Raw genomic sequence first — 210,823 nt, forward strand, 5'->3', positions numbered from 1 at the left:
TATTGCCAATTGATCTGTGAACATTGATGTAGCCATGCCAGTATAGTATGCTGATTTTAAGTCCTTTGGGTGTACACCAAGGAGTGGAATAGCTGGGTCAAACGGTGGTTCCAGTCCAAGTTTTCTGAGGAACTTCTATACTGCATTCCAGAGTGGTTGCACCAATTTGCAGTCCCACCAACGATGTATGAGTGTAACTTTTGCTTTTGTCTATTTTTAAAGTTAATGAAAAAAAATCTCTACTACAGTTTTTTCTTCTCCAAACTACAAAATCCCTTCCTGTTTCCTTTTAGCTCTTTCTCCTATATCATTCTTATATGTTCTCCCACTTGTTTATTGCGTAACTTTCCCTGATTTGTTTACAGTGGGAACCCAAGTTTGACATTTAGTAGGTTCAACTTTAGTACACAGTGGGTAGGTTATGATTTCACTTTGGGAAAGGTTATTGATGCTACTAATCCTGTTAAACTTAGTTTTCTAGACCAAAACATGACTAAGATTCAGGATAGAATTCAAAAGGTGTATGTTCCATTATACAGCATAAGTGTGCCTCTTTTTGAATAAATCTGCTATCTGAAAACCTGGCTTTATAGAACAAAAGCAATTCTTCAATGAAAGGATTCACCAATTCTTTTCTTTAAATAGGTTTTCCTCTGGTACAAACAGTCTTTTCAATAACAACTTATCATGCAAAGCAACATGTACTTGTGTAATCTAAGATAGTGAAAAGAAAACTATGTGCAAATAGAAGCAATATAAAAGCTACCAATGTTATAGAAATTAATTTGTCATTGGGTCAAGTAATTATTTTCTGCACCTTTCTTAATAAGACTCCACCCAAAAGTATAATGTGCAGTGTTTCATTTTTATTCCCCTAGTCTAAGTAAACACCCCTTCCAATAGACAGTAGGTAATTAGAAAGGAAATTAACTCCCCAATTTAGATAAGGTAAAAGAACACATATGAATATCACTTCCTTTTTAAGTTTCAGAAAAATTAAATGTTTTTTTTTTTTTTAATATTTATTTATTTTTAGTTATCGGCGGACACAACATCTTTGTTGGTATGTGGTGCGGAGGATCGAACCCGGGCCGCACGCATGCCAGGCGATCGTGCCACTGCTTGAGCCACATCCCCAGCCCAGAAAAATTAAATGTTTTAAACTCAGCTTTTTCATTTTTAGGATGTGTGTGGGTGTACACACTGGGGATTGAACTCAGGGCCTCATGCTTGTGCAATCTACCAAGTTGGACCCCAGGTCTTTTAGGATTACATTTAGGGATTATATTAGGACTGGGAAAGTAGCTCAGTGGTAGAGTGCTTGCCTGGCACACACAAGGTTCTGGATTGATCTTCAGAATGGCAGAAAGGAAAAACATTACATTTAGCGAAAACAAGAGGGAACTTCCCTTATAATTCAAACAGTTTTTCAAAATTTTCAGATAAGCACCAATTTAGGCAGCACTGGCATCTCAAAGATGCGAGCCAAGCCCCAAAGCCCCTTTGTAGCTGGAATTAGGAAGCAGTATTTCCTTGCCACTGTGTGTGTGTGTGTGTGTGTGTGTGTGTGTGTCCCCTCATCCTCTTCTGCTTTTGGAAAAACATTGGGAACTTATTGTCCTTGAAACACAGCAGGCTAATACACGGGTAAAGGAAGGGGGGGTGTGTGTGGGTAGGCTGCTCCCTGCTCTTTGTTGGAAAACAAAACAACTCCCCACCTTTCCCCAGATTCCCCTCTGTACTCATCAGTTCCAAATTCTTAGTAAACTCAGGATTCTGCATTTCTGATATTAGTGGCTTACTTCGCAGAGTTTATAGCTCTTTTTTTTTTTATGTGTGTGTACTCAGGATTGAACCCAGGTTCATTTTACCACTGAACTCCACATCTCCATCCCTTTTCATTTATTTGAGATAGGGTCTTGTGAAGTTGTTTAGGGCCTTGCAAAATTGCCAAGGTTAACTTTGAACTTGCAATCCTCCTGCCTCAGCTTCAAAAACCACTGGGATTACAGGTGTGTACCACATCACACCTGGCAGCATATGATTTTAAACATCAATATGTAACTAAGGAATTACTAAATTCTATTTAGTGCTGGGATTCCAGGTGTGCACCACCATCCCCAGTTAAACTGTTGCTTTGTGATAATGATTTAGGTAGAACCTGGAATTCATTGTCACATTCTGTGTAGGTATGTTTTGCCTCTTAAAAAAAAAATTGATTTGTCTGGCCTTACATCTTGTAAAATGTAGGTAGGTTTACCAGCTAAAAATAAAATTGTCATCAGTTTTAGATAGTGAATAGGCTAGTTGTTTTGGGAATAGATTAAATCTTCTTTACTTATCATTCAATTAGTATTGTTTTAAAATTGACTAATCCATACATTTTTTTTTTCAACACTGGAGATTGATGATTGATCCAAGGTCCTGGTGCATAAGGCAAGTACTCTACCACTGAGCTACATTTCCAGCCAACCCTTTTATTTTATTTTGAGATAGGTTCTTGCTAAGACTGGCTTTCAACTTGTGATCCTCCTGCCTCAGCCTTCTGAGAAGCTGGGATTATAGGCATGCACCACTTTGCCTATTTTCAACAAATATTTCCTGATCATCACTTTTTCCTCTTTTTTTTTGTTAGTTTTTGAAAAACTAGAGTGGATCATTTCTTTGCTCTCCTCCTCAATACAATTAATAAATTAATATTTTAAATTATTAGTATTATGTCCTTATGTGTGTGTGAGGTTCTGGGGATTTAACCCAAGGCCCCACACATGCTAGTTCAGCATTCTACCTTGCTACATCCCATCATAACTACATTCTGTGTGTGTGTGTGTATGTGTGTGTGTGTGTGTGTGTGTGTGTATAGTGCTAAGGATTGAACAAGGGCCTTGTGCATTCAAGGCAAGCACTCTACCAACTGAACTATATCTCCAGCCCCCCAACTAATTTATTTTTATTAAGAATAATAAAATGACATGAATACTAATAACAGTCAGAAAAGAAACAAGAGTAAAATTTTTTTTTGAAATTTGAATATATAATTTGGGCAGTAATAAATAGATAACAAAATAAATATTACAGTGTAAAAAATATTTTATTTACTTTTTTTTTTTGTATCAGGGATTGAACCCAGAGGTCATTAACCACTGAGCCACATCCCCAGCCCTTTTTTATTTAGAGAGAGTCTTTCTGAGTTGCTTAGGACCTTGCTAAATTGCTGAGGCTAACTCTAAACTCTTTATCTTCCTGTCTCAGCCTCCTGAGGCAGGGCAGGGATTACAGGTGTGTACCTCACCCAGTTTAATCACATTAATTTTTAAATACAGTACGCATATATATTAGTCTGTTGCAGAGATGACTCATGGTATTTTAACTTATTAAATAACAAATAATAATAATAATTTTAAAAGAATGCATGTCACCCCACGTGCAGTGGTGCACACCTGTAATCCCAGCGGCTCCGGTGGCTGAGGCAAGAGAATTGAGAGTTCAGTCAGCCTAAATAATTTAGTGAGGCACTGGGCAACTCAGTGAGACCCTTTATCTCTGAATAAAATACAGAAAAGGGATGGAGATGTGGCTCAATAATTGGGTGCCCTTGGGTTCAATCCCTGGTGCAAAAAACAAAAAGTCAGTTTTTAAGATATTCATATTTAGTAAAACATGTATGCACTAAAACATGCACTAACCAAACCAAAATACCACATCTTGCAGTTTGCACTCTATTTCACTGTTTTAAATTTTAAAGACAAATAAAGCTTCAAATGATCACATTGTGACAGAAGGGAAATCATTCTGTTTCTTAATTTCTCTAATTAAGTACTAGCAAGCATTTTTCATCTACTGTTTAAATTCAGGAAGAATGCGTAGCATCACAGAAATCTGAAATACAAACTACTCACAAAGTGAGCTAGAAAAAATCTGAGATATAAACTACTTACAAAGTGAGCTAGAAAAATTCTTTCCCCAGAGTTGGGAGATTGAACTCAGGACCTTGTTAATGCTAAACAAATATTCTTTCTTTTTTGGCAGGGGGAGGGGAGAATGAATTCAGGGCCACTCGACCCAGAGCCACATCCCCAGCCCTATTGTGTATTTTATTTAGAGACAGTGTCTCACTGAGTTGCTTAGCATCTCACTGTTGCTGAGGCTGCCTTTGAACTCGATATCCTCCTGAGTCAGCTTCCAGAGCCACTAGGATTACAGGCATGTGCCACTGCTCCCAGGGTACAAATGTGTTACTTTAAATCTTAAATTATTGAAACTCACTAAATAATAGTAATTGCTGCAAAATTCAGATCAACAAAATAATTTGGGAGGAATGTCGCGACCCCTCGCCGGCAAGGGAAACACGACACAGGATTCTTCTTTCAGCAGTTTACTCAGGACCTTTGAATCATGATGAGAAAACAGGAACAAGAGAGCGAGCGGTTGGTCTGCCCTAGCTTAAGTACCCAGCCCCGCCAATGAATTAGCACCACGTGGAGAAGTCTAATAGGTACAGCGCAGCGAAAGCAGGCCAGAGCCCAGCCCACAGCCTTACAAGGAGTTGTTTACTTCTAACAACTCTAACCGCTAACAAAGCGGAAGCAGAGACCAGCGCCATATTCAGGGTGCGGTCGCCGGCTCCCAACAGAGGAAGAAGTGTTAGTACCAGGGGTTGAACTCAGGGGCATTCTACCATTGAGCCAAATCCCCACTCCTATTTTTTTGTATTTTATTTAGAGACAGGGTCTCACTGAGTTGTTTAGTGCCTCGCTTTTTGCTGAAGCTGGCTTTGAACTTGTGACCGTCTTGTCTCAGCCTCTGGAGCTGCTGGGATTAGAGGCATGCACCACTGTGCCTGGCACTGACATTGTTTTGAATTCAGGACTTATAGTGATAATAAAATTGCCAGAATGTCATATAGTTAGAATCATACGGCATTTTGATATTGTCTTATTTTCATTAATAATATGCATTTAAAGAAATAAGTGTGGCAGCTTCTTTCTATTTAGTGCTAAGAAATATGTAGTGCTAAGTAATAATGGATGCATTATAGCTTGTTTATTCTTAGTTGACTCCTTAATTGCTTCTAAGTTTTGGCAATTATGAATAAAACTGCTGTAAATATCGGTGCACATCGGTGTGGATGGACACAGCATTTATACTCCTTTGGGTAAATAGCAAGGAGAGAAATCACTAGATTATATGTATGTTTAGTTTATAAGAAATCAGCAGGGGCTGGAATTGTAGCAGCAGTAGAGCAACTTGCTTCATACGTGTGAGGCACTAGGTTTGATTCTTTGTACCATATATAAATAAGCAAATAAAATAAAGGTCCATCAACAACTAAAAACAAAAAAAGGAAAGAAAGAAATCACCAGAGTGTCTCCTAAAGTAACTGTACCATTTTCTTTTCTACCATTAATGAAGAAGAATTTCTACTGTTCTACCTGCTTACCAGCATTTGAGCCCCCAGCAACTAGCAAGACCCTGTCTCAAAATAAAAAATAAAAAGGACTGGGGATGTAGCACAGTGGTAGAGTACCCCTGAGTTTAATCCCTTGTACCACACACACACATACAGACAGATACACACAAAATTAAATTTAAGATCTTAACTAGTTTTTTGGTTTTGTTTTTTTCCCCTGAAAATAATATGTAGTGCTAAGTAATGATGAAAGTATTATAGCTTGTTTATTCTTAATTGACTTCTTACAGGCATGTGTTGCTTAGGTTGGCCTCTAATTGCTGGGCTCAAGTGATCATCCTTCCTTAGCCTCCTTAATAGCATGGACTCTAGGTAGTTTAGATAGTAACCTTTTTTCTTTTTTGCAGTATTGGTGGTTAAATGCAGGGCCTTCAGATGCTAGTCAAGTGCCCCTTATTAGCCATTTTTTAAAATTATTTTTTAGTTGTAAATTAACAAAGTACCTTTTATTTTATTTATTTATTTTTATGTGGTGCTGAGGTTCAATGAATCACATGTACTTGGCAAGAGCTCTGCCACACTGAGCTACAACTCTAGATCTGCTTCTTAACCATTTTTAAGTGTACAGTTCAGTGATATTAAATATATTTGTAATGTTGTGCAACCATCGCTACCATCCATCTCCATAATTCTTTTCACTTCATACAACTAAAACTCCAGCTAGGAGCAGGGGTGCATACCTGTAATCCCAGCAATTTGGAGGCTGAGGAAGAAGTGTCACAAGTTCAAGGCCAGCCTCAACAACTTAGTGAGGTCCTGAGCAACTCAGCAAGACCCTGTCTCAAATTAAAAATAAAAAGGGCTGGTAATGTAGCTCAGTGGTAAAGCTTACCTGGGCTCAATCCCTGGTATAGCAAAAGCAACAAACAAACAAAAACAAAAAATAATCAAAACTCTACAACAATTTCATTTTAATTCAGTCAAATATGGAAATCTTTTAAAAAATATTTTTACTTGTAGATAGACACAATACTTTTTTTTGAAATGTGGTGCTGAGGATTGAACCCATTGCCTCACATGTACTAGGCAAGTGCTCTCTCTTGAGCACTTGAGCTCAGTCAATACCACTGATCTACAACTCCAGCCCCCAAATATAGAAATCCTTTATGTTATGTTAGCCTCTTTTTCCCTTTTTAAAAATGAGTATGTACCTCAACATTGTAAAAAATATATATATGCTAAATCCAAGGCCAACATCATTCTAAATTTAGAAAAATTAAAAGCATTCTCTCTAAAAACTGGATCAAGACAGGGATGCCCTCTTTCACCACTTCTATTCAACACAATCCTGGAAACTCTAGCCAGAGTAATTAGACAGAAGAAAGAAATTAAAGGGATATGAATAGGAAAAGAAGAACTCAAACTATCCCTATTTGCTAACAACATAATTGTATATTTAGAACACCCAAAAAACTCCACTAGAAAACCTCTAGAACTCATAAATGAATTCAGCAAAGTAGCAGGATATAAAATTAACACCCATAAATCAATTGTGTTTCATATATCAGTGATGAATCAATTGAAAGAGAAATTAGGAAAACTATCCCATTTGTAATAGCCTCAAAAAAGTATTGGGAATCAATCAAATAAAAGAGGTGCAAGACCTCTACAATGAAAAAACTAAAGAACACTAAAGAAAGAAATTGAAGAAGACCTTAGAAGATGGAAAGCTCTCCCATGTTCTTGGATAGGCAAAATTCACATTGTCAATATGGCCATACTACCAAGAGCAGTATACAGATTTAATACAATTGCTATTAAGCTTCCTATGATGTTCTTCATATAAATAGAAAAAAACTGTCATGAAATTCAATTGGAAAAATAAGAAGCCCAGAATAGCCAAAGCAATCTTCAGTGAAAATAGTGAAGCAGGAGGCATCACAATATCAGACCTTAAATTGTACTACAGAGCTATAATAACAAAAATGGCAAGCTATTGGCACCAAAATAGACATAAAGACCAGTGCTACAGAATAGAAGACACAAAGACAAATCCACATAAATACAGTCATCTCATAGACAAAGGTGCCATAAACATACATTGGAGAAAATACAGCCTCTTCAACAAATGGTGCTGGGAAAACTGGAAGTCCATACATAGCAAAATGAAATTAGACTCATATCTCTCAGCCTGTATAAAACTCAACTCAAAGAGGATCCAGCATCTAGGCATTAGACCAGAGACCCTGCATCTACTATAAGAAAAAGCAGGCCCAAATCTCCATCACGTAAATTTAGGAACCAAATTCCTCAACTATACTCCTAAAGCCTAAGAATCAATAAATGGGATGATATCAAACTAAAAAGGAAAGGAAACAATCAAGAACATGAAGAGAGAGCCTACGGGAGAAATTCTTTGTCACCTGCACCTCAGACAGAGCATTAATCTCTAGGATATATAAAGAAACTCAAAAAACTAACACCAAAAAACAAATAACCCAATCAATACATGGGCTAATGAATTGAACAGGTACTTTACAGTAGAAGAAATATGAACCGTCAACAAATATATTAAAAAATGTTCAATATCACTAGAATTAGAGAAGTGCAAATTAAAACTACACTGATATTTCATCTCACTCCAGTCAAAATGGCAATTATCAAGAATACAAGTAACAATAAATGTTGGTGAGGATGTGGGGAGGAAAGGTACATTCGTACATTGCTGGTGGGACTGCAAGTTGGTGCAACCACTCTGGAATATGGAGTTTCCTCAAAAAACTTGGACTGGAACCACCATTTGACCCAGCTATATATACCCAAAGGACTTAAAATCAGCATACTATAGTGACATGGCTACATTAATGTTCACAGCAGCTCAATTAACAATAGCTAAGTTATGGGACCAACCTAGGTGTCCTTCAACTGATGCATGCATAAAGAAAAAGTGGTATATATACACAATGGAATTTTACTCAGCTTTAAAGAAGAATAAAATTACGGCATTTGGTAAATGAATGGAACTGGAGACTATCATGTTAAGTAAAATAAGCCAATCTCCCAAAACCAAAGGCCAAATGTTTTCTCTGATATGCAAACACAATAGGTGGTAGGGGAGAAGAGGTTCACTGGATTGGATGAAGGGAGTAGTGGGGAAAAGGCAGGGAGGAGAAAAATGGGTAAGTCAGTAGAATGAATCAGATATAACTTTCCTGTGTTCATATATGAATACACAATTAGCGTAATTCTACAACATGTACAATCACAAGAATGGGAAATTATACTTCATGTATGTATGATATGTCAAAATACAGTCTACTATCATGTATAATGAAAAAGAATAAAAAATATAAAAAATTAGTAAGTTTATTAGTATAGAAACAATATGTGTTCCTAATAGAAAACTTGGAAAAACACATAATTATAATTAAAAAAAAAAGAGGAAAAAAGAACTATGAAAAACTCTGGCCTTGCTGGGCATGGTTGTCCATGCCTATAATCTCAGGGCTCAGGAGAATGAGGTAGGAGGATAGCAAGTTCAATGCCAGTCTGGACAATTTAGTGAGACCCTATTTCAAAATAAAGTAAAAAGGGATAGGGCTCTTTGGTTTCAGCAGCAGAAGCAAGATGATGAAGGGAACTTCATCATTTGGAAAGTGTCCTAATCAGAGGCACATGTTGTTCACCGAAGCTGTGGCTATAAATCCTACTACCTTCAGAAGTTGACCTGTGGCAAATGGGGCTATCCTGACAAGCGCAAGAAGAGTATAACTGGAGTTTGAAGGCTAAAAGATGAAATAAGACTAGACTGGTCACGTGAGACACCTAAAAATTGTAAACTGCATATTCAAGCATGGATTCTGTGAGATCACAACTTCTAAATCCACGAGGGGCTTGGCTTGGGTAGTGGCTACATTATCCAGCTCACCTTGAGAGTTGCAAGGATTAACCACCCCATAAATGTTAAGGTTTTTAAAAATGTTAACAGTGCCAGGTGAGTGGCATACTCTTTGTAATCCAGGGACTCAGGAGGCTGAGGCAGGAGGATCACAAGTTCATACCTATCCTCAGCAACTTAGTAAGGCCCTGAACAACTCAGCAAGACCCTACTGGGATGTGGCTCAGTGTCTAAGCACCCCTAGGTTCAATCCCTGGTACCAAAAAAAAAAAAAAAAAAAAAAAAACCCAACAAAAAAGGGACAGGAATGTATCTCAGTGGTAGAAATCTTGCCCAGCACATGCAAGGTTCTGGTTTCAATCCCCAATACTGCAAAGAAAACCAAACTGAAACAATGACAACAAAAACTCTGGCCCCAGGAAGACCAGTGGCCTTGGGAGTATCTGGAAAGTGCACCCTTGGCTTGGATCATTTGACAAAACATCTGAGAATCTGAAAAGAGATACTTGCCCTTTGATTCAACAAGCCTTATTTATAAATGTATTACAAGGAGATAAGTGACTATGTATCCAGAGATTTTAAAAAAAAAGATATTGCAAATTGGAAAATAAATGGAAACAGTCTGTACCATATTAGTTTGCTAGGCCTGCCATAACAGAGCAACACAAACTGTATGGTTTGACCCATTTTGTTCCATCATCCCAGATGTGGAAAACCTATAGAAACTTAAGTTGAGCAACAAATATACCTCTCAAAGTAACTCTGAAATAATTATTGTGGTTTTGGAAGTCTGTTGTTTTTGAGAAACATAATAGCTGAATGATACAAATGTTTGAAAATACACATATGTATTTCATATATGTATGCAACTATGCATAAAGGATTTATGAGGGCTAAGGTTGTGGCTCAGCAGTAGAGTGCTTGCCTAGCATGTGTGAGGCCCTGGGTTTACTCCTCAGCACCACATAAAAATAAATAAATAAAATAAAGGTATTGTGTCCAACTACAACTAAAAAATATTTTGTTTTTTAAAAAGGATACATGAGGCCTCTCTCCTTGACTTATATATTGTCATCTTCTCCCTGTATCCTCATGTGGTCTTCCGTCTGTAAATGTCTCTGCAAATTTCCTCCCAAGACATCAGTCCTATTGGATTAGAATGCACTAATGACCTCATTTTAACTTAATTCCTTCTTTAAAATCTTATCTCCAAATACAGTCACAGTCTGCAGTATTGGGGATTCAGTATTGAATTGTATAATTCAGCCCATTAATGCAACCTCATTCAAGAATTGGGAAGCAAGTAAATTATGATACATTCATACAAAGGTTCAATTATATATTTTACTTCATGTATGTATTTTTTATATATTTTTTAGTTGTAGATGGACATAATACCTTTATTTTGTTTTTATGTGGCACTGAGGATCAAACCCAGAACCTTACACGTGAGAGGCAAGCATTCTACCACTGAGCTACAACCTCAGACCCTTATGTATAAATTTTTGATACAGTTGTTCCCTGGTATCCATGGGGGACTGGTTCCAGGAACACCACATATACCAAAATTCATGAGTGCTTAAGACACTTGTTTAAAATGGTGTAATATATACATATAACCTACACATATTCTGTGTATTTTAAATCATATCTAGATTATAATATGTGATAGAAAGTAAATGATATATAAATAGTTGTCATATTGTATTATGCATGTTCAGTACAGATACAATTTTTTTTTATATTGGGCATTAAAACCTGGAACACTTTACCACCAAGTTCCATCTCCAGCCCTTTTTATTTTTAATTTTGAGACAGGGTTTTGGTAAGTTTCTTAGGACCTCGCTGAATTGCTGAGGCTGGCCTTGAACTCACAATCCTCCTACCTAAGCCTCCTGAGTCATTGGAATTACAGGTATGTGTCACCGTCTGACATGCAAATTCAATAAAACAAACAAACAATAGTTGAGATCTGTAGGTGGTTGAATCTGTGAATGCAGAACACATAGTGACACAAAGCCAACTGTACTGCCATTAAAAATGGTCTGAGAATAATACATAAACATGAAAGAATTTTATGACATAAGATATCAGTGAAAAGAACAGGCTTTAAAATAACATGAATATTACTCTCTTTTCATGGGTAAAATACATAAACAGATACAAAGAAAAACGGTTGGAAAAGTTGATTACAATTGGGGAATCATATGGCTGATTTTACTCTGTTTTATTTTATTGATTTATTGCTTAACTGTACTTTTAATATTCCTATACTAAGTCTGTATACTATTTTAAAAGACCTCTCCCAACCCCTGCAGGCATCTGTGCAGATACAGAAAGACAGAAGAGGGAAAATCTGCCCCATGCCAAAAGCATGTTTTAGAGAACTGTTCTCTTGTGGTGTGGTTTTCCTCTTAGCCATTTCTGCTTTCAGTTGCTAAGGTGAGTTTCAGTGGGATTTGAAAGTTTATTCTGTGTTTTATATTCTGTGTGTGTGTGTGTGTGTGTGTATGGGCGCGTGCGCACTCATTGGGGAAAGAATCCAGTGGCACTTTACCACTGAGCTACATTTCCAGCCCTTCTTATTTTTAATTTTGAGACAGGGCCTCATTAAGTTGCTGAGCATCTGTGCTAAATTGTTGAGGCTGGCTTCAAACTTACAGTCCTCCAGCCTCAGCCTCCTAAATTGCTAGGATTATAGGCATGTGCCACTCATTAGGCTTATTCGGTTTTCTCTTTTTTAATATTTATTTTTTAGTTATAGGTGGACACAGTGCCTTTATTTTATATTTATATGGTGCTAAGGATTGAACCCAGTGCCTCATGAGGCAAGCACTCTACCACTGAGTCACAAACACAACCCCTTATTTCAGTTTTCTTTACTGCTACAATTTGCTCCTATAGTAACGAGCTAACCATTTAATGTGCAGTAAAGTGCTCAGTATACTTTTATCCCTTTTTGGAAGCTGACAGGAAGATTTTTGCCTAATCATAAGACATTGCTGAAGCAACAACATTATACTGAATGATTAATCTTGATTTAGGATTTATGATCAGACAGGCTCTCAACTCTATTTTCAAATTTGCAAATAAAATTTAAACATGGAGTGGATTCCCAAAAAAAGAGGAGGGTACCAGAGCCCTGATATATGTGATTTCTAGCTTTGGTGGCACAAATTTCTATTCTTATCTTATTCATGGAAGAATTGACTGCAGACATTTTTCTTCTTCTAAAGGTTTTTATTTTTTTTCAGAGGCTGACTCTACTGCCCATTATTTTCTTCAAGGCCTGTCCTTCCTTCACTTCTGTAGTTTGGATAACTTATGCACAAAATAGGTATTGTTCAAATAAAAGGGCAATACCTAAGTTAAGACATAATAAAGTACATGTTACTGAGTAACCTGAGTACATGTCTCCACATGCTGTGCTTTCACTTTGCATAACATACCTATGTGGCCATTGGAACTCTTGTTCATGAACTGAAATCTAGTCACTCCTCTGGTTTTTACATGGAGAGGTGATGAATTTAGCCACGTTGCACCTGTGTATGTGGTGTTGTACAACAGCAGAACTTGAAAATTTTATCTTACAATAAAGGGAATATCAGAGTTATTAGCAACTTGCTAATAACTCTAACAAGTCTTGAGAATGCCTCTAGAACTGAGAATTCTCTGCAGAAGTGAAAGAGTTTAAATTTGGGGAGTGTCATGAGATTCACAGAAGAGAGAACTATATATAGTGAAGGTTAAGACAAGTTCAAGGACAGTGACCCTGATTAGGAACAGAAAGCCATCAAAGAAGACATAGTAGGAATAGGAGGAAAGATAGAGGAAAATTAGGATTGTGCAGGAAATGTTCTGCAAATAATAGAGTTTTAATAAAGAATGGATGGAGTACCTACAGAGCATGTGCAAGACCCCTGGTTTGACCTCCACTGTATAGAAAGAAAACAAAGAATGAAAGGACTACAGTGAGATAGGTCTCAAAGAGAGGAAGAAGGAACAGGTCAGTAGGCTGCAGACAATCTTTGAGAAGCTTGGTTGTTCAGAAAGTGAATTAGAAAAGGCTGAAAATAAGTGTTAGTTGGCTGAGTGGAATTAAGAGGATGAAGGAAACTTTTCATGAATTTGTTAGTGACATGAAGGTAAATAGTGAATTATGCTAGAAGAAAATCAACTTTCAGAATTTGTGCTCAGATTAAAGTTTTTCCAGTTGATTTTCTTAATGATATGTTAACATTCCATCCTTTTGTTTTATATCATATTCTTTAGGTTGTGCTTCATAGGCCACTTCTTGTCTTCAGTTTCCCAAACAGGTGTTTCCATAGATATATGCATTTTCAGAGCAGAGTAATGGGCATGCCCTCCAGAGTCCTCCCATTTTGCTTTGATCCAGGATTAAATTTGAGGTGATGATTATTTACATCTATTGTTTACAGGAGTCTTGGTGAACAGCATAGATAGTGCAGCGGCTAACTGCACTTTTGTCAGAAAGTATGAACTAGGATACTTTTCTTCAGATGAGTTCTTGCAGTGACCTCTTAGCCCTTCACACTATAATAAGGGAGTTGGTGGGGTGTAAGAAGGGAAAAGAAATTGGGACATTGCAGAGGCCCCTCTTACCCAAACCCTCTTGAATCTTATTTGATCTTTTGTCAGATAAGACATTAGATAAGACATTGTCTGTGTAAAAAGAAAGAGTCCCATAGCTATGTCTTTTCTAGAGGCTGACAGCTCCTTGAGAGCATAAACCATGTGTTCTTTGTCCTGAGTCTAGCACAGTGTCTGGCAATAAATATCTGTTCAAACAAATTCATAGTCAGCCATCTACTTGCTTACCACTGTTATTTTAGAGATAGATACCTTTCTATTACTAATATGGGATATGATAAAATTCTATTAGTGTCACAAGTCTTGAATACTGATCTAATGTTATTCTAAAATATTAGACATGAAAGAGACCTTAGAAATCATTTAACATAGGATGGCTTCATTTTGTGAATGGGAAAACTATAGCCTAGAGTTGTTAAATACTTTTCAAAGCTACTTAGTAGCAAACTAGTGCCAGGAGAATCCAGGTCCTCCTGACTCTTTTTGTTGCTAAATACCTCTAAGCCATTAAGAAGTCTCCTTTTGCTGGGTGTGGTGGTGCAGGTCTGTAATCCCAGTGACTCAGAAGGTTGAGGCAGGAGAAGTACGCACTCAAGCCAGCCTGGACAATTTAGCAAGATCCTGACTTCTTTTTTTTAAAGTTGTTGATAGAACTTTTATTTTTATTTATTTATATGTGGTGCTGAGCAAGTGCTCTACCACTGAGCTACAACCCCAGCCCCAAGATCCTGTCTTAAAATAAAAATTACAAAGGACTGGGAATGTAATGCTTAGTGCTCAGTGGTAAAGCACCCTTAGGTTCAAACCCCTAGTACCACAAAAACAAAACAAAAAGGAGATTAAAGAAAGAATGAGGAGGAGGAGCCTGCTTCTGCCTTAATGTTATACTTCTTCTTTTCTTTACTTCTCTTTCATCACATGCTTTTTTACTCCTTACTTGGAAATGAGATCAACATTCCAATCAGAGAACCTGGAACTTTTGAGAAAAACAAAGAGTTGTTGTGTTATGGGCCATCATGAAGGAGGTAGAGGCATCGGAACTTTATTTTTCTGTAGAGGTATTATGTTTATTGACTTTGACTGTGAGAGCCTCACCCAGGTACAGGCATCTTTTTTGCTCAGTGGATGCACTAGAAATTCAGGAGACCTGAGCTTTTGTCTTGCCTCTGTCCTTCAGAAAGGTACTTTTCCTCTCTGGGCCTCATTTTCCCCATTTGTAAAAATGTAGAACTTGGACTTTGTGAGTTCTAAAATGCTTTTGGCCACAAAATCCTACGATTCTACCTTGCTAATTAAAAGGATTTAAAATTTTTTTCCACCTTTAAAATACAAGCCACACCTAAACCCCATGGAATTTGATCATCCTTACCTTTTTGTGTGAATGTTGACAGGCCTTTTCTGCTCTGCTTGGTATAACTGGAATGATTTAGTTTTCATTTCAGTGGTTTCAATGACTATTTTCCATTTGTCATTCCACCAAACAAGTAATTGGCACAATGGCTAAAGGTGAACTATGACTCAGTTCCTTTGGGTCCCTTTTCAAGTGTTACTTTGAAATGTCTGGACCTCCTCTCCACTGTCACTCACTCATCCAGAGTTGCATGGTAACCATGGATCCAATCTTCTTTTGCTTTGTGTGAAACTGAGAAAGGTCCTAGGATCTCTTCATGATCAAGGATTCAGGGAGATGTCTGGAAGGTGGAACATGTTCTGAGTAGAGGGAGGGAAAGTTGCCAGGTTGTTAACTCTGCTATGGTAGATGACTAGAAGTTGCAACCTGACTCTTCTCCCCATGGTGGGGTTACCTACTGGCTTTGTACTGCCTCAGCAAAGTCCCTATACATATCCTGGCAGCCTATCCTTTGCCTTCTTCTGTTTTATGTGATTATACACCCAGGAATGGAAAACCAAGAGATCAGCTTTCTGGATGCTATTGAAAGAATGCCTGTTTGTCGGAGGCAGAGACCTGCCTTATCCTGAAAATTACCCTGATGCAAAAGCTGCAGAACACATTATTATTTGTTACCTGGACTTAAAGAACTAAGGGCTAGTGTCACATTACTTGACCTTCAACAGGCCCTTCTCTCTTGGATTGACTGTTTCACACTATCAGTCTGTCACTCAGTAGCATTTCTGAAGCACTTGCCTTAAGCATGAAGGGAAGGTCAAAAAGAAAGAGAAACCATGATCTCTGGCCTTGAGGACTAAAAATCGCTGCGAAAGAATTAAGAATGTATAGAAACACTAATTGCTATATAAACAAGTGTAAATTAACACAAGCAGAGTATTTCCAACATGATAGCTGTTAACTGACTCCACCCTGAGTGGAGTCAAAGACGATTTTTTGGAAAAATAATCAATGCAAATTTAATTGAATTCATGAGCATACTTAGAGAACCTAGGGACAATTGTTAAAAGATGAAATGATTAAAGAAAATTCCATTGTGTCATATTCTAGAAAAAAAAAAGACGTTAACAAAAGATCGCATGGTAAGCATGTAAAAAAGGCTTGGAGAGGGGCAGAAAGAGGCAGTTAAACGGGAATCCATAGAAATACACCTAACACCAATATAAGAAATCTGGGTCTGATAAAATTAGTGGCAGAGAGCCATAAGAGGCTCTTGAACGTGGAGGTGACATGTGAAATTGTCCGAGGACGATTCATCTCCCTGCTGTGTGTGAACTAATATGGAAAAGACAGTGGCAGAGTCCAGGTTAGAGGTGCAGCTGTGGAGGTGGAGTGGAGATGGGCCTGTCAGCAGCACTCCTCCAAGGCTGGGCAATAGTAACAGCCAAGATTCACTGAATGCTTAACATGTGCCAGTCAAAGGACCGAGAGCTTGTTATATGAATCAACAGGTTCAAACCTCAATAGAATGGTGTGAGAAGTTAAATCTTGCTCCAGATCATGCAGTTGTAAGGGAGGAACTGGCATTGAACACAGGCACTCTGGCTCCAAAGCCCCTATGCTAGACTGCCTCCCTGAAGTCAAAGACCAAGGGAAACTACCTGAGTACAGGGGCTGAAGGAATGACCAATATGCCTAGATTCAGGCCCCTGGATTGCATCCTGTCTCTGGCATTTAGCATGTATTCTTGAATGATCCACTTAAAATTCTATCCCTCCTTTTCCTCATTCATAATCATGGGGGTTATAAATAATATTATATTATAACCCTTATAGGGTTGCTATAAGGTTTAAATGTGGTCATTATTCTCATCCTGTCTTAGAACTTCAAGCCCCGGCAGGCTAATACTGTAACTGCCAGACCATGGAGAAGGGGACGTTTGGGTTAAGATTATTTTTCACTCCAAATTCTTTCTGTTCTTGAGTTACAGAAGATTTGGGATGGGTAGAATTACAGTGAGGGAAAAGATGAGAAGCTGGGGGTAGTTCCTAAGAGAAGAATGAAATAAAGAGCTTGAAGAAAAAATGTTAGAAGTGAAGGAAACTGAGACTTTGGTTAATGTAGAACCCCTTGGGTTGAGGACAAGGAAGACTGGGACTGCCATTTTATTAATAATTTACATCTTGAGTATGAATTCAACTTCCCTTTTGGTTTCCTCTTTTTCATCCTCACTATTAATAGACTATGCACAGATTGAGAAGTAGTCTATGTTGCAACACTTCCTTGGAACTGTATTACTTAAAATGGAGTCAGTAGAGACTTTGAAGGACTTTGCTTTAAAGAATACAAAAATACCAATTGCGTGATAGGTGGTTGTCATCATTCATAGGTCAGAGGGATGTTAATCCACTGACACTCTTCTCCTTAAGAGAGGTCTTCAAAAAGAGGTTTTTGTGCCTCATGTGAAATAACTACTTAGAAGCTGAGTCAAACAAAGATTCTTGTTTTCTAAATACCAAGTCTGGGCAGGCCTATGCTTTCAATACATCAGAGGAGTCAACTAAGCTCTTTACACCACGGGAGGGGCAAGTGGTTAAATTTTCACATGTTAATTTCCTAAATCATCCCACTTGGTGCCATGGCTGTTACTTTTCTCAACTGACTGTGGACAGCATTAATAAGGATTAAGCTATATCCCACTGTGTGTAACTGGAGGTAATGCTCTTGCACTCTGCCCTTCTAATTCATTCTGTATTCTGGTGTGAATAAGTGATACTGAGAAAAGATAGTGCTAATCAAGTGACATTAGTATTCTGTTTCTGTTTGTTTACTAGAGGTTACTTTTTTTTTTTATTAGAAATTACTTTAAGAAAGCTGTGACCAAAGATAATATTGAACACATCTAGTTGCAGTAAATGAACATTTTTTGAAAAATGCCATTGCCACAGTATTACAGAATAAGGTTAAAAAGTTCACTCAAATGCATGAAAATTGGCAAGAATAATTATCCTGCTTATGCTATCTTAAATTATCAGATGATCAATATGCAGAAAATTTTTAAATTTTGTTTTAATATTTCTTAATGTATACTTCTTAGAAATAATTTTCTTTTGAAAATAATTTTAAATGGAATTATTTTTGATAACTACTAATTAAAACATTTTTATTTAATATAATAAATATGCTAAGTAGTTACTTTTTATTCGTTCTTTTTAGTTATACTAGCTGTAGAATCCATTTTGACATAATTATAAAAGCATGGAATTATAAAAACATGGACTGAATTGTTCAAATTCAGTTCCCAGTACCTCTTCTTCTCCTTCCCTCCTCCCACTCCTTGCTTCTTTCCCTCTGTTGTTCTTTCTGCCATTTACCCATAGTTATTGTTTCAATTAATTTCTTATGGAGGTACACAATGGTGAGAATCACTGTGGTATATATGTACATATAAAAGTTATGTCAGATTCATTCTCTACCACGCGGCCTGCGCAGTGGTTTCATTAATGAGGTTCTAGGCATAAAGTTAGTTAGACGAGATCGAAATAAAAACACAAGACTCAATTACCTTAATTCTATTGCTAGGTCCGAGACGGCTCCCCTCTCTGGTTCGCTCCTCTAGCCGCCCAGCAGGGCAGCAAGGATTACTCAGGGCTAGCAGGAGAGAGAGAGCGAGCACGCCGGGAGTAGCCTTTTATTAGGGAACCAGAGATTCAGGGGAGAATTCCATCCAATGAAGGTTGAGGGGGGGCTGCACTCCAAGGTCAGGGTCAGCGATTGGGTCCCCGGGGTCAGTGGTCAGGCACACCCCCACACGGATGGGCTCTCTCATCAGGAGAGGGACGGGAAAAACTTCGACATTTGCCAAAGTGCCTCAGACCCTCAACGGGAGGCACCCGATCACGTGTGAGAATGGCGTCCCACACATTCTACTGTCTTTTCTGTTTCTTTCTCCATCCCCCCACCTCCACTTTGTCTACTCCATTGAACTTCTATCTCCCCACCCCTCTTTGTGGATTAACTTCCACATATCATTGAAAACATCCCCCCTTTGATTTACATTAGTGTTCTTTTTTTAAAAAAATAACTTTGTTTTTGTATGTAGTGCTGAGGATCGAACCCAGTGCCTCACACGACCCCAGCCCCTACATTAGTGCTCTTATCATCATTTGCAAGTATTTATTGACAATGGTAGAGTATTTGTAAAGAGCCCAATATCTGGTACATAATAGAAGCTCAAATTTTGTTGCCTAAGAGCTAATGTTTGGACTATATATTTGACAACATGCAGCATTTAACTGTATGTCGTTAAAGCAAGACTCAACTATATCTACAGGGCAAAAGGACAAGAAGGAATGAATTAAGTGCAATATTGTTTGGACATTTTCTTTCTTCTGCTTCCCACTGTTAGGAATTCCCAGCTCTGGTTCAGTAGTTGTGAAGAGATTGCTGTTTCGCAGCAGTGATCGGTGTCTGTGAGCTCATGATGAGTGGTTATTATAGAATTTAAAAGGGCAAGGCATATTTCACGGACCAGTCCTCAGCTACCTTCATCAAGCTGTCACCATAGAGACAGAAAACTTAAAGACTTCTTTACAATCATTTTGGAAGAGAAATGTCTATTTCTGGCTGAGTTTTGGCCTCTCTGGAATGGAGTTTATAAAGAAGTTCTTACTGTCTGCTATGTAGTAAGGAATTTAAGGAGAGAATATGGAGCAACCTTATGGGGTAAGATGATCAGCAATTTAAAAAAAAAAGAAAGAAAAACCTACTTAGATAAGCATGATGATAGATCCTACAGGTCATTTATGACCTGGATATAACTCAGGTACTCTAGAAGTTACTTATCTTCCTGCCCTAGGACCTTATTCTCTCTGGAGTATGATTGAGTATATTCTTTCTCTAACTATTCTCATAACCTGTAGGGCAAACTCCACCTTGAGGTTGGATCTTCTATAAACAGTTAAGTCATAAACTCAGATATCAGTTACCAAAGATCATGTGGTTTAGGCAGCTGTTTTTAATTGATAATTCCTTCAGTTCTTATAGATAAATAAGACCAAGGACCTCTTTGTAGGTTTACATTTTTGCCTCTATAGCAATACCAATAATATAGCTTCTTCAGAGAATTTAATTTTGCTTTCTAGAAAAATTAGGAATTTAGTCTTTAAAATGGCCTATATTAGCATTAATTATGAAGCCAGGTAGGAGCCATGGAAAAGTAGAATTTATTTCAGTCTGTTTTACCTCTTAGAACAATAATTCCATAAGGAAAGTACTTCATTAAATTCTGCTGACATTTAAAGCTTATAAAATGGGTGTGCTTGCTTCTTTTTAACCACATTAAACTTTTTTTCTGTGGATGATTCCAAAATTGCATTGCAATCTATCAAATTTTAAAATGTATACTTTTGTAAATCACATTTCACTTCAAGGAATTTCCTCCAGAAAAAATATTCCCTTAAATGACAGTCCATGTTGACCTTGAAGCATTTGCCCCCAGCCCACATATAGCTTTTATATAATATTTAAATGTAAAATGTTTACACAAGAATGAAAACATATGAAGTGTAAAAATATTATACCACTGTGATAGCAAAAAGTGAAAATAACCTAACTATCCAACAGTAGGAGATTGTTTAAATTATAATACTGCCAAATGATAGAATACCATACCATGTGCGCCCCTCCGCCCCTGCCAACTATCCTCCTGTACTGGGGATTGAATATGTGGGTGCTCTACCACTGACCTACATCCTCAACACTTTTTATTTTATTTTGAAACAGGATCTATGTAAGTTACTGTTGTTGGCCTTGAATTTGCCTCAGCCTCCTGAGTGACTGAGATTACAGGAGTATGCGACCACACCTGGCCAACATTGTGTATTCTTTGAAAAGAATGTGAATCTAGATATATATTGAGTTAAAAGTGTCCTAGATATGTTTAAGGGACAAAAAATTCCCTAGGTTTCAAAATTGTATTCATGTATGGGATATAGCTCAGTGGTATCAAATTTGCCTAGTGTGCGTGAGGCCCTGGGTTCTAAAACCAAAACAGAACAAAAATATATATCCATAATATGATTCTATTTTATAAAGTTAAAAAAAAAATTCTTATAAATGGCTGGGCTGGGGTGTAGCTTAGTGATAGAGCACCTGTGTATCATGTATGAGGCCCTGGGTTTGATTCTCAGCACTGCAAAAAAAAAAAAAACTTATAAATGTATATTACTTTATACATGGAAAAGTGGAAAAATGAAAGATTGGGGTCTGTGGAATTTTATTTTCTAATTAAAATTTTTATATTTAATTATTTGTAATGAGGATGTATTTGTCTCAGAAAAATCAACACAGACAAATTTATAATAAAATTACTTTGAGGCTTAGAAACCAATTTTTCCATAGCATCAGTTAACAATATTCATTCATCTCAGATTATTATGTGTGGTATTGGAGAGACAGAAATGAATAAAATATATTTCCTGCCTTTAATTTTATCATACTCCAGTGGAAAAGTTTTTAAAGTTCAGGAAATAATATTGAGTACCTGCCCCATATGCCAGACCTTTGAAACAAGAGAGACAGGAGCTTAATTCATAATTTACTGAGTACTTACTATATGTCAGGCTCTGTGCTAAGGCAGGTAAGTAGTGGCAGATCCTTACATGGTCTCATTTGCTCACAAAACTGCAAATAACATCCACATGCTGAAAACCCTCAGAGTTATGCCACCTGGCTTGAATTTGAGTCTCATCCATTCAACTGTCTTTTTGATGACTATATTTATTTATTTGGTACTGGGAATTGAACCCAGGGTGCTTTACCACTGAATGACATTCCCAACACTTTTCATTTTTTTAACATTTATTTTTTAGTTGTAGGTGGACACAAAATCTTTATTTCGTTTTTATGTGGTGTTGAGGATCAAACCCAGTGCCTCACATGTGCAAGGTGAACGAGCACTCTACCACTGAGCTACACCCCAGCCCCTTTTCATTATAATATTAATATATATATATATATATATATATATATATATATATATATATATGTTGTAGGTGGACATAATACTTTTGTTTTATTTGTTTATTTTTATGTGGTGCCAGGGATCAAACCCAGTGCCTCACAACCTCAGCACCCCCTTTTCATTTTTTATTTGAGACAGGGCCACACTAATTTTCTGAGGCTGGTCTTGAACTTGCTATCCTCCTGCCTCTGCTTCCCAAATCACTGGGGTTACAGGCACGTACTACTTCACTAGGCTTAATGAGTCATAGATAATTTATTCAAAAACAAACCCTCAAACTTAATATGTCCAAATAGAAACTGGTTTTAACACCAGGGCTGTTCCTCTCTCCACTCTGGTTCATCTCTACAAACAGACCATCTTTCACCCTGGTGTTCAAGACAGAAACCTGGAGGACTTCCCCCATGAAGTTCTCTGACTCTTGATCACCACCTAGAAGGTGGGTCTTGCATCCATCCAATTTTTTCCTTCTTTACAATTCTCCTTGTTTATACTTCTTGACAACAAGCTCCTTACTATTTTCCTTGCTGTTTCTTGTTCCTCTCTAAACCATTCTCTCTACAGTAGCCAGAATGGATTCTCTGTATGGAAGCAATAGCAACAAACCCCAAACCAAACCAAACCAAACTAAGACAAATAAAACTGAAAATTAGTTAATTTTTTCATCCCCACATCTTCCTGGGGAGAATCTGGGCTCTGAGGCTTCTGTTGTGCTGATCTGTAATAATTGGCAGAAATGTAGAAATGATGAAGTCAGAAAGGATACACACACACACACACACACACACACACACATATCACTTTAATAAAGACATGGCATTTTTCAAGGAATAATTATGGACCTTAGTAGGTAAGAGAATGAGGACAATGAAAGAAAAGTCTGCCACTACTTACCTGCCTTAGCACAGAGCCTGACATATAGTAAAAAAAAATAAAAGTAAGTCTGGCTTACTTTTTTGACAATAATATCTAGAGAAGAGAGATTGGAGACTGATGCTGTGTTATGATAAAAGGGAAAAAAACCCTTGGAGACATAGATTAAGATTTTTAAAATTATGTTTACTGATTTATGCAAAGAAATTCCACTTCATGCTTATCCCATAGATTTCATAAATATTAGGTTGCTTTACTTTTCTATTTTTGATATCAGTTGTTTTAACAGCATGCTGATACAGGCAATGAGTGGGCCCAGATCTATTCAAAATAAACCATAGTACTTTGAATAAAATCTGAAACCCTTACCAATGTCTAAAAGTCTCCGCATCATGTAGCCTCTACCTCTCCAGTCTCATCTCTGAACTACTCTCACTTTTGCTGACACTGGCCTTCCTTTGGCACCTTAAGCACATACTGTTTTCCTTTCTTGGGCTCTAACATAGCTTTTCTGTTTGGAATGTTCTTTCCATGATGGCTCATTCTTTCAGGTCTCATCTAAAATGTCACCTCTTCAGAAAGGACTTCCTACCTACCTTAGCTAAATCTCTGTTGTTCTCTTTCATGGTACTGTGTATATATATATATATATATATATATATATATATATATATATATATATATATTATAGAACTTTGCAGTTGTTAATTCATTCACATATGTGGTTATGTGCATGTTCATGCACATGTGTTTTTCCTTGCTCATCACCTCCAGCAGATGTAAGTTCACTAGGACAAGGAGCTTGTGGGTTTGTTCATCACTCTAGAGCCATCACAGTGCTCTGCACATAGAAGTTCATCAATGAGTTGTTGAGTGAGCAAACAAGCTTGACACTGAGAACGAACCAAAGATGCTGAACAAATAATTGTGTTATGATGACCACAACTTTTAGACCCTGGTAAGGGTTTCAGATTTTATTCAAAGTACAATGGTTTATTTTGAATAGATCTGGGCCCACTCATTGCCTATATTAGCATAGTGTCTCATTCAAATGAAACAACTGATACCAAAAACAGAAAAGTAAAGCAACCTAATATTTACTGAAATCTATGGGATGAGCATGAAGTGGAATTTCTTTACATCAGTCAAAAAACACGATTTAAGAAATCTTAATCTATGTCTCCATAGTGGTCATGGTGTTACTGTAAACTTAATTTTAGTGCAGAACAAGACAATCTAGTCTTCCCTGATCTAAAAATGGATTAGATCAGGCGAGAAGAGTGAATTGTTCCAGGCAGAGGAAGTAGCAAGTTTAAAAGCCTCAGGATTGGAGTATGGGATATTTGGAGAAATGAAAGAATAGCAACAGGGGCTGGGGATGTGGCTCAAGCGGTAGCGCGCTCGCCTGGCATGCGTGTGGCCCGGATTCGATCCTCAGCACCACATACAAACAAAGATGTTGTGTCTGCTGAAAACTAAAATAAATAAATAAATAAATATATATATATTTTTTTAAAAGAATAGCAACATAGCTAGAGCCTTGAGAGGAAGAGGCAGAGGTGAGTGGGAAGGTATGGTAAGTCTCAGGCTATGGACTTTGTTTTAAAGGAAATGAAAAGGTTTAGGTAGTGAGTAAAGTTATTAGGTTAATGGGTGGGTTTCTTTTTTAAAAAAATATTTTATTAGTTGTTGATGGACCTTTATTTATTTATAATGTTGTGCTAAGAATCTAATCCAGTGCTTCACACATGCTAGGAAAACGCTCCACCACTGAGCCACAAACCCAGTCCATTTCTTCTTTTTTTCCCCAGTGCTAGGGTTAAACCCAGGGCCTTTACATATGTTAGGCAAGTGTCCTACTATACCCCACCCCAAGTTTGTGTTTTTAAATAAACAGAATAATATGTGGGGAATGGGTTATAGGTGGGGAATGGGATGCTTCGTGAAGTAGGGTAGGGTATATTGTAGTGATGATCTAGGAAAACTGGGTAGGTGAATGAATATAAGAGAAGAGAGAGGTCCAGATAGAGGGGTCAGTTAGGTCTGGAAAATAGTGTTAGATTCTAGGAAGTCATATGATTAAGATACAGCAACTCACTGGCCTTACCATAAGGGTAGGGTGTAGGGTAGCGAAGATCTACGAAAACTGGGTAGGTGAATGAATGTAAGAGTACAGGCCAGAGAAGAGAGAGGTCTAGATAGAGGGGACAGTTAGGTCTGGAGAATAGTGTTAGATTCTAGGAAGTCATATGATTAAGATACAGCAACTCACTGGCCTTACCATAAGAAAGAGCAAGAGTCAAAATGACTTCCAGGGTGTTGATTTAGACCATAGAGTAGAAGGTTGTGCCAGCACCAAGATAAAGAAAAACTGCACTGCAAGGGGAGCCAGTGGGAGGTGGATGAGTGGTGAGGATGATGATAAGGCTTGTGGTACGTGCGAAATATATAAGAGAAGATGCCAAGCAGACAGTTAATAGATGGCAGTGTGAGGGTCAGTGGAATTCTGGGCAAAAATACAGTTATCAGTCTAGGGAATGAGTAAAGTGAGATGTGTATGTAGGGTCCTAAGGTACCTCACTATTTCAAGATCAATGAGAATGAGCCAGCAAGAGTGAGCTGGAGAGGTAAAGGGAATATGGGGAATGTGTGTGGTGCTACAGAAGGTCTTAATGACATGGTCTAAGATGAAAGTCTGAGTAAACTAGCAGTTAGATTTTAAGAAGAGTATCACTAAGCAATATAAGTTCTGTTAACTCACCTGTTTTACTGGATATCATATATCAAAATTTCTAGGGGAAAAAACATCTATCCAAATCCTACCTTAAAAATGACTATCTAGCAGCACAATTCACAATAGCTAGACTGTGGAACCAGCCTACATGCCCTTCAATAGATGAATGGATAAAAAAATGTGGCATTTATACACAATGGAGTATTACTCTGCACTAAGAAATGACAAAATCATGGAATTTGCAGGGAAATGGATGGCATTAGAGCAGATTATGCTAAGTGAAGCTAGCCAAGCCCTAAAAAACAAATGCCAAATGTCATCTTTGATATAAGGAGAGCAACTAAGAACAGAATAGGGAGGAAGAACATGAGAAGAAGATCATCATTAAACAGGGTCGAGAGGGGGGAGGGAAAGAGAGAGAGAAGGGAAATTACATGGTAAAGGAAGGAGACCCTGATTGTTATACAAAATTACATATAAGAGGAATTGAGGGGAAAGAGGAAAAAAACAAGAGAGAGAAATGAATTACAGTAGATGGGGTAGAGAGAGAAGATGGGAGGAGAGGGGAGGGGGGATAGTAGAGGATAGGAAGGGCAGCAGAATACAACAGACACTAGTATGGCAGTATGTAAAAAAGTGGATGTGGAACCGATGTGAATCTGCAATATGTATACGGGGTAAAAATGGGAGTTCAAAATCTGCTTGAATCAAATGTATGAAATATGATATGTCAAGAGCTTTGTAATGTTTTGAACAACTAATAAAAAAAAATGACTATCTAGGCCTAGTATTGTGGCTCAGTGGTAGAGCGCTTGCCTAGTACCCATGAAGCACTGGGTTCGATCCCTAGCACCTGCCCCACACAAAAATACTAAATAAAGGTATTGTGTTCATATACAACTAATTTTTTTAAAAAAAGGGCTATTTTCAAGTATTTTATCATCTAGTATTTTATATGCATAAACATTTTTGCATTGTTGCAACTACAATGGATACATAATTTTGTTTTTTTTCCACTTTAAGTGAGAGGAATTTATGGCTTTATAATGATCATTTTAGTGACTGTATAATGTTCCATTCAATCACATTTTAGAGATTTTTATGAAAGGATATGTCTGATTCTATTAAAACTATAGGAAAATAAACTTTTGTCACTATAAAATTCTTCCCTACAGCATGATCATTGTAAAGAGTTAAGCAAATACAGGAGCAAAATATTATTATTATTATTATTATTATTATTATTATTATTTACTGGGGATTAAGCTGAGGGCCCCACAAGTGCTAGGCAAGCACTCTACTTCTGAGCTACACTCCTAGCCCCGCTTCTGAATTTTAAATACACACAAACCAATTTCTATATGTTGCCTTTTGCCTACAACTTCATACAGTTACATTTCAACCTTGAAAAGAAAATGGAAAATTTGAATTATATCCTAAGATGAGCAAGGTTAAACTAGAGGAAGACATGTTTATTTCATTGATCCTTGAAATACAAGGACTTTCTTCATAAACTAGTAACAAAGATCAATATGTCACCTTGATGCACACTGTTTGCTATGACTCTTTCACAACAGATAATGCAGTCAAGGGCAAAAGTAAATGATGCTTTTATTCATTGCTATTGAACTTAAAAAAAACAAACTAAATTGTTCCAAGGTATCCAAATTTCCAAGCAAATTCCTAAATTTTATTTATATTTTTATTTTTTTAGCCTTCTTTACTGATTTCATGCTTTCGAAGCTTTTACATCCTCACAAATATCCTTTAGTACAAATTGACTGAAATGATTAATACTTGCTTCAGCTGAAGTGTTCCTTCTTATTTGCTTAAAGATAACCCCTAAACTGAACTGTCACATGAGAAGAAAAAGGCACTTAGGATTTGAGTTTCTGTAGGAAAGGATGAACCGATTCCACCAGATCTCATGACTGAGTCAAGGACAGTTTTACTCTTTGATCTAATAAACTTCTCTGTTAGAAACCAGTTATTTAGCTCAGAGAAGCTAAAAGCCTCTTCTTGCCATCAACAGTCTCTAGTTTGGTGATATTCAGAGTAACTGAACAGAGAGCCTAGGATACTAGAGCTGCTCGATTCCTTTTGGCTTAACTCAATTACGTAAGTATAAAGCTCCTACTTTGTGCAAGACAAAGTACCATGTACAGTATCTATAACATTCTTACTTAAAGACATGTCTCTTCTCCTTCTCATTAAAATCAGACTTAGTACTGTATATGGGTCTTGTTGGCAGTTTCCTGTGTTCCTCTTTAGTGAGCAACTATTTTGGTCTTCACTCCAGGTTGTTGAGAATATGTAGTAATGCCAGGTCTATCCAGAGTACCAGCCAACTTAAGGCAGGTTCCTGGGCTAAGGACTGGGTTTCTTTTTGTGTTGCGGGGAGAGAGGAAGAGAAAGGGGAATAGATGATAAGGAGAATTATGAGCCTCTGAATCATTTGAGATTCTAGAAATGTTGACTGCCTTCTATACACCACATTCTCATTGAACCCTTGGTTAATTATCAGAAGTGTATGAACGAGACTATATCATTCAACTGCATTTTACAGATAAGGAAACTGGCTGGTGACCACGGTCAGAGTAAATGCTGGATCTGGGATCCAAATCTCTTCTCTAGGTCTTCAAAGGCTTTCTGCTACAGTGTATAGGGACCCAGTTGGTGTATAGGTCTATAGCCAATTATACAGTACCCATCACCTCCACATTTTTACAGGACAAAATCTATCTAGAATGTCTATCTAATAAAGAAGTAAAGAGAAAAGAAGTAATGAACATGCCTGTGAAGGGTGTGGGTCTACCTTTTTCCTTTTTTGTCTTGATGAGGAGCCCCTTAGGTCATTTTAGAACAGGCTTCAATGCCTGCCATCTGGATTCTGTACCCATATCTCAAAGACTTGTTTCCTTCACTCAACTAAAATATGAATGGCTGTCCTAGTTCTGTCTCAAATAATAGTTATGAAGGTCAAATAAGGCACTAAATTGTAGCAGACATCCTTCCAAGATATTGGGAAATATGAAGTAGTTACTTAAATTCCTGATTACTTGAATTACTTGAGGAACCAATAGTATTTGGTAACTGAACTCAATTGATACTATCTAAAATCACATTCTAACCAAGATTTGGCCCTTTGTAGAGTTTTTAAAAGACAAGGAAAAAAAAAAGAGTAGGGTATAAAATGCCAGTAAGAATAATTAAATTTCTTACTCTTTTGAGCCCTACCCCATAGATGGAATGAGGACAGAACAAAAAGATTTAGAAAAAAAGCCAGAGAGAGACACGCGTACGTGTTAATAGTACTGTGGTAAGGAAATAAGTTATGGGGGAAAGGCTTCAGACTGTCCCTGGGGACCGCTCAGGTTCTGGGCAGTCCCTTTGGCAATACTCCAGAGTCTTGAGTCCCAGGGCTCCCCCCAGCGGTAAGGGAGAGACGGTATGATGAGGCGCGCACTTACATTCACAAGTACACATACATACACACACACACACACACGCACGCACGCACGCACGCACACACACGCACGCACATACGAGGCCTGCGTCCTCCGCTCCCCCTACCCCCGGGGGGCGGGTCTCTTTCTCTTTAAAGAGCTGACGGTCTCCGCACAAACCCAGGCTCTCTAAGGCCCCGGGGGCCCGGGACCAGAGCCGCTCGCAGCCAATGGGCGCGGTGGAGCGGCTCGAGCGCGGCTGACGCTGCACCAATGGGCGCCCGCGGGGGGCGGGGGCAGCAGAGGAGACACTATTGTTGATGAGGAGCAGCGACGGCGGCGGCGGCTGCACCACCTCGTTACTGCCGGCGGCGGCCCAGTCTCCCCCCGCGCCCCGGAGTCCGGCTTCGTCACTTGGTCGCGGGGACCTTCCCTCTGGCCCCAAGAATCCTCCCCCTGCAACCCAACAAGAGAAAACCCCCCTCGTCTCGCCCAGTCACCGGGGAGGGGGGACCATGTCCCAGCGGGTGAGGCGCAATGGGTCCCCCACGCCGGCCGGTGCCCTCGGGAGTGGTGCAGTCAACACGGCCGGGGGACCTGGGAGCCGCCTGCAACCCATGAGGGCGACGGTTCCATTCCAACTGAAGCAGCAGCAGCAACATGGCAGCCCCACGCGGAGCAACGGCGGCGGCGGCGGCAACAACAACGGCGGCTGCTGCGGTGGCGCCTCAGGCTCCTCAGGAGGCGGCGGCGGCGGCGGCGGCAGCGGCGGCGGGGGCCCGCGCACCGCCTCCCGCAGCACGAGCCCCACGCGCGGCAGCGGGAGCGCGGCCGCGCGCACCAGCCCCACGGTGGCCACGCAGACGGGCGCGTCCGCGACGTCCACGCGGGGCACCAGTCCCACGCGCGGCGCCGCGCCTGGAGCTCGTGGAAGCCCCCCAAGACCGCAGCCCCCGCCGCCGCCTCCGCTGCTGGGTACCGTGTCGTCGCCTAGCTCGTCGCCCACCCACCTGTGGACGGGCGAGGTGAGCGCGGCTCCACCCCCAACCCGTGTCCGGCACCGGAGGAGGTCCCCGGAGCAGAGCCGCCCCTCCCCGGAGAAGAGGAGCCCGAGCGCCCCGGTTTGCAAAGCGGGTACGTATCGGGGCCGGGAGGGGAAGGCAGGAAAGGGTCCAGGGGCTCCGCGCCGGGACTGCAGTGCTACAGCGGAGCCCGGGGCGGGGGCGGGGCAGGGGGCGGGGTGGGTGACCCCACTCCGGGAGTTTGGCCTCGCCTTTGCCGGGTGCGGGGTGCCCAAGCCGCCGCCCTTTGCCAGCCTCATTCATCCCTCCTCCGGTCCAGCGCGGTGGAGGTGGCAGCTGCTAACCTTGTATGTGTTAATGATAAACCTGGGGTTCTCTTTTCCGCTGGTTACTGCTTATCCTCCCTTGAGGGTGAGGCTAGAAATGGTTTGTCACTTTGTTTTAATGACGTGATTAACGCTTGCATAGAGGATGTATGCTGCTAAGTATTTCTGTTGAACAAAACAGTTTCAGATCGGGAAATTGCAGTCATTTGAACAATGGTCGATGGATCACTGAAGAGCCGTGAGGCTGGAAGCGTTTTTTTGTTTTTTTGTTTTTTTGTATTTCGTAAGACTTGATAAATGGATAGCAAGAAGTGACAAGCAGGATTCTTTTGGAAGGCTTATGGATTTTGTCTTGAGAATCTGGGTGTATTTCTGATACGTTGATTTTGCGTTTTGGATTACAAAACAAAATTCATCGTTTCTCTTCCTTCTGTTATTGTTTGGTGGACCTAAAATTTGTTGTTCTTACATATCTGACAGCTTTCTTGGGAAATGTCCTGAGTGAAGCTGTTCGTTTCCAAGTAGTCATTCAAAAAGAGTGGTTCAAAAGAAAAGCAGAGTGTGGAAAGTGGAAAGGAATAAAATCATTTGGCTGCCTTTCCATCAGAACCTAGTGAAAAAAGACACTTTTTTCACTAAAAATGGTGGGTTTTAGTTATGCAGTAATACATGTGCCAACATATACCTTTGTCTTTATCTGTTTGGGGGAATTTCTGTAGAATCTTATAGGAAGAATGGTTGGGAATTTCAGGAGACTTAGTACAGTACTTTCTAACCAAGTGTCAGATGAAGTGGTTTCAGAAGTGGAAAGAGTAGGATGAATCTGTTTTATAAAAGGTTTTAGATAATAGTTTTTGGGGAGAATTGCTCTAGAAAATGATCAACGGTAGAAACAGAGCCCTTTTTAAACCTTTTGAGAATGCAAATTGCTTTTAAAAAACTTTGATTGTTGAATGAGAGTACTAGGATTTTCTGCTTCTCCCTTCTTATTGAACTCCTACTGAGTGATTTTCATACAGATTCTCATTTTATCCTTCACCATAGCCTTTGGATAGGTTAAGTATCAAGTGGCAGAGTTGGTATTTGAACTCTGGTTGGTTGTATTTCAAAGACCAAGCCTTCAGATTTTATTAAGGAAGTAGTTTCATGAAACCTGAGAAATATATGGCACACTGAATTACATATACTTAGTTTTGTGGCAGTTCTTATCTGGTGAACAGGATTGCTTCAGTTTGCCTTTGGCCTTCTGGAGCCAGAATAGCGCATCAGGTGGAAGGGAAAGGGCTACTTAAGTAGGCATTAAGGTGAGAAAGGACCTGGAGCCCCCAGTCTGGTAACAGAATCGGGATATCCTGTCAGCTATTTGATACTCAAAGCAGAGAAGCAGCCTGAGGAGACGTGGGCTAAATTCAATATTGGTGAAGGTGGAGGAAAGTGCTTTTTTCATCTGGTTTCTGGGAGGCTGTTTCCTGGGATCTCAGGCTCCTAGTGTGCCCATTCCATTTTGCATGTTTTCCAAAGCTTCATTCCCCCAGATGTATCATTCTATAGAATATTTAGCTGTAAAATTAATTATCATGATTAACCCTCCCCCCATGAAAACGTACTCTCCTGGTGTGGCACTCTAAACCAAGTGTAAGGGATATTGCTTGTTATTAACTCTTACTCAAATGTAAATGTCTGATAGTTTCTTTCCTGGAATGTATTTTTGTTTCACCCTAAGGATCTTCTGTGCGGAGTGGGAAACATTGGAAAAATGTTTAATTTTAATTAATTTTTTAATTCTTAGCACATGCTATGATAAGTAATTTGCTGTTTTGTATGACTAACTCTGGAAGAGTCTTTAGTTACTGGAGTCTTTGATTAAAGGGCAGTTATCAGTTTGCAAGCTCAATGGAATGTGAAAGTTCTTACTTTAGAAGGAAAGGGTCTATTTCATATAGTTCTTTAAACCTCATGTGACTCAACTTCCAGATCAACCTGCTGGCTTCTAGGTGTCTTATTAGATGAGCTGGATGTCATAATTTTTGTTAGGGCTCCCTGAGTCCCTTAAGTTGAAGATCTTACTATGTGTATGTACCTTGTTGCCTCATTCTTCTGGGGTTTGAGCTAATCATTCTCTAATCTAGAACTTCCTTCTCTTTGCTATGATAAGGTAATCTAAGCATCCACCCCTGACAGATATTTTAAACATTCCATTGTCAGTGCTTGACTTCTCCATTGCAAAGTGGTTTGTCATTAGGAACCCAGATATGCTTAGCCAAGGTAACTAGGCAGCACTGTTAACTGTGGTTTGTTTTATGCCTTCCCTTCTTTTGCCTGATTTAGTCTTATTCAAATTTCAAATTCATATTTTTAAAATAAAGAGGTGGCATAACAGGAGAGTAGGCTTTGGGTGAACAGTCTGGGTTTAATACTGTGTTCTATCACTTACAAGCCAAGTGATATAGGGAAGTTAAGAACTTTGTAACCCTAAACATTCTTATCTGTAAAATTGGTGATGATATCTATTTCACAAGATGCTAGGGATAAATGAAAGAAAAACAGCATAGTAGCTCAGAAGTTTTTGTGTATCATATTTGTTTTGCTTTTATTTTTAGTGGCTGTAACAAATTGCCAATATAGCCTCAGTTTTCATAGTTGTATGATTTTTTTTAGTTTTTTTGATATAATGCATATGTGGGATACAGTGTGATGTTTTAATATATGTATACATTGTGGAATGATCAGATTAGGCTAATTTATTCATCTGTCACCTCAAATACTTAGGGTTATTTGTGGTGAGAACATTTAAAATCCATTCTTTTATATTTGTGTATTTTAAAATATGTAATCCAGTAGACTCAAGTTGAAAATCTGCCTATAATTTTTGACTCCTCCAAAACTTGACTGAAAGCCTGTGGTTGACTGGAAATTTCATTTAAAACATAGTGAATTAACACATTTTGTGTGTTATATTTATTTATATGGTGAAAAATACATGAGAACCTCAAGATATTACTTTTTACTGCTCCCTGCAATTTACCAAAAGTTGAACTGCTCAGGTGTAGAGGATCAGTGTCAGAGTGTGTTTACTCAAAATACTTGAGCTCACCGAAATAGCAACAGGATGTAGCTATGAAATTATTACAGTAGTACAGTAATACTGAATTTAATTTCATGCAGTTATGATTTAATACTGCATCCTCACCTTTGTTTACATTTCTCTTCACTGAGAATGGGGCCATATTTACTCTGTATGTGTGTACTAATTTTTGGTAAATGTTTTTAACTTTTTGTAATAGGCTTATGAATATTATATGGTAGAGGTGATAAAAATAGACTACCTATAGGTAATAGTAAAGTATATGGGGACATCTGTATTGTATGACATATCTAATGTTTAAACTTTTTTTTTGTATTTCTAGGCTATGCAGTCTTTCTGTGAATTGTTTTCAAATTGTTCTAGAATCCTTCAAAAATCATTTTATTTCACACCTGAGCAGTTCAAATCTGTGTTTTTCAGGGGTCAGTTGTACAGTATTATTAACTGTAGTCACCCTCATACCTTTATACTATGAATCTCTTCCACACGGTCATTCCTGACTTGTGCTCTTTATAATGAACTCCTAAGTGTAAATGTATTTTCCTGAGCTCTGTGACTCATTCTAGGAAATTGCCAAACCTTGGGAAGGGATCATGGGAACCTCTGATTTATAGCTGTTTGGTCAGAAGTAAAGGTGGCCTAGGACTTGTAGTAACTGTTGGGGGGCAGTCTTATGGGACTAAGTCTTTAAGGAGTGGAGTCTGTGCTATCTCTGTCTAGTTAGGATCAGAATTGAATTGTTTCTTGAACATCCATTTGGTGTCCAGAGTGAAAGAGAATTGCTGGTTTTCCTGTTGGAAAATGCCCCAGGGTATTTGTTTAAAAATGCATATTTTCAGGCCCTACTGTGGGCCTTGCAAATGCCTACCCATTCCCTGCACCCCTTCTCTCAATTTTGCTGTACTCTAAATTGAAAAATAGTCAGTAGAAGTCCCCAAAGAAAATAACTAGAAGACTTATTTAAAAAGAAAAGTAAGGGGCTGGGGATGTGGCTCAAGCGGTAGCGCGCTCGCCTGGCATGCGTGCGACCCGGGTTCGATCCTCAGCACCACATACAAACAAAGATGTTGTGTCCGCCGAAAACTAAAAAATAAATATTAAAATTCTCTCTCTCTCTCTCTCTCTCTCTCTCTCTTTAAAAAAAAAAGAAAAGTAATTAGCACAGTATTTGTTATTTTTATGGTGCAGCTGGGTATATTGATAGCAAGATGTGTTCTTGGGAAGTTTTTCCCTTACTCTGCATATATTAAGTTGTGTGTGAATTTGATGGTTTATTGGGGTTGGGAGAATGCTAAGAACAGCAATAAAAGATGCACTTCTCTGGACTAACAGGCACAGTTAGTAAGTAAGGTACTAGAACTTTGTATTTGTGGCATTTTGATGTCTGTTTTCTAGCACTTTATAAAGTACAGAACTCTAAAAATTCAGTGCTCTAACTTAATTTGGAGGGCTGCTGCTAATTTCACACCTTAAGGGAGTTCTTTTGGCTTGTGATGTCTGTATTTTACAATTGAGGTTGATGCATTATAGAGGTTTACTGTTAGGTCTCCATTTTGGCTAATAGACTTTTCACTTATTAAGTTCAGTTCTGTGAGTTTGATTGAACTACCTTATATGTTACTGATCAGGCAGTACCAAAGGTGTTTTTAAAAAACACAGGAAACTCCAAAGACTCAAACTAGCCATGTAAGACAGGTACATAGTATATAACATGATGAGTGCTGAGGGCTCATAGTGAATAATTTTACAGGAATGGGTATAGAAGTTTTCTGACAAGATGGCTTTTGATTTGAGTTGGAAAGGGAGGAACAGAACTTTGCAGTGCAAAGTAGAAAATGCACATGTCATGTTTAGTCCTGTATGGCTTAAGGGTAGAAAGAAGAGCCAGTAAAGAAGCCTGAGAATGTGATAGAATGTCAAAGGAAAGATTGTATTTCAAGGAGATGTTAAAGATTTTCACATGCTATGAAGAGAACAAGTAGACTGAGCTTATAGAATAGTTTTTTTTGGGGGGGGTACAGGGATTGAACTCAGGCACTCACCACTGAGCCCCATCCCCAGCACTATTTTTGTATTTTATTTAGAGTCAGGGTCCCACTGAGTTGCTTAGCACCTCGCTGTTGCTGAGGCTGGCTTTGAGCTCTCGATCCTCCTGCCTTAGCCTCTCCCGCCACTGGGATCACAGGCGTGTGCCACCAGGTCTGGCTAGAATAGACTTTTGAATTGGCATTTAGGTCAGTTGATGATCTTTTGAGTAGTATGTTGGTTATGAGTATGAATTACTCTTATGTCAGTGAAAGGAAGTAAAGTGACAAATCTGGATGACGAGTTGTGCTGAGTTTATTTACAGGATGGGGAAAATTTTAGCATATTACTGGTTTAGGAGAAGGGTTCAGAGGAGAAAGATTACAAGAGAAAATGATAATAGTAGATGGAGCAAGATCATGGAAAATGTGAGAGGTAGCAATGGGATCCAGTGTGTGGAGAGTCTGGAAATCTCAGAAACAAGTAAGGACCCTTTTTTTGCTGTGGAAGGGAAGGGCTAAGGCTGTGGTCAAGGTGATGGATAACTCAGCAGTAGAAGGGAAGGAAGTTGAGAAAGTCAGCTGTTTCCATTTCCAAACTACTGGAAGAAAACAAATAGTGTTCTTAATAATGTATACTTAATTTTGTTTTTTTTTTAGTTGCAGATGGACACAATACTTTTACTTACTTACTTTATTTATTTATTTTATATGGTGCTGAGGATTGAACCCAGTGCCTCACGCATGCTGGGCAAACACTCAACCACTGAGCCACAATCCCAGCCCCTTAATAATGTGTTTCTTAAATTAAGAGTTTATTTTTATCAAAGTGTATGTAATTTAAAATATCAGATATGTTCCCCTGCTACAGCTCTGTCCCCTCCCTACTTCCTGTCAACAGAGACAACCACTTTCAATTCTTATGACTTTCTTTTAGTGTTTATTAACTAATTTCTAAATATTTTATAAAATGCTTTATACTCTCACTTTAGGAAGTTTATTTCATTTCATTTATTATATAGTGACTTCTTGCTATGAAAAGTGTAGACTTCACTCTAATCACAATCCTCCCTATCTTCCTATTGTGGTTACAGCAGCCTTTTGGTTAATCAGTATTAATGTTTAAAGTATTATGACTATGGACTGGGGTTGTGGTCCAGTGGTAGAGCGCTCGCCTACCATGCATGAGGCAACGGGTTCAATCCTCAGTACCACATAAAAATAAAATAAAGATATTGTGTGCACCTATTACTAAAAAATAAATGAAAAAAAAGTATTATGACTATGTAGGTATTGTTCATATCAGAACCCTGGGGTATGCTACATTTATATTTCCTTTATAATGTTTTATGGTCCTTGAAATTAAAAATGCTTTGTTTTTTTGTTTGCTTCATTTTCTATGTACTTATCTCAGTTTCATCCCCCAACTTTTGATAATGGAAACTTTATATTAATTATTTAAAAACATATCAAGGACTGACAAAATACCTGATTTTTTGTTTTGTTTGTTAGTCAAGTAAATACTCTTACTATTGAGTCACATCTCCATCCCTTGTTTTTTTTTTTTTCCCCTTGGAAACATCTCTTTTGGAGTCTTTCATCCTTATATTCCAAACTGGACCATGAATCTCTAGGTCTGTGGTTTAGTTGCTGTCTGGGAACTTCTTTGGGAATTCCCATCACCTCTCCTGTTTTTTGTTTTTTTTTGTACTGGGGTTTGAACCCAGGGGCACTTAACCACTGAGCCACATCCCCAGCCTTTTTAAATATTTTATTTAGAGACAGGGTCTTACAAAGTTGCTGAGGCTGGCTTTGAACTCATGATCTTCCTGCCTCAAACCCTTGAGCCACTGGGACTACAGGCATGTGCCATCGTGCCTGGTGTTCTTCTCCTAGTTTCTGTATCTTCCTTTGCTGGATTTTATGCTCCTATAATTTTTGAGAGATGGCATTTGGGAGGTAGGAGTATAAATTAGAATTCTTCTACTTAATACTAAAGCACTTCAGATCAGACATGTGTCTCAATGATAGAGCACTTGCATAGCCTGCTGGAGTCTCTGGGCTCAGTCCCCAGTATCACAAAAACAAACCACTTCATTCTCCAGTTTCTATAATTGCTGTTGAGAATTCTGTTGCCATTCTGATTCTTAATTCTTTGTATGTGTTCTCTCTTTGAAAGTGTTACTATCCCTGTGAAATAAAGAACACCTTAATGTGAGGTGTTCTGATTATTTGATTGTTTTCTATTCAGTGTGCTGTTTATTCTGTGGGCATTTTTTAAAAAGAGGCTTCATTTCTTGATTTTTTCTTCCATCATTTCTTCTATTTATTTTCTCTTTTTGGAACCCCGTTATCCAAATGAGATAACTCTTGAATTAAACCAGCTTAAAAAAATTTCTGTTCTAGTTTCCATCTCTTTTTGTTTTCCTTTATAGCAGATTTATTTTATTTTGTATCATTCTATTGAATTTTACATTTCGACTAGTGTATTTTTCGTTTTTCAATAGCACTGTTCTTGCTGTCTGACTGAAAATATTTATAAAATGTGTAAATACCCTCAAAGTTTTCTTTCACTTTATGCATTGTTCGCAGCTCTTTTTATCTTGATCTTTGTCTTATTGGAAACTTTCCATAGTTTTCTATTAATATTTAAACAGAATACTAAAATGCTGATTAGGTGCTTTGTGGGTTAGCCTGAGGGATCTTTTCTGTAGCCTTGATAAAATTTGTACTCCCAATGTCTTCTCTTGATCCAGTTTCCCCAGTGGGTAGGGTCCTTCAATGTCAGGTCAGGATATGTCTGGTGTCTAAGTCCAGAGGCTGTCTAGTTATAACCTGCTCCAGTTTTTTAGGTCCCCCCTCTCCTCTGGAAAAACTCTTTTAAAATTTTAATTTCCATTTCTCAAGGAATCAATTTATGACCAGTAAGTTGAGATATAATAATCTAGTAATATATGAGTACAGACTGATTTCTTTGTGTTTATTTGGCCAACTTATTAGCTTATTCATTTTGTCTGGTTTTCTTCTCTCTACTGGTGATAGTGTCATTACTCTTCTAGTTATAGAGTAATGTGGCAAGTGAGCAGGGAAGTAGAGAAAACTTCAGTTTTATGTCTTTTAAAGATATTTTTATATCAGTTGGGACCTATTTTTCCCCCTTTCTTTGGATTAACTATTTTTTACAATTCCTTTTTATGGTTTTTTTTTTGGTTTGTTTTCAGGTATACTTTTTTCAATGTGTTCTTAGTGGTTGAACTTTGGAAGAGATGGAAATGTTCTGCGTCTGTGTTATCTAATATTTCTTGTTAGAATCTTATGTTAATATACTTATGATTTCCTCCTTCCCATCCTTTGCTATCATTGTCAAATATTTTGTTACTTGTCAGATATTTTATTATCACTGTTATAGACTTTATAATACCTTGTTAGTACTTTAATTGGTTATCTTTTAGAGCAATTAAAATAGGTGTTAGAGTCTGTAAACAAGTCAGGATGGCGCCTGGCATTTTGCCAGAGGGAGTGGTTTATGAAGTAACACCAGCGAGCCATTAAGTGTGGAGATTTCTTATTGGTTGACTGCTGTATCTAGTTTATGTTAATTAAGATAAGCTGTGTGGAATGTATATATACCCCTCCTGTCCTACAATAAACAGCTCCCACTCCTGCTGTACCAATCTACACAAGTTGCTCATCACCCCCCAGTTATTTTGCTGCAGCCGGACTGCAGCAAATAGGAAGAAAGTTTTTATATTTACCCCCATTTTTCTATTTTGAGCACTCATAATTTCTTAAGATAGGGTGGTTGTAGTATGAAAAAGGGCTTATTGAGAAGCAAAAGATTGATAAGGTTTGTTAACCAATTAGATTTGAGGGATGAGGAAGATGAGAGCATAATGGCTGAGATTTTGAACCTCCTTGGGTGGTTGGGTTAATGTTAGCTGGTTTTATAAATGATGTTATATTCTGTATGCAACAGAGTAGGACATGAACTTTTGGAGCATAACACTAAATATTTTAATAGTCAAAAGCAATATAGCAAGCAGTGTGGAAAATTTGGAAGATAAAAAGAAAATGTTCATGGGCTGGGGATGTGGCTCAAGCGGTAGCGCGCTCGCCTGGCCTGCGTGCGGCCCGGGTTCGATCCTCAGCACCACATACAAAGAAAGATGTTGTGTCCACCGAAAACTAAAAAATAAATATTAAAAATATTCTCTCATTCTCTCTCTCTCTCTCTCTAAAAAGAAAAGAAAATGTTCATTATTTTTATATATTGCCTTCCAATTTATCATTCCTAAAAGTTTTGTAACTATTATTTTACTTGATGTTCTATTGGATCTACTGGATTATATCTAGTAGTTTTTGGAAAATCATTTTACATTAATTTATTTTTTCATTGTGCATGTATGTTGATATTTTAATTATAAGGACAAGTGATGTCTATTTATATTATCTTAGAACCTACTCTCACTTTGTGCAGAGCAGCTTATAAGGTCATGAGAGGGAGTCCTTAACTTTATGGGCTTTAGAATTTAAGACAGACAATATAATATTTACGGGTTAACAGTAAAAACAATAAAATATCTGATATTGCTAAGAAGAGCAAAAGCCTCACATGACGATCTTGAGTCATAGTGCTTTTGTTTGCAGTCAGGAATTGCTATGTGACTTGTAGGGTAGAAGTCGATTTGCTAGTATTTTGGACTAGACAAAAGGGAAGTGAAGGGAGAGGAAGGGGGTAAGAGGGTAGGAATGATAGTAGAATGAATCAGACACTATTATCCTATGTGTATATATGATTACATGACCTGTGTAACTCTACAACCTGTACAGCCAGAGAAGTTATACTCCATTTATGCATGATGTGTCAAAATGTGTTCAACTATCATGTATAACTAATTAGGACAAATAAAAAAAGATTTTAAAAAATCACTTCTTTTTTTTTTTTTTTTCATTTTAAAAAAATCACTTCTAAAAAGCGATTGCCATTAATGCTATCCTCAAGAATTCCTAGAACATCTACGCCTGGAAATTGTGCTGGGTGTGCCCTGCTACGGAAATGTTATGTCTCAATTGTGTAAGGAAGATTGAGGCTCTGCAGTTTTGGACATTCTCTCTCCCTGTTGAACTTTTTTTAAAAATCCTATGGCCCAGTGACTTATGGTATCTTTTTTTTTTTTTTTTAATGTAAAGGTTTGTTTTATTTCTACTGGGGGAAGGAAGAGGATAAATAGAACTGTTTTCCAGTTTGCTGTCCACTGTATACACACATATCCACATGCATATATATAAATTTGTATATCAAAAATACTCCCAGAAAACCAAGAAGTAAAAGCCAAAACACCCTCCTCAGATTTGGTGGCACACCCTGTAGTCACAGCGGCTTGGGAGACTGAGGCAGGAGGATCACAAGTTCAAAGCCAGCCTCAGCAAAAGTAAGGTGCTAAGCAACTTAGTGAAACCCTGTCGTATAAAATACAAAAAAGGGGTTGGGGATGTGACTCAGTGGTCGAGTGCCCCTGAGTTCAATCCCTGGTCCTCCCCACCAAAAAATACTAAAAAAACACCCTCATACTGCACCAATACTTCATATTTTGACCCAAAGAAAAGATCCTGGGAAGAAGTGCAAAATGCAAAATCAAATGACTGAAAAATGCTGAGCAAGCAGCATTATTAATATACAAAATATTTATATTACTGAACTAGTAACAGGTGATGTTCTGTGTGTCTAAAATTTGGAACCATATAGCTGATTTGTTAAATCTAGCCCAGGCCAGATTCAAAATTCAAAATAATTAGCTTTATTCTTTTTTTTTGTTATTGTTGTAGATGGACACAATACCTTTATTTTGTTTGTTTATTTTTATGTGGTACTGAGGATCGAACCCAGTCCCTCATATGTTTGAGGCAAGCACTCTGTCACTGAGCCACAATCCCAGCCCTAGCTTTATTCTTTGATGCTTCATCAAAATTTTTTATAAGATCTGGAACATTGTCATCCTATTCATCAGTGTCTTCTGGTTCTTGTGCTTTACTGTCAACACTTGGCCATGGGAACTGTTCAGCTAATTTCTTAAGGCTTGTTAAGCTGTCAGCACCAAGCTGACTTAATATTCCAGGAAACACTTCTGTGATTGGTTTGGCTTCTGCATGACCAGTAATTGTGAAGGTATTAGCAGACAGGGATGTTGGACTTTGGGATTGTTGAAATGAATAACTGTCCCATCATCTTTAATCATGTTCAGCTCTTTGATACAAGCTGTATTATTCCCAGTCAGTTTTTTTTTTTTTTTTCAGAGAAAGAACTCTGAAGCTTTTTGTCATGAGCGGTAGCCGTTCTGTATACCACCTTTCTTCGAGCTGTACCCTTGCCCCTATCTGCAGTTTGGGTAACTTTTATTGATACATGCTATTGGTAAATCTGAAGCAGGGAGGGCCCTCCAACACCAGCAGGCAGCAAGAGCAAGATCTATGGTGTCTTTTATAATTAATCTGTTTCTGTCTTCTCTCAATTCAGGAAGGGAGAACTTGCAATCTTTAATTGAGACTGGGTAAAAGTTTCATTGAATGAATGGATGACTTTCTATGAGAGAATATGGTAGGAGGAGAAATGGTAGAGTGGTGTTGAGAGACAGTGACTTATGTCCATTTCCTATTGGTTTGGAGGTCTTGGGTACCATTGGATGTTGTCTATACATCTACTTGCTAACTGTATTTGTATGTGTTAAAATTCATCCTTTTTGATACGTGAATTTTGACAAAAGAATACAATTGTGTAAATATAACTATAGTCAAGATATAGAATATGTTGATCACTTCTAAGGTTTTTCTCATACCTTTTGAAGTCATTCTCCTTCATATCTAGGTCATATAAATTGATTAGCTTTTATTTTTTTCAGAATGTCATGGAAATGAGTTGTAGAATACCTAACCTTTTGAGTCTAACTTCATTCATGTAGCAATACATACTTGTTGCATATATCAGTAGTTAATTTCTTTTTATTTTCAGTTGTATTTCATTATATGGATGTACATACTTTGTTTATTCACTTGCCAGTTGAAGGATATTTGGGAATTTGCATTTTGGAGCTATTATGAATGAAGCTGCTGTAAGCGTTTGTATATAGTTTTGGGGTTCTTTTTTTGGTGAACATAGTTTTTATTTTGTTAAACATCTAGGAGTGGGGGTTGTTGGGTCATATGATAAGTGTATGTTTAAAAGAAACTACCAGCCAGGTATGATGTTATACACCTGTAATCCCAGTGTCTTGGGAGGCTGAGGCAGGAAGATTGCAAGTTTGACGCCAGCCTCAGCAATTTAACAAGGACCTATGCAACTTAGTGAGACCTTGTCTCAAAATAAAAAGGGGCTGGGGAATTTACTTTAGTAGCAGAGCACACCTGGGTTCAATCCCCAGTTACCCCCCCAAAAAACAAACAAACTACCATTTTCCCAAAGTGACTTTTTGCCAATATTTTGTTAAGGATTTTTACACCTATGTTCCTGAGGAATATTGGATTATAATGTTCTGTTCTTGTAATGTCTTTGGTTTAGGTGTCAGAGTAATCCTGGCTTCATAAAATGAGTTGAAAAGTATCCTTGTCCTTATCTGTTTTGGAGAAGAGATTCTTTGGCATTGGTATTATCTCTTTCTTAATTTTAAGTTAGAATTTCCCTAGTGAAATCATCTTGGCCTGGAATTTTCTTTGCTAGATTTAAGATATCAAATCAGTTTAATAGATACAGGATTATTTTGATTATCCATTTTTAATACACTTATTTATTTTTTAATGTGATGTTGAGAATCGAACCCAGTGCCTCATACTAGGCAAGCGCTCTACCACTGAGCCACAACTCCAGCCCTAAATTAATTTTTTTTTTTGAGAATTGAACTTTGGTACATTTGGTCTTTCAAGGAATTGGTCCACTTATGTACATGATGTTGTGGTGTTTCATTATTCTTTTAATTAAATCTGTGGAGTTTGTAATGGTATCTTCATTTCTTCCTTCATTCTTGTTAGAAATTTGTTATTATTTTTCGTGGTTAGTCTTGCTGTAAGTTTATCATTTTTATAGAACTTGTCAAAGAACCAGCTTTTGGTTTCATCAGTGTCTTTAATATTTTGTCATTTCATGAATTTCTGCTCCTGTCTTTATTATATTCTTCCTCTTACTTGACTTGGCTCTAGGTTTTTTTTTTTAATATTTATTTATTTTTTAACATTTATTTTTTAATTTTTATGTGGTGCTGAGGATCGAATTCGGGCCCCGCCTGTGCTAGGCGAGCGCTCTACTGCTGAGCCACAATCTCAGCCCCAAGTTTCCCCCCCCCCCAGCTTTTCAGATGGAAGTTTAAATTATTAATTTGAGATCTTTTTTATTTTTTAAGTGTTTTTAAAATTTTTTATTTTTTTTTAGATATACATGACAGTAGATGTGTATTTTTGACATTATACATACATGGAGCATAACTTCCCATTTTTGTGGCTGTACGTGATGTGAAGTTAACATTCATATATGAACATTATATTGTGTTTTCCATCTCCTCTCCCTTCTCTTTATCCCCCTTTATCTAATCCAGTGAAGTTCTATTCTTCCCTCCATCCCCCTTATTGTGGATTAGCAACTGCATATCAGAAAGATATGGCCTTTGGGCTTTTTTAAAAAAATTTTTTAAGAGAATTTTTTAAACATTTATTTTTTAGTTATAGGTGGAGACACAATATCTTTATTTTATGTGGTACTGAGGATTGAACTCAGTGCCTCATGCATACTAGGTGAGTGTTCTACCTTTGAGCCACAACCTCAGCCCCATTTTTTTGTTTTTATAAAAAAAAATATTTTTTTAGTTGTTGCTGGACCTTTGTTTTATTAATTTATTTATATGCGGTGCTGAGAATTGAACCCAGTGTGTCACACATGCAAGGCAAGTGCTCTACCAATGTGCTACAACTCTAGCCCTGGCCTTTGGTTTTTTGGGATTGGTTTAGTTCATTTAGCATGATAGTCTCCAGTTCCATCCATTTATCAGCAAATGCCTTCTTCTTTATGGCTGGGAAATATCCCCTTGTATGTATACATATACCACGTTTTCTTTATTCATTCATCTATTGACAGGCACCTAAGTTGGTTCTATGGCTTGGCTATTGTCAATTGAGCTGCTGTAAACATTGATGTGGCCATTGTCATTATAGAATGCTCATTTTAAATCCTTTGAGTATATGCTGAGAAGTGGGATAACTGGGTCAAATAGTGTGGTTCCATTCCAAGTTTTCTTTTTTTTAATTTAATTAATTATTTTTTATACAAATGGAGCACAGTGTTTCATTTCTCTGGTTGTACATGATGTAGAGTCATACCATTTGTGCAGTCATACCCATACATAGGGGTAATAATTGTCCATCTCAATCCACCATCTCCTCCCCCAACTCCTCTGCTCAATTCAAAATTCCTTTAGTCTTTCCTTGGCTTCTCCCCCCACCCCTTTATGGATCAGCAAACATTGAGCCTTTGGTTTTTTGGGGATTGGCTTATTTCACTTAGTTCGATATTCTCCAGCTCTGTCCATTTACCTGTAAATGACATAATTTTATTATTCTGTAAAGCTGAGTGATATTTTATTGTGTATGTATATATCACAATTTCTTTATCTATTCATCTATTGAAGAGCATCTAGGCTGTTTCCACAGTTTAGCTATTGTGAATTGAGCTGCTGTGAACATTGAGGTGGCTGTATCTCTGTAGTCCTTGGGTATAGATCAAGGTGTGGGATAGCTGGGTCAAATGGTGGTTCCAGTCCAAGTTTTCTAAGGAATCTCCATTCTGCTTTTTAGAGTGGTTGTACCAATTTGCAGTCCCACTAGTGATGTATGAGTGTACTTTCTCCCCCACATCCTTGCCAACATTTATTGTTACTTGTATTCTTGATAATTGCCATTCTGACTGGAGTGAGATGAAATCTCAAGGAAGTTTTAATTTGCATTTCTCTAATTGTTAGTGGTGTTGAACCTTTTTTTAATATATTGCTTGACGGATCATAATTCTTCTCCTGTGAGAAGTCCCTGTTTAGTTCTTTTGCCCATTTATTGATTGGGTTGCTTGTTTTTCTGGTGTTATGCTCTGTCTGAGGTGCAGGTGACAAATATTTTTTCTCATTCTGTAGGCTCTCTCTTTATGTTCTTTATTATTTCCTTTGCTGTGAAGAAGCTTTTCAGTTTGATACCATCCTATTTATTGATTTTCTTTTTCTTTCTTTCTTTTTTTTTTTTGACCCAGGGATTGAACTCAGAGGCACTTGGCTACTGAGCCACATCCCCATACCTATTTTGATTTTATTTAGAGACAGGGTCTCACTGACTTGTTTATTAACACCTCGCCGTTGCTGAGGCTGGCTTTGAACTCACTGTCCTCTCAAGCTGCTGGGATTACAGGCGTGCACCATTGCGTCCGGTCCATTTATTGATTCCTGATTCTACTTCTTGCACTTTGGGAGTGTAGTTGAGGAATTCAATTCCTGAACGGACATGATGGAGATTTGGGCATAATTTTTCTTCTAATAGGCGCAGGACAGGGTCTCTAGAGACCTTCTTATCTAATAATGGCATGTAATGGTATACATAATTTGCTGAGCAGCTTTTATATGTATCCCAAAACTTGAAATGCTGTATTTTAATTTTAATTTACTTCAAAATATTGTCTAGTTTTCTTTGAAGCTGCTTCTTTGACCCACAGATTATGTAGAAGGGTCTTGTTCAATTTCTCAATATTTGGGGGCTTTCCAGATAGCTCATTTATTAATTGGATTCCATTTCAGAGAATATATATATGATCTCTTTTCTTATAAATTTTTTAAGGTTTGTTTTGTATACCAAGATGTGATACACTAAACAGATGTTTCATGTGCCCTTGGGTATTCTGCAATTTTTGAGTGGAGTATTCTAAGCCAAATTAATAGTGGTATTTAGGTCTTATATATCTTTGCTGATTTTCTGTGTATTTTACCAATTACTGAGAGAGAAGTAATTGAATTCTTGAAATAAATTCGTTGATTTTTCTGTTTCTTTCAGTTCTGTTAGGTTTTGTTTCTTCTATTTACAAGTTTTTTTAAAAATGTGTATTAACATTTAGTATTGTATCTTTTTTGGTGAATTAAACTTTTTACTATGTCATTCTTTCTATCACTGGTAATTTTACTGTTTTTTTTTAAAAAAATAACTTTATTATATGTGGTGCCGAGGATCGAACCCAGGGCCTTACAGGTGTGAGGCGAGTGTTCTACTGCTGAGCCATAACCCCAGCCCCGGTAGTTTTCCTGTTCTAAGTGTACTTTGATAATTGTATTTATAGTTCCATCCCTTCTATATTGTATTTAAAGGGCTGTCTTGTAGACAGCATGTAGCTATCTGGGTCTTGTGTTTTTTTAAATATTTTTTGTAGTTGTAGATGGACAGAATACCTTTATTTATTTTTATGTGGTGCTAAGGATCGAACCCTGTGCCTAATACATGCTAGGCAAGTGCTCTGCCACTGAGCTATATATAGCCTCAGCACTTTAATCTAGTCTTGATTATCTCTTTTAATTAGCTATGTTAGACGATTTACATTTAGTGAATTATTGGTATGTTTGGATACAGGTTTGCTTTTTTTTTTTTTTTTAATTTTCCATTTCTTCTTTTGTTCTAGTTTCTTCTCTTTTCTACCTTTTATGAATTGCTTCACAATTTTTTTTTTTTTTTTTTTTTGGTACCAGGAATTGAACTCAGTGGCACTTGACCACTGAGCCACCTCTCCAGGCCTATTTTGTATTTTATTTAGAGACAGGGTCTCACTGAGTTGCTTAGCACCTCACCATTGCTGAGGCTGGCTTTGAACTCACTATCCTCCTGTCTCAGCCTCCCAAGCTGCTGGGATCACAGGTGTGCACCACTGAGCCTGGCTGCTTGACTATTTTTTAGTAATTCGTTTTAATATATGTACTGATCTATCTTCCTTCCTTCCTCCCTTCCTCCCTTCCTCCCTCCCTTCCTCCCTTCCTCCCTTCCTTCCTTCTGGTTGAACCCAGGTACTGAGCCACATCCTCAGCCCTTTTTATTTTTATTATGTTTGAGACAGGATTTCGCTAAATTGCTGAGCATCTCACTAAGTTGCTGAGGCTTGCTTTGAACTTGCAATCCTTCTGCCATAGCTTCCCAAGCCATTGGGATTATTGGCATATGTATTGATTATTTGGGTTGTATCTTTTTGTATAGATTTTTTTGTTGGTGGTTGTTATGGTTATTACAATATACATTTCTAACTTTTAATATTCTCTTTAAAATTAATGTTTAACACTTCAGGTGAAATGTGGAAATCTTAGAGTTATATGTCTCTTTAGCCTCTTTCATTTATGTTATAGTCGTACTGTATATTACATCTTTATACATTGAAAACCACATTAGCATTATAATTTTTTTGTTTTGATACTAGGGATTGAACCCAGGGGCACTTAATCACTGAGCCACATCCCCAGTCTTTTTTAAATTTTTTTTTTTTTTTGTTTTAAAGAGACAAAGTCTTGCCGAGTTGGTCAGGGCCTTGGTAAGTTGCCGAGACTGGCTTTGAACTTGCTGTCTTCCTGCCTTAGTCTCCTGAGCCTCGCATTACAGTTTTCCTTTCAGTAATTATTTTAATGGATTTAAGGAGAGAAAAGTAATCTTTTACATATCCATGTATTTATTATTTCATTAGCTCTGTTTTATTCCTTTAATTCTAGTTTCCCTCCGGTATCATTTTACTATTTTCTGAAGACCCACATTTAACATTTGTTTGAGACAATTTTTTGCTCTTGAATAAATTATATTTTCTTTAATCCGGAAACATCTCCCTGATAGACTTATTTTCAGTGAATATAGAAATCTCAAATTTCACATTCTTTTTTTAAAATATTGTTTTAGTTGTTGGCAGACCTTTCTATTTATTTATTTTAAAACATTTTTTAAGTTGTTGATCGACCTTTATTTTTTATTTATTCATTTATATGTGGTGCTGAGAATCAAACCCAGTGCCACCTGCATGCTGGATAAGCACACTACCACTGAGCTACAATCCCAGCCCTTATTTATTTATTTATTTATTTATTTATTTAAAATAACGCTTTATTTGTTTTTATGTGGTGTCGGGGATTGAACCCAGTGCCTCATGCATGCTAGACAAGCGCTCTGCCACTGAGCCACAACCCTGGCCCCTATTTATTTATTTATTTATTTTTTTAAAAGAGAGTGTGAGAGAGAGGGGGGGACAGAGAGAGAGAGAGAGAGAATTTTAACATTTATTTATTTTTTCTTAGTTCTCGGCAGACACAACATCTTTGTTGGTATGTGGTGCTGAGGATCGAACCCGGGCCGCACACACGCTAGGCGAGCGCGCAACCGCTTGAGCCACATCCCCAGCCCCCTATTTATTTATTTTTAATATATATTTTTTAGTTGTGGATGAACCTTTATTTTTATTTATTTATTTATTTATTTATTTATTTATTTATTTATACATGGGGTGAGAATTGAACCCAGGGCCTCACACATGCCAGGCAAGTACTCTACCACTGAGCCACAATCTCAGCCCCGAATCTCACATTCTTAAAAGTGTGATTTGTTGTCCTCTGGCGTCTGTGATTTCTGATGAAAAATCTATAATCATGAGAATCATTGTTCTCTTATAGGTTATTTTTCTCTAGCTACTTGGAAGAATACTTTTTACTTTAGTTTTGATATTTAGCAATGTGATTATTTGTAGGCATAAATTTAAATTCTTTGGGTTCACTGAACATCTCAAATCTATAAATTTATGTTTTTCATGAAATTTGGCAAGTTTTCAGTCATTATTTTATTAATTTTTATCTCCTGTACTTTTTTCCTTCTTGTACTTATGTGACTCCAGTGATAGGAACCTTTTGGTATTCTCTCACAGCTACTTGAGGCTTTTTTCATTTTTTTTTCTATTCTTTTTCTACTCTTGTTCAGATTGGGTAATTTCTGTTGATCTATTTTTAAGTTTACTAAGTCTGTGTTCTGTCATGTTCATTTTGTTGTTGAGCCTACACAGTGATGTTTATTTTATTTTTTCCCTTACTTGTCCCCTCCCCTCTTTTCCTTAGGGTTGAGAATCAAACCCAGGGCCTTCTATACTAAGCAAGTGCTCTGCCACTGAGCTAAACACCTAATGGACAGTGATTGTTATTTTAGTTACTATGTTTTTCAACTCTAAATTTTCCATATATATTTTTTAATAATTTCTGTGTGAAAAGTTTTCTTTTCATTAATTTCATATGTATTTGCCTTTACTCTAGGGAACTTGAATATAATAGCTGCTTTAAGGTTTTTGATAATTCCAAAATCTGAGTCATCTTAGGTTTGGTGTCTCTTGTATTTTTGGATATTTTGACTATTATTATACTCCTCTAAAGAGTCCTATCAGAGACATCTGGAAAATGTTGATTTTTTTTTCTTTTAAAATGTAGGTCAACCTGGTAGAATTCAAACTATATAGCATCATGCTATCTTCTGTGGGTTGTAGTTTTAGTGTCAGTTTAGTTTTCAAAGTGAGGGCTCCTTTTCCTCCAGCTCCTCCTTCTCCATGGTTTATCTTCACATTCTGTCTCCCTGGAGCCATTTTCTTACTATAAAGCCAGGATTTTAAACTTTTCTGCACTATCACTCACTTTCTACAACTTGGTCTGTCTCTAGACTAGAATGGTGACAGCAAGAAGAGGAAGAAATAACCTGTTTTTTTTTTTTTTTCCTGCACTCTGCTAATCACAGGGAGTTTCTTTTACTGACTGTTCTATACAGAAAGAGTTTTATATGTCACTGTGGTTATTGCTACAGGAATGTAGTTTTGTGACTGGTACTTGCCTTGGGCCAGGGCAAGAAATACAAAAGAGAACTGGGATTCCACCTGCATCCTCCATCCTGCAGAGGGGCCCCTCTCCCAATAGCTTAGCCAGGAAGAAAGATTCTCCTAGGCCTTTTCCCATCCACTTCTCCTTTTAGTTCCAAGATGCGGGCTGCCCTTGAATCTAGTCTGGACATATGGGAAGGGAAAAGCTTAGAGAATCACTTCCATATCAGTTCTTCAAGTTTTTATTTTGTTCCCCAGTTTACTTGCTATTTATTTTTTTGAATCTCTAGCAAACTTCTATATATTCTGTGTAGTTTCTAGTGATAATCAGTTCTAGAGATAGTGTGTTTATTTAGTTCATATTAGCCAGAACTGCAGGCATTTCTTCCTCTCCAAGTTTTAGTTTTAGAGATTTATTCAGAAGTCTGTGAATAATATAAAATATAGTGAAACTATGGTTGACATTTGTGGAATACCTTCTGGATGACAACTACAATGCTAAGTGCTTTGCATTAACTTAATTCTTGTCTTGCTCTTGTGTGTGGATGTTATCACCATTTTAATGTAGAGGTTAATTTGTTAGTGGTCACATAGCTTTTAAGTGGTGGAACTAGTGTACAGACCTGGGCCTTTCAGACCTCAGAGCCTCTTATTCATTTACTGTGCACAAAATTATATTTTTAGCTTCAGAGTAATGAAGCATTTGAAATAGTGTTTTTACATTCTTTTTTTTATAACTTACTCCTTCCACTTAAAATGTTGGAGACAATTTCCATGTTAATAGGTGTACTTCTTCAACCTTTTTGTTGCCATATGGTATTGTTAGATGTTCCTTTGCTGTTACAAATAGTGCACAGTGAACATTAAAAGTGAGCTATTTTACCTCATTTTCTGATTGGTACTAGAAATATTGAGTTAATTGTGATTTGAATGTGATCAAAAACTGAACTTTTGGATTCTGAGTGTGTACTTGTGTTAGTGTTCTATCACTAAAACAAGATACCTAAGAGAATTAACTTATAAAAAGTTTGTCTCATAGTTTTGAAGATTGCAGTATGTGATTGACCCTGTTGCTTTTGGATATTGGTAAGACCACATCATGGTGGGAGCACTTGGCAGAGCAGAACTACTCACCTCATGGTTAGAAAGCAAGAGAATTAGGAGGTGGTCAGAATCCCAGAATATCCCTTCAAGAGTACATCCTCAGTAATCTAAAGACCTTCTACTAGTCCCCACCTCCCAAGAGTGTCACCCTGGTGGCAAGCCTTTGGGGGCACATTCAGCATCCAACCTATACAGCAGCACTTGTGCTGAGAATGCTCTGCTATATATCACTTAACTGTGGGTAATTCTTTTTTTTTTTTTTGGTACCACAGATTAAACCCAGGGGTGCTCAACCACTAAGCCACACTCCCAGCCCTTTTTTATATTTTATTTAGAGGCAGGGTCTCACTAAGTTGCTGAGGCTGGCTCTGAACTTGAGATTCCCCTGACTTACCCTCCTGAGCCACTGGGATTACAGGCATGCGCCACCATGTCCGGCTGTGGATAAATTCTTTATTGGGCTTCATTTCAGTACAATTTTACTGGCTTTTATTGAAAAAATATTTTTTATTACTAGCTAACATTATTTCATTTGTTGTTTCTTCTAATATTCCCTAAGCTATTATGTACATTATATATTAGATACTTTGTTGGATTATTAAACTCATATGACATTGACATTGGATATTGAGTATCCCCCACCTGTTTTTTTTTTTTTCCAGAACTGGGAATTGAACCCAAGGGGTGCCACTGAGCCACATTTCCAGTGCTTTTTTATTTTGAGACAGGGTCTTACCAAATTGCCAAGACTGACCTTGAATTTACTATTGTTCCTGCCTTAACCTCCCAAAATAGCTGGGATTGCAAGTGTGTGCCATGATGCTTTAATGTTTTTGTGCACCAGAAGTTTGTTCAGAAGCCACATATGACTCCTTTCTCCCTGTTAAATATTGTGAAAACATGCACTGATTCAAGGGCTACTAGGTGGAAATATGTGGACAGCACTGTGTGAACTCATCATTATTTTAAAAAAACAAAAGCATGTTGAACCACAGGTTCTACCAGTGCATTCCAGAAAACTATTTTTATATGCAAATAATACATTTCAGTTTATTTATATGTTTCCTATTCATTTTCACAAATAATGACTAATTATCCCATGATCTTTCTTTAAAGATGTCATTAACTCTGATAATTTGAGTATATTTAATTAATTATCTTTTTGAAATTGTATGTTTTGACCCAAAGAATATTTTGATTCCAAAGTTTTGACTGTGTTCTTTTCACTGTCCTTGGCACTGGCAGTGGCATTATATTAGACAAAACAAAAATATTTGAAAGGATTGACTTGGCAACATTATAGAGCAGTCTGGAAGGTCCTTGAACTGTTCAGTGATTTGTATGGCTAATGGCGTTTTGTGGAAGATCAGTTAGCCCCCAAATTGGCATCAGGTCTAGGGTCAGGCAAGTGAAGCACTTACTCTGGATGCAAACTATAAGAAGATACCAAAGAGTTCAGCAATTGAAATAAGTAGTATTTTTTAAATACAAAATTTTTCAAAAATGTGTAAGAAATTACCAGATGTTTAGCTAAGATCTGACAGGGTCAAGATTAAATAAGGTGAGTTGTGCAAATGTAGGATTGAATCCTGTCTTTAAATTTTTGATAGTTTGTTCATTATGGATAATTAATCTCAAATTATTTATCTAGTAAATTTTGTTCCCAGGATGAGTGCCTCATTTGCCTTATAATATTAATCCTGACTCACTTATAAGACATGAGCCTGCAGGAATTGCTTATGAAGTTCTCTATGAATCAGTGAATTAACCACAAATTTAGCAGCTTAATATAAAGCACATTTATTAATTCGCAGTTCTAAAGGTAGAAGTGAAGGCAGGAAGGGGTCTCCAATTATTTTCTCCAGGGTTTCACAGGTCAAAATCAAGTATTAGCTGGGTTGAATTCTTGGTCAGAGACTTTTGGGAAGAATGTTTTTCCATAAACTCATTCATGTTGTTGGCAGAATCCAGATCCCTGAGGTTGTAGAACTGAGATGCTTGTGTTCTTTTTTTAATTTTTGATACCATTGATTGAACCCGGGGTACTTAACCACTGAGCCATACTATCCCCAGCCCTTTTTATTTTTTGTTTAGAGACAGGGTCTTGCTGAGTTGCTAAGTGCCTCACTAAACTGCTGAGATTGGCTTTGAACTCAAGATCCTCCTGCCTCTGCCTCTTGAGTTGCTGGGATTACACACATGTGCCACCTCGTCTGGAGATGCCTTTGTTCTTGCTGGTTGTTAGCTAATATTTATTCTCAGCTCTTTGAGACTACTTTGAACCCTTTTCCACATGATTCCCTCAGTTTTCAAAGCCAGCAATCCTGTGTCTTTCTGATTTGCTCTTCTGCAACAGGCCCAGAGTGATTAGATTAGGCCCACCTGGGTAATCTTCCTTTTTTAAATTCCCCATTTACTCATTAGTAACTTTTTCTCTACAAAATCTCTTTTGGCATATGACACAATGATGGGTGTGATTGTGCATCAAATTCATAGTCCTGGGGATGAGGACACAAAATCTTGGGATTTAAGAATTTTACTTACTGCAATCAATTAAGAAATCAGGGGCTGGGGTTGTGGCTCAGGGGTAGAGCACTTGCCTGGCATGTGTGAGGCATGGGGTTTGATCCTCAGTGCCACATAAAAATAAAAAACTAAAAATAAAGGCATTGTGTTCATTAAAAAAAAAAAAAGAAAGAAAGAATTAAGTAGAAGCTATTAGATTTACCTATTCAGATGTGATAAAAAACTGAACTTTTGGATTCTGTGTGCCACAATAAAACTCACTATTCTGTATAATTAATATGAATCAACAACAACAAAAAAAGAACTTAGTTACCCACTCAGATGTACCTTTATATTGACATATTACAAATAAAAACATCTGTAAAAAATGTATAATGGCAACATTTATTATTGACTAAAGTTTGATGGAAGGATACATAGTCTTTATATAATTTGTATTTGTACAATTTACTCTGATAAAATTGGGCATGACAGTACTTGTTACAAAGGAAAAATCTTTGTGTGTGTGTAGTTCTAGGGATTGAACCCAGGGACAGTCTACCACTGAGTTACATCTTCATCCCTTTTTTATTTTTTATTTTCTATTTTCAGACAGGGGTCACCAAGTTGCTGAGGCTTTCCTCAAATTTGCAATCTTCCTACCTCAGCCTTCTGAGTTACTAGGACTACAGGCAGGTACCACTGTTTTGGCAGGAAAACTTTTGATGATAGAGGATCTACTGAGAAAATTTGATGCAAAAAAAGAAAAAGAACAAAAACAAAAACAAAACCATACTAGGTCTTTATTGTAAACTTCAAATAGAAAGCAGTTGAACAGAAGGAAATTATTTTAGGCAAATAAACATGAAAATTAAAATAATTATTTGCATATGGTTTTTAGAAAATTAATAAAAAATAAGTTGACACGATGAACTTTTGTAGTGTAAAAATATTATGTTGATAGCAAATTTGTTGGTATTATTCATTAACACATACATATACATACTGTACATGTGCACATAACTCCAGCTGTGAAGATGAAAGGGGCAAAGGCGTGAAGAATGAAAAGCTTACCTGCCACGTGTTTTTTAGGGAATTGTAGTTGATTGTATACATACATACATTTATATTCCAGAAAAATATGTAGTGTGATACTACTGAGTTTCTAGTGGGTGGAAAGGGGTAGTGGATCACAGATAACTTCCACATTCTACTTTATTTACTTCTCATTTATTATTATTTTTAAACATTATCTTTCATTTCTATAATAAAAAGGCTAATCAAAAACCTATTTGTATTATACAAGTGATTTAAAATGGAGTTAAGTATTTTTTAAAAAGGATTAAAAACAGAATAAAATTATAACAACTCAGACTTGCTCCAGGACTCTATTTGGATTATTTTAGTAAGCTTTTAAAGTACCTTAGAAAAAGCTTCATGTGTGTTTTCTCTGTTTTTATAAGAGAAGTGATGGTGTTCTGTTCTTGAGTCTAGTTGTTATAGTGAATTCAATAGTTACATCTAGAGGAACAGCTGTGTTATGGTGTCCTAGAATGGAACATTTTCTTTTATGTCTTAGGTTAATCTCAAGGTGACCCTTAGCCAGATGGCCTTACAAGGTAGTTTAAGGGGCTAAACTAAACAATGTAAGTTGATTATCTAGTTAAAGAGGTGTGCTCTCTGTGTTTATTTCTGCTAGGTTTCAGTCTTTTGGATGCTGACTGGTAAAAATATAATTGATAGGTGGGGAAGTAGATATTTAGCATGGCTGAACCACTGAAAAGAGCAGTGGATGAAGTTACAAAGTGAAGACAGTATTATTAAAAGTATTATGAGTAAAGTAAAAAAGCATTATTAGTAAAAAAAAAAGTAAATTATTAAATAAAAGTATTAGTAAAAAAGAATCATCAGTAAGTAAAAGTATTATTAGAAATAAAATTACTGTTAAATCATTTGTGTTTGTGTGTATGGTCAAAACAACTAGGTTCTAAAATTTTTTTTTTTTTAAAGAGAGAATGAGAGAGGAGAGAGAGAGAGAGAGAGAGAATTTTTGATATTTATTTTTAAGTTCACGGCGGACACAACATCTTTGTTGGTATGTGGTGCTGAGGATCGAACCCGGGCCGCACGCATGCCAGGCGAGCACGCATGCCAGTTGAGCGCGCTACCACTTGAGCCACATCCCCAGCCCAGGTTCTAAAATTTTTATTGGGCAACAGTGGTTACATCATTGGGTACAACTACCTTATATGTAAACTTCAGTTTTTCTAGAATCAAAACATTTAGGAAGTACCTTTGTTTTTTTTTAAAGAATTCTGTTCTCTTTTTAAGGGATAATTAGTAATAATTCTCTTTTGAATAAAGTTTGTTTATTTATATTGTTTATTAGTGAATTATACATAATGGTGGGATTCATTGTTACATACTCATACGTGCATGCAAAGTGACAGTATATTTTGTCCAATATCATTACCCAGTGTCTCCCCTTTCCCTCCTTTCAACCCCTACCTGGTCCCTTTCTCCTTCCTCCTGATTTCCCTTGGATTTTCATGCAACCACCCTCAACTTTTTCATAAAGACTTAGTATTTAATATTTCAGTTGCATGTAGTGGTGTATGCCTGTATTCCTGGCTATTTGGGAATCTTTTTTTAATGTGGTGCTAAGGATTGAACCCAGTGCCCCGCACATGCAATGAGCAATCCCAGCCCTGTTTGGGAATCTTAAGACAGGGAAGTCACAAGTTTGAGGCTAGCCTGTCTTAAAATAAAGAGGCTGGGTTTTGTAGCTCAGTGGTAAAGTGCCCCAGGGTTCAATCCCCAGTACTGCAAAAATAAATGAATGAATGAATAAATAAAACAAAATAAGAAAATAAAGAATTTAGTATTTCAAATAATTTCTAAATGTAGGATTTCCACTTACATCTGTTTAATTTTAAGGCCTATGTTTTTAAAATTTTGCCATAGTATTATGTAACATAATTTAGCTAACATGAACCTATTAGAAATAGGTATGGTACTAAGCTGGATATTTTGAAAGAACACCAAAATAAGGTATAACTGATTCTAGAAGTTCCTTCTTACAATTCACAGATTCTGGTTGAAGCATAGAGAATAAACACAATGATAAATCAATGGGCAGGAATAATCTGGAAAAATTGATGGAATTGGTTGGAAACAGGGCATTTTAGATGGAAATGTTTTCAGCCTTTTTAATCCACATCCTGATTTTGTAAACACAAATATTATGCCAAGATGTTGGAAATTTCAAAGCACATATTTCAAAAGTAAAGCAGCCATGATTCTAGAAGGGGAAAAAAAACCTTGAATCTTAAAAAACACATTTTTTTTCTGTACCAATTATGTGATCAGTATGGGTGGATCTTCTTATTTGCCAACAAGTTTTTCAATGTCATATAGTGTGAAAATCCACAAATTGTGCTTTTTGTTGTCAGACATGCAATAAAATGTTAGTGTCACAAAATAATCAAGAGAGGATAAAGTTTGCTTATTTTGGAGGGTAAACCAGAAGATGTTTTCTCCTTAAATTTTCCAGGTGATTTTTCTGGAAGTTACTTTGTTAACTAATCAAACTTGAATTATAAAAACAAACAAAACAGCAACAGCAACAACAACAAAAACTGTCATTGGAGGTACTTTGACAAATATGGAACATAACTAAGAAAAAATATTCTTCATATTGTTTTAAATGGGAGGTTTTCAGGTATGTCTTATGAAAGTATTTCCTTAATCATCTTTTATAAAACATGCTAGGTGAGTACTGCTTGTTTTCCCTTTTTTGAAATCTTATCTGAGTACTTTATCTGAGTACTTTATTTATCAAAAATGAAGCAAGATGGCTGGAGTTGTGGTTCAGTGGTATAGGGCTTGCCTAGCATGTGTGAGGCACTGGCTTCCATCCTTAGCACCATGTAAAAATAAACAAAATAATGAAATAAAGATATTGTGTCTATATACAATTAAAAATATATATATTTTAAAAATGAAGCAACGTTAAAGCAAATTGCTTTATCCAGTATGTTGGATTTTTCCTTTGGTTAACGTGATATTTTTCTAGACTTCTGTTTGATAATGCCAACCCAGCTTAAACTAAGTAGAATGAAGAAATCTTTGTTAATACCGAAGAACATGGATAGATGTGGCCACAAGAATAGAATGGATTCAGTACTTTTAATAAAATCTTTCATACGGGTCTGTCAGCTTCTTTCTGACCTGTTGTCTCGATTAACAAGTATTTATAAAGTACTATTTTAGTTGATATGTGCTAGACACTACTTTAGTTGTTGAGGGGAAATGATGAAATAAGACAAGGAGCATACTCTAAAAGTAGCTCCTCAAGGAGCATATTTTAAAGTTAAAAAAATTAGTTATAGATAGGCACAATATCTTTATTTTTATTTTTATTTTTTTATGTGGTGCTGGGGACCGAACCCAGGACCTCATGCATCCGAGGCAAGCACTCTACTACTGAGCTACAACTCCAGCCCAAGGAACATACTTTTTAATGCAGGGACTTTCTTTATATACCTGGGAACAGGACCACAGACAATCCCAGACTTGTTTTCATCTGTAAGAACCCACAAGGCAGGAGGGTAGCTGCTATACCAATTCTAGCTAGAAAGTTTCCAGCAAAAGACTGTGTTAGATTGTATGCCTGTTTCAGAATCAGTTACTGTACCCAGAAGGATGAAGTATTGTTATTAATTTAGCCTAGTCATGTTGTACTTCCTGTTCAGGGACTAGGGTTACCAAAAGATGTGGGAGACCTAGAGGAGTGAGTATATGGGAGCAGGCAAATATAGTAGCTATTCCATATTGTTTGCATTTTGAAGTTTGATTTCTTATATTTAAAGCTTCAAATAAATTTGCCAAATATGCCAAGGTTTACTAATTTTGAAAGTTTGAAGTATTGGTCTTTTTCTTAGTTTCAAGTTCTAAATCTAGGATTGTGATCTTTTGGTTGGATGTCCAAAGAGCCAGACAGATAACTTAATGATTTAGCATATTGTATCCCATGTAATTGGCCATATTGACAGAAGAGTTATATAGTTGTAGAGTCTAAAGACATAGTTTTGAAAATCAATGCTACATGGTGTTTCAGTTTGGATTCTACCAAAATAAGACTCAGAGGCAAGAATCATTGGTGTCAATTCATTTAAGCTAGATGCACGCCTGTAATATCAGTGGCTTGGAAGGCTGAGGCAGGAGGATTGAGAGTTCAAAGCCAGCCTCAGCAAAAGGGAGGTGCTAAGCACCTCAGTGAGACAAGGTCACTAAATAAAATACAAAATAGGGCTGGGGATGTGGCTCAGTGGTTGAGTGCCCCTCCTGAGTTCAATCCTTAGTACCCCCCCCCAAAAAAAAATAATAATAATGATAATTCATTTAAGGAATGATCCTAGGAAGGGATGTTAGAGAAGTAGGAAGGAGACAGGGAAGGGTTGAAAACCTATAGGAAGTATTAATAAGTAGTATACCACAGTAGCTAAATGAACTTCAGTCCCACTTAGCACCTTCTGATAGATGATAGGGAATATAGCTTAAATAGAATTGTCTCAGTCAGGAGAATTATCTGCTACCTCCTTTCCTTCATTGGTTGAAGTTTCTGGGAGTGTTAACTCTAGGGCATTTGTGCTTTCCCTAAGCTAAGTGTACCCCTTCAGCTAGAGAGAGCTGTCAGGCAGAGAGAGACAAATGCTGAGACATTGTCTACAGAACTGTCTATAGAAATTGCAGGTGCTGTCTACAGTGGCTATGAATGGATGTGGGTGGGGGCATTGATAGATTCAGCTATATATGATGAAAGATATAGTATATCCTCAAAATAAGTGAAATTTTATTGATAAATCACAAGCAGTGTAAAATACAGAACAATCACTTAGTTATTCACAAAATTGAGGTTTATTATTTTTATCAAAGTCATTAATGCCAAACAGCTAATAAAGAAATGCAGTGGAGTTTCTTAATTTCCCCTTTAACTGTTTTTGGCAGCACTGGTGTGTAAGGTTTTGAAAGGATTTCCAATGGCTAATTTTTCTAAATGATTAAAATTGCTATTTCATATAAAACTTTGACAATTCCATTGATGATAATATGTTCTTAAATCCAGTCTAAACATTTTTTTAAAAATAAAAGTTTCATCATATGGGAATTTAGATACAGTGCTTTTGTGTACTTATTAGCATTTTCAAACATGCAGTGCTGAGGAAGTGGTACCACCTTACTTTTGTCCTGTGTAAGTGAAAATCCTCTGTAGTTTCAGCTGAATCAATGAGTCCAAAGTAGGAAAAACCAGACAGTAAAGAAGGCTCTGTTAATATGAGGCCTCACTCAGTACCGGTATTTTTATATCCCTTCTTTATGTAACTCGAAGTCAAATTTTACATTTAAATGAAATCTTGTTGCAATTAAAAACAAGGCAGTACTATATCTACTAATATGGAATGATCTAAGATTTGTCAAATTAAAAAAGGAAAAATGTAGTATACATAGGTGCACAGTATACCTACAGTATGTACAAAGGTATGTGTGGTATGTATTATTTGAATAAAAATATATACACATATAGTACATTTCATATGTTAAATGCGTCCACATGTATATATTTATTATTTATGCATATGCTCACACAAATATAAAGCTGGTATACTAAAGCCAGTGCACACTGCTTATGATGATCAATTGTGTACATCTCTTCCCAAGTTCTGGACTGGTGACTTTTATTGGTTTTATGAAATCAGTCATGATGTGAGTACTTATACCATGGAAATCAATAGATTAAAAAAATTAGGATGATTTTGTTTTTATTTTTCCAGCAAGCTGGTTGATAAACATTTACTAGTACCCCCTATGAAGATATAAATAAAAAATATCTCTTGAAGGATACACAAGAAGTTGCTAACTTCAGATTCCCTTAGGAAGGGGTAGTCGGAGCAGGAAGACAGGCATGAGATTGAGATCATACACTTTCAGTTTTGTTCCAAGTAAGTGAATTATTTATTCTAAAACAAATATATAATGCAACCAGAAAATAAAAACAAATCTTGTCTTCAAAACAGAAAAGGTTTATAATTATGTTACGAAGGATTTTAGTATTGTTTTGGTTTCTATACTAGAGAGTGCTATAAAAATAATAGATATTTTTAAATCCTAAATAGGAAATTGTAATACTAAGCGTACTCCTTTGGAAAAAGATATCCCCCTGCTGTCAGTCAACTTCCAGATTACTGGAGCGATAGAAAAACCATGAAGAAAAACTCAGGGACATCATGCCATTAGACTTTATACTAGGAAGCAAACCTTTTCTATAGAGGGCCATATAGTAAATATTTTGAAATGGTGACTAATACAGCTCAGTAATAATTTATCATCTCCTGTAGTTGTAGCAAGAAGGCATCTATAGACAATATGTAAATAAATGAATATGGCTGTTTTCTAATAAAACTTTCCTCACAGACACTGAATTTTGGATTCCCTGTAATTCTCTTATGTCACAATGTTATGGTTTGGATATAGGTTCCCTTAAAAACCTCATGTATTGGAAACATGATTTCTAGTGTACTAGTGTTCAGAGGTGAAAAGATTAGATTATGAGAGCTGTAACCTCATCAGTGGATTAATCCACTTAATGGATTAATAATTTGAATAAACAACTAGGTGTTAACTGTAAGTAGGTTGGCCATGGCTAGAGGAAGTAGGTCACTGAGGGTGTGTTCTTGGATTATATCTTGTCCCTGACTCCACATTCTTTATCTCTCTGCATCTCTCTTGGTTGCTATGAACTAAGCAGCTTTCCTTTACCATAATGTTGTGCTTCACCTAGAGCCCAGAGCAATTGAGTAGACTGGCCATAGACTGAACCTCTGAAATCATCAGCCCCAAATTAATTTTTCCTCTTCTAAATTGTCCTTCTCAGGTATTTTGGTCACAAAGATGGAAAGCTGATAGCACACACAAAGTATTCTACTTTTTCAAGCATGTTAGAAATGTGAGTAACCATTCTTAGCTAGATGATCCATGGGTTTGCTGACTTCTGTACATGTCAATATTATGACAGAGGAGATTCTTTCTTAAGGATCTTACAGGCTACCGTGAGAGAGAAGATGAGTTCAGTAACAGTAGATCAGCTTTCATCAGGGATAAAATGAAAAGAAAAGATATCTTTGCCATGTGGGTCAGGCTCAGAGGACTACAGTATTATGACTTTTTGATATAGAAACTGTGAGGCTTTTTCATCTAACCATATATCTTCCCTCTATCTATGTGGCATGATCACACTGATCATATATTTATTTATTTATTTATTTAGCCAAAGTACCCTTTTCTGTCTCAGGTCATTTATATAGTCTTTTCCCTGGACTGGAAAAGCTCCTACCCTAACTAATTCATTGTTCATTCTATAGGTCTCAACTTGTTGACACTTTCTATTTCACAAGCCCTTTAGAAGCCTTTAAAATGAGAGTTTTTTTTAATATTTATTTTTTAGTTGTAGTTGGACACAATACCTTTATTTCTATGTGGTGCTGAGGATCAAACCCAGGACCTCGTAGTGCTAGGTGAGCGCTCTACCACAGAGCCACAATCCCAGCCTAAAAGGTTTTTTTTTAAACATTTTTTAAGTTGTAGATGGACACAATATCTTTGTTTTATTTTATTTTTTATGTGGTGCTGAGGATTGAACCCAGTGCCTCATGCATGCAAGGCAAGTGCTCAACCACTGAGCTATAACCAGTCCTAAAATGGAAGTTAATATTCTTTTTCATATCTTCTATCAATAGTTTCACAATATTCTTGCAGAATTTTTATGTAGTGGTACAAACATTAATGGTGTTAATCAGCTTTCCATTACTTTAACAAGATACCTGAGATAATTAATGTATAAAGAGAAAAAGTTATTTTGTTTCATAGTTTGAGGTTACAGTTCATGATCAGGAAGACCTATTGCTTTTAGGCCTCTGGTGGGGCTGCTAGATGGCAGTGGTTGGGGAATGTGTGGCAGGAAGTAAGAGAGAGGAAGAGAATTGTGTTCCATGATCCCCTTTGAGGGCACACCCCCAAATGATCAAACTATAGCACTCACATTTGTGTGGAGTGAATGTGTATATATGCATACGTATATCACATCATACATATTTACTTTATAAACTTGACAAATTTAGTAAAGTGATAGCATACTATATACAAAGTTATGCACATTTTTATTGTTAAACCTAGAGAGTTTTTTACATACAGAGGTCCCTCGGGTGAATGGGATTATGTTTAACTTTTTGTGATATATAACTTTTTTAAACTGATGACAGAATTTTTATTTGCAAGATAAAAAGTGTTAATAATAAAATAAATCTATTACTGTATGCCTTATTGTAAATGAGAGAATGAACAAGTGCAACAAAAACATTCCAATAGTCTTCTCTCTGAGCCTGACAGCAGGACTATTCAACCTATAATATATTGTTGTATATAACTTACTTGGAACCTCACTCATTTTACTGAAATTATTATATTCCATACATGTGTATTATAATTATTTGAATGCATAAGAAGGAAGTTGCAGAAGAAGATAGGGAGGTATATATGAAGATTAATATGTGAAATTACTTTTAAGTATGTTTGCTGTACCAAGGAAAATTCTTATTTTAATTCTAATCTTCACAAGTCTTTTTTTTTTCTTCTTCACAAGTCTTAAAAGGAGTATTATAATGTCCCCATTTTAGAGATAAAGAAACTTAGAGGACAGAGAAATAACAGGTCAAAGTTTTTAATCCAGACAATCTGGCCACAGGGTCTCTGTTTTTACCACAATATTCTGGTTCTTTCTAGTAGTACTAGGAAATAAAGTTGGAAATATAGCTGGGGCAAATTTGGAGGAGTTTCAAGTGCTCGATTAAGATTATTGATTTTTTGTTTTATTTTGTTTTAGTTTTCGGTGGACACAACATCTTTATTTTATTTTTATATGGTGCTGAGGATTGAACCCAATGCCCCGCGCATGCCAGGCGAGCTCGCTACTGCTTGAGCCACATCCCCAGCCCTGATTTTTTTAAAATGCTAAGTATTTGAGGTAATGCATATGTTAATTAGCTTGATTTAGCTATTCTACAATGTTATGTATATATGTTTCAAAACATAATATTGAATTGTAATGCAAAAAAATTACGTGTATAAAGACATGAATTGGCGTGAACATACTGTATATACAAAGATATGAAAAATTGTGTTCTATATGTGTAATAAGAATTGTAATGCATTCCACTGTCATGCATTTAATAAAATAAAATCAACAAAAAAACCATCATATTGTATACCATACACATAGTTTTTGTCAATTAAAATTAATAAAAGTGAAAATATATCTTTAAAAAATTACAGATTTTGGACTGGAGTTGTGGCTCAGTGGTAGAGTGCTCACCTAGCAGCATGAGGACCTGGGTTCGATCCTCAGCACCACATAAAAATAAGTAAATAAAATAAAGGTATTGTGTCCAACTACAACTAAAAAATAAATATTTAAAAAATTACAGATTTTATTCAGTGCATACTGCAGAGTCATTGAAAACCTTTGAGGAAAGTTAGTAATGTGAACAGATGTGGCAGAGTGTAGAGTAAAAGGAAAGGAGGAGAAGCTGAAAACAGACTAGGTTGGTGGAGTTGTTAGAGCATGAAGTGATGAAACCTGAAATTGGGTTCAGAATTGCTTATAGCTCATGTCTGGACATATAGGGTCTTTCTAAATAAATGTCTTATACAAGGGGGAGAGGAAGTTCAAGTTAATGGTATGAGTGTTAACAAGTATAGCATGGTAAGTGCACTAATTGTCTTTAAGATCCCAATGTATTTTTTGAAATATGAGACTTAAGTTCTGTTTACTTTTTTGTATTTTTTTTACCAGCATTCTTTGTAGAGGTTAACATATGTTTATTGATTGAAAATGGATCTGTTTATTTTAGTTTTTTTTTTTAAAGTCTTTGAAAGAGAAGTGAAAGAGTATAATGGGAACCCAGAAAGGAACTATGGTACACTTATAAACTATAGTAGTATGAACTTTGGTTATAGTTGGCTGATGTATATGCTAGAGGGTTAAGTTCTTTCTTCACCATAAAGCATTTCTTATTATTTGCTTTGGACTTTAGTGAAGAAAAATTTCTCATGCCTTCTCTGGAGTGATGAATTAAAGCCTAGTCATTCCTTCTATCCTATTTCTTACAGCTTTTACTTGATTTTTCTCTTTATAGGGAACCTTCTTGAAAGAATTGTCTAACGTATTACTTCCTTTTTGTGCTTCAGACTGTTAGTCAGTGTGGTTTCTGCCTAATGACTTGACACAGTTGAAATGAATCTTGAAACAGAATGCAATGTCCTACATGCTAGGTGTTTCATATATTTTTTTCTCTTTAACCCTTATGAAAGTCCAGTGCAGTCTCTTTCTTTGTAGGTTCCTGAAATGTTCTTGTTTCTTAGTTTCCATTCAGTATTTATTTTTTTTCTTATGCTTTATCTTCGGTGTACCCATTTTTTTAACCTATCTATACATGATTACTTCTAAATTTCTCCTATCACAGAACTCTAGACACACTCTTATATATTTAAAACTATCCATTAAGTCTTAATTTGATCTTCTGTATCAACGTTAGTGGACTTGAGGCTGAACTAATTCAACGTTAGTGGACTTGAGGCTGAACTAATTATCTCCTAGTTGCCAAAGCCTGAAACTGGGAATATAGTGATATTAGATACATTTTTATTTTGGGCTCTATATTTCACCTTTTCATTAATCCTGGCAACCCTATTTATTTTACTCATATGGTAAGAGAAGTTCAGAACCATTAAAGAACTTAACAAGGTGACAATATAATTGATGTAGTGGGATTTGAACCAGGACAATGTGGTTTTAAATTCCACACTGTATAACCTCTACTGCACTCTGTTTCCCCTCCCTTCAAGATGGGCATACATAGCACACAGGCACCCCAAGAGAACCCAGTACTACTGATCTCTTGAGTTGTTCTGAAACATATCTTTCTTGATTCTGATTGCCATATTCACTTGGTTTATTGCAGTAGCCACTTGAGAGTCTTCTGTTTCTTCTCCATCTTACTGCTATCTAGAAGTTTCTTCTAAAATTCAAATCTGATTGTCATTTCTCTTATTGCCTTCAGGATAGAAGCCAAAATCCTTGATGTAGCATTTAGTAGCATTTAAGACCTTCTTCGGTCACATTGTTTAGTCCTTTTGTTTTAGCCATTATAAAAGTACATATAATTTCTAGATCTATAGTTCACCATTTCTTTTTTTAAAGTTGTTTTAGTTATAATTGGATGCAAGACCTTAATTTTATTTATTTATTTATTTATTTATTTATTTATTGTAAATAAATGTGGTGCTGAGGCTTGAACTCAGTGCCTCACATGTGCTAGACGAGCACTCTACCACTGAGCCATAACCCCAGCCCCTATATTTATTTCACCATTTCTCTTCTATTCTTTAGCCATGCCTGTTCCTGCTGTATTACTGTCAAATCCTCATATTTAAGAATTGGGTCAACTTGCATAAAATTTCTGGTTGCTCTTTTACGCATTTCTTCCCCTCTTGAGTACCCCTCACTTATGGTCTCTAGCTCCTTAAACTAACTTGTGTTAGGCAGCCTCTGAAATGGTTTTCAATTGGTCCCATCTCCTGGCATTTATGTGTTTGTGCCTTTGTATATTATCCTCCCCTTAGTGGGGCTTAGTTATCCATATCTAACAAAAAGATTAAGGAAAAAATGATGGATTGTTCTGACATGAGGTTACCAAAAAGATTGTCTTGTTTTCGTGCTATTCTTTTCTCAGTTGCCTCTCATCCTATAGAGAGGCCCTGGTAACTAAGAACTGATGTCTCTGGACAAGAACAGTTAGCAAGAACCTAAGGTCTGCCCATATATGAATGAGCTTGGAAGCAGAGCCTCTTCCACTTGAGCCTTGGCAGTTGCAGCCCCAGCTGTTGATGTGTTGTTTGTGTCCTTGTGATAGACCCTGAGTCAGAGGCTTCTAATCAAATTGCATTTGAATTTCTGATCCCCAAAATCTGTAGGATAACACATGTTCATTGTTTTGAGCCACCAAGTTGTGGGGTACTTTGTTATGCAACAGTAGTTAACTGTTACAGATTTTGGTACCTGCAAGGGGGTGGTGTTGCCTCAACAATTATGTAGAAATGTGGGGGTGGCCTTGAGAATGGGTAGAGGTTGAAGGATTTTGTCAGTCATACTAGAGAAATTTCCTTATACAGACTTAGTATGATTCTAGACTTTGAGGAAGTTGTGGGCAAGGACTCAAAAAGAAATGAGAAGCATATTGCTGAAACTGGAGTAAGGGAGATCCTTGTTAATGTGGATGCAGAAAGCTTAGCAACATTTGCCTTCAGTAGCATGGAGTAGGAAATGTGCTAATTAAGTAGATGAAATAACTAAGAAAATTTCCAAACACAGTGTTAAAAGTATTACTGGAATTCTTCTTGATGTTTATAGTAAAATGCAGGAGGTGCCTTGTGAATCCTTTTCCAGCAGTGCATATCACTCTTACAGTATTTAGCATATTGTGTTATATGTACTTAATTATCTGCATTTCTCACTAGTCTGTGAGTGACCTTTCAATATAGTGGTTTAGATGTTGCTCAAATTTAATTTTAAAGAGATCTACACTCAAGCCATGGCTCGGCCTCTTATAAATTGTGTGACAGACTACTTACTTTCTTCATCTGGAGTGTAGAATGATCTATGATAGAATATAAAGTCTTAAAGGCCCTATATGTTTACTTTTGTGCTCAAGACTATATTATAGAAGAATCTACACTGATAGTAGGTGCTTAATATTTGTTGAATTGATGAATAATTGTGTTATTTTGTTGGTGGGTTTTATTTTGTGTGTGTGTGGTGCTGGGGATTAGAATCCAAGGCCTTGGGCATGTGAAGCAAGCATTCTGCTAACTGAGCTATATCCTCAGCCCTATTGTGAGGTTTTAATGAAGTGATGTGTAGAAAACAATTAGCACAATGCCTAATAAATATTGTTTATAGTTAGTTCTATTTAATTATTTCATTTTTATCTTCATTATGTAGTCCTTTTTTAATTTTTTTTATTATTAGTTCAAAACATTACAAAGCTCTTGACATATCATATTTCATACATTTGATTCAAGCGGATTATGAACTCCCATTTTTACCCCATATACATATTACAGATTCACATCGGTTCCACATCCACTTTTTTACATACTGCCATACTAATGTATGTTGTATTCTGCTGCCCTTCCTATCCTCTACTATCCCCCCTCCCCTCCCCTCCCCTCCCATCTTCTCTCTCTACCCCATCTACTGTAATTCATTTCTCTCTTGTTTTTTTTCCCTTTCCCCTCACTTCCTCTTATATGTAATTTTGTATAACAATCAGGGTCTCCTTCCTTTACCATGCAATTTCCCTTCTCTTTCTCTTTCCCTCCCCCCCTTGTCCCTGTTTAATGGTGATCTTCTTCTCATGCTCTTCCTCCCTATTCTGTTCTTAGTTGCTCTCCTTATATCAAAAATGACATTTGGCATTTGTTTTTTAGGGATTGGCTAGCTTCACTTAGCATAATCTGCTCTAATGCCATCCATTTCCCTGCAAATTCCATGATTTTGTCATTTTTTAGTGCAGAGTAATACTCCATTGTGTATAAATGCCACATTTTAATCCATTCATCTATTGAAGGGCATCTAGGTTGGTTCCACAGTCTAGCTATTGTGAATTGTGCTGCTATGAACATCGTTGTAGCAGTATCCCTATAATATGCTCTTTTAAGGTCTTTAGGGAATAGTCTAAGAAGGGGAATAGCTGGGTCAGCTTTCCAAGGGATCTCCATACTGCTTTCCAAATTGGCCACACCAATTTGCAGTCCCACCAGCAATGTACAAGTATACCCTTTTCCCCACATCCTTGCCAGCACTTGTTGTTGTTTGACTTCAGAATGGCTGCCAATCTTACTGGAGTGAGATGATATCTCAGGGTGGTTTTGATTTGCATTTCTCTGACTGCTAGAGATGGTGAGCATTTTTTCATGTACTTGTTGATTGATTGTATGTCCTCCTCTGAGAAGTGTCTGTTCAGGTCCTTGGCCCATTTGTTGATTGGGTTATTTGTTATCTTATTGTCTAATTTTCTGAGTTCTTTATATACTCTGGATATTAGGGCTCTATCTGAAGTGTGAGGAGTAAAGATTTGTTCCCATGATGTAGGCTCCCTATTTACCTCTCTTATTGTTACTTTTGCTGAGAAAAAAACTTTTTAGCTTGAGTAAGTCCCATTTGTTGATTCTAGATGTTAACTCTTGTGCTATGGGTGTCCTATTGAGGAATTTGGAGCCCGACCCCACAGCATGTAGGTCGTAGCCAACTTTTTCTTCTATCAGATGCCGTGTCTCTGATTTAATATCAAGCTCCTTGATCCATTTTGAGTTAACTTTTGTGCATGGCGAGAGAAAGGGATTCAGTTTCATTTTGATGCAAATGGATTTCCAGTTTTCCCAGCACCATTTGTTGAAGATGCTATCCTTCCTCCATTGCATGCTTTTAGCCCCTTTATCAAATATAAGATAGTTGTAACTTTGTGGATTAGTCTCTGTGTCCTCTATTCTGTACCATTGGCCCACCCGCCTGTTTTGGTACCAGTACCATGCTGTTTTTGTTACTATTGCTCTGTAGTATAGTTTGAAATCTGGTATTGCTATACCACCTGATTCACACTTCCTGCTTAGAGTTTCTTTTGCTATTCTGGGTCTTTTATTTTTCCATATGAATTTCATGATTGCTTTATCTATTTCTACAGGAAATGCCATTGGGATTTTGATTGGCATTGCATTAAACCTATAGAGAACTTTTGGTAATATCGCCATTTTGATGATGTTAGTTCTGCCTATCCATGAACAGGATATATTTTCCATCTTCTAAGATCTTCTTCTATTTCTCTCTTTAGGGTTCTGTAGTTTTCATTGTATAAGTCTTTCACCTCTTTTGTTAGGTTGATTCCCAAGTATTTTATTTTTTTGAGGATATTGTGAATGGAGTGTTTTTCCTCATTTCCATTTCAGAAGTTTGGAAAGGAAGAGCAAAACAACAGCAAATGTAGCATTATGTAGTCCTTAATGCATAGAAAATGGTACCATGAGTATAACAACTCAGCAAAAGATTTGTTTTTAGTTTTCGATGATAAGTTAGGAATCAATAATTGAGTTTAAATTATGATTTTCTTTTCTTTTTTGGTACCAGTGATTGAACTCAGGAGCACTTAACCATTAAACCACATCCCCAGCCCTTGTTTGTATTTTATTTAGACACAGTGTCTCACTGAGTTGCTTAGGGCCCTGCTATGTTGCTAAGGCTGGCTTTGCACTTGGGATCCTCCTGCCTCCCCAGGTGCTAAGATTCCAGGCATATGCCACTGCATCCAGCTTTAAATTATAATTTCTTGAACATAGTGAGAATTCTCTTTCTGGCCATGATGGGGAAATAATCCTTTTTACAGTAAACAATAAGAAAATTGAACAAAAGATACAACTGTTTTTAGATTTGGACAATAGGCTCTTGTGGGTTATGTGATTCCCAAGAAAAGGAAAGAATAGAAACTCTATGATTGCTCTTATTTCTGCCAGAATACACATTTCAGACCATATAAGGGGGATCTCAGTTAGAACATAATGGATGTGGTTGAATTGATGAGATAGAGATTAGCGGTTGTAGTGGCTAAAAAGAGTTTCATAGAAGAGTAAGTTGTGTAGAACAAGAGCTCTAGAAATCTACATAGGGGTTTCCTTTAGCCTTTGCTAAAGGAGCATATAGACTCTGTATACTGTAAAAATCCAAAAAGCTGGACAAGGAATGGCTGAGGAGCTCAAAGTCAGGGAGTTGTTCTCGTACTGACCAGGTAGGGTAATATTTTCATTATCCAGTAGAGACTCCAAAAGTCTCTATCATTGTCTCTCAGCAGTAGAATTAAATTAACTTAGAAAAAGGACTGTCTTAAATAAGCTTAAAACGAACTTCAAAGATCAAGCTGATCTACAGATTTTATAACTGACTTTCAGAACAATGCCCAACGATCATTAAAGGAAGATAACAAAATCCACATACTTCAAAATATAATAACAGCATCCAGTATTCAGTAAAATAATTTACTAGAAGCAAAAAAATGTAAACTACAATGAGGAAAAAACTAAGTCATTAGAGACAGTCTAAGAAGTAACAGGAGATTAGCTGGATATAGTGGTTTACAGTGTAATCCCAGCTGGAGGCTAAGATGGGAATTGAGTCCAGCCTGGGCTACATAGCAAGACCCTGTCTCAAAAAAGAAAGAAAGAACAACACATGATGAAGTTAGCAGGCATACTTTAAAACAGACAATACATGCAAAAAAAAAAATACTTTAAAGGAAAATAATTTAATTCAAGGTAGAAATAAAATATTAAAACATTGGAATTTCTAAAGATGAGAAAGAGTTGAAATAAAAAATTGACTAATTAGGGTTAATAGTAGATAACAGCAATTTTTATCGGATGAAAAAGATCAGTGAACTTGAAGGCATAGCAATAGAAACTACTTAAAAATTAAACCCAGAAGAAATATTAAAGAAAGAATGAACAGAAACTCTGTGATCCATGGGACAACACAAATGTGATTGTACTCTCAGAAGGAGGCAGAAAGGCAGAAAGATAGTTTTTTTTTTTAAAGGCTAAAAATTTTCACAGCTTTATAAAAATTGGCTTATAAACTTAATTGATTCAAGAAGTCAGTTAATCCCAGGTGGGCAGAATAAACAGAAGACCATACCAAAACACTTCATAATCAAATAGCAAAAAACTAGTGCTAGGAAGATTTTAAAATAGGTAAATGAAAGGGGCTTTCCTTTTTTCTTTTTTTAGTTGTAGATGGACCCAATACCTTTATTTTATTTATCTACTTATTTATTTTGCGAGGGGCAGTGGTACCTGGGATTGAACTCAGGGGCACTCAACCACTGAGCCACATCCTCAGCCCTATTTTGTATTTTATTTTGAGATAGGGTCCAGATGAGTTGCTTGGTGCCTCACTAAGTTGCTGAGGCTGGCTTTGAACTTGTGATCTTTGTCTCTCAGCCTCCCAAGCCACTGAGATTACAGGCGTGCACCACTGTGCCTGGCCTTAGCTATTTATTTTTATGTGGTGCTGAGGATGGAACCCAGTGTCTCACATGTGCCAGACAAATGCTCTATCACTGAGCTACAACCCAAACCCTCCCCCAAAGGGCATTTTATGTACAAATGAACCCCCCCCCCAAAAAGATGACCAATTTGAAACCCCCTCCCCCTGCAAAAAATATGACAGATTTTTTGTGAGAAATAGCAGAAGGCAGAACAAAATGGAATGTCATCTGTTGGAAATGTTGGAAGGTAAAAATAAACCTGCAAACCCAAACCCTACAGAATTTTATACCTGGCAAAAATATCCTACAAAATGAGGATTGGTGTGTGTGTGTGTGTGTGTGTGTGTGTGTGTGTGTGCGCGCGCGCATGCACATTAGTTACTAGAAATAGAACCCAGGGGCACTGTAGCACTTAACTATATCCCCAGTCTTTTTTTACTCTTCATTTTTTTTAAAAAATGTTTTTGTAGTTGTGTATGGACAGAATGCCTTTTAGTTTTGTTTATTTTTATGTGGTGCTAAGGATCAAACCCACTGCCTCCCACATGCTAGGCAATCCGCCTGCCACTGAGCTACAGTCCCAGCCACTTATTTTTCATTTGAGATAGGGTTTCACTAAAGTTACCCAGGATGGTCTTGAAGTTTCAATCCTCCTTTCTCAGCCTCCTGGGTACCTGGGATTACAGGTATGCACCACCATGCCCAGGTGAGGGCTACTTTTTTATACATAACAAAATCTGAGAGAAGCCTGCGCTATAAGAAATTTTAAAGGTAGTTCTTCATGGGGAAGGAAAATGTTATCAGGTGGGAACTTAGCTTACAAAGAAATAAACAGTGCAAGAAATAGCAAATGATTAAGAGAATTTTTTAGTTATCATGTGATTTCTTTAATAAAAGATAATTGCATTAAAGCAAAATGGTAATAAAATATTATGGATTTTAATGTGTACATAAACCCGTGACAGTCATTCCACAAAGGATAACAAACAGCAAGGGAAATATGCAGTCATAAGGGTCTGTGTTATATGTAAAGTGATATTATTTTATTTGAAGGTACACTGTGATGAGTTAAAAGATGTATATTAAAAATCCTCAGGGCAGTAAGGTAAAAAATAAAAGAAATATGTCTAATGGGTTAGTAGATTATTAAGCAGGCAAAAATTATGATGGAAAAGAGAAAAAAAGAACAGAACAGCTAGGACAAATAAGAAATAAATAACAAGATGGTAGATTGGTATGATAATGTAATATTAATTGGTTTAAACATTTCAATTAAAATAGAGATTGCCAGACTGGGTGTAACCAAAACCAAGATCCAACTGTGTACACTCTAAAAGAAAGAAGCAGTTTGAAAATATGAAGATGGGAAAAGATGCATTATACAAAATTGAATATTTGAAAGCTGGAACTATGATTACTAGTTCAAGTAGGTCTAGGGTTATAGCTTCCCTAGTATGAATGAGGCCAAGGGTTGGATCCCCAGCACTGCCCTCTCTGCTGTCCCCCCCCCACAAAAAAAGAAAAGAAAAAATGTTGACTACAGAATAAGTAATACTACCAAGGAAAAAAAGAGGAACATTTATGCTATAATTTAGATGTGGAATGTCCCCCAAAAGCCTGTGTGTTAAAAGCCTGATCCTGGGGTGGTGGTATTGGGAAGTGATAGAGTCTTTTAGAAGGTGGAGCCTAATGGGAGATTTTAGGTCAATAAATAGCATGCCTATGGAGGGGCTTATGGGACCCTGTCCTGTTTTTCGTGTGCACCTCAGTAATGAGGTGAACAACCCTCCACTACCACCTGCTCCTACTATGATACACTGTGTTGCCACAGGCCTAAAATAATGGGCCAACCAGTCATGGACTGAAACCTCCAAAACTGAGACAGAGTAAACCTCTCCTCATTTTAAGTTGATTTATGTCAAGTATTTGTTACAGTAATAGAAAGCTGATTCAACAGAATTTCCTAATGATAATAGGATGAGTTCATCACAAACAAATTAATTCAAATTAGTTGCAGAGTTTTAAAATCCATGAAGTCAGAGTTCAACATTTATTTCCTAGTATTAGTAGACAGAAAATCACTTGGGATTTAGAAGACTTAGCAACATTGTCAACAAATAAAACCTAATTTTCATTTATAGGGCAACCAAGAACACTATACATTCTTTTCAACTGCACATGAAACATTCACCAAGATAAGCCATATGCTGAGCAAAGACTTTCATAATGAAATCTAGTATTACTGAAAGGAATGAAATCATTTGGAATATATTCTTTGACAACAACAAGATTAAATAAGAAATCAGTAATAGAAAGATGCATGGGTTGGGGCTGGGGATGTGGCTCAAGTGGTAGTGCGCTCGCCTGGCATGCGTGAGGCACTGGGTTCGTTTCTCAGCACCACATAAAAATAAAAATAAAGATATTGTGTCTACCTAAAACTAAAAAATAAAATATTTTTAAAAATGCATAGAGCAATCTCCTCAATATTTAGAAATTGGGAAAAAAAACCTGGATAATCCGTGGGCAAAGAAAAAACTGACAAAATATTTGAAACTAATTAGTAATGAAAACACAGCACAAATATGGGGGGATACAATTAAACCATGTTTAAAGGGACAATCATAAATGTTCCTTTAATAATTTATATTATTTTATGTAATATAAATATTTTATATTTAAAATAGTTTGAAAGAAAGACCTAGAGTAATAATCTCACTTCTAAGAAGCTAGAAAAAGAACAAATTAAATTCAAAGTAAATAGAAGAAAGGAATAATAAAGATAGCTATCAGTGAATTAGAAAAGTATTATATAATTAAAATCTGTGAAATCATAAGTTGGTTCTTTTTTAAAAAAAACATTTATTTTTTAGTTGTAGGTGGACACAGTACCTTTTTATTTTATTTTTATGTGGTGCTGAGGATCGAACCCACTGCCTCATGCATGCTAGGCGAGAGCTCCATCCCTTGAGCCACAACCCCAGCCCCATAAGTTGATTCTTTGAAAGGATATAGTTTATTTATAAGAGCTGGGGTTGTAGCTCAGTGGTAGAACACTTGCCTAGCACACGTGGGGTACTGGGCTCAATCTTTAGCACCACATAAAAATAAATAAATAAAGGTATAAAAAAAGAAAAAAAATAATTGCTAAGCTATGCACAGTGCAGGCCGGTAATCCCAGTGGCTCAGAAGGCTGAAGCTGGAGGATTGTGAGTTCAAAGCCAGCATCAGCAAAAGGAAGGCAATAAATAACTCAGTGAGACCTTGTTTCTAAATAAAAAAATGTAAAATAGGGCTGAGAATGTGGCGTGGTGGTCGAGTACCCCCGAGTTCAATCCCCAGAACTGCCTACTCCCCCCAAAAATTGATTGATAAATCTTCATTTAGATTGGTGAAGTGGGAAAGGATACAAATTATCATGGCAAGAATGAAAAAAATAGATGTTACTACAGGTCCTACAAAAGTTAAGAATGTAATAAAGGAACATTGTGGACAACTTTATTCCAGTAAATACACCAACCCAAATGAACTAGACAAATTCCTTAAAAGAGGCTGTTCAAGGACTGAAGTTGTGGCACAGGGGTAGAGTGCTTGTCTAGCACTTGTGAGGCACTGTGTTCCATCCTCAGTATCACATAAAGAAATAAAGTCATTGTGTCCATCTACAATTAAAATTTTTTAAAAAGAGGTTATCAAAACTGACAGAAGAAGAAATAGAAACAAATGTCATTGTATCTAGTAGAAGAATTGAATTGATACTTTTAAAAAACCTTCCCATCAAGAAAACTCCAGACCAGATGATTTTATTTTATTTTATTTTATTTTTTTTATTTTTTAATTTTTTTTATATTTATTTTTTAGTTCTCGGCGGACACAACATGTTTGTTGGTATGTGGTCCAGATGATTTTAATAGCGGATTCTGTCAAACTTTGAAGAAAGAAAGAAATACTAATTGCCCATAAGTCCTTCCAGAAAATGTAAGAGATAATATCCCAACTCATTTTAGGAGGTAATAGTATTCTAATAACAAAGCTACATAGTGACACTGTAAGAAAACTGCAGAACAGTATCCTACATGATTACAAACACAAATCTTTTAAACAAAATATTATTAAGTCAAATCCAGAGTTTATGTTAAGTATGCAAGTTTGATAAGTAAAAATTCAGTATACAGTCAATCCTTACTATTTGTAGATTGTGTATTTGCAGATTTACCTATTAGCTAAGATTTATTTGTTAACTGCAAAGTCAACACTATGGTGTGTTTGTAGTCATTTGTGGACATGCATGTGCAATGGAAATTTGAGCATGTTCCAACATGCATGTTCTAGCTAAGATCAAACACGGAACTCTGCTTTCTTTTACCTTTCATACTATAAACAAATGTCCTTTTTAGTCTATTTAGTGTGACTGTTTTTTTGCTTTTTGTTAATGATTGTGTTATTAAGATGGCCCCTAAGGATACTGTTAAAGTGCTAACATTTTTTTTTTAAGTGCCAACATTTTTAAGCAGAAAAATGCATTGCACGAGGTTATTGAGTGGTTGAGGAAAATGTTGTGATTAGAGACCCACAGGAATATAACACTATATTTCCCCTAGAACTGGTGGTTTGGTATTTGCAAATGCAGTGTTCATGTGACTTTTTAGATTATGACTACTACTGACAATGAATTATTTCATTGTTATTTAAGAACAAAGAAGGAAAGCCACATGATATTTCAATTTCTACAGAAAAAGTATTTGGTAAAATTGAATATCTCTTTATGTTAAAGTAATAAGTTGCTTGATTATACCATATATAAGTATATAATATAAGTCAATAGCCAGTATATTTCTTCATAAGATCAGTAACGAATCAAGGATGACAATTCTTATTGCGGTCCTAAAGTTTATATGAAACTGCAAAGACCAAAACAGCCAAAACAATATTGAATAATAATAAAGTTGATGAATTTATACTATACTGCCTGGACAGAGATACAGATCAATAGAACAGAATAGAATATCCAGAAATAGTCTACATACTTCAATGAAGGTGTCAAAGATAGGTCAGTGAATTTGGGGTCTAATCCAAAATCTATTTGCTTATAACAATGTCTTGGAATGTTTTCTTCTAGCTGTCCCGTAGTTTGGAATTTTGCATTTAGTCTTTGAACTATTTTGAGGGTTTTTTTTGTGCATAGTGAGAGATAGGCGTCTAATTTTATTCTCGTACATATGAATATCCAGTCTCCCAGAACCATTTATTGAATAGACTATTCTTTCCGCAATGAATGTTTTATACTATTATATACTTGCTGTGGTTTGAATGTAACCACATGAATACTAATATATATACATATATATACGTTTATGATATATATTTCATAAATATATGTGATGTGCTTATGATATTACATAAATGTATTGGGATAATACATAACTTTCCATGTTTACATACTGGAAACTTCATATCCTATTTAATACTGTTGTAAAATGGGATTAATAAGGGATGATTGGATCATGCAGACTCTCCCATCAGGAATGAACTATAATGTCATTATCCGGGGAGTGGGAAGTCCCCATCCTGCTTTCTCTCATGTATGTTTTCTTGCCGTTCCTCCTCCACCTTTTGCTGAGTGTTGCACAGTAAGAAGGCCCTTGCCAGATGTTAGTGTCATATTCTTGGACTTCCCAGCCTTCAAACTGTGAGCTAAATAAACTTCAATCAAGTATTAAAAAATTGTATTTTCAACAAATGGTTCTGGAACAAATGAATATCCATCACCAGGAGGGATAACCCTTAACTCTTTCCTCAAACTCTACACAAAAAGGAAGTTCAAATGGATCAGAGATCTAAATGTGAAGGCTGAATTTGAGAAACTAATAGAAGAAAACAGGAACAAATCTTGATCCAGGGATCTACTCCAAAGATTTCTTAGGACACAAAAAGTATGAACTAACTTTCTGTTTTATCGATTTTTTAAAATTTTGTTTTAATTTCATTGATTTCTGGCTCTTCTACTGCTTTTTGTGTTGATTTGTTCGTCTCTTTCTATGGTTTTGAGATATAACATTAGATATTATTTGGTGACTTTACATTCTTTTAAAGACTGTGCTTAGTGCAATGAACTTTTCCTCTTAAAACTGCCTTCATAGATAGTGTCCTAGAGATTTTTGTTGTGTTGCTGATATCATTTACCTCTAAGTGTGTGTGTGTTTTTTTTGTTTTTGTTTTTTTTTTTTACTTCATCCCTGATTTCTTCTACTATCCAAGGGTTATTCAGTAGAGTATTATTTAGTCTTCAGGTGTTATTATAGTTACCACTCAGTCCATTCAAATGGAAATGGGCTTATTAGGTTACAGATCTCTCAGTTCAGTCATTTCACCTCTGAAAATTCTTGCACTAACACAGGAGCTTTTGAGAGACACCTCAAATCCACACCGTAACATAGTGGAAGATTATTCAGCAATAAAAAGAAATGAACTGTTGATATGTGCAACAAAGATGATTCTTACAGGCATTATACTCAGTGAAAGAAGCTGGGACACAAAAGAGTACATATTACATAATTATATGTGTATGACTCTTTGGGAATACTTAAAATTTTAATTTATGTGTCACCTTGGGTATAGCAATCTGATATCTAGAATTTTTTCAGAGATAGTTGTAAAAAATATGTCATTGAAAGTGTCCATCATTATGGGATTAAATTGTGGTGTATCCATCCAATAAAATGGCATATATCTGCACTTTAGATATATAAAAACTCAAAAACTTACCACCAAAAAAGAAATAACCCAGTCAATAAATGGGCAAAGGAACTGAGCAGGCACTTCACAGAAGAGATTTGAACAGTCAACAAATATATGAAAAAAATGTTCAACATCTCTTATCAACTAGAGATATGCAAATTAAAAATACTTTGCTATTGAGACTGCAGATTGGTTCAACCACTCTGGAAAGCAGTATAGAGATTCCTCAGAAACTTGGAATGGAACCACTGTTTGATCTAGTTATCCAGAGGACTTAAAATCAGCATACTGCAGTAACGTAGCTATATCAATGTTTATAGCAGCTCAATTGACAGTAGCAAAGCTATGAAACCAACCTAGGTGCCCTTCAACAGATAAATAGATAAAGAAAATGTGGTTTATATACATAGCGGAATATTTCTCAGCCATAAATAAAAATGAGAATATGGAATTTGCTGGTAGATAGATGGAACTGGAGACTATCAAGCTAAGCCGAATAAGCCTATCCCCCCCAAAACGAAAGGCCGAATGTTCCGATATATGGCTGCTAACACACAGTGGAGGTTGGGGGGAAAATAGAAGTTCATTGGGTTAGACAAAGGGGAATGAAGTGAAGAGATGGGGAATAGGAAAGACAGTAGAATAAATCAGATGTAACTTTCCTATGTTCACATATGAATGCCAATGAAAATCCACATCATGTATAACCATAAGAATGGGATCCCAATTAGAATAAGTCATACTCTATGTATGTCAAAATACACTCTACGGTCACGTATATCTAAAAAGAACAAATTTGAGGTCTGGGGTATATATATAGCTCAGTTGGTAGAGTGTTTGCCTAGCATGGACAAGGCCCTGGGTTCAATCCCCAGCATCACCACCGGAAAAAAGAAATTGAAAAAAGATAGCATATATCTTATTAAAATAGTGATGTGAGCTGGATGAAGTGGTGGATGCCTATACTCCCAGCAACTCAGGAGGCTGAGGCAAGAGGATCCCAAGTTCAAGGCTAGCCTCGGCCACTTGGGCTCTAAGCAATTTAGGAAGAGCTTATTTATTGCCCTGGAAATATAAAATGAAAGTGTATAAATGTAACACAGCTTTCTGGAAATAAATACAAAAGTGTTTGTGGAGATTGGCCTATTGGGAATTTTTTCTTTCTTTATGTATTTGTCATTTTCATACTTGGAAAAAAATAAGTGTTTTTCTTTCTTTTTTTTTTTTTGAACAAATGAACATGTCTTATTTATCTTTTCTGCTTGTTGATTTTTTTTCCAGGAATATAGCTTGATCAAGTTCAAGTTTTACAAATACCTAGTCTAATACAATAAGCTCTATAGAACCTGTGTAAAGTAATACCTACAGGCCATGATTTGGGATGGTCTCCTACCATTGTAATTATGTAGGAACCAGTTCAACTGGTTGGTACTGGTAGTCAGAGCCTAAAGCACTGACTGAAATTTTCAGTGCCACACCCTGCTGTATGTAGGAAACCTCTCTGAAGGCTTAATTTTTAAAAAATATTTATTTTTTCGTTGTAGTTGAACACAATACCTTTATTTTATTTATTTATATGTGGTGCTGAGGATCGAATCCAGGGCCTCGCATGTGCTAGGCGAGTGTTCTACCACTGAGCCACAAACCCAGCCCTGAAGGCTTAATTTTTAAAAAAGTCAAATTGGAGTTGTCATTTTTTATTTACCTTGAATTAAAAAAAAATCTGAATTTCTTGCATAGAACCTTCTTGTTGATAGAAGACAATAGCATTAGAAGTCAATCTCTTCTCTCCACTTCTTTTCAAGTTCACCTCATTTAGGATAAATGATCTATTGTAGTTGACCAAGAAAATTGATTTTTCATTGACCATTTAAAGAGATACCTTCTCAGGTACCATCTAATCTTCAGGTACCATCTAATCATAGGGATGGGAGGAAAATAAGTTGATACCCTGCAAAACCTCGCAGGAATAGTCCAAAGACCTTTTCAGTGAGCCATGCTGTAGCAGTACACAGGAGAGGCTTTTGACCTAGCTTCTGCTGATACGTTTCTTGGGTTTGAGTAGCTCTTTGAGGAAGATTTTTCCAGAGGAAGTAACATCTGAACTGAATTTTAAAGGTTGTGTGTGGTTTAACCAAACCAAAGAAAAGGATTATGAGGGTGATTTAGGTAGAGAAGACCTAGAGGGAAGCAAGAGCATGGCATAGGCTGCAACTCTGTGGACTTGGTAGGGATTGAGACAATGTAGGCCCAAAAGTGAAATTGATGATGCCAAGTCCCAAAGTGTTTTGTCAGCTGTCATTCTCTTCCTGTGGACTGCCTTATAAATATAGTCTTTAACTGGGCATGGTGGTACACACCTGTAATTCCAGCCACTTGAGAATCTGAGACAGGAGGATGACAAGTTCAATCCCAGCCTCATCAATCTAGCAGTACCTTTTCTCAAAATAAAATATAAAAAAGGGCTAGGAGAGTATCTAGGTAGTAAATCACCACTGGATTAAAATACTCAGTATCACAAAAATAAACAAATGCAAGCTTTGTTCACTTAGGCTGGGAACCTTTTCCTCTTTGAGTTTCCCTCCCCTCTTGTAACCTCTCATAATTAGGGCACAAAATCATATTAGTTTGGGGAACTTGGATGGAAATGGTATAATGACAAGCTAGGTGTATAAAGTGTTCTTTACTATAGGCTGTAACTTATTTTATTTTTTATTTATTTTTGAGAGAGAGAGAGAGAGAGAGAGAGAATTTTGATATTTATTTATTTTTTTAGTTTTCGGCGGACACAACAGCTTTGTTTGTATGTGGTGCTGAGGATCGAACCCGGGCCGCATGCATGCCAGGCGAGCGTGCTACCGCTTGAGCCACATCCCCAGCCCTTGTTTTTATTTTTTTGATACTGGGGGTTGAACCGAGTATCACTTACCACTAAGCTACATCCCCAACCCATTTTATTTTTTTATTTTGAGATAAAGTCTCACTAAGTTGTTGAGGCTGACTTTGAACCTGAGATTCTCTTGCCTCAGCCTCCCAAATCACTGAGATTGCAGACATGCACCACTGCACCTACCTATAACTTATTCTTTATATTTTCTAGGACCTAGCACTGATCACGGTTCTGAAAATTTTTAAATGAATGGGTTAAATGAAGGAAGTTCAAAACCAAAGATGTTTAGTATTTTTATCTGTGACCATGTATAACTCTTCTATTCTCTGTTTTCATTGTAGAAGTAATAATTAATAATAATTTTAATAATCTTGGGAGGCCTGATGAAAAACTCAACTCTTGGATAGTTAAAAATACTTAAATTGAAATTAGACCTATTTGTAAGGTTTGTTTGTTTAGCACACTGCTGGGAAACTGAAGCAATAACTGGGATGTAAAAAGTACCTGACAGGGCTGGGGTTGTAGCTCAGAGGTAGAGTGCTCGCCTAGCATGTGCGAGGCCCTGTGTTCAATCCTCAACATCACATAAAAATAAATAAATAAAATAAACAAATATTTTTTAAAGTACCTGACAGCTTTTAGTAATTTGATTTTAATGATATACACCACTTTACATCGTTATGTGTACCCCTTTTCTGCTTCTAGCTTAGAACAGTCTTCTTGTGACTATTCCAGTAGGGATTAATTTTTTTAGGTAGTGTGAGTATGTGTATTTATTGCTTTTCAAGTTTCAGAATTAATAGTGAGAGGACATGTTTTCTTGAACTTGTGGATATATACTACATGTGTTTCTTTTCTGTTGATTCAAAACATACTGAAAAGTAGTCTGTACATGGAGAGATGGTTAGTATTTATAACAAATTGGCATTGTTTTGGTGAAATAATTGTCATTTTGAAAGCCTATTATGTACATGAGACATATCTGTGAAGCAGTTTTTGTGATTATTGGCAACACAGCTGTTGTAACTATTATCTTAATGGAATTGAATCTTTTTGTTATCTGGGTCACATTACCAGCAACTAAACTTTCATACTTGTAACTATGTAAGTCTCTTACTAAAACAATAATGTAATGCAATTTGAAGACAGGTCTTAAAAAATGTCTTCACATGTACAGGGAATAACGGGCAAAGTATTTGCCATTATATAAAATTAGAATGGTAGCTTTGTTAATGTAGTCGTATACATACATTTATTTAATATTTTTTTAACATTTCTGAAGCCTTTATTTACAAAAGCTTTAAAAACAAATAATACCCTCTGTTTTGCAAATAATGTTTTGTTTAAAAAGGACCACCCAGTAACAGCATTGTAATATGAATAAAAAATGTACAAGGGAAACAAACTAATGTTTCTAACACTTGGGGATTTGCTAATATTACTGATCGAAGTGTAGGTAACACATAATAACTTGTAGTCCATCATTTTAGGGTAGAGTTAAAGATTACCAAAAAGTCTTCCTACACATGCTCTGGTCTGGTCACATATTCTGCATGGCTAAATATTTCACAGTCTCTTTTGTCAAATATATATAAAATAGATTGCAAAGATATACACAAAAAAAAATAAACAAGCATTACACTCCTCAGGTAATTTTATTAGCTATATATGTGTGTTTGTGTGTGTATATATATTTTGTGTTTTGTTGTTTCCCACCAAATCTCTCCAGTATTTCTTTGTAGCAACTATGAAAGCACAATTTTTCTCTTTTAATTTGATACAAAATATACCTAAAGACTTGTTATCTTTGGACTTTAATGAAATTGATCTGTATAATCAACAAATCAAGAGCATCATAAGTATGGCTATAAAATAAAAAGGATTAACAGTGATGGAATAAAAAGCAGATCAAGGGAAGTGTGCTATCATAAAATAAGTGTAGCCTCTTATTGAATATTTTTAACAATAATATTTAATATTCTGTTTGGTTTGATATTTTAAGCTTTGTGTGGTAGCATATGCCTGTATTCTCAGGCATATTGTGAAGTTATGAGGGTACCTCATGAGGTTTTTGCTACACATACATAATTCTCCCTTTACAGTATAAAAGCAGTTATATATAATATATAAATGAATATTGCTGTGTCCCATAAAACTTTATAGACATTGAAATTTGAATTTTATTATATATCACAGAATATTATTTTTATTTTTTTCAAAACCATTTAAAAATGCAAAATATTTTTAGCTTGCCATATAAATAAAACAGGTATAAACCAGATTTTGCCTGTGGCTCATAGTTTCCCCAAAGCCAGATACTATAAGCTATGAAAAGTTCAGAAATCAAATGCATTCATTTATATATATTTCAACATTTTATTATTTCAAAAAATCAGTAACTTAGTTTTTAAATTTTGTTATTTCTATCTTTTCTCTGGCTATAAACGCCCTACAAAAAATTCAAACAGTACAGAAATGTCTATAGAAATTAAAAACCTAATTCTTTTTTTTTTTTTTTTTAATTTTATTTTTAGTTGTAGTTGCACACAATACCTTTTATTTATTTATTTTTTTATGTGGTGCTAAGGATCGAACCCAGGGCCTTGCACGTGCTAGGCAAACACTCTACCGCTGAGCCACAACCCCAGCCCAAAAACCTAATTCTTTTCCCAAAAGGTTAGTTGCATATTTTCTCCAGATTCTTCTCATATTTACTTCTAACTACTTTTGTAAACAAGAGATGAGATTTTGCCTTTTGTAGATGTATGAGGACTTGCTTAGTTTATAATCAATGATTCTGTACATCAGAACATGTCAATTTCTGTGTTTATTCTTTTGAATGGCCTATAATATTACACTATATGACTCTAATGTATTCAACTTTCTTTTCATTTTGGAATTTGTTGTATCCTGTTTATCCTGCAATTCATTTTAAGTGTTCTTTATAAGTAAGTAGAGTCTTAAACGTGATCATTAGTTTTGAAATACTTTAATTTCACTCTGAGATTTGAGGAGTCAGTCTTAAAAGATGTGCACCCTGTATATAATTTTAATGAGGTCCATTTATTTACAGAACATGTTTTCCACTTTCACTGCTAATTCTAACCAGCCTCACTCTTCTCTTACAGAAAATTATATATAGATTCATTTGCAATGGTTAAACCACATGTGTGATCTTGATTGACACTTGATGATTATTTATCAAAACTTGGCATTTGAGGGTGGGGGTTGTAGCTCAGTGGCAAAGCACTTGCCTCACACATGTGAGGCACTGTGTTCAATCCTCAGCACCACATAAAAATAAGTAAAATAAAATAAAGTCCGTTTACAACAACAACAACAACAAAATATATATATATATATTTGACATTTTGTGGGGACTGGAGTCGTAACTCAGTGGTAGAGCATTTACCTAGCAGGTGTGAGGTGTGAGACCCTGGGTTCAGTCCCCACTACCATCCCCCCCCCCACAAAAAAAAAAGGCCTGAATGTAAGTTTTCATACATGAGAAATGTTAATCAAGTTAGTTATTAACTAGAAATTGATGTTTGCAATGTTTTCATTTCTCTTTTTTATATAATCTTATATATTACATTTGCTTTATTGCCATTCTTTTTCTATAGTAATTCACATGACTATCTTTTTTTTAATAATTTTTTTTGTAGATGGACCCAATACCTTATTTTATTTATTTATTTATTTATATGTGGTGCTGAGGCTCGAACTCAGGGCCTCACGCATGCAAGGCAATTGCTCTACCACTGAGCCACAACCCCAGCCCACATGACTATCTTTTAGTCAACATTCATGTATTGGTAAATACCCCTTTAATTTACTCTGAAACTTACTCATTTTGCAAAGCTTGTGGTTGATTCTTTCAGTTGATTTGGTTTATGCATTCCTAGGGTAATCTCAATAGCAAAGGATCAGTGAGCTTTATCTTGAAAGCTGTCTTTTTAGCTGGTAAGTTATTAAGCCTTCCTCTGAAGGTTCTGTTGATGTTTGGAGTAGGATAATAACTAGGCACTTTAAATAATGTTACTAATGATATGAAAAATTGTCACTAATTTTTTTTGGCCATGAGTTTGACTTCCTATGTGATTTTTCATTATTCCCTCCTAGTTCCCTGAAAATTATAAAACAAGGTTTTAATTTATAAACAAGAAAGAGATTTAGGTAGACATTTATTGGATGCCAAGGATAATGTGGTTCTAAAGAAAATTACTCCCCCCACCCCTAGAAATTTTGATTTGGTAGGCCTAGAGTTTTGATTTGGGGTCCCCAAGTATACCTTTTTTTAGGAGAATGCTTAAGTGATTCTTTGGCTCTTAGGTGTGTGTCTATACTAATTGAGACTGTTTATATCATAGCATCTGGTTTCCTATACTGAAGAGCAGGAATTGTCCCATTCTTTGTTTCTCTCATAGATAGAAATTTGTTAGGCGTAGAACTGGAGTTAAGCCTTCAAACCCTCCCTCTCACCATAGGGAGGCAACATAAATATAGTGGAAAGAAACCTGATTTCAGATCATGGTATTACTATAACTAGCTATTGAACAACAAGCAAATAATTTCTCCATGTACTTAGCCTACCTCTTTTCTCTACCCCATTTAACAAATGAGGATAATACCTATTTCACAGAATGTGCTTAAATGAATGATACACAAATGTGAAGAAAGGAAATAATGATTACATTGGGGTCACATCTCTAAAGTCCTTTTGACATTCTGTGATTGGTTGTATATTTAAATATAATATAGAACTGATATTCTTTTCCTCTTTCCTTTTCCCTCTAGTAGGTGTTTCCTTTCTCTGGAGTATTCCTTTCTTGTGTCTTCTGTGTGTTCTTTAGATCTTCCCCATTACTTCTTAGTACTTGCCCTCTCTTTCTTGCTGTGGTCTAGCTAGCCCTCACAACCTCCAGGTCTCTGATAAGCTGATGAGAAGGGAACTAAGTATGATTCTGATTCAGAAAATACACAGCTCCACCCAGTTTAGGGTTATAATAGTCAAGGGCATTTTAGATCATCAAAAAGCAGCTCCAGAGTTCTTAGGACTAGAGAGCATTAGAAAAAAGTTATCAGGCTGGTCACGGTGGCGCATACTTATAATCCCAGCTGCTTGGGAGGCGAGAGGATTGCAAGTTTAAAGCCAGCCTCAGCAACTTATCAAGGCCCTAAGCAACTTAGCAAGACCCTGTCTTAAAATAAAGTGGTTGGGCTGGGGATGTAGCTCAAGCGGTAGCGAGCTTGCCTGGCATGCGTGCGGCCCGGGTTCGATCCTCAGCACCACATACCAACAAAGATGTTGTGTCCACTGAGAACTAAAAAATAAATATTAAAATATTCTCTCTCTCTCTCTCTCTCTCTCTCCCTCCCTCCCTCCCTCCCTCCCCCCCCCACTCTCTCTAAAAAATAAATAAATAAATAAAGTGGTTAAGCATCCCGGGTTCATTCCCTAATACTCCATGACCCCACCAAAAAGAAGAAAGTTAACAGCTAGCACTTTGAAGCTGATTATTGACATATATGTTCATGATATTTATAAAGTACCAAATTTTAAAACATTACTCCCTAGGCTAAAATAGAGTCCCCTTTTTTTCCCCCGTCCATTCACCCTTATCCCAATTCTCATATTGTTATCTAGTATTTTAGTTTTTTTAAACTGCTTAGTTATTATTTTTACAGTAAATGTTTACTTATGTTTATCCATTAGTTTGTTAATTTATTTGCTTGTCAGTGCTGCTTCTTAAACCCTGATCTGATCTTTTCGATCTTCTTCTTTTGGTGGTACCTTTCTTTAAAAAGTAATATTTTTCAGAGGGTGTCTTTGCTTGGTAAATCTTGTTAGTCATCTGAGAATTAATGTTTCATCCTCGCTTTTGAATAATATATAACTAGATATAGAATTGTAGATGGATAGTTTTTTCCCCAGGTTATACAAAGTTATCCAACTATCTTCTGCCCTGTTATTTTTTTGTATTGGAATTAAACCCAGGCTATTGCACATTAACTTGTTCCTTTTTGTTGCTTATTTTTGTATATTTAAGTTGGATAACTTCTATATAACTTGTTTTCTTCCTAAGCTATTTTTAAAATAAATACATATTTTTTAAATCTAGGTGACAAAACGCGACCTCCTTCCTCAAGCCCTTCCAGTATTATCCGTCGCACTTCTTCCCTGGATACACTTGCAGCTCCATACCTAGCTGGGCACTGGCCTCGTGACAGTCATGGGCAAGCTGCACCTTGCATGAGGGACAAAGCTACACAGGTAGGTTTATTATAATTCTTATCTTGAAGTATTTCACTCTGAAAGTCATTTCTCAAATTATTGTTCTACCCTTTGTACAAATTCCTGAAACATTTGTGTATATTAGGATTTCCTGAGAGGCTTATCAAAAGTGCACCTAGATTGGTTCCATTAACTTGGCTGTTTTGAATTGTTTTGTTTTAAACATTGATGTGGCTGTATCCCTGTAGTGTGCTGATTTTAGCTCTTTTGGATATATACCAAGCAATGAGATAGTTGGGTCATATGGTGGTTCCATTCCTAGTTTAAGGATCAATTTCTTTTATTCCATACCTAGGAGTGGAATTACTGGGTCATATAGCAATTCGTTACTATTTTTACAATAAACATTTACCTTTTAGAGGAACTGTCAGATTGTTTTCACATTAGATACACCAGAAACACTTGGGATTTAGTTTCTCTACATCTTTACCAGCACTTTTTATTTTCCCTTTAAAAATATTATTATAGTCTCCTAATTGGTGTGAAGCAGTTTTGATTTGTATTTTTGTATATGATTAATGATGTTGAACAGTGGTTTTTTTTTTTTTTTTTTTGATACCAGGGATTGAACCCTAGGGGCGCTTAACCACTGAGCCACATTCCCAGTGCCCCCTTCTTTTTAAAATATATATATGTATATTTTATTTTGAGACATAGCCTCACTAAGTTGCTGAGACTAGCTTTGAACTTGGTGATCCTCCTCCCTCAGTCTCCCAAACTACTGGGATTATACCACTCCTGATTTGTTGAGCACCTTTGTATATGCTTTTTGGCTCTTTGTATATCTTCTATTGAGTTCAGATACTTTCCCAATATTAATAAAACAAGTTATATAGAAGTTATCCAACTTAAATATACAAAAGCAAGCAACAAAAAGGAACAAGTTAATGTGCAATAGCCTGGGTTTAATTCCAATACAAAAAAATAACAGGACAGAAGATAGTTGGATAACTTTGTATAACCAGGGAAAACAACTATCCACCTATAATTCTATATCCATCTACAATTATTTTTCCAACTTCCTTACCTCAGGCTTATTTATCTAATAGGTAGTTTATTTTGAATATGTGATTGTGATTTCTTTCCTATTTATTATGACATACACCAGTCATCTTTTGCTTTTAAAATTCTTATTTTCTCTTAGAATTTTCATGTCTCAGAGGCTTTCTTTTCACTGTTGCAGGTTGATTTCCATATTTTATAAGATTGCTTTATTTTTTAAATTTATGGATTGGCTTTTCAAATTTGTGGAAAAGATCTGTGTTCAGAAACCTTATAAGATGGCGTATAATTAAAACCTACTAAAATTAAATATTTGGTAAATTAGAAACTAATACAAAGTCAAATTATTGAAGGTAGTTATTTATAAATCTACAAACTTGTTTAGGAGTGGTTGTTTTATATTTTTTTTAATCACTTTTTTTATTTAACGTGATATTTATTTTTATTTTTTTTTTATTGTTGGTTGTTCAAAACATTACATAGTTCTTGATATATCATATTTCACACTTTGATTCAATTGGGTTATGAACTCCCATTTTACCCCGTATACAGCTTGCAGAATCCCATCAGTTGCACTTCCATTGATTTACATATTGATATACTCATGTCTGTTGTATTCTGCTGCCTTTCCTATCCTCCACTATCCCCCCTCCCCTCCCCTCCCCTCCCCTCTTCTCTCTCTACCCCCACTACTGTAGTTCATTCCTCCCCCTTGTATTATTTTCCCCTTTCCCCTCAGTTCCTCTTGTATGCAACCTTATAAAACCCTGAGGGTCTCCTTCCATCTCCATGCAATTTCCCTTCTCTCTCCCCTTCCTTCCCACCTCTCATCCTTGTTTAATGTTGGTCTTCTTCTCGTGCTCTTCTTCCCTAGTCTATTCTTAGCTACTCTCCTTATATCAAAGAAGACATTTGGCATTTGTTGTTTAGGGCTTGGCTAGCTTCGCTTAGCATAATCTGCTCTAATGCCATCCATTTCCCACCAAATTCTATGATTTTGTCATTTTTTAATGCAGAGTAATACTCCATTGTGTATAAATGCCACATTTTTTTTATCCATTCGTCTATTGAAGGGCATCTAGGTTGGTTCCACAGTCTTGCTATTGTGAATTGTGCTGCTATGAACATCAATGTAGCAGTGTCTCTGTAGCATGCTCTTTTTAGGTCTTTAGGGAATAGACCGAGAAGGGGAATAGCTGGGTCAAATGGTGGTTCCATTCCCAGCTTTCCGAGAAATCTCCATACTGCTTTCCAAATTGGCTGCACCAATTTGCAGTCCCACCAACAATGTACAAGTGTACCCTTTTCCCCACATCCTTGCCAGCACTTATTGTTGTTTGACTTCATAATGGCTGCCAATCTTACTGGAGTGAGATGGTATCTTAGGGTGGTTTTGATTTGCATTTCTCTGACTGCTAGAGATGGTGAGCATTTTTTCATGTACTTGTTGATTGATTGTATGTCCTCCTCTGAGAAGTGTCTGTTCCAGTCCTTGGCCCATTTGTTGATTGGGTTATTTGTTATCTTATTGTCTAATTTTCTGAGTTCTTTATATACTCTGGATATTAGGGCTCTATCTGAAGTGTGAGGAGTAAAGATTTGTTCCCATGATGTAGGCTCCCTATTTACCTCTCTTATTGTTACTTTTGCTGAGAAAAAAACTTTTTAGCTTGAGTAAGTCCCATTTGTTGATTCTAGATGTTAACTCTTGTGCTATGGGTGTCCTATTGAGGAATTTGGAGCCCGACCCCACAGCATGTAGGTCGTAGCCAACTTTTTCTTCTATCAGATGCCGTGTCTCTGATTTAATATCAAGCTCCTTGATCCATTTTGAGTTAACATTTGTGCATGGTGAGAGAAAGGGATTCAGTTTCATTTTGTTGCATATGGATTTCCAGTTTTCCCAGCACCATTTGTTGAAGATGCTATCCTTTCTCCATTGCATGCTTTTAGCCCCTTTATCAAATATAAGAAAGTTGTAGTTTTGTGGGTTGGTTTCTGTGTCCTCTATTCTGTACCATTGGTCCATCCGCCTGTTTTGGTACCAGTACCATGCTGTTTTTGTTACTATTGCTCTGTAGTATAGTTTGAAAACTGGAATCGCTATACCACCTGATTCACACTTCCTGCTTAGTATTGTTTTTGCTATTCTGGGTCTTTTATTCTTCCATATGAATTTCATGATTGCTTTCTCTATTTCTACAAGAAATGCCTTTGGGATTTTGATTGGCATTGCATTAAACCTATAGAGAACTTTTGGTAATATCGCCATTTTGATGATGTTAGTTCTGCCTATCCATGAACAGGGTACATTTTTCCATCTTCTAAGATCTTCTTCTATCTCTCTCTTTAGGGTTCTGTAGTTTTCATTGTATAAGTCTTTCACCTCTTTTGTTAGGTTGATTCCCAGGTATTTTATTCTTTTTGAGGATATTGTGAACGAAGTGGTTGTCCTCATTTCCATTTCAGAGGATTTGTCGCTGATATACAGGAATGCCTTTGATTTATGCGTGTTGATTTTATAACCTGCCACTTTGCTGAATTCATTTATTAGCTCTAATAGTTTCTTTGTAGACCCTTTTGGGTCTGCTAGGTATAGAATCATGTCATCTGCAAATAGTGATAATTTAAGTTCTTCTTTTCCTATTTTTATGCCTTTAATTTCTTTCGTCTGTCTAATTGCTCTGGCCAGTGTTTCGAGAACTATGTTGAACAGAAGTGGTGAAAGAGGGCATCCCTGTCTTGTTCCAGATTTTAGAGGGAATGCCTTCAATTTTTCTCCATTCAGAATGATGCTAGCCTGAGGCTTAGCATAAATTGCTTTTACAGTGTTGAGGTATGTTCCTGTTTTCCCTAGTTTTTCGAGAGTTTTGAACATGAAGGGATGCTGTACTTTGTCGAATGCTTTTTCCGCATCTATCGAGATGATCATATGGTTCTTATTTTTAAGTCTATTGATGTGGTGAATAACATTTATTGATTTCCGTATATTGAACCAGCCTTGCATACCAGGGATGAATCCTACTTGATCATGGTGCACAATTTTTTTGATATGTTTTTGTATCCGATTCGCTAGAATTTTATTGAGGATTTTTGCATCTAGGTTCATTAGAGATATTGGTCTGTAGTTTTCTTTCTTTGAAGTGTCTTTGTCTGGTTTGGGAATCAGGGTGATGTTGGCCTCGTAGAATGAATTTGGAAGTTCTCCCTCTTTTTCTATTTCCTGAAATAGCTTGAAAAGTATTGGCATTAGTTCCTCTTTAAAGGTTTTGTAAAACTCTGCTGTATACCCATCCGGTCCTGGGCTTTTCTTAGATGGTAATCTTTTTATGGTTTCTTCTATTTCCTCAATTGATATTGGTCTGTTTAGGTTGTCTATATCCTCCTGACTCAATCTGGGCAGATTATATGACTTAAGAAATTTCTCGATGCCTTCGCTGTCTTCTATTTTATTGGAGTATAAGGATTCAAAATAATTTGTGATTATCTTCGGTATTTCTGAAGTGTCTGTTGTGATCTTGCCTTTTTCATCCCGTATGCTAGTAATTTGAGTTCTCTCTCTTCTTCTCTTCGTTAGCATGGCTAAGGGTCTGTCAATTTTATTTATTTTTTCAAAGAACCAACTTTTAGTTTTGTCAATTTTTTCAATGTTTCTTTTGTTTCAATTTCATTAATTTCAGCTCTGATTTTAATTATTTCTTGCCTTCTACTTTTGCTGTTGTTTTGCTCTTCTTTTTCTAGGATTTTGAGATGAAGTATGAGATCATTTATTTGTTGGTTTTTTCTTTTTTTGAGGAATGAACTCCAAGCAATGAATTTTCCTCTTAGAACTGCTTTCAATGTGTCCCATAGATTCCGATATGTTGTGTCTGTGTTTTCATTTAACTCTAGGAATTTTTTAATTTCCTCCTTGATGTCTTCTAAAACCCATTGATCATTCAGTAACCTATTGTTCATTCTCCAAGTGATGCATGATTTTTCCTTCCTTCTTTTATCATTGATTTTCAGTTTCATTCCATTATGATCAGATAAGATGCATGGTATTATCTCTACTCCTTTATATTGTCTAAGAGTTGCCCTGTGACATAATATATGATCTATTTTTGAGAAGGATCCATGTGCTGCTGAGAAAAAAGTGTAGCTGCTTGATGTAGGGTGGTATATTCTATATGTGTCAATTAAGTCTAGGTTGTTAATTGTGTTATTGAGTTCTATAGTTTCCTTATTCAACTTTTGTTTGGAAGATCTGTCCAGTGGTGAGAGAGGTGTGTTGAAGTCTCCCATGATTATTGTATGGTGGTCTATTAGACTCTTGAACTTGAGAAGAGTTTGCTTGATGAACATAGCAGCACCGTTGTTTGGGGCATATATATTTATGATTGTTATGTCTTGTTGGTGTATGGTTCCCTTGAGCAGTATGTAGTGTCCCTCTTTATCCCTTTTGATTAACATTGGCTTGAAATCTATCTTATTTGATATGAGTATGGACACTCCTGCTTGTTTCCTCAGTCCATATCAGTGATATGATTTTTCCCAACCTTTCACCTTCAGTCTATGTATATCTTTTCCTATCAAATGCGTCTCCTGTAGGCAGCATATTGTTGGGTCTTGTTTTGTGATCCATTCAACTAGCCTGTGTCTCTTAATTGGTGAGTTTAAGCCATTAACATTTCGGGTTATTATTGAGATATGGTTTGTTCTTCCAGCCATATTTGTTTATTAATGCTAATAAACCTGATTTGTTTTCCTCTTAGATTATTTTCCCCCCTTTACTGTCCTACCTCCCACTGTTGGTTTTCATTGTTGTTTTCCATTTCCTCTTCCTGTAGTGTTTTGCCAAGGATTTTTTGAAGAGATGGTTTTCTAGCTGCAAATTCTTTTAACTTTTGTTTATCGTGGAATGTTTTAATTTCATCTTCCATCCTGAAGCTTAATTTCGCTGGATACACGATTCTTGGTTGGAACCCATTTTCTTTTAGCGTTTGAAATATGTTATCCCAGGATCTTCTAGCTTTCAGAGTCTGTGTTGAGAGATCAGCTGTTATCCTGATTGGTTTACCCCTAAATGTAATCTGCTTCCTTTCTCTTGTAGCTTTTAAAATTCTCTCCTTATTCTGTATGTTGGACATCTTCATTATAATGTGTCTAGGTGTGGATCTCTTATGATTTTGCACATTCAGCGTCCTGTAGGCTTCTAGGATTTGGGATTCTGTCTCATTCTTCAAGTCTGGGAAGTTTTCTCGTATTATTTCACTGAATAGGTTGTTTATTCCTTTGGTTTGGAGTTCTGTGCCTTCCTGTATCCCAATGACTCTTAAGTTTGGTCTTTTGATATTATCCCATAGTTCTTGGATGTTCTGCTCATGGTTTCTTAGCAGACTTGCTGAGCTGTCTATGTTCTTTTCAAGTTGAAATACTCTGTCTTCATTGTCTGATGTTCTATCTTCTAAGTGATCCACTCTGCTGGTAGTATTCTCAATTGAGTTTTTAAGTTGGTTTATTGTTTCCTGCATTTCTAGGATTTCTATTTGTTTGTTTTTTATTACCTCTATCTCCCTGTGAAATTGATCTTTTACTTCCTGGATTTGTTTATGTAGTTCCTTGTCAATGTGATCTTTCATTGTCTGATTTTGCTGTCTCATTTCTTCCTTGAGACTCCAGATCATCTGAAGCATGTATATCCTGACCTCTCTATCTGACATTCCATTTGTTGCAGCTATTACCTCTTCTAAAGTTGAGTTGACCTGCATTGCCTGTGGTCCTTTCTTACCTTGTCTTTTCATACTGCTGGCGTTTCTTTCTGCTTGGTGAAACTGTTGTGTTTTTGAAATTTTCCCTCTATTTATTTATATTGCTTTAGTATAGTTGAAAAATCACCCTTGCAGGGCAGGTAGTGGCTGTGATCCTCCTCCAATTGGTGTGATCCGTCTACCACGCTGGCTGGCCCTAGGTCTGCTCTGCTGGTCGGTCAAAGGTCCGCCTTCCCAGCAGGCGTGAGGGGCACCTCTGTTACTCCGCAGGTTGCTGGGCCTAACCTCCCGATGGGTCGCAGGTTTGCCTATCTTGCAGGCACTGGGGGAGGGGACGGGCCGGGCCTGCCCCTCAGCAGGCCGCTGGACCTGTCCTACTAGTGGGTCGCAGATCCACGTTCCCTGCAGGCGCATGTAGCTGCTCTGTCACTCGGCAGGTTGCTGGGCCTGACCTGCCCGTGGGTTGCAGGTTCCCCTAGCTTGCAGGCCCTGGGGGAGGGGCCGGCTCCGCCCCTCAGCGGGCTGCTGGGGCTGATCTGCCGGTGGTCACAGTCCCGCCTACCTTGCAGACACTGGGGGAGGGGACGGGCCTGCCCCTCAGCAGGCCGCTGGACCTGTCCTACTGGTGGGTCGCAGATCCGCGTTCCATGCAGGCGCGTGTAGCTGCTCTGTCACTGGGCAGGTTGCTGGGCCTGACCTGCCCGTGGGTCGCAGGTTCCCCTAGCTTGCAGGCCCTCGGTTGTTTTATTTTGTTTTGGTACCCGGGGTTGAACTCAGAGCCACATCCCCAGCTGTATTTTGTATTTTATTTAGAGACAGGGTCTCACTGGGTTGCTTAGCACCTCTCCATTTTTGAGGCTAGCTCTGAACTAGTGATCCTCCTGCCTCAGCCTCCTGAGCCACTGGGATTACAGACATGTGCCCCTATACCCAGATAGGGGTTGTTTCTTTTATTGCAAGAAAAATCTGGACTTTATTGCAGAAAAAAAAAACAAAAACAATGTTTGCTAGATAAAAGTAACACCAAAAATTAAAATCTTGATGTTAAGGAAAAACTGAAGAGATGGAACTATTTTTGTTTTTAAATTATTATTATTTGAGTAACAGTTGCTGTTTTTAATAAAACCTCCTTCTATTGGCTGAAAGAATATAATACTAGGAGGAAAGGAAAATGTTAAATTTTTTTCCCAGACTTAATTCCATTGACCTCAGAATAAGTTCTGTTGTTGCCTCTCAGTAGCTTTCTTGGGTAAGCCTAGTATTCTAAGAGGCCTGTTTCCAGACCTTGTTTTGTTTGTTTTTGTTTTTAAAGTAGGATCCAATCCAAAATTTATACATCATATTTTATTTTTCTTTGATCTTCTTTAAGACCAGCACATTCTAATACTTTTTTCTTAATAATATTGGGGTTTTAAAAATGAATTATCCTACACATTTGTAAATGAACTTTTTCCTTTTGCAATTAGCAAGTAGTTTGTGGGATAATTTTTGGCACATGAATATCCTGTTCCCTACTAACTTTTTACCTATCAGTTTTAGTATTCATTGATGATCCTTCAGTTATTTATTTTTTTTTTAGATTGCAAAAATGGTAGAATAAAAAAAAAAGGAAAAAGGTGATTTTCTTTTCTTTTCTTTTCTTTTTTTTTTAAATTTTTAGTTGTAGATAGACACAATACCTTTTTTATGTGGTGCTGAGGATCAAACCCAGGGCCTCATACATGCTAGGCAAGGACTCTGCTACTGAGCCATAACCCCAGCCCAGGTGATTTTCTTTACACATATAAAGTACAATATTTTATACTATCTTCTGCAACCTTGTTTTTTAATTAATGTATTAAGGGTTATTCTATTATTTTTAATTAATGTATTAAGGGTTATTCTATCTATAGAGATTCTCCCTTTTCTTTAAGGTTTTTTCCCTCCTTTTTATATAAAGAAGCATAAGCCAACTTCTTTACCTCAAGCTCCATTTGAGAAACTTAGCAAGTAAGACCTGTGTTAAATATGAAACTATTAAACCCTAGATGCAAGTATATGCAAACAGTTGTTTAAGCAAACAGTTCTTGAATTTGAAACTATATCCACAAAGTAGTTCTTCATGATCTTTTTTAGCACAAAGTTAATATAGTGATATATGTGAAAATTATGTACATGTATGAATGAGTCAGTGAAACTCACTTTTCTGTGTAGTTATTATGCACCAATTAAAATGAGAGTTGTTTTTTTATTTTATAAAAAATTATAAAAATTAATATTGAAATTTTAAGTATAAAATTAATATGGACATTTATATGTGGAGAATAGTTTCCTATTCTTGCTTTGCCCTCTTTGCTTCATCTCTCACTCAGATGCAAGCCCATAGACTACATTCAAGAATCAGGCCTTGTTTTTTTCCCACTTAATGTTTATAATTCCTGTTATCACTTACATTTGATTAGAACTCACAAAAATATTTTTATAAAGTGAAAATTACTGTTTCCATCCTGTTTTAAGTGAAATTATGACTCAGCCATTTTTTATCATATTTCCATAACCATAAGAGATTAAAAAAGAAAAAAAAGTTTGAATACTTGACATAATACAATGAAAATTGCAGCTAACACTTATTGAATATTTTGTCCTTGGCATTGGGCTTAGAAATTAAACCTTTTTCATATATTAACTCCTTTAATTCACCTATTACTTTAGTAGATAGATTGTTATTCCTGTTTATAAAATGGAGAAATTAAAAGTCATCCTATATGATAAGTAATTTGTCTAAGATTACAGAGACATATAACTGAGGTGGATGGGACTTAAACATGTGTTTAACATCAATATATGAACCATGCATACTGTGCTGTATTTTATCAAGAATGATTTAAAATTAAACAATTTCTAGTATTAAGATCATTCATTACCTTGATTTTGGTTTTAGTTTGATACTTTCAATTAAATCCAGGGGCACTTAACCACTAAGCCACATCCCTAGCCCTTTATATTTTTTACTCTATGACAGGTTCTCCCTAAGTTGCCGAGGCTGACATTGAACTTGAGATTCTCTTGTGTCACCAGGTTTATAGCTATACAGCACCCCATCCTACATGCGTTGGTGTTTGTGATGGGTGTTTTAACAACTGACTACAGAGCCAGTGGACCCTCACATGAAAAATCATAAGCACAATAAGAGTTACTACCCCTGGGATGACTTATCAATTGATAATCCTGAACTGAAAGTGGAGTTTAGGATGGAACAGGGCATTCAGTAGTAGTGGGCAGTTGACTGAATTGCAGTCCTTTCTTCTGATTTTTTAAAAAATATTTTTATTTTTTATTTGAAGTTGGGTGCAATACCTTTTTTTTTTCTTTTTTTTAGAGAGAGAGTTTTTTTAATATTTATTTTTTAGTTTTCGGTAGACACAACATCTTTATTTTTTTTTTATGTGGTGCTGAGGATGGAACCCAGAGCTCCAATGCATGCCAGGTGAGCGCGCTACCGCTTGAGCACATCCCCAGCCCAATACCTTTTTAAGATTTATTTATTTTATGTGGTGCTGAGGATGAACCCAGGGCATCGCATGTGCTAGATGAGCGCTCTACCGCTGGACCACAACCCCAGCCCTCTGATTTGGTTTTTAAGGTTCGTTGTGAGAATGGAGTCCTCTTAGTTACAAAGGGATCCAAGCTTGGGCTTGGAACATAATCTAGGAACATAATTTATATTTAGGAATTTATGTTAAGGAAAATAATTTCTTGATTTTGGAAAACTTATTCTTTTTGTCTTTGTTTGAAACTAGACCATTTTATAATTATTAATTGGTAGGTTGAGTGTAAAGGATACTTAAAACTGTGAGTAATATTTTTTTAGTACTACTTGTTGATTTGAATGGGCTATATATGTGTATGTAGTACGAAATTAAAGTGGTCCAGAGGGGTCTATAGTGAAGAATCTTCCTCTCACAGGGCAGCCTCTGATAATCAGTTTCTTTGGTTACCATGTATTTTCTTCCAGAGATAACATATTCTTCTAGCTGTCCCATATAAAGGCAATTGCTATTCAGACCATACTGAACCTTAAGGCTTTTCTTAACTGTATCTGGAGATTGTTTAACATTTTTACATTGTGAATTTTCTTACTTTTTATAGCTACAAATCTATTGTAAAGATATGCTACAATTTATTTAGTGAAGTCTAAATAAATTCAATGTATTTATATTATTTCAGTCTTTGAAGAACACTGCTGTAAGGAATCATATGAATATGTCATTTTGCACATTAAAATGAATATTTCATGGGGCTGAGGCTGTAGCTCAAATAAATAAATAAAGATATTGTGTCCATCTACAACTGAAAATATATTTTTTAAAAAATGTATATTGGGCTGGGGATGTGGCTCAAGCAGTAGCGTCCTCGCCTGGCATGCGTGCCGCCCGGGTTCGATCCTCAGCACCACATACAAAGAAAGATGTTGGTCTGCCAAAAAATAAAACTAAAAAATAAATATTTTAAAAAATGTATATTTCATATGTTTGCAGGATAAATTACCAAAAGTAGGATTGCAGTTATCAAGCAGTATGTGTATTTATAACCTTAATAACAGTTGCCAAAATCTCTATTCATGAAGGCTGCACTAACCATGAAGGTGCACTCCCACCAGCAATGCAGGAGAGTTTGTTATCAAATTGCCCAGTCTTGCTAAAGTTTTAACTTGCATATCTCTTATTATCCATGAAGTTGAGTATATTTTCTTTTACTTTTTTTTTTTAAACCATGGCCCCTGCAATTTATTTTTATTTATTTGGAGATGGGGTCTTGTTCTGTTGCCAGGCTAGACTTGAACTTGTGGCCTCAAATGATCTTCCCACCTTAGCTATCCAAACACCTGGTAATACACGCATATGCCAGTGTGTCTAGCAAAGCATATTTTCGTGTGCCAAGAATTCATGATTTATCATTTTTAATTTCTGATACATTATTTTCAAATTCCAGATTTAGTTAACCTAAAGAACATTTTTCTTTAAAACATTTATTTTTTTAGTAGGTGGACACAATACCTTTATTTAATTTTTATGTAGTGCTGGGAATCGAACTCAGTGCCTCACACATGCTAGGTGAGCGCTTTTTCTCTGAGCCACAACCCCAGCCCCCTAAAGAACATTTTTGAAGCTATTCTCTGTACATTTCTAAAGCAAGAGTAGACAGTATAAAGATTAAGATTGTGAGCTCTTGAGCCAGGTTTATTTCTTGGCTCTCCCACTTCAATCTGTGAGATAGGCAACTTATCTAACCCCCCATTGTCAGTTTTCTTATCTGCAAAACTTCTAGAAATCTGTACATATATTAAATCAGATAAAGCATAAGAAAACATAGTGCCTAGCACTTAAGAAGAGCGGAAGAAGATTAGCAGTTATTAGCATGCATCTATACTTTGTTCATTAAATATGTAATAATAATAGTATATGAATAAGTTATTGGTAACTTAGTAATAAAAATGAAATATGCTAAATATAATTGGTGCTGGGAGAATTGTGGGTACTTTGTGGTACTTTAAATGCTTTCTAATATTTTTTTTTGGTAAGAAGAATGTATTTTGTAGTAGAAAAAAAAATGTGACATACATTGTTATTAAGTGATTTTTGTTAAAATCTCTCCACACCTCTTTTTTTCCATTATAGACAGAGAGTGCATGGGCTGAAGAGTACTCTGAAAAGAAGAAAGGATCTCACAAACGCTCAGCATCCTGGGGCAGTACGGATCAACTTAAGGAGGTCAGGAAGGTGTTCCAAGGAACACCTGGAAATTTTATCTTTCATTTGGCTAGTTCTTTAAAGTTGTAGGCAGCAACAATTTGTCATTTTTCATTGATTTTTTTTAATTGAGAGAGAACAACAGAAAAAGTAATTGTATCGATTGGATATTGATTGTTGATGGTTGTTTTTTTGGTACTGGGGATTGAGCCCAGGGGCACTTAACCACTGAGCCACATCCCCAGCCCTTTTTTTGTATTTTATTTAGAGACAAGCTCTCACTGAGTTGCTTAAGATCTCGATAAGTTGCTGAGGCAGGTTTTGAACTCTTGATCCTCCTGCCTCAGTTTCCTGAGCTGCTGGGATTGTGGGCATGTACCACCGTGCCTGGCTTGGATAAAGATTTGAATAGGGAAGTGTACACATTACTTACCTGATTATGTGAGAACTATTTTTTTTTTTTTTTGGTAGGAGAGTCCATAACCGTCAATACAGTGTAAACATCAGATTTATAAATTATAATGATACAGCAAATTCATGTTTGTTATTTTTCTGTAATGTTTCTGAAATTTAGTAATTCAGTTTAACCCAGTTGATTATGGTTCTATGCTGTGATTACTGTTTTCTTTGCCTATAATTAATGACATTTGCATTTTACACGTAATGTGTAAATGAAAGAAAAATTCAGTCAGAGGATAATCATTGAAATTGCATTGATTATTTAAATATTATATCTATGAATACATTTCATGGCTTGACTAGGTCTTTAAATGCTACTTAATTTTTGGAGCCATTAAAAGTTAGGTATTTAGTAAAGAATTCTGAATCCAAGTTGACTTATGGTAAGAGCAATGAGAGAATAATTGCTGTTATTCTTGAATTCTTAAAGCTATAATTTATTTGGTGCTGAAAACTTATTTGCTTAGTACTCAGGAAGCTTGAAGACTGAGAACAATGTGTGAATATAGTTCTTTTTCTTTTTTTAATATCTATCTTTCAGTTGTAGTTGGACACAATACCTTTATTTATTTATTTTAAACCTTTATTTTATTTGTTTATTTTTATGTGGTGCTGAGGATCTAACCCAGCTCCTCGCATGTGCTAGGCGAGCGTGCTACTGCTGAGCCACAATCCCAGCCCTATTTATTTATTTTTATGTGGTGCTGAGGATCGAACTCAGGGCCCTGCACATGCTAAGTGAGCGCTCTACCGCTGAGCCACAACCCCAGCCCATGTTCTGTTTCTTTTTAAAAGAAATGAATTATGTGTATGTATAAAAATTGTACAAGAAATTGGATGTTGTAATCTGGTTTTTAATATTCAAATGACTTACTAAGGGTAGTTGTACTGGTTCTTATTAAGCAAGGATATATTTTTACGTAGTGTGGAAATCACTCTGGTATACTTGTTTCTCTCTTTTTCAGATTGCAAAATTACGCCAGCAGTTGCAGAGAAGTAAACACAGCAGTCGGCATCATCGAGATAAAGAAAGACAGTCTCCATTCCATGGCAACCATGCAGCTATTAACCAGAGTCAGGTAGGAGCACAGAAACCACAAAATCCAGAAAAGAAATTTGTTCTGGTTATTTGTTACTTTGAAGGTGATTATTTAAAGCAAAAATGTCCAAAACATTTTAAAACAATAATTTAAATACTGACTTGACAACCTTTATAAAAGAAAACAATATTAAGTTTACAAAAATGATATTTTCTTGTAGTGTAAGATCTGACTTGTAAAGGCTGATTATATATTTTGATTTGCCATAGTTTGGTCTTTACTGATTCACTATGTTGGAGGCAGAATAATGCAGAGACATTACCACTGGTTATGGAACAAAAACCCTAGATGATGAGTAGCTAGCTTATCCTTTCTAAATTTCAGTTTCCTCATCTGAAGATTGGGAATAATAATACCTGTATCATGAAGTCTTTTGGAAAGGAAAATCCTTTGACCACTTTAATTCCTTACATACAGCTCCATGAACTACTTTTGATGACTTGGTCAGGGAACACTTCTTTTTGACTGAATTGAAATTGGCTGGAGTCTTTTGGCAGGGCATGAGCAAGTTCATTTCAGGTCCCATGATTGAATCTTTTAAAGTGAAGGGTTGGGAATGAAGGAGACTAGATTCAATTTTCTTTCTCAACAGTAAGGCAGTAGACCCTGGAAACTAGACAGCTTTTAGTTCTGCGACTTTCATATCTTTTTTTTTTTTTTTTATTTTTAAGAGAGAGAGAGAGAGAGAATTTTAACATTTATTTTTTTAGTTTTCGGCGGACACAACATCTTTGTTTGTATGTGGTGCTGGGGATCGAACCCGGGCCGCAACGCATGCCAGGCGAGCGTACTACCGCTTGAGCCACATCCCCAGCCCCTTTCATATCATTTTTTAGGACTGGAATTGGCAAATTATGGCTTGCAAACCAAGTGGTCCACCACCTGTTTTTTGTAAATAAGGTTTTATTGGAACAAAACCATGTTCATTATTTGTATATTGTCTATGACTCCTTTCTTGGTACAATATCATTGAGTAGTTTTAACAGACTATCTGGCTCACAAAACCTAAAATATTTATTGCTTGGTCCTTTATAGGAAAAGTTTGCCAACCACTTTTATGGGATGAGTTTCTAAGGATTGCTAAGTATATGTGGATTGTTCGCAGTAGAAAGTATGAGTAACAGTATATAAATTTTTAAAATATTTTTTGTCTTAAAATATTAATATAGTGGTCAATTTTTATTTTTTACAAATTTATAGGCTGATTGGTAACTTTATTCCATATATAAGATATTTTAAGGGGCTGGGGGTGTGGCTCAGTAGCAGATGTGAGGCACTGGGTTCAATTCTCAGCACCACTTAAAAAAAAATAAATAAAATAAAGGTATTGTGTTCATCTACAACTAAAAAAAAAAAAATTAAATAAAAAGATATTTTAAGCTGGGACCGGGGACACAAAATCCCAGCTACTTGGGAGGCAAAGACAGAAGAGTCATAAGTTTGAGACCAGCCTCGGCAACTTGGTGAAAAAAATCTGTCTCAAAATAAAAAGGGACGAGGATATAGCTCAGTGGTAGAGCACCCTTGGGTTCAATTCCTAGTACTGGGGAGATAAACACACATAATTAGACATTAACACATTTAAAAACCTACACAAACTGGGTTTATTTCTGAAGAAGCAGAAATGTAAACTTTTCAAAATATGTGAAAAATTTATATTGACTAATTATTATCAAAATTGGAATATTAATTAAAAACCACACCTCTTCACCCTCAAAAGACTGAAGACTTGGATGGTTTCACAGATCCATCCTTCCCCTCCCTCTAATTCATCCAAAAATAACTTGTATGTATTTCAGAAAGGTAAAGCAAATCAGTCTATATTTTTACTCCAAGTAAAGATTAAGATGAAATTTCATTGAATTAAGGGGTGTTAATAGGAGTTAATAAGTTTTTAAGTGAATTAAGTTTCACTATAGTTAATAATTTCTTAATAGTAAAACTGTCCAAAACTTTTTTTCTTGAAACTTGAATTTTTTTATTAATAAGTGATATTAAAGCATACAAGAAATACATGTTAATTCAAAAACATGCCTTTGCAGAAAAAGGAAAACCTAGAAAATAGAGCAACTTGAAAAATAAATTTATCTACCTTGAATTTTGAACACTTGACACATCAAACATCTTGACCTCTTACCACAAATAGGACACATATGCATTTCGATAATTATGACACCTGGTATTCATGTTTAATTAAACCTCTCAAACTATAAACATGAAAAAATTTTCAATTGAGTTATAGATATGGCTTTGTTTTAGTAGATTTTCTTTCTAGTGGAAAAGCGTAGACTAATGTGTACTTTCAAGACCATTCATCCATTCACCCTGCATTTATTAAATATTTATCTTATGACTGGTACTGTAGTACTCATTAGGGAATATAGAGATAAAGAAATACTGTCACATCCTCATCAAATCTCATTGGAGAGAGATAAGGAAATAGTTAATTAGAAGACTGTGTGTTAATAGGGTTTAGAGTGGACTGAGAATGGCTTCTCAGAGAAAGTGTTGTCTAGCTGATTCCTGAAAGATAAGTAGGAATTAGCCAGTGTTCTAAAACTAGAAATAGTCTTGGTCCTGGTTAGGGGTAGTAGTAAAAGATGAAGTTGGAGAAGTAAATAGCAGCCAAACCTAGAAGGCTTCATGTCCTAGTTGTTAACACATTGGGACTTCATCTTTGGGGTACCAGCAGATCATTTTTTGAAATATAGAAGACGGACACATGATCAAATATGCATTTTATAATGGTCATTATGGGTTCAGAGTAAAGAATGAATTTGCAGAAGGATAAGTTTAGAGGTGAGGAAACCATTTAAGAATAGGACTTAGTAATCCAAGTAAGAAATGTTGGTGACCTCAAGTAAGGTAGAAATTTTGAAACTAGTGAAAACAGATGAACTTAAGTGATATTTAGAAGGTGATAAAAAATAGTTGAACTCTGTTGAACTGCCTACTGAATGGCAACCACTCTATTCAGTGCTTGTATGTAGTGTAGGTATTTAAGTCTCATCTTTTGGATTGTATCTCCAGTTTACAGACTAGAATATCAATGCCAAGAGAGATCGGGTATCTTGTCCAAGATCACATGAGCTGGAATTGGGATTCTGAGCTACACATTCAGACCTCAGAATTTTGAAGAATAGGAGACCAGTTCTAGCCTTTACGTATGATTTTAAATATCTACCTCAATACCAGTTACAAAAGTAACTCAAAATAGATCAAAGACTTAAATGTAAGAGCTAAAACTAAAAGCTCTTAGAAGAAAACAAGCAAAAATGCTTGTGATGTTGGATTAAGCAATGGTTTCTTAGGTATGACACCAAAAGCACAAGTAAGTAAAGAAAAAGTAGATAAATTGGTTGTCTTAGTCAGCATTTTCATCACTGTGGTCAAAAACACCCAACAAGAATGACTAAGAGAATGGAAAGTTTATTTGGGAATGAAAGTTTCAGAGGTGTCAGTCCATAGATGGCCAACTATACTGCTCTGGACCCAGGGTGAAGTGGCAGCAACATCATGGAGGAAGGACCCAGCAGAGAAGAACTGTCAGCTCATGGCAGGGTCAGGAAGCAGAGAGAAGGGGAAGGGGGAACAGGTAGTGAGATAGGGAGGAAGGGGCCAGAGGGAAGATGCACCCTTCCAGGTAATGTCCCCAATGGCCTTCCTCCTCCAGCCATGCCACATCTGCTTAGTTACCACCCAGTTAGTCCATTCAAATTAGAATGGACTGGTCAAGTCACAGTTCTAATCATTTCACCTTAAATATTCCTGCATTAGCAGGAGGTTTTAGGGAACACCTCACATCCAAACCATAATATTGACCTTCATTGAAAACTTTTTTGTGCCTCAAAGAACATCAAAAAGAAAATGAAAAGATTGGGGGAAATATTTACAAATCATTTTTCTAATAAAGAAGTGTATAAAGAACTATTGCAACTCAATAATAAAAAGACAAACAATCCAATTTAAAAATGGAGAAAATATCCAAACAGAGAGTTCACCAAGGAAGATACACAGTCAATAAGCATGTGAAAAAGGTGTTCAATATAATTTGGCAACAGGGAAATGCAGTTCAGAATTCCAGTGAGATATCACTTTTTGGGGAACGGAGTGGGGGTGGGGGAGGCCGCACTCAACCACTGAGCCACATCCCTAGCCCTGTTTTGTTTTGTTTTGTTTGGGGATTTGTTTTAGAGACAGGATCTCACTGAGGTGCTTAGCACCTCGCTTTTGCTGAGGCTGGCTTTGAACTTGGAATCCTCCTGTCTCAGACTCTTGAGCTGCTGGGATGAGGTACCACTTGATACCGACTAGGATGGCTGTAATTTAAAAGACAGATAATGCCAGGCACGCTGACTTACACCTGAAATCCTGGGGAGTTAGGAGGCTGAGACAGGAGGATCACAAAGTTGAGATCAGCCTGGGCAATTTAGCAAGACCCTGCCTCAAAAATAAAGTTTAAAAAAAAGGGCCAAAGACATAGCTCAGTGGTAGAGTGCTTGCCTAACATGCATGAGGCCCTGAGTTCAATCCCCAGTTCCCAGAAAAAGATAGGTATTAACGTATTAAAGAGGATATAGAGAAAGTGGAATCCTCATATTTTAACTGTTAAAAATGTAAAATGAGGGGCTGGGGTTGTGGTTCAGTGGTAGAGCACTTACCTAATGTGTGAGGCACTGGGTTCGATTCTCAGCACTGCATATAAATAAATAAATTAAATAAAGGTCCATCAACAACCAAAAAATTATATATTAAAAAAATGTAAAATGATGCATTTGCTTTGGAAGAAATTGTAGCAGTTCCTCAAAAGACTAAACATAGAATTTCCATATGACCCAGCATTTCCTCTTGTAGGTGTGCAGTCAAAAGAATTGAAAACATGTTCATCCACATAAAAATTTATACAGTGCAAAGAAATGTTTTTGAATAATAAACATTATTTTATGCAGCATAGTTCATAATAGCTCACATTTAGAAACAAATGTTCATCAGCTGAAAATTAGTAAATAAAATATGATGTATTCAAATAGTGAAATATGAAATATTATTTAGTCATAGAAAAATGGAGTGTCAATATATGCTACAACATGAATTAACCTTGCAAACATGCTTAGTGAAAGAAGCCAGACACAAAAGGAAATCTTAAGGAAATTCCAGATTAGGAGAATAGGCAAACATGCAGTGACAAAGGGATCATTGGTGATTGCTTTGGACTGGAAAATTTGGGGGACAAATGGGAATGACTGCTAATGGGTAAGGGGTTTCTTTTGATGTGATTTGGAGATTGACTATAGTAATAGTTGCACAACTCTATTCAATAAACATTTTTTTAAAAAATAGTCAAGCACTTTATTTATTGTTTTTGGGGGGTGGGAAATTTTGGTGGTGGGTTTGTTTTGAAGTGTCATGGATGGAACCCAGAGTCTTGTGAGTGCTAGACATATTTTCTACCCCTGATCTATATTCCCGGCTCTCATTGTACACTTTAAATAGGTAAATTGCATGGGATTGTAAATTGTTTTTATTTTATAGATAAAACTATTATTAAAAAAATCTACCAACAAAAGAATACAGATAAATAATAAATATGTAAAATATAATTGCATAGAAATGTTTAAATTGTATTCTTAAAAGGAATATCAAAGGTAAACTAAAAGGTCATTTAACAGTGTACAGATTGTATACATTGCTCCAAGATCAAACCATTGAACTTAAAATCTAAGTCCTGCTGCTTGCTAGAGGTATGCAGTTCCTCAGATTTGCTGCATAATAATATTATGTGTTCATTGTTGTTGTCCTGATGACTAAAGGAGATAAAAATATAAACTTGGCAGTTCCCAGCACATACTTCTTGCTCAGTATGTTAGGCCATTTTAGGCAACACCTTAATGTAAAAGAAGTGAACAGATCAGTTGGTTTCCCTGCCAGTTTCTTATTAAACTTTTTTTATGCCTTTATTTTATTTACTAGTATTTATGTGGTGCTGAGGATTGAACCCAGTGCCTCACACATGCAAGGCAAATGCTCTACCAATTGAGCCCCAGCTCCTTATTAAACTTTTTTTTTTTTAAAGAGAGAGTGAGAGAGAGAGAGAGAGAGAATTTTTTTTTTTATTGGTCGTTCATAACATTACATAGTTCTTAATACATCATATTACACGGTTTGATTCAAGTGGATTATGAACTCCCGCTTTTACCCCGTATACAAATTGCTGTATCACATCAGTTACCCTTCCATTGATTGACATATTGCCTTTCTAGTGTCCGATGTATTCTGCTGTCTGTCCTATTCTCTACTATCCCCCCTCCCCTCCCCTCCCCTCCCCTCCCCTCCCCTTTTCTCTCTCTACCCCTTCTACTGTAAATCATTTCTTCCATTTGTATTCTCTTGTCTTACCCCTCCTTTCCTCTTATATGACATTTTGTATAACCCTGAGGATCGCCTTCCATTTCCATGCAATTTCCCTTCTCACTCCCTTTCCCTCCCACCTCTCATCCCTGTTTACTGTAAATATTCTTCTCAAGCTCTTCCTCCCTACCCTGTCCTTGTTTACACCCCTTATATCAAAGGAGTCATTTGGTATTTGTTTTTTAAAGATTGACTAGCTTCACTTAGCATAATCTGCTCTAATGCCATCCATTTCCCTCCAAATTCTATGATTTTGTCATTTTTTAATGCAGAGTAATACTCCATAGTGTATAAATGCCACATTTTTTTTATCCATTCATCTATTGAAGGGCATCTAGGCTGGTTCCACAGTCTTGCTATCGTGAATTGAGCTGCTATGAACATCGATGTAGCAGTGTCCCTGTAGCATGCTCTTGTTAGGGCTTTAGGGAATAGACCGAGAAGGGGAATAGCTGGGTCAAATGGTGGTTCCATTCCCAGCTTTCCGAGAAATCTCCATACTGCTTTCCAAATTGGCTGCACCAATTTGCAGTCCCACCAGCAATGAACAAGAGTGCCCTTTTCCCCGCATCCTCTCCAGCACTTATTGTTGTTTGACTTCCTAATGGCTGCCAGTCTTACTGGAGTGAGATGGTATCTTAGGGTAGTTTTGATTTGCATTTCTCTGACTGCTAGCGATGGTGAGCATTGTTTCATGTACTTGTTGATTGATTGTATGTCCTCCTCTGAGAAGTGTCTGTTCAGGTCCTTGGCCCATTTATTGATTGGGTTATTTGTTATCTTATTGTCTAATTTTTTGAGTTCTTTGTATATTCTGGTTATTAGGGCTCTATCTGAAGTGTGTGGAGTAAAGATTTGTTCCCAGGATGTAGGTTCCCTGTTTATCTCTCTTATTGTTTCTTTTGCTGAGAAAAAACTTTTTAGTTTGAGTAAGTCCCATTTGTTGATTCTATTTGTTAACTCTAGCGCTATGGGTGTCCTATTGAGGAATTTGGAGCCCGATCCCACAGCGTGTAGATCATAACCAACTTTTTCTTCTATCAGATGCCGTGTCTCTGATTTAATATCAAGCTCCTTGATCCATTTTGAGTTAACTTTTGTGCACGGCGAGAGATAGGGATTCAGATTCATTTTGGTGCAAATGGATTTCCAGTTTTCCCAGCACCATTTGTTGAAGATGCTATCCTTCCTCCATTGCATGCTTTTAGCCCCTTTATCAAAAATAAGATAGTTGTAGTTTTGTGGATTGGTTACTGTGTCCTCTATTCTGTACCATTGGTCCACCCGCCTGTTTTGGTACCAGTACCATGCTGTTTTTGTTACTATTGCTCTGTAGTATAGTTTGAAGTCTGGTATCGCTATACCGCCTGATTCACACTTCCTGCTTAGTATTGTTTTTGCTATTCTGGGTCTTTTATTATTCCATATGAATTTCATGATTCTTTTATCTATTTCTACAAGATATGCTGTTGGGATTTTGATTGGCATTGCATTGAACTTATAGAGAACTTTTGGTAATATCGCCATTTTGATGATGTTAGTTCTGCCTATCCATGAGCAGGGTATGTTTTTCCATCTTCTAAGGTCTTCTTCTATGTCTTTCTTTAGGGTTCTGTAATTTTCATTGTATAAATCTTTCACCTCTTTTGTTAGGTTGATTCCCAAGTATTTTATTTTTTGGGGGGATATTGTGAATGGAGTAGTTGTCCTCATTTCCGTTTCAGAGGATTTGTCGCTGATATACAGGAATGCCTTTGATTTATGTGTGTTGATCTTATATCCTGCCACTTTGCTGAATTCATTTATTAGCTCTAATAGCTTCTTTGTAGACCCTTTTGGGTCTGCTAGGTATAGAATCATATCATCTGCAAATAGTGATAATTTAAGTTCTTCTTTTCCTATTTTTATGCCTTTAATTTCTTTTGACTGTCTAATTGCTCTGGCCAGTGTTTCGAGGACTATGTTGAACAGAAGTGGTGAGAGAGGGCATCCCTGTCTTGTACCAGATCTTAGAGGGAATGCCTTCAATTTTTCTCCATTCAGAATGATGCTGGCCTGTGGCTTATCATAGATTGCTTTTACAATGTTGAGGTATGATCCTGTTATCCCTAATTTTTCTAGCGTTTTGAACATAAAGGGATGCTGTACTTTGTCGAATGCTTTTTCTGCATCTATTGAGATGATCATATGGTTCTTATTTTTAAGTCTATTGATGTGGTGAATAACATTTATTGATTTCCGTATATTAAACCAGCCTTGCATCCCAGGGATGAATCCTACTTGATCATGATGTATAATTTTTTTGATATGCATTTGAATCCGATTCGCCAGAATTTTATTGAGGATTTTTGCATCTAGGTTCATTAGAGATATTGGTCTGTAGTTTTCTTTCTTTGAAGTGTCTTTGTCTGGTTTGGGAATCAGGGTGATGTTGGCCTCGTAGAATGAATTTGGAAGTTCTCCCTCTTTTTCTATTTCCTGAAATAGCTTGAAAAGTATTGGTGTTAGTTCCTCTTTAAAGGTTTTGTAAAACTCTGCTGTATACCCATCCGGTCCTGGGCTTTTCTTAGTTGGTAGTCTTTTTATGGTTTCTTCTATTTCCTCTATTGTTATTGGTCTGTTTAGATTGTCTATATCCTCCTGGCTCAATCTGGGCAGATCATAGGACTCAAGGAATTTATCTATGCCTTCACTATCTTCTATTTTATTGGAGTATAAGGATTCAAAGTAATTTCTGATTATCTTCTGTATTTCTGAAGTGTCTGTTGTGATATTGCCTTTTTCATCCCGTATGCTAGTAATTTGGGTTCTCTCTCTTCTTCTCTTCGTTAGCATGGCTAAGGGTCTGTCAATTTTATTTATTTTTTCAAAGAACCAGCTTTTAGTTTTGTCAATTTTTTCAATTGTTTCTTTTGTTTCAATTTCATTAATTTCAGCTCTGATTTTAATTATTTCTTGCCTTCTACTTCTTTTGCTGTTGTTTTGCTCTTCTTTTTCTAGGATTTTGAGATGAAGTATGAGATCATTTATTTGTTGGTTTTTTCTTTTTTTGAGGAATGAACTCCAAGCAATGAATTTTCCTCTTAGAACTGCTTTCAATGTGTCCCATAGATTCCGATATGTTGTGTCTGTGTTTTCATTTAACTCTAGGAATTTTTTAATTTCCTCCTTGATGTCTTCTAAAACCCATTGATCACTCAGCAACCTATTGTTCATTCTCCAGGTGATGCTTGATTTTTCCTTTCTTCTTTTATCATTGATTTTCAGTTTCATTCCATTATGATCAGATAAGATGCATGGTATTATCTCTACCCCTTTGTATTGTCTAAGAGTTGCCCTGTGACATAGTATATGGTCTATTTTTGAGAAGGTTCCATGTGCTGCTGAGAAAAAAGTGTAGCTACTTGATGTTGGGTGGTATAGTCTATATATGTCAATTAAGTCTAGGTTGTTAATTGTGTTATTGAGTTCTATAGTTTCCTTATTTAACTTTTGTTTGGAAGATCTGTCCAGTGGTGAGAGAGGTGTGTTGAAGTCTCCCATGATTATTGTATGTTGGTCTATTAGACTCTTGAACTTGAGAAGAGTTTGCTTGATGAACACAGCTGCACCATTATTTGGGGCATATATATTTATGATTGTTATGTCTTGTTGGTGTATGATTCCCTTGAGCAGTATGAAGTGTCCTTCTATATCCCTTTTGATTAGCTTTGGCTTGAAATCTATCTTATTGGATATGAGTATGGACACTCCTGCTTGTTTCCGCGGTCCATATGAGTGATATGATTTTTCCCAACCTTTCACCTTCAGTCTATGTATATCTTTTCCTATCAAATGCGTCTCCTGTAGACAGCATATTGTTGGGTCTTGTTTTTTGATCCATTCTACTAGCCTGTGTCTCTTAATTGGTGAGTTTAAGCCATTAACATTTCAGGTTATTATTGAGATATGGTTTGTTCTTCCAGCCATATTTGTTTATTGATGTTACTAAACCTGATTTGTTATCCTCTTTGACTACTTTCCCCCCTTTACTGTCCTACCTTCCATTGTTGGTTTTCAATGTTATTTTCCATTTCCTCTTCCTGTAATGTTTTGCCAAGGATTTTTTGAAGAGATGGTTTTCTAGCTGCGAATTCTTTTAACTTTTGTTTATTGTGGAAGGTTTTAATTTCATCTTCTAACCTGAAGCTTAATTTCGCCGGATACACGATTCTTGGTTGGAGCCCATTGTCTTTCAGTGTTTAAAATATGTTATTCCAGGATCTTCTAGCTTTCAGAGTCTGTGTTGAGAGATCAGCTGTTATCCTGATTGGTTTACCCCTAAATGTAATCTGCTTTCTTTCTCTTGCAGCTTTTAAAATTCGAGAGAGAATTTTTAATATTTATTTTTTTAGTTCTCGGCAGACACAACATCTTTGTTGGTATGTGGTGCTGAGGATCGAACCCGGGCCGCACGCATGCCAGGCGAGCGCGCTACCGCTTGAGCCACATCCCCAGCCCATCCTTATTAAACTTTTTAAAGCTCTTAAAAAAGTATTCAGATGCTTATTTAAAAACTATAAAAAGGGCCTGGGGCTGGGGCTTAGCGGTAGCACACTGCCTGGCATGGGTGAGGCACTGGATTCGATTCTCAGCACAGCATATAGATAAAGAAAATAAAGATCCATTGACAACTGAAAAATATCTTTAAAAAATGAAAATTGCTCCTGTGCACTAGAATCTTTGTATGCTAGCCCAAGATATGTGATTGAATTTTAAGATTTGGTCAGTTGGAAACCAATAGAAAGTTCTGCTATGACCTTATTATAGAATATAGCTGTAACTTAAGAACTTTAAAGTGTGGAACCAGATGAGAGGTAATGATCCAGGAAGATAGAAATAAATAGTGACAGGAAAGGAATAATCAAGAGCACCTGGAGCCCCTGGACTAGAAGCCCCTAGGACAGGAATGCCTTTTTTCAGATATTTTTTTTTTAATTAATCATTCTAAACATCAATTTTCACCTCTCTTTGGTTTTATTAGGGATTCCAGTTCATTTATCTCTCATGAATTTCTGTTGAATTACTTATTTCCTGCTTGTTTATGAAGGCTTTTTTTTTTTTTTTTTTTTTTTGCACTAGGGATTGAACCCAAGGGTGTTTTACCACTGAGCTACATCCTCAGCCCTTTTTATTTTTTTATTTTGACTCACGGTCTCTCTAAGTTTCTGAGACTGCCCTTGATCTTGTGATCCTCCTGCCTAAGCCTCTGGCTTAGGGATTATAGACCTGCATCACCACACCTAGCTCAAGGCAGATTTTTATCCTTCAAATTTTAGCTGTTTCTCTCCCCTACCCATCTGGTGCTTCAGTAGATATTCTTCCTGTCTTTCCTGATTCAAGTGTGTGTTGTACTATAGATATTATTCCCATACTTGGAAACAATGCAGCAGACATTTAAGTTACAATGTAGATTGACTTTAGGAGAATTATTGTTGACTAATTCTTAGTTTTTATACAGAATATAAAGTATATGGAAATGTGGAGAGTGTAAATGGAAAATGTATCTTGAAAATGGTTGTCTTTCTAATTAGAAACTTTGTAATTGACTGGAATCTGCTGGTGCCTTTTTTTCCCCCCATACAAGGGATTGAACCAAGGGCACTTAACCACTGAGCCACATCCTCAGCCCTTTTTAAAATATTTTGTTTAGAGAGAGGGTCTTGCTAAGTTGCTTAGGGCTCACTAAATAGCTGAGGCTGTCTTTGAATTTGTGATCCTCCTGCCTCAGACTCCTAAGCTACTGAGATTATAAGTAAGTGACACCACGCCTGGCTGATGGTTTTGCTTTAAGGAGAAAATCATAAACTAGGAAAATGAGGTACTTGTTTTTGAGACTTTCAAAGTACAGATCTGTTGAGAGATTTTTTATTAGCACAGTGAACAACTTTTATAATTTCTGGAGCTGTTCAAAGATGAGCCCTTAGTTAATCTGATAACCCACGAATGTTTGAACATACTAATTTATATTTAATTTTTTTAAATTTAGGAAGCTTTTTAAAATTTTTATTGATGCATCATAGTTGTACATAATGGTGGGATTTGTTATTATATATTTGTACATGCACACAATAAAACTGATGTATATTTAGAAACACAAATTTTAGTCAAGAGTTGTGGTACATGCTTGTAATCCCAATGATTTGAGAGGCTGAGACAGGAGGATTCCAAGTTTAAGGCCAGTGTCAATTACTTTGAAAGTCCCTAAGCAATTTAGCAAAATAGTGTTTCAAAATAAAAATGGGACTGGGGCACACATCTGTAATTCCAGTGGCTCGGGAGGCTGAAGCAGGAGGATCACGAGTTCAAAGCCAGCCTCAGCAATGGCAAGGCACTGAACAATTCAGTGAAAGCTTGTCTCTAAATAAAATACGAAAAAAGGGCTGGGGATGTGGCTCAGTGGTAGAGTGTCTCTGAGTTCAATCCCTGGTTCAAAAAAAAAAAAAAAATGCAGGGGCTGGGGATGTAGCTCCTCTGGTTCAATCCCCAGTACAAAAAAATATAAAATTTTGCCACTAAATCCATTAAGGAGCCCTTAAAATGAAAGGTAAAATTTTAAGTATAATTATTTTTGTATTTTTAGATGGTTTAGAATGTAGTTTATCTAAGGATTGGAATTAAAGGAATATTACCTTCTATTTCTTGAAATAGCAATAATATGTTTAATGTGGAAAATCTTTTCCAGACCTCTAACTGGATCCGTTTTAATTTAAACTATTGCTAATTAATAAGTTATAGTTAAACCTTTGTTTTACTTAACCTAAAGTGGTGTGTTGGCTTTACAGAAACGGCTTGCTCATGCCTTCCTTCCTGCCTTCCACACTCCCTCTTTTTCCTTCCTTTCTTTCCTTTGCTTTAAACAAATTAAATGATTGACAAATAGTTGGTGATACATATATTATATTTGAGAAAAACTTTAGAATGTGTGGAGTGTGATTTCTTTTGCTACCTTGAATTGCAGTAGAAAATATCAGCAAACTAACCAGATGTGTGAAATACTGGTTACTACACTGGCAGGTTCCTGTGTATGTGATTTCTCAGTGTGATAACCAGAAAGTCCTTAAGCTTTCTGCACTAAATAGGCTTCCTGATACATCTCTTCTTTGTCTGTTTCTGTGATTTAACAGTTATAAAATAAATACATACCTTATACCGCCTGATGCAAGATCTTATTTTTGTCATGATAATAAGAAGAGGAATTTGGGGCTGGGGATGTGGCTCAAGCAGTAGCGCGCTCGCCTGGCATGTGTGTGGCCCGGGTTCGATCCTCAGCACCACATACAAACAAAGATGTTGTATCTACCAAAAACTAAAAAATAAATATTAAAATTCTCTCCCCCTCTCTCTTTAAAAAAAAAGAAGAGTTTAGAACTGAGCACCATCAATCAGTGTGAAAAATAAAAATTCTGTTTGTATTATGTGTACTAATAACTCCTGAGCTCTTTTTCAGTCTGCTTCCTGCTCTTCTGGCACAGGAAGAGCCCAGGCACAGATGAGATGACTGCATGACAGAATCATTGTAAGATACTTTCCACTCCTAACTAGTGAAGTATAGGTTTCTTTTTCCCTACCACTTCATTATTTCCTTTTCCATTTTCTAATACTACTAATTTGAGAAAGGTTTACTCCCTTCCTTGACCCACCAAGAACCAAAATAGAGTGTTAGCATCACTGTCTCAGTGCCTTATCCCTGAAGAAAGTACATATATTCAATTGGGAATGCTTAGAGCCTTTGTTAGACTATACGTCAGAATTTTATTTCCATTGGAAAGTAAACAAGATGATGAGAAAAGATGAAAAAGTTTTCCTACCATGTGTCAGTGACTGTCCTTAGGGATATGAAAGACTGGTGGGGAATAAACAATCTCAGTGACTCTTGTATATAATTCACTGAAGTTAAAAATAGGAGAGTGAGGACCTGGCAGTGAGGAAGCAGGAGGAGAGTAGAGAGTGCCGATAATTAGGAGAAAAGTAGTGTAGAGGGGTAGCATTTGCTACTTGCCTTTCTCTTTTTGTCTCATCTTGTTATATTACCAGTTCTGTCATAGGATAAACCAGTACTGATAGGGCTGATGGGAAGTGAGGAAGTTACTGGCTATGAGCCTTAAAATGGAAAGAGTGAAAAAACAGGAACTCCAAAAGATAGGTAGCTAAGATTGGTTGACATTCAGTTGTGCTCATCTGTAAGGACTATATCTGACAGTTGAAGTGTACCTAAGTCATTTGTGAGCTGCTTTTTGAAAAAAAAAAAAATTTTGCCACTTTTTATTATGTCCTTCAACAAATAACTATAGGCAGATTCCTAAAGATACAATATTAAGACAGACAAGTTATGATAGTATAATCCTGTCAACTTTTTCCTTTATTTTTTCAATTAAGGTAAAATTAAGAATTTTTGGTTGGTACAGTTCTGAGAAATTTTTTTGAATAAAGTACTGGGGATTGAACTCAAGGATATTTTACCACTGAGCTATAGCCTCAGTGCTCTTTATTTTTTTAAGTTTTGAAACAAGAGTCTCACTAAATTATTGAGGCTGACCTTAAACTTGCGATCCTCTTGGCTCAGCCTCCCAAGTTGCTGGGATTGCAGACATGTACCACAGTGCCCAGCTCAGTTCTGTGAATTTTAATGTGTGTGGACTATACTACCACCACCAATCAATCAAGCAAAAACATTCCCTCATGTTGCCCCTCTGTAGTCACACTTCTTCCATCCCTAACCTCTACTGATCTGCCCATCACTCTAGTCTTGCCATTTTGAAAATGTCACATAAATGGAATCATGCATAATGTAATCTTTTAAGACCGTCTTTTTACACCCAGCAGTAGTGAACTTGGTTTATCTGACTTGTTTCTGTTACCTAGTAGTATTCCATCACGTGGATGTACCATAGATTGCCAAAGTTGAAACCTTGTGTTGAAGAACATCTCTTTGTGATTTTAATTTGTGTTACCCTAGTGAATATTTTTTTCATTCCCCCCCCCAATCTGTATATTCTGTTTGGTGAAGTGTCTGTTCAAATCTTTTGCCCATTTTAAAATTCATGTACCTGTTTTCTTATCACTAAATTTATATAGTCTGGATAAAAGTCCTTTGCTGGGTGAATTGCATATATTTTCTCCCAGTCTCACTTGTCTTTCCATTTTCTTAGTGTCTTTCACAGAGTTAAATTGTGGGGTGTGTGGTGTGTGTGTGTGTGCGTCTGTGTGTTTGTGTGTGTATGCAAACTACTTTGGGTGATGCTCAGTCAGTAATGGGAATTACTTTTGGTGTCATGTCTTAAGATAATTTTTTTTTTAAGGATAACTTTCAGACTTGAATCAGAACAACTTACTTATCACAGTACTGATTTTCCTTTTTTCTTGCTTATAACTTGTCGGTGGAAATGAGATCATCTTTAAGAGAAATGGGAAATTTGTCAAGAAAAAAATAAATATTTACACTACCTTGGAAAATATTTTTATTAATTATCTAAGGTTAGTAAAGATTCATTAGAGAATTTATGATTATCACAGGATAGGAAAGTACCCTTAAGAGAATTTGGCAAATTTAAGAAGGTAAAAGTGAAAAATAACATATAGTTTCATAGAATATAGATGACTGTTTTCAGTATTTGTGGTTATCTATAGTTTGATAGAACCTTAAGTTCAGCCCCAATTCCATGATTCCGTGTTACCTTCTCAGAGCCTAATTTTTTAAAAATGTTTAGATGTGGATGGTAGTAGAAGCATTTTACAGAGCTTTTATAAAAGCAAATAATGTGTATAAAATGCTTGGAACAGTGCCTGGCACATATTAAGTGTTTGATAAATGTTACTTGTTTTAAAATGTAAATATAAATCTTTATAAAACCATTTTCCTTGTTAACATTAAAGTTAGCATTTAGGTAATATTGTTGAGTTTTTTAAAACAATGTTGTTGGGTTTTTTGTGGGTGGGCTACCAGGGATTGAACTCAGGGCACTTAACCACTGAGCCTCATCTCCAGGTACCCCCATTCCTTTTTTTTTTTAATTTTGAGACTGAGGCTGTCCTTGAACTTGTGATCCTCTTGCCTCAGTCTTCCAAACCACTGGGATTTCAGGTGTGCCCCACCCACCAATAGTTGATAATGAATTTTAAATTATTTAATTTTGATTATGATCAATACTCTAGAATAAATATTACTTCTGTTATGTTACTTTCTTTTATTTATATGTACATTTAAATACACATATGTGTATGTATGTAGTTTTGAATTCTAGAATGTAGTGGGCCCTTTGTATCACTATTGTGTACAGCTCATTTTATAGCTCATAGAGCAAAAATCAATATGTACCTTTAGTGGTTGATACCATTCATATCAGGAAAGAAGTATAAAAGATCAACTATACTAAATCTAAAATAATTGGTTTTGGTACCTGTTATAAATAGGCACAATACTTTTATTTTCTTTATTTTTATGTGGTGCTGAAAGTTGAACCCAGTGCCTCACATGTGCTAGGCAAGCACCCTATCACTGAGCTACAACTCAGCCTCTGTTCTCTACTGTTAATTGATTTATAGGTATGGAACATTCTGTTACCTTGCCAGTGGCTTTTTATAGCTTGTTCATGTTGGAAAAATTTCACATGGATGTCATATTGCTTAAAGGCTAGACATTTTAATAGCCTTGTAGATTATTTGATTATACCTGCTTTAAAATTTTCCTAGATTAAAAAATTATATGATTTATGCTAAATAATTTTCTGGAAAATTTAACACCCATTTATGTTAAAAGTTCTCAAAGGAGCTGGGAGGCTGTTGCTTAGTGTGGAGCATTTGCCTAGCATGCATGAAGCCCTGGGTTCAATCCTCAGTACCATCAGTAAAAAGAAGAATGCTCAAGAACATAAAAATTAAGGAAAACTTTCTTAAAATATACACAAACAATATTTAATGGGTAACATTAGAAACATACCTACTAAAATTAGGAATGAGGTAAGGATTCTCACTGTCTTCACTTTTGTTCATATTGTATTAGTGACATGGTGTTAGCTAATGCAGTGTGAGTCACCATTTGTGATACAGAGTAGGCAACTGACTGATAATTATTTAAAGATTTTACCATTACTTATGCCTAACAATGTATAAATTAAAGGAATGAGATCTTTTTTAATCTATGAAGCTTAGCAAAAGTTAAGAAAAAATAAGCCTAGTGTTTATAGTTTGGTAAAAAAGTGCATTTTCATACGATGCAGATAGAAGTGTAAGGAATAAAAATATTTTTCTGTTCTGCTTACGTTATGGATCAAAGTCCTGAAAATCTCTCCTGTTTTTTACACCAAATGTTTCTCTACCAACATATAGCTTGTTTCCAGTATTTGTGGGGATAATCTTTTTCTGTATGAAATATGAAATATGTATGTGGTCTGTTGTACATATATTGATTTTTGATTAAATAAACATTAGGAAATAAAGGAAGAGTGTTCTTTAACGCTATGTTTTGGCAAAGCATCCGGGTATGTAAGGCTTAATTCCAATAGGAGGAAGAGTGAATGTTAAGAAATTAGGTGTGTGTTTTTCCTCCAATCCATAGTATTTTTATTTTGGTTTGAGGAAAGAGACAAACAAAAGAAATGTAAGAACTACATTGAGTGTTAGCTTTATAGTTTTCTGTTGGTAAATTTGCAAAATAATTCTATCATTTATCTTCTAAAAGTCTTATAAGTGGTCTTACCTTGCAGATTACTCTGTGTACTTGAAATTTGTAGTTTAACTAACTCCAGGTTATATTATAAATTTAAAGTCTTGTAAATTTGGAGTGTGTGTTAAAGTTTTATTTTCCACCAGTACTTGACCTGTGACACTGATTGTGATTTAGCCACTGGCCAAGATGGATGTAGAGTTGTCACCACTTAAGAAAGCTGAAGGGGATATAATCAGGACACATAATCAGAATAAAATAGGCCAAGATAATAGATCTATGGATATGGCTAGCCTTTTTCTCAAAAAATCATTTTGGAAATTATTTAAAGTGAATCAAAGATCTGCATGGTAGAATATGGCTCAAAGATAAAGGAGTTGAACCTTCTTTTTTTCCCCCTGGTATCAGAGAGTGAACCGAGGGATGCTTAACTATTGGGCTACATCACTAGCCCTTTTCTTAATATTTTATTTTAAGACGGTATCTTGCTAAGTTGCTTAGGGTCTCACTAAGTTGCTGAGGCTGACTTTGAACTTGCGATCCACCTACCTCAGCCTCCCAAGCTGCTGGGATTATAGGCATGTGCCACCACACCTAGCAAACATATTTTAATTTTATAAATTTTCTTGAAAAACAAAACATGTAAACTTTTCCATGTTCTTTCCTTTGGTAGTGGATGCTGAGAGTGGAAGAAGGAAGTGAAAAAGGAGATGGAAGTAAAAAGGAATAAATATGAGAAGCTTAAGAGTATAATGAGGGGGAAAAAAGGGAAAGATGAGTTAGACACCATATGTAGAAGTCAATAAGTGAGACTTGGAAAAAAATGTGAAAAGACAACAATATTTAAGAAAAAAATATGTAATAGGGAAAATAAAAAGTTAAAATTGAAGCTGCTTTTTACTGAGCATCCATCCCATTACAGGCCAGGCACAGTGCTAGGTATCCCCTCATTTCATCCTCAAAACTATGAGGTAGGCTGGTAGAGCACTTGTCTAGCATGTGCAATGCCCTGGATTTGAACCTGAGCACCACAGAATAAAAACAAATCACAAGGTTGGTTGCTGTGTCCCACCTTGCAAATGAGGGCCCAATATTAACCCAGCACCAAGAGGTGTGCTTCAGAGGACAGTTTCCCTGTGGCCTACTTTTTTTTTTTTTTTTTTTTTAAATAGTACTGGTGATTGAACCCAGATTCTTGTGCTAGCCAGGCAAATGCTCTACCACAGTTACATCCCCTGTACTCCTTGACTTTTTTCTCACAAATTTTCTGTGAGTTACAAGTATTCTTATTGTGTTGTTCTGTTGTTGTTATCACTATTAATTTTAACGGTGAATGAGAGTAAAACTTGAGAAAAATAGACTCAATGCTGAGTTCTGAATCAGATAACAAAGTTGTCCGTTGAATGAAACTAGTGATAATTTACTAGAGGCCCTGTTAATCTTTGTCTCCTTTAGCTTCCCTGAAAGAGATTTTTCAAAGAAACTTTCCTATTTGAAGGATGGATTAGTTCCCTTTCTTTAGGAGATAGCAGGACAGTGTGTAAGATGAACTTCTAACATACTGTGGCAAAACTTTGGCAGATAACTCCATAATGCTTGTTTCATATTTTATTTTGAGTATCTTATCAGTAAACCAAATAATATCCTATAATTATGTAATTATGTTTCTTTTGAGAAGTAATGCTGTGATAATGAAAACATTTTAATTTTTAAAAATTAGATACAGGCTTTGGAAAAGAAGAAAAATGCATTGTATCATCTTTTGAACAAAACACATTAAAAATCATCCCAAAAAAGCTACAAATGATTAAATTTCATAGGAAAGTTATTTTCAGTTTTACAGTCTTGCTGCTATAGTTTGGAAGTTGTTGATTTTCCAATCAAAAATTTTTTTCTTTTATAATAACTACTTTTTATTTCTTTCCTGAAATATAGATCATCATAGTACTTAAAGTTATCTGAACTGTTACAGTCATGAAAGAATTTCTGAGATTGACATTCTTGTAATATTTTCCTTTATCCAATTCCCTTTCCAGTTTATCATGGATATGAATAAATTTCTAAAATTCTACCTTGATTGTCTTGGACTTTGGCATAAATTACATTTCATGTGTAACTAAGAAGCAGGTCTGGTAACTCACTTTTTGTTAGGCCTGTAACTTTGATTTGTTTTTTAATTATGTTAACAGGAAGTATATTCAATCTAGAGAATTAAAAGATAATGTTAAACTTAACTCTTTTCTTCTCTACCTCATTTTCTTAAGGCTCCTGTTCCAAAGAGTGCCCTTATTCCAGTAATTCCTATCACCAAATCAACAGGTTCCCGGTTCCGGAATAGTGTGGAAGGATTGAATCAGGAGATTGAAATAATAATTAAAGAGACTGGGGAAAAGGAAGAGCAACTTATAGTAAGTAATCTTGGATCTTTTGTTTTTTTTAAGAGAGAGTGAGAGGGAGAGAGAGAGAATTTCAATATTTATTTTTCAGTTATCGGCGGACATAACATCTTTGTTTGTATGTGGTGCTGAGGATCGAACCTGGGCCACACGCACACCAGGCGAGCGCGCTACTGCTTGAGCCACATCCCCAGCCCCAGTAATCTTGTATCTTAAAATCACCCTTACACATGAACTCTTCTAGTTATTAAAAAATTCACAATTTTGTTTTTCATATTTACTTAGGTTTCTTGCTTTTCATTCAAAGAAATTGAAAAATTATTACATATGAAAAACTCTGACCTTTAACAAGCATTTGGAAATTTTTCATTTCTTTGCATCTTACAGAGGCAACTGATCTGATTTAAATTAGGATCCTTAAACAGAAACTGCTTTTTATTCATCTGTATTTAAAAATCACAAGAGAAGCAATGTGTTTATCATTGAACAAAGATTTAGCTTACTAGTTTAGAAGGAAGGTTATAGGACAGTGAATACTGTATAAGCATGAAAATACTGGTTCCTTCTTGTCAGTTGCTGTTTGTTTTTGGTTGACATGCCTGGGTTTACCTTCATGAAACACCAGTAGAAATTAGCTTACCCTTTTTACTAGAATGCACAGAAAAGGGGTTCATGTATAAAACACCATGTGAAAATTTACTATTTAGACTTTAAATACTTATCTAAGCCTCTATTATTCAGTGAGGGAATTATTAGGGAGTAATAGGTTTTTGATGTTTAAACTATTAGTTTAGCTTCTTAGAGAAAACACAACTCACCACAAACTCTCTTCCATTCTGTGTGAGCGGTTGCACTTTCCCTGATGTAATAAAAGTAAATTAATCAAAGGTATACAGGGAATTGGTTTTCCTGCTAAGTGAGCCACACAAACTTTCTTCTGAGTGTTTCCTTGATTTCAATTCCATATAATTAGCACTGCTTTGATTAACCTTTCCCTCAATGAGGAGGATTTAAGAAAAACAAGCCAGGTGTGGTAGTGTACATCTAGTGGCTGGGAAGGCAGAGGCAGGAGGATCTCAAGTTCAAAGGCAGCCCCTGCAACTTAGTGAGAACCTGTATCAAATTTTTAAAAGAACGTATAAAAAGGCCTGGGGATAGGAATGTGGCTCAGTGGTTAAATGCCTCTGGATTCAATCCCTGGTATCCAAAAACCCCCAGAAAAACTCTTTACACGATGTGTGCAGGAGGAAAAAGGAGGTCAAAGGGCCTGTCATCATCACTAGTTCACACTATGGATAACCTTTTCCTCTTTTTTAGGGAACCATATGTTACAGCTGGATTTCTCCTCTTTTTACTATGATTATTCTTTATAATTTTAAAATAATATTAAGGGAGTTTGGGATGTATCTCAGTGGTAGAGGGCTCACTAGCATATATGAATCCTTGGGTTCATTCTCCAAAATAAACACATACATACAGGCATCTATCCATCTGTCCATACATACGCTTAGGGTTGGGGGTATAGCTCAGTGGTGGAGCTGTTGCCTGGCATGTGCAAGGCCCTGGGTCTGATCCCCAGTACCACAAAAAATAATAACATTTAGTACTAGGTAAATAATTCAGTGCAATTTATGTATACACCAAGCATTGTCTTCCTGCTGTGTGCCAGAATCTGGGAAGATAATTTTTTCACCCAGAATGATTAGTCTTGATTTCACTAATGAGCAGCACAAAGATACAATAATAGGAGAGAATTTGATTTGTGAGTTTCTGGCACTACAGGAAAGGTTGACCTTTGGTACATAGCTGATGAATTTCAAAATCATTGGTAAATATATGTATATTTTTAAATTTTTATAATAGCCACAAGATATTCCAGATGGACATCGTGCACCTCCCCCCCTGGCACAGAGAAGTAGCAGCACACGTAGCATCGACACACAGACCCCTGGTGGGGCAGACAGGGGAAGCAACAACAGCAGCCGTTCTCAGTCTGTGTCCCCCACCTCATTCCTTACTATCTCTAACGAAGGCAGCGAGGAGAGTCCTTGTTCAGCTGATGACCTGCTTGTCGATCCCAGAGATAAAGGTATAATACTGGTAGAATTTGTCACTGGATGATGGCTGCATATCACCTATGCAGGCTTTCACTCTGTTCATTTTCTATCAGAACACACACACTGGATGCTGCCCAGAGTAATGGTGGGGTCAAAGCACAGGTTTAAAACCATGAGTTTGCTGTGGTGCTTAGGTGATGGTCTAGTTGACTGGGTTTATGGGTTTTTATTTATACTTTTTAATTTTTTTTTGCACTTGTTAATTACAACTTCCTTGTTACTGAGTAAATGAACATTTGTTCTATAGAGCATTTTGTTCTCTGTCACCTTATTCTTCATGGTGTTATTACCTTGATACTTGTTAAGTAAATATGAAGCCTTCAAGTTAGTGATTTTTAGGATCTGTATTTTTGATATTTCTAATAAGTATTACAGTGATTTTTTAACAAAAGAAAGATGAGTGTTTAAAGGAAATCTGATGTGAAAAGTTGGAGGATACTTTATACCATAAAAATAACATGGAGATAGAAACAGTTAGAATATTAAGTACAAACGTCCTACCTTCTAAAACAGATATGATAATTTTATCTATCTCTATCAGGGCAATATTTTGTTAACCCAATTCTAGTTACTATATGCACTTGAAAGCAATAATATGACATTTATTTGTAAATTCTGTTGTTCAGTTCAGTAGTTACTTATTTAGAACTCTCTACATTACCAGTATGTTGAATGTCCTAAAATGCCTCATTGTTATGACTAGTCATTACTACTAATTGCCTAAATCATTGAAAATACAGCAAGTACAGAAGTTGGAAGATTTGCTAAAGTCACTTCAAACTCTGGAATATTATTTGAAACTTTTTTTGTTATCTTCTAGGTCAAATAAAACATGACTATTAAAATGTGTCCCTTGGTTTTTTTATACTTTCTGCTTTTGCATGTAGGAATTCCATAAATTATGTGTTCTGATTTGTTTGGAATTTTAGGAGACTAATGAATGGTTGGCTTTTTAAAATTTATTTTATAAGAAAAAAGGGTCACAGTGCTACTGCCAGCAAGGAATTTGTAGTTAACTAACACAGATTAAAAATTTAGGACCATTATGTTACATATCAGGAATTCTAAGTTTTAATATAATATAAGCTGAGGACAATAGCATTGAACAGGAATATCAGAATAATGAATATCAGAGTAATTTGAGAAAATTTCAAAATATTTGTGGCAGACTTTGAAGGAAATTTTGGAAAAATGAATAGACTTGCCCTTTTAGGTGAAGGGAAGCTTATAGCAAAGGAAGTGTTTGGTATATATTGGCTCTGACTACCTGGAGCAAAGACTGTGACAAGAGGAGCAGAGAGATCAAGTTGAGAGACTGAGGGCAAGCCAAGCGTTGTTGATGGTAAGCAACCATTGAAGAACCATTCCAGATACTCATGCTGGGAAAAGATGGAAGTAGTATTTGAGTGTATTTCTGTGAATAGAACAGGAATAAGGCAGCCAGCTAGATTAGTGTTCAATACCAAGGATTAAGTGATTCAGGCCTAGGCTATAATTATAAATGGAAAAGAAGTTAAAATGCTGTATTTGTTTATGTATTTATTTAATAAACATGAATTACACATCCCTTTTAATAGGGGTTGTGTTAGATATTGGGGTGACATTGATGAATAAAGCACTGTTCCTGCCCTCAAATAGTACATGTGTAGGGGAAGCCAAGAATAATTAAGTATAGCATGATAGTATATTTTTGTTGTATTTCTTAGTAATTCATTGTGTCATTTCTTGCAGAGAATGGGAACAACTCTCCTTTGCCCAAATACGCAACCTCACCAAAACCTAACAATAGTTACATGTTCAAAAGGGAACCTCCTGAGGGTTGTGAAAGGGTCAAAGTCTTTGAAGAATGCTCGTAAGTATCCCCTTAAAAAAATTTTATTATGAGAATGTTCAAATAAGTTGAAAGAACAGTGTAGTGATCACCCACATTATCTTCCACCCAGATTATGTGATTAACATTTTACAGTCTTTACTAAAAAAAACCACAGTACTCCAACTTAACCTCAATACTGTTGTCATACTGAAGAAAATTAACAGTAGTGCTTAATACCTTCTAACATCCAGTTATTATTCAGATCTCCTCAGTTGTCCCCAGAATATTTTCTGTGGCTGTCATTTTTGCACTTGTATCCAGTCAAGTTCACACATTGAATTTAGCCACATGTTTAGTCAAGAGAGACCATGGAGATTTCACCTAGTGCAAGTCCCTTATTTCTAGGATTAAGTCCACTTCAGTTTTTGCTCACTTTTGGTCTCCAGTTCTGTAAACACTGTAAACAATTTTTAAATACTTTGCCAATATAGGAAATAATTCTTTTACTTTATAGAATTAATTATGTTACTATGATGAAGATGAGGTAAGAGGCAGGGTTTTTTTAGTTTTTGTTTTTTGGAGATGTGGAAATCAAACTCGGTGTCTCATGCATATTAAGTACATACTAAATCTGTACATAGCAGATACACTACTGAGCAACTCCCAGCCCCAGAAACAGAATTTTTAACTAGCAGCATCTAATAGCCATCATATTTTATCTTAAATATTTGTGTTGACTGGTACTCCAGTTACGTACTTCCATCTTAAACCCATATTTCACCCACAAAGATACAGCCTTGTGTTTTTAATAACTGAGGCTTCTTGCTTTCCAAGTAATAGTGATGGGTGTGTGAGATAAGCACATTAGAGATGAATATTGTTTGGGGATAAGATGACAGTTCTTACCCCTTACTCTCCAAGTCACTGTGGCTAAGAGCTACCATTTTTGCTTTTTCTTACTGTGAAAACTAAAAGTACAATATGGAGGTAGTCCTCCAGTTCACCCAGGTTGAATTTTTTCTCTCATCAACATCTTGGGCCTCCTTTTGTTTCTCTTATGTACTGTTCTGTCGGTGCTTCTTTTAACACAAATTCTGAATAATCTCGTCACACAAAGAGCACTGTCTTTGAATCCCATCAGCTCCTCTACCAGGAAACACCAGCTGTCAGTCTCTTATCTGCTTCTGTAACAGTAATTGAAAAATCTTGTGTTAGCAACTGCTTATTTTAGTCCCCCCCACCCCCTCACTATGTCAGTCTATAAGTTTTAACTGATGCCAGCAGAGTTTAAGTATTTTTGCAGATTTACTCTGTGCATCCCTGCATCACAATCTCCTGGGGAATTTGTTGAAATGGCAGATTCACAGGCCTAATAAATCAGCAAATATGGCAGTAAAGCCTGAGTTCTGCATCTTTAAGCATCTCAGATGACTTTATGCTCAATTTGAAAATGGTGGCTTAGACCTTTTCATGAGAGTTCTTAGGAAGTGGGATTGTTCTAGGACTAGGGGGTGTAGCTCAGTGATAGAACATTTGCCTAGCCAAGAAGGAGGGAGGGAGGGAGGAGAGGAAGGAAGGAAGGAAAGAAGGAAGGAAGGAAGGAAGGAAGGAAGGAAGGAAGGAAGGAAGGAAGGAAGGAAGGAAGGAAGGAAGGAAATGACTTTGAGTATTTGTTATATGTGTCATATGTTATCTGCCTTAACACTATTACATGAGGACTTATTGAACTATTTGTATCTCTACCATACTTTGTATCTCATGGGAGAGGGAAAAAAACAGAAGTGTGTTTGTGTGGATGGATACACAGATAAAATAAAACAAGGTAAACCCTAAGATATTACATGTTTTATGGCATATGGATCTATTATTAGAAGGCAAACCTATTCTTTTTTTCAATATAATGTTTACTATTTTACTGGTAGAGATGAACATAAAGATAAAGAATGTGTAGCACACAAAAAACTATTAATATTTTAATTATGCTCCAAGGACTAATTAGTAGTATTAACCTAAGGGCAGATTTTTTTAGAGGTGATTTTAACCTATCAATAAAAAAAAGTTACTCAAGAGTTTAAAAACATTAGTCTCTTCTATGTCAAAATTAGAACAAAACCCAGTGGACTCACAAACATTAAACTAAGGTAGTAGATTATTGCTTCTAATTTAAAAGTTTAGCTTGTTTAATAATTGTTTCAAGAATACTCTTTTCTGTAAGTCTTACTTTTGATTTAAAGTAGTAACTCTGACCTGAACTGCAGTTTGGGATTGGGAAGCGGTTATCTCTGGTTTCTAGAGAAAATCTGTTTACCTGAAAGAAAATAGGTAGTTAGATTTGGGCGTAAAAAGGCAAGACCACATTTTGTTCTGTCTCTACATACTCTTTTTGATAATTGCACATATGAGAGCCTTGCCAAATGTACTCAGTAAGTTCTTTTTAATGAAGTTAAATATTCTCTTGCTTGATCCCCGCTAAATCCTTGACCTCAGACTCATAGATAATTATGGGCTCTTTGCAGTATAGAGGTATCTTTTAGTTATATCTGTGTTGGAATAACTGCTTAAGAAAAAATAAAACTTTAAAACCAGCTCTGATTTTCTCTTTTAAATTTACTGTGTCTTCAGCTTTTTTATTAGGAACAAAGTGATGAGTGAGTTGGGGATTAAAATGAAGAGCAACACTGAACTTCACCATCCTTCAGCCAATTCCCCCAAATTCCTTGCCCCTACCCTTTGTGCTCCCAATTCCTTTCTTAGTAAATAAAGAACTTAATCCCAAAATCCTTGGTACCGACTGCAGGTTCTCTTTCCATGGCTTCTCCCCTTTTCTCTGTCCCCACCCCCTCCCTCAATCTATGGGAAGGGCAGCACATCAGTCTGGATGTTTAAGAGAGCCCAGAATAGTGTCAAACAAGAACCTTTCAGGAAAGGCAACTGGGGAGTGCAACATGATAAAATGAGGGCTCCAGGAACCTGGGCTACCAAAATGGGGCCTGGAGCCAGAGAAAGTATATCCCCTTTGCTGGCTGATTGTTAGAATTATGTGTGCTTATGGGGTCTCCATGAGTCAGGGCGCACACTTTTCTCTTTCCCTTCCAGTTTATGGCTTGAAAACACAGATGAGTCCTTTTTCAACCTAAGTGTTCATTTATTCAGGTTATTCCATTCTTGATTTCACTTTAATTTTGTGTCACTTCCATGTTGTGTTAAAAAAATTAATTTTTTAAGTATTTTTAATTTTTATGGAATACCATTAATACCAGAAATCTACTTTTCAACAATTTGGGATAATTTTCAAGATTATCTGGGGACAGTGAAGAATTTTGCTTCAGTGAAAACTTCGAAAGCCATGGACTATTATTTTGATTTTTGCATTTACATTGTGTAAATGTAAATCATGGAAACCATCGTAGTCAACTCAGTGAATTACTTGAGAGATTCTTTTAAGAGCACTTGAAGAGAAAACACATGCCTGTCAAAGTTTAATCCTTCAGTGGGGGAAGTTAGTAGAAGGTAGATATTGTGTATCATTAATTTCCTTGTGTTCTCCTTTCAGAATAGTGCAGACTTTGGAAAAATCATGGTAATGGAACACATTTTTATCTTTAAATATCTGGCTTTTCTTTAGCTTTAGGAAATTATTCCTCTTGGTTATCTCAGGTCTTCCTTGGCATGCAGTTGGTCGTCAGCCTGAGCCCCCCACATGGTAATAGGGCTGTCAAGGAACTGAACATGAGTGATGAATGGTGCTCTTCTGGGATCTAAGATACATATTTTGAATTATGCCTAAAAACACTTGGGTCCTTGACATTTGAAGCTTTTCACATAGCTTCAGTTTTGTGTTCCCTTTATGTATCTATGAGTTATCTTTTTTTAAAAAAATTAAAGAGGTTTTTTCCAGTGTTAAGTGACTTAATATATTGGGTTGTCTGTTCTGTGTCTAGACCAAAACAACTTCATGAAATTCCAGCCTTCTACTGTCCTGACAAAAACAAGGTGAATTTCATTCCTAAAAGCGGTTCTGCTTTCTGCCTCGTCAGCATCCTCAAGCCACTCCTTCCCACACCAGATCTTACCCTCAAGGGCTCTGGCCACAGCCTGACAGTCACCACTGGCATGACAACCACTCTGCTTCAGCCCATTGCTGTGGCCTCCCTGTCTACAAATGCAGAGCAAGACCGAGTCTCCCGAGGAACCAGTACGGTCTTGCCATCAGCCTCCCTTCTCCCACCTCCAGAACCAATCGAGGAAGCCGAAGGATAGGCCCCAATGCTTCATGGCCATGGTTCTGGAAAATGGAGAACCTCCTCAGATCGCTTGACTATGATGGCAGCGTGGGCTCCCAGTTGGCTGTGACATGCTCCAGCTTTCCAGTGATAGTGAGGCTTCTGGAATTGAGCAGCCCCTCTGACTGCTCCGCCCCACTCAAGAAGGCCAGCCCTCAGTGCTTAGCCTGCTTTTTCTTAAAGCACTGAATGAAATAAGAAAGGTCTCATTTGGAAGGACAATATCACATTGTTTTTGTTTTCAAATTAGACTTGTTTAAAAAAAAAAAAAAACAACACACACACACACACACAAAATCTGATCCCTGAAAACATGATTCCTGAAGGGAGACGTGAATGATGCTGCAAGAACCATCTTTTATATGAAAATGACTATTTTATAATGCCAATGTTACATTTCTGAAACGTAGCAAACAGGATGTTCAAAAGATTCTTTGGTGGCCTCTGTTTCTTGTTTCCCTTTCTAGATGTGTACTTTTCTCAGCTGTTTTCAGCTTTGGGACCAAAGGGATTGTTGACATTTTCCCAGCAGTCTTAATCTCATGACTATGTTCTTCTCCCAAATAAGAATTGATAATAAGTAAATGCATTGAGCAAGTATATATAAAAAGAGATACAAAGCAATATTCGTACATTATGTGATTTATGTTTTTTGATGTCTAAAGTTTGTGCTTTGGGTGAAATATTTGTAAAACTGCTGTTTTCTTCACTTACTGTACACATTTCACCATGTGGTCAGAAAAGTTATAGTCTGAAGATAAATGCTTTAATATGTTCTCACCCATGTTGGAACTTGGTTTAAGAGTCGTGAGCCAACAGGAAAACTACCCAGTGTTGATTGCTAAATAGGATTAAGGAGCCCTTTGGTTTTCTGTGAAGTGTGTATTGCGCTATTGCCCTCCTTTGCCACAGGTGTCATTCTGCCTTTAGTCATCACTGTATCATAGTCCCAAGAGACCCTAAAATGGCTGTGCATGGATTTCCTCCTTTGCTTTTGTGATGTTGTTGTCTTGTGGATTTGGTCAGGGTCAGTAGTTTGCCAGGAGTGTAATCCATTGAATAGTGATCCTTAGCCACAGAACCTTGAGACTGACTTTTTCTTTATGGTGGTTGGCACTGAGATTTATTGCCTACAGATTTTGCTAGTTTCCTCTCAAATACTCCACACAGTGGAGAAAACAGATAAGAGCTTTGGAGCATAAACAACACTCACCTTGAAAAATCCATACTGTTTTGGATTTGGGCTCATCCTTAGACAAACCTACTGCCAATATCACAAGACAACAGTATTTCATTTCTGCCTATGTGGTAGTAAAATTAAGGAGCAGCTCTGTTTGAGAAATGAATTTCAGCAAAACAGTGTCAATTAAAAAGCATCCTTTAAATATCTTCATTTACTATGTTATGATGCAATAAGTTACTGTTCCTATACAAATTATAGGCAGAAAAAATTTAAGTCCTATTAAAGGGTTACTGTGTCAAAGGTAATATGTCGGCTTGTCCAGACAAATTCCATCAAGGAAAACCTAGTGGTAGCAATAAATCTTCTGAAAGGACTTTTATTTGTCTACCTTTACACATCTTAGCAATTTAAAATATGCCCTATTAAGTTTAAAATGTATTTAGGTAAATCAGATAATTGCAAACATTTGAGATGAATCTGTCAGGTTTTAGTTGATAGGACTGATGAATTTGGGTACTTTTTCCATCTACAACTTAATTTACTAGGAACTAGTAAATTGTGGCTTTTAACTCAGTAAAAGCTCAGTTATTGGGGGTCTTAAATTTTCTGGTTGGTTGGTTGTTTTTTGGGTTTTTTTTTTTTTTTTAGTACCTTGATTGTTTGCCTTCTTTCTTATGCCTTTTGACTTTGCTCTTTCACCGGTGAGTATCTGCTCTATTGGAAACTGAAATCAGGTGAGTTGATATGAATCAGGAAGGAGGTAGTTAAAAATAAGGTTTTGTTTGATTTTTTTTTTTAAACCACCAGGTTTTGTTGTTGTTTGTTTGTTTTTACCTGAGTATTGTTAAATATGTGTTCTTTCCTCCACCTTACACTTACTTCTTTCCTCTTCTATCTCCAAGGGTGTTTTACAACAGAATGTCACTTTGTTAACAGTATATCTTTTTTATATTGTCAAATTCACATCTTTCTGTAGAGTTTCAAATATCCTTAATCTGAAGTAATTAAAATCAGAGGAGAAGAGTTGTCAGATTTACTATTAACTGTCTTGTTAATAGAACTTCTAGTCTAATGTTTGGTTGTAAAGAAAATGTGAAATTTACAGGTAAATTAATTGTATGACAACCAGACACAGTCCCTGGTTTGGGCATAATGCAGCTGAGATTTGGTGGGGAGAACTTCCAAGGTACAAAACAACTCTGCCAGTGCCAAAGGGCTAATTTTTAAGCATATAAGCTTTATCACATTCTTCAAAAATATTAACAGTAGGTCCATCTGGCTGTTTTATTTAACCCTTAGTTACTAGGTGGTTCATTTCTTTAAAATGGGTCTTATCTCAAAGAATGCACAACATTTTATCCTAAAATTACAATTCATGATTATTGCATTTTTTAGAAAAACTGAACAGAAAGTAAATAGAATACCTTCAGTGGGTATATAATTTTTTTCAAATTAAATTCACTTTCACTGCAGAAAAAGAAAACTGGGTGGCATGTGTCTATCAGCAAAAGGAGCTATTATCTAGTTATTTACTTTGTAGGTCTTAATTATATTTTTACTCTTAATTTCTTTCTTGTGATATAAAACATATATTTACTGTTTCTGATCATGACTAAGTCTATTACTTATCATGGCTTTTGTGAGCAATTATGTTTTAAAAATACCAGCTTTGCCTCTCTGGTTAAATATGGTGAATGTGGATCCCAAAATTATTTTTTAACCAATTTCTTCATTTTGCTTAAAATGTTTCATATACTTGGAACCACAGGCCAAATCAGCCTTTTAGAAGGTGCTATTGCTCACTTTGGAATATCTGGCAACACGAAAGGCATTTTTTTTTTTTTTTGAATAGTGGTTTTTCACTGCAAGAAAGTATTTTAAAAATGGCAGAATTGATAGCCTTCTCTATGTGCAAGATAATGACTAAGTTGTCAGGATTTTATTTTAAGGAAAATAAAAGAAAAATTGCCATTACTAAATATACTTTGCTTTTCTAGTCTTCACATTCATTCCTTAATGCTTGTATTTTTAGTGTTTCAAAACTGGACCAGTAGAATGCTGAATTTGCAAAAATAAAGCTAATAATACTTAATTCTGCACTTTAAGGTTTACGTTTTGCTCTGCCTAAATGAGTGATAAGCAGAGTAGCCCTGAACAATATTTTGTTTATACAGTCCTGTTGAAGAATATAATTTATGTTTTATAAGCTCTGCATCTTTCATCTGTTGACGCTGTGTAAATCTTTTTAAATGCAATTTTTAAAAATTTTGTTTTCTAACAAAATTCTCCCAAAAAGAGCATTTCCAATGGTAATAGATATTGTTACTATGTACTTATGTATTCCCTGTACCTGAACACTTGTTGCTGCCTCACAAGAAAATAGAACTTTTATGTTAAAAAATAAAGTCTGTTCTTGAGAGTTTTTTTCTTTGTATTTTTATGAATAGTGTCTCAAATTAGATTTCTTTTCAGACATTTCTAGTCTGAAATCAACAGTATGTATGTTGTTTTTCACAAATTGATACAAAAATGTGTTAAGCAGCAGGTTCCCTGGTTACCCTTACTTGCTCTGGAACCAAAGGTATCTGATCATTGTGGTAGGTGCTAAGCAAACATCAAAATGTGAGCACACCAACAGATATATTTGTTTACAAGTAATTCAATACTTCATAGTTTATTAGAGATGATTTAGCTGAGCAGTCGGTTTCATTTTAAAGTATATAAAGAGGGTTTTTCAAAATTTTTTTATTAAATCATACTCTTCCTCTGTTTCAGTGGTTTATATATACAAGACAGTTGTTTGGGGTGAGGAGAGCTGGTTAGATGAACCCAATTAACATCAACCTGTAATCACTTAGAAAGCCCAGGTATGTTTTACCTGAAAGTAATTTGGTCATCAAACCACTGCATTATAAATTTTTAATAACTGTTTCTAGGCTGGGGATGTAGCTCGGTGGTAGAGTACTTGCCTGGCATGTGAGAGGCCTTGGGTTCAATCCTCAATACTTCCAAAATAAATTAGACACACACACACACACACACACACACATACACGTACGTACGTACGTACATACATACTCACACACCCACATGATTTCTAAAGGAAAAAGTTAACCAGAATTTGGAGATAACTAATGTATATAATTTATTAGTACCAAATGCAAGGAGAATCAAATTGGCACACTGTTTCTTTCCTTTGGTCTTCTTCACTTCTTTGAAGAGGTTGAGAGAAGCAAATATGTGAAATACTTTTGATATTCTCTTCATAGCGTTTTCCTGCTGAAGTATCAAATATCAGAGTTTTTTCCCTTGTTAAGACTAGGTATGCTTTTTAAATATTTCTGAAAATTTATAGTAGGACATGGTATGATCATACCAGTAAGTAAACTTTGCATCTCTATGGTTCAGTGTTTTTCAAAGTGAAATGAATTAAATGGGTCCAATCAACTTTTTAAAAAAGGAAGCAAGATAGAAAACAATATATTCATATACAAGGAGAGTATTTGTGTGTGTGTGTGTGTAAAACTTAAGAGATCTTTACACATGTACCAGATTGTAATGTAAAAAGTGTGTGTTACTTAGGATTATAATTAAAATGATAGGAAAAATATTGCTCTAGATACAACTTCTGTGATGGTCTAGTATCATAATGCAGAGAAGAAACTTGGAGTCTTCAAGACATTGTCTCCACTTCCTTTTATTAGTATTTCCAAAACTGCTGGTCTTACTAAAACACTGAATACTTGTCTTTCAGGTTTTTTTTTTTTTTTTAAGAGAGAGTGTGTGTGTGGGGGGAGAGAGAGAGAGAGAGAGAGAGAGAATTTTAATATTTATTTTTTCTTAGTTCTCGGCGGACACAACATCTTTGTTGGTATGTGGTGCTGGGGATCGAACCCGGGCCGCACGCATGCCAGGCGAGCGCACTAGCGCTTGAGCCACATCCCCAGCCCCTAGTCTTTCAGGTTTTTTTTTTTTTTTTAAATGGTATCAGAGATTGAACCCAGAGGCATTTAACCACTGAACTACAAATCCCCAATCCTTTTTTCAAAAGAGATGGGTCTTGTTAAGTTGCTTAGGGCCCCAGTAAGTTGCTGAGGCTGCTTTTGAACTTTGGGTCCTCCTGCTTCAGCCTCCCAAGCTGCTGGGATTACAGATGTGTGCCACTGCAACCAGCCTCAGTACTTTACATCTTCAAACTAACAGTTTACCTCCATAAATTCACCAATGTGGATTAGTCCTGCTTAACCATCATATTTTGCAGAAGAGCATTATGGAAGTTGTTATGCTAGAAAACAGGAGTGTAAGCACCAACTTTAATCCTGTGTCTTAAGCAACTATTTTTGAGATCATTCAGATGATTCAATGAGAAACAGAAGGTTCTGGATTTAGGGGCACAGTTTGGGTACCAGTCCAGGCTCTACTGATAAATGACCAAGGCAAGAAACAACTCTCTTTGTACCTTAGTTTTCCTATATTTATGTGATGAAATGGTGACAATAGTGCTCTCACTTAAATTGAGTGGTAAATATGAAAATAACTTAAAAAACTACAAGCAAACATTAGTTATCTTCCTCTGTATTTTGCCAGGTAAGTTTATTCATTCCACAAAAAGCCATGGGGTTTTGGTCATCTAAAGTCCCATAAAATGGATTTTAGCTTGTAAAGCATAATATACTCAAAGTGTTGACAGATTGTACTAAAGATTGGTAATGCTTATGAATAGCTTGCCAGGTGCAAGCACTTGTTACAATAAACCTATGAAGTCAGGGACTGCTATTTTCACTACCTTACAACAAAATTGGAATTAGGTTAGGTAACAGACATCTAGAGAATATCAAAGCCTGTTTTTGAATGAAGTCTGACTCCAGAACTCTTCGTAACCACTAAGCCTTGTGCTCTTTATTCTGTACCAGTGACATTGGTAAAATATAGGTCTTAGTATCATTGCAGATTGTGTCATTAGGTCATTGCCCTGTTTGTTTTCCTTTGTGGATCTCTTTGCTAAAGGTGCTGGCAGCCTTGCTCAGAAGGCCAAAGAAAGGAAACTGGTTGGGCAGTTCCCGACTAAGGAATTTAGTGACAAATCCTCAAATGCTCCACCACTGAGCTACATCCTTAGCTTCTCTAGTTTTTAAGGTTGCTATGACTGCATAAATTAAATTTTTTTTTAAATCTGGGGAGAGATTTAAATTAAAGAGGTAGAAACTAACTACAATCATTTTTGGTAAGTACTTTCCTTTGCCTGACTTGTTGAGAAAGACCTGAAGGTAATTTTTATTTTATTTTTTTAATTTTTTTCCAGCACTGGGGATTGAACCTGGGACCTTGCACATACTAGGCAAGCCCTCTACCACTGAACTACATCCCCCAGCCTTAAAGGTAAATTTTAAATCTCCACATAGTCTGTCCATTTTGGGGAGCAAAGACAATGAAAAGGCTGGATCACAGTGCAACAAATGTGCCTGAATGTACTACAGAACATAAAATATATGGTATTAATAGTGATGTTAATAGTGTTTTCTTTATGCACAGCAAGGCTGTAGGTATATTACTTTGAAATGGGAAGAAAGGAACTTCTGTTTTGACGTTTTTAGGTGGTAGTAAGGTACAGTCACAAGAGGAGATAGGAGAGACAGAAAGCAAAACAAAAACAAAAAGGTTTATTCACAGGTCTGAAAGAGACAGTCACAGCATACCAAGCGGGTCACCTGGGAGACAGCACCATCGGAGGGGAGGTGCTTTACCAAGCAGGTGGAAACAAAGAGGCCAAGATGAATGGGCAAGTACCTTGGGAGCAGGAATAAATACACCAGAAAAGGTATGAGGGGATTTCAGTGTGTAAGTGTTTCTAATAATGGTATGAAGAATAGGAAACTCCTGACAGGGGACGCCTGTATCATACTGGTGCACCTGCTTTCCTGGCCCAGGTGCTCATAGCCTGTTTGTGGGAAGGTTGAGGCAGCAAGAAGTTTTAAAGCATACAATATAAATGCAAAAATGTACACTTCAAAATCTTACCCATTAACACCAGCCCCACCTTTATTTCATCTTGCATTCACTCTTTGGCCAACAATTGGTCTATTTACACCACTGAGTAAAGAACCATGTCTTGACTTGAAATGCCAAGGACAGGGTTGTGTGGCAGCTCAGTGACAAAGCACTTGCTTAGCATGCATGAGGCCCTGGATTCCAGCACTACACACACACACAAATACCATGGACAGTTTTTATTGCAGTCTCTAAGTCTTCTTTTAAGTGGTATGTGAAAGCTAGAAGAATGTATTTTATGTTGGGCTTCTGGATATGATTCTAATAATTTTTCACCCAAATCTGTTTGGTAGATTTTCTTTGCTATTTAAATTCCTTACTACTGTATTGCTTTCAGTATTACTGAATTAGTGAAAATTGTAAAGTTTTAGTTCCTTCCTAATTTCTATGTTCCAAGATTATGGGCTGCTTCATTGTTCAGAGGAAAGACTAGAGGGCCCTGCCAATACTATGGATGACAGAAATACCTGAATCGGTTCTGGCACCCTCTTTTTTAAAAAATTCCTGCCTTCAGTAAATTAAGTTAAATACTATGGCTTATATTTCATTGGTTACTTCTAGGCTCAAAAGTTTGAGAATTTGTTACTAAAAGTATTTATACAGAGAACACACACTCTTGTTTCCCATACCTTAGACAACCCCCCTCAGTTTGAGGTAAATCAGTCTTAACAAGGTCATGAATTGCTGTGGTTTTATTGTCATTCTGAATTCTGTTTTCATTCTTATCAATTTCATTTGTGAAACCCTGGGGTGAAACCCTGGGGTGAAACCCATGTTTTAAATAGGGAAACAAAAATTGGATTGTATCGAACATTTCAGGAAACAAACTTTTTTGTTTTATGCCACCTTGCAATCTTTATTAAAAGAGGCTCAGAAAAATAGAGAGCATTTAAATTTCCTTTGTTCTATTCCTCTAAGATGTTTACATTTCTAGATGATCTATAAAGACAGTTATGTGAAATAAGTACCCATAGTTGAAATACAAAAACTTCTTTTTCAGTGTGCAAATACTAAAACCTATTTTGTCTAAATAGTATGTTTCTAATCTTTTTAGAGCTATGTTCTGCAATTAAAAGAAAGATTTTTAAAAAATACAAAGTTCCAATGATATGTGATCTTACGCCTTGGTATTCCTACCTCTCCTATAAACTGTAAAAAAGAGTTAAATTTTAGTTCTGCTGGAGGCTTTTCTAAGCTTCAATGCATTAGCATCTGGTAGAAAGCAGAAGATAGGTTTTTCCCTCACTTAATATAAAAGGTATCCCTTTTGAAAGAGCTAGTCTTGCTCTATTCTAGGTTTAGGATTGATTCACTCTTATTTGAATGAATGTTCTAGATTAAATTTGCTGAGGCAGTTAGTGTTGCTTCTGGGTTAAATGGCAAACTACATGCTCTGTTGAAAAAGGAAACAGCTGAACAACAGAAACCCTTTGACGTTTCAATATGGGGTCACATTTGCTCTTGGAAAATTGAGGTGGTTATCCCTTCACATGAATGGGATTGTGTGGGATTTAAGCTTCTGGTTTGTAGAGACCACTGGTTTTTCAGCTCATTGAAGTATCTTTGTTTATACCAGGTGATGGGGACTGCTTTCCATGAATGTGAGAGACATGTACTACTAATACTTGCACACCAATGTGTTAGGCTACTACTGCTAAGTAGGATGGCACAAACCTAAGACAATAAAAATTAGCATTTTTTGAGGCAGTCAAAGTTGAAAGTTAGTCACCATGAGTCACTGTGGGCATAGAATTTAGATTGTGATTCATAATCATTATCTTGGTGATTAAATCTTGGCAAAATGACTTCTGCATTCTGAAAATTTTCACTGACTAAAAAGGAAGAATTAAAAAAATGTTTCTGTAGAGATAATAAAGTCATTAAAAACAGATAAATATAGGAAAAATGTGAAAAGATACTAGGAAAGATTTCATACTCTTTTCCTGAGTCCATGTTTCTGGCCCTCGGATAAGGTTTTTCTGGCCTGTGCAGTTGTTGTCCATGGTAGAGGTTTTCTAGAGAGCTCCTGGGCATTTAACTTTGTACGTAGGCCAGAATGCTGTGGATGGGAGGTGGGCTGCATTTTACCTACTCCAGTCCGTTCCTTAAAAATGTTTACCATATACAATGACTTAGACATTACCAGCAGCTTTCTTCTAAATAAGCCTGTTTAGAATGAGAAGCACATGAAAGCTACTGTGAACAACTTAATGAAAATGTCTTCTTATGGTGTTGCAACACATTGGTTGGCAAAAATAAAACAGTTGGAAAATTGTCTCAAACTAAAGGGCAGGGGGGAAAAAAAGGAAATTGAGCGATGTGTGTACAGTAGATATGTTTTCATCAGCTTTCACTAACTTCCATTAAATAGCTTCACCTCCAGAACTTAGGTTCTAAAACTAAGTAATAGTTTTTGCTTAATAATCAAATAGAGCCTCAGATGATGTCTCCCACAGAAAGGGAGCAGTGCAAAAATAGGACACTCCTCTATTGATCATGTAGAGTTTTCTGTGTCTCTGCCAGAAAATATTCTGGGTTGAATTGTGTTAAGAAATATAGGGTAACTATTGCAAAATATGTATAAGGATAAGGTGTTTAAAATTGAAGTTTTTAAGTAATTTTAGGAATACCATTGCCAGTTTGTTAGTGAATCTTGTTTTCTTTTCAGGAAGAAAATGAATACTGCATATTACTCTATAGCAATATGTGAAAAATCAGGCCTAAAGATATTTGTACAATGTCTTGAATCTTGCTGCATATTCTTGTGGTTTATGAAATGGGTAGGTATTTTTTTTTTCATTTCTACAGAGGATAAGCTTGACAAATTAATCATCTTGCTACTTCCCCCATGAAAATTTAATAAATGAATTAGGGGTGTCCATGATTTTGTATAAATGAAAGGTAACTTTACATTTTAGCCTCCAAATGGAGAAAAACAAGTACAAGTTTCTCTGATTTCTTTAAAGCAAATTGAGTTCTCAAAGCTTACTCTACCTTTCTAATCAAAGACAAAGCTGGTCTAGTGCTATTTTCCACAACAGAAATCCCCTCCCTGTTTTATTTAAAAACCAACCCCAAACCACAACCCAATTTACATGCTGTCCTTTATTCACATATAGAATTCTCATAGCCAGCAGGGCAACTTAAAAACACTTTCAAGAGGAATAATCCCAAGTCCTTTTTGGCAGAATTACCCTGTCATTTTGACATAGATTTTGGTATCTAAAAATTGCAGACTTAGTGGTTTCTAAAATTTCCCACATAGTATCAACCTCTGCAAATCCAAGATACTATAGATATACTTAATCTATTCAAAAGTGGACCTTACCATCTGTCTAAAGTCAGCTGATAGGTGTTATATTCACCAACACCATGCTTTTGTGTGTGGATTGCAATATAAACCTTTTCACAAAAGCAATATGTTGCAATATTGATGTCGCAAGACCCCCAAAATGACATTATAATTTCAGTCAAGCATTAAGAAGTTCATCATCTGAGTGTCCAATGGCATCTGGATTTGAAAGTGGATCCAAGTCTGCAAATAGATTGAACCAGGCTGACATGTCTTGGTTACCACTTTTGGGGGCTATTAAAAAAGAAAAAAGGAAACATATCAAAGAGTTTCAACTTTTTGAAGTCATATTTTTGTCCCACCTTTATAATTATTTAAATTATAATGAAGTAGATTATTCTTTTAAATAAAAAATTAAACTGACCATAATAATCAATTATATTTCCTTTAGGATAAATTAGCAAAGATAATGCAGATACCTTATGCTTTACTGATTCTACTAAAATTGAGTAATTGCATACTGCCCTGTGAAAAGACTTGAGAAGAGTAAAATGGCAAGCAATAATTAATACAGTAATTTTAGAAACATTTAATTTTAAGATAATGTATAGAAGGCTCTATTTTATTTTTTTATTTTTATGTGGTGCTGAGGATCGAATCCGGGGCTTTGCATGTGCTAGGCAAGCGCTGAGTCACAACCCCAGCCCCTAGGATAAGGTAACTTTCTTTTCACAGGACAACAGAGGAACAATTTGAGCACCAAAATGATTACATAATGACTAGGAAACCTTGAAAAACCATGAATCTATACTGATAATAAATGGGAAAGAAGAGAGGTCTCTTGTTTATAGCAGAGTAGTGAGAACCAATGAAGGAAATAAATTATATCAATAAGACTTGAAAATTCGATCTATAAATGAATAGATTACCAAATAGGGTGTACCCACTCAATAGAATGTTCTTCAGCCTTGCAAGCCTGTCATGTGCTAGAGGATGAATGAAACTTGAGGGCATTATACCAAATGAAATACCTGGTCACCGAAAAGCAGATTGTATTATTCCACTTGTATGAAGTATCTAAAGTGATCAAACTTACAGAAAGTAGAATGGTGGTTCCCAGGGGCTCAAGGAAGAGGAAACGGGGAGTGTTGCTGCGTGGGTAGAGAGTTTCAGATGAGAAAGTTCTGAAGACTTGTATTCATACTCATGTGGACATAAATTATGGAACTAGTAGTGTTAAAACTGGTTGGGAGGGGCTGGGTTTATGGATCAGCGGTAGAGTGCTCGCCTAGCATGTGCTAGGTGCTGGTGCGAGCCTCAGCACCACATAAAAATAAATAAATAAAATAAAGGTATTGTGTCCAACTACTACTAAAAAACACATATATTTTTTTAAGAGAGAGGGAGAAAGAGAATTTTTTAATATTTATTTTTCAGTTTTCGGTGGACACAACATCTTTCTTTGTATGTGGTGCTGAGGATCAAACCCGGGCCGCACGCATGCCAGGCGAGTGCGCTACCGCTTGAGCCACATCCCCAGCCCAACACATATATTTTTAAAAAATATTTATTTTTTAGTTGGACACAATACCTTCATTTCACTCATTTATTTTTTACGTGGTGCTGAGGATCGAACCTAGGGTCCTGCGCATCCAAGACGAGTGCTCTACCGCTGAGCCACAACCCAAGCCCCCCAAAACACATATATTTTTAAAAAATGGTTGGGGATGGGTACAGCACAATGGTAGAACCCATGCTTTGGATGACTGAGGCCCTAGGTTCAGTCCCCGGCAATACAAACACCCCTAATTAAGATGGTAGTCATCTTAAGTGCTTGAATACATTCTTTGCCAGTAGGCATCCTATAATCAAAAAGCATCTTCTGGGCTGGGGGTGTAGTACACAGCAGAGTGCTCCTCTAGTGTGTGTGAGGACCCAGCACAGCCAAAAACAAAAACAGAAAATACATCTTTTGTGCTGGAGATATAGCTCAGTTTGTAGAGTGCTTGCCTCACATGCACAAGGCCATGGGTTCAATCCCTAGCACCACACACACAAAACAAAACATATCTTTTATTCCTAATGGTATATCAACTGCCAAGGAACCTGAAAACAAAATATAACAGATTACAGTTCAAAAGTTAGTATACTATGACAAGTGCACAATTTCTAGTCTGTGCTTTCAATGTGAAGGATAGCTTTCATTTTAATACTAACTCATTATTGACAAAATATTTTTCTGAACAATGTGAGGCAAAGACTATAAAAGTGATCCTTTCTAAGTTTATCCAAATTCAACTGTAATGCAGTGGGGAAAAATAAAGAACTTACATCTCATTAATTTCTTTGGACTCTGTGAAGGCACTGGCAGGTTATCAGTATGTTCTGATCCCTCTTGGGAGACCCAGCCTAGGGGGAGGGAAGTAAGAATTATCCACTGCTAACCAAGTAGGAAGTAATATCAGAAAAACAAGAAAAGGTAAAAAAATAAATCTTCCAGTCTTTGTACCAGAATAAGATTCTGTAGTCTAAGAGTTTAAAAAAAATAAAACTAAAAATTTATCTACAATTGTATATTTTATTCAATCATTCAACTTTAGTCCCAGAGAGAATTATGTTAGACATCGTTATATTTTCAAAGTGGTTTGAAATAAATATGTAGGTTTTGGGGTGGAGGAATGAAAATGAAGAAGGTACAGAAAGATGTTCAAAGCAATTGGGAAGAGAGGGCCTGAGAATTAGAATGTTGAAACCTATAATATAGTTATACCCTTGGATTTACTAATTCCATTCCTAGAAATTTATCTTAAGGAAATAAGATAAATTTTCCCTTTTAAACTAGGGGGAAAGTTCATGCATGGATATGTTTATTACAGCATTATCTGTAATAGTGAACAAATAGAAACAATAAGGAAAAAATTCATCCAGATTATGGTACATAAAGTAACAAAGCACTATGTAATTTAAAAGTATCATTATGGAAACTCCATAGAGCACAGGGAAATGTTTGCTACAACATGGAAAAATATTTATGCTTTAATTGAAACTCAGCACTAGAAAGAATTTAGATTATCCTACCTAGTCCTTCCTTGTGTAAAAGAGATCATCTGAGGCTCGAGTAAGATGTTTTGATTTGAATGTCCCCTCCAAAACTCATGTTGAAATGTAATTGCTATGGTGATAGTATTAGGATGTGGGACCTTTAAAAGATGGCTAGGTTGTAAAGACTCTGCCCTTTATTTTTAATTCTAATTTGTCATATATGGCAGAATGCATTACAATTCATATTACACATATAAAGCACAATTTTTCATATTTCTGGTTGTATACAAAGTATATTCATACCATTCGTATCATCATACATGTACTTAGGGTAATGATGTCCATCTCATTCCACCATAATTTCTACCCCCATGCCCCTTCCCTTCCCCTCCCACCCCTTTACCCTATCTAGAGTTCATCTAATCTTTCCATGTTCTCCCTCCCAACCCCACTATGAATCAGCCTCCTTATATCAGAGAAAACATTTCATCATTTAGTTTTTGGGATTGGCTAACTTCACTTAGCATTATCTTCTCCAACTCCATCCATTTACCTGCAAATGCCATGATTTTATTTTGTTATTGCTGAGTAATATTCCATTGTGTATATATACCACCTTTTCTTTATCCATTCATCTACTGAAGGTTGGTTCCATAGTTTAACCATTGTGAATGATGCTACAATAAACATTGATGTGGCTGTGTCCCTGTAGTATGCTGTTTTTAAGTCCTTTGGGTATAGACTGAGGAGAGGAATAGTTGGGTCAAAAGGTGGTTCCATTCCCAGTTTTCCAAGGAATCTCCATACTGCTTTCCATAGTGGCTGCACCATTTTGCATCCCACTAGCAATGTATGAGTGTACCTTTTCCCCACATCCTCACCAACACTTATTGTTGTTTGTATTCTTAATAGCTGCCATTCTGACTGGAGTAAGATGAAATCTTAGAGTAGTTTTGATTTGCATTTCTCTAATAGCTAGAGATGTTGAACATTTTTTCATGTATTTGTCGATTGATTGTATATCACCTTCTGAGAAATGTCTGTTCAGTTCCTTGGCCCATTTATTGATTGGGTTATTTGTTTTTGTTGTTGTTGTTTGGTGTTTAGCTCTTTGAGTTTTTTATATACCTTTGCAAGCGGTAAAAATTTGCTCCCAAGCTGTAGGCTCTCTATTCACCTCATTGATGGTTTCTTTTGCCGAGAAGCATTTTAGTTTGAATTCATCCCATTTATTAATTCTTGATTTTAATTCTTATGCTATAGGACACAATACCTTTATTTTATTTATTTATTTGTTTGTTTGTTTATTTATATGTGGTGCTGAGGATCGAACCAGTGCCTTGCACATGCTAGGCAAGCTCTTTATCATTGAGCCACAACCCCAACCCCAAGGCTCTGCTCTTATGGTGGGAGTGGGTTAATTGTCACAGGAGTAAGCTCCTGACAAAAAAGGTAAGTTTGGCCCCCACCTTCCCTTTGCCTTGAGTGCTTCTTACCATGCCACCTTCTGCCATGGCCTGATGTGCCAGATACTGACACTGGCTCTTGCCAGCCTAAGCAACTTAGCAAGACCCTGTGTCAAAAATAAAAACTAGGCCACATGGACGCAGTGACACACTCCTGTAATCCCTGCAGTTCAGGAGGCTGAGGCTGAGGATTGCGAGTTCAAAGCCAGCCTCATCAATTAAGCAAGACCCTGGCTATAAATAAATAAATAAATAGGGCTAGGGATGTGGTTCAGTGGCTATGTGGCCTGAGTTAATCCTCAGTACCAAAAGAAAAAAAAAAGTGAATATGCATTAAAGAAAGGTTTTATTCTCAAGCCAATGGTGCTTCATTTTTAGAAAATCTAAAGCAGGCTACGGACATTGGAATTTGCTTCTTGGGAAATAACTAGTGGAACTGGAAGATCTATTAGGGGCTCTCTTGAAGCAAGCTGGGAAACCAAATGAGTCTAAATAGCTCTGGTCATGGAGTAGAGAGGAAGCGTGGAAAATTTGAAAAATGTTTCAGAACAAAATGAGTAGGACCTGGTAATCAGTAAGGATATGGGAGCAAAATGACTCCCAAGGTGCAGAGATGGACACCAGACAGTGGTGCTGCAGGTGAGCAGCAGGAGCCCTTGTGACAAAGCAGGTGATCCTTTCTTCAGGTAGATCTATACTCGAAGCCTGCTCCAGCATCCTCCACCCCTGCTGCCTTGCCCAGAAGGATGCCCTGCAGTCAGCCACCAGAGCTTTTTAAAAATTTCTTGCCAACTTTGAACCCACAGGAAGAAAACACACCAAATCTTACTTGATGAAAAAAAGTCCCGGGGTAATTTAGCAGGCCAAATATTATAAATCAGATACCTGGGAAAGTTGATGAAGACATGTGGGTTTGGTGGAGGTGGCAAAAAAAAAAAAAAAAAAAAAAAGCTTTTCTTTTCAGTCTTGTTGACAGATTCCAATGGTGACTCTATTTGATATATTTCCATTTGACCAGAGTGACTGCAGATTTTATCTAGTAGCACTGAAGTTAAAATCCATCTCCTTGTTCATTCTAGCATCAAGTACATAATTTTGCTTCACAAAGATAAAATAAGGCAAATGTATCAAAATGTTTCATAGATACTCACTGTTGAAAGCTCCAGCAGCATGAAAGCCAAGATCAAAGAGCTGTGAAGGAAGGAATCGAGAGGAATGAGCGAGAGGCTCAGACCCCACAGAAGGCTCCTGGGACATGAGACCGGCACTGGGGCTCCCATAGGAAGTCTGGCATTCTTGGGTGGATTCACTAGTACTTGAAGAACCAGGACTTAGGAGATTGTTCAGAAATGAGAATTCCTTCTCAAAATCTTCTCCTTCCAATGAATCAACAGGTAAATCTTTCACAACCACTGATTGAAAATAGAAACAGAAAGCCTTTTTCTTTTTCCAGTTTAAAGAAATGACAGTAGGACATATAAGAACAATGAAACAAGTTTATCCTATTTTATTAACAATTTTCTAATGAATTTCATCATTAGTTTATGGGACGGTTAGGGGGTGGGATTTAGATCAAAAAGGTTACATTTTTACAGTGAAGATATAACACAAATATCTACATATAAAATAAGATATCACCTAATGATAGACAAAAATAATGAGAAGAGATACAAGGAGATAGTAACAAATCAATAGGAGATTTTAATATGCCACACTCAGTAAAACACAGCTAAGAGGACAAAAGATGAGTAAAGATATATAAGACCCAGACAGCATAATCAATAATGGGGTTATTTTGGATATACACAAACCCTGAGACTAGAAACAAACCTTCTCAAGCACACATTGAAAATGCACAAAGCTAGGTATGGTGCCCCATGCCTGTAATTCCAGTGGCTCAGGAGGCTGAGGCAGGAGGATCAAGAGTTCAAAGCCAGGGGATGGGGTTGTAGCTCAGTGGTAGAGCGCTTGCCTTGCACTTGTGAGACTCTGGGTTCAATCCTCAGCAACACATAAAAATAAACAAAATAAAGGCATGCTGTCCATCTACAACTTAAAAAAAAAGAGTTCAAAGCTAGCCCTACTTTGTAGGGACCCTAAGCAACCTGGCAAGACCCTGTCTCTAAATAAAATACAAAAAAGGGCTAGGGATATGGCCCCTGGGTTCAATTCCCATTACCCCTCCCAAAAAATCACAAAAAATGATCAACTTAAAAATCAGTTCTTAAAGTAGAGATATTATAAACAACAGGCTTTGATTACAGTGTAATAAAATGAAATAATTTTAAAATGAAACTAAAAAAGGGCTATAAAACTAAAAATCTATGAAACACTCTTGGTTGAAAGGGGAACAGACTTTTTGAAATACAATGAAAAAGTATTTCCTATCATAATCCATGAGACACATAAAGAGCAATGAACAGAGGAAAAGTAGCCCTTAAATGCTTATCAATAAAAATGAAAGCAAAGGGGTTTCCAACATGACAGAATAAGAAGCTCAACAGCCTACACCTCACTGTAACTGGTGAAAGTTGTTTGTTTGTTTTTTTTTAATTTAATTTTCTAATCTTTTGAGACAGTGTCTCACTAATTTGCTTAGTGCCTTGCTAAATTGCTGAGGCTGACCTCAAACTCATGATCCTCCCACCTCAGCCTCCCAAGTTACTAAGTTTACAGGCATGCATCACCATGTCCAGCTTACGGGGTGTTTGTTTGTTTGTTTGTTTTAAAGAGAGTGAGAGAGAATTTTTTAATATTTATTTTTTAGTTTTCGGCAGACACAACATCTTTGTTTTGTATGTGGTGCTAAGGATTGAACCCAGGCCACACGCATGCCAGGCAAGTGCGCTACCACTTGAGCCACATCCCCAGCCCTGTTTGTTTGTTTTTTAAGCATTTAAAGTCTCTGGAAATTGTCCCAAGGACATAAAAAATATGAAAACATTTGACTCAATGTTTTAGTCAATGTTCTAGTGTACTAGAATTCAAGAGGAACAGGGAGACTGGTGTTTGAACTGCGAACCATTCCCTTCCTATCCCTCCCAACTTGGCCAGATGGAAATTCCACTCCAGTTTGGTATAGCCCAAAACACAGGGTTCCCTCTCCCTCAGTGCTCAGTTAAAGGATACCTTCCAGGAGGGGTAAGATGCCAGCTTTTCACAGGTTGCTCCCAGTTGCCTGTTGTCAAACCTGTCCCATGACTGTAGTCAAGAGTGGAGACTCCCATCTCCCACCCAGACCCACATGTCAGATGGAGACTCTGGAGTTGGGCATGTCAAGCTAAGGATGTTAGGCCCCTGAGCACTTGGTCCTGGGTATAAAGTTGTAGTTTCATGAAGCCAAAAAGACCTCAGACTCCTGTCATCTCTCTTCATCTAGCATTCAACTTGTACAGCAGGTTTATCACAGAGAAGCATGCCATTGTCCCCACTCCTAGCTCAGTCCCTCATTCAGAGATTTTCTTTAGGGGAGAGAAGCAGACCACAAAAAAGATATCTCCTAACCTCTTCACAAAAGAACTAACTTTATTCTCAACAAAGTATGGAAATGTTCAAGCCAAAGAATGCTCTAGATAATGAAGGCTGTGAAAAGCAACTAAAAGACTGGTGGTTGCATTGGACATTCAGGCTAAACTGTAGGCCAGTTAGTTTGCCTGAAAAAGCCAGCTAACATCAGAACAAATTTCAAACATTGACCTTGAGAACAAGTCCATATTTGATTGTTTTAATCTGTGGAACAATTTATGCTCAAGGGTATTTTTTAAATTAATAGAGCAATCAGCTGTAAATGACAGCTGGGTATAGTCAGAGAGAGACTGTCAGAGAACTCTACTGAAACTGTCATCACAGGGCCCAACCTAAACCTTATAATGTGTCCCACTACTGGGAGTGGGGAAGGAGGAAGATGAAGAATAGATTCCAATAAAAGAATTCAACCTCTTGGCAAATGAACAAGCAAATAAGTTTCAGAGGGGGAGTACCAATACCCAAAGTTACTTAAATGTATTATTTAAAATGTCTGTTTTCCAACAAAAATATGTGAGTCATGTATAGAAATTGGAAAGTATGATGCCTAAATCAGCAAGAAGGCAGGCCACAGAAGCTGCAGGTGAGACTGACTAGGTGTTAGATTTAAAGACAAAGACTTCAGAGTCACACTTATATGCAGAGAAATAAAGGAATCCATGATTAAAGAAATAAAGGAAATGGATTGGGAACAAGATGGTGGCTGTCTGCTCAACTTGAATGACTGTTTATGAATAATCACTGTCACAAGAGCTAAGAAAGAGCCAGATGGGAAACCACAATGCCTGGTTATGACAATAAGAAAAGAGCAGGAAAGAGTTTCTCATGTCATCCCTGTCCCAACTCCAGTAAGCACACACAGGGGAGATGCCCCCAGCTTGGGAGAGAAAGAGAAAATTTAAGTGCAGGCCTCTGATTACCAGGTCTGCTGTACCAGACAGGATCCCAGAGTTCCTGCCCTAAGACCAGTATCTGCAGATTATCCTTTGGATCCTCCTTAGTCAGATGTCCAAAAGGACTGCCTCCGTCAACTCTTTGCCACCCTCAGACATAAGAGCAAGAAGCAAAGCTCCAGCTACTAGGGCACAGGGCAGGAAAGTGAGCATAGGGCTTTGCCTCAATGTCAGGCTCGTCTTTAGGCTAATGCTCACAGACGAGTCTCTAGTCCTACACCTGCATCAGGCAGAGACCTGACTCTGGTAGGACAGACATATTTATCTTTTACCCCACGTCACTGGCAATCACACATGGGACTGGCACCCAAACTTAAGACTGTGTAAGTCCCTGTGGCTGTGCAACTTGGGTCTTATGTGGCTTAGTGTCATTCAGATGGCCATGGGGCTGTCTCTGCCACCCCTCCCAACTTTGGGAACACAGCAAGGAACAAGAGGCCAGCCACTACGGAGTAGATCAGCAAAATGACACAGAACTGTATTTTGGAACTCAGTTGCTGAGCTAGTAAAACCCAACATTGGGGAAGATCCCAATGGTCTCTGTCTTCAAGCCAGTGCCTGTGGATGAAGCCTGTGGACCTGACCTATTGCCAAATAAAGACACTTGGCCACTGATGATCAGATTTATATACTATCCAGAATCAACCTGGGGCTAGCTGCAGCAGTCTTGGGCTGTAAGTTCACTATAGCAGGAAGCCCATAGCAGCCTACATCTTACTGTGCTGATTTCAGCAGACAGTGGGCTCCAAATATGATCTACCATTGCAGCATTGGTGACCACATGCACAGAATAATTGTCTGGGACAAGAAAAAGGAGGAAAGCACCAAGTCACTCCCTAAAAGCCTGGGACTTGCTCAGTGAGGTGCAGAGCCAGACAGAATCCTGTGGTGTCTTCCAACAGACCAGTGAATATGATTGAAGTGTCTGGGCCTATCCCAGGCCCAGGCAGAGGCTTGTGGGAAAAGAACACTTTATAGATACTCCCCAACCACGGACTTGGGACAAACTGGGTTTGGAGCAACCATCAGTGCTACAATAGAAAAACACCAATAATAGACTTGCAGCAAACTTAAGATACTAGAGCTGAAGTAGTGGAAATGTCCATAGGTTCAAAGATTACTACAATGCTTAGAAATTCTGGAGGGACAGACTCAAAGCTAGATTATGAAGACTGGAATATCCAAGGCAATGTGCACCAAATGTTGTATGTCAACAATCATCAAGAACTTCAGGGAACACTGACTGCACCTGATGAACAAAATAAGGCACCAGGAAGGGATTACAGCAATTGATATTTGCAAACTCTTGGACAGAGAATTAAAAATAACTTTTAAAGAATTTCAACGAGGGGCTAGAGTTTGTAGCTCAAGTGTGGAGTGCTTGCCTCACGCATGACATGTGAGGCACTGGGTTTGATCTTTAGCACCATATAAAAATAAATAAATAAAGGTATTATATACATCTACAAGTAAAAATATTTTTTTAAAAAAAGAACAACAGGCAGGGGATATAGCTCAGTTGGTAGACTGTTTGCCTCACATGCACAAGGCCCTGGGTTCATTCAATCCCCAGCACCACAAAAAGAGCTTCAAGAAAACACAGAAATGATTTAATACTTTTTTTTATATACCAAGGATTGAATCCAGGGATGCTTAACTACTGAATCACATCCTGGCCCTTTTTATATTTTATTTAGAGTAGGGGTCTCACTGAGTTGCTTAGAGTCTCACTAAATTGCTGAGGCTGACTTTGAACTCGTGATCCTCCTATGCACCAAGGTGCCTGGCATGATTCAATAGTGTTAAAGAAATTTAACAGATTAATGTAAATTTTTTGTGGGGGGTACCAAGGATTGAACTCTGGGACACTCAACCACTGAGCCACATCCCCAGCCGTATTTTGTATTTTGTTTAGAGACAGGGTCTCACGAGTTGCTTAGCACCTTGCAGTTGCTGAGGCTAGCTTTGAACTCATGATCCTCTGGCTTCAGCTGCCTGGGCCACTGGGATTACAGGTGTGCACCACCACACTTGGCCAGATTGAAGTAATTTTTAAAAAATCAAATCCTTGAGCTAAAAAGAACACTAAACACATTTTAACATATCTTGCATGGTATGATAGTGGAATAAATCAACCACAAGAAAGAATTAGTGATCTTTTGTTTTTTTAAACTATTTATTAGTAATTCACAAGCCACATTTTTTTTAAAGAGAGAGTGAGAGAGAGAGAGAGAGAATTTTAATATTTATTTTTTAGTTATTGGCGGACACAACATCTTTGTTTGTATGTGGTGCTGAGAATCGAACCCGGGCCGCACGCATGCCAGGCGAGCACCCTACCGCTTGAGCCACACCCCAGCCCCAGAATTAGTGATCTTAAAGATAGACTATTTGGAGAAACACAGTGGGAGGATAAAGAATGAAGGGAAAGAAGAAAGTTATGAAAATTTGGGATAGCATTAATACAGCAAATATTTTTGAGTTGTGGGGGTCAGAAGGAATTTGAGAATGCCAAAGGAATAGAAAGTTTATTCAAAGAGATAACAACTGAAAACTTCCCAAACATAGAGAAAGATACAACTAGCCAAATATAGGAATGTCAAAGGTCAACAAAGATTCAATTCAACAAAGAACCAAAGAATACAGAATAATCAAGTTATTCAAGGTTGAAGATAGAAAAGATTTTTCAGGGCAGCAAGAGAAAATAAGGATGTCCCAATGTGCTTGACTGCAGATTTCTCAGAAGTGTGAATGGAAAAAACTGGTAATCAATAATACCGTACCCCCCAAAAGCTATCCTTTATATATGAAGGAGATATAAAGATATACCCAAACAAAAGCAGAGAGAATTTATTATCACTATACGTGTCCTATAAGAAATGCTAGCGGGAACTCTTCAAACTGAAAGAAAGAGATGTTAGTGAATAAAAAGAAAATACCATACCATATAAAATTCATTGGTAAGAGTAACTATATAGATAAACTCAGAATGTTCTAATGTAAACATGATGTATAAAACTCTTCATGTCTTTAGTATGAAGACTAAAGAGTAATTAAAATACTGTTAAATACATTACTATTTTAGGCAAAAGGTGATATAGAAAGATATAAAATTGAACATCAAAAATTCAAAATGTGGGCTCAGTGGTCGAGCACTAGCCTAGCACGTGTGAGGCACTGGGTCGAGCACTAGCCTAGCACGTGTGAGGCACTGGGTTCTATTCTCAGCACCACATATAAATGAAAAACTAAAAGTCTGTCAACAACTAAAACAAAATTCTTAAAAAATTCAAAATGTGAAAAGGCATGGAGTGTAAGTGTAGATTTTATCAGTTTTTAAAATATTTTTTCTTTTCATATCCATGTGTTCAATGTTAAATTGCCATCATTTCAAAGTGGTTTGTTATAAACAAAATATTTTTCTAAACTTCATGGTAACCACAAAGCTATAGTCTATAAGTGACACATGAAAAAGAATAAGGGATCAAAACATTTTACTGAAGAAAATCAACCACAAAAGAAGATGAAAAGGAGGGAGAAGGACTATAATGAAACTAGGAAACAAGTATCAAAATGATAGTAGTAAGACCTTAATTATCCAAAATTACCTTAAATATAATTGGATTAAATTTCCCAATTAAAAGTTACAGAGTAACTGAATGGATTTTATTTTTAAAATTACTCAACTATATGCTGCTTACAAGAAACTCATTTCACCTCTGAGAATACACATAGACTGAAAATGAAAGGATGGAAAAAAATATTCCATGCAAATATAATCCAAAAGAAAGCAGGTATTGCCATATTTAGCTAAATTAGGCTTTAAGAAGCAGAAAAAAGGAGATAAGAAAGGTCATTATATTATGATAAGGAGATCAATTCAAGAATAAATGGTAAATATATATGCACTAAATATTGGAGCATCAAGATATGTAAAATAAATATTAATAGACATAAAGGGCAAAATAAACTTCAATAAAATAACAAAAGAGAATTTTTACATCTCAGATTCTTCAATGAATGTATCATTTAAACAGAAAATCAACAAACAGCAGAGGTGAACTGAACCTTAGACCAGTGAATGTAATAGACATCTACAAAACATTCCATTCAACAGTGACAGAGTACACATCTTCTCAAACGTACATGAAATATTCACCAGAATAGTATTCGCCAGAATAGATCATATGGTAAGTCTCAGTTTTGAAAACTGAAAAAAATATTGAGTATATTTTCTGACTAAAATGCAATGAAACAAGAAAATAATAACAAGAAAAAAATTTGGAAATTGTGCAAACACATGGAAATTACACAACTTATTTCTAAACAACTAATAGATCAAGGGGAAAAGAAGGAAATAAAATTTTTAAAATATAATAATGGAAACACCACATACCAAAACCTATGGGCTATAGCAAAAGCAGCACTAAAAGGGAATTTTAGAGTAATAGTGTCTACATTAAAAAAACATAGAGTTGGGGTATACTTCAGTGGCTCAATGGAATAGTCTCAATCCTCAGCCCCTCGACCCCCAATATCTCAATCTATTGCTGCATTTTAAGGAACTAAAACCAAACTAAACCCAAAATTAGTAGAAGGAAGGAAATAATATCAGAGCAGAAATATTTTTCTATATATTCATGTCTATTTTCTATATGTATATACAACTGACACCAAAGAAATATAAAGGATCATCAGAGATTATTATGAACAAATATATATGCAATAAATTTGATAACCTGGAAGAAATGGATAAATTCCTAGACACATACACCTTACCAAAATTGAAACAAAGAAATAGCCCAAACAGACCAATAATGAGTAATGAGATTGAATCAGTAATAAAAAGTCTCCCATCAAAGAAAAGCCTAGGATGAGATGGCTTCACTACTGAATTTTACTGAATATTGAAAGAAGGTCAGCTGGGCACAGTGGCAAATGCCTGTAATCCCAGCAGCTAAGGAGGCTGAGGAAGGATGATCACAAGTTCAAAGCTGGCCTCAGCAACTTAGCTAGACCCTAAGCAACTTAATGAGACCCTGTCTCTAAATTAAAAAAAAAAAAAAAAAAAAAAAAAAGTACCCCTGAGTTCAGGTTCAATCCCTGGTACCAAAAAAAAAAAAAGAAAAAAAAAAGAAAGAAAGAAAGAAAAAAAAAGGACCGACTGATACCAGTTTTTCTTAAATTATTCCAAAATACTGAAGAGGAGGGAACTCTTCCAATCTCATGTTATAAGGCCAGCACTACCTAGAAACCAAAACTGTACAAGGACAGACAGACAAACAACAAACAAGCTACAGGCCAATATCCTTGATGACTACAAATGAAAAATCTTCAACAGAATATTAGCAAACTGTATCCAATATTACATCAAACTGTATCCAGTAGCATATGAAGAACATTTTTCACCAGGATCAAATGAGATCCCAGGGATGCAAAAATAGTTCAATATGTGCAAATCAGCAAACATGACAGAACACATCTACAGAAGGACAAAAACCAAATAATTATAAGCAATATCTGAAAGTTATACAGGTAACCTTTAATAAATATAAAGATGTCTTTAAGTTTAAAATGTCTCAACACCATCCACTTTCAGTCTTAACATTTAATGTAATCACAATAAAATCATCAATAAGCATTTTCATGAAGCTATCTAACATGATATGCGTACTGCAAAATAAACATGCAAGAATATCTAAGCAAATAAAAAGAAGGTATACTACCTTTACCAGATATTAAAACATATAAGAATTTTTCTATAATTAAAATCTGGTACATTCACATGCCAATGAAAAATAAAGTCCAGAAATGCATTGAAGTACAAATTTAGCATATAATATTATCTCAAATTGCAAAGACAAAGATGGTAGTTTTAAAAAATTATGTAAAAAATAACCATTTTTAAAGAGGAATATTTAATCCATCACTAACATCATACACAGGAATATTGTGTTAGTATTGCATGACATTGAATAGACAAATTATATTCACTTATTCAACAAATATTTACTGAATGCCTATACTGCTGAAAGGTAGATACACAAGACAGTAAAAAAACATAGTCCTAGCTGTCTTCACAGTTATGCAAATACATTTAATTTCCATTGTGTTATAAAGTAGACATACATGATTGCATTCTTATGTAGAGACCTATGAAATTTCTAATATTAAGGAAATAAATGCTAAATAAAAATTGAAGAATTTTAAGTAATATAGAGTATTCATATGTGGCAAAATTATAACATTAGTATTTTCAGAGTTAGAAAGCCAAGGTAATTAAAGTTCTCTCATTTGAAAATGTTTTTCCTTGTAATCTTCAGTTCCCAAAATAAAAGTATAGACAAAGTAAGTTGATCAAGTATTACCCTAATACCAAAACCAAACTAAAATTTGGTTTAGTTAAAAAAATTACAGAGCTGTATCCCTGATGAACACAGGTACAATAATCCTCAACAAAATACTAGCAAACCAAATCCAACAGCACATTGATAAGATTATATACCATGATCAAGTGAGATTTATCCCAGGAAGGCAAGGATGGTACTATATAGGCAAATCAATTAAGTATAATACATTACATCAATAGAACGAAGGATAAAAACAATATGATCATCTCAATAGTCGCAGAAAAGCATTTTATAAAATTTAATATTCCTTCATGATAAAAAACTCTCAACAAATTAGCTATAGAAAGAGCATACCTCAACTCAGTTAAGGTTATATGACAATCCCACCACTAATATCATACTAAATGGGGAAACAGTGAAAGGATTTTCTCTAAAATATGGAACAAGACCTGTCTACTTTCACCACTTTTATTCAAAATGGTACTGGAAGTTGTAGCCAGAGCAAGTAGGCCAGAGAAAGAAGTAAAGGGCATCCAAATTGAGAAGGAGGAAGTCAAACTATCCTTGTTGGCAGACAGTTAATTATATTTAGAAAAACATGAAGGCTACCAAAATATTGTTAGAACTGATGAACAAATTCAGGAAATACAGGATACAAGACCAACATAAAAAAACCTCTAGTGTCTCTGTATACCAATAACAGATTAGCTGAAAAAGAAATCAAGAAAGCAATCTCATTTACAATAACCATAAAAATAAAATACCAAGTAATGATTCTAACCAACAAGGTGCCAGAACTCTAAAATGAAAACTATTAAACACTGATGAAAAAAATTGAAGAGAACACACACACAAAAGAAGACATCTCATGGTCGTAGAGTAGAAGAATCAAGTTAAGTGTTCATACTACTCAGAGTGGTTTAGAGATTAAATGCAGATCCCTGGCTAATGCAATTTCTACCTAAATACCAATGATATTCTTCACATATAGGAGGAAAAAATCTTTATGGAACCAACCACAAAAGCCAAAGCGGTCTTGACAAAAAGAACAAATAAGGAGGCATCACAAACCCTGACTTCAAAAACATACTATTAAAGCCATAGTAACTGAGATAGACCAATTAATTGAATTGAATAGAGAAACCAGAAATAAATTCATGTGTATTCAGCCAAGTGAAGTTCAACAAAGGCACCAAGAATACACATTGGAGAAAGCACAGTCTCTTTAATAAGTGGTGTGTAAAAAGTGGGATATTCATATGCAGAAGAATGAAACTAGATCCCTATCACAGTATACAAAATCAATTCAAAATGGATCAAAGGCTTAAATGTAAGGCATGAAACTATGAACTACTAAAAGAAAATGTAAGGGAGGTGCTTCAGGATGAAGATCTGGGCAAATATTTTTTTGGATTTGACCCTTCAAAAGCATAGGTATAACCAGCATGGTGGCACACATTTCTAATCCCAGATGCTAGGGAGGCTGAAACAGGAGGATTGTAAGTTCACTGCCAGGCTCAACAACTTAACGAGGCCCTAGGCAACTTAGTGATATCCTGTCTCAATAAAAACTAAAAACAGGACAATCCCACTACTGGGTATATATCCAAAGGAAATACAATCAGTATGTCAAAGAGCAATCTGCACTTGCATGTTTATTACAGCACTAGTCACATTAGCCAAGTATGGAATCAACCTAGGTGTCTATCAACATATGAATGGAAAAGGAAAATGTGGTAAATATATGTATATAATAGAGTGTTAGTCACCTGTAAAGAGGAATGAAATTCTATCATTTGCAGCACCACTAATGGAACTGTAGGTCATTAAGTGAAATAAGCCAGTTACAGAAAGACAACACATTTGAGAATAAAATAGTGGTTACCAGAGCTTGGGAATAATGTTGGGGAGAAGGGAGGGAGAGAAGGCTTTACAGATATAGAAGTGCAATCAGAAGGAAGAATAACTTCTAATGCTCTATAACACAGTTGGATAACTATGGTTATATCAACTAATTGTGTTTTTCAAAATAATAGAAGCTGGGCATAGTGGCACACACTTGCTTTTTAAGTTCTCATCTCTAAAAAAAGGAAAAGTGTTTGAGGAGTTACCCTGACTTGATCATTATTCGTTGTATACATGTATTGAAATATAACTTTACTCTATAAATATTTATATTTATTATGTCAACTTAAAATATTTTTAAATGATAAGTTAATCAAGAAGAAATTTAATAGGCTGAGGCAGGAGGATCACAAATTTGAGACCAGCCTCAGCAAGTTAGCAAGACCCTACCTCAAAAATTAAATAGGGCTAGGGATGTAGCTCAATGATATAGCACCCCCTGGGTTTAATCCCTACTATCTTTAAAAAAATTTAGCAAGCTTATTTAATGTAATATTTTATAATAGTTATTTCTTTTTTAAAAGTATTGTATGATTTTTAAAATAGCTTTATTTTATTTTTATGTGGTGCTAAGGATCGAACCCACTGCCTCACGCATGCCAGGCAAGTGCTCTACCACTAAGCCCCAGCCCCAGCCCTAATTATATCATTTATAATCATTCAAATAAGATTATAACTCATGTAAAAGAGAAAAATTTTAAGGACTCATGTATATACATATATAATTATATATCACATTTGTGTGTGTGTATACATATAAAACAAGTAAAACTGTAATAACTACAGGTGTTCAGATCCTTCATTTTATCTATGACAATTTGAAGTTAAAAGCTTTCCCATTCCCAAGACAATTCCTTTCCTGGTAAACCTGTTTTTTTTCTTTTTTCTTTTTTCCTTCTCCAAGAAAGGACCTATTCTTATTCTACATTCTCTGAGAGGCAGTTTTCTATTTTGTTCTGCCTGACTTCCATACTTCTGACACTCTGATACATACAATTGTGTTCATTTTATGTTAAATTAATGGATATGGTATATATTTTTACTCTCATTATTTTTAAATGAAAATTCATATGTATCCTGTACCACATGTTGTTTTGAAATATGTATATTTGTGGAATGACTAAATTGAATTAATTAACATAGGCATTATTTTACATACTTAATTTTTGTGATAAGAACACTAAAACTTCACTCAGAAATATTCAAGAATACAAAACCTTGAACCTTGTTATTAGCTATAGTCACCATATTGCACAATAGATCTCTCTCTCTCTCTCTCTTTTGGTAACAGAAATTAAACCCAATGGTGCTTTACCACTGAGCCGCATCCACAGATACTTTTATTTTTTATTTTGAGACAGGGTTTCACTAAGTTGCTTAGGGCCTCCTCAAGTTGCTGAGCCTGCCTTTGAACTTTCGATCCTCCTGCCTCAGATTCCCAAGCCTCTGGAATTACAGGTGTGTGCCACTTAGCTGGTCAACTTTTTAATCAAAGGTTGCTTTATTCTTGCAGGATATAGCAATAAGCAGCATGTCTACATTTCTCACCTAATCTGGGGCATGAACAGCAGTGGTTCTCACATGAAGGGAAAGTTCAGATACAAGCTCTTAAAGACAGGATATTTTCTCATGATCAAGAACTAGATCCTGGGCTGGGGTTGTTGGCTCAGTGGAAGAGTGCTTGCCTAGCATGTGTGAGATCCTGGGTTCTATTCTCAGCACTACATATAAATACATAAAATAAAGATCCATCAACAGCATATATATAAAAACTGTATCCTCTCTTGTGTTTTCCTTTTTTATGTTTTTGACATTTAAAAAGTCAAACATACAAGCTGGGAATGATGGCACATGCCTCTAATCCCAATGGCTTGGGAAGCTGAGGCAGGAGGATCACAAGTTCAAGGCTAAGTTCAACAACTAAGTGAGGCCCTAAGCAACTTAAAGAGAACCTGTATCAAAAAGGTCAGGGTAGGGGAGAGGAAGTGGGGGGGCTGGCTATGTGGCTCAGTGGTTGAACACCCCCAGGTTCAATTTCTAGTACAAAAAAAAAAAAAAAACCCATAGGCAAAATCACTGCTAAAAAACATGTTTCCCTTGTTTTGAGCTTATACTAAGACAAATACAAGTATTCCCTACTGCTTCATAGGGAGGCAGTTCTTGAGTCGGTTTTTGGAATAATCTTTCCTTACTTCATTTGCTACCCAGTACAAACATAAGAGACCCACACCCTTAAAAACAAACAAAAAAACAAACAAGATTTTGATATCTTCAACCATTACCAAGGTCATTTTAAAAAATGAAATGTAAATTTCTCCTCCATACAAGTGTGGAGAGTGTTGTGTATGGAGAACTTAGAGGATTTTATGCATCTAAGGCCAGGGACTAATATGTCTATTACACAGTTTAAGATATGACAAAAGAATATAGGCAGAGTAGAAAATACTAGAATAACCAAAATAATTGAAGGGGAAACAATTCAAAAGGAAGGTTTAAGGAATTTAATGTTAGCTTTATGATAAAGAAGCTAAAGGATAAGTTAGGTTTTTAAGTTCTAATACATTATAAAGATGTTGAAGAAGTACAGAAAAATGCAAAAAAAATGGACTTTATCAGCAAAGATTTTAGTTGAACATATGAAAAGAAGAAGGAAAATCTGGGAATGGGAAAGAGATTCTAGAAGTAGCCAGAGAAGGAAGTACGAAGGAGCATCAGAGTTGATGGGAGAGGAACAGGAATGAATGACAAGAGAAAGGCAGAATCACACCAGCAAGTTTTAAAAGCCACAGAAATAATTCAGGGGAATTGAGAGATCTGTTAAAGAATCCTCAAGGAAGTATACTGTTTACGATGAGGGTAACCTCCCTCCTTGTCTTTCCCTAAATCTTCAGTAATGGTCTGCTTTACTCCACTGTGTGTTTGGTGATTAATGTGGGATTTGGATTCATTTGATTTTCATCCTAGATACATGATACTAGAAAAAAACAAGTATAAGAATGAGGAAGGGCTAGTTCAAAAGACTAGCTTTATTCTACCTAAGAAATACCACTTGAGTGATATCTCAGAGCATAAATGTTTGAAGGATTTCAAGTAAGTTACTCAACATAGTGCCTAAAGTTAATCAAAGTGTGGAATGTTTACATTTTCAAGAAAATTTTTTCCAGTTTACACTTTTTTAATATATATTTTTTAGTTGTAGATGGACACAATACCTTTATTTTGTTTGTTTATTTTTATGTGGTGCTGAGGATCAAACCCAATGCCTCATACATCCTAGGTGAGCACTCTACCACTGAGCCACAGCCACAGCCCTCTAGTTTTCACTTTTATAAGTAGTGCTAGTATTATTTGGGTCCCAGGGACGCTGAATATTTTTTAAATGTTATTATTATTATTACCTGTGCAAAAATGCTACCTGGAATTTTAGAATATAAGACACTCAGAAGGACCCTTGCCCCCACCCAAAAAAAGAATTCTCACTAAAATTATGAAAAACACTTTTAATGCATATCTAGACTAAATCCAGATCTAGGAAAGATGAGCAGCAAGCAAAGAGGAAAGACAGATCCCCTTTCCATGTTGACACTGTTCTCTGGAGACAAAGCCTTCAACACAAGAAAACCAAGCTGATCCCAGAATTCCAACACTGAGCTGACAGGCTCTGAAAGGAGGTTAAAGGGGTCTCCAGGCTATGAATATTCCTCAACTCTGAAACCAAGCAATATAAGCAAATACTTGTTACACTTCCAGGATTCTCATAGATTGAGAGCAAATAAAAATTAGCTCATAATCAGAAATCACTAAACAAATTACCACAAGAAAATTAGAGGACTTCAAATATTTGTATTTTTAAATACAAATATGAGTCAAAAAACAAGAAAGAGCAAAGGACTATAAAAACCCACTACAGAAATTCATAGAAAAACCAAATAGAACTTTTAGAAATAAAATGTATAGGGGGAAACTTGCTGTATACATTACACAATAGACTGGAAGCAAGAAGAGAAAATTAGTGAAAAACAGATCTGAATAACTTACCTACAATGCTGTGTAGAGTGAAAAGGGAATGGCAAATATGAAATAGAAGTTAAAAGATATAAGGAATTAACGAAAGGGTCCACCATAAGCTTACTGGAGTGGAGGAAGGAAAGAATAAGGAAAATAGAAAAGAAGCAATATTATAAAAAATAATGTTTAAGCCATGCATATTTTACCAAACTAAAAAAGTAAGAATGGTTGAGATAAAAGACAGATTTAAGGAATACAATTTATATACCATCACAGATTAAAACAACAACAAAAATTATATATCTTGGCACATTGTTCTAAAAGAGCAGAACACCCAAAACAAAGAACACATCCTAAAAGTAGCCAAATAGAAAAGTTAAAGTCACTATACAGGAATAATAATCTGATTAACATTTTTTCTTTTCCTCAACAAAACCAGTGGAATGATGGAACAGTAATTTTTGAAATTACCAAAGTGCTGGAAGAAAATACCAACCAACCTAAAATTGTTGTTGAGCAAACTCTTTCAAAAGTGAGAAATAACAATATATCCAGATATATATAAGCCAGGTTTACCACCAATATATCTTCTTAACAACTTTTAAACTAAAGGGTAGATAAGAAGAATGAACTCACAATGAAGATTTGAAATATATGAAGAAATAATAAGAAAGGAAAATATTGGTAAATCTAATATTCATAAAATAATTTTTTAATTTGAAAAATTAGAAAAAGATAGAAATAAAATATTAACACTTAAAGAGCTGGTATGGCAATAATTGTGATTAGTATTCTAACGTCTTTTGAATATTCTGGGGAAATTGAAATATTGATAAACCTTGGACTTTATTAGGTAAGCAGGATAAAATTAGACCACAAAAGATGGAAATAAAATGTATAACTTTCAAATCAGTTCATGGAAAAGAGAAAGAACAGAGAAAAATTTTAAAACAAACAATAAGAACTTCAAATATTAAGCCAATACCAGAGATAAAAGCATGGGAGTGAGTGATAAAACAAATAGAAAACAGAAGCACAGGTCCAAATATAAATGAGAAATCACTGGGAGTGTGGCATACACCTATAATCTCAGCTACTTGAGAGGCTGACACAGGAGGATTGCGAGTTCAGCGCAGCCCAGGCCATTTCGTAACACTCCGTCACAAAAGCAAACAAACAAAAGTAGGTCAATAACTGGCTGGGGATAGGAGTAGGAATTATTGCAAATGGGCATAAGGGATCTTATTGAGGTGATGAAAATGTTGTAAAGCTGATTTATGGAAATGGTTGCACCTCTCAGTAGTAACTAAAAATTACTTGTATACTTGGAATGAGTGAGTTTTATGGTATTTAAAATATACCTACACAAAGTGTTATTTGGAATGGTTTTGTTTGTGGGGTTTTTCATTTTGTTTTGTTTTTGTTCTAGGATAGGACCTAGAGCCTCATGCAGCTTCATCACTAAATACAACTTGACCCCATCTAATGGTCTTTTTTTTTTTTTTTTTTTTGGACAGGGTCTTGCTTTGTTACCCAAACTGACCTCAAATTCCTAGGCTCAGAGTGATTCTCCCACCTCAGTCTCTCCAAGTAGCTGGGACTATCAGATCAGCATGGACTACCACACTCAGATTAAAGGTGCTTTTTCCAAAACTTGTGTGATATATGAAAAGTAAAAATTATAAAGAACCAAAATTAATAAAACAGAAAACAAAAATTCAATAGAGAAGATTAACAAAGCTATAAATTAGTTTATTAAAAAATAATGAAATGAGTAAACCTATAACAAGATTAAACAAGAAAAAAGGAATAAAGACCAAATGAATATCTGGAATTTAAAAGGGGATATAATTACCCACACAGCAGGATTTTAAAGATAATACTATGACTGAAGAGTGAAATTACAATTATGTTCAGTATATTTTCTTTATGACTTTTAAAGAATATTCTCTATTTTTTAGGTACAGGATATATACAAAACCATAGTTAACCTTTTGAACATAAATTTTGAAGTTGTGTTACATATATAAGTTCATAATTATGGCTTCTTAAAATATTTTATCCATATAATCTATTTATGTACATATTTGAATATACATAAATACCTCTCATTTTTATTGCTATGTGCTATGTAGTTTGTAAATAGTATCTCTATCCTTAATGTTCCTGTTAAGGTAGGCACAAATTACTCATATTTCAGATGATACAACTGAGAGAGGCATAAGTGATTTGTTTTCAAAAACTAAGGATTTAGGGCTGGGGTTGTGGCTCAGTGGTAGAGTGCTTGCCTAGCATATGTGAGGCCCTGGGTTCAATTCTCAGCACCACATAATGATAAATAAAGGTATTGTGTCCATGTACAACTATAAAATATTAAAAAAAACAACAACTAAGGATTCAGCCAGACACAGTGGCACACGCGTGTAATCCCAGCAGCTTGGGAGGCTGAGGCAGGAGGATCGAGAGTTCAAAGCCAGTCTCAACAACTGCAAGGGGCTAAGCAACTCAGTGAGACCCTGTATCTAAATAAAATACAAAAAGGGCTGGGATTTGGTTCAATGGTTGAGTGCCCCTGAATTCAATCCCCGGAACCCAAAAAAAGGATTCAAATTCACTTTTTCTGGTTCCAAAGTCTATACTCTTTTTTTACCATAGTGATTCAAATATGTTGAATATATGTGTGTGTATATATATATATATGTATCAAATATATATATATATACACATATATGTATATATACATATATAATATTTATTTTAAAAATAAGAACATAAATTTAAGTGTGAAGAAAACTTGAAACTTAATCATGCAGCCCTGTAAAATAGATTTCTGCATTTAAAAGCACCTACCTAAAAAAGACTACTAGACCCTCTAATTAGGCACTCTTTGAAAGATAACTTGAAAGTGTACAGAACAGAAACTTAGCATTTAAAAAAACTGAATGGATATTAACACAATCTCTGTATTAAAGATTGGGATAAACTTTTGACATCTAATTTGACCATTACAAAGTAAAGAATTTACCATCTCACCTGGTTCACTCCCAAAGCTTGCTTCCTCTTCTGACAAAACTACCCTGAAGTAAAGAAAATACATGGATTTTAGTTAAAATACATTTGGAATTCATATTCCCCAGTTTAATATGGTTTAAAAAAACTTTTTTCAGGGGAGTTACCGGGGAATGAACCCAGGGATGCTTAAACAGGGATGCTTAACCATATCCCCAGCCCTATATTTCTAAAACTATTTTATTAGAGACAGTTGCTTAGTTAGTTGCTTAGTGCCTCACTAAATTACTGAGGCTGGCTTTGAACTCTTGATCCTCCTGCCTCAGCCTCCCAAGCTGTTGGGATTACAGGCGTGTGTCACAGCACCCGGCATGGTTTTAAAAAACACTTTTTTAAAGTCAGGAAACTTAAAACACTTATCTGTAGATCTCACAAAATTTAAATCTGAGAGTATTTTCTGTTTTAAAGATCTCTATGCTTTCAGTAATCACTTACTGAGTATCTATACATCAGCATTGCAGGCACTGTGCTAAATTCAAGGTTGAGCATCCTTAATTTAAAAATCCAAATGCTCTTAAATCTAAAATTTTTGAGAACATGATACCACAAGAGGAAAAATCTGACACTATGTCCAAAATTATTAAAAATATAAATTTCCTCAGGTAATGTGTATGAAACATATATGAATTCATGTTTAGACTTAGGTCATCCTAAGGTTCTATCCTAAGATATCTCATTATGTATATGCAAATATTCCAAAATCCCAAAAGTTATGAAATGTGAAACACCTCTGGTGTAAGCATTTTAGAGAACTCTGTACGAAGTTTTATTTTCAAGTTTTGGAGGGTTTTGTTTAAAAACTCTTAGGAAATAAATGAAGGGAATGAAGAATATTCCAGAAAAAAAGTAGGAAAGTTCTATTTTAAAGAATAAAGTGATGTTTGTGAAAGAAGAGACATTTACCTAAAATATCCTCAGTCAATACTAATTTTGGATGTTTAGGGCTTCTATCTAATGTGTTGATTTATAGAATGCATGTAATAATCAAAAAATGAGACAAAGAAATTGAACACAGATTTAGCCATTATTCCTAGGGCATAATCTCATAATTGCTAGTTTTAGATGTATTTTAATAAGTTTTTAAAGACACTTAAAAAGCAATATAATATTTATTTGCAAATACTAAAAGAAATCCTGTAAAGCAGAAAGATATTTAACTTGAAACAAAATTTCCAATGACAGTTATGTGTATATTTTTCTTAAACAACTTAGATGGAAGAGAAGGTAAAGTGCTTAGGAATCTGTTAGTTAACTCAAAAAGATGTTCTCATCATCTTGAAGATGCATGAGAAGCTTCTGAATAAAACTTGCATGAAATATGAGAATAAAAAACTAGATTAATATATTTCATTTAGCATATGATATTTTTGTTATTTTTTTAAAAACGGAGCCCAAGGTTGCCATACCACCAAGCTACATCCCTAGTCCTTTTTATATTTTATGAGACAGGGTCTCACTAAGTTGCTGAGGCTAGCCTTGAACTTGTGATCCTCCTGTCTCAGCCTCCTGAGTTGCTGGAATCATAGGCGTGCTCCACCATGCCTAGCAGCATATGATTTCAAATGTCAACATGTAATTAAGGTAAGTTTAATGTACAGCTAAACATTTACTAAACATTGATCTAAAACATTTATATATTCAAGTTAGCTAAAAATTTGGTTTGGGGGCTGGGGATATATAGCTCAGTTGGTAGAGTGCTTGCCTTTCATGCACAAGCCCCTGGGTTCAATCTCCAGCACCACTACAAAAAAAAAAAAAATCGGTTTGGATTTCCTATAGAGAAAAATGGGGAAATGCTTTATATTTAGGATCACCTTTGATTCAGCAATAATGGTTTGTAATTATTTGGGCCTAATTTCTGAGTTTGTTGTAATATTGAGTCAATCTGCTTAAAATAATTGTGGCACTCTGAAAGAGAAACAGGGGGAAGATTTAATAAGAGGGAAACAGGTAACAAGAAGGATGTACGTAACAAGAGACCCTATTTTCAGGTAACCAGTTCCAGTTCTATCTGTGTTTTTTGAAGATAGATTTTTCCCCCCAGTATTGGGGACTGAACCCAGGGATACTCTACCACTGAGCCATATCCCCAGTCTTATCTATCTATCTATCTATCTATCTATCTATCTATCTATCTATTTTGAAACAGGGTCTTACTAAGTTGGCCTTGAACCTGTAATCCTCCTGACTCAGCTTCTTGAGTTGCTATAGATTTTTAATAGCTTTTCTCACAATTGCTGGCCCTTGTCCCTTGCTTCTCTCCTGCTGTCCCTGCAACAGAGGTACTCATGTCTCTTAATATAAGACTCCCAAATGACAGATCTAGAGTATCACCACAATTTGTTTAGTACTCCTGTTACTTCCTTTACCTGTAGTGATAAAAATGAGGGAAGAAAAAACAAATGTGTTGTTTGTAAAAATGAGGTAGAAATAAGTATTAATGAACAAGAGAAGAAACAATTCTTCCCACATATATCATAGGATGGTGTCCAGGACTTCCCTTACAGTATATAGATTTGCTGGCTTACTTATGGAGGTTTTCAGTAAGAAAACTGCCTTCTATTTGTTCTTCTTTGTGATCTTCAGTAAGTTTCTTTGGAGTATCTTGTAGTCTCTGAAGATAAGAAATTCAATGTTAAGTAGATGGAAAGAATCTGTTTCTCTTTGCATGCAAAATTAGAATAAAAATTCTAAAAAAACAATATAGAAATAGTTCTGAACTAGAGTGAGAAATATGGTAAATATGTGCTAATGTGATTTGAACTGAGCCCCACATATGTACTTGTTTATCCTGGCTGCCTGTGGGAACCTCAGACACTGTGATGTGGACTAGAGACAGACTGGTTTAACAACTATAGAAAAAGTAAAACAGACTTTAAGGGCATCTTTGGGCTGGAAGATACCATGTCAGAACATAAGATAAAAATCCATCCCAAAGCCCAGTAATATATGGTTACAGGATATGAACCCATTGCAAATATTATATTCAACTTGAAGAAATACAACAGCAACCCTTTTCATGCTCTCCTGAAAACAAGGCACAATGGCAAGTTAAAAGGTACTGAAATCTAGGCTATCAGAACTGAAGAAATGACTATCACAGTGTGACTCTTCTGGATGAGCCACACGCAAAGATGACTGTAAGACATACAGATGTCAAAAGCTCTGTAATCATAGCCAAAAAGCATCTTTCACATCTAACTGTTTCAGAAAGAACTGATCTAATATGTTAGTAGTCTCTTACGTTGCAATCACACATAGTAATGACCATAACTGGCATATTTGGGGCATCATTAACCATATCTATGACATTGATATAAGAGTAAAACAAGGAAATTTGTCTTTTAAACTTCTTTAATTGGACATGATCAATTCCCATCACTTGTGCCTGTTAAATTTTTCCTTCTACAGCCTTTAAAAAATCTCCTTTGCATTTTAATTTTTTCACTCGCCCACATTCCCTAATACCTTGAATCTGCCAGCAGTATTTCCATGGCTTTTAGTCTCACTGGCAGCATTTGGAATAAGGCAAGTGCTGATCCTTGGCTGAAAGAGTGCAGGAAAATGTTGCCTTATATTTTATAAATTTGAAATTAGGGCTGGGGATGTGGCTCAAGTGGTAGCGTGCTCACGCCTGGCATGCGTGCAGCCTGGGTTCTATCCTCGGCACCACACACAAACAAAGACGTTGTGTCTGCCGAAAAAAAAAAAACTAAAAAATAAATATTAAAAAATTCTCTTCTCTCTCTCTCTCTCTTTAAAAAAAAAGAAATTAAACTTAGCAAAAAATAGTTTCAATGTTATCACCCAAATGAAGTATAATAAGTCAAAGCAAGAAAACAGGGGGAAGAAATGTACCTTGAAAGCTACAAAATCATATGGATGAAAGCCAACACAGCCCTCACAGATTTGGGACATCATTTGAGCTGTTTTCTCCCAAAATCCAAGCAGTGTTCTCTGCAGAAAAAGAAAAGGTGACACTATAGTTCTGCTTCTCCTCCACGATCAGTTCTGTGCTCTATTTCCTCACTAGTGTAGTATATGAATAGTTGCTGCACAATAAACAGCAGGCACTAAATTCAATTGTTCAAGAAAAGTTGAACTATAAATCATGACTTTATATGAAAGTTAGCACCAATGTCTGCATGCATGTGTGCCTATTTTTTAAACAGCACTGGAATGCACACTAGAGCCTAGAGAGTGACTGCAGCTAAAAGAAAGAAAACTAATGAATCAGAACACCTGAGGAATCCAAAAGCAAAATGTTAAAAGCATGGAAATGCCAATCACTATAGAAGGATAGACATAATGTATAATCTTTATGTTGCTATCATATAAGAGCATCTTTTTGAGAAAATATTTACCACTAATTTGGCTTTTCATTGAGGGTTCAAGAAAGACTTGTTCCAAAAATGTGTTGTTCTCAAGCTAACTCAGGTAATTGAAAATTTTCGTTGTTGCTTTAGTGTTTGTATTCAAAGTGAAGGGAATGAGTGGAGAAAATAAAAGAACTGAACTAATTGTTATTGGGTTACGGCATCATGCTTCACAAATAGTCATGCACTTTTTATTTTCAAATGCATCTTTTTTTTTTTTTTTTTTTTTTTTTTTTTTTGCTTAGAGGCACTTGCCCACCAAGCCACATCCCCATCCCTATTTTGTATTTTATTTAGAGGCAGGGTCTCATTGAGTTGCTTAGCACCTCACTTTTGCTGAGGTTGGCTTTGAACTCACAGTCTTCCTATCTCAGCCTCCCAAGCTGCTGGGATCACAGGTGTATGCCATCATGCTCAGTTCAAATGAATCTTTCTTGATTCCTATATTCCATAGTTTTGAACTGAATTAGGTAAATTCCCTATAGAGTTAATACCTATTTCCTTTAGTTTTATTATTATTTTCCTATGTAAGTACAGTTCATTTTACTTTGTTATTTACAAATATACATTAAAGTCAGCAACTGCTGCTTATTAATATCTAACTTATTCATTATGTGTTATTTATGTGTGATTTGGGGTAATGAAAGCAGAAGTAAGACCTCTGAGGAGAAAGCTATTTAGGATGGTAATATGGCAGAATGAAAAAAACACATGACCTAGAATTAGAAAAGTTATGTTTTTCCACAGAAAACTGAAAAATAAATAATAAAAATTCTCTCTCTCTTCTCTCTTAAAAAAAAAGAAAAGTTATGTTTTTGAATTCAATATTGCTATTTATTTTAATTCTCATAGTTTTTACTTTTCTCATCCATAAAATGACAGAAAAGCTTTCAAACTTTTGGAGCCACAATATCTTTGCTTCATATGAAAGTCTATGTAGAAATTTAAAGTGAGAAATTGAAAAGCTCTAGTTGAATCAAAGCTAATGGGGTCTTGCATTTAGCCTTCTCAACATTTCCATTTACAGGTAGTGGTCCCCTCTCTCCCTAGAACACCAAGGAGAATAATGTGAAGCTACAAGAGTAGATAATCTCTAAGGTCTTTTTCAGTTTAGGACTTTATAATTTTCTGACTGTTGTAACCTCAATGAGTCAATTACAGCAGATTCAAAGGAATCTGATCAACTATAATTTATTTGTACCCTTTAGACAACTTTTAAAAAGGAATCTCACCACTCATCTTTACTGCAAGGGCATGCTGACCATGGAGGTGGGTACCTGGTAGGTAGTGAGTGAATGAGATAACATATTGCAGCGACTAGCTCCAAGTAAATCCACTTTCTGACAAACATCCATCTTTAATTTGTCAAAAGAACTTTTGCTATTTCTCACTTGGATCTGTACCTGTAATCACAAAAATGCTATTATTACCTATAATACAGATATAAATATAGCATACAAGTTCATAATAAATGTTTTCAGACACATGAAGTTGTAATAAAGGATACCAATTCCTCTGCCCAGTCTCTAATTGTAAAAGATTCTTTCTAGTAGATATCTTTAGGTTGAGAAAGTATGAGATGATAGATGGAAATTATAGAGTTAATAAGAAAAAATCCAAATAAAAAGAAAGATCTAAGATGTTCAGGATTATGGACAGTATTTGTCTACATGCAGAAGAATAAATGGAAATGGGACTTATTTAAAATGTTGAGAAGCATTAATAATATTTCTGAATCATGGAGCCATTCATAAATTTATATTCAGGCCTATTTCCTATACAGAGAGTGAGTCAGGAGTGATTGAGTAATGTGAACACTCAACTTTTAATTATATCTATTACGTGCAAAGTACTCTTCAAGGTACTAGGATATTATGGTACTTTCCTACCATCTCTGGGTAGAAAGGCACAGGAAAAAACATAGTAAATAAATATACAATATAATCTCAGGCTGCAAAATAGCAAATAAGTTGAAAAATGGGTGACTACTTTTAATAAAATTGGGCAAACTTTGGTGAGTTTATGCCTCACATTTCAATTGAGACAAAAGATGATGAGCAGGCTATGCTGAGACTCAATGAAGAGTATTGCAGGACCAGGGAAAAACAAGGACAAGGGTGGGAGAGGGCAAAGAGCTTATCAAGTTTTCAAAAAAGGAAGGCATAGGGTAGAGCATATTCTTCTTGGAGCACTGGAAGCAAGCACAGGATGAGGCTATAGAAGAACCAGGGATCAGACAATGCAGAGCTTTTTTAGTTCAGATAGGAATTTGGATTGCATTCTTGTTTTTCTTTTTTAATTGAAATGAAATTCACATAACATTACAAGTAACCATTTTAAAGTGTACAATTTAATGGCATTTAGGGCATTCACAATGTTGTGCAACCACCCCCTTGCACTGAATTCTAATTGTCAAGGATTGTAACAGGGATGGAATAAAAGGTTTCTGGGGCTTGAGGTCATGTGTTCACTTACTTTACAAGGCTGTTGGGGGTAATCAATGAGGCAAACCGCTTACAATAGCTGGCACAGTACACAGCTCCATCAATAGTAAATATTTATTATAGCTTCTCTATGAAATGAATGAATGAATGAATGAAATTTAATGTCCAGGCATAGTAAATGTAGAGGATATGGTTTATAATAAGCTTATTTAGCAAAAACATTTGTCCATACATAGATAGTTGCTTACAAGGTTTGTGGTCAAACTTTGTATTTTGGCAGAATGAAAAATTTAAGAACCTTCCCTTTTCTTACAATTAATAATTTTACACAAATTTTTACTTAAATTAGATATTTTTTCCTCAGTAATAAACAGTTTTCTTCCTACAAACAAGTTCCAAAAGTCCAGATAAAGAACATTTAAAGTGTAATTAGGTTATGAGGGGGATAAAAAAGATTAGTAAAGAGACTGATGAGGGTGCTGGGGATGTGGCTCAAGCGGTAGTGCACTCGCCTGGCATCCGTGAGACACTGGGTTCGATCCTCAGCACCACATAAAAATAAAATAAAGATATTGTGTCCACCTAAAGCTAAGAAATAAATATTAAAAAAAGAGCACACACACACATTAAAAAAAAAAAAAGACTGTTGAAGTAGGGATACCATGCCATTCAAAGAGTAAAAATAGAATAACAACCTTTTATACTTTAAACAAAATCTCCCCACAACCAAGAATTCATAATAAAGCATATTTTTAAAAAAACAGGTATTAGTATATAATCATATTTTATAATCTTCATTCTGTATCAGTTCCATATTTTATGTAACTAGAAAAGGAAAGTGACATATTTTCATACTTTTCTGAACTTTTCCACTTGTTTCAAGGTGTCTGGGTCCAGTTCTTGGGAGACATCTTTCATCCACAGGAGAGCTCCTCTGTATTCTGTGCGTGCCTGCTCCATCCTATTAATTGTCATCAAGGTATCTGATACTGCCCTTTGACTGAAGGTTGTTACTTCTTGCTTAAGACGAGACAGAGGAGTACACAAGGCCAGTCTGGTGACAGAGAGGTAAGAATCAGAGGGTTGCACATCAAAAGTTTAAACCAATCAATCAAAAAGCATTGTGCTATAAAGATTAGTTTATAGTACAGGTATGAAGACATGAATTGGTGTGAATATACTGTGTATACAACCAGAGATATGAAAAATTGTGCTCTATATGTGTAATAAGAATTGTAATGCATTCCGCTGTCATATATAAATAAAAAATTTAAAAATTAGTTTACTGATAGGAAATTATCAAGATGGCTAAAGAGATAGAGAAAGCAAATAGGAATAATATAGCCAATTTTGAATAATTAATAATGATATTTTGTACTTCCTTTTTTACTTAAGGAAATATATAATTTTTACAACATTGTGGATATTAGTTCATGCATAGATAATCTGCCAAGTAACCCTACCATTTAGAAAAAAGTTCTCAGGGAACAGAGAACCTGCATTCATAAAACACAATCCAATTCATACACAGCCTTTTATTTGGCAAGTTTAGGAAAAGCCTGGGTACAGAAGATCAGATAAAATGCTAGAAGAATTAATGAGTATGGAATTCTTAGCATATGAGGATGAGGTAAAGTACTTAAGAAACAAAGCAAATTCAGCTCCTCCACTCTGCTTTTGACTTTATGGCACTAGAGGGCCCTATACTGAGTCTCTGTCTCACTATCTTCAAGATGGACTACTGCACTGATGTGGTGGCTTTGAAATAAAGCCACTTAATCTGGACATCATCTTTACAGGCCTAAGAAGGCCTGTTTTCACTTTTCTTCTGAAATACAAAAATTCAGATTATATTAACAGGAGATTCTTTGGGGCAGGTAGCTTTATGCTAAAATATCATGAAATGATAAATGGAAAACAAAAATTAAGAAGAAAAAATTGAATTCCACTTAAAAGAATAGTCTTAATGTTCTTAAAGATAGTATAATATCAAAAAAGTGAAAGAGGGCTGGGCATGGTGGCACACACCTGTAATCCCAGTAACTCAGGAGACTGAAGCAGGAGGATTGCAGGTTCAAATCTAGCCTAAGCAACTTAGCAAAACCGTAAGCAATTTAGTGAGACCCTTTCTCAAAATAAAATATAAAAAGGGCTGGGGATGTGGCTCAGTGGTTAAGTGCCTCTGAGTTCAATCTCTGTATCAAAAAAAAAAAAAGAAAAAAAACGTGAAAGAGGGTGTGAGACAGCTCAGTGGTAGAGCACTTGCCTATCAAACAAGAATGTGAAAAGAAAAAGTGGAAATACACATATTTTAAATGTTAGCCATTCTGTGACTGTTACATTAAGTCATTTATGAAATAGAAATATAGGCCTAAAGGCTATTTCTAGGAATTAAGCAATGAAGAACATCAATTTTAGAATAGTTCTTTTAAATCCAAAATTAGTAACTAAGAGCTAGGCATCAAAACAATTGTATACTACGATATGCTTCTCTTTTCCTTAACTCTTCATTGGAATGACCTTTCCTTTCCAAACATGCAAACTTAAGACATATGTCGAAATTGTAAAATAGACTATAGATATAAACATGATGAAAAGCCATGGGTAAACCTTTGCTTGGCAGAAGAACAGAGTGCCTTGCCAGTGGCATCCATCATTTTTCCAGCTTGAGTAGCATCCCGTTCTGCTTGAAACTTTAAAAAGAGCCCTAGCTCATTTTCTTCCTCTGATATAACTAGGGGGAAAAATATAGTATAGTTAATTATCTCATTCCATCAATTGTTTAAAATACACACAAAAAACTAAAATTCTCACACCAATAATTCTGATATTAAGAATTACTTGGGATAGGATAGACAGCAGAATACATCAGACACTAGAATGGCAATATGTAAATCAATGGAAGTGTAACTGATGTGATACAGTAATCTGTATACGGGGTAAAATTGGGAGTTCATAACCCACTTGAATCAAACTGTGAAATATGATATATTAAGAACTATGTAATGTTTTGAACCACCAACAATAAAAAAAAAAGAAAAGGAAAAAAAAAGAATTACTTGGGGAATATAAGAATTACTTAGGAAGGAATAAGAAAAGACTTATTGTAAAAATGCAAATTCCTGGGCTTCATTTCAAGAAAGTCTGATTTTATATTTCTGGAGATACACATTTTACAAGCATTCTAGATGGTTTTGATGCAGTGAATTCATAGACCTTGCTTTGGGAAAACTGACCTTTATTGAAAAAAACAAAACAAAAAAAAAAAAGGAAGAAAATTACATTTTCAAATGTGCAGAAATTTTAGACTCATTGCCTTTTACAAAGTATTTTTCCTATTTATATAGTTGTTGATTTATTAGTGATTCTCATCCTTAGTATCTCAGACCCATAAATGTCCACAGTTCTGCTGCAGAAACCCTAAAAGTTTCAGGCTAGCACCTGTCAATAATTGTTGGTTACCAGAGTAATTGTGTAGAAACTTTTGCTAATTGAATGAGTATTTTATCACTGTCAGATCTTTTTGTTTTTATTTTTTATTTGTTCTTTTTAGATATACATAACAGTAGAGTGTATTTTGACATATTATACATACGTGGAGTATAATTTCCTATTGTGGTTGTATATGATGTGGAGTTACACGGGTTGTGTATTCCCATATGAACATAGGAAAGTTATGTCCAATTCATTCTATGTCATTAGCTGTCAAATCTAATAATAAAAAAGTAGGGGGCTAGGGTACAGCTCAGTGGTGGAATGTATGCTTAGCATGCTCAAGCCCCAAAGTTCAGTGCCAAATCCACATTAAAAAAAAGAGGAGGGGGAGAAACTGAACTTGAGTTTACATGTCTTTTTAAATCTCATTTTCTAAAATTCCACTTTTATTTTATCTTACAAAAATGTCAGATTAGAAGTAAACCACAAAACAAAAAAAAGTTGTCCCTCACTATAGTTTTAGAAACAATTATATTGTATAAAGTGACACTCTAACCACAATAAGATAGATAAGTGGGAAAAGTTATAAAATGTGCAATTGAACAAAACAAAACCAAATGTCATACCTATTCTCACCTTAGTGCACTGCAGAAAAACTGAAGTTTAAAATTTTAGGTATGTTCCCATGTTCCTCTGAGCCAGCAATAGAATCAGCCCTTCTCATCTACAGATTCCCCAATCCTGCTGCTTCTCTCTGTGATATTTACAAGTGACTCTAGAACATGGTAGTGTCATGGTGGGTGACTGTACATTCTCTGGTATCCTCTTTAATAAAACCATTTATCATATTATGAACAACTCACCTGATCCAGAGTGGATTGGAACTGGGGGAGTCATGTTAATTTAATATTCTGATTAATTGAGAGATGTACATTTCCTTTGAGTCAGAAGTTTATAAATGTACCTCAGTGAAAACTACTAGAAAAAATACTCATTTTTATATGATGATTCAGAAAGATCTCTGAGAAACTAGTATACTTCATTATAAAGTATCAAGTGAATATAAGCATCACTGAGTCTTATCTTTATCAATGCAAAAAAGCAGGGAATATGGCTGAATGTGTGCTGCGAGTGTGTTGGGACCTGCCTGCAACATCTACTGAGATCCCACCCTGATATGTTCTTCCCCTAGTCAAGTGATTTCCATAAAGATTTATAACACTGGAGGTTGGGGTGTAGCTCAGCAATGGAGAACATTCTGAGCATTCATCATGAATTCCTAGAGATTCCATCCCCAGCACCAAAAAAGAGAGAGATTTATAGCACTGTACTAATTTACTGTTTGTGCCTGATGTAATTCCCATATTTGTCTGATGTTAATCCTAACAGAAGATGTATTAATACAAGAGTCTTCAAGAAAACACATATTTATATACAATTTCAAAGAGAAGTACATAATGAAATCTACATATGTGTAATCTCTTCCTTATTCTGAAATGTTCTATCAGAGTGCTAAAAGATCTAGTGATTTCAGGACAAAATTTAAGACAAACAAACTTGCCAATATTTCTTGTCATCACTTCTATCACAAGACTTCTTTGGTCCAATGACTGTAACAGCTTTTAATTGCTTGGTAAAACATACTATCCCAATAATCTGACCCCAAACTTCATTTGCTCCTTTATTCCCCTATTATTCTCAGTTAGAAACTCTTCTGTCCATGCATGCTCTTCTCATTTCTTAAGCTCATTCCCTAGATGCCAAATCTTTTCTCCATATATTCAGTTCTATAAACCCTTGAAGTTTTACCTCAATTCCCATTTATAGAGTTGCATTGCTCTATTCCAGTTATTTTTCACTTATAGGAATTCAGAGTCATGTCTTTATTTCTATACTGAACTCAATTATATACTATTTGTATCATCTCTTATTTTTTACAAAAGTTGTTTCTCCCAACTATTTCCTTGGGAAAAGCACATAGCCTTACACATAGCAGATACTCATAAAATACTTGAGTAACTATGCCTTACTGAATTTCTGTTCTTTTCTGAGTTGTTGGTGATTGAACCCAGGTCCTATGCCTGCAAGGCAAGTGTTCTACCAGTGAGTCACATCCCCAGCCCTGGATTTCTTTATTTAATGGGATGGTATGTGAGCTTTGAATATAAAGTAGTAAGATTAACTTACATAGCTTCATGAGAAATCATTCATTCACTGAGCAAATATTTATTGAATACTGAGTAGATTCTAGATATTGTTTATAGGCTTCAGGGACATAAAAATAAAATAGACAAAGTCCTGTTCTTAAGGAGAGCATATTCTAGTGGTGAGAAGAAAAACAGCAGATAAAATATAGAATGTTAAATAACAGGGAGCTATGAAGGAGAAGGGGTACTGTATTTTAGATATGGGGTTTGGGGAATTCCTCAATATAAAGATGACATTTGGTCATACCTAAGGGAAGTTACGGAGCCCACCGTGAAGACATGCCTGCTGTGAAAGAGATCAATATAAGTTCAAAAAGACAGGTTTTAGGAAATGTGATCAGAGAGGTAACCAGGATCATAGGGGTAGCCATATCCAGTAGGCCACTGTATTTAAGCAGGAAAAAAAAATCCAAGACTCAGTTCCAACCCAATGAGGTCAAGGGGAAAAAAGAATCCAGCAAAAGCAGAATGAGAAGAAAAAAACAATTAAGAGGAAAACCAGGGAAGCGTGGTGCCTAGAAGCAGATGAAGAGAGTATCAAGCAGCAGATAATAAACTGTGTTAGATGATATGATAAGCCTAGTAAGGACTGGTCATTTGGCTTACCTCTTTATAACCTTGATAAGAGAAATTTGATGGAGTGGTAGGGATGAAAACTAGAGTGGGTATAAAATTAAGCAAACAGAAAGGAATAGACTGCATACAGTTATGCCAAATTTTTCCGTATGAGGAGGACAGAAGTGGGCTAACTCTGAGAGTAAGTGGGGGTCAAGAAAGAAGCTTTTAAGTGATGGAAGCAAATCTACTTAAGACTCTTGGCAAGAAAACAATATCAGTAGGGTGAGAAGATGCACACCTGTAGTGTCAACTACTTGGAAGACTGAGGCAAAAGGATCACAAGTTCCACACCAGCCTGAGAAATTTAGAGAATGAGACCAATCTCAAAATTTAAAGAGGGCTGGGATATAGTTCAGAGGTAAGAGTACATGCCTCCGCACTGGGGTTGTGACTCAGTGGAAGAGCACTCACCCACATGGGTGAGACATTCAGTTCGATCCTCAGCACCACATAAATATAAACACATAAAATAAAGGTACTGTGTCCATCTACAACTAAACAAAATTAATTTTAAAAAGTACATGCCTAGTATGTGTGAGGCCCTAGGTTCAATACCTAGAACTTTAAAAAAGAAAAGAAAGAAAAATGAACATCACTTTTGAATCTGTGTCAAAGGATTTGATGAACTAGAGAATATGAATACTAAGGATTTTGAGAATAGGTCACTATAAATGTTTGTATTTTGCCATTAAAAACTGCTCACAGGGGCTGGGGTGGTGGCTCGGTGGTAGCATGCTTGCCTAGCATGCATGAGGCACTGGGTTTGATTTTCAGCACCACATACAAATAAATAAAATAAAGGTCCATCAAAAACTAAAAAATATTTTTAAAAAACTGCTCACAAAATAGTTCAATAAGCCACTATTTTTCCATTAAATGACTTGTTTTCAATAATACAAACTAGGGGAGTGATATTGGGCAAATTATATCATTATATTGTGTGCGTGTACAAATATGTAACAACAAATCCCACCATTATGTGCAACTATAATGCACCAACAAAGAATGTAAAAAAAATGCAAACTAATATTAATTTTCAATGGGAATTATCAGGTACCCATGATGTCATACCATTGAGTCTTAGCTGATATTTCTCAACTATCTTCAGAAGTTCAGTGCACGTCTCTTGAATGGAGTGAAAAACCTTGAAATACAAACCATAAACAGATATAATTTATAAGAACTTCAAAAGTGGAATATTATTTCTATTTTATAAATATTATGTCTATTTTCCATGGCTGTGACATATTTTAGCTTTGGTTTTACTTTTTATAAAAAAAGCACATTTGGATTTCACCCATTGGATTTAGAAAAAATGATGATAAATACATGGGCTAAATCTGTGTAATTTATCCTCCTCTCAGCTGCAGCTATCTAAACACCAAACAAGATGTATCCAATACAAATAAACTGCACCAAATACTGCCAACCACAGATGAAAAGAGTATAACCTAAGAATGTGTTAACTCCGAATTTGGCTTTTTCCTAACATTGGTATAAACAAAACAGTGCATTAAACTTACTATAAAAATAACACATGGGCTGGGGTTGTGGCTCAGTGGCAGAGTGCTTTCTTAGCATGTGTGAGGCACTAGGTTTAATTCTCAGCATCACATATAAATAAATGAATAAAATAAAGGTTCATCAACATCTAAAAAATATTTTAAAAAATAACATATTACAAGCTCAGGTGTACTGTTATGGTTAGGATAACAATAATGTACTATACATTTCAGAGAGCTATATGAAAGGATTTTGTGGGCTGGGGCTGTAGCTCAGTGGCAGAGCGCTTGCCTAGCATGTGTGAGGCACTGGGTTCGATTCTCAGCACCACATAAAAATAAACAAATAAAATAAAGGCATTCTGTCCGTCTACAACTACAAGAAAATTTTTTAAAAAAAGAAAGGATTTTGTAAGTTTTCACCATAAAGAAATGATAAATGTTTGAGAAAATAAATATGTTCATCCTGATTTAAACATTATGAGTTATATACATGTATCCAGCATTACATGGTACCCTGTTAGTATGTATAATTTTTGTTTTTATGTATCAGATAAAAATTAAATTTAAAATTTAAAATAATATTTTACAACATCAAATATAAATTGATTTTGGATTATTTTTGTTTGAAATTTTCTGTGGATATTAATTCTTTCAGGCTGGGGCTGTGGCTCAGCAGTAGAGCACTCGCCTAGCTCGTAGGAGGCCCTGGGTTCCATCCTTAGCAACACATAAAAATAAATAAAATAAAGGTATTGTGTACAACTACGACTAAAAAATAAATACTTAAAAATATATATATTATAAATTCTTTCATTACCACTGTCGCTGCTAACAAAAAGAAATAAAATATCTAGTAGACTTTTCATTTGAAAGTTAATCATGTGATGGGCTGGGGCTGTGGCTCAGTGGTAGTACATTTGCCTGGCTTGTGTGAGGCACTGTGTTCGACTCTCAGCACTGCATATAAATAAAAAAAGATCTATCAACAAGTAAAAAAAAAATTTTTTTAAAAGTTAATCGTGAAAATTTGAGCTGAAAATACATTATACACATGATGTAACTATTCACATATCTCTATAAATTTAGGTTTCCCAGGTAAATAAGCCAACATGGATTTCAGAGTACAATCTCCTCCTCACAAAATCTTCTTACAGTGAAGAATTTTTTGTTTATTATGATAGTTTATCCAAAAGACCTTGGCTCTGTGTTGTAATATCAAGCCCTAGTCTTTTGATTACCAAATAAGCTCCCAATATCATTAAATGGCCTGCATATCCTATCTCTGCCCCAATTTAGCCATAATTTAGATACCTGATCAAACCCAGGGAATATTAATAATAAGCATGAAAATCTTGCATGGAAAATATCATCAATTTTTCATGTAAGTTCAGATATGTGTGAATTGAATTTTGAAGCAGGTCTTGGCAATTTAAAGATGTTTTAAATGCATATGGAAAAAGATTAGAAAAGAATACCAAAAAGATAGTTCTCCTAGAATGAAGTGATTTGGGTTAGTTTTTCCCACAGAGTTCTTTAAAAGTTTTATGTACTATTGCTTTTTATTTTTACAATGAAAATATTTCTTTGTTCTTTAAAAGATAGTGTAAATGTGGAAGAAAGTTCTTGATTGAGTCCAAATATCTGTCTAATGGATAAATTTTCAATAATTATATGTCATCCACAAATTTCCTAGGAATGTAAAACAACAAAAAAATATCTACTCCTGTGGGAGTACTATGTGGAAAAAGTGACGATTTCCCTTAGTGTTAAAACATACACTACTGTATACTACAGTATAATAAAATCCCTTCATTTTTCCACATTTCTTACTGAATAGTAAGAGGAATACTTTTTAACACAAATAGTAACAGCTTGTTCATCATCTCTTTCCATATTTGTTATGGCAATTCTTTATTTATTTACAGAATTAAAATACTTAGTAGAACAAGGTCTATTTAATTATACCTATATTTTTAAGGATCCCAACATAATGGTTAGATTCATAACAACACCTGCTTGTAAATATTTTTAAGAGTTATCTTAAATTAGTATATGCACATGAAATTAGTAAATCTAAACTTACAAATCCAGAATTATTTGTTAATTTACTTGAGGCTCTTTTATAGCTTAATTATTTAAAAGTATAAAATATTCACAGGTTTAAAGTTGGTTTAGTGCAATTATTCCTTTTATTTTAAATGAAAAACTAAGCTAAAAAAACTATTATGAACTACTTCAATAACTTTATTTCTTAATAGAAAAACTCTTTATCTTAATTCACTATTTGATTTTAATTAATTTATTTCAGTGAGGTATAGACTTCACATCAAAGTACTACAAAATATTACTATAGTATATAAAATATGTTATATATTATATATACATAATTACCAGTTGGGAATTTAATTCATTAATATTTGGCTTAAAAACTATAATATGGGTTTCAGAGAAATTACCTAATTCATGATTTTTTAAAATATTTTATTTTTTAGTTGTAGTTGGACACATTACCTTTATTTAATTTATTTATACGTGATGCTGTGGATCGAACCCAGGGCCTTGCATGTGCTAGGTGAATGCTCTACCACTGAGTCACAACCCCAGCCCCACCTAATTCATGATTTATCTAATTTATCTGTTCTACAAAAATTCTTCAATTGTGAAGATTGTGACCTCTTATTCAGAAGCTCTGATTGACAGTTGACTACAAATAAATGCTCTATGACAAAATTTGCCTTTATCCTCTTACGCTCTTTGGTATAAAAGTTTGTCACAGACCTCTTTCTAGTCCCAAAAAATAACCAGTTAAATTTACCTCAAGTTTAGCATCCAGTTCAGCATCAGATGCCACCACATGCTCATCTTCCTTTTTTCCTGTTGCTTTAATGAAGACCTGTTTGGTTTTCCAGTATTTTTTTTGCATTCTGCTGACTACCGACTGGGTATCTTCTGATCTGGGTTGTCCAAAAGAATCCATGGAGTAACTAAAATAAATAGACTAAAATTAGTGGGTTTTTAAAAAATATTTTTATAGTGGATGGACACAACACCTTTTTATTATGTTTATGTAGTGCTAAGAATCTAACTCAGTACCTCACACATGCTGGGTGAGCGCTCTACCAACTGAGCTATAACCTCATTCCAAATTTTGTTTGTTTGTTTGGTACTGGGGATTGAATTTAGAGGCACTTAACCACTGAGCCATATCCCCAGACCTTTTTATTTTTTATTTAGAGACAAGCTCTTGCTAAGCTGCTCAAACTTGATCCTCCTGCCTCAGCCTCCTGAGCCGCTCAGATTACAGGCATACACCACTGCATCCAACAAAACCAAATTTTTTTTAAAAAACTTCTCAATAAACTATTTAGTCAATTTAATCTAATTGACAAACTGAAAAAGATTATTAAATAGAATATAATGCTCACAAATATGGTAATTACTTTCTTTGTATGGTTTCATTTGGTTATAATTACAGCTTGAAAAAAGAACAGGCAAAAAGATTAGTGACACATTGATTTTGGTTGGGAAACAACTTATAAGGGATAAAACTTATGATTTTATAATAATTCTAGAAATAATTATATTCATTTCACTAATCTTTATTAGTAGAAACTTATTAGCATCTAAATTTTGCTTTTCTAATAATACTGCAAAATGAAGAAACTTGTGCACATGCATTTATTTATTACTATTATTTCCTCAGTGAAACTTTCTGTAGTTTTAACTACTGTTATAACTACAGTTTAATACATATTCTCAGATATACCCTGCCTAAAAGATCACTCCAAGAAATACTCTAATGTCCTGTAAGCCAACAAAAATAAAAGCCTTAGATATAGAGAGGTGGTATGTTATAAAAGAAACAGAAATGGATATCACAAACCATCAACATAAAAATCAGATGCCTAAGTAGTTATTCTTAACATAGCATGATTATACATATAAGGAAATGCAATTGTGAAAAATTTTCTTAAGAAAATGTAAAAAAGGACTAATAACAGTTTGACTCTAAAGCCTATTTATTCCAATAAACTGTGGGAATAGAAACAAAAGGGAGATTTGTGACTCATTCATCACTTCCAGGAGTATCAACAGATCTATTGTATTCCGTGTGTGGGTAAAGAAGTAGCGTTTAATTTTCTTTTTCATTTTGAAATACTTAATACTTAAATAAAAATAGGATGTCTAATTTTTAAATTACTAGGGGGCAAAACAAAAGAGCAAGAAAAACTTCAGCAAAAAGCAAAAGCCAAAGTAGAAAAAACAGGAGTAAGGAAACATAATAAACAGTATAAATCAGGGGGCTGGAAATACAAATAATATTATTTAAAATGATGACTGCAAATTTCCCTTTAAATACATAGTCTAAAATTTAAAAAAATCCTATCATATGCTATTTGAGATCCACCTAAAATTAAATGATAGAGAAGGAATAAAAATAGATGTAGATTAAGATATACCAAATAAATACAAAGAAAATTAAACTAACCATATTAATATCAGACAAACTAGATTTAAGTTAAACGCATAAAACAGCACAAAAATGATCTGTAAGTCCACAGGTGGCAGCTTTTCCACACACCTCCAGGTATTCTCCTTTGGCTGTCCTGCTAGGTTCCTGGGCAATATAGATTGGTAACCATTTAATTGCTGATCCTTATATGTTATTCTAGATAACTTGGCTGGACATAATCTGAGAAAAGAGAAAGAATTCAATCTTGGGTACATAGGAGGCTTGGGGTTGATATAAGTATTATACTGTTCTGATATAGCGTCTTAAGGGAAACTTGCATTTTTTCGTCTCTCATCCAGTTTCTTTCTGCTTTCAGTTTCCTCTCCAGATTTTATAAACTATTGGCATGAGGATCAGCCCAATTGTATGACAAACTGCTGATCTCTTCTACTAAGCTGACTGTAGGCTTAAGTCCAATCAGTTAGGAAGACAAAATGCTAGGGAGTGGGCTGGAGTTGTGGCTCAGTGGTGGAGTGCTTGCCTAGCATGCGTGAGGCACTGATTTCGATTCTTAGTACCACATATAAATAAACAAAGGTTCATCAACAACTAAAAAAAAATTTTTTTTAAATCCATGTTGATGTAGTTTAAACAATATATTCCTGTCCTCTCCATTCTCTCATCTCCTTTTTGAGTGAGAACAAGTAAGTACTTTGTCTGATTGGAAGTTTGAGAATAATAAACTTGACTCCTCCTTTTTTATCTGAAAGCTATGGTGCTTCCTAAGAGTACGAAATTCCTGGCAAGGACAGGAGAGTGGCTGGGAGAGTAAATCTGCAGAAGCTGATAATTGTATATTTGTGGGTTTTTAACTAAGACCACTGTTAAATCTGCTTGCCACTAGGGGTGGGTTAGGCAGAAATCAAAGTCCTACTGAGTTAAGATATCAGATAATAGAATTTAAGGCTGGCAGAACTACCTAAGTTTAAGAGTTTTATCCTGGAGAAGAGAATGAAGACAATGAGGAAGTGATCCCCAAAAATCTGTATACAAAGTCTTCCTAGATTTTTGCCGATCACTAAATCAGTAAGTGGTGGGAGAGATACCAGGAGTCCTGACAAAAAGCCAGCAGCTGAAAGATGAAATAGTTAAGTGGTAATTTTAGCTGCTCTAACTGCAGAGGAGACAGAGTTTGAGAGCTTGAGTTCAGCTAATTTAACTTCCTTCTAAAAAAGCCTTTTTTTCAGAGAAACAAAATCTCTGCCAAACACATCATTCAAAATGCTAAGAAGCCAATAAAAAACCACTGGACACACTAGTATGAAAAATGTGATCTGGGTATGGTACGCCTGTAATCCCAGCAATTTGGGAAGCTGAGGCAGGAGGATCAAAAGTTCAAAGCCAGTCTGAGCAGATTAGTGAGGAATTTAGCAACTCAGTCAGACCCTGTATCTAAATAAATATTAAAAATGGCTGGCGATGTGCTCAGTGGTTAAGCACCCTGGGTTCAATCCCTAGTGCCCTGCCTCCCCCTCAAAAAATGTGATCCCATGGCCAGGGGAAAAACAGAAGTCAATAAAAACAGACGGCAGGGCTAGAGCTGTTGCTTAGTGGTACAGTGCTTACATTTGTGAGGCACTGGGTTCGATCCTCAGCACCACATAAAATAAATAAATAAATATGTTGTGTCCACCTACAACTGAAAAAAAAAAAAAGGAAAAAAACCAGACCCCCAAAGCCCTAAAGACTTCCCAGATATTGCAATTACCAAACATTTAAAAGCAGATATTATAATGTATGCAAAAACTTAAGATAGGATGTGTACACAAAAAAACAGAAAATATTAAAAGTAAGTGATGGTCTCCAGTTAAAACTTTAATAACTATAATTAATAATTGAATGGATAGGCTTAGGAACAACTGGAAGATAGCAGAAGGAGTGAAGTTGAAGAAAAGAGAGATGGTGAGGCAGAAGGAGAAAGATAGAATAGGGCAGGAAAACATTCAAGGAAATAAAACATCCCAAAATATATGAATGACTTTAACTTAGAGATGCAATGAGCTATGCAAACCCCATGCAAGGTAATACAAGAAAATTACAAATAGGTCCCTCATATACAAAATGTTTAAATCCAAAGATTAAAAAAAAAAAAACAAAGACAGCAAAGGAAGTCAGTCTTGAAAACAGAAAAAATTGGCATATTACACTCAGGGAAAGAAAATTACAAACGAAACATGAGTTCTTGACAAAAACAACAAAGTTAAACTAAATAGGACATATTTAAGGTATTAGAAACAAGAAACATCTGCTAACTCATAATTCTACATCTGTTGAAACAGCCTTTAAAAATAAAAGCAAGGGGTCTGGGTTGTGGCTCAGTGGTAGAGCACTTGCCTTACACGTGCGAGACCCTAGGATTCATCCTCAGCACCATATAAAAATAAATAAGTGAAATAAAAGTATTGTGTCCAACTACAACTAAAAAATAAATATTAAAAAAATACATAAAATCAAGGTACCCTTTTCTTGGGACACCTCCCTCTTCGGAAGCTCTGCTTTCTATTCCTCTAATAAGTCCTATTACCTTGCTCTTAAAGTAAATAAATAAAAATTTAAAAATAAATGCAAAGTAAAAACATTTTCAGATACCAAACAATTCCAAACAATTTCTTGTTTCTAATACCTTAAATATGTCCTATTTAGTCTAAATTTGTTATTTTGTCTTTTAATAAAGAGATAAAGACCTAAGAGAATTCATGGTCAAAGAACTTTCAGAAATGCTAATAGTCGGGCTAGTTGTGATTTAGCTCAGAGAGAGAGCATTTGCCCAGCGTGCATGAGGTCCTGGGTATGATTCCCTACACTGCAAAGAAAAGAAATGCTAACAATCTATCATGAGTGCATAAATAAGGAAAATGTAGTATATGGAATACTGCTCATCCATAAAAAAGAAATTGTCTTTTGTGACAACATGAACAAACCTGGAGGACATTATGGTAAGTGAAATAAGGCAGGCACAGGACGACAAAATAGCACTGTAGCATCTTCCAAGCTTTCCGATTCTGTCATCATGCTGGACTTTTGCTCTGACCTTTATGCCTCCCCTTTATTAAGACCTTTGTAACGATCCCCAGAAGAATGTCCCCATCTCAAGATCCTTAATCATACAGGCAAAGTCTCTCTTTCACAGAAGGTGACAGTTTCACAGATTTCAGAAACTAGGACAGGAACATCTTTGGAGGACCATTATTCTGGCTACTACTCTCTCTTAATTTTCACCCTTATTTAGCAAAAGGACAGACTCAAGTAAATTCCTCAGGAAAGGTAGCTGGAAGAAAAAATGCATAAGTCCTTGTATGCCTGAAAATGGCTTTATTCTTCTCTTCTATTTTAGAACTGGAGGAAGGTCTTTTTCCTTTGTGTTTCTAACATTGGTTTCATGATGGAAATTTTCATGCTAGTCTGATTATTGTTTCTTTGATAGTGATCTGTATTATTTCTCTAGAATTTTTTCAGTATCTACTTTTTATCCTCAGAGGTTTGAAATTTCATAATGATTTATTTAGATTTTCTCTGAAGCAAATCACTTCAAATTTATGGCATAAAATAAAAACATTTTATTATGATGATGGAACGTCTGGGCCACAGGTAGTGGAACATGCTAAACAGATAAAGTTAAACAACTGATTATCAGGGGACTACTGCAGTCACTTAGAGGTTTCATTCATGTCTTTTGGTCTCTGAACTGAGATGATTCCAGACTGAGCCTACCAGGGAGTGACAAGTGGAACTTTGTGTATGGCATGGGATTTTTATAGCATGACAGTCTGTTCTAAGAGACCATCCTGGGAGGAGCTTTGAAAGATGGTGGTCCATTTCTCTTCAGATAAGTCTTTTTTTTTTTTTAACACAACAACCTATTCCTCCTTTTGCTTAAGGGGAAAACATCTGCTATATTCTTTTCACTTGGTATTAGGGGTATGTGAGAAAATTGATTAATTGATTGAATATTTAATTAGCTCTCCTATTGGCATCTGATAGATCTGCCAGGGAGACTAGCTGCCTGATCTGTAGCAGTTCACTTTATGTGTATTTTACTCTTTCTCTTTTCTGCTTTTTCAGTCAGAACTCTTATAGTTGCTTTCTGTATTCCAGATATGCTGAAATCTCATGTGCTAAAAGTTCCTTCTGCATTTTGTTCAACTAAATTGATATGTTTTGGTTTTATTTGCCTGCTTCAGTATCATTTCAGTGAGAAAGGGGATAAATGTGTTCATTCTGCCATTTTTAAAAACAGAAGGCTCTGTTATTTATGTCTTTGATAATTGGTTACCCTCTCTCCTGGAATTAATGTCATACATGTATTAGACCTCCTTGATATGTCCTCTAAGCCTTGTCTCTGCACTCATTGGTTAGGTTAAGCCTTTAGTTCCTGGTCACGCAATCTGTCCATAGTGCTACTCACAGCATGACACTTAAATTTCCCTAAAATGAATAATCTTAAATAGAATGATACTAAGACCAATCTCTGACCTATCACTTCCATTTTATTTATTAGGAGTGAGTCACTAAGTCCAGAGGGGAAGGTGTGGTGATATCATGGAGGTTGGCTACACACAATCTTCCTCTTTACTCCAACACTGGGGAAAACAAGGAAAGATGAAAAAGGACCTGTGTAAAGAACAGACAGGCTGGGGTTGTGGGTCAGTGGTAGAGTACTTGCCTAGCATGTGTGAGGCCCTGGGTTTGATTCTCAGCACTACATATAAAAAAAAAAAATAAAGGTCCATTGACAACTAAAAAAATATTTTTAAAAAAAAGACAATAGAACAACTCCAGGCAGGGCTAGATTATACTGGGAGGCTGGGAAAAAACTGCAATGAGAATTATTTTAATAAATTCATTTGATTTTGAATGAACAGGAATAAATCATAAATACTGGACTGAGATGTTTTAATAACCTAAATCGATCAAAGAATTATGAAGTTATGGAAAAATGTCATTAAGGAAGTTAAAACCAATGGTTTTCCTTGAGGTTAGAACATGGTTGCTACTATTCCAGGTACCCAGATATCACATTATGTCACCCAAATAATAGGGAGATTTCCTCCCTATCTCTTCTCATTATAGAGAAGAACCTTTCCTAGAAGTCTGTTTGTAATTGGATCATCTGCCCATATCCTATTAGATAAGATTATTCATCCTGGGAGGCAGCCTCTGCGAGAAAAGAAGGAATGAGAGGTGAATGGCTACTAATCAGTTCCTAGAAGAAATGTTTAAAGCTTAATATATTGTGGAGTTTTCTATTTTTTTCATACAATACATTTGTATGTATGTATCTGTATGTGAGTGTGTGCATGTGCATGAACACTTATATACATAATATATTTAAGGTTATATTCTGGGCATACATGTTCATGGTTATCTTTTCTTAATTTTTTTTTAGTTGTAGGTAGACACAATATCTTTATTTCATTTTTCTGTGGTGCTAAGGTTTGAACCCAGTGCTTCACGTGTGCTAGGTGAGCACTCTACCACTGAGTCACAACCCCAGCCCCTCAGAGTTATCTTTTTAATAAATTTTTCCTCTATCATGAGTATCCCTCTTTATTACTATTTAATCTTATTTTCTATTTTTTCTCTTATTGATATCCTGTAAATGTATTCAAAGGAAAGATAGTGTATCTATTTTCCCATGCCTTCATTTTCAACTTTTGTACTATGGTTTTATTTTACGTGCATTTTAACATTTATGTATCTGTTTTCTTAGATAAAATGAATCAATTTACATTTAATATGACTAGAATTAAGCTTATTTTATCATCTGATTTTATTTTTGTTATTGTTTTTCTTTGCTTTTTTCACTTTTTTTGCCATATATACTTTATTAGATATCCTGACAAAAACTAACATTATCACTACCCAGTAACAACCCAATATCATCTCAACCTGATTTTGTTGTATATATATATTTTATAATCAACACACCAATTTTTAGCTCACCTTATTTCTTATATCCTATATTTTCCTTCTTTGTTTTAGCAAAGGCCTATTTTTTAAAATTAGTTCTTTTAGTGAATCCTGTGGGTAGTAAGTTCTCTTAGTATTGATATGTATGAAATTCTCTTCATTTTGCCTTCAAATTCATAATAGGTTAATGGTAATAAAATTCTAGGTTGGCAGCAATTTTCCTTTTTTAAATGTATTTAATATTCTATGAAAGACTCATTGTTGGTTTATTCATTCATTTGTACATCTATTCATATATATATATAGAGAGAGAGAGAGAGAGAGAGAGAGAGAAAGAGAGAGAGAGAGAGAGAGATGTGCCTTTATTTATTTTTATGTGGTACTGAAGAATGAACCCAGTGTCTCCTACATAGTAGGCTAGTGCTCTACCACAGCCCTAGCCCTGCATCTCTATTCCATTTTAATCCCTTCCTCATTCCCATTTCTGAGGCAATCATTTAATGTGTTTAATGTATACTTTATTATTTGTCTTTAGCTACTTTCTTGCTACAAAGGCAGAGGTGAACAGATCCAGCATATCTCATGGCTCACAAGCCAAAATTATTTCCTATCTGGTCTTTTATAGAAGTAGTTTTCAGACACCTAATCCAGGCCACAGTTCTCAAGCATAATCTAAAGAGTCAATATGTCTCTTTAACCTGTACTGTTTATATTGAGGAAAATGTCTATTTTTTTGTTCACATACACAAATACATATCATATACATCAAATTTTAATCACCTGACTAATCTTTCATCAACTGTCCATTAATTCAGGATTGATTTTGACTCTGAAAAATTAATGCATAGATTATAGACTGTTTTGTCTATAATATATTGCGGAGTTTTCACAGATGGAGATAAAATAAAGCCTACTGAAATTACCATATTAGGGACAACTGATAAAAAAACTATCAAGTCACAGACTGAGAATCTTCCCTTCTAACTGCCCTTAAGAATGGATGTTAGGAACTGGGATTGTGGCTCAGTGGTAGAGCTCTTGCCTAGCATGTGTGAGGCACTGGATTCGATTCTCAGCACCTCATATAAATAAATGAGCAAAATAAAGGTCCATCAATGTCTGAAAAAAAATTTTTTAAAAGAATGGATGTTATAAACTACCAGCTTTACTAATACATTAGACTTGCATCTAAAGTTATAATCGTGAGTCTGTTAAGTTAGGTGACTTTGATTATTCTTTATCCAAATTTGGTGTCATTACTGAGATATCAGAATGATTACAGACTAGTTAAAATTTACAAATACATGGAGACACCAGAATTGGTGAAGAACTAAAGTGGCTGAAATTTCCAGTATAGTCCCAGTCAGGAATTGAGTTCCTTCCATATATTAAATACCAGCTTTGCTCTAGGTTTTACTTGGCATTGTAGTAATAAACACCAATAAGATACTGATATGGGAAAAATCCAATTAAATGAAGACCTACATTTATCAAAAGTAGAATATGGCAATTACTTATCACTATTGAATTACAGTTCCCAAAATCCCATACTAAGCAGAAAAATTGTCCACAAAGAAGTTATCATCCTGAGTATTCTTATAAAAAGACTAAAGCTTAATAATTTTTCAAAAAGAATTCACAATTATATAACAGATACTTTTTCTAGAGGGGGCTTAAGATATTTAAAAGTTCTGGATTATTTTAGGACTACTAGTTACCAAAAGAATAATCATTATACTTGTAGAACTCATGTTTTATTTATTTATTTTTTCAGTGCTGGAGATCAAAACCCTTAGTTTTGGGTTTTTTTTTTTTTAAGATTTTTAGTTAGTTTAGTTGTAGATGGATACAATTCCTTTATTTATTTTAAAAAAATTTTTTTTTAGTCGTAGAAGGACACAATACCTTTATTTATTTATATGTGGTGTTGAGAATTGAACCTGGGACCTCACACATGCTAGGCAAGTATTCTACCATTGAGCCACAACCCCAGCCCAATACCTTTATTTTTATTTATTTATTTATTTATTTATTTATTTATTTATTTATTTATTTATTTAATGTGGTGCTGAGGATCAAACCTGGTGCTTCACATGTGCTAGGCAAGTACTCTACCCCTAAGCTACAACCCCAGCCCTCTTAACAGTTTTTAGAACATTTTCACATACTTTATTTCCTTTGATCCTTATAAATAGCCTCTGAGAGTAAGAAATGGCAAATTTTATTATTCTAGTTTTGTGGGTTTTGTTTGTTTGTTTTGTTTTTGGTACAGGGGATTGAACTCAGGAGCACTCAACCACTGAGCCACATCCCCAGGCCTATTTTGTATTTTATTTAGAGACAGGATATCACTGAGTTGCTTAATCCTTCGCTTTTGCTGCGGCTGGTTTTGAACTCATGATCCTCCTCCTCAGTCTCCCAAGCTACTGGATTACAGGCCTGCGTCACTGTGCCTTGCTTACTCCAGTTCTTGTAGAAGACAAGGCTTATGAAACAAGGGAACTTTCTCAAGGATATAGATAAAGAACTTCTTGATATTTTGCATACATCCAAGTCATTTGACCCTCTCCACATACACAAAGTAGTGTTCTTTTCTATTTTGAAGGTAGCAAACATGTGATTAAAATTTTCTCCTATCTTTTAGTTAACTACAATATCCTGTATAAGTTTCCAAATTTTCCGGTAATCTATTTCCAAAAATCTATAGGTTTCCAAGAACTAATTTGCTACATTTGTATAGAGTGGTGTAAAAAATATAAACAAGTCATTAACAAAATCCAGTGCTGGAGATAAAAACCCTTAGCTGAATTTCTGGTTACAATAAAGTTTTTATAGAAGTAGTCTGTAATTTTAGTAGTCAACACAATTTTAGTCTTTAAGGAAGAGGCTATATAAAAAAGACAAATTAGATATTATTTTTTTTCCAAAAATGATATAAGCAGATTGTTATTTACTTTTTAGACTTTGACAGATTGAGCAATTACTATAAAGAAATACTTAAATTTTGTGTGTGTGTGGTACTGGGGATTGAAACAGGAGAGCTTTACCTCTGAGCTATATCCCCAGTTCTGTTCTTTTTTTTTTTTTAATATTTTTTAGTTTTCAGTGGACACAATATCTTTATTTTTATGTGGTGCTGGGGATCAAACCCGGTGCCTCATGCTTGCTAGGCAAGCACTCTATCACTAGGCCACAACCCCAGCCCATCTGTTCTTTATTTTCAGGCAGGTTTTGTTAATGTTGCTGAAACTGGCCTCTAATTTATGATTTTCCTGCTTTAGCTTCTCAGGTAGCTGAGATTACAGGCCATGTGCTACTGTCTGACAAAGCTATAATCAATTTATTTATATACTTCAGTAAAATTTCAGAAAGAAAAAATAGCCTATGAGCAGCTTTTAAAATAGATTATTAGAAAATAAGATTTGAAAAATGTTAATGAAATCAATGAGACCATTCAAAATATAAACAATATATTAGGAAAGAAGAGGAAATAAACAAGGGAAGAAAATATTATTTTATCTCTTTGAAGGAATGACTGAAGTTGTACTTCAAATGTTCTTGATTCAACACTAAGTCTTTATCTTAAAATAATACTAAAGCTAGGGGCTGGGGTTGTGGCTCATCCACAGAGCACTTGCCTAACATGTGTGAGGCACTGGGTTTGATCCTCAGCACCATATAAAAATAAATAAAGGTATTGTGTCCAACTACAAAACTAAAAAAAAAATTTAAAAATAATACTAAAGCTAACCCTATATGAAACTTTAGCTTAACTGCAAATTTAAGGCCAGTACTTCTCCCAACCCTCTATGGCCAGTGTCCTCAGGTGCACAGCCTTGCATGTTATAAGGCTCAAATGAGCTAACATGCAAAATTGCTTTGGAAAACAAAGTTGAACACAAAACAGTTGGACCTCCATATCTGCCAGTTGCACTTCTGCAGATTCAACCACTCACAGGTGGAAAGTATTTGGGGAAAAAATTATATCCATACTGAACATGGACATACTTTTTTCTTTATCATCAGTCCCTAAACAATAAAGTTATACGTTCACAGCATTGTATTGTATTAGGTATTGTAAGTAATCTAGAGTTGGTTTAGAGTATGAAGGAGGATGTGCACAGGTTATATGCAAATACTTTGTCATTTTATATAAGTAGCTGGGATTACAGACATGTGCCACCATGCCCAGGTAAGATCCTAAAGGGTTTTTTGTTGTTGTTGTTGTTGTTTGTTTGTTTGTTTGTTTTCAGCAAGCTCTCCTTTATTCTGCAGTGAAGTCAATCAATCAGGCACTGAAGGGCTCATTTTCTGGATATGGAAATGGCCAGATCCCAAAGTTTTAAGAAAGAAAAAACAGTTTGCAAACAAAATACTGGGACTAAGTATAAGGGTAGATGTCTCAAAAGTAGCAAAACAAACTGTAAGACCAAAATCCAAACTGGAAGAGCACTAAAGGGAAGCTCAAGATTACAGCCAGACAGAGCAAGCAGTTCATAATCCAGAAGGAAGATGAATGACTCTGGAAAGGAAATCTCCAGAAGAAAAGCACAACTGAGTTTCACATACTCAAACTCACACAGCAGACTTGTTAGAGTAATTGGGGGAAAAAAATCAATGGTATATATTCCAAAATTAGGTAATAAAAGACAAAGCTATTACACCAACAAAAATGAAAGGAAAGAATGTTAGAGAGGAGGTGTGGGTACATGGGCCTTTTGAGTTGTCTCAGGAGTTGAAAGTCCATAATAATGAAAACACTTAACTTGATAAAAACTATAATTTAGGGGAGGAAAATGAGGAAGAATGTTGGTGAAGGACAGCTAAATCCTCACCTACCAAAAGAAAAGTAGGTAGATATGCCTAAAATTAATATATCGAAAGGTAACATATAGCTGGGTGCAGTGGCACACACCTGTAATCCCAGCAGCTTGGGAGGCTAAGGCAGGAGGATTGAGAGTTCAAAGCCAGCCTCAGCAACTCAGGGAGATCCTGTCTCTAAATAAAACACAAAGAAGGGCTGGGGTTGTGGCTAAGTGGTTAGTGCCCCTGAGTCAATCCCCAGTACAAAACAAAAAAACAAAAAACCACCACCAAAAACCCAATATATAAACATATGATTTAGAAGTATGGTGGGAAATAATCAGAGGAAACAGAGTGCTGAAGGTGCCACTGGAGATTAGAAGTAGGCAGAAGTGGGAGGACTGCTTCCCAACACTAAAATCCTTTAATCTTATTTGACTTTTAACAGTCACATGTACAACTTAAATGACAAATTATTTGGGGGGAAAAAAAAAAAACCGAGTGTTATCTTTAGTAATTAAAACAGAATGGTTGGTACTGGTACCAGAACAGACAGATCAGTAGAACAAATGAAAAAAAAATCCACAAAGAGACCAAAAAACACAAAAGAATTTATCATATGATTAACGTATTAATTTTTTATGGCGCTGTATCAAATTATCATACAGTTCATGACTTAAAACAGCACAACTTTATTCCCTCCCAATTCTGAAGACCAGAAGCCTGAAACCAAACTACTCTTAAGCTGTGCTGCCTTAGCGGCTCTGCTGGAAGATACTCCTTGCTTCTTCCAGCTTCTTGTGGTAGCTTTTGACAACATCTCTGCCTCTGGCTTCATATTGCCTTCTCTGTGTGTTTTTAAATCTTCCTCTGTCTTTGTGATAGTGTTTAGAGGAATCTGGTTTTTTTTTTTTTTTTTTTTTTTTGGTGGTGTTGGGGATTGAACCCAGGAACTTATGCATGCAAGGCAAGCATTGTACCCACTGAGCTACATCCCCATGTGATAGTGTTTAGGACCTTCCCAGATAATTAAGGATAACCTCATTTCAACATCCTTAATTAAATCTTATCTGCAAAAACTTGACCTTGTTGGGGCTGGGGTTGTGGCTCAGCGGTACAGCGTTCCCCTAGCATGTGCGAGGTCCTGGGTTCAACCCACAGTACCACATATAAATAAATAAAATAAAGCTATCATGTCCAACTGCAACTAAAAAATATATATTAAAAAAAAACCTTGACCTTGTGAGCTAATATTCCCATATTCCAGGGATTAGATTTATTATCTTTGGGGGTCACCATTCAGTCCACTGCAGTTAAAATGGCATTTCAAATCTGTATAATAGGGATATGTTATCCAATGAGTGGTGTTAGAACAATTTGCTATCTGTTTGAGAAAAAAATTTTCAATACTTAAGACACCATAAGAATGATTAAAAATTTAAATGCAGGGCTGAGGTGTGGCTCAGTTCCAGAGTGCTTGACTAGCAAGTGTGATGCACTGGGTTCGATTCTCAGCACCACATTAAAAATAAATAAATAAACAAAATAAAGGTATTGTGTCCATCTACAACTAATTTTTTTTTTAAATTTAAACGCTAAAATAATACTTAAAATGACACCATGAAAAAGTGTAGGTAAATGTTAAATTTGGGATCAGAAGTCTTTTCAGCATGATAACAAACACGATAATCATGTAGAAAAAGACTTTAGATATCATAGAAGTTTTAAACTTATATATTTAAAATGCATAAGTAAAATCTGAAAACAATCTAACTGGGTATCATAACATGTAAAGAGGAAAGGGTTAGTATTTCTTAAATAAGTATTTTAACTCAGAATTAACCACTGAAAAATAAGGACAAAAGAACAGGTAATTCACAAAAGAACTTCAAAAATTCAATGAATATACAAAAATGTTACTTAATCCCTTTTATAACTAAAGAAGTATAAATGAAAGAATAAATGTCTGTCAGATAAGCAATGATTAAAAAGTTTAAGAGCTTCTGGGAAAGATGACAGAATAAATGTATATTCGCCTCTTTTCCCTTAATTAAATACAAATAAATAAATTTTCCCAAAATTAAATGCTAATGCCAGACACAATGAAATTCACATCAAATTTAAAGAGAACATCCAAATCTGACACAGAGCTCCTTTAATTTCAAGCAGATTCAGTTGGGCAACTTGAGAAAGTACTGAAGAACCACACCAATAAGTACTCAGTAACTTGAAAAGACAAGTCCTTGAAGGTGCAACAGCCAGAATTAGAGAAAACAGAAACATTCTACTGGGTGCCTATCTCCCTATCACCCGATAGCAAAAAGACTACTTAAAAAGGGATCCTGATGTTTAACATGGGGAATACGTCTTTTCAACTCTTCTGGTTTCCATGAGGAAGGTCTTTCCATGCCTCTTGCCCCTTCTCCCACTGTGAGAAACCTGACTAATGAGTTTACCACTGGTCTACATACCACAGCAGGGTAGAACTTCTATATTTTTTGGCTGGTCAGAGCTAGATTATCAAAAGTCTTAAAATTGGAAAATATAGACCCATTTTTAAACCTGTCACTCATCACTTGTAACCTACAAAAGGCAAAAGTCTCAGAGTATTTCTTCTAAAGATTTAAATTTTCATTTCAGATGGTATTTCAAACTCCGAACTGGGGGACAGAAGGATTATAAGCCCACTGATGCCATCTGTGTTAGTTTTGCATCTCTGGAACCATAATAGCTCACATAAACAACCTGAAGGAGGAAAAGTTTATTTTGGCTCATGTTTTCAGAGGTTTCAGTCCATGGTTAGTCTCTCCATTGCTCTAGGTCTGAGGTGAGGCAAAGCATCATAGTGGAAGGGCATGTCAGAGGGAAGCTGCTCAGCTCATGGAAGCTACAAGGCTAAGGCTGAGCAGCGTTGTGGGGGTGGGGCAGGAACCCTGGGTGCTGGGGAAAGATAAACCCTTCCAGGACACATCCCCAGTGACCTACTTCATCCAACTGTGTCCCACTTTCCAGTAGCCCATTCAGTCATCAATGGATTTAATTCACTGATGAAGTCAGGACCCTCACCATCCAATTATTTCATGAAAGTCCTATCTCTGAATACATGAGACTTTGGGAAACATTCCACATCTAAACTCTAACATCATAAATGTCCTCCAACAGATCTCTCAATACGAAAGCTAATATTTTAATCTCTATCTGCCTAACTCCTTTGGTTCTCAGGATGGGGCCGGACAAGTTGTGTTGTGTATTGGACTCCCTAAAACCCCCAGTGGCCAGGATAATTTTTGTTTTTCCTATCTGGAGACAATGGGGGACTAAGAGGAAAACAGAAAGCTGGTAGTCAACCTTGCACAGCAGACTAAAGTAAGCTAATCACAGATCTACCTGCCTTACCTGACTATGTAATCAATGATTAACCCATGCTGTGCAAAAGAGCCGAGAGACCGCATGTGAGGACCTTGGCACCAAGCAGTCAATTACTGAATGGAAATAAGTATCCAGTCTCCTCAGACTCCAAGGCAGTTATTGAAATTACCAGGTAAGCAAGGAGGGGTTTAAGATAACTACTTATACCATTCTTGGGGGGAAAGGCAGGCCAGAATAGAATTGGTCCATTCAACAAGAAACACCATGAAAAAGTAGCAATGTAAGAAAAAGGAGGTCCTACCATAACATGAAAAAGAGAAGATACATACTCATGAAAATTGTTCCATGAAATAGAAGGATAAAGAATGGTTCTGCATGCAGATAAATAAAATATAACTCTATACAATAGATAAAAGACAACTGAAAGAAGCAAGAGATAAGAGACAAAACATACTACTGAATTTAAAACAACTACATGCAGAACAGATATTTCATAAGACCAATTTAACATGGAGAATGGGTCTGGGGAAATAATTAAAAAGTGAAGATTACAGGAAAAAGGGGTTACATTTGAACAAGCTGGTTAGATAAAACAAGGATGACAAATTTGAAAGGTAAAAAACTGAGATCTAATGTAAGTAATACTCCTGGATTAAGACGGATATTTGGAATAGCAAAATATGCAAAGGTATAGAGCTGAAAATTAGAAGGGCTCATTATGTTAAAAAAAAGTCTTCCTTGATTGAGATATATCATGGAATGTTGCTAAATTTTAAGAGAAAAGAAAGAATGCTCTTAATATCTGAGCAGAAACAGGACCATCAGAAAATTAAGTAATTTATGCTGGCATCAGACATTGCCTCAGTTATATTAGGTAGTAAAAGTGAAGGGCTGGGATGTACTCAGTGATAAAGAGACAGTGATAGTGATGGCCTGGGTTCCTCCCCAGCACTACAGAAAAGACAGTGTTATGTATAGTGCTGAGGGAAAAAGAATATGACATGGAATTTACCAATCATGTGGAATACAATTTTAATGGGTATATAACATTATCTTGTGTGGACTGCATAATTTATTTAACTGACTTATCAATGGATATTTAGATTGTTTTCAGACTTGATAGTATTTCAAACCAGGCTACAATGAATAAATATGTATTTGTATTATTTAAAATACTTATATTAGATAAACTTCTGAAAGCATAGAAACGGAAACACATGGTATGTGCATTTAAAAATATCTTCATTTTGCTGTGTTGTCCTGCACAGATATTTTTCCATTCAGCATTATTTTTCCAACAGCATATGCTCACTTAGTGTCTCTGTGTCACATATTGGTGATTCTTGCAGTATTTCAAACTTTTTCACTATTATTATATCTGTTATGATGATCTGTGACCAGTGATCTTTGGTGTTATTATTGGTTTTAGGGTGCCAGAAATAGCCATATCCATATAAAACAGTCAACTGTTGTGTTTTTTGACTGCCTCACCAGTAACCCCTACCTCTACCCCATGGTCTCACTCTCTTTCCTCAGGCTTCCCTATTCCCTGAGACAGAATAATATTGAAATTAAGCCAAACAGTAAACCTACAGTAGCTCTAGGAGTCAAGTGAAAGGAAGGGTCAGAGGTCTCCCACTTTAGATAAAATGCTAGAAATGATGAACTTAGTGCAGAAGGAAGGTTGGAAGCCAAGATAGACTGAAAGCTAGACCTCCAGTAGCCTAGCTGTGAATGCAAAAGAAAAGTTACTGAAAAACATTAAAAGTGCTACTCTAGTGAACACACAAATGATAAGAAGCAAAATAGCTTATTGCTGAAATTGAGAAAGTCTTAATGGTCCTAGATAGAAGATCAGACTAGCCACAACACTTCCTTAGCCAAAACTTAACCCAGAGAAAAGCCCTCACTCTCTTCAATTCTATGAAGGTGGAGAGAGGTGAGGAAGCTGCAGGGGAGAATTTTGAAGCTAGCAGAAGTTGGTTCCTGAGGTTTAAGGAAAGACTCCGTCTCCATAACATAAGGTACAAGGTGAAGCAGCAAGTGCTGATGCAGAACTGCAGCAAGTTACCCAGAAGACAACTGATATAGGGGCTAAACTCAACAACAGATTTTCAATGTAGCTGAAACAGCCATCTATTGGAAGAAGGCACCTAGGACTTTCTATTAGATAGAAAGGAGTCAATGCCTGGCTTCAAAACTTCAAAGGACAGTCTGACTTTCTTGGGGTGGGGTGGGGGGGATGAGGGTGGAGGTAATGCAGCTGATGACTTGAAGTTGATGCCAGTGCTTTTTTACCCCTCAGAAAATGCTAGGGCCCTTAAGTATCATACTAAATTTACTTTGCCTGTGCTCTATAAATGGAAAATTAAGCCTGGGTGACAGCACATTGGTTTATAACACAGGTCTTTGGTTGGATCCCCAGCAAAATAATAAATAAAAATTAGAAAAATACTAGAAAGAACTATCACAAAATGGTAAGAGTGGCTAATGATGGCTGTTGTAAATATAGAGTTACTTGAAGCTTTTTCTATCACAAATAAATTAGAAAAAAATTAAATTCTAGCATTATATGCAAATAAGTCAATAATGGCAAAATAAGATATATAGAAGATGACTGAATTTAAGAAGTCTGAAAAGTTTTATTTCAGGAAAGAAGACAAGACTTAAGGGATGAATGAAAAACAGACAAATTTAATAAGAGATTAAGGATATTATTAAATGACAAAGCCTGATTCATCTGAGGAAACTTTTCTAGTTCCAGACATATTCGAAAGTCTTTCACACATCCCATCTGTTGTTAAAGAACATTTAAAAAAATTAAAATTTTAAAGGAGGTATAGTGAGTACTGAAACAGGTAAAGTATAAAAGAAAAAATTTAAATTGTAGAATATACCACACAATAAAACCTCAACGTATCTGTATAGAAAAAAAATAGTACATTATCTATTTATATGTAATATTTAATATTTTGATATATGGTTCCAGTTCATCACTGGTATAAATTTTGTTGTATTGTTTTATGATAAACATTTATAATAAAAATAAGGCTTCCTACTTTTTCCACCAGTCTCATGTTTGCAGTTTTTGCCCTTTAGACTAGCTGATCTCTGAGCACCCTCCTAATTCTAAAATCATAATGAGGAGTTGCCTGGAAATTATAATTAATAGTAATTAGAAGAGTGCCTTCACATAGCTGTCTCAATGGCAAGATGTGTAATCATTCTGCATTATTAAATCAACATAAAGAGCTCAAAGAATATGTTAGGCACAAATAACAAAAAAACTATTTTAAAGCGTGGTCATATAAAAAATACATGACATTAAATGTTTATTTAGCTGATAAGTGTATACTTAACTCCTACTAAAGAATGAGGAACCTGTGGCTACCCCATAAATATTGATGGGATGATGATTAAAGCAATATCGCCTTACACAGTACATTGTCCAATCAAATAAATCAATACATAATACTTAGAAAAAAGAACCCAAACCACGGAGAAACGTTATCTTCCCAATAGCTATTTTAGTGACCCATAGTTTATAACAGCTTTTATGCTTTGTGCACTAAGATCATCTATTACATGGAAAATAATCCCACCCCCTCTACTGGCAAACGCACAGCATCGCTGGTTAGTCGCGAGCGGGATCTCCCGCCCCCACCCCTTTTCTCCATCTTTCTTAGAGCATCAGGTATCCGACCACTGACATCATGGCCCAGGATACCCAACACAGGAGCTGGATCCGCGCGGTGGGGATGGGTTCTCCTTATGGGACCAGAGGATTAATGCGCGGACCCCTCCGAAGCAGGTGCATTCCGCAGTTCACTCCAAACCGCACATTTGCTTATGTTTTGTTTTACCAATAGATCGCCAATTACTTTCTAAGGAAGACATTCCCATAATAAAATAATAATAAAATAAAATAAAACAACATAAATGTTTTGAACAACTAATAATACAAATTTTAAAAAATAAAATAAAACAACAAACAAGGCCAGCAGTAAAGCACCTGAAGGCTGTGAGCATCTGCCTCTAAAGAAGCGCTCTCCACCTTCGGGAGAAACCACCCAACCAAGCCTTAGGCCGCCGTGCTCCTTCTCCACGGGCGAGCGTGGGCAGGCGCCCCGTCCGCCCGAGGGGACCCCGCCCCGCCCTGGGCCACTCGGTGCGGTGCTGCCCCGAGTCGGCCCGGAAGAGCGCGGGTCCGGGCTTCGCCCAGGGGTAAGGCCGCAGGGCCCGGCCCTCGAGGAACCGAGGCGGCCAGCGAGGCCCCGGGGACCGCGTGCGGGTGGCGCCCCTGCCTCCTGGCATCGCCATGGGAACCAGGATTTGGCCTCCGGGCCGGACCGCAACCCCAGAGGGAGGCGACGGGAGGGAGGCCGCAGACGCTCACCGCGACGCCGGAATCGCGCTGCGCTGGTCCTCCGCCGCCTCGGGTCGCGCTCGGCCGCGCGGACGTCCGTCCCGGCACCCGTTCCAGCCGCCGCCCGCGAGCCCGCGACGCTGTCGGGCCGCTCCCTCAGCCCGTGCCCTCCGCACCGGAGCGTGGAGGTGTCGGGCTCCGCTGTGGGAGGCGGGAGATTTAAACCCCGCGGCCGGGCGCGCGCGTGAGCAGCGCCTCCCTCTTCGCCTTGGCCCAGGCGTCCGCCGCCCCTCGGTTCCGCTAACCGCAAGGAGGCCGGGCTCGGAGGGCGCCACTGTCCGTCCACTCGTGAGTGAACTTCTGGCTTCTCTCTGTGCCTTCTTTGCCCAAGTCCTCTTTGCTTAATAAAGTGAAGTGACTGGCACCAACTGGCGAGAACGTCACTACAAGGAACTGATTGTGAGACCTCTGAGGCGGGGGTAAGTGGAAGGAGTGCTCAGCTTCCTTTCCGAGCCCCGCGCCCCCAGCAGGGTCCCTCCCTGCCTCGCTGAGCCCTCACAGCACCAGCCCGGCCCTGGGCTGCGGGGCCTGCGAGGCTCGAAGCTCGCCTCCGCCAAGACCCAGTCCGCAGGTGCGTTCTCAAAACCAGGGCTATGCAAGCGGGAGAGGTTCATGTGCTGGTTTTTCTTATTTTAAATATTTAAAGAGTTCTAAGATCACAACTGATAATAATTTAGCTCCAAACGCACATATAGATAACCATAATTTTTTGTGTGATTAACGAGTCTTTAAGAGTAAAAGATAAATTCTGAGCCTAAAAGTCTCAAAAAAAAAAAATTGGAAATACAATGGAGTTGGAGAATATAATGCCAAGTAAAGTAAGCCAATCCCCCAAAATCAAACGCTGAATGTCTTCTCTGATATAAGGATGCTGATTCATAATGGGGATGGCGGGGAGCATGGGAAGAATAGACAAACTTTAGATAGGGCAAAGGGGAGGAAGGGGAAGTGAGTATGGGGGTAGGAAAGACAGTGGAATGAGGTGGACATCATTACCCTAAGCGCTTGTATGAAAACACAAATGGTGTGACTACTTTTGAGAAATTGTGCTCTATTTGTGTAATATGAATTGAATTGCACTCGGCTGTCATATATAAACTAATTAGAATAAATAAAATTTTTAAAAAATTTAAAGGAAATGAGGCAAAAATAAAATTGCATTATTGGTGGAAGACAATTTAATAAGCTCAAAGTGCTTTCTTTTTAAAGGTGACTAAAATTGTAAAATGTGAATTCATTGTGTGGGGGGGAACTAGATGATAACTAAAGGTGTGTAAGATTATTGAAGACATAAAGATGGGGTAAGAAGTGCTTACTGTAACACCAGAAAAAAAAAGTAGCTGTGGAATAGAAAAAAGGGAACTAGGGTTGGCTGGGGTTGTGGCTCAATGGTAAAGTGCTTGCCTCCAATATTCGTCGGACCATCAGGAAATAAATAAAATAATAATAATAATAAAAGAATAGAAAAAAGGGCAAACTACTTATAAAGGGTCAGTTTGGAATGAAAATGAATTTAGATTCTTATGCTATTTGAATCTCAAAGAATAGTTGAAATTATATGCAAAATTTTGGTATGTCATTTTTTTTGGAGGAAAAAGTCCACAGCTTTTCTTGGATTTTTTTAAATACTTTTGTTGTTTTTCATTATAATTACACATTATAGTAGAATTTCTTATTACACATTGTCTTCTACATCGTCAATTTCATTCCCTAGTATCTCCCCTTTCCCTAATTCTGGTCCCCTTCCTCTACTCTATTGGTCTCCTTTATATTTTCATGAGACCCCACCCCACTTTTTTTTTCCTCTCTCTTTCTAGTTTCTATATGTGAGAAAACATACCAACCACACTTGACTTTCTGAGTTTGGCTTACTGTGTTAACATAATACTCTCAAGTTCCATCCATTGTCCTGCAAGTGATATAATTTTGTTCTTTATGGCTGAATAAAACTTCATTGTGGGTATATACCACATTATCTTTATCCATTGTGGACAAAATCCAGATTCTTAAAAGAGTGAAGAAATTAGCATTTGGCAAACATGCATGATTACTATACTTCTTTGGGATGCTTTTCCTGACTCATAGTTTGGTGTCCTTCCCACGGGTCACATCATGCTTTTCATTCAACACTTACCTGTATTGTAATTATCTACCTGATTTTCTTTCCCATTAGATGCTGAGCTGTTCCAAAGCTGCTCCAACTTTACACATTTCCACAACCTTATCTCCTAGTACTGTGCCTAATATATACTAGGTACTGAATTTCATCAACGAATAAATTGAAAAATGGTTAATTGACAACTGAAGGATACAGTATAAAAATCTAAAAAGAACTGCACATTTTTCTTCCAAAGGCATAAATAACTAACATAGTAAGCAAAATAACTTAAAATGTTGCCATGCTTATGGTAAATTCCTGGGATATTTTAGGCAATGCTGTTCCAGTGGTCTGCAATTTATTACAAGAGAATGGTAAGCTACCATTTTCTGCTTTCATCTGAAACAGAAAGGTCCTCCAAGTAACACATCAGAAGTCGGGAGAGTGGCTGTAAGCCAGGCCTGAAGGTTTTGTTCACTTAATTGGGTAAAATTATAGAAAGATACATGTTTCTAGGATACCATAAAGTGTAGCACTAACACATAATCAGTTTTTCTTCATAAATCACTAAGTGTCCAAGTGGTGACACAGTATTGGAATGATTTTGGCAAACAATGCAGCTACTGATGCTCCTACTGAGCAGGAATTAGGTCTTACTCATGATGTTCATTGTTTGTGGAATGAATAATAATCTTCCTTTAACTGTTGGATTGATAAAGAGATGTTTAAATGATTTGTATTAACCCCTTAATAAATAAAGTAGGCAGCCCAGTAGTTAAGTTTTAGTGTTTCATTATTATTTTAGAAAATTAAAAGATTAAAATGCTTTTGAAAGGGTTTAATTTAGAAGTATAAACATTTATAGAATTGCCATTTCACTACCAATATATAACATACTTACACTAGCATAAACAGTATTTTCTTCCATCATATACTTCAATAAGATAACTAGAAAAAATCTTAGATGAATTGGTATATGGGGCTTCACAAATGGGATCCAAACCATTCAAAGATCTTGAAAGAATAATGATCTTTATTTTTACATTTGCAGTATGAGGCAAACCTCTCCTTAACTTCCCCAATGAAGCCTCAATTGATATTAAGAAATTTAAATTATTCTACCCTTTGTATGGTTTTACATTAATCATCTATGAAGCTGAATATCATAGAAATTGCTTCATTTCTTCAAGATCTTCCACTTTCTTTCAGTCTGTTGGATCTTACCAAGGAACTTAGCATTACAGGTTAGTGTCAAGAAGACATGGAGAGCTATCTTCCCATAACAGTAACTACTTTAATGCAAGCTAAACATGTTCTCCCTACCCTACATTTTGTTTTTTTTCAAAATGTAGAATTTTTTTCAAAATGTAGAATTAGACACAACATTACTAAGATGGCTTTTTTTTAAAAATGTGAATTATTAGAGACATTTTAAACCATATTACCTCCCCCTGAAACAACCATTGAATTAGGTATTACTAAGACACAGGCATGTTATTTATATTTAACTGTACATAAGATTGCTTGACATGTTTCCAAATTTTCTATCAGATTGTATCTAACAAGATCAGTTCTCTGTGGTCTTTATTATTTGAAGGTATGTCTCCTAGCTCCATCATAAATTGGCCATATACACTCACACCAGGCACTTAACCTGTCTGGACTGTGGCTTCTTTTAATAACATGAATAATATAATTCAATTATATGAATGAATAACAGGGTAATTTCTAATGTTCCTTTTTGCTCACATACAATTATGTAATACAAAAATGGATCTTTTATACATTATTAATATGTAATATGTTTAGTGATACATTAAAATTTTTCTTTCTTTTTTGGTTGGGCTTGAGATTGAACCTAGGGCCTTGTGCATGCTAGGCAAGTACTCAACTGAACTATATCCCTAGCCCCCCAAATTGGATTAATTTTAAAGACAAAAACACATAAAGCTGAACATATCTTTATGGTAATTTAGTACCAATAAATGGCATTTAAGTTTATATATAACCATTCTTTTACGTAAGTAAAGACATTTTTACACTTATTTTTAAAAAATATTTTTAGTTGCAGATGGACACAATACATTTATTTATTTATTTTTATGTGGTGCTGGGGATTGAACCCAGTGTTGCAAACATGCTAGGCAAGCTCTCCACTACTGGGCCACAACCCCAACCCCCACACTAATTTTTTATACTTACAAAAACTGCATGATGTAAGAATTGGCAGAATTGGTTCAGTGGTAGTGTTCATCTAGCATACCCAAAGCACCCTGGGTTCAATCCCCAAAAAGAAAAGAAAAAGTAATTGATAATATGTGGACAATCAGCCCTCCAACCAACTTTAGATAGAAAATGTTCAGAAAAAAATTGCATCGGGGCAGGCAAGATGGCACATACCTGTTATCCCAGTGATTCAGAGGCTGAGGCAGGAGGATCTCAAGTTCCAGGGCAGCCTCAGTAATTTAGCAAAGCCTTAAGCAATTTACGGAAACACTGTCTTTAAAAGTGGGTTGGGGAGCTGGAGAAGTAACTCAGTGGTAGAGCCATCCTGGCTTCAATCTCCAGTACCAAAAACCAGAACAATGATAACCTTGCATTTGTACACATTTTCTTTCCTTGTCATTATACCCTAAACAATACAGTATAACAATTATTTACATAGCATTTACACTATATTAGGTGTTGCACTTGACCCTTGAACAAAACGGATTTGAACTGTGGGGTCCACCTATATGCAGGTTTTTTATGTTTATTTTTTGAGACTTGTGGCTTAAATTAAAAACAAAACTGTGTAGTCTAGAAATACACACACACACACACACACACACACACACATATATATAGTATGTCCTGAATTCATAAGATATACATAGATAATAGCCTATTTTTAAAAAATATTTATTTATTTTTTTTTTAGTTTTCGGCAGACACAACATCTTTGTTTGTATGTGGTGCTGAGGATCAAACCTGGGCGGCATGCATGCCAGGCGAGCGTGCTACAGCTTGAGCCACATCCCCATCCCCCAATAGCCTGTTTTTTAAACCATTTCCTACCATAAAATACAAATCTAAAACAATTAGCTTATTAAAACTTATGCAGAGTCGCCAAGCTGGTCCTCCACCCGCTAATTCCTGTCCAGAACCTTCACCTGTCACGCCGGCCAACGAGCGGTCCCTGTTGCCCCCTTTCTGCCTCAGGTCTTTCTTTTCCCTTGCGCTCAGTTTGTTGGGAGTGTGAAAGGAGAAGGCCCAGGGACGCCCCGACCCCTTTTTCTGCCCATCGCAAGTGCCACTACCGCCATGGGCCTCACCATCTCTTCTCTGTTCTCCCGCCTCTTCGGCAAGAAGCAGATGCTTATTTTGATGGTTGGATTGGATGCTGCTGGCAAGACGACCGTTCTGTATAAACTGAAGTTAGGGGAGATAGTCACCACCATTCCTACCATTGGTTTTAATGTGGAAACAGTAGAGTATAAGAACATTTGTTTCACAGTATGGGATGTTGGTGGTCAAGATAAAATTAGGCCTCTCTGGAGGCATTACTTCCAGAATACCCAGGGTCTTATTTTTGTGGTAGATAGCAATGATTGTGAAAGAATTCAGGAAGGAGCCCAAGTACTGCAGAAAATGCTTGAGGAAGATGAGCTGCAAGATGCAGTGCTGCTGCTTTTTGCAAACAAACAGGATTTGCCAAATGCTATGGCTATCAGCGAAATGACAGATAAATTAGGCCTTCAGTCTCTCCCTAACAGAACATAGTATGTTCAAGCCACTTGTGCTACACAAGGAACTGGTCTGTATGAGGGACTTGATTGGCTGTCAAATGAGCTTTCAAAACGTTTAATGAAACTGGATATCTAACCAAGGACACATTTTGATAGAATTGGTCTAGGCTTGTTACAACAAAATTAGTTTGCATCTTGGTTATTAAACTGTATCTGGGACTGGTTTGGGCAGAATATTACAGCGTTTAAACTTATTTTGTTGCCAATTATTGTTTACCAAGTATAATGTTGCTCTTTAGCAATATGCTTGGTTTTGAAGAAATTCTTGGGGAAAAAAGTATCCTCTTTTTAATTTTGACTTCCTTTAAACCTAAATGCCTGGACATAGCTATTGTGACACCTTTAAATAAATCAGTTTTGAATGTTTTTTTGAGCCCACAACAAATAATGTTTTAAAGTTATCCCCTTGCTACTTTACTGATACCTGTATCATTCCTGGGACAGTCTGCTGATTTGAACATGTAGCATTCCATTTGTATTTATTTCTATCCCTTGCCAAAAGGATTTTCTAATACTGCTTGTACCAGCCAGGGAAATGCTCCAAAACACTATTCAGCTCTCTTGCACTGAGGAACTTAATATTTTTTCCCTATTATTGACTCCTGGCTTCCATCAGCCAAACTTAACCTTGGTGTGGTTTGGATTTGATAGCTAATTCTGTGCTGGTTGCAAAGAGTTCATATTGAGATGGCTTTTAATACTCAGCAGATTGTCTTTCTTTATATTATTATCTTCTTTATGTTGCATGTTGCTTTTGGTATCAGCCTGACTCTTTGCCCAGTATATGATAGTTCTGCTGGTGTTTTGTTTATTGATGAACATGTCTTCATTAAGAGTTTTTTTGAAAACTCAGCAAACACAATAAGTTTTCTTCATAACCCATTTGAAATTATTCCTAATAAAATGATAAAATATATAAAAAAAACTTATGCAAATACACATACATTGTGCCATTGAGTCAAGGGGAATGTAAACACACATAAGGATGCAGTATTTAATAACTGTAAAATTAACTGCAGTACATACTGTATTACTATAACAATTTCACAGCCACCTCCTGCTGCTATTGAAGCAAGCTCAAGTATTGTACCTGCTTAAAATCATAGGATGTTAGTAATATGATATCCAGTACACTGTGCCTTTCAGTAAAAAGTGATCTCTCATGGTTCTCCTGTAATTTTCACTGTATACAAAACATGATATACAAAATATTTATTAACTGTTTGTTATTGGTAAGGCTTCCAATAACAGCAAGCTGTTAGTAGTTAGGTTTGGGGAAAGTCAAAAGTTATATGTGGATTTTCAGTTGCAACAAGGGAGC

The 210,823-nt window shown here is 36.1% G+C and overlaps 2 protein-coding genes and 2 pseudogenes across 2 annotated transcripts; 2 read left to right on the top strand and 2 right to left on the bottom strand.

Annotated features, from left to right (window-relative positions):
- Positions 1 to 29,702: 29,702 nt before the first annotated feature.
- Positions 29,703 to 131,376, top strand: Fam117b (family with sequence similarity 117 member B). The gene is made up of 8 exons (XM_026405371.2): positions 29,703 to 30,478; positions 88,236 to 88,387; positions 100,818 to 100,910; positions 102,314 to 102,427; positions 122,825 to 122,968; positions 124,820 to 125,045; positions 126,805 to 126,925; positions 130,828 to 131,376. Exons 1-8 carry the CDS (start codon positions 29,860 to 29,862, stop codon positions 131,144 to 131,146), a joined length of 1,788 nt encoding a protein of 595 aa, XP_026261156.2. The 5' UTR covers positions 29,703 to 29,859; the 3' UTR covers positions 131,147 to 131,376.
- LOC113194292 (transcription factor BTF3 homolog 4 pseudogene) lies at positions 41,718 to 42,037 on the bottom strand (annotated as a pseudogene).
- Positions 131,377 to 141,683: 10,307 nt separating the features above from the next.
- Positions 141,684 to 203,637, bottom strand: Ica1l (islet cell autoantigen 1 like). The gene is made up of 12 exons (XM_026405350.1): positions 203,587 to 203,637; positions 183,411 to 183,579; positions 180,162 to 180,234; positions 175,441 to 175,564; positions 173,686 to 173,884; positions 171,664 to 171,789; positions 169,869 to 169,967; positions 168,539 to 168,624; positions 165,975 to 166,018; positions 147,352 to 147,612; positions 144,024 to 144,101; positions 141,684 to 141,986 (listed from the first exon to the last, which is right to left on the bottom strand). Exons 2-12 carry the CDS (start codon positions 183,570 to 183,572, stop codon positions 141,871 to 141,873), a joined length of 1,368 nt encoding a protein of 455 aa, XP_026261135.1. The 5' UTR covers positions 183,573 to 183,579; positions 203,587 to 203,637; the 3' UTR covers positions 141,684 to 141,870.
- A 5,180-nt stretch (positions 203,638 to 208,817) lies between these two features.
- LOC144255149 (ADP-ribosylation factor 4 pseudogene) lies at positions 208,818 to 210,342 on the top strand (annotated as a pseudogene).
- The last annotated feature ends 481 nt before the right edge of the window (positions 210,343 to 210,823 follow it).

The sequence above is a fragment of the Urocitellus parryii genome, chromosome 1 (genome assembly GCF_045843805.1).
Source record: "Urocitellus parryii isolate mUroPar1 chromosome 1, mUroPar1.hap1, whole genome shotgun sequence".
Lineage (NCBI taxonomy): Eukaryota > Metazoa > Chordata > Mammalia > Rodentia > Sciuridae > Urocitellus > Urocitellus parryii.

Bases quoted from the DNA above. Each gene is read 5' to 3' on its own strand.
- Fam117b (XM_026405371.2), top strand. From the start codon at position 29,860: ATGTCCCAGCGGGTGAGGCGCAATGGGTCCCCCACGCCGGCCGGTGCC. The intron at 30,479-88,235 runs GTACGTATCGGG...TTTTAAATCTAG, and splicing joins CGCCCCGGTTTGCAAAGCGG to GTGACAAAACGCGACCTCCT. The intron at 126,926-130,827 runs GTAAGTATCCCC...TTCTGTGTCTAG, and splicing joins AAAGTCTTTGAAGAATGCTC to ACCAAAACAACTTCATGAAA.
- Ica1l (XM_026405350.1), bottom strand. From the start codon at position 183,572: ATGGATTCTTTTGGACAACCCAGATCAGAAGATACCCAGTCGGTAGTC. The intron at 175,565-180,161 runs GTATGACATCAT...TTTTCCCCCTAG, and splicing joins ATATCAGCTAAGACTCAATG to TTATATCAGAGGAAGAAAAT. The intron at 173,885-175,440 runs GTTTACCCATGG...CTCTGTCACCAG, and splicing joins TGTTCTTCTGCCAAGCAAAG to ACTGGCCTTGTGTACTCCTC.